The sequence below is a fragment of the Neopelma chrysocephalum genome, unplaced genomic scaffold (assembly GCF_003984885.1).
Source record: "Neopelma chrysocephalum unplaced genomic scaffold, ASM398488v2 Primary Assembly neopelma1_94, whole genome shotgun sequence".
Lineage (NCBI taxonomy): Eukaryota > Metazoa > Chordata > Aves > Passeriformes > Pipridae > Neopelma > Neopelma chrysocephalum.
In genome coordinates, this window is record NW_020897756.1 from 600,269 (window position 1) to 859,698 (window position 259,430).

Below are 259,430 nucleotides of genomic sequence, written 5' to 3' on the forward strand. Positions count from 1 at the left end.
AATGCAAAGACAAAGGATGTATAAAATAGGGCCTTATTGCCTTTATCTCACCAGAGACCTTCACCGTTAGTCTTGATAATCTGAAGATAACACAAACTGAGCTGCCAGAGATGTGCAGCTCTTTGGACCTTGCAGAGCAGGCACTGGAGAAGCACACTGAGTCATGAATGTGCTGCAGTAGAAAATGCAGCATTTACTCCGTGTCACATATGTCAGAGGTATGTAAAAATGTAACTGTGTTTCTTGGCAGGGGCTGGAAAACAAAAAAGTCAAATATAAGAGTGGACGCAGAAGCCCGAGCCAAGGAAGTGATAAAGGAGGACTATCAGAAACTGGGTCCAACAAAGTGAGTCGTAAAGTTGGGATGGAAATGAGAAAGAAATTGAATGGGTTTGGAAACATCCTGTCTTAAGAGTGGAGGTCTGCTGAGAATGGGGTTTCTTTAGAAGGAAATTGTACCTGTATTTCCACTCAGCCCATTTGTGACATGCTGGAGTTTGCTTTTTGCATGCTCCAGCCTCTTCCCCTTCGCTGATGCAAATAATTACAAACAGCAGCTTGCACTCAAATCTTCTCAAGAACGACCTTCTTATTATAGAGGGAATTCATGCTGGGTTGTTTAATTACTGCTTGCGATTTTTCTACTCCAGGAGCAAACCCAGTCCTGTGCATTAGGTGCTAACCAACACAGTCTGAATTTCCAAGGTTTGTGAATACCTGTCCTACAAAGCAGGAGGCATTTTCTCGAAAGGCTGGTGAATCCTATGATGGATATGAATCATATGGATTGTGGATATACTTTAAGAAATCTCAAAGTATACGGAAAGTAGTCAGATCCATGTCATGGAATACATTATTTTTTTCTGAATAATTCCTTCATCTGTGTTAGTTGGGTGAAAACAGAAAAAGCTGATGCAAATTGCAATGATGGGGATCATATTTTGAAGAACAGCACCAGCAGAAGGAAACATGAGTTTTAGACTTGGGAGAAATGTCAAAAAGAGGGGGAGGAGCAGGAAAAGTTGAATATCTCTAGAAATCAGCCCCTGGATATGTCCAACCAGCCACTGATATTCTGGTCAGCCAGGGCTAGTGAAGGTTGTTGAAACTGTAGGTTTTATCCTTAAATGATCTGTGTTTCCCCATCTGTAAAATAATATTTTCATACTCAGGGCAATACTGTGAAGATTCAGCAATGTTTGTGTCGTGCTATTGACATTGTAATTATTGCTGTTGTGTGGAACATGGAGTGGCTCTTCAAAGACGATTGTCTGTGCCTGTGCTGTAAATGAAAGAAATTGGTTTATTTGTTCCATTCAGTACATTATCAAGCAACCTGCAAAATGTCTCTGAAAGAATCAAAGTCCCACTTTGAGATCTAGGAGTGGGCAAGTCCATTAAGCTGAGCTCTACCAATTTGATTAGCAGCCCCATAACTAAAAATCAGCACAAGCCACCTCTTCCCAAAGGCTGATATGCCCCTCCTTGTGCTCAGAGAGATTTTAAACATCTATTCCAATGTTTCACTGTGGTTGTTTTTAGAAAACCAGCCTCCCTTCTCACCCAACCTGCTTCAGCTGGAGCTGGATACTTGTCCTAGCTTGGATCCACCCCTTTAGCACATCAGCATTTTAACCTCATTTCTTTTCATTTCAGGTTTGCAGAACAGGCAATTTTCTTCTTCTTCTGCATGTTTGCAATCATGCTGTTCTCCAGGGATCCCAAGTTCATTCCAGGTTGGGCAAGCTTGTTTGCACCAGGGTAAGACTTTATTTTCATTTCACTGTCCCATTTTTCAATAGCATTTCCAAGTCATTGAGATTCCTGGGTTTCTGATTGTACTGCTTAACACTATTACTCAGGATTCCTGGAATAAATTAAACTGAGAATCAAGTAGCAGAGCTGACTTTGCTTCTGTCTCCTAGAGGAGGTACATGAAGCCAGTGAGAAGTTGGGATGTGTCTATCTGAGGCCATCCCTAGGACTTAATGTTGAGAATGCTGTTTGTAGGTACTTTTACAATGAAATACTGAATTCTTTATGCAATACACCGATTTCACTGGAGGTCTGGAGACTGAAAAGAGATGGCAGGAGGTGACCCCTGGGTGCTGTCCTGTCTGTTTGGCAAGCTCCTGTCCCTGTGACATCCATACCATGGGAAGATGAATGGATACAGCAGCCGGGGAATGCTAAAGCTCAGAGAAGGTGTTGCTGTTTCTTAACAGAAGAGACCTTCATAGTTTTGTCGTTTTGCCAAATAAAGCCCTAGTTTAGTAAATGATTCCTTAATATAACAAAGTAGTTACAGACTTTTTCTTCATCAGTTAACAGCTCCATACAATCTAACACATGCTTAAGCTCTTTACTGGATGGAGTCTGAGAGCTTGAGCATTTTGCAAAGAGCTCATCTAAATAAGCTGGTTTGGGCTCTGCCTCTCTTCCTCCCTGCAGTGAACTGAGGAAACTCCACAATCAGAACAGCCAGAGCATCAGTGTGGTGGGAATTAGATCTTGGTTTTTACTTTTGTAGGGCAGCTTTTCTGGGGGTTTCACAGCCCACCATAGAAATGCAGCTCAACACGGAATTAAAAAAGAAAAGAACAGTGAACAAGGAGCATTGTTCAAACCAGATGGAAACTTGTAATCTTCTTTGGTAAATCCCTGTTCTCATAAACTTTGTAATTCTACAGGCTTGTGCTTCTTACATGTGTCTCTGCTGCTTTTGGACAGGTTTATCTCGGATGCAGTTACAGGAATCACCATTGTGATTATACTGTTCTTCTTCCCTTCACAAAAGCCTTCCTTCAGGTGGTGGTTTGACTTGAAAGGTGAGCAGGAGACCCCTCTGGGCAGGGACTCTGTGCTTGCCTGTGTCCTGGCAGGGCAGGCATGGAGCAAGAGCCAAGATAATCCCCCCTTGGACCTGCCCCAGTCTGCAGCAGCAGCACTGGCTGTCTGGAGCAGCGTGACTTGAAGGTGCCATTTGATCCTACAGAGGCTTTTTTTCTGCAGTACCAGGAGAGCTTCAGCAATCATTGCCCTGCTGCTGATAGCAGGAATGACTCAGTTGCTCATGTAGCTGTCAGGGGTGATGCCATGGTGGGGTAAAGCAAACTGAAATCAGTGTTGATTGACTGTAGCAGACCTGATTGTGGAACAGAGATTTGGTGGCTGACTCCCCAAAAGCTCCTGTCCTTTGAGGGGAGCCTGAACATCTGAGAGGGCAGAACTGGGCTGGTTGTCCATACTCAGAAATAGGTTCACCTCCTCAGTTCCTAGAATGATTTAGAATTTAAACTCCTAAAGCTCAAACTCTCCATCAGGTTTTGGTACCAGGAGCCTTTTGCTGTCTTGAGTCTGTTCTCTTGAGTTGCAATGAGATAAAAATTTTAATTCATTAGCCTCTTGGAATAAGAGATGGTCTTAATGTGGAGAAGCAGCTGATGAAGGCCCTTTGCAGATGATGGAGCATTGCCTGGGGTCTGTGGGAACAAAATACCGTCTGCTCTGAGTCATGCACATTTGTTGTGTTGTCCATACACAGGAAGATGTTTAATCAGGCCTCCTGTGGATAAAATATGTGCCCTTGTTCAACAGAAAATTACAGTCCCATTAGTGCATCCTTCCATATGACAGAGCTCACTTCATCACATATTAAGAGAGGGCCTTCAGGGGAGATGAACTCTCTGCTATAAAAACTCACTGGCTGTTGAACGACAAGTGGAAAATTAATAACATCTTTGTAATTCAAATGGCAGAAAATGTCCTCCTTCCACAGACTCCCATCTGCTGAAGACAATGTTTATGTTACAGAGAGAAAATTAACCTGATATTAAATGTTCCCTCAAGAAAGCCCCAAAGAAAACTTTAATGCTAGAATTTCTTTTCCCCTTTTTTTTTTTAAAGATATGATACAATGTTAAATGGTCTTTTAATTGTCTAATTTGAGAGGCTCCATATGTATATTTTATCAGCACCTCACAGTTAGTGAGCTTCAGTGCTGCTGTCAAGGCCATGATGTCATTCTGCTGGGTGATGACTGATGCTCCTCTTTGGGTGGGTGTGACATGGGGCTTTCCTCTTTGTCTAGCACCAAACACAGAGACACAGCCCTTGCTGACTTGGAGAAAGGCCCAAGAGACCGTGCCCTGGAACATCATCCTGCTGCTTGGAGGAGGCTTTGCCATGGCCAAGGGCTGTGAGGTGAGACCCACCACAGATGCCACATGGCAGTCATCCTGCCCAGCAGGGTTGGATTTTTATCATGGTGTCACTCGGGGTTCTCTTGGCTCTGGGAAACTTGTGCCAGTGGAGTCACCACACTCAAAGGACACGTTTCTCAACCCCAAGTGTCAAAAACACACAGCAGATAACTGAGGAGGTTACAACTCCTTGCAAACTGCTTGCTGTCAGACACCCCGAGGACACTGCGCGGAGGGGCTTGCGAGGGTCTCGTGTGTCCTTTGCTGTTCTAGGAGAGGACCACTTCCCCTGCAGGGCTGCAGGAGGACGACTCTCCTTTTTGCTGTCCCCTTCTGCAGGAGTCTGGTTTGTCTGTGTGGATTGGAGGCCGCCTGCACCCCTTGGAGGGGGTGCCCCCGCCCGTGGCCGTCATCCTCGTCACGGTTGTCATCGCCTTGTTCACGGAGTTTGCCAGCAACACTGCCACCATCATCATCTTCCTGCCTGTCTTGGCAGAGCTGGTAAGGTCGTCCCATGGCAAGCCCAGCTGCTCCTCTGGTGCCCCCCCTTGCCCTGCCCCTTGGGTGGGCAGGTTTGTGTGGGGTCTGTGCTGGGACAGGCACTGTGTAGTTCTCCTGCTCCTGGACTTCAGGCACTTCAAAATCCTTGGGAGCAACAAAGCAAGTGCCTGTAGCACAACATGGACACTGAAGGATAACAATCCTTCAGACATGATTATTTATGACAGAGTGTGGGACAGGGCTCCCTATGGTGCACTGGCTGTTTGCATTCGTTGATTCATCTGTCTGTGACTCCAAATCCCCAAGGTGCCATTTTTTTGTTCCTTTCTGTTTTTCCAGGCAATTCGTCTGAAAGTAAATCCTCTCTATTTAATGATACCAGGAACTATAGGATGCTCCTATGCATTCATGCTGCCAGTCTCAACACCTCCTAACTCAATTGCATTTTCTTCTGGACATTTGATGGTCAAGGATATGGTAAGTTCTTTTGGACACAGAAGATGCTGAAAACAATCAGCCTGAGTGTTTAAAAAGGGGATTTTCTGGATTGTTAAAAGTTCAATATGTAGTGAAGTCAGAAGACAGATGTCTGATATTGTTCTTATCAGTGAAGGCATAGAAATGTGGAAGGTGCTTGTATGAAGTTTGTCTTTGTGAAATTTGGAGCCACCATGGCTCCAAATGGTGACAAAAGTGGTCTTGAATGTGCTCAGCTTCTCCCAAACCCTGCTCCTGTTCATCTAGTCTCAGCAGCTCAACTTTCATAGGTTTCTGGATGCAGGAAAAGTTCCCCAGCTCAGTGAAATAAAGCTTATGAGTAAAATTAGGCTTAGTCCCGGTTCCTGCTCACATTCCTGAGGCTGAACAGATGTTAATGTTTTTGATGGATCAAAGCTTGGTAAGCATCTGCAGAATGGCCTTTGTGGCTTAAAGCCTGCTTAAGATGTTGCTAATATTAACGGCAATGAAGCCTCCCGTTTTTATAATGTTTACATTCAAATAGCTTCATGCTTCACATGCTGTAGATGTCCAGTCAAAACTCAACAGTTGTCTTTGTATTTCTTTTGTAGGCAAGAACTGGGTTGCTCATGAATCTTATGGGAGTTCTCCTTCTTAGCTTGGCTATGAACACATGGGCCAAGAGCATCTTCCAGCTGGGGACCTTCCCTGCTTGGGCCAACATCCATGCAGAAAATGCCACCTCACTTCTGACAGCTGTAGAAAATGTCACTTTAAGTGCACTAAATAAAATATGAACAAAGCCACCCCCGGGGAAGGACTCACTCACTTAGGACTGGGGCACTGGAATCGTCAGAGTATGCACAGGAGGAAAAGCCACGTGGCTGCTCACACTGTGTGGGACCTTCTGGTTCAAATTTATTTTTAGAAACACTGGTCAGTGTCACAACATCCATTTGTTATTTTCTCTGGAGATCTTTCCCCACCTTCTGCAGGTACAAATCTGACTCTCCCAGAGTCCTTCTGTCATAGGTGGTTGTTAAGCGGACCACCCGTAAGCATCGAGCATCTCTGGGTAGATGCCTGTCCCCCCATGAGAGCTGGAGAGCTTTGCTGCTCTGGCTTCTGATACCCTACCTCGTTTTGGAGAGCAGCCCTGGGAACAGGGTGGAGGCAACTGGATTATTTATGCACAACCCAATGTGAGTGAGTGTATCAGAGCCTGGCCGGGGGGAAGGCGGCGTGGCCGGGCGCTGCTGGCAGGATGTGAAGGATGGGGCCTCACTGCCATCTCACGAGTGATTCTCTCATGGAGGATGAAGACTATCTCTTCAGGTTTGTGTGTGAAGGGAGGATTCAGGAGATGTGCTGGTAGGACTCGGTGCATTGCTCCATGCTTTGGAAACAGGAAGGCAACAGTTTGTTTCCAAATGTGTTCAATGTTTTGAAAACCTGGGACAGCGATTGCTGCCCGGTTCCTTGCACTGAGTACACAGATGGGGGTTTGGGACCAAATTAATTTCTGACGTAACTTTGGACATTGGTGGTGTTTCACCATTGGTAAATGTGGCCAGTCTTAGGTTTGTGAGATTGACTCACTCACAAATGACCCGCTGAGTCACAGGTCAGTGGACAAGTTGCATTGGAATATTATTGACATTTCTGAAAAATAGGCTTTGATTCTTAACGTCTTTTTAAATCAGATTGCTTGGGTACTTTCAATGAAAGCATTGCAAATTGACTGTGATTTTAATCACCATTTTATCCAATTCTTTTTGTTTTATTTTCTGTAAGAATCTAAAATATTACATTTAAACTATCAGTCATTGAAACAGATGATTGAATGATAAACAGTCTGGTTCTTGGTTTAGGGTAGGTGAGTGACTGGATCCCTGTGCTGGGACAGGTTTCTCTGATGATGTAAACTGGTGGAGATGACAAGGTGAACTGGCCCAGAGTAGGGATCCAGTGCATCCCCCCTGCTCCTGTGCTGCTGATAACCCCCAGGGCCAGGTGGGAGAACTGGCAGGGTGATCTCACCAGCCACAGCTGCTGCTGCAGGGGGTTACCCTATGGGGGTTACCCTATGGGGGTTACCCTGGGGTCAAGTGGCAGGTGAGGACTTGAGGGGGTTGTACTAAAATGGCCAAAACCAATTCAATATGGAATTTTGATCAATAGAGTTAAAAGAAAAAAAAATCCTTAATGTTCAACAAAATCTTTAATGATTGTGGAAAACGTAAAATAAAGCACATTTGTTAGCACATCGCATCGTCCTGTTTGCTCTGTAGGCTGAGGGGAGAAAAGCAAAGCCTGAGTCTCCCCCTGCCTCAGCTTCACCCCTGATTTGGGCAGGAGGGAGGAGCAGGAGAACAGTGAGGTCTCCCTACTCGTCTGAGCAAGACAGAGCCCTGTTGAGCAGCTGAGGAATGGGAAAGCCCCTTGCCCAGCATCTCAGGGCTGCTCTGCCAAAGAGCCTTTGCTGGGCAGACCCCGAATCGCTGTCCCGCCTGGCTGGGCTGGGCGGGGGCACTGTCGTTCTGCATGGATGATCCTTGCCGCGCCTTAGTGAAGAAGGGCTGAATGGGGAAGGGAAAACTGCTCCCTGCACTTTGCTTTCTCAGCCAGCTGTCTGTGAGCAACACAGGATTGCTGTGCTGGGCCAGGGAACAGGCTGTGCCCTGCATGGCCAGTGCTGCAAGAAGGAGCCCCCCTGTCCTGCTGCCCTGCACCACTGGAGCTGCTGCTGCTGCTGCTGCAGGGGATCCACCTCAGTCACTGGGACAGAGCTGCCACTGTCCCTGCAGCCTGGGGGACAGACAGCAAGGGCCTTGGGATTGTCTAATTCTGAGGCTCGAAGGGTAACATCCAGTCCAGCTCCGTGGCAGACATGGGGGTCACAAGTTTACTTATGGTCTCAGCTCTGTTTTAGTGCATCCTCATCAAATCCAGGAGGATGGTTTTTTACTTGGGCTGGAAAGAAGAACTGAGACCACAGAGTTTGTGTAGAAGTCTCCAGAAATCACTCCCAGTGCCCTGGCATGTCTGTGGCACTGCCCAGGCAGAGGTCAGAAGGTATCTCACAAATGCAGCCAGGGCAGGTTTATGATCTCTGTGCCAACATGAGAAAGTGAGGCAGAGAGGGGACCAGTGACTAACCCGAGATCCACAACAGGGCCTTAGCAGACCTGGGAAAGACACAAAAAGCACCTGGATCCTAAACCTCTTTAGTCAAAGACCTGTCAGCTCTGTCAGCAGCCTCTGTTTCCCAGGGCTCCCCAGAGGATCTGGTTAAAAGCGTGTGAACAACAGTGTTACCTAATTCTGCTCTTTCATATCCAGGCATCTGTGAGAGCAGAACTAGCCTGGTATGCCTGAGTTTGAATTTTTTTTTTTTTTTTTAAACAGAGATTTTAATATTTAGTGTTTCTGGCGTTCAAAGGTGAACAGGGCTGCATGAATAATTTCTGATTCCATTTGCTGCTGCTAGTACTAAGATTTGCCAAAAGCAGCAGTCTTGAAGGGTCTGTGATACTAGTAGAGATATGAAAATTCCCAGGAAAGGGTATTTCAAGTGCTGTACTAACCTTCTATAACTTTGACTGTGTTATTTTAAAGGAACTCTGCCTGCCTATGCACCGTTTCTCTAGGAATGTAAAAATGCAACAACTATCACAAAAGCCATTCACATTAGCAGCCTCCTTGTGAATTTTAATTAACAGGAAATGCCACTCACACATTGAAATTCAACATCCAGAATATCTCTGCTTCACTCCTTTGATGTTCCCCGTCCAATCCTGGACCAACATCCTCATGTTCTCCTGAGACACTTGGAGGAAAATCATTTTGGTTTATTTACAGTAGGAAAGCATTTTGTAGTGTCTTTTATCCCAGAAGCATTCAAGTCACTTTACAAACCGTTCACACAGAAGAGCTGCTCTGTGTGTCCTTGCAGCAGGGAATGATTCTGGGGCTGTGTTCAGCTGATCTGCACCCAGCAGCGATGCTGGAAGTTCAGAAGAGAAAGGGAAAGATTCACAAAACAAATGAAAGCCCAACACGACAGGGGGAATTCAACTGTTGCAGGTTAGACAGCCTTAGTTCCCTTATCACAGTTATGCCTCCTGAGTCACTGAAAGGATATTGCTGGGATTTTTCTGTATTTCTACAGTAGAAACCTAAGAAGACGTGATGTGGCTCTGTATTACCAGAAGTTGTTAATTCGAATGTGATCTTAACAAGCAAAGAGCCATCACTAATTGGCTAATCTTTCCCACACCCTCAATTTCTTGAATGGGCAAAATAACGTGATCAACAGGTGCTGATGATATTGCCATGGAGAAACACCTTCAGCCTTAGTGATTCTGTTTTAGCCCTCCATTCATCTTCTTTACCCAGTAATTTTCTTAAGCTGTACAGTTCCTGCACCCCCCACACTACCTGGGATTCAGCTGCTCCTTTATGATACACCCTCTCCCATCACTGTCACCACCACAGGGTTACTTAGGTTGAACTTGCAGGTGTCTTGGCACAAACCCACCCTGAGCACTGCAATCTGCAAAGCAGGACTGGATTCAAAACCTCTGTCCTGGGAGGTACAAGCTCAGTCCCCATACCTAGTTCAGGTAAAACCAGGCTCTGCTTCGTGGCTACGATGCCAACGAAACCCTCTGTTGTCTCATAGTTCCAGCAAGCTGCCTGCAGGCATGTGGGGTTCTGTCTTCTCCTGTAGTGCTAAAAAGTCAAAATTGGTGATGTTAGAAAACTCAGAGCTTGAGCTCTACAGAGACTGGGACTTGTCAAGAAAGCCAAGTCCCTTCATACCATCTGGGAGTCACACAGGGCAAGAAAAGGCACCTCAGAGCATTTCTCCTAATCTTCCTCAGTTTTCCTCAAAACTCTCCCACCCACAGACAGACTTCTTTAGTTTCTGAGTCGGAACGAACCAGACCTCGAGGCCCTTGAGCAGCGTGTGACCACAAGATGTCACAGTTGCTTCGTTGCGAGGCTCAGTCCTGCCCTGCCCGTGTCCCGATCCCAGCCTTCACCCGCCGTTTCCCGGGTATCCCTATGAACACACGAGCTACTGCAGAGGATCAGTTCTGGGTATAAAATAGACGATATCCTACATCTAGCCTGTCCTGTAGTGCAGCCTGCAGGGATCAATTCTGAGTTGAGCCAGAGGAAAAAATCTGACTTTGCAAACAAACACTTGTTGATGCTGCCAGAGTTATGGCTCAGTTTCCCCACAGACTTCAGGTGCCTTTGCCAGATGATGTAGCAGACTCAGAAAAACACTCACCACAATGCTGTGGGCTTGAGGGTTTTTTGTTCTTTATAGCCTAATGCTACATTTATTTTTTTTTTTACTGCCCCAGAAAGCTGCCTGTGTAGCCTGGATGGGGTCCCAGGGGCTGATGTGAATATCAGTTTGCTCTGAAGCAGAGCGAGAAAGAAGTTTAGTCTTAGGAGAAGCTGATGAGCCTTGCAGGATCCAGCCATGGGCCTTTTGGGTTAGTCCCTTATAGTTGAATTCAAGACCTAATTCATGGCCTGTGCAAGCAATTGCTATGGATGCTCCAAACAAACAGCACTTTCTTTCCCGCCCGCCTGGCTGGTGCCTCTTCCCGGCTGGAGCCAGTCAGAGTTTCTCATCCGGCCCCTGTGCTCCAGGGCACCAGGAAGAAAGCTTTGCTCCACCAGCCACATGGGAAAAACAGAACTTTTAACTACAAAGCGGAGCTGTTGAGTGGAGCAGCGAGGGCAGAAGGGGCCTTGCCTGGTGCCTGCAGGAAGGGCAGAGGAGGTAGGCAGAGCTTTGCTCAGCCTGTTGTGTCGTTACTCCGTGTCCTCCAACTGCTGTGGGGTCTGGCCAAGTCCCCTGGGGAAGGTGCTGCTCTCCCAGCTCTCTCTGGAGGGCAGAGCCCCACGTGCTTTGTCTCCAGGGGTGGCCGGGACCGGGCTGACCTCCAGCCCTTTGCCCTTTCCCGCCCAGGGGAGCATGAGAACATCCCAGGGGCCCGGCGGTTCCCAGCCAGTGGGAGGGCTCAGCACAGGACAGCAGGTCCCTGTCAGGAATGGGCTCAGCTGGGTGAGTTGTGTCGCCTTTGCCCACAGGTGGTGGCTTAGCATGAGAGCGTCCGGCAAAGGGGCAGGTTTGGTGGCAGCCAGGGAAGGTTCCTGTAAATCCACAGGCTTGTAAATGAGGAGCAAACACCGTGGCTGGTTCCTGTCTCCTGGTGAGCAAGTTTGGCGGCTGGAGCTCTGTGCCCTGCACATCCTGGGGGCCGGGAAAGTCAATCCCGTGGGGATTACACCTCCTGGCCTGTACATCCAAGAGTTTCTCCGCAGTTTGGGAATCCTGACTGTGGCTCCAGGGGATTTGCTGGCTATAGGGAATTGGGAAAGGTTCAAGCTAGAAGCTTCGTTTTCCTCTGCCAGGACTGTGAGATGAGCCTTGAAGCAGCCTGTGAGCCCTGCACACAGTTTCAGCAGGGAGCAGCAGCCTGTCAGAACAGAGGAACACTTACCAGCACATGATTTGCTGGATCCTGCCATGCTCTTTGTGCCATGACTGATGTCTGGAAGGGGAAAAGCTCCCCTTCACTCTGAGAGAGATTCCAACCCTGCTGGTCACTGGTGGGCAGTGTGAGGAGTAATCATCTGATTTCCCAACAAGGGATGGTGACACCCCACGTTCCATGTGATGCTTGTTCCATCTTTGTCAGCCCATATGTTATTGACTCATTTTTTCAGCTATGTGTCATGTAAATAAGCCTTGTCTGCAATAACAGTAAGACCAGAAGAGGTGTAAAGCCCAAGCAGTGCTGTGGATCCTGGCTCTGTTCCACAGTGGTGTTATTCCCCGGGCTTCACACACCAGGTTTGCCCCACTCACTTCAGGAATTGCCAGTGCTGCTGATCTGAATTGCCTTAAAACATCTTATTTTTTGAGTCCTGGCTCTCTGGTGCTGCCTTGGTTTTTTTATCCCACCTCTCCTAACTGCCACACCCAGGATCCTCTCTCAGAGCAATAAGGCACTGGAGCATGGAGAGGTTTCGAGCAAGTCTGGGGTACCTCACTGCTGCTGGGTATGTAGTGTCTTCTCTAAATCTCTCTTTCTCTCTGTCTTGATAGCTGTTGTATGGTCTTTTTCCACTGAAAACCTCCTTTGCTAGTCAAAAATCTCCCTCAAAGGATAGCTGAGGCTGCTGTCAGGCAGTCAGAGATGGGAATTGCCTGGCTGGGGGCAGGCTCTTCTTCCCCACCAGGTTTTCTGGTCTCCAGAGAGTCACTCCAGATGTAAGGCCTGAGAAATTATATTCTTTCCCAAATGTTTGTTTCCACTGGACATTTAAATAGCTTAATGGGACCTTTCATCCTGTCTGTAGTGGCCAAATTCTTGTCCTTGGAGATTTCCTCTGGCCCTGCAGCTTCAGTGTGAAACTGTTTTCTCAGATCAGTTCTCTGTTCGTCACACTTAAACCTGCAGATTTGTGTTTGGCCTCCTCTTAAGGGGCGGAGAGAGCAGAAACCCCCCTCAACTGCCTGTCATCCACGTACCACCTTGTAAATACAACTTGACTTGTAAATACAGCAGCCAGGAGCCTCCTCTTTCTCGCTCCAACATCCTCTAACTAACCACTAAAGACACACTCAGCCACTGCCAATGATTTGACCCCTCTGAATGGCTCTATTATGGTTTTTATAGAATAACACAATGCTTTCCTGTGCTTACATTAAAGGAGGAGCAGTTGCATCGTACTTGGTGTTTGATCTTTCAAGAAATGCCTTGAACTTCCCTGTCCTGCTGCTTCCAGGGGAGATCTTGGTCCCAGCTACTCATCTTAGCAGGGAAGTAGAGAAGGGTGAGACCAGAAGCACTCAGAGAAGGACATTATAAAGACCCATGAGTGATTATCTTGAGAAAGCCCCCTAACTAGTGTGTTTATGTACACCCAGGTACTTGTTCTTTTTACAGGATGAGTGCCCGTGTCTACTGTGAAGACTTTCTCTTCCCGAAGGTGCACAGAACTGTGGCAGACCTATGGTGGGTTTACTCCAAACCTGTCCCAGCAGATGGCAGAGAGCTGTGGACCTTGTTTCTGCAGTGTTCCTGCATTACAGCACTGATAGGAGGCCTCTTTTACAACTGGATATTTGCTTCCCTGGAGTACTCCTGGCATCTCTCCACTGCAATGTCCATCTCCTTCAGCCTGCTCCTTCTCCTCACCCTTTTCCTGGTGCATCCTGCCCGCTGTGTCTTCAGCATGATCATGCCAACCCTGGGCACCAAGCAAGGCCGGAAGCTTCTCCTGTCAACCTGCGTCATGATCGCAGTGGTGAACGTAACACCCAACATCGTCAGCAACATCCAAACCATCCTGCAGGTCATCAAGTGCATCTGCAAGAATTCCTCTGACAGTCTCCTGAACTCCACTGCCCTGCTGCAGGCAGCCTCCCAGGAGTTTGGGGGTGCAATCCAAGAAGCTGTTCATCTGTTAACCTTTTATAAGCCCATGAGTGGACGTTTTAAGTTTTCATCGCTTCAGAACACCTCCTCCATATACCAAAAAATGGACCTTGCAGGTGAGAAAATCAGTAGGGACTTTTTGTCTGCTGAGGTGCTGGTCAAAGACTCTGTACGAGCAGGCAACAGGTTGGTTGCTGGTTTCTCCATGCTCTACCTCTGTTTTGAGTCCACCTGGTACTTGAAAAATTATCTCACCAACCTCCGCTTCGACAATTTTTACATCACCGAGGAGCTGGAGCGCTTGGCTGTGGAGAGAAAAGCAGCTCACCTGCTGGTGGGCTCATCCAAAAACCTCATCCGACCGACAGGCTGGAAGCTGTCCCGGGAAGAAGGGCTGCAGTGCCTCGTGCAGGCCGTGCTGCTCACCGTGGCCCTGCTGCTGATGCTGCTGCTGGTGGCCATGGAGCATTTTGCCTTCAGCGTGGCAGACACTGCAGTGAGAAAGGCAGCTCAGTTCTCCGTGGTGCCTGTCACCCTCCACATCAAATACAAGGTGAGTGCTGGGGTCCCCTGTGCTGCCCTGCATGGGGTGTGTCACATCCCCCCCCAAATGGTTAATGACCCCTCCAACCCGCCAACCCCCCCCAGCACCCAGGGTTCCCAGGGATTCTGGTGGGATTCTGCCCACCAAAAGGAAAGATATTCAAGGAGTTATTGCCCCTCTCTTTTGGGGTCAATGCCCCCCCTCTTTGGAGGTTAATTCCACCCCTCTTCAGGGGTTGTTTCCACCCCTCTTTGAGGGGTTGATTTTGCCCCGGTGAGGGTTAACACACCCCTTCTTTGTCAGTTAATTCTGCACCCCCTAGGGGTTAATACCCCCCCTCTTTGGGGGTTAACTCTGCCCCCCTTAAGAGTTAATGCCCTCCCTCTTTGGGGGTTAATGTCCCCCCCATTAGGGTTAACACTCACCTCCCGTATCACCCTAGATCTTAATGCCCCCCCTTGGGGGGTCAGTGTGCCCCTCATGGCAGTTAACCTTCTCCCCCCTGGTGGGATCACAATCTTTGAACCCTTATTTACCCACTCCTGACTTCCCTCCCCGGCAGCCAGACGGACAAGCAACAGGCTTGGGGGGGAGAAGGCAGAGGCACAACCTCAGCTGCTCCTTCCAGTGCATCAAATAGCAGCAGACACCTGCTCCAAAGTGCAGCCCCTCGGGAGTGAGGAAGGGAGCAAATAGTGCCTCACGCTGCAAAGGCACTGCTAGCAGCAGGCAGTCAGACCTCCCTGGGTCTCCAGGTCCCTTCCCTGGGCAAGGTGGAGGAATGTGAGTCCCTGTGGCACTGTCCTTCCACTGCAGAGCAGGTGCAAGCCCAAAAGGAAGGGAGAAGCTGATGAACACTGAGGATGTCTCCTCACCTTATTGCACTGGCTGTCTTTTAAGCAGAAAGCCCCGTTCCCTGGCTTCATTTTCACCCTGTGCAATCCTTTTCACAAACCTCTCCAGTTTGTATTTCAATATCCTTTATCTGGGCTAGTTCAGGTTTGGTGTTTTAGCTTCCCTCTTCTGTCACACAGCTGGCTTCCCTCCCCAGCCTCAGGATCCTTAGTGCAGACACCTGCTTACGATGGATTTACATGAAAATAATCAGGGCTTAGGAAAAGCCTCTAATATTCAGATATGCAGACACCAATACTGCTGTCTGGACGATGCCTTTCACCATAAATCTCACACAGTGAATACCTGTTATGATCTCTGTAGCAGCAGATAAAAATGATAGATAGGACTGGTTCTCACCGTGCCGAGTACTCAGCACCTGCACTGTTACTCTCACTCAGACTGAAGCGTACAGACACTTCAATGCCCTTCTCCTAGTGCTGTAAGGTGATTCCACATCCCCAGGCTGATGTGATTGATTTTGGTTTGTTCATACTCCATTTACCTTTTAACTCTCTTTATTTCAGGCTAAAATAGGTATCCTGCCCTCTTTTATCGAAGGTTTCGGGTTTCCTTCCGAGGAATTACCACTTCGGGATTTCGAGCAGAACTACCACCATTATCTGATCTCCAGCTCTGCCCACTGCAGGATCGGTCCCCCAGTGCCTCCCAACCCCTCTGTGCTGCTCGTTGTGGGGCTGCTCTTCTGCATCCTCTACTCCACCGTGTTCCTGGAAACCTTCACACACCGCCTGTGCCGAAAAATCGCCGCCTCCTTCTTCCCGAGCTGGGAGGAGAAGCGAGTGCTTTACCTCTACAGGAAGCTGTCCAGGAGGCAAAACAAGGAGCAAAACTGTGTGAAGAACTAAGGGTGCTTTTGGAAATCAATTTGAGAAAAATGGGCTTTTTCTTTTCTTTTCTTTTTTTTTTTTTTTTTTTTAAATATCTAGAAGTTCTGGAAGCAGTTGTTCCAGGAGGTGGGAGATGATGGCTCATATGACTTGGAGCATATCTGCAGCATTAGCCAAGGCTAACTGCTGCCTGGCAAATACATGGGAGCTGGGGTAGGGAAAGAGCTCATTCACCTCCTCCACCACACCCATGCTGGAAGAAGTACATGCTTCCTTTCTCACATTATACCTTCAGGCAGCAAGAAAGGAAACTCATTTGACTCGATTAATTTAATTTTCAAGGGGTTTTTCTCTCAAGTTTCATGCAAAGAAACCTGGGTAGACTGGATACATTTAGAAGAGAGTTTACTCACCTAAGAAAGTGTAATTTCAGCCTGCTAAAGTAAATTCAAGATCAATATCACCATGAGAGGCATATCCTGGGCATGGATGGTGGTGGAAATCAGCACATGAGGACAAAATCTCTTCAAAATGGCAGTCCAAAATAAAATATAAATAAAATAGCTGAAGGGACTCAGAAGAGGATGAGAGCAGCCAATAAAGGTCAATTTGGGTGTCGGTCTCTTTTCCCAAGTAACAAGTGATAGGATGAGAGGAAACAGCCTCAAGTTGTGCCTCAAGGAGAGATTTAGATTGGATATTAGGAAAAATTTCTCCAAGGTTTATCAAGCATGGGAACAGGCTGCCCAGGGCAGTGGTGGGGTCACCATCCCTGGAGAGATTTAAAAGACCTGTTCATGTGGCATCTGTGGACATGGTTTAGTGGTGGCCTTGGCAGTGCTGGGATAACAGTTGGACTCGATGATTTTAAATGTTGGGTTGTTTCAAACTCAGGAACTATGCCATTGTATCCAAAATGCATAAATCCATCACTGGGGCAGCATCTGAAGTGTGTTATTTTTGAAAGAGAGGCAGATGGGACACCTCTGTAAGGGCAGGAGCCAGAGGGGGAGAAGATCCATCTGTGCCAGGTTATAAACAAAGCAACTTCACAGCTTCATTTCTTCGAAGCATCTCTATTATTTTCCTCCCTTCTTCCATTAAAGTCTTCATTAAGGTAATTATTTGACATAATGCACCTCAATGAGATTAAATGACAGCAGTGAAGTGGCAGCTGCTGCCAGATGCACCGGATTTTCTCAGCTTCCGAGGTACTTGAAGCAAGTAGGTCTGGATTATATTTTTTTAAGCATCTACCTAAGAAAACCCTGGTGCATTCATCATCTCAGGTTTCTTAATTCCCTGCTGTTCTGATGATTAATCCAAGCACCATTTTGCCTCTACAGCAACAGGGGGCTTTGTCATGGTGTTTCTCTAGGAAATACTACTGAGTAGCCAAAATTATCCAGAGTCTGGGGTTAAAACAGAGCTGGGAGAAGAGAGGAGCACCTCCAGCCAGCTAACCATCCCAGTGGCATGTCCCCTTCCAACAAGAACATCTTTCTAAAAAGTTTGTCCTCGGGAAGACTTATCTTTTTGGCAGGAGATGAGCATTGATGATGAGCTTGTGCAGCACATCAGTCACGTCGCCCCTGGTGCCGACTTGGGCTGTCGTGCTTTCCCCGGGCAGGGGAGCTGGCAGGAGGTAGAGCTGCTGGAAATTGCTTTGCTCTCCTGAGAGGTGTTGTTCCTCAGATAAAGGTGTGACAAAACAGCAAACATTACCATTATAGAGCCATAGTGTGCCCTGGAGAGGTCCAGCTGCCTCGTCAGGGTTTGCTTAATGGTGCGACAGAGAAACGCTGAACAGATGAACCAGCAGGCAACGTTCATTTATTCACATATTTTTTTATTAAGTATGACTAATGTACAAGCCTCGTTATTTGCTAAGGGATTTTCATTCCTCAGAGCCCCTCCACACTCCCACTCTCACTCCTGCTCATTGTGGCTCTCGTTGCCTTCATTTTCCCTCAGAGCATCCCTCCTGTCCCACAGGCAAGAGGACACAGGGACCAAGGCTTTGCCCTGTGTCACTGTCACCCACCACCCACCCCATGCTGGGTCTGGAGCCCTTGAGGTGGGTCCTGAGTGTTCACCTCCTCCATGGGGAAAATCCCTGCTGGGCAGTGCTGCTCCTACTTATTTACTTATTTACTGTGTTCTGCAGGGAAGGGTTTCACCACATCTGCCTTCCAGGCTTGGTTATTCATGAAGTTTAAAGTTCAGAGTCAGATATTCACATGCAGTGAGGCAGAGGCAGGGCTGGGGTGCTGTGGCGGGGCTGGGGAGCTTCCTTGCACTTGTTGAGGTTTGAGGCTTCTTAATTACATAGAGAAAAGTGTTAATCACAAGAGAGAAAGGCCCCTGGGTTGCTCTCTTCTCCAGGAGTGCAATAAGCCCAAGGGGCAGAAAGTCACTTGCACATGGGACAGGTTCTACCCTGAAAGCCCTGATTGCCTTGGAGTTCTGTGGTGTGTTTTAGTGGATTTTTCACAGGCAAAATATATGCTAAGTTCCTGCTCATGGCTGGCTGGCAGGCAAGAATGAATGGCCTTAATATACTGAGGAGCAAGTGCACATTATTTCACTCAGACAGTCTCTAGGAAAGATCTCAAAAATAGCCACAAATCTGCATCTACCAGAGCAGACAGCCAAGCAGACAAAAACCTCTCTCCACAAATGTTTCCTGATTTTCAAGCAAACTCCATTTTTACTGCATTTATCCTATCTACAGTATTTGCACTGTTACTGCTATGGAGAAGCAACACTTCCATGCACCAAATTTTAGAGAAGGAAGCATTAATGACCACAAATAAAAGCAAATAAAAGCTATTTCATAGCGTTCTGCGTGCAATTCATAGCAAGGGTTTCCCTGGTCCTGGCTCTTTCTAATGCAGATTGTGTCAGGGTTTCATTCTGAACTCAATGCCTCACATTAGAAAATTTCCAAATTAGTTGTAACTAATTTCCAAATTAGTTGTAACAGTCCTTCATCCTGCGACAAAAATAGTTGAAATGAGGTAGAAGCAACATTGGTTATCCCAGAAGGCTGCTGAAAGCTGGGATGTGGATACAGAAGCCAATCCTCCAGGCACCTTTCTCAGCCCCCTGATTCCAGATTTCACTCTGAAATCACTGATTTCTCACTCTCCAGGCACTCAGAGAAGCCCTGAGATGAGTGACTTCAGCAGTGGTTCACAGGGTGACAGGGTGGCACGTTGAGGAGATGCTGAGGAAATGGAGTTAGTTCACTTCCACCCCTCTGTAGCCTTTGCCAAGGACTGGGGTAGAAGAAATTCTGTATTTCTTTGCTGATGAGCAATTGAGGAACTGAAATCACCAGAAAAGATATTTTAAACACACAGATACAACGTGAAAAAAGTACCACATTTCCACACATTTCTTACTTCTCTGGTGTTCCAGTTGAACCTTCTGTAATTCCTCATCCCGTCGGGAAATAGCTGGAGAGATTCTTTCGTATCTGGGAAGGGAAGAGAAGCCAATTCTGTGAACTTATTTCCCAACAGATGTAAAATAAGAAGCCCACCAGTATTACTAGTCAGGGGTGATCCATGGCTTAGGTGGCAGGTTTTCCTTTGAAGTAGGTTGGGAAAATGAAGTGGCCAATTTGAAAGGCTGAAAGCTTCCTCTTGCCTTAGTAGGAAATGTTCTGGGGCTGCTCAGAGGACGAAGTGGGAACTCTGCGAATTACAGGAAGGAGCAGGTCAAGCCAAGGGCTCGGCTGGGCTGGGCTGAATCATCTTCTCCTTTTACCAGAGGAGACAAGAAGTTGCTCCACGTGCCTGGTGCTTTGTGCTCTGCACTACCAGGGCATCAGCAACACCAGGTTCACAACCCCACTGAGGTGGGTGGGGGGGGCGGGGGGAACTTTGGTCCCATCTAGACCTTTCCTAAAAATAGGTGCCTAAAACCACGTGGATTTTGCTCTCTCAGGACCAACTGATGTTGCACGTGTGGTCCTGGGCTTTGTGGGAATCACAAAGAAAATAAAAGAAAAACAAATATAAAAATAAAAATAAAAGGGAGGTGAGTATGGTGCTCTTGACAGGGCTGATGGGAGGAAGGAGCTTACTCTGGCATTAGAACAAATTCATCTCAGAGCAGGGAGAGCTTTGTCCTCTGTCTGGACACTGCAGTGCACACAGGAAAGATCTGAAAAAACATTTGAAACCATTAACTGGGTGGAGGGGGCTGCTGAGCGGCAAGAGCTGCTGCCATTTCACCCACTGTTTTTTCAGACTAACCAGAGCAGCTCTGAGGAGTGAAGGCAGGTGGACCAGAGGCACATTTTTGGGGGAACATCCCTGGCAGCAGGACCAGAGAGGGGAGTCTTAGTCACTTCCATGACCTAGACAGCTGAGCAGAGCACAGTGATGGGGTTTGGTGGTTGAGTTCAGTGATGAAGAACTTCACAGACACCACTTCCAGTGGTTCCTGGGTATTTGGGTTGGTGCTGACCAAGGACTCAGAGCATTTTGTCCCCCCTGTGTTCATCAGGGGTGCAGCGTGGCGCTGTACCAAGTGCTTGTTGTTGCAGCATTATGGCACTGACATTTAGATGTCACAGAATATGAAATAACCCATAATTGCAGTCTAATTGTTCTGCCAGAATTTTATTCTTTCATTATATTGCTGGTCCCTCTGGGGCTGCTCACAGGAATCAGTAGAAAATCACCAGGTAGTTCATTTCTGTGTGCATGTGGCACTACCCAGTCGTTTTTGCATGTTTAATTCCTTCACAACTGCTTTTTTTGCTTGGGTTCTATCTCTAAGAGCATTAACCCATAAAGCCCCAAAGTGATTTGCTTCTTGGCTGTGACTCTGGAACACTGAAGGCGATTTTGCCAGAACTTCTCTCTCCTTTGTCTTTCTGATTGAGCAATAACTGTTGCTTCTGTGAGATTGACTCATAGCCCATCTCTGATAGCACTTGTCAGCCCTCAGGCTGCTTTGCAGAGCCATGAGCACCTTCCTTCCTGGTCCCTGTTGAGCTGCAGGGTGCAAAAGTGGGAATTACTTCCCCACCATCACTTGCAATTCCAAATTTGGCCATTGCCTAGGGGGCTAAACCCAGTAACAAGTCCCTGAAAACCACTTGTGGCTTCTGTCATTCGGTTTCTCCACTGGCACTGTGTGGATGCAGCCTCTCTGTCCCACCTCTAACAGCAGAAGTTTTATGGGTTTAATATTTGTAGATTATGAAGCCCTAGGGAATGGAGAGGTGTTTTATCACAGATTTGGGTAAGAGGATCACTTTCTCCCAGCTTTGTTTACCAAATACATGGAGCCATAGAGGTCTTTTCAGTCTCTCCACCCAGGTTTGCACAGACCAGGCTTAGAAATTTGCCTGTGAAACGCTAGATTTGAATCACCCACCATCAGATGATCCTTCATATTTTGAACATGCACCTCAGTGTCTGGGATTAGCAGGACACTTCTGACTGTAACTGAAATCTAATCTAATAAAAAAGCAAGCTCTCCCCTTGTCTTTTCCTCCATCCACAGGTCAGGGGACCTTTAGCATTTAGCCCTGCAAACACAATTGCTCTTTCAATATGAAAATGCATTTTCTGAGTGCAGAGACATCAGGAGCAAGCACGGAGCTGGCAGCAAATTCTGGCTCCTACTGTCCATCATGGAGACTCTGGATCTCCCAGCCTGACCATCAGGGAGATACCAGACACCCCAGCCTCATCGTTGGAAAGATACAGGATCTGCTAGTCCAGAACTGGGTAAGCCTTTTCCCAAAGAAGTAACAGTGACGTGCTTGTTTGGGACATGGATGGCTACAGGAAAGACAGCACAAGGAGGTCACTACCTCATGTCCAGGGAAGGCATCTCTCTGCCCCAGCCCAAGGGATACAGGAAAGGCCATGGATCTCAGTGGCATTGCTCCAGTCCCATCCTCCCGAGGAGAAGGAAGGAAGGACTCCTCATCCTCAGCTCTCCTTGCCCGGGTGGGGGGAACAGTGGAGCCCGAGGCTCGGCCGGGGACACAAGGCACCTACAGCCCGGAGCCCTGGAGCGGACACACTGCTGGGGGACTCTCAGCCCCTGTGTCTCTGCATTCTGGCTTCTCTAACCTGCAACCCCATCCCCTGCTTGGGCTCCTTCCTCCTCCTCCTCCTCCTCTTCGGCTCAGCGGTGCGCTAGGACCCGGCGGGAGAAGGCGGGGGATGCCGGCGGGAGGTGATGGGGGGTCCCGGGGGTGGAGGTATCCCTGGGGGGGCTGCGGGCGGTCCTGAGGGAGTCCTGGTGATTCCTGCGGGTCCCGGCGGCTGAGGGAACTTCTGGAGGCTCCCGGGAGGTGAGGATCCTGGGCAGTCCAGAGTGGTTCCCAGGGCTGGGGACTCCTGGAGGGTCTCGGGGACTGGGGGGATCCTGACCGCTCCCCGCCCCTCTCCATGGGGAGTTTGCAGGGGAGGGGGGTGCAAAGAGCCGGGCGGCTGCAAGACTAGGGGTGAATCGTTGGAAAGAAGGGAGGGAGGAGCCGGGGTGGGCGGGAAGGCGGGGAGGGGGCGAGGGGGCAGCCCCGGCTCTCGCCGCAGGGTGCGCGGGGCTCCGCCGCGAACGGCTGCGGGGACGATGGAGAACGGCTCGGGAGCCGCGCTGGGCGGCAGCGGCAACCAGAGCCTGGGCAGGATGCCCCGACAGCCCCTGGAGCTGCAGGTGGTCACCATCCTGCTGGTGCTGCTCATCTGCGGGGTGGGCATCGCGGGCAACGCGATGGTGGTGCTGGTGGTGCTGCGCACCAAGCACATGGTGACCCCCACCAACTGCTACCTGGTGAGCCTGGCCGTGGCCGACCTCATCGTGCTGCTGGCGGCCGGGCTGCCCAACATCTCTGAAGTGGTGGCTTCTTGGGTGTACGGCTACGCCGGCTGCCTCTGCATCACCTACTTGCAGTACCTGGGCATCAACACCTCCGCCTGGTCCATCGCCGCCTTCACGGTGGAGCGGTACATCGCCATCTGCCACGCCATCAAGGCGCAGCTCCTGTGCACCGTGTCCCGCGCCAAGCGCATCATCGCCTCGCTGTGGCTCTTCACCTCCCTGTACTGCCTCATGTGGTTCTTCCTGGTGGACACGACCCAGGTCACCTTCTCGGACGGGGCACAGGTCAGCTGTGGCTACCGGGTCTCCAGGAGCCTTTACATGCCCATTTACTTCTTGGATTTTGCTGTCTTCTATGTCATCCCACTGGGGCTGGCCACTGTCCTCTACGGCCTCATTGCCCGCATCCTCTTCATGAGCCCCCTGCCCGCCACCCCGCAGCATTCCCGCCTGGCCTCCGTGCACCAGGGCAGCTCCCTCCAGCTCTCCTGCCGGGCCAGCAAGGGGGCCCTGAGCTCCCGCAAGCAGGTAGGGGCTCCCCGCGGTGCTGGGACACGCTGGGCTGCAGGCAGCACTGCCAGGGGCTCGGGGCTTTGAGGGGCACTCTGGCACGGGACGGGGTGCCACAGTGTTTTGCTTCCCTTTGTGGGGGGAGTGGAGAGGGTTGGTTTGCTGCAAAGAAGCCTCCCCCAGGCCCGGCTGGGGTCTGGCAGCACAGATGGGCTCCCCCTGCTTCGGCTGGGCTTGGTGGAGCAGGACAGGGCTTCAGCACCGCTTGGGAGTGGCGGGAGTGCAGGCATGTTTGCTAGCTGATTAATTACTGATTGCTTCCCCTAGGAGGGGAGGGCTGGGTCACACTGTGCCAGCGAGACTCACCTCTCAGGAAGGGTCCTGGGCAGGTGACCTCGAATTTAAAGGAGCAAAGGGAAAGGAGAGCTTCTTTCTCTCTGAGCCCAGCCCAGGCTGCAGCGCCCTCAGTCCCTGCAGCTGGGGAAGGTCCTTCGATGTCACAGTGATGCGTTTGCCTCTCAGTGATTCCTCTGTCATTCAGCTGCCTGTTCACTGCCCATATCCTTCTCCTTCCACCTCCTTCTGTCCTCATTCCTCCTCTTTCCCTGTACACATGGACAATCACTGCCTCATGTTCCATCTCTTTGGACAGGTCAGTATCTAGACGTGGGACGTACCTGCCTGTTCACTCTCCTGCTGTTTGCAGGAGACCATCCCTTTCTGGATAGGCAGAAAAACTCTCTTTTAAAGGGAGGGGCTGAATTTGGGAGTTTGGTTTGAGTCCTTGAAATAATTTGTTCTGTTGTGATGTCCAGACAGCCCCAAACAGGCAAACAGGCCTGCCCTAAAGTCCTTGTGTTTCCCACTCTCTTGTTGCCTGCCTTGCACAGAAACCTCCATTCCCCACAAGAGACGAGTCAGAGTCTCGGAGGGGAAGCGAACAGCCCACAGAATGTGTATTTCTTCATGCTCTTCTAAGTCTTCCCAGTTCAGCTTTTCCTCCCTTTTTCTCCAGCACTGAAAGGTTTAAAGCGAGTGCCGACTTCTGCAGAAGTATTTGCCTGCTCTCCCAAGGCCACTGGCTGCTGTGGGAGCCTCAGGCAGGGAGTTCAGCAGCGAGGGCTCTTGATACAAGGCAGGTCAATGGGTCTCTCCTTCCAGAGCAGCTGCTGGAGGGGCTGGAGGGGCTGTGCCTCTCCCCCCCGTGGTGCTGTGCCGTGGAGTGGCTGGGCTGCACAAAGGATGCTCCAGCATCATTAGGACAAGTGGCTGTTGGGGCTGGATGAGGGGCACTCCAGTTCCTGGAAACATCTTGTGCTCTTTTTTCCTTTACACTGGGAGTTTACTTGAGATTGTCATTACCTCCTGAAGTATCTCAGCATGCAGGCTTCTCCTGGATGGCCTGCCATCACAGAGCTGGCATCGTTAGGAATAAAGATGGCACTGAGTTTTTAAAACTATAAAGCAGTTTTCCAGGGCTTCCTGTAGCTGAGTGTGTGTAGCTCAGGTGGTCCCTCTGACCAGAGTACAGCCTTCCTCCTCTGGCCTCTCTTTATAGAGGAACTGGTTCTTCCAGGTCCCGTACCCAGAGTCCCCTGGGAGAGATCCTACAGGGGCTACCTCAGAGGTGCCCATTTTTCTCCCTTGACTCTAAAGAGCCCAGATGGCTGGGGGTGTTTTGCTGTGGCTGTGCTCCTACACAGCCCCAGCACTGCGCTGCTTTCAGGGTGTGAAGACGCTGCTCTTCCCTCACTGGTGCCTCTAAAACACTTAAGTCCAGAGCAGGACAACACAAGGTGTAAGTTTTACTACGTTTATCACTGATGACAAACGCCAGCCACCTCCAAGCACTTATTTCACCTGCTAGGGAGGGACCACTAGAGGGAGTGGGATTCCTAAGAAAAGGATACACAGCTCAGGATGACGGTGCGGGAACCAGGAGGGGGGACATTGGCTGGGGAGATGAGCTGCCCCTCAGCTTTGGCATAGAGACCCAGGATGTAGTCAGGAGTCTGTACAGCAGATATCCTTGGCCATCCAGTAACACTGATTCACGTGCTTAAAAGTAGTTTTCAGCTTAATATCAGCTGGTCTGGTAAAACATCCCCTTCTGTCTGCAAACCCGTGTCTTGCTTCTATCCACGGCTCATTTACAGCTGTTCTGTGCACACACTGTGTGCAACAGAGTTGTGGCAAAACACGTGGAAAATTGTTGGCCCTGAGCTGGTGCCACCCTGAGAGAGATGCTTGAAGGCCACAGCAAAGCTCTGGCCTTTTTGAGTTCAGCTCTTTTGTTGGGAGTCATAATTCAGGACCGCTGTATAAAGTGATAAATGTCCCAAACTCTCCTCTGTGCTGATTAGGTTCATTTTTCACAAGAGAACCTGAAGTAAGTTCAGAGCACCTCTAGTTGCTCACCTCAGCAAGGTGGGATGAGGAGAGGCACCAAGACAGGTTTCAGCCAGTCATGCAAACATTGGAGGTTTTTTTTTCCCAGGATGGATTTACGAGAGTGAGTTTGGGATAGACCATTAGGTTTTATCCAGAGGAAACATCCTGTGTCCACAGAACTTTGCTGAAGTCATACCCAGGAGAACACGGTCCATCCAGCTTTAAAAGGCAAATTTCAGTGTTACAGCAAGCTCGGGGCAGGGCTGACTGTCCCAGCCCATGGTCTGGATGTGTCATTCTCAGGGAGCACTGAAGGGATTTAGTGAGACAGATCCTCATGGTGCTGTTCCCACTGGTTTCTCCTCCCAGGACAAAGGCAGTGCTTTCTTGCAGGGCTGTAGGACACAGCAGGAAGTGCTTGTGTGGTGACAGCACTTTGTGGTCCCCTGTGGGCTGGGAAGAGGTGTTGAGAGCTCGCTCAAGTGGGAGCTGGGGCAGTGCTCGCTGGCACCACAGGCCTTTCCATAGCAACCAGTCAAAAATGAGGGGCAATTATGCCTTAAAAGCAGATGAATCCCTGGTTCTTTTCCAGAATACATTTCTTTTGGTCTCAGAAAGGACTGGAATGAACTTACTGTTCAGCCTTATTAGGATACACTCCCCTGGTGTTGTCGCTTAGATGCAGAGTTCAGATCACTCTTCACAAACATCGTGAGTGGCTGAGCAGTAAAATGAGGCAGGGACTGACAACAGCCAAAAAGCCAAAGAAGTTTCAGCCTCAGGAGGTGGCACAAGAGCAGGATTAACGTGTCAGCTTTAAAGGAGACATTTTAGCCCTACAGAAACCTCCCTGCAGAAGGCACCTCCCAGAGAGCAGAACAAAGTATAAAAGCTCAGGGGTTTATTTTCTCCATTCCTGTGGGGAAAAACTTTGCATCTTGAGACAATCACTGGGTGAAAAGTACCTGTATCTCAGTAAGGCCCTGCAGAGATGGGCTGCTGCAGAGATGGGCTGCTTTCCCAGGACACATTTTCAGCAATCCTGCTGCCCAGGACTGCTGAAATTGGTGGAAAGACTCCCACCAACCCTACCCCTCAAGAAAGCCCTTTAACAGGGACCCTTCCAGAGAGGACAGGGATGAATTCAGTCTCTGCGTGGCATGGAAAAGCACAGAGCCTGCCCTCTTCTCCCAGGAGTAAATTGCTTAATAGAGGGGAATTAAATCCTGGCTGAAATGGTACTTAGGATCACTTGAGCCGAGGAGTGGTTTGCATTTTTCTGTAGGGTACAGCTATTAGCTGTTCAGGTGAACTTCATTCAGGTTATTGGGAAATAAACCCCAGATGCACCAAAGATATGGTAGGAGCAATTCCCTCTGCAAACCTGAGCAGTGGGTCTGTGGAAGGAGGCTGGCTGAACACTCCATCACTGCTGGGTCTGTTTGCTGTAAGGATGATTAAAACAGTAGAGAACACAAGTCCCATCCATATGCCCTGCCCCTGGGGCATGCAGGACGAAGCAAAATCTGCTCCTTCCTGGGTTTATCTGGTGTCAGGAGCTCTCTGCTCCCAGCTCTTGCAGGGCAGACCACAGCAATGTGGTTTCACCACTGCTGTCAGGATGCTCTTCCCTTGGCAAGGGGTGGGTGAGCCTGCACTGCCCTGCCAGCCTTGGCCGAGGTGGTGGCTACAACCGTGCTGGTTTGTAGAGATTTTGGTCATGGTCACTGTGTGCCAGGCAGCCCCTGTCCAGGAGTAATTCTATAAACCAGATTTTCACACTAGGTAGGGTGGCCTAAAACCAAAAACTCGTGAGATGTGTCTTGCTCTTCTGGATCCAGCGAGCCCTTGTAAAGGCATTGCAAAGCTCTGAAGCTTTTACTGACACCACTTGCACGTTCTCTCATATCTTTCCCAAAAGGCAGCAAACTGTGGCAGCAAACAAGCTGGAGTCTTAGCAACAGCCTCAGCACTCATTGTATCACTGTGAGATCTTATTCTGGGAAGTGTCCTCACATTTCCATTAAACCACACACAGCAAATCCCTTCTATTTTGGCCTCAGCTTGATAACAGTCCCTTTCTTGTAGGGAAAGTTTTGTTGCCACTACCAACCACCCCCCAGTTTCTACTCACAGCATTACAGGAAGGCATAGTTCCTTGTGAGGAAGTAAAAAAAGCACTCCAAGAAAAGTTGAGAGACTGTAAATGTGATCTATGATTATTTCCATACTGAGAACTGGAGTTATTGCACAACTCCCGTCCTGACGTTCGGAACACCACTGCCTTGATATGTATGTGGCATCAGTGTTTAGTCATATTTTCCTCCATGGGGACGTGTGTATTTTGTAAGTATTTGTTGGAGGAGGATTGTCACCTCCCAGAAATAGCTGTTGAAATTATTAGGATCACTGGGGTTTCAGTACAAACACCCATTTTCCTAAACAAGCTTATGTCGAGCTGAGGGCAATTACTGCTCACTTCTGAATTCTCAGTTTCTTCTTGTTCCCACTATGTTAATGTAGTACTTCCCAGTGTGCTGCAAATTAAAATAACCCATGCCAGTTAGCTAAGTAACTCCCATATCAGCACAAGGAGGGATTTCTTTAAGACTCCTTACAGTCTCCTCTGCCCCCATGTGTTGCTCTGTATCAGGAGCCTATTTCCTGGAACAGTATATCTGATGTAGGAAACCAGGAAACCCTAGGCAGGGAGATGAGATATATCCTATGACACTCCCAAAACTTAGGTCTCCATCTTTGGACAAGTATTTTCCCCGTTGGTTTATTGTTAGGTACAACTGTCAACTTTTTTTTTTTTTTCTGGTACAGAAATTTCTATGATTATCCCAGCCCACTTCCAGGATGGTGGATGGTTCTGAAGCATTTTAGAGGATCTTCCAAGGGTAGATGAAAACCTATAATTTAAGGGTTTATTTATGCAAGATTGTTTCCTGAGAAAAATAGTTTCAGAGACGAAGAGCTCCATGGTTTGGGTGCCTATTTTAAATGCTTAAAGAGAGATAGAATCATAGAATCATAGAATCATAGAATCATAGAATCAGCTGGGTTGGAAGGGACCTCTGAGATCATCAAGTCCAACCCTTGGTCCACTACCACTGTGGTTTCCAGCCCATGGCACTGATGCCACATCCAGTCTTATCTTAAAAACCTCCAGGGACAGAGAATCCACCACTTCCCTGGGCAGCCCATTCCAATGTCTGATTACCCTCTCTGTAAAGAAATTCTTCCTAATATCTAACCTAAACCTCCCCTGGCACAGCTTAAGACAGAAGCACTATGTAGACTAAATGAGGTGTCTGCAGCACTTCTCTAGGCAGGAAAGTTCTGCTGGAGGTTCAGCATCACCTGACTGTGTCTCTTTTTTCATATCCCCACTGGGAAGGTGACCAAAATGCTGGCTGTGGTGGTGGTGCTCTTCGCCCTGCTGTGGCTGCCTTACCGCACGCTGGTGGTGGTGAACTCCTTCATGGACCCTCCCTACCTGAACACCTGGTTCCTCCTCTTCTGCCGCATGTGCATCTACCTGAACAGCGCCGTCAACCCCATCATCTACAACCTCATGTCACAGAAGTTCAGGGCTGCCTTCAGGAAGGTGTACAAGTGCGAGGAGAAGCGCCCTGAGCCCCCCGCCCCGTGCGCCGCCCCGGCACCCTACAGCATCGGGAAGGACTGTTCCCACGACAGCTCTGAGCACATCACCCACCAAGAAGACCTGAACAGGCTCCCTGCAAAGAAGAACAAACAAATCCTGGGACCCTGAAACTCTGCAGGCAGTGGGGGCTGTGTGGCTGTGTTGGGAAAACGCCAAGGGGAATCGCTTTGGCGCTGCAGCAAGCTGCATTTAACACTTCTCCAGGGCATTTAACAAAGCACATTGTTAAAGGCAAATCAGTTTGCTTTTCCTTCACGCTAATTTATTCTTGTTTGGTGAAGTGTTAGGCACGGGTCAGTGTTTAGCATCTTTAAAGCATCTACTGTAAATACAGCAGTGCAATGCCATTCTCTGTTATGTGCCAAGTGCAGTTGCTTGTTGAGCTGGGCCAAAGCATTGAAAGGAAACCCGGGAAGAGAAGAATATTCAAGGAAATAAAAGCAACCTCTTTTTGCTGGACCCATTTTTCTTAGAGAGTGAGACTCTCCTACCTAAATTTACATGCCTCTGACACGGACACCCTATGGGAGCTGCTTCTCTAGAGACCTTATAGAGTTAATGGGGACAATTAGGCACTTCTAAGTAGTGTCTCCGCTCATCTCGGCACAGTCCTGTGAGGAATACACAGTCCTGCTGAGGAGATCAACGCCTCCCAAGATGTGACTACTTCCTATTGTAAAGGGATTCTCTCTAGTGGGGACAATAACCAAACTCAGGTGTCATTAACATGTCGTGTCTCTGGAAGCATCACAGTTCTCGCAGCACAGAAACCCAAGGTCCAGACCAGTTGAATTTGTCACAGAAAAGTGAACAAACTAATACTGAGTTTTCCCCAAGGTAACAGTAATACTTCCAGCATTGTGGTCTAAGTTTCTTTTGGATAATTTTACCTTTCCTGTCCAAATTCCTCTAGTCCTTTCAGTTGGAAACTGTACCCTTGTCCTGAAAGCCTCAGTGTGGTGCAGTTGTGTACTGGAGAGGAGAGCTTCCCATCCCAGCTACAGTTGCCTTTCAATGGCAGGCGAAGAAATTTTCTTATTTCCTGAGAATAAGTTGTGAAAGTCCATCAAGTGTTTCGTGGTAAGTGACACATTTATTGCTGCTGTCATCTTGTGAGCAAAGTGGATATTCATAACCTTCAGCATCCAAGAAACCAGCCCAAGAACACTTGACCCAGACTTGCAAGAGACTATCTGGACTAAGAGTAAAATGAAACAGATTACACACGAGCCAAACCCTGAGGATCTCGCCAAGTAAAACAAGTCTCAGCCACCAGTAACCCTCAAGTGACTGCAAAAAATTATTTGAACAGCCAGTGCAGCCTTACTAGTCAACATTGGTTTTCAGCAAACTGTAGTGTTAAAAGATCTTAGAATTTTGCATCCACTCAGGAAAAATATGTGTGTGTTTAAGAGCATAAGATGTGGGTAACCATTCTGCATCACTTCACTGGGTGAGTCAGGATAAGACCTCAAGTTCCCCTGGTGTGTCAGAACTGTCCAGGACCTATTTCGTTGTGTGTAGAGTGGTTTTGCTTGTATGATAATTATATTGTGAGTTATTAATTATCTACTTTGCCCCTAAAATTACTGTAGGATGAGGGAAGAGAACATTGTTTTTTGCAATTATTTGAAACACAATGTATTTGGAATTTAAGGGTTCATGCCACTTTTGCACTCTTTTGTGTATATTGCGTATATTGGGAATTTAGGCACAGAGTTCCTATTTATTGTTGTTACGGAAGTTCTGCAGAGGCATTTGGGATTTGCTTCTTGAAGAAGATGGAAGTGTTTTTGCTAACATGGGAGAATTTGCTTGTAACAATATTTTCTCTGGTACGGATTTTGTTTTTTTTCCCCTTAGAACAGATATTTCCTTAGCAGCTCAGAACAAGCCATTGATAAAAGCATCAAACCAGAGCAGCAAGGATCAGGGAGGAGGAAGAGGAGCCCTGGGCCATTGCTGGGGCCTCCCTGGGGCCTCAAGCACGGGCAGCATCTCCTCAGGGATGGGCTGTCCTGTGGCCCCCAGCCTGTCACCCTGAAGCTGTGGGTGCAGAGAGCAGCAGGGAGGCCAGCCTTGCCCCGAGGCCATGTGGGAAGAGGATTTACTGTCCGAGCTTGGAAACCCACTTGCATCCTGACCTAAGGCATTTTTCAAGCATGGGATGTGCCTTTGACAGCCTTGATCTCTGCCAACACAAGGAGCAGCTTAACTCCAAAGTATCTCCAACAGGATATTTTCCACCTCCTCATCACGTTTCCAGTCTTCACTGTTCCCGTGTATGTTTTTCCCCCCCTGGAGAGAGACGTTCTAAAAGCACTATTCTCTTAATTAAATTTCATCCTCAGGCTGACAGCTAATTGATAGTTCTGAAATTTCTGTTCAACGTACTTAGGATTCAATTAAAACCCAGTTCTGTTCTCCCCCCTTCTGCCCTTAGCTGCCAAGTACAGCATGACCCTGTGTTATTTTTTGAGAAGTAATTGGCAGATAAACTCCCCTGGCACCACGAGTTCTCCGGCAAACGCACCAGAGCGTTAAACTCTGCAGATGAGGAATGAGTTCCATGAGTTCCTGCTCTTCCCCCCTGCATGTATTCTGACACTTTAGGAGGAGCTGAGAGAGTTTTAAGTGGAAGTGGAGGCAGAAGGTCAGCACTCAGCTTGCTAAAGAGATGCTGGCTAAGAGGACAGGCAGCTACGTGCTGCTGGGAAATAAATCACTAGCAGAAAGGAATTAAAAGAATTAACTCACCACCGTAACTTCCTCTGGATATCCAGGGCTTGAATAAAAACCTCAGTTCCTTGTAAGAAATCAAAGAGCTCCCTTCAGGCTTCAGCCTTCAGCCTTGCATTGTACCTTGCAACATCCCACCCTACTCGTAAAGTCTGAAGCTGTATTTTACCCTCAGCATTTATTTGTCTCAGTGGCATGAGTGTAGGCTGTGAGTTTATAAATATGCCATCAAATAAAGAATCTGTTGCTCCCAAATAATCAACCACATTGAAGCTGCTCCTCAGGTTAATCTAACCTGCTACATTCCTAATTAAAGCTCATTATTTCTAACCCCTGCCCTTCCAGTGCCTGTTAACCTGCTTAAACACAATCTGGTTTCTTCAATTACAAACAAACAAGTCCCCTGGCAGGAGAGGAGGGACCTGGTACTGCTGCAGAGCCTTGGGGAGAGGGGAAGAATTTGTGAGCAGTGCAAAGAGGGGGATGGAGGAGGCAGAGCCTTGGGGAAGGGCTGCTGGGAGAGGGGTGAGTGAGGTTTCTGGGCCTGAAGAACCACAGGTTGGCTGAAGCTCCTCGCATTCATCAGGGACTTTCAGTCTAGGAGACACCACATCCGGCATGTTTACCTGAATCTGGCTGGTCCCAGGGACAGAGCCCACACAGTAAGTACATGGGACCTCAGCAGGGATTATGTACTCCTGGAAAACACACGAGGTTAAATAACTTATCAAAATCTTTAGTTTAAGCCCCAGTCAGATTGTCTTCTTACCTTGTCTTTTTGAGTGGTGGAATATTGGGAAAATTGGGCATCTCTGCCAGCCTGTGCCAGAGGAGAGCATGGCCATGCTGATGGCTCTCTGGGAGAGCCTCTCCCCTACAATACTGGCCAGCACTCCAGAAGCCAGCCTGGCCCAGGGCCACGTTAGGAAGTGACCCACAAAACACCAGCAGCTCCCTTAACAAGGGGCAAAAAGGCCATGAGGGTTCCCAGCACCTCCCTGCAACCAGAGCAGGCTTTCACTCCGTGGTACCAGCCTGGGGAGAGCACAGGACAAAGATCAAATAGTGGTACCTTTAAATCAATAATACTCAGGTCACTGAAGACAATGCTGAGCAATTCCTTAATTTTTTCAGAGCCACAAGAAAGCGTGGACCACACATTAGGGAAGGGATTAGATACAGCACCTCTTCAATCTGGTCTGGCCCCCGGCTGCTTCTTTGAGCTAATTAGTTCAAGCAGGCCACAATTAAAGAGATGCTGTTAAAGCCAGGGGATTGTCCTACAGCAGTATTAATGTAATCACTCAGCAGTTTTTTATTTTGCACTTCATGTGCACTTCAAGGCTTCTGGAGGGCTCTTTGGCCAGCGTTGCCCCCAAACCTGCCTGCTCTCTGCACTGGCTCAGGGGTTGCTCCTCAGGACTCCTCAAACCAAGGCATCTGTTCCAGAAACACGATGGGACACACAGCAGATCAAAGCTTGTCAGTCCTGCAGGACTGATTTTTACTAATATACCCTCAGTTCAGCACTTAGGTTAGCTAACTAGGCTAGTTATCCCTGCACATTTCTGCCCTGCCAGGGTCTAAATGCAGGCTCCAGTGGGAGGGCATTGCCTGTGCCCCAAATCCCGGGTGCTTTCCCAGCTATTGCCTGAGGGAGGGAACATGACTGTAACACCACAGGGTCCCTGTGACATGGGTATCATGTCACAGAAGTATTAAGGACAATCTGCTTTATAATTGCTGAATTTTCTTTAATAACCACCTTATGCATTGGGCTCTGAGTGTGCCGTTTCTATAGAGACAGGGGATGCTGACACTGCGCTGGTGGCCGCTCGCTGCTCCTCCAGTAGGGAATGAATGCCTGAAGCCACAAGCTGGGAAGCTTTTAAAAGCTTTTTCCTCTCAAGGAGGAGGTCCTGGGGTGGTCCTGGTGATAATGTGATTTTGAGATCCTCAGTGAGGGCCCACGGTGCTCCCAGGGTGGCTGATCCTCTCTGCCCTTGTGGGCACAGTGTGAGTGGCTGCTCAGAGGAAATAAAATAAAAGCAACTTTTTCCACTAGTGCAGTGCCAGCATTTCTGGCAAAAGAGAAGAGGAGAGGGTGGCCACTGTGGGGCCCCTTGATGCCAGCCCTGAGCTGGGCATGGCATGCCCTTGGCTTTCAGAGCAGGCTGGGGCCAGGCATGGGAAAACATTTCACTGGAGTTGCTGATGGTGTCTGTTACTGCTCCTGGGACTCACACTGGCTTCCTCCAGGAAGGGTCCCAAAGCAAAGGCAGTGGTGTGGAGCCAGCCCCATTCCTGGCTCCTAGGCCTGAAGGGAGCACAGGAACCCCTCTGCACGTTCTCCCTGCACCTACTCCCTGCCAGGGCCACCCTTACCCCAGCTCTGGCCCTTCCTCTCGTGCAAAGATGAAGGCCAAGAGAAAAGGTTGCTCCTGAGAGCCCCGATGCCCTGCAAGGACAGTGGAGCTGTCTCCAGGATGCCTGGGCAGGTCACTGTCAAAGGACACTGGGGCTCAGATTGCACCTTCCCTCCCGCCAGTGGAGGGTGAGGCTGCTGCCCTTCGACACAGGATCAGGCCAGTGCCTTTAGCCAGGTTCTCACATATCAGACACCTCCCTGCCCACCCCTGGGGACACTCAGATGGACAGAGTGGGGGGGACATTACCCCTGAAATCAGCAGCTATTGAGGCACAGACCCCAGCACTGTTCCCCCTACCCTGGGGAAGGTGCAGGCTTCTTGTTCTGCCTTTATTAGTACTTTTAAAGCAACATGTCATTGCTTTAGCAACCGACCCACCTCCCTGCTGCTTCTGCCACACATGGGCCAAAGACCTGCTCCATTCATCAGCCTGAGATTTATGAGGTGCACAGGGCTCCAGTTACCCTGCTGCCCCCAGCTGATGAATGAGATGCGGCTGGTTCCTCGCATACCAGAAGCAAAACAAGCCCAGAGGAGAGTAAAGCCATCGTTTCATCAAACTCAGCTCCTTAAGTCTCTACCAAAGCATGAAATCTTCTACCACAAGACTCCTTGCACTGAACTAAGCCAAGGGTGGCACTCCTGCCTGTGAAGACTGAGCCTGCATCCCGCCAGCCTCTCTCCACAGCCCAGCTTTGCTCATGTGAGGCACTCCAGAAATAGAAAAGGGATTGAAGGTTTCAGCTACTCTGGATTCCTCAGGCCCCGGGGCTCTGCTGCCCTAGGCTGGTGCTGGGCTCTGCTCTTCCATCCTCCCCCATAAATCACCCCTCTGCCATCTCCCTGCCCCTCGTGTCTGGCTTTCCTCTCACTTGGGTTGTTTCAAGAGGCTGAGTGAGAGGACAGGTCACAGACAAAGGAGAATCACTCCTGCCCAAACCCAGGAGGAATGTGGCACTGGAGGAGCAGCCAGTGACGCACGGCTTGGAGGAAACTTGGCAGCAGCCCTGGGGTCGGGAGGCAGCAAAGGGACCTGTCAGCAGCTGCCTGCGTTGCCTGGGCAGGCTTTGGGCCAGTGCCCCGCCTTTCCTCCTGGCCCAGGGCAACCTCTGCCAGAGGCCAGCAGGATGGTGGCACACAGAGTGTGCTCAGAGAGCAGGGGGCGTCCTCAGACGGCTGCCACCAAACTCCTAAAGAGCAGTAAGTGAAAACAGCTCTCCTTGCAAAGTACCCCCAGGCAACAAAAGAATGCAAGATTTTGAAAAGGATAACTGGGAAAAAGCTGAAAAACATCCAGGTGCCACCAGTGAAATTCTGCACCACTGTCTCCTTTAAGACCGGAGTGAATGTGCCAACATGGGAAGAAACCTGCGGATTCCCCTGCAAAGATCCACGTGGATAAAGTGAGCAGATAACTGTTTATTATTGCACGTAATCCAGCAGAACAACCGACAGAAAACTCCGGACAGTAGTACACAGATTGTAGTAAACAGCTTGCGAAATCTGTGATGAAGGTATTTTTGTGTGAAGAGTGAAAGGTATCTGCATCTTTGTAAGACCTGAAAAGTACAACACAACATCCTAGTCAGTTTTGAAAGCATGCAGTTTGAGGTAAATCTGGTATTTTGCATCTAAGAAAATGAAACCCCTAAGGGGCTCTCTCTCTATGTATATATATCCATATCTCAGTGCAATATGGATATAGTTATATGTCACATAAAAGCAAATCTACCACCTTTTCTCAGAAGGTTACTAGGAGGAAAGCACATTAATGAGTGCATATCACATGCATAAAAAATTGGGGGGAGGGGGAATTACCTTAGCACTCTTGAAAAAGATCCATTTTTGTGCTTAATGATAAGTAAAAGCCCCTCAGGTCTCTGGATGGAAATTCTCTTGGTGGTGAATAAAAGCAGCTGGCATATTGAAACTGCAGAGCTGGCAAGTGAATGCCAGCAAACTGAGATAAAATGTCAAAGGCAGCAGAGCCTGGGGTTTGCAATACATTTATACTTAAGAAAAGAAAAAAAAAGAAAAGAAAAAAAGTAAATTGCTACTAAACTACGCTCTGTGGAAGTGTAGATGATGCTGCACAGCTTTCTCAGGACTGGTACAGCCACATGGCTTTTAGGGATCACATTCACTTCTCCCACAGTTAACACCACGTATTTGCTACTGTGGCAAAGTTCCTGAGCTGAATAAGGTTAAAAAATAAAATTGGTTCACAAAGAAAAGTACTGAATTATTCTCACTCTCTTATGCCATAGCTAGAGTAGATAAATTAGGCAGGTTTTGCCGTGTCTCCAGTCAGTGTAAACCCCTGCGTGTCTGCCACCCCATCTCTGAAACCCTTCCAGATTGACCTTTGGAGCAGACTGGGCATCTGTTTTTTTTCCTTAACCATCATTTCCCCATTTCTTCCAGTCCAACAAGGTTTTCCCACCCAGTCCTGTGCTGTGGGACTTCAGGATACACAGAGGTGCACAACCAACTATAAATAACATCTCCTATTATCTTAAAAAGGGATAGAAAATACACATTGCTCTTAAAAGAAAGAAGAAACATGTCCAAGCACTCAGCCTCACACTAAACTGTAACTTCATCTGTGCCGACTTTCCAAGCTCGCACTGCTAAAGATCAGAGCAGATCATGGTGGAAAAATCTCCTTCCAAAGGTCACTCCCTGTTGCAGCTTTGGGAAAATCGGTGCAAACCGCCCAGGCTTCAGCCTCGCACACAACAGCTGGAACTGCCCCACTGTACTCTGCCCCTGCTGAAAACCTGGCTGCTGCATATTTCTGAGCCCAACACTCAAATACACTGGAGTCACTCATGTCTCTGCACCTTTTTTTCTTTCAGGAATAAGATAACCTCTCCCACGACAGCCACCCTGCATCCTCTGGCTGGAAAGTCTTTTCGCTCAGTGCAGTGAGAGCCCAGGAGCCCCCCTGCAGCCCAAGGGGAGGAACCTGCAGGCGTACAGAGGTATTTTCAGCAAGTACCTCCTTTTTACTGTAACTTGCAACATTTTCAGAGAAAAAAGGGGGTAAAGGGACAAATTCAGCACACCTGCTTCCTTTTCCCGTTACAGCAGGAAGCCACCCACTGCAAGACGCTTCTGTGCAGAGCGTTGTTGGTGGCAGGAGAACACTCAGACGGTGCCTGGTCTCAAAACAGGCACCATCTCCACCCACAGCACCCCCACATGCACCAACAGCCTTGGATCCACCAGTCCCTCGCACCCCACCCCGCAGCCCCGTCCGCAACGTGTCGGCCGGCGTGGGCAGGACTCGGGTTACACTTCAACAAGCCCAATTTCAACTTGCTCCCCCTCTCAGTCCTCCATACATGGAAAATGACTCCAGGTGACGGGGGGGGGGAAAGGAAAGACTTTTTGTTCATCCCTTTGGATGACTTCCAAGCACGGAGGGTGACATCATCCACCCCTGGCCATGGCGCGGCTCTCAGGAGTCATTCTGGTTGCTGTGTGTCGCTTCATCTCCACGCCATGGATGATAACCTTTGGAAAATCTCTGACACCAAGTCAACCAAGGGAGTTACAAAACACATCAGTGTGCACGCATGAGACCTTCTCACTCGTTTTCCTACAGCTACAGATAAATCCCTCATCCCCGGCGTGGCAGGACAGTTGATGGCTTTGGTGAGAATAATTTAAGGCAACTGCTATTTTATATAAAGAAGAAAAGGAGACCACAGTGCAGAAATCCTGGCTTTTCCTTGGTAGATTGCAGAGGCCAGCCCCAGCCTGGGAGCAGGAGACTGAACTGATCTTCAGGTGCTCTCGTTTAAGGTTGATGTCTGCAGTGCAACCTTGGGATCTCAAGTCCTCCTCTTTGGTGTTTCCGGGTGGCTGAGCTTTAATCCTCGCCAAGGTCTGAGGTCTCCATCAGCAGCAACGCCTGTCCCAGACACAGATGAACAGGAGAGTCAAGGGGGAGCAAGACACACGACCAACATATAACTGCAGTTGTCTGCAAGGCTTTCACCCGCATGGTCTGAATGGGGACTAATAACACGACACAAAGCAGTGCCCAGCAGGGCAGTTTCATCCCCCAGTAGGCCCCAGGAAGGCAGCCCAATATCCTCACGGGGGCTTGGGAGGTGCCTCTTTATGTTACATTTACATGAGGCTCAAGGGTCAGGTTCAGCCTTGATGGCAGATTTTTTTGAACTATTTGAGCCCAAGGTGAAAGAAATCTTGTTCAAGCCCAGGACATGTCCCTGTTTGTAGGAATCTCACAGGCAGGAGAAACCTCACAAAATTTTACTGCCACCAAATCCATATGCAAACCCTCATCCCAATTCAAGTGGAAGACCTGAGCGAGCTCCAGTTTAACCTTAGTCTGACAGACATCTTGGCTCATATTTACCTTTAGTAAAACAAACACAGAACTTGCACTGGTGCAATTTGAATTGCAAATTTCAGTTTCATATTTTCTATGAAAAATGAGAACCAACCACTGAAATTTCTCCACAAACCACTGTTGGAACAAACAAGGGATAACTGAGAATCTTAATGCTTAAGGCAAGGTAGTTGCTTTATTGAATAAGTGCCCCTGCATTTTCATCACATGGGCATCTATCAGTGAATGATTTGCATGGGCAGTAAAGCGAGTCAACCCTAAAACATCCAGTGAGGTCTACAATTGAGGGTAAAATCTCATTCCTCTTCTTACCTTGTCTGAGAGGCTCATCATGTCAAAAAATGTACAAATAGGATGGCCAGACCAATGTTCAGTAAGATGACCATGCAGATCACGATTGTGTTAGGTCCCTGAAGGAAAAACCCAAAACAGAGTATTACACACCACAGCGCCAGCAGAGACAGATGCATCTTGATTCTGCTGTTCAAAAATACCACAATCACCCCCTCCTGGCGCACAGAAATCTGGCACTTAACAACCAGCCTGAATTTCAAACTAAGGGAATGTTTATCAATCCCTATTCCTACTTCTTCCCTGCAAACTCCTTCAAAGGAGGCTGAATCAGGCTTTTTTTGAGGCTAAATCAGTTTAAAGGAGGCCCCAACCACAGGCACGTGAACTGCTGAGCCCATGTCAAGCTGCTCCTCCCAACTCCTTCCTGCACCCACATGGCCCATGTTTGTAAAGTTGCCATTTTTAAGATGAATTAAAGCACCCATATGAGATTATCGTAATGCTTTAATTTCAGATTGAAATATTTCCAAGCTGGGCTTTTCTAAAGTCACATCGGAACCATTCATGTCCAAAGGGCTGCAAGATGAGACTCAGTGGTCTAATAAAATGTCTGGGTTTCCAGCTGTATTTGCTAACAGCAAAATTGAATTTCAGTGAGTATATTTTAAACCTGGGAAATCAGCTGGTGATTTGACACCACCGTTCAGCTCACCAGGTGCCCCTACAGCAAAAAAGTAAATGTAACAGATAAAAGAGAAACACACTAGGGTTTTCTCCCTGCTTTTTTTCCCCCAACATTCAGATCAATGTTGGCTGGTAAAGGGGTGGGAAAGGGGGAGAAAAGTCTAAAACATGATTTGGAAGATGCCTGTTTTCTCCAGATTTTTGAAATAGGGATGTGTCTGAAAGCATATCTGCCCTGGTGCAGAGAGGAGGTCAAAACAGGAGGGTTATGAATGCCAGCCCCAGCATCTGGAGCAGGGCAGGCTGGGAAGGCGGCAGGAGAGGGAACACCAAGGCTCTGCTCCAGCGAGCCCTGGGATCCCAAAAGGAGCCTCTGGGCACCGCTCGAGGCCCGCTGCAGGCTCAGCCTGTGGGCTCTGCATCTCTGTGGGTCCTGTCGGACCTCCTGGCGAACAATAAATGAAAGCCCAAGGTAGTTCCCTGGGGGACTCCCAGGGCTGACCCACTTCACCTCTTCGCACTCCTCCACCTTCTGTGCTGCCACCACCGCTGCTGCCACTGGGGTCGGGCTCCGCTTGGCCCCCGCCTTGGGCTCCATCCGCCCCGGTGCCCTGGCCTCAGTCTTCCTGTCGGCTGCGGGCTCAGCCCGGCCCGTGGGCCTGCGCTCGGGGCTGGGGCGCTGCTGCGGCTCCTTGTGCCGGGGCGAATCTGGCTTGGCCTCCACCACAGCCGCCGGCTTCTCCTCCCGCTCCTGTGTCGGGGCAGGGGTGCCCCCCCGGCGCTGAGGGTCCCCCCGGGGCTCCGGGGAGGGCGGTTCGTGCTCGGGGAACTGCTCCTCCTCATAGTCCGTGGCGGGGGTGACCGGGGAGGTGCGGACGGCGTAGCTGTGGTAGCCCTTGAAGAGCTCGACGTCGGGCTCGAGCGCCATGCGCTGCAGCGGCCCAATCTCCATCTGCTCGGCGGGGCGGGCCCGGCCTCGCGAGGCCGGACGGGCCTCGCCCTCGGGGGGGCGCGGGGCTCCCACTCGCCCGGCTGCCCGCCTCGGCCCAGCTGCCCGGACGGAGGGCACCGTCCTGCCGGGGGGGCCGCCTTGGCGCGCTTGGCCTCGGGAGGGGTGGCGGCGGGGCTGGGGGCCGGGCTGGTGCGGCGCGGGGGCTCCTCGGGCTCGTGGAGCTGGGGGCTCTCAGGCGGCGTGGGGGGCGGCGGGGCACCCTCAGGCCGCGGCGCCTCCTCCTCCATGTTGACCGCGTGCTCGGCGTTCTCGATGATCTCCTGCAGCAGCTTCCGCTTCTGGTACTCGGGGCCTGCGGAGAGAGGGGTGGGTGTGAGGAGTATCCCCAGGGCTGGGGGACAGCACCATCGTGCCCCCAGCCCTGATGGATTTGGGGATCGCTGTGCGAGGGTCCAGGTTGGAGGGTGTGAGAAGGACACAGATAAGAGCCTGCTGCCAGGAGGGATTTCCCCCAGGAGCAGCCAGAGGCCCCAAGGCCCATCGTGCGCTGCCTGGTTGGGAAGAGCCAAGCAGGAAGGAGCAGGTGGGGAGCTGCAGATGAGGGTAAAGAAACAGTGAAAATCTGCAGCCCAGCTTCTTGTGGTCACACAGATGGGTCATGCTGGGGCTAAAGGGGATACCTGGCACCATCACACGAGGTGACTCAGGGTTTCGTTCTGGCCTCATCTCTCATGCTGACTTATGAGTTCCTAGTAATGTTGCCTCGTCATTCAATTGCCTAATCCCTTCAGTTATTCACTTATCATTAAATCTTTACTTCTTATTAACCCTAGGCCGTGTCTGCACAGCAAATTGCAGCCCAGCCTGGGTCTGGGGAAGTCAGCCAGAGCCTGACACTGATGATATCGATCATGGTGGATGTCTGGCTGACCTAAAAAACCAACACTAAGCAACTGGGAATATCTTGTGGAATAACAACCCTGCACAGTGCTCTGCATGCTGGGACATGTGCTGTGATAGGGGTCCTTGCACATTACCATGATGATCATAGCAAGTGAGAACAAGAAGAGCATCATGGCCTTTATGGGCAGTGCAAGGTCACAAAGCATCTGGTTTGAAAGCCAAGCGCCTCCTTTGGCCTTATTCTGCTGAACCCCAGTGATGCTGAGGGGTGCAGACCTACAGGGCTTGCTCTGTGCTCCTGAACAACACAGATCCCTGGCTGCCTCAAGGCCCCTCCCCTTGACTCCTCCACCCAAGAACTGATGCAGACTTAAGTCTGGTTGGGAAATTTGGCTTGGTGCTCCTTTCCCTCTAATAAATCAGTGGTATGATTTGCACACTGCTACCTTCCCCTCTGCTTGGAGGGGCAGTGGGGAGAAAGAGGGCACTGATTTTAGCTGCTCTGCCCTGCCTGCCCACTCCTGTCAATCAGCAGGTGACCCATTCAGGGCCATTTATTTCTGGCTGCCAGTAAGTTATTTGGAAGCCGTTTCAACAGTTGTTCAGACTCTTCAAAATAAGCTGCCTGCAGCTCCAGGCTCCTTGCTCCCTCCTGCTGCTTTTTTCTCTTCCTAAATAATTCACACAAAAAAACCCCAAAAAAAACAACTGCCTGGAGAGCACCACACTCACCTCCTCACTTTCATCTCCCAGCACAACATTTCAGGAAGGGCTTTGGCTTATATCCCTCTCCTCTAAGCTATTAGGGATGATACCCTAACTGAAATCCAGGGCTCAATACTTATCAGAGATATGAGGCTTGCTGAGCAGGATTGCCTGTGCCAGACACAGCAGGGTCTATCTGCCAGGATAGCAGGGAGAAACACAGCTACAAAACACTACTGGGCTCTCTTGGCTCTGTGACCAGCAGCTCCCAGTCCTAGTAAAATCCCAGGGTGGACTATTGTCTGTTTGTTCCTGCATGGTGCAGCCACGCAAGAAGAGACATCTGCCCTTGTTGTGCACTTTGGGACTTTACAGATGTAAAAGAAACATGGAAGAACAACATGCAACAACAACTCCTGGAGAGAGGGAGTCCAGGACCCAAGCGAGGCCCTACATAACAGCAACATCCAGCATCTGAGGAGCCAGAATTGGAGGTCAGGCTGCCTCAAGCATTTTACAGAGACTATTTCAATTGTCTCATTCAATCGACATGGGTGGAAAAAATAATCCAGCTGGATGTCCAAAACCTCCCATCGGGAATTCCAGTTTCCTTTGTCTCTGTGCTATAAATACCCCAGTGTGCAAAGGGTGAATGTGGAGCTGTGAGTGGCAGCTGGGGGGGGCTTATGTGAGGATCAAGCAATGGTTAGCCATTGTTAAATGAAGTGCCACACGCTGGCTCGTGCCCATGCCCGGGTGCTGTGGTGTTTCCCCACTCAAAGCAGCTCTGACAGGCCTTGCTGGGCAGTGGGGAGGAGCAGGCAGCCCTCCAGCACAGTGTCTCCCCAACTGGTAGGTGCAGGGCAAGGTGGGAGTACAGGGGATTTAGGCAAATCTGTCAGCATGACTCTCCCCAGCCAAGTGCTGGCTGTGAGCTGTTCCCCGTTCCCACTGTGTGCCCTGTGCTGGGGTGTAGTACAGGAGATGCAGAGACACCAAAATCAGAGCAGGAGCAGGTGTCAGGTTTTGCCGAGAAGGAGTCAACCTTTGGCTTCTCACCCCAGTTCTGCTGCTATGATAATCCCTTGTGATCCTGCCTCAGCAGCCATGGGGCACTCATTGCAGGCAACAAAGCCAGATAATAAAAAAGACGGGATGCAAATGTAGGCACTTGGAATCTTATTTTCTGCTCTGTTACTACCTTCCCTCTCTAGAAAGGAAAGTTTTCCAGGAAGAGCTAACTCAGTCTAGGGAAAGGTAATGGCATTCACAATGCTGCTTCTAGTATTACACTTCCTATCTACTAATCCTCAGTGCTTGGTCTCACAGGAGGAACCTCCCAAGTGCTTTCCCAGCCAAATAATCAGCAGTGATGCTAACGAATAAATAGTGAATCAGGGAAATAGTATTTTGCATTAGCTGCCTTCTTATAGGATATTACAGCCCCTAATTAGCAGAGTCTGATTGTGCCCTTATGCATTGTGGGGCCCCACAAGATATGGGCTTGGGAGGCAATGTGCAAAGCTGTTCCAAGAAAAAAACACAAGGGATATATCTACAGGAGTGCTGCAAATAGCCCCAAGCTTGCTGCCTGTCCTGCCCGGAGTTCTGAGGGCTTCAGTGTGTGGAAAAACATGGGGAGAGGTTGAGGGACTGTGGGATTTTCCTCCAGGCTATGGTAACACAGTGGGTAAAACAGTGGTGTAAGGAGAGCAGCAAAACAGCCAGGGCAGGGGCCTGGCTGAAACTGAGCAAAAGAGGATTTAGGACAGACAGGAGGGTAACTTGTAGAGTTATAAAGTGGGTAAAATATTTGAACAGATTCCCCAAGGAAATTGCAAAACCCCTCTTAGAAGATGCCTCTGATCCTACCTGGCTGGTAGAAGTCTGGGGAGAGCTCCCTGGCCATCATTCTGGCTATGCCCGACTCGTTGTTGGCTGCCTGAGCTGCCTGCTCAGACCCCTCAGCCTTGGCTTTGGCGTGAGCCGTCCTGCGGAGAGAAGGGGGGACAACAGTGAGCACCCTCTGAGCCAAAGTTGTCCCAGCTCGAGCAGCAAACGCTGTCCAGCACCAAAATCAAACCAGCCCCTCTGGTATAACAGCACTCAGCATTTGCCCAGGTGACCCAAAACCTGACACCCAAGGAGAAAAGACCAGATTTTCCAGAAGGAAGGGACCCAGCTGCTCAAGGAGAAGGTGGGAAGGTTGCACATAACTGCACAAGGGCACAGGGCAGGTGTGTTTGCAAATGTGAGCGTGTTCTTGTGTTGCAGTGAAGCAGCAGGTGCTGCTTGTTGCTGTGCTGCTCAGAGGAACGCCCAAAGCATCACACAGGCATCTTTGGAGCATAAAGGGACAATATGTGGTGGCTGAACTCTGCTGTGCTGTCACCAGCCCTGAGCTGCTCCACCTCCCCAGAGGCAGTGTGTCCCTGCCCCACACACCCCTGAGACAGGTTTTACCCCAAATGTCTCTCCTGTAGCTCTCCAGCAAACACCACACATTGTCCAGGGGTTCCTTTACTCACCACAGCCTATGGGGCTGCTCTCATCAGTATAGGAAAGACAGAGCTATTGTCTCTGTCTCATCTTAGCTCCCTGAGTCCTCTCCACCTCTTCCCAGCACATCTCCTCCTTGCTCCATAGGGCTACAGGGCTATGAGAGTTATTTTACTGGCCAGCTGTCATATTCCTCACATGCCTCACGCTCGGAGCCCTGTGATCTTTTTGCTAAAAGCAGGGTGGCTTTACAGCCCAGCTGCTCAGTCTGGGAAGGAGCTGACTTCAAACAGCAAAGTTGCATCTTAAAAATAAGGGTGGGTGAAGCACCATATATTCATCTGCTTTTTTCCACCTGGGGCTTACCAAGAGCTGCCTTCCCCTCACTGTCAGGTTTTCCAAGGCTGCCCATAGCTCCCATTTTACATACAAACCCACATATTTTTGTGTGGACAGTTAAGACAAGGAGTTAGCATTCCTCAAACACCAATTCACACCAAATCACAACCTTTAACGTGGACTTAGGGTGTCTGATGAGCCCTTTTCAGATTCAGGTTGGCATCTGGTCATGTTTTAGGACAAAAAAAAGGAGGAAAGATGCAGTTCTCATCCCAACAGTGAAAAAGCTCCAGAGGAATTTTTGGACGGTTAGTCATGAAATCAGGATTAATTCTTTCCCACTAAACTGAGATGCAGTAGGCAGACAAGACTAGCTGTAGTCTGAATACTCAACAGGTGCAATGAAAAAGTGATAGAAATGCTGTTCTGAGAGCCTTAGAAGGGAGAAGACACACACATATGCCATTCTGAGTAGCTGCAAGGAAAGAACTAAATGTGGGGCATCAATCCCAACTGACACAGGCAAGAGTGTGATTTGACAGGGAGCCAAAAACACTGTTCAGGGCTCTGCAATAGAGGAGACAGTGTGGAGCTGCTGTGGCTCAGCCTATCCCTCCCTGGGATGACATCCCACTCCACTGGAGCCATGATTCACCTCGCTGCCCACACTCATATGTTATCTCCCTGCTTCCTCTGCAGGCTGAGCTGCCTGGGATTGCAGTCATTCTTGGTCTTTTTATCCAAAATTATTACAGCTCCTGACAAACCCAGAGACAAGACATGATGAGGCAGAAAACAGCATTTTTAAGCTGCTGCTCACAAGCAGGGGGTCTGAGCCAGCTCCAGACAGAGAGAGCACCTCCTTTTTTGGTAGCATATAATCAGCGTGATTAATTCCACTATAATCTGGCAGGGGCCAAGGGGGATATCTCTGTGCTCTCCGTGCCTGGGGGATCAGAGTGGGCTGGGCACACTGTGCCTGGGGCACACAGCCTGCCTGGTGCTGGCCCCTGGGAACAGCCTTGCAGAGGGGGGATCCAGCTCTTCATCCCGGCAGGATGGGCTCCAGCCCCTGGCTTTGTCCTGCTGCTCTTGGAGGATAAGACTCCACCAAGAGATAAAATTCTCCCTTTCAGTTGCTTGCTGAGCTGGGTGGATGCTGCCCTGACCAATTTCCAGCCAGACAATCAGCCAGCTGGCCCCAGCTGGAGGAGCAGCAGGCAGCTCCTGGCAAGTGCTTTCCTCAAAGTGGCTCCCAAAAAAGTCTTCTGGAAGTGGACTAGACGTGGGGTCTGCTCTCACTAGTAAGGGCAGAGCTGGACTCCACGTGTCACCAAGAGGGTGCAGGTGGCTCCCATGCTCAGCTCTCTCCCAGCACCTTGGAACAACACAAGAGAACAGCCTGGGGGTGTTGGAGTTACAAGGTAGCTCCCAGTTATGCTTTTCTCCTGGTGGAGATTTCCTTTCCTCCAGAGGAGCTGCTGGATGCTACTTGGCTGCTGTGTGGGGCTTGAGTACTGCAATTCCTGCAGGTAAAGAGATGGCAAGGCCAGGGAGATGCCAGCCTGGGTTGCAGACACTGTGGGCAGTGGGGAGCTGAGCCACGGCTGCGAGCCACCACGGCCCCAAGGCTAGAAGGGCTCTGTCATGAGCCCTCCTGGGCATAGAGGGGTGTCCAGCTTGGGCATCTCCCAAGCTCCATACGTGGCAAGAAGCTAAGCAACACAACTTTGGGATCCTGCATTGCCTGGGGACTGCGAGCTGCATGGCAGCTTTGCCCAGCTCTCTCGCTCTGCAGGACACATTTGACCTCTGCTCCTGTCTCCTTGCTCACAAAGTCATCCAGAAGTGATTGATTTGGAGGGACTATGGTCAGCACAGCTGCAGCTTCAAATCTGGCACCTCCAGCAGCCCACATGTTGTCCCTGTTGGCATCCCAGGAGAGCACCGGTCTCCCAGACAGCGGGGATGCTAATGCCTCCCGCACTGGGTCCCTCCACTGCTGAGATAATTTATTATGGCAGCAGCCAGGTGATAAACATTTGGCTTTCAGAGACATGGCATGGTTTCTTAAGTACATCTCTCCTGGGTGTGCCACACATCCCTGGGGCACCAAGTGAAGGCAGAGCTGCTGCAACCCTCCAAAAACCCACGCTGAGGGTTTAGTAGCACTGTGACAAAGTCCAGCCTGGAGGAAAGGGCTCAGCCATAACAATAACATCTAACTGGCCTCGAGTATTCCTGAATTTATTATTTATCCTCATGGCTGGCAGTCCCTGAGAGCTCAACGCAGAGGAAAACCTGGCTCTGGCAGCAAAGAAGGAGACAAATACCAGCTGCCCTGGGAGAGCCCAGTGCATGCAGCCCATGGCACAACAGCCTGTCCCAGCCCAAGCCTGGGGTCTGCCAGGAGCAGCAGTTAAGAAAAGAAAAAGGCCAGGGAGGTCTGAGGGTGTCAGGAAGGTGATTTTTGAACCTCGGACATGAAACATGTAAAGGGAAAAATTTCTCCCGAGGTTAAAATCTTCTGATGAAGCTGAATCAGCTTTTGCAAAATGGAAATGCCAGCCTTTTATTATCTGATTGTAAATTTGATGTTTTTCAGGTAGCAATTTAATCAGGGCCAAACTTTTTTATTTACTGCTGGTTGTGCTGTCAGCTCCTGGCACCTCTGCAGAAAGCAGCCCCTGCAGAAACCAGCAGAGGAGAAAGTTTTGAGATGAAGGAGGTCAGGGGGAAACACAGTCCCATGGGTTTTAGAGGAGCCAGCAGCAGAATTCAAAACCCCTGTTCAAGGCAGTGCTGGAAAATGAGCCACAAACACTAAATACATCCAACTGGGGGAATAAACACAAAGAGGGGCCTCTACAAACCCACATCCCAACCGAAGCAGTGCTTCTGGGATGAACACTTCCCAGCTGCACCCTGAGCCACCTCCCTGGGCAGCGCTGTTAAAAATAGCTCCAGTGAATTCTTTGCAAGGAGGAGCAGCAGCCCCGTGCTGAGCTGAGGGGAGGCATGTGGGCAATGTCTGCACCCCTGTCCCAGCCCTGCTGCCGCTGCCTCCCGGCTGGCTCCCAGCAGGACGGGAGGGTTAAATGCCTCTGCTGTTTTATTTGCTCCTCTGGCACAGCTCTAGTGCTCTAATCATTTTTGTACTAGTGCAGGACAGAGAACCACTCCTGTCCTTTCTGGCCATCTCCCAGAAACACTGCCTGCATCGTTCCTCAGGCGGCTGCTGCTGAAATCCCTGTGGACACACGAGCTGCAGCCGAGCACCGTGAGAACAGGTGAGCCCAAGGCCCAGCCAGCACGCCCGGCTCTTTGGACAGTTTATGCTCTTTTGCACATCCACGTTGGATTAGACTGCAAATGAGATTGGAATTAGCAGAGAATACTGCAAATACCAGGCGGGGTTGGGGTGCCTGCAGGTGCAACAATGACCTTGCTGCTAGAAATAGGGCAAGAGCTCAGCTCTCTGCCCAAGCTATTCACATTTGCTTATTAAGGGAATGACAGATCTGTCCAGAACTGTCCTTCCTTCTCCAGGGTCTCCCTCCTCCCATTGATATAGCAAACCCTGAGCAAGGACCAACTGAACACCTCTCCAACTCAACCCATTCTATGATTCTTGCCATTCCTGGTATCATGAGCTGTCAAAAAGACAAGGAAACAAATGTAATTCATCAGTCAGCTCTGGGAAGGGAGACTTCTGCTGAACTCCCTTCTCCTGGAAACCGACTTTTCCACTCCCAGCCAAATCCCTGCTCCAGCATCCAGCAGGAATCATTTTGTCCTTCTGAAGAAACTTGAGATAACAGTTTGTCTTGGCAGGAATGTTTGCAGCACTCAGAAGGGATAGAGGGAAAGCTGCAGAAGTGTTTTTGCTGATGGCAACCTGGTCCTTTCTGTGTTCACAATCGTGAAGGGTGAGAGAGCACAGACCTGACCAGCACACACCTGTGCTGAGGCTGGGACTGGATGACCTTTAAAGCTCCCTTCCAACCCAGACAATTCTGTGATTCTACATCCTGACCAGGACAGAACTTTATGGGTTTTCCATTTTCCACACTGTCTTGGGACTTGTATCACCTCTAGGGCTGGAGCATCCCTTTCTTCCTGCTTAGTCCCAATCCATCTCCTTTTTGTCTTTCCCTCTGCATGCGTGCAGACACCTGCAAAATTCTGCTACCCTCATGTACCTGTAACCAGCCCATGGGACTGAATTTCCCTTTTCAGTCCACCCCTTGTGCCACTTTCCCTACCTTCAGTCAAACCCATCTGTGTGTCCCACCCCATGGGTGTCCTGCCTGACAGACAGCTGCACTGTTCATCCTCCTTTTGCTCTTTTTGCTCCATTCCTCACATGCAGCACCCACTCAGCTTGGACTCCGACATCCCTGGCATGCATGAGCCTTTGCTTCTTTGTAAGATGGACTCTTCAAGGTGCAATCTAAATTGTGAAACAAGCATAAATCAACACAATTTGCTTCTGTAAGAAAACACCTCCATACTACTGCAACAGCAATACAAAAAAAGCAGCCATCCTGACACTGCAGAGCAGCTCAGTGGTGCCCCAGGCTTTTCAGTCTTGGTACCAGCACTTACACAGAAGTGGTGGCACTTTGTAGATGCCCAGGCTACTTAGCTGGATAAATCAGACCTTTTTTCCTGCCTTCCACAGAAAGGGCACGGCCAGGCCATTCAGCCAGGAGAAAAGCATCCTTTTCTGTGCAGTGCTTCTGGAGCACAGGCCTGGCAGAGCTCCCTGCCACCTAACGAGCTCAGCACGCATTAGCCTTTATGATTACTTGGTGAATTTTTAAAATGCCGAAACGTTATCCTTAGCTCTAAATAGCTGCGGGCCACTTGCATCTTTCACCCAGGGATACTTCCCCTTGGAACAGTTAAAGAGATATTAATCTTAGGGCAGACAGATCTGCAGCTGTCTTCAATAATACGACAACCTACACACCCCAGCCCTGCGTGTGGGAGGTTTGCCCAGTTAATCTCTGCCACCCCGAGTGCCCCGTGAGCGAGCGGCACCGGGCAGCCAGCGGCCCTCGGGGCTGGGCTGTGCCAGCCTGCACGGGAGCCCACGGGCTGTGAGGAGCTGGGGGCGCTGGCACAGGGCACAGCTGCTCTCTGTTCACCCCACAGCCCCGGGATGCCAGGCAGCAGCTGCCTGGAGCCGGCTCTAAATGGAGCAGAGCAAGCCAGAGCCTGCCAGCTCCAGGGGACCAGGGACACTGCCCTGGCCTCAGACAAGCAGGACAGGCAGCTCCTCGCTCTGTTGGAGCCTGTCCTGCCAGCACAGCCAGGCTCAGAGCAGCTCGTAAGAGCATCCACAGAGATATCTTTGGGAAAAAGAGGGATTTGCAGCTGTCAGCTGGACCTCTTCCTCCTACCTCTGGATTTCAGGTCTGCTGTCCTCCCTGCTGCCCTGGGTGCAGATGGAATGGAGCTCCCAGAGCAGCGCAGCCTTGGGGCTGTGCCCAAATGCCACTGATTTATCCCAGCTTCCAACCACTCCATTATCAAAGGGGCTCAGCTCTGGGGACCCTGATTTAATTGGGCACCACTGCAAGATGAAAGCAGCTGGGTTATCCCGCTGACAGCACACCAAAACATCTTCACAGCACATGTGCGATCAGGGTCTTCCAGCCTTTCCATTCCCTGTGTGCTCCTGCCTCCCTGCCTGTACCTGCACTGCTCCCTGTCCTCCCCTCGGAATTCCCACTTGCAAGAAAACATCAGGGATGCAGCAGTCATTTGTTTCAAGGGAACCCAGCCTCACCCAGGAGCTCCTGCCGAGGCCCAGGCTCTGCCAAACAGATGGATCCATAAGCTGAGCATGTTTTACTTGACTGCCAGGTCCACCACAGCTAAAATGGGTCAGAAAGTCTGTGTTTTCACTCTAAGATTGTTGGTTTTCTTCAACAAAAAGTTTTAGCAACTTCTAATTCAAATCTTTTCCAGATTTCAGCAATCCAAACCAAAAGAGTGAGGAACTGCTGTATCTGTTTTGTGGTGTTTTTCCCCAGTCAAACAAAAAAAAAATTAAAAAAAAATTTAAATTTTTAAAAATTTCTTAAAATGTTGCATTTGGCCAAAACCTAAATTATTTATCAAAATTTTAAGGTAGAAGCCTTTTTCTTCCAGCCCTCTGGGTCTCTTGAGTAGACATTCACAAATCTGAGGTCTTGGATAAAGAAGAGGCAGCTGGGAGGTGTGAGGGCAGCCAGCCCATGGCCTGGGCTGCAGCACCCACAGCTCCCAGGCACCTGCACCCAAGGCTGCTGAGGGAACCCAGGTAGATGGGACACCAGGTCCCTCCTGGTGGCCACTGAAGGCTCACCGGGCTTTGCAGGAGCAAAATGAAAAAACTTGTGACTCAGAAAGCCAGAGGGTTCTGGCTCAGCACCAGGATAAGCTGAAAAAATTGCTCCTCCTCCAGGAGGAGGGAGGGTTTCTTTATCACTGGCTTTCTATTTTAATTGGACATTTTGCTGAAATATTGTTTCTTTTTCAAGATAAGCCTGTTTCACATTCCACTGAGATGATGATAACCTCTGAGCAGAGCCTGATTAAATCCGATGATTTTAAAGCCCAGCTCCCTGCAGGCTGATTCCAAGCATTTGGATGGGAGTCAGAGTCTTTCTGCTCCACGCAGCACCAGATCAATTGAACGAGAAGCCATCATCTTCCACAGTCATTTTTGCAGATTAAAGTCCCACTTCATTTTTCCCTTTCTGTGTGTGTGTGGAAGCTGTTGAGATAAGGATTTCCCACAAGGTCGAAATGAACAGCCCATTAATTCCACTTTCCCTGCCTGGCTTGGTATCAGAGTCATACCCATCCCTGGGGCTGGCATCCTGCCATCCCAGCTCTGCTCCTCTTGAGGGGATCCCTGCAAGCCACAGCCTCGCCTGCTCCAACCCCGATAACCCGGGAAGCCCTGGGGAAAGCGGTTTGCTGCCCAGCAGATGCTTTCTCCTTGGAGCTACTAAAAGTGCACGTTCCCTCTTACCCTAATAGGGCATGAAAGTGCCTGAGGAAATTCTTGTGAGGCGGGTGGAAAACAGATAAAGCTCCTCTGGAGTCAGAACGCATCTCGGCGTAAGGAGCACGGTGGGCCAAAAATGTGTCAGTGCTGGAACCGCAGCCAAGCCCGGGCTGGGGACGGGGCTGTTCCAGGAGAGGGCTCAAAGAAAGGGGTGAAGGCATCTCAACATCATTCACCCAATGGCACTGAACCCCTCCAGCCCACAGCCCCAGACGTGGGGGGACACACTGTGGGGGTCTCACAGCTGGGGTGGGTGTCTGATGTCTGATCCTGGCTCGACCCCAACGCTGGGGCTCGCTGTCCCCAAGGACCAGGGACGGAGAGGAGCTCACCCAAACCCAGAAGCCCTCTCCCTGCATGGCTCCCATGTCCAGGTGGGATGAGGGTCAGGCAGAGGTTTGGAAAGGGCAGTACTTGTGCAGAGCTGGAGGCTGCTGTGCCACACAGAAGGTGGGAGGGTCCCGGCCCTGGCTTCGGCTGGTGCGGAAATAGATGCCACCAACTGGGTTTCTGTTAGCCAAGAGTAATGAAACAAGATTATTCTCCTTATAAACACACCGAGCTCTGTGAGAAACGTCTTTGCTGGGACAGCAGCACCAAGGAAAGTCCCCTCACTGCTGTGTCCTGGCCCTCAGCTATAGCAGGAGCCACGTGGCTGCTCTTGTCTCTCCCTGCTCATGTGTGCACTGGCTCTCTCTGAGCCCTGCCTATGGAAGCACCGAGATGCAGATTCCCATTGTGGGGGCTGTGAGGCAGCCAGAATACCTGGGTCAGCCAGAATGCCCAGCCATCAAGGACCTGTCCTCAGCTCAGGCCACTCAACTGCCTCCAGGTGTGGTTGCACCTTACTGGGAGTGAGCTTCGCCCTGCGCCCCTTGGGGAGGTGAGGGGTAGTCTTGTCCCACCCCTTCACCTGATTAATTTGTCTTTTAAGCCCCCTGAGGGGCCAGGCTGTGATGTCTTTGGTGTCTGATCATACAGCTGCAGAAATGCTGCTCCCAGCTCCTGTATCTCTCCCTGGCAGCTCCCACTTGGAGGCAAATCACAGCCAACAACCCCCCCAGGGTCAGGACAGGCTCTGCCCATCTCCTGCCTGCTGCTGCCTCCTCATCTCATGTCCATCCATCACACAGAGCTGTGGGGTCCTGGAGCAAAAAGACTGTGAGAGCAGAGGAGCAGGGAGCTCTCCTGGCAGGGGCTGCCTCAAACCACTGCTGCTGCCTGCTCTTCCATGAGCATCCTGCCCTCTGGCCTCTGACCTAAGGGTCTGGGAATGTGCTGAACTCCTGAAGTGTCTGATGCCTGTGCCACTGGCTAAAAGCCTGAGGAAAGCAGAAATCAATGCATACTTAAAAAAAACCCCAAAACCTAAAACTTTCAGAGCAAACCCAAAGTGTGGTTCAACAGCCCTAAAATTCCAGATCCGAAATCTGGCCTCGGGGAAACTGAGCTGTGCTGTCAGCCCCAGGAGGCCGAGGCCACCGTGGCCACCAGTGGACACACACTGTGCCTCACCAAAAGGTGACATCCCTTTGGCTGCCCACCTTCCCCACCTGCAGCTTGAACCCCCAAGAGCAGCAGGGCCAAGCTCAGGAGCTCGCTGGGGCAGAGCTGTGCCAAATAAAGCAGCTTTTGGTGGGAGTGTGTGGCCGAACCCCGGCGGCGTGGGCTGCCACGGCCCCGGCTCTCAGCTGTCGCGCTCGGGCCGATAAAGCCCCGCTCTGCCTGCCCTTATTTAGTCAGGAGCCTCTGCTGACTGCAGCGATTTCAGGACGTCATTTGCACCACACACCCGCGTTCCCCAAGGAGACGCTGCTCGCTGCTGCCCGGCCACGCAGCCTGGAAATGCTGAGCACAGGGAGACGGCGGGAATGCGGCTGGGCAGGGGAGGGTTGGAAAGCGATACTGGAGCCGTCGAGCACTCTTGTAATTTGAAGGGAGAGCTAAGATGTGCCCCAAAGCCATGGGTACAGACAGAAAACCCATTTAGGCTTCAAAACCAGGCAGCAGCTCACAGTGTGAACGATGCCCATGTGTCGCTGCCGGGGAAGCCGATGTGATTCCTGACACCACACGACCCAGGCTCACCATGATGAGCAAACCCTACTTGATCAGGGCTTGATGCCCCACACTTCAGAATGCAGTCTAGAAATTCTTACAGATATCTACAGATATTACATTAAAACAAAAATAAATCCAAAATGTATTCATCTGTAGTTATACTCTCCAGGCATAAACCCCTCAGGGGCTTCAGAGCCAGCACCCGACGACAAACAGGTGAAGCACAGCAGCCATTATTGCCTCTACTATCTTGCTTTCCTATTGATCCTGTGACATCTGGCAGATGTATCTGAGGTGTTATTGCCAGGGTATGCATCCGTCAGAGGATCTCAGAGCTTGGCCAGGCCCGTGCCTTGCAGGACACATGGCCAAGTCCCTCCATTGACTTCAGTCCAAGTCACTGGGAAGCACAACCACGTGCAGAGGCAGACCACGTCAGATGCTGTTGCAGTGGGACAGAGGTGGGATTTGCAGCATTTACACTCATTTTGTCCCCCAAAAGCACCGGTGAGGAGGAAAACCCTTGTATGAGCTGCCCAAGATGACTTCCCCAAAGTGACAGCAGCCTGGATGAGGATTCCTACCTCATCCCAGCTTCCATCAGCTCCATCCCAGTACCTGATCCCCAGTGCTGCCAATAGACATGCCCAGGGTTTGTATCTGAGCAGCACCAAGAGGCCTTGCCCAGGGTGGAGCTGGCTGGCTTGGGGGTCTGCTCAGGACAGCAGGACACTGCACCAGATGATTTTCACATTTTGAAATAATGAAAAACAGAATGGAAAAAAAAAAAATCACCGTTCCCTCAGCTGACAGTGAGATGATGCCCCCAGCTTCTTGCACAATGGGGAAAGCAGCGGGATCGTCGACCCAGGAGGATTCAGGAGGGAGCTGAGGAGGCCAGGGCAGCACTGCTGGGGCAGGGCAGGCAGTAGCTGGCACCAGCTGGCAGGTGGGACAGGAGCTGTGAAGCAGCCTGGCACCTCAGACACCCTTGGAGGGGAAATGGGACAGGGAGGGTTTGGTGACCTCACTGACTGTCATCCCCAGCAGCCCCAGGCAGGGCAGCCCCAGGCAGGGCTCCCATCTCTGGTGCCCACAGAGCACCCCCAGAGCTCAGCACGTGCCTGACATTCCTGCGGTGGAACTGCCCCAGGCAGCTTCCAGCGCCTGAGCTTGTTTTCCTCAGGATTTCTATCCCTAAAGAGCCTTTTATGGTGCAAAAGGGAGAAATCTGGTTTTCTCCTGACATTTCACCCCCAGACAACAGAAGGTCGGATTTACAGCACTTTAGCTCTTTATTGCAAGGGGCTCCCTTGAGCGTCAGAAGCAAATGAAACTCAAACATTCATGTACAATGGCACAGGTATGCAGGGGTACCTGGAATCTGCACAGCCTGCTGCATCCTTCCAACTAATTCCTAGTTACAATCTTACATACAGATATGCCACATCTTCCCCCAGAAAGGGATTAGTGTAGCCTCAAAGGCATTTTTGTGGGTAAAGTACACACCGCAATTCGAGGAGAAACATAAACGCTCCATCTAGAAAACCCCATCTGGCAGTTACAAGCTTGGGTGATGCTAATGATAGTGCAGCCCTTCTATAAACTGTAATAATGCATTTTCACAATCTGTCTGCAATTACTCTGTCCTGGGTGTGGAAACTGAGGAAAGGTTCAAGGCCAAAGTGAAAGTCAGTGGCAGAGCTGGGGATAACCTAAGGACCCTCTTGGGACAAAATTATCTGTATTTACTCTCAACCCCAAAACTGAGCTGAAAGGAGGACGGAGGAGAGCACAAGTTGGATTTACAAAAGACATCAAGTAGAGAGAGTGGCTCTGCCCAGAGCAATGTACACCAGGAATAAACACTGATGGAAACACTGAGTTATAGCTTAGAGGATGGAAGAGCCTGAATTCTCTCTCAGTGGGTCCAGCTCAGCTGCAAGCAGTGCCACAGGAATGGGACTGGGGTTCCACAGTGCCAGGGAGCACAGCAACCCCTTCCCTGCCCCAGCAGCCACACCACTGCAGGGTCTGATAGCCCAGGACTCCCTGGAGGAAACCGGCTCTAACGTCTTATTTCCTCCAGCTCCAAGGTTTCCTTAATAGGAAATTATTCCCCGGCACTGGGGAGGGATGCAGTCCCCGCCAGGGCAGCGGGTGCATTCCAGCTCCTGATGGAAACACTGCAGAGACACTTTTGATCCAAAGTGTAAATAGTGTATAATAAAAAGAGGTTTGTGTAAACCAGCCAAGCTCTCGGGGAGCAGCGTTTGCAGCTCCAGCCTCCTTATTCACGCCGCAGCCACACGCTCTTCCCGGGCACGGTGAAGCTGGCTGGGCTGAGCCTGCCTTGCCAGGAGGATCCAGCGGGCCCCACGCTGCCCCAGCCTGTTATTTTTATCCCAGCTGGCCCTGCACGGAGCTTCACTTGCAATTCTGATGGGTTTTCTCCACCACTCTCTGAGGCAACTGTGTTTTGCTAAAAAATCTCAGTCACGCTCCCCACAAAACTTCAGAGCAGAAACGGCGGCTGGGAGAGTAGAGCTGGGGGTTTTTTGGGGGGGAGGGATGGGGTTTGGGAATAGATGTCCTCCTTGCTTATTTCCCCTCTCTGCTTGATAATGAAGTCACTGATAATTAAACAGGAATTTAAAGGAGTGAGACAGGACAGATGTGGAGTCACAGCCACCACCCAGCAGCTGAGCAAAGCCTGTGTGTGGGGAGGTTTTGATGGAGAGGCCAGGTGAAACCTCAAAATGTGTTACAACCATATTTCCCCAAGGAAAAGGAGAGGAACGAAGGCTCCAACCCTGCCTCCCAGATCTCTGGTCTGTGCCAGGTTGGCTCTGAGACTTGCAGAAATCCTGCTGGAGGAGCATGCTGCCAACACAGTTCGGACATAGGCAGAGATGCAAGCTGGAGAGGGATAACTTCCCCTGCCCTCCCCAGGCAGACCCTGGGGCCACTCTTATTTCCTCCCTCCTCTGTCCCAGGAAGGACACCACTGTGCTGGTAAAATTAGGTGACAACCCTAAAGCATCCCACAAGCTCCCCACAGAGCCACACCAGGGGCTGAGCCGTGCTCTGCTGCAGCCCTAGTTTGTCTGGGACACGTCTCGCTGCTCGTGAGCCTGTTGGGTTTACCACCATCAAACCCCACTATTTGTCCTGCTGCCCCATCAGTGCCCAGCCGCTCCAGCAGCCTGGCACAGCACCAGGGTGCTCCCCATCCCGCCAGCTCACACTGCCCATCCTGCTGAGCGTCAGGGCTGGTGCCAGTCCCTGCTGTCCAGCAGCTCCCCCGCAGACCAGAGCTGCAGGGGGACAAGAGAGGGGGCGAGAAAGAGGACAGTTCCTGAGCACGTGAGATGGGGACCACCACCACCACCACACGTTGGAGCTCCGAGCACCCACCTGGACGCCGCAATCTCCGACTTCTGCCGGGCGATGGCTGCGGCCCTCTGAGCCCCCTCCACGCTCCTGTCCACCTTCTGCCGGATCTTGGCGCTCTTGAGGGGTATCACACGCTTCTTCATGCCCTTGACGAGGACGTTGTGGCGGTACTTGCCCTCCTCCTTCTTGCCGTCGGGCAGCGTGGTGCAGCCGTAGCCGTGCCGCAGGTTGTCCAGCCACTCGCCCTCGTACTTGAGCCCGCTGGAGCGCTCGCTGACGCCGAAGCCGGCGCGCTTGTCGTTCTTCCACTCGCCCATGTAGGTCTCTGTGGTGGTGGCGTCGATGTCGGACTCGAAGGGGGTGTACTCCTCGCCCTCGGCGCCCTCGCCCAGGCTGACGGTGGAGGTGGCGTCGCTGGCGGCCGAGCTGATCCCGCTCTCGCTCTTGAGGAAGCTGACGCGGCTCTTCTGGCTGGCCAGGGACGACTTGGACTCGGACTTCTTCAGCTTGCCCAGCAGGGAGCCCCTGCGGAAGAGCCCCCCTTTCTTGGGCTTGCCGGCCTCGGCGTCCGCGTAGAGGCTGAGGGCGAAGCCGCCGCGGGTGATGGTGGGCGAGAGGGGCAGGCTCTCGGGGTGGGCGGCGGGGGAGTCCTGCTGGGGCAGGGTGCCGTTGCTGTGCTCGCTGCGCAGCGAGGACAGTGAGGTGCGCAGGGGGGAGCGCACCACCGAGGCCATGCCGTAGGGCACGCTCTGCCGCACGCCGTAGCCGTGCCGCATGCCGTTGGTGAACTGGCCCTGGTAGGTGCCTGCGGGAGAGAAGAGGGACGGGGTGAACGAGCGGCTGGGCCCCAGGAGAGCCAGCAAAGGAAGGAGGGTGGGCTGTGGGGTGGCACCGACCTAGAGGAGATGTACCTGCTGTCCCTCAACTCCACCGGTGCTCACCCACACGCAAAAGCATCAGTCCCCAGAGAGCAAAGAGCAGAGGACACTAACCCAAGAGACTCTGTTGGCAAGTGACAGGTCATTGGAAAGGGGCTGGGGCATCAGGCAACACTGGTGTAAACCCAAAGCCACTTCCTGTATGGGATTTGCACCCAGAGCAGGGAGCAGGAGGCAGCCTGCACATGGTTTTGGGAGAGCAGGCACTCCCAGGGTCCTGGGGAGGCTCAGGCAGGGCCAGGCTGAGATGAAAGGGTGTGACCCCTCTTCAAGGCATTCATCTGCCCCCTCAGACACCGTTACTGAGCCCAGGGATAACCCTGCTCCCCAAGGAGCAAATCCAGTTCCTTCTTTGGCGATTGTGGGAGTGCATATTTTACAGTCTCCCAGGCCACTTCTGCAGCATAATCTCTCCTCCCAAGCTTCAGGTTTCGTTGAAATCCTCTTTGGACCCGCCTGTGGAGTGTTAACTTACAGTGCTGAGGGCCAGGAAAGACAAGAAGTGCCCAAGCAGGCAGCAGCTGCTGCCCCGAGTGAGCCGCCCCCCACCAGCCCCTGCTGATCCCATGGCACACAGGATTTTTGGCTCCCTGCAAACAATTGGTCTCCCCTACAAAAAAAAGTAGGGGTTCAGGTAGTGAAGAGTGCAGCCAGCCATGGGGAGCCATCTGCCAGAGCAAGGGGCCATTGCCTGATTTCTTGGTAGAACCTGAAGCTCTGTTAGGGAAAAATAAGGTGGGAAGTGTGGGTTTGGGCATGATCCAGGAGCCAAGAGCCATCACTGGAGATGCCCAGGCACCTCAGCATGTTCCTCACCATGGTCCTAAATCCCTCTCCATAAAATGGTGATGAGTCTCCCTAGTGAAAAATGAAGTTATAGAGACTCCCACAGTGCCCCCACGTTGCTCCCCACTGAGAGCTCGTGAGGTCAGGGCTCCACCTTGCCTGCCCAGCCGGCCAGCAGGGCTGACACATGATCGGGGTGACATTGGAGACCTTCTCCTAGGATGGGAACAACTTCACACGTATCAGGCTGCAGCTGATAGTGCTGCCATGTTAATTCCCTGGAAAGGGAACTCTGGAAAAGTCTTGCAGGTTTAGGGGGGCTCAGCTGCTCCTTAGGAGCCACGTTGGAGCAGCCACTGCACTCCAGAAAGTCCCTGCCCCAGTCTGTTCCCCTGGAAGCATTGGAGCCACATGGATGGGAAAAGCCACATGGCACAGTGGGTCTCCATGGAGCAGAGATTGGGGTGCCACTTCTTAGGCCAACACAGGGTTCGACACCAGCTCTGCAGGCTGATCTCTGCTGCCTGATTTCAGCCCATTCAGCACAAGCAACCTTGTCCCTGTGACACGTGGTGTGACCAAACCTGCCAACCCCACCTGGCTGAACGGAGGGCACTGACACACCGCGAGCAGACTCTGCTATGCCCCTGGCATGGTACAATTCCCTGTCTGGCTGAGGCTTCGTGCCAGGGCAGGGCCATAAACCACTCCTGGAGTGAAGCCAGAGGCCGCTGGGAGCGGCTGGAGGCGCCGGCAGCCATGTGTCAGGGCACGCAGGGGCTGAGTGGAGCCAAGCCCTGTCTCACCAACATGTCCCAGTGCAGCCAGTTCAAGAGACAATGGGGCTGTGCAAAACCTCTCTGCAGCAGGGCTGCACGTCCCTGAGCTGCTGCCACCCCCCAGTACCAAAACAGCCTGGGCAAGGGGGGGACAGGCAGGACACAGAGCTGGCAGCCAGGCAGCCACGGGCTCACACGTGCCTGAGGTTCTGCAATAGATCACTAAAAAGCAGTGGATGTGAAAAAAATAAATCTCTTATTTAGGATGAAAATGGGACAGAGACCACTTCCCTGATTCCCCAGCCCTAAGCCTTTATTGCCTGCATTTTTACTTGTCATAATGACAAAAACCTCTGCGACCCCCAGGGATGCAGTTCATCACCTCTACCCATCCCTGACCAAAGCAGGGGGTGCTGCCCAGGTAACTTCATAGCATGGAGAGGATTCAATTGTGGGATTGATGGAAATGGCAACCCTGTAGCTTTCACCTCCAGACACACTGATGGGTTGGGAGAACCCCCTGCTTCACCCTGGCAGCAGGATGGGATGGTGCAGAGCTGCAAGTTTCAGCTCCTGATGCCAAATGCCAAATGGCAGAGAGAGCCCCCCATCAGCAGTGTCACACCTCCCTTTCCCAGCCTGCCTCAAGGCTCTCATATAATTAGTGATGAATTTAAATAACACAAACAACCAGGTAAATAATGCAAACAGCTCAAATTGAATCCCTGCCCTACAGTCCCCTGCTGTCACCTAGATATTGCAAGGACAGATGCATCAGAACTCAGTGTTAAAAGAATGTTAAAAGAATGCACAGTACCACGTGCAAGATGGGCCAGCAAAAACTGAGCACTGTTTTTTGGTGCCAACAATACTAACTGATGGGTTTTGCTGGAAAAGAAAGGCAGAAAAAAACCCTAGAGGGTAAAAAAATCACCATATTAATTCATGGGTACCATTCAGCCAGGAGGAGCTTCTCTACAGAGGCAGCAGACACAAGCCAGCACCATCTTGGGTCTCCAGAGCCCTTTCCTCCTTTCCTGGATGCAGTCCCATGGATGCTGCTCCTTCTGTCCCACCCCAGGCCACTTCCCACTGTATTTTCCCTGCCACAGGCACTCAGGGAGTTGTGCTGCTCCGTATCACCCATTTCATCTCCCCAGTGAAGCACACTTCTGCATTTCTCTTCCCCTTTTCTGTGGTCTTCTGATAACTGACTGGTCTAATTGTTTCCTCATGGTTAATTGACACCGCTGTTTTCCCTGGCGCCCTAGAGAAAAAATTGCAGCATCAAAAATAAGTTGGTTTTAGGCTGCTTTGATTGCAAGTGAGTTTTTTGACCCATACAGATATATATATAAGCAGTTACTTGTACAGCAAAGACAAGCTTTGGGCTGAATCCTGGGTGTGCAGCATGATTCAGCATTAGCAGCAAGATTGCTTTCTGCACTGACACTTCACTGGGTTTTGACTCAGAGTCAAACACAAAAAAGTATCCCAAAAATGAGGCCTTCCTTACAGCATGGACAAAACTCACCAGTGGTAACCAAATAACTAGGTGTTTACTCACAGCTTATGTTGCAAAATGATTAATTCCTTAATTCTGTGCCTTTCACAACCCCAGTCACCATCCACTTTAGCTCGAGCATCCTGCCCCTGTGAAGGGCTCTGACCTCTTCTCTGGTGACAGCAGCAGACACAAGTATATCCAGCTTAAATATCCAAAGATCACAGTGTCACTGCCTCTGCCCAGCCACACCAGGAGCTCTGAGCCTCTTGGTTGGTTTCAATCATTGTTACAGAAGACTCCTTTAAACCATCAGTCTCTCATAGCTTTCACAAAAATGGGCTTTTTGTAGCAGAGAGAAAGAGTGCATGACCCACACAGTGCCTGGGCTAAACCGTACCATGGCTCTGCTTCTTACTAGGCACCAAAAATCATATGGAATTTCAAAAAGCTTTACTCCAGATATGGGCTTTATTTAGCCACCAATCTTGGCCAGACACAAGACTCAAACACAGACAACCCTACAAGTATATTTTAAGTGTATTTTGAAGTATAAATTTTTTATACATGTCTATATATACATATATGTGTATACATAAAAAGTTAAAGTCTATTTTAAACCACTAGAATCAGCTACATTTCCCTGAAATCCGCAGGCAGCCCAACCATGACCTAAAGTTTCTGCTGGCCTGGCAAGAGCTGCATATTCCCAGAGCCTTCTTCCTTGTGTGGCTGGCTTCCAAGGGGCTTGGGAATGGTGTCCCCTAGTCGAGGGACAGCACATTTCCAGAGCCTTTCCAGATGTTTATCTTGGCAACCTCAAATTCAAATATTAACAGGTCCCATTAGCAGCCTGGCCACATCTGGATCTTGCAGGTGGTTACTGGTGTGCAGGTGAGGAGACAAAACAGGAAAAGGTCCTGCAGGTCAGTAAGACCATCACACCCCTGTCCTACAGAGGTGCTGCTGGAGGGTGATCCCCACCCTGGCTTTGGATGCAGCTTTCTACATGTCCCTGTGCCATCAGAGAAACTCATGTGTTGAATGAACAGCTCGGACCAGCCAGGATGGGATGGCCCAACACGAGGAGTGGTTGCTGAGCACCAGGGCACAGCCCTCGTGAGCCCCTGGGGAGAGCCCAGCTCAGCACTGCCCAGGGTGGCTTTGGCAGGGCACATCTTCACAGATCAGGACCTCACTGCCAACCTCGGGTGGCACCAGGGATCATGCAGCTGGCACGTTCTGGGTGTGGGACAACACCCCGGGGAGCTGTGCTGACAGAAGCAGTATATTATATATCCTTACAGGAGAAAACATTGACTCATCTTTCCTGCTCTTCTCTCCCGAGCTTCCAGTCCAAGATCTAATCAAATTCATATCCTTCATCAAGTTCTGCCTCTCAAAATTCTTCCCCATTAACTGGAACTCCAGTAGCCTTTCACCCTGAGAGGAACCTGCATTTTAGGAAGCAGTGAGGAAGAGGCTGTGCCAATTCACAGGAGACCTTGACATCTCCAGAATGAAAGTCCCAACGGCAGCCGTTGCTGACAGTGACCTGATCACTGCTCCTCATTCATCAGAGCACACCTCACATGTCACCTACCCTTTTTATGGCCTCGTGAGAAGGTTCTGTGCACTGAACCCTCACTATGGCCCTGCATCCTGCACTTGTTAAACCCTTCCATGGCCACGGGACAGAGAAGGGAGAAAATTTAAGGAGCTGGAGGGATTTGTCAGTTCATGTCTGTACCTACAGCCACCAAGGGTGCAAATAAAATGGGTCGACTTCAAGACTGTATTCCCAGTTTTAAAATTAGCCACAAACTCACGCAACTCATTGAAAAATATTTGTGTAAAAGCATAACCCTGACAGCCACTCTTGAATTAGTCCATTTTTCTAATGCCTATAAATGTGATGCTTTTCATTCTGAAGATTTATACTATTACAGCTATTTTTCTTTATAAACTAACTCCAACGCCTGTCGTAGATAAATATAGATGCAATTCTGATCCGTATTTTGAAGGGTATTTCTTTCAAATCACCCTCTCTATTTAGCCATCCTAAATGTGGCAGCCTGGAACATCACAGTGCTGAAGAGCTACAGAGTTACTTGCACAGAAATTCTTGCAATGTTTCTAACCCCCAAAATTGCCACTAATGTAAGAACACAATTAGACCGAGCATTTACAGCGCACAACAAATATCTGACTACGTGGTGTGTTTCTGTAGTAGCAGGGGTTGAAAGCTTCCAAGTAATCAAAGGGATTTATTTTAGGGAAAGGCTTGTGACCACATATTCTAAACATCTTAGATGGACTCAATCAAAACGGTTTGGCAAAGGAGATGTCCAGGCAGCCTGGCAGAGGCAGGCAGCGTTTAAGGCACAGGCAAAGAGCGCTGCGGTGCCGTGGGTGGCTCATATCTGACATGGGACCGTTCACAGCTCGCTGCCTGGGGAGTGAGTGCACAGCTCGCTGTGGTTGTGCACCACCCAGAAGCTTCTGGTTTGCTTCAGGAATACCCATTCCCTGGGGAACCAGGAGCCACAGACTACACAAGTCAAGTTGGTTGGTGTTAAATATCGATAGGGACACTGGAGAGCAGGTCCCACGGGAGGGATGGCAGGGACGGTGCTCCTGCTGCTCCTCCCTCGTGTCTGCGGACAGCGAGCCACACACGCTGTGCCCAGCTGGGAAAATCAGGGCACACACAGTTGTGCCCCAAGCTCTGCTCCTTCACTGAAGCACCCCAATGGCTCATGATAGACCACTGTGCCTGTCTCACTAGTGGGGACAGGACTAGGTCACCTCTTCAGCAGGGACAACACACAACCTCTTCTGGGCGTCCTGCTGTTCATCCCCCTCCCCAGCCCCTCTGGAGCCACCCTCACCTCCGTCAGCGTAGGTCTCCGTGCCGTAGCCATCCTGCAGGCCATTGTTCCAGGTGCCCTCATACTTGGCTCCGCTGCTCATGCTCTGCCTCGCGCCGTACCGTCCCTTAAAGCCATGGGTCCACTCTCCTCTGTAAACCCACCGTCCTTTGGTCTCGATTCCCAGGCCGTGCCTCTTGCCTTGGGACCAGTAGCCTTCGTAGGTGTTGCCGCTGGGCCACGTGTATATGCCCACCACTTCGAAGCCGTAGTTCCAGGAGCCCGAGTACTCGCCCTGGCCCTTGGGGCCGGTGCAGATGCCATGCCCGTGGGCTTTGCCCCCCTCCCAGCCCCCGCAGTAGGCACCTCCATCATCGAAATCGAACCTGCCGCCACTCATGGTGCCCTCCGGTGCCCCTCAGCCGGGCAGCGTTCCCAGGGGCAGCGCTCCGGGGCTGCCGCATCCCCGGGGGGAGCGGGCTGGGCACCGTGAGCGGCCGCTCCTGCCTCGCCTGGCCCGGCCGAGGGGCTGGGGCACGGGAGGAAGGAGAAATTGGGAGAGAGGGAGGGGAGAAGGGCGGGCCGAGCCCCAGCCCCCCCGTCGGGGCAGCCGCTCCGCGCCCGTACCTGCCCGGCGGGCACGGGCATGGGCCGCCCGGGGAGCCACCCCCGCGGCGGCGAAGGGAAGGGGGTCCCGAACCCCGCGAGGAAGGGAAGGGGGTCCCGAGCCCACGGCGGAGGAAGGGAAGGGGGTCCCGAGCCGGCCGCTCTCCCCGCCCGGCCGCTGCCGCCCGCCCCGTCCCGCTCCGCTCTCCTCCCCCGCCGGGAGAAAGGTCAGCGCTGCCCTAACAAGGCCATCGGATCCCAGGAGCTGCTCCCAAAAATAACCCCCCGGAGCCCGGCCCCCGCCTCGGGGCCCTTTTATGAAGGAGGGAGAGAGACACATCCCACCCCCCCCCGCCGTCCCCCGCCCCGGGCAGGGATCCAGGCGGAGAAGAGGCTGGGAAAGTAAATGTCTGCTTAAAATAGAGCCTGGGAAGGGGCCGCCTCGCTCCCCCCCAGGAGCACCGGGAGCCCCGCGGGATGCGGGGATGGAGCGCCGGGGGACAGGTCACTCACATGGCAGAGGTGGAAGGAGGAGTAAGAGCACAGCCGTCACCCAGAGTGCAGCATTCAGCTCACTCTGCCCCTCTGCTTCTTTCAGAGTGACTTTCCAAAGCTGCTTTAGGGTAATGAAAGGAATTCACAAGCAGTCATTCACCCTTCTCTCCCAAAAAACAACACACTTCCCAAAATCTTCTGTTTAACAGCTGGCAGTGTAATTTAGCCTCACTACGTGTGGAAAAGAAAGGTGAGACCGTGCCTTTGGGACAGTTGCAGAGAGACAGGGCAGTGACAGCCCACTTCCTAACAATTCAAGTCATCAAATGGTAGAGGACAAGGAATGACAGAAGAGGCTAATCCAAGCCTTCTTTCTTCCAGCACCCCTGTCCCATTTCCAAAGACACTCACAGCAAGGCCATGGGGAGATGACCTTCCCCTTGCTGACCACCACGCTGGAAAGCTGCAGGAGCTGTGGGGTGCTATCAACAGGCTGTGCCATTCCATGCCATGCCCTGCCCTTCCAGGGGAGCTCCCAAAACCCACAGGAAGCTCTGGGGCAAAGCTGCCACAGGCAGTGGTGAGTTCCAGACTCACACAACACTGTGTTACCACCTGGACAACTTCACTGGCATTTCTAGGGCGAAGATATATAGAGAAACCACACAATACACATAACTGCAAGAAAAGCTAAGTGTGTATAGACAGCACATAAACACAGAACACCTGCAGGCACAGGTCAGAAGGACCAAGTGCCCCCTACAAAGCTAATTACAAAAGGCTTCACTTCTTTTCAGCTACAGGCAGGAAGAGGCACTTTGGTAAGGGACTCCAGCGCTACTCAGAAGTGGTGCTTGGCAGAACCAGCCCTCAAAAGCTTTCTTAATAAAAAAAGAAAAACTCAGACTTTGAAATTGGCTCAAGTTTGATATTTTTTTTCCGTTAATCCAAGCTTTTAGACTACTCAGGCATGTTTTCAAAGTTCTTGCTGCATGATCAAGGGCTGGAAACTCCTCTTTTCTCAAAGCAAAACCAGAGGTTTTAGTTCTGTGGTTTCTGGGAAGACTAAAACATCTTGAAACACCTTGTAGTAACAGAAGGGAAAGTGTTAAGGCAGCAGTTGCAGCTACCCATGGTGTTCCAGCACTTATTAGCCCAGAGATGTCGTAACTGTCCTAAGAGGATGCCAAGTTCAGGACCACGTAATTATTTACTTAGCAACTTTTTCTAATTACATAGCACAGTTGTGAACGGACTGCACACTTCAGTGTTTAAACACTTCATTTAATGTTTGTTTAAACATCAATAGCTTATGCAGATGTTGGCATTTAAAGAGCTTTTTTTGACCACCAACAAATCCAAACCTCAGAAAGCACTAACAGTGTGTGTGTGCACAAGGGCACCACACAAAGCTGGTCTTATTTCTTCATTTTGGCAGAAAAAATTCACGTTCTCCCCTGAAGGTTGAGCCCGTGTCAGCAGCCAACCCACACGGCCAGGACTGACCTCTAGTGGCCCAGCACTGCTCCTCTCCCTCCACAGTCACCACCAGTTCACATCTTTCTACTCTGTATTTTTGCATTATCTCCTGGATTTCAAACCCCTTTAACGCAGTACTGGGCAGTGGACAGTGCAATCCTAAACCCTGCAGGTCTGTGACTAACGAAAGAAATGGTAAAAAGCAGCTCGGTCTTGAAAGGCATTCTCAGCCCCACAGTGGTGCTGTGGATGGAATTTGCATTTGGGAACAGTAAGGAGAATAATTGTTTGAGAAATAAGGTCACTTTGCACTTTGCAGACAATAGTTACCAAAACAGTTACCAAATAAGTGCCTTGAATCCAGAACACGGTGGCAGAAATGTAGCTACTGAAGAGCAGGGACACAGAAAGGAGATGTGGGACCCAGGTACATTCTGCAAGGGGTAGATGACACTTCAGAACTGGCAAAACAGGTAAATTTACAAGGCCACTTGTTCTAAGACACCAGGTACTGCCACAGAAACAACAAAAAAACACAAGAGCAACACCAAAGGATTTCACAGGGAAATGTTTGTGCCTGTTTCTTCTCCAGACCTCACAGGTCAGAAAAGTTCAGGTACTGCAAATAGTGAAGACAAACCAAACATAACTCTTCCCTCCCTCAAGAAATTATATTGTTTGATGGGATGCTCTTACAAAAGAGACACTGTGCTGATGCACACCAGGGGTAGCAAGCTGCTTGCTTCCAAAGTAGTAAATTCCAGGAAGAATGCAAAGCTGAACAAGGCAGCTAAAATGACAATGGTTTAGCAAAAAGACTGGAAGTGGAGGAGAAAGAAAACACAGTGTTCAAGACTTCCCTACAACTGGCAACTGTTCACTCAAGTCTATAGGTCTCAAAACTTGAAGGAAGGGTTATACTTGGTGTTAGAGTAGGATGAAAAAGAAGCTAAAAACCCTCAACCACCAGAGCGTGTCAATTAAGACCACTGAAGTGAGCAAATGCTGCTTTGGCCTTCATTAAAACTACACTGAACAGAGCCCACAGACTCGTTTTCCCTTTGGTTAACTGCAGCAGTAATTCCCCTAAAGGACACAGCAGTTTCTCCTGCTGCAGACAAGTCTCTAAAACCTGTTAGACATTTAATAAAAGGTTTGCTTTCCACTTTCCCAATATTTTCCACTGATCAATGCTACAGAGATCAGAAACCTTTTGAAACAATCTTGCTTTGATCACCCAAGTTTCTTTTCTCAACAGGTAGCCCGGCAAGGAAATGCTGTTAACTCAAGAGCATCTGACTACATTAACCTTATCCCAGACAGGGAAGGAGGATGCCTGATCAGCCCATCAGAAATAAAGCCTCTTCAGGCACAAAGAAATACCAATGCCTCTACTCAAGAAGAGGTGACTGCATCTCCTGAATTTGCCCAGAGTGGTAACAGTACCAAGGGGAGATGGTCACACTCCTTTATGAAAAAAACAAAATCAGAGGCAGAAACATCCAAAACCACAAGCCTAAGTGTTAAAACCTGAGGTCAAAGTGATTTCAAAGAAACTGAATTACTCCAGGTGTCTGACAATAAGGGCTCTAATCACCATGCAAAACAGGGACTCTTTTCCTCCAGCAAAACAAAAAGAGGATTTTGAAAACAAAAATAGAATTTCCCAAGTGTTGGGTCTTAAGTACAGGCAGGTACAATCTAGGTACGTTTTACCTCGTTATCTATTCCAAGCTTAAATTATAATGCTGAAACTAAACTGTTGGTCCAGCTTAAATAATGAACATCAGCTGAGATGCAAAGAAGTGTTTTTATTGCAAGTGAGCAGGGAGTGGGTTGGACCTTCACATGAGTGTGACAGCAGATTTAAACCAGCCACCCTTCTGGTGCTCGTTAATGCTCACTGCTGTCAGGTGTACATCATTTCGGCCATGTGAGACATTTTCTTTGGAATATACAAGTAATACTCCATGTATCCCGAAAGGTCTTCAATTGTCACATCATCCACAAAGGCCCTGGCTTGCTCAGAGCAAGAGCGTGGAGAACTTGAGGGAGTTCTTGATGGCAAAGGCTGCGAGTGATCCTCAGAAACTGTTCTATCAGGTGCCAGGGGGAGGGTGTTCTGCAAGCCAGAGAATTTGTACACTTCCATGTCATGCCACAGTTTGCACTGACAGGCTTTACCTGCACATGCACACGGCTTACTCGTGCTCAGCTTGCACATGGACTGGAAGTCAGAAAGCTCCGTAGTCTTTAGGCTGGCTTTGGACACCAGAGAAGCTGCAGCTGGAGAGTTCTCCTGCCTGTTCTCCGATGTCAACTGTGTAACAGAAACCCCCAAAGACTCAACCTCAGCTCCCTCCTGGCCAACGTCGGGAGCGGTGCTGCATCGTCCGTGTGCACCAGCTTCCCTGGGGACTGGCATCCCAAACCCACTGCTGTCATCCTGGGCATCCATCTGGCTCTTCTGCACCAGCTGGCTGCACGTGGAATGCGATTTTGTGCTGCAGTGGATGAACTTTGGAGGGTGAAGAATGGGAGACTTGGAACGCCTGCGACGCTGGGTTCTCACCACTCCTCTCGGAGGCTTCTTCATAGACCTGCCAGGGAAGGACACAAAAGGGAGTGAAGATTCACTACAAGACTTGTTGCTGGGTCACAAACAGCACTGGGCAAAATCCCTACTGCATTTATACTGCATGCAAGAGCCTTAAACTCAGTGTTCTGCTATCTTGGAATTTGACTTTGTACTAGTCAAGCAGCTTATAAAATACAAAAGGAACACTAGAGAAAGGAACCCAGAAGAGTGGGTTTTTAAAGTTAGAAAATTAGTAAAGCATGTGAGATATGACAAAATAACCCCTAAGAGAAGGACAAAGAACAAGAAGGCAGCACAAAAGTAATGAATCCAGGGCAAAGGAAGCTTTTGTTTCAGATGAACATGAAGTTCTGCACAGACACTCCAGAAATCAATTCTTTATTTTAATCTAGTTCCCAAGGCACAATGACAGCTTCTGCAACGTCAAAAGATGATTGAAAGAGGTGCATTCATCATTGTCTGATTCAAAACCAGCAACTCACATTTGTATTGAGAAACATCTGTAACGTTTAGCAACCTACAGCTGACCAGCATTTCACTTCACATAACTGTAAATAAGAATAGCAGTCATATATGAACAGGAAAAGGTGAGGTGCAGTATTTGAAACAGTTCTTTAATAAAGCACATTCAGGTTCCTTGTTTAGGGGGGTACTTATTAGAAACCTTGTCTATTTAAAATTCCCTTCCAATGCAGTATCATTTGAAGTAGTCTGATAATCCCAAGCTTCTCTTACCCATGCCAGGTTTCCTTAGAAGCACACACAGTCTTAGGTTTGGTTTCATCTGCCACTGTTCTAACTAGTGCTCTGGGACTTGTCCCTTCACCCACAGAGAGAGAAGTAGTAGATCTGTGAAAGACAGAATGAGCAGTTAACAGCTTAGACTGGTTAGCAATATGGTTATGAAAAAAAACCCCTTATTAATCTTCTTTCCCAGAAAACATTGCTCCAAATCATTTAGAATATGTCTTGAAATCCTGCCCATAAAGACCTAAATTAGAAGGATAAGTGTTTACATATTCCTATCTCAAAGGTTTGTATAACTCTTTCACCAAAGGATGCCATTCAGACCCAAACCCCACGTGTCAGTGACGAACACACACAATGACTAAATTTCAGCTTCCCGAGAGAGGGGAGGGGAAAAACACCATCACTGAAGAAACACGTCTCTTTTTCCAGAGACAAATAAGCCTTTCTTTCCTAAAAATAAATGTTCTTTGGACATAAATAGACTTTGTTTAGCTGAAGAACACTTGAGCCTCTGTCTAGGGCAACATAAGCTAAAACTCCTCATACTACTGAGCAACACAGACATGTCAGACCTTCAACTTCTACTCAAGCCAGGGACCTTAGAATATTTACTAAATTTTCTGGTGCTGTAAGTTCATCCCAGACTCCTATTTGGAACGAGCTGTAATAAGAACAATTTTTCTCAGTTGTGACTTCACACATTACACTGGAATTCACAAGAAAATTATTTTCCGAATCCTGTATTAAATTAGTTCGTAAGTAGGGTGGGTAACCTGAGAAATGAAAATGAGTCCCCACACACTAATCTAGGATGGGGTTAAGAGAATCCAAATACAAATCCTTAAATTTCCATTTAAAGGACAGTGAACACAGAGAAGAAAATTGAAGGCCACCAGTAAAAATTCCAAAGTAACTAAGTATGCCCAGCTAGGGGGTGGGACTAGAGATACTGAAAAAAGGAGAGGCAATTCACTACTAATGAGTTTAATTACTTAAAAGAAAGATAACTTTAGAAGCCCATCTACTCACAGTCTCAGCTCTGTGGTAATTCTATTGATCTTTATGTGCTGCCTTACCTACACCTTCATTTCAGGGACTGTATAATTGCATCACTGACTGCAGCTTCCTGATCATAAAAATGATCAGAAGATACACAGTGTTTGTGTTCTCTTACCTGGGTCAGTGAGGGTAAGTGCCACTTGTCAGATCTCCCATGAAACAAGACAATACAAAAAGCATTCTTTCCCATGTAATGATTTTGGTTATAAACAGAACATTTGTGACAGCAATGAAAATAGTTTGTGTGGGAATCATGCACTGAATCTAATGCACTCTTTCAGTGACATGGAAAGAAAGTTTCTCTCCCGGGAAAAGATGGGAGTTTATTCTCATGCCAGGCCTTCAGAGCCATGACAACAGGCTAACTTCAACAGCAGAGTTCTAGCACTATGGACTCCAGTACTGGTGAACTCCGGCAGGCAGATTAATGCCAAAATTCATTTCAAGCATGCTGTCAGCTGCTGATGGTTGTGAAGTTTGTTTGAAGCTGCAAGCTGACAGCAATCAAACAAATTACAATTCCTTGAGAAGTGCAGTCCACAGGTAGGGAATTCAGTTTGTTTAACTATAATGAAGGCTTTCCATGCCTAACCTTTTGCAGTTACCTAATTCCCTCAAATTTCACAGCAAGGGTGTTCCCCTCGAGTCCATTTGTAGTATGTTAACTCTGTGCCTCCCTGTGGTGTTACTTACCCAGCTGTGTCAACTCTCAGCTTTTTGAATGCTGTCTGCAGGCTTTCTTCTTCTCCATCCTTAGCTTCTGATTTCATCATTGGGATGGCCAGAAGGTGATGGAATTACCATGTACTGCTACAAGCAGAAAAAAGGCATAAGAAAAGAAAGGCCAAATCCTTGTTGAAAACATTAGTTGCCCAGCAGCACCGTAATACATGAAAATAAACTCAAAATAGCACACTGTGCACACTAAGCTGAGGTCATTCTACTAGAACATTTCTGAAAGCTGATTCAGAACCAGCTTTATGACACCCAAGAATGAAACAAACAGTCTCTTGTAGCTGAAGTAGCAATTCAAAGTAAAATGTGGTGTCAACAAGCATCTTGCACATCCATTACAGTCCAGTAAGTCTGCTACTTGTCTTACAGAGTTACCACAATAATTGCAGAAGAGGGGAAAGTGAGAAGGAGCACCACCACTAGAAACAGTCAATCTGTTACGACTGTTATTTCCACATCTGGGACTTGATGTTACGCATATATTTAAAAAAAACTCAAACCAACAGATTTTTCTTAGAACAAGATAAAGTTTTAAGCCAAATAACATTTTTTGAATTTATGTCTCGGCCCCAGTAAGAGCCATACAATCCTATCAGAACATGGTATTGCAAATAGCCATTAAAATGTTCCAATATCAGTTGGTGAACAAGTACAAATGCAAATGAATACAACCAGCAGGCAGCAAGCCTTGTTTTAAATAATAATAATAAAAAAAAGAATTGATAAAACTGGCTGATGGTTGTTTTTTTTTTCTAATCTACCCTGGCTGTCATTTAATCTACTACACAGGAATCTCTAAATATTTTTAAATTTGATGCTCTCCAGGCTCTCTGGAGGTCAGACACCAGTGGTGAACCCCAGGGTCAAGACTGATCAATCCTTTTCAACATCTTCATTAATGATCTGGCTGATGTGGCAAAGCACCTTCAGCAAGTCTGCTGTTGTCACCAAACTGGGATGAGGGGCTGATACACCAGTGGGACCTCGACAGGAACCTCATGAACTTCAACAAGGGGAAGGGCAAAGCCCTGCCCTGGGGAGGAACGAGCAGAAAAGGCCCTCGGGGTCCTGGTGGACACCAAGATGGACATGGGCCAGAAACAGGCCCTTGTGGTAAAGGGACTAAGGTATCCCAGGCTGCAAATCCAGGGAGCTGATCCTTCCCTCTGTTCAGCACTGGTGAGGCCACAGCTGGAGTGTCCAGCACTGGGTTCCACAGCACAGGAGACACACTGACCTGCTGGAGAGGAGCCAGCGAAGGGCCACTGAGATGAAGAAGGGACTGGTTATCTGAACATCTGCAGCTCAGTTACTTATGCAGACAGAGAGGGGCAATCTCTGCTCCCTCATCACCTCAATCCCCTTGGAGGTGGCAGCTCTCCCTGCTGTTGTTCTGGCTGCTCCCTGTGCTGTGATTTTACCTGGACACCCTGGATTGCAGACAGCTCTGATGACACACACAGAAGGATAATGTATCATAACAATTTCAAGGCACATGTTGTCCAGTGAGTCAGAGAGTGAGTAAACACGAGAGGAACTTACACAGACACTGACAACAGGAATCTGAGCAAGTTACTATTTCATATACTCTCTTAGCCAAATACTACTGCTTTGGTAAAACAGAGGGTCCCTACTTCAGTTTTTTCCTTGGCCCCCTTAATCATCTTCAGATGATTCTTTAAAATAAAATAAAATAAAAAAATCAGGCTACATATTTTTTCTTTTTTTCATACCAAACTCCTGTATTATATAACCTTAGTAGGGGGATGAGGGTTAAAATTTTAAAAATCATTGTACATGACTGAAAATATAGTACCAGTTTTAGATGAAATATTTTATTGTGCTGCCCTTCATCACCAACACAGGAAATGCTCAAAACAATGCAGAACTTATTTAGATAAAAGCCCCACTCACTAGGTGATAAAGCATAAGCTTAAGCATTTCAGACACACCAGCCAACTAGCACCGATTTAAAAAAAATCAATTACTGCGAAAAACAACCAAAGTTCAACATCGTGCCAAAAACCACACTGAAACTGATGTTTTCTGCCTTCTAGAAAGATACACATCCACCCTTTTCCATTTAATTTTCAGCTATTTCCCAGCAACACCGGACAATTAACCCAGCTGGGTGCACTGGCAAGGGAATCCACCACAGCTCACAGGGCAACATGGCACGAGCACATCCTTTGGATCATCATGAGCTCCGGCACCCGGAGCAGGGACACGGGCCCCCAGGACAAGTACTTTTAAACATTATATTTTAAAATTTTATCTTTCAAAATTTTACAGTTTTTAAATTTCGTATCTTCAAAATTTTACCTTTTAGAATTTTATAGTTTTTAAATTTCATATCTTCAAAATTTTATCTTTCAAAATTTTACAGTTTTTGAATTTCAGCTCTTCAAAGTTTGTTTTATCTTTTAAAATTTTAAAGCTTTAAAATGTTATACTTTTAAAATCTCATCTTTTAAAATTTTAAAGCTTTTAAGTTCTACACTTCTAAAATTTTACACTTCTAAAATTTCATCTTTTTAAAATTTTTCTTTTAAAATTCCCATTTAAAATATTTTTCGTATTTTTGAATTTCGCATTTCTACATCTTCCGTGTTTTGTTTTGTTTTAAATCTCCCGTTCTTAAATTTGACACTTTCGAATTTGGTGGTTTTTTTAAATCCCGTATTTTTAACACCACCCACCCCCCTCGGACTCTCCTCCCCAGCCCATCCCCGACCCCCGCGGCGGGGCCGGGCCGTGACTCAGCGCGGACCCCGCGGGGCTCCCCCGACCCAACGCGGGGGGAACCGCGCGGGAGAGGCTCGCCGGGGGGACACGACAGCGCTGACCGGCCCCGGGGGAGCGAGAGGGGTCAGGGACAGGGGATGAGGACGAGGACAGGGACGAGGATAAGGATGGGGATGAGGGAGCCCCGCACTCACCGCGCTCAGGGCCGGGCCCGGCGCCTCCCGCCGCCCCCTCAGGAACAGGCGGCGCTCGCGCACGCGCGCAGCGGGGGCGGGCGGGGCCCGGGCGCGCCCTCGCGGGGCCGTGACGTCACGTCCTGTTGTGCTGCGCGCCCCCGGGAAGGCGGCGGGTGAGTGACGGTACCGGGACCCCCGGGACACCCCCAGGATACCCCCAGGATACCCCCAGGATACCCCCAGGATACCGGGGCAGCCACCACACCGCCCCCGGGGATGGGGGCGCGGAGGGGCCGCCGCGGGTGTTCCCGCGCAGAGGCCCCGGGGCAGGGGGCGGCGGGGCCCGCGGGGCCCGGGCTCGGGCTGGGGCGCGGGGGGGTCACGGAGGCCAGTGCCGGCCGCCCCGGTGGGAAAAGGGTCCGGAGGAATCTCAGCGAGGTGTGTGATGGCCGCAGGGTGGGCGCGGAGGGGACAGGGTCGCGCCGCGCTCAGCGGTGCCCGGGTCGGGAGCAGAGGCCGTGAACACGCCCTGACACACGGGAGGTGCTGCCCGAGCGGGGGGAGCACTGAGGGGGACTGAGCCCTGGGCGGCTCTGCGGCCTTCCCTCCTTGGGGGTATTCTAGAGCTACCTGGGCAGCCAGCTCGGGGTGGCCCTGCTGGAGCAGTAAAGCAAGACCTGCGGGATCCCCTCCAGCCTCAGCCAGCCTGTGGTTCTGTATGTTCCTGAGGCTCTGCTGCCCGTGCCGTGCTCACAGCTCCAAGTTACATATGGATTGATAGGATCCATAACATTTGTTCACTCATGGGTAAAAAGACTCCCTGTTATTTTTGACACAGGCTGTGCCTGCTCTGAGAAACTCGGGGTTCACAGTGAGCAGCCCTGGGCAGGCCTGATCACAAAGGAGTGGTGTTGCCCACAGAAGAACGAGCACCCATGGCAGGGTCAGTCAGTTTTGTACAGACCACGTGTGTTCAGACCTCAGCATCAAATCCCAATCTCTATATTTCAGTTTATTCTATATGGCACGGTTGGTTACCCACTGAGAGCTCATCAATGGACTTGGAAGCTAAAGATGAAGAGGAAGAGAGTCTACAAACAGCATTCAAAAAGCTGAGAGTGGATGCAGCAGGGTAAGTGAGCAACCAAAAGGGCCATGTAATCTGTCAGATTTTTGTTACTTGTTTGTATTTGTTTGCTGTTATTTTGCGTTTCAAAAAGAAAAAGTAGTTTGGTGAAAGTTTCTTTGCTCTTCAGGAGAAGACAACTGCATCACTTCAGATGAAATATAGTAATTATAACTGTCTATTATGCAAAGGAGTACTTTATTACAGACTAATTCTGACACAATATCCAACTGAAATTACGCAGTGACTGTATGGAAATACAAATGACTTGCCCAAAGCAGTGAACCCACTCTTAACTGTCAGGGTAGCTGTAGTCACCTGCTGTGATACAGAGCTTGTTTCTGGTTTCAGGGGATTTTGTGGAGCAAAATGCAGCCATTCTGGTATTAAAAACTTGCTCCATAACACACTGGGTGTGCTGATTATATGCAGGATAAGATTTTCCTTAAAAGTAGGAGCTAATAAATGTCTAACGCTGTGAGGCAGTTCACTTGGAAGTCTTTTAGGAATTCACAGACACAAGAGAAAGCTTTGTATTGCCATTGTTACCCTGTGAATTCATCTCCACAGCCATCAGAAATGCAAACTCAGGACTTCCTCTGCATGTGGAAATACACTTTGCTACTCGTTTCCTCTGCTTCAGGAGGTCTTCTGAGAAGTGTGGAAAAAAATGGCTGTTCTCCAACATGAGCTGTGCTTATTAGACATCCCACTTCTGATGTAGTACCAGTGGTAGACTGTGTGGGGTTCTGGGTGATTACTGATGATACCTTCTTAGGCATAAAAAGATCTTGTTTTGCAGGCATGTGTTTTGAACTGCTCAAGTCTTGTGAATCATCCCTTCAGATCAGCTTTGGGCAGAGTGCTGGGGCTCTTTGCTAGAATTTCAGCCTTGTTTCCTACAATTTCCTATCCGGTGTTCCAAATCATACCTACAGCCATCATAAATACAGATTCGTGTGCTGAGGCATTTATGTTTGTCATCTGGACTTCCAGGGTCATTCCATGTTTATCTGGGAAATTTAATGATAAATGAACCAGTAATCTGTCCTTATCTGCTGTACCTCATCCCCTTCCCCACTGACTCCCCCTCACCCTACTGCTCCTGGTTCCTGACTTTGCATTTCAGATGAGTGAGAGTCTATTTTAACAACTATTGTCTGACCAGAATGCCTGGAACCTAAGTTTACATTCCTTTAATGTGTCATTTTGCTACAAATAGGGCATGACATCAGCCTCTGGGCATTTTGGCCACCTTTCATTTCATCTCACCTATCTTTAGCCACTCGACTGAGGCCAGTATAGTACAGAGGGCTCGGATAAATCCCTGTAATGCCCTGTTTCTACCCACTGACTACAGAGGAAGTCAAGGCTGGGAATTTGACTGTGATAGCTGAGCATCCAGAGGGAACAGGCTGAATCTGGACCTCTGGAGCTGTGTGTTCAGGCATTGCTGTGACGTGGCATTTCCCTTCCCCAGATGCATTGCAGCTCTGGCCGTGGGCGACGGGACGATCCTCAGAACAACAACAAGAGCAGCCGTGGATGGAGCCAAGCAACAGACTGTCTGTTCCAAGGAAGCGTGGCATGGGTAAAACATGAGACATTTAACAGTTGCAGGCTGCTTTCAGTGCCAGTTGTTGTTAATTAGTTGCTTCAGCATATCTCTTCTCTCCTTTCTATTACAAATTTTTTCCATAATCAATACGACGTTTTTAAGGGGATTTCATCAAAGCCTTCAAAAACAATATTGTCTCTTCTCTTAGAGAAGGTTCCTAAAACTTCCTTTTCCACTGATTTCCTCAGTAGTCCTTTGCAACCCCCTCTCACCTCATTCTTGGGTTATTTTATATCTGTATCGAAGTATCTGGATATTCAGGGTGATTCTGCCAGCAGCTCCAACTGGTACAGGTTCTCTACTACAGTTCAGCTTGGGATGACAAAGTATCATTTGCTTAACACAGGAGATTTGGGGGAGGCACCTTGAATAAGGGCTGTTTGTACATGTCTTTCCTTCGGGGGAGCCCAAACTTTTTCGGAGTCCTCCACTGCTCCTGTCAGGGATAGTAAGTGACCAGTCACCTGGTTTTTCTAAGCAGAAAAAAAAAAATCTTCTGAAGCATTTTTAGCCACATTTTAGAGCTTGCTGAGCTATGCTGTGGATTCTGCAGTTACCTACCTGCCCCCCATTGTAACCCTGCAGGTGTGTGAGAAAGCCTTCCCGAGGATCGGCAAGGGTCCCGCGCCGCCGGCGCTCCAAGTCTCCGGTCCTGCATCCTCCCAAATTTACATATTGCAACATGAAAGCCAACAGCCAGCTGAAACACAAATCCCAGGCAGACACATCGAAGGGCATCGTCAGCTCAGACGTTTTTGTCCCGGCAGAACACGGTACCAAGGACGGGCAGGATCCTCCCCTCGAGGCCAGCGAGGGCAGAACTGAACCGCGGGAAGCTTTCGCCGCCGAGGAGCCTTTGGAGAAGTCGAGAGAGCATTGCCCTGCTCCGCCCTCCTCCTTTGAAACCAGCTTGCATTCTAGCCAAACCTCAGATTTCCAGTCCTTATCCATGCTTAGCAACGGCAAGCAGTGCCCTTGTACGGACAAGAAGTGCCAGTGCAAGCAGTGGAGAACCATGGAGGTGTATTCCTTCTCCGGCCTCCGGAGCGTCCTGTCGGAGTGTGAGAAGGCGGTCCTGGGAGTCCACGCCCACTCTCTCCAAAGCAGGTCCCCTTGTGGGACAGCCTCGTCAAGCTCTCCCAGGTCTTGTTCCGAGCAAGCTCGAGCCTTTGTGGATGACGTGACTATTGAAGATCTTTCGGGATACATGGAATACTACTTATATATTCCCAAGAAAATGTCTCACATGGCGGAGATGATGTATACTTGACTGTAAGCAATAGAGAATCCTGAAGCAGAGTTTGTTACAATGGTTGGGTTAATTGCCTTGTCAGTGCCATGTTTTCACTGTTGTGTGTTTGATTAAATGTTTCTTTGCCTCACACAGTTTAGTTTTCTAATAAAATGAAAAATTAAATATAGTTTCCGAGCTTAGTTCTAAAAAGAATGCACTAAAGTCTCTGAATACCTTAAGAAAAGCACTCTAGATCAGAGGAGCTCTGTTTGATTTTTGGTTTTTGCTGTGGATATTGAAGCTCTGTATGCTTTTTCACTATGTTTTGGAAAAAGAAAACCAAACCAAAACAAAAAAACTTCAGTTTGTTTTTTTTTTTGAAATTTTGCAGTGTTTGGAAGGTTCATTCTTTATGTGTCCCAGTACTTAGAGAAAAGTTTCACAGCTGCAGCTCTATGCTCCTCATCCTGCTCTAGGGAGAATGAAAGGGCATTCAGCATTTTGGATAGGATGAATCTCCTTTCCTTGAACACTAGCTGGCTCCTTTTTAGTTGGATCAAATTGTGAATGCTGCTTCCTCACAAATTTTTTGGGAGGTCCAGAACGTGCGGGTGTGTGCTTGGACCCTTCCATAATCTAACTTGCTCACTCTTAAGCAGTTCTATTTTTCTGCAGATAAGTGAAGCTCTTAGAAGTAAAAATATATTTTGTTATTTGTGCTTTACAGATGGAATAATTTAGGGGGGAGTAAAGCAGGCTAACAGATTTTTGGGCTGTGCTGTCTCAGAAGTGGAGATGGTGGAGCCATCAGATTGTTTCTGAGCACGTCTGATACACAAAGCAGTGCGGAAATAGGGTGAACAAGAAGTGTGTATCATCCTGGCTTTGTGCTGTAGAGCTGTGACATTGCTGCTGGTTGAAAATACTGCAATAAAAAACTTTGTTGCCGAGACTTGCATTAATAAATGTTTGTCAAAACCCAGCAAACTAAAGACTGAATAATTTGACTTACACTCATCTCCCCTCGAGACCTTTTTTTTTCTAAAAGAACCCACAACAAAACTGCTTTCAGTGTCAGCTGTACATGCTCAACAACCATGTCTGAGTAAAGTACTGTGATGTTTACTTACATGCTTAAAAATGAGTGGTCAGCAAGCCAAGGAGTCACAAGCAGTTGTGTAAAAATAGATGATAGCAGATGTGGACAGTTGGCCTTGTATTCAGTGCTGGAGAAGGCTCAGACATTGTAGATGATAATCACTGTAGATTTTATTCTAACCATCCCTAAAATTTACACTACACATCCAGGAAGTTCGGATTTAAACTTCAAATAAATCAAAAAACAAGAATACAACTAAAACTGTTACTTTGCTCTTCAGTTTCATGCAGTTGTTTCGCTTCAATATTTGCTCTTACTCAAATTAAATTTAACTGATTTCTCCATTTTCTCAGGTTAGTACTCCACTGTCTCCTTCATTTCCCTCTCCCAGCACTATCCTGCAATACCCCCACACACACACTTTGGGTTTTCTCCTGTTTGCCTTCTTTCTCCCTACAGAAAATCTGGTATAATATGTACTTTGTTTTTAAACACAAATATTTATTAATAGTTACCTTTGCTGCTGCTGCTGTTTTTTGAGGGGTGTTTCTGCTTCAGGAGAGAGTGTCTGCTCCTGCTGTTATTTATGTTTTGGTTCTGTGCCCTCCTTAAAAAGCATTGTAAGGTATTGTTGCTACACACAGGGTTTGGACTCAAACAGTTTCCCTGCCTCTTGGTGAGCATATCCCAGAGTCTGTGTGTGTGAAGCTGGGGCACAGCTCTTCCACAAGCACAAAAATACAGCTATTTAAACCCAGAGTTGGTTGTCACCACTCTGCTCTGCATTTGGAGCCCTATGGAGAGACACAGTGAGGCTCTTCCCCAGAACTGTGGTGTGGCAGCCTGGCTCAAGGTCACCTCAGGCCATTCCTGTTGTTCTGCTCTTCAATAAAATGTGCCCAACCCCAGGAATGTCTGGACTGGTGTTACATAAAACCAGTACTGATCCACCCTGTTGGAAGGGCACATTTTCAGTTGTGGGGCAGGACAACACGCTGTGTCCAGGGAGAGTGGAGGAACTGGGGAAATCGTGGAGGTTAATCTAGTCCAAGACATGCCCTGAAACTGAGGGCTGAGAGGTGAATTCAGGTTGCCAGAAGGGTGGGTGAGAGGGAAGAGTCTGAGAGCAGGTTCTCAGGGAACACTTCCATAGTGTCCTGTGGAGGAGTGGAATAACTGGTAGCGAGAGGGGAAGGAAAAGGGGAAAAAAGAGACAATAAGTCAGTGGTTTTGTGCTCTGCCTGAACCCCCATTTGTGCTAGTGTTTAAGCACATCTAGTGCTGCCTGTGGCAGAGGAAGGGCAGATATTTTGGTTCTTGACTGCAACTATGAGGTTTCCAGCAAATGTACTGAAACATTGCTGCTGACACTGGCACGGCACAAGCCAGCCCCTGGGGGTGAGTGATGGGCCCTAAGAGAGGCCTCAAGCCCAAACTTACTATGTCCTTCAAAGCTGCCTCAGCTCAGCTCATCCACATCACTCTGACAACCCAATGACTCCTGCTTTCTGCCTGCCTGAAACCTCAAGGTTTATTGGAAAACTACCTCTCCTCTGGGAATGCCTGCGCAGCACCATCAGCTTGATTGATGAGCAGAGGTGTCCCAGCACAAACAGTGCTGAGCGCAGCCTTGCTGCTCCCAGCCCACTGCTGTCCCTGCCCCAACAAGCCTGGGGATTTTTTTCCATCCATGGATTCCCTAGGACCTGTCCCTAGACATTCTACAGAAGAATATGTCTAAAATGTTCTGAGAAAACACCAGTGGGCTTGCGGTGCTTCCAGGACTTCCCTCATATTGGATCCCACCTCTCTATTTCCTATCTCAGCAGATCTAGCCTGGGGCTTTTCCAGCAGCTTCCCCTACTCCAGGAACCTTACAAGTTCTTGCCTCTCTAGTATCAGGACTAGTTCAACCAAAGTGGGATGCAGAAGGGCACCCTGGATCAATGAGAGCCAAACCAAATCCAAGCTAAGCTTTGCATTGGCAGATGCTGAATCAGGCCACCAGGAAAAAATCAATGGAGTCATTTCTACAGCCTGATTTCCACCCTCTCCTTCTAAAACAGGGAAGGTTCTGCAAAGTGCCTTGACTGACTCCAGCCTCCTGTTCTCTCCTCTCCGTAACCTTTGCATCAGCTCTGAGACAAGACACCCTGGATTCTGTATTTCCAAACCACCAGCATCCACAATCCTGCTCCAATGGCACCTTCTGCCAGAGCTCTGCCAGTGCCACCGGGTCGGGCTGCACAGCATCCCTTGAGGCAGCCCCACACCGACCCCTTTGGCAGTCAGAGAGGCTGTGGACAAGAACTGAGGATGATCTCAAGGTCACACAAGGTCAGGACACCCCTAAAGGGGGCTGTCACCCCTCCTGTCCTTCAAGCCTTGCTCAGTTTAGCAAGCCAAAACTCACCTAAATAAATAAGCCCCTCCAGAGTTACCATGTACTCCCAATACCAAGACAGATGCAGTGACCTGTCATTTTTTATTCCCCATGGTGCAGCATTAATTCATCACAAAATATACCACTAGATGGGGCCTTCCAGACAGCAATTCAGGGAGAACCACTGCTCCCTGGTAAATCTGCTTTTTGCCTTTTCTAAACCCAAAGTGTCCCCTTCCAGTGAAAGGAGCCCCAAAAGATGCTTCTTGGGCAGAAAGGGGAGGGCAGGATGGTGCTGCATGGTGGGGCCAGATCTTCAAAGCTCAGTTTTCCATGAGTTTGCAGCCCAAAAGCAGAGGCCAAGCAAGAGCCTGGCCCTATGGGTGTCCCTGAGGCCAGTGCAGGGTCTCCGAGGATGGGGATGGAGAATGGTTTGAGGGGCTGCTGCCTAGGGGGGAGAAGGCAGAGAGGAACCAGGGCAGAGCACAGCACTTCCCAGTCTCACTCCTCCCATCACCCTCCTGCACTCCCTCAGGAGCAGGACATCACGGCTTCAAAGAATTCATTTTCACCTCCCAGTGCCCAGAAAACTTCTCCTTGCAGTATGTTCAACCGGGTGCCAGTTTGGCCCCACTCCCCCTCAGTGCTCCTGGGTAAAATGTGCCTCAGTTTCCCCACTCGAACCAGCTCTTCCAAACCCTCCCCTGTTTCCAACCTCACCAGCTCCAGTGGTTTGCACTGAGAGCCCTTGCCCAGCCCTCAGACACAGGCTGGCTCCCTGTGCCTGCAGAACCCTCTTCCCCATCCTCTCCAGAACCTGCTCCTGTAACCCCCATAACTGGGCTGGCTTCATCCCGCAGCACTGGCAACAGTTCCAAGTGTGGGAAATTATCTCCAGGCTTCCAGATTGCTGGAGATGGAGCATGACAAAGCCAAGTGTCATAAAGCACAGGTGCAGATGTCCAGGTCGCTGTGTCCAGAAAGGGGTCAGCTGCCTGCCTACCTTTACCTGCAAACCTCTGGGTGATGCTCACAGGACTTGGAGAACAGCAGTTCCAGAAGCCCCAGTGCTCTCCAAGTCTCCTGGCTGGTTTGGAATTGCGGCACACCTTGCTAATTCTGGAAGTGACCCCCAGCTGTGCCTACTTTGGCACAGGACAGCAGTCCAGTTTGGGCAGGCACCCCAGGGCTCCAGAACAGAGCAAGGACTCCTGGGCTCTACCCCAGCACAGGCTGCATAACACCCGTTCGGCAGGAATTAATCCGTGTTCTCCAAAAATCACTGAATAAATTTAAAGAGCCATTGCTGCTGCTTCTTCCCATGAAGGCTGCAAGGCAGGCAGGACACCTTCTAGGTGTTTTAAAGCCGGTATCCATCCCTGTGGCTATTTATTGCACATCCACCATATCTAAAGCGGTCAAAAAAAAAAATCATAATCTCTGCTGAAAAAAAAATGTTCTTAAGGAGCCGCAGGGGTTGGAGCTGCCCCGGATTGCCGAGCTGGCGAGCAGGCGGGCAGCAGGAGCCTCGGCTGCTGACTCCTCTGTTGAAGCGATGCCTGCACGTTTCCGTGGGAGCCCCGCCACGAGCGGGGACGGGCTGCGAGTCCACCCCCAGCCCCGCCGGCGCTGCCACCACCCTGCGCTGTGACCCCGGCGCCCACCGCCCCGCGCTGCCCACCCCGGCCGGGCAGCTGGAGCTGCCCCGGGAGTGATGCTGCTGGAGGAGCCCATGTGATGCTGGGCTGGCGCCGCTCGCTCCTCGTCCCTCTCCCGCTCGCTCGCAGGCTCTGTCATGGCGACTCCCAACAATGTTACTCCCACCAACTGCAGCTGGTGGCCCATCTCGGCGCTGGAGAACAACGCGGGGAAATCCACGGAGGGCGAGGAAAACCAGGACCCGACGGACCCCGCTCTCAAATCCCAGGACAGATTGGTTTTGTACCACTGGACCCAGTCCTTCAGCTCACAAAAGGTAATGAAAAACCATCGCTCGGCCGGGTTCCCCGGGCGAGAATCACCTCCAGTCTGCAGGACATCCCTTTGCCTCGGGAGGATGGATGCACTTGGGGAAGAGCGAGGGGCTCAGCCCCGGGGGCTGGCGAGGGCAGCAGCGTGTGGCCGGGCAGCTCTTTGTACCTTTTAACAGCATCTGCCCGGGGACAGGGATAGGGATGGGGATAGGGGAGCTCGGTCAAATCCTGCCTTTGTTTTGGGATCACGGCTTGCACCGGGAGCCGCCTCGGCTTTGTGCTCGCTCGCAGCCCCACACTGGCGTGGCCGGGAGCGCAGACAAAGGCTGAACCGGGCCCCGGGACCACCCTGATGCTGCTGGGAGAGGGGAGAGGCAGCCCCGAGACAGGCGCGCGTCAGGGAGCGGATCCCGGACCCCCGCACGCAGCGATGATTCACCCCTGACACTGCAGCAGTGCCCTGGAAATTCTATTCCCGGGGTGCCCCCGCCAGAAATCCCGTTTTCCAGACAATAGTAAATGCTCATTTTGCAGCACGGCAGCTGTGTAGCAAACCCAACCTTCTCCCCAGCCCCAACCCCCCAACCCCCATAATTCCCATGCCATTGATATACTATACGGAGAACGGGCTATTCGGAGGGGTGGGGGAACACCAAGTTCCCCGGTGCAAGGGCCTCCTCGAGCCCTTCAGCCCAGCGGGAAGGCGGGGGCAGAGGGGCCCGTTCCTGCGTGCGGGCACAAAGGAGGGAGGATGCCCAATGCAGCAGGGTGGGTGCACAGGGTCGGCTCCACCGCCGCCGGCAGCAGGGGACCGATGGGCTTCGGGTCCGCACTGGCGAGGGATGCTCGTGGTGCTCCCCACCCCACGCCGGGCTTGTTGTTATTTTTTGTCTTGTTCATTTGGCCGCCAGCGGCGGGGAGGCAGCGGCTGAGGCACTTCTCGTGCTGGGTTTCCTACAATCGGCCTCATTCTGTGGGGCAGGGGATAGGCCTGGGCAGGGCAAAGGGCAGGGCAGGGGACAGGGCAGGAGACAGGGCAGGGGACAGGGCAGGGGACACCTAAAGCCACCACACCTGCTGGCACCTGGTCTCCAGCACTGTGTCAGGCTTTGCTTTTGAGGTCACTTGCAAGGAAAAAGCACTTGCTGTAAGGAGGAGGGGCACAAGCTGGTCTGATGGACATCACAGGGTGGGGAGCAGCGGGGCCTCTACAGGACCCCCATGCACAGGGGGTTTGCTTGGAGTCACCTACAGGCAAAGCTTCCCCTGCTCTGCCCCGGGAGCCGCTCGGAACCACCCTCTGTGAGCACAGGGCTGTTTGTGGGAGCGACTCTGAGCCCCACCAGGACCTGGCCTTGTCTGCAAAGGGATTTTTGGAGTTTTACACAAGATGCCAGCCATATCCCAGTGCTGTGGGGACTAGGAATGTATCACCACCCCTGTCTTGCCCTCAGGCTCTGGGGTACCCTGGGAGCCTGCGCTGCCCTCATGCCCAGCAGCTGCCTACTACCAGGCCTTCAGCCTCAGCTCCTGATGGAAGAACAGGGAAACACAGGGAGCTTGGGGCTGGATACCCCAGGTGGTCCAGGCCAAGGTTTGTTTATCAGCTGGGAGGAAAAGGCCAAGTTGCAGCTGAGGGATTCAGGCTGTCTCTTGTTTGACTTTAAAAGAAAAAATTAACTTGCCAGCCCTGTGAATAATTAATGACTAATTCCCCAGGAACTCTGAAGTACTCATAGAAATGCTTATATATGTTAAGTTGTATTTTTAGCTGCTGCTAGTTGGATGAAAACAAGCGCTTTTCTCTCATTCAGTGTTTCTGTAAATCGTGGCTTTCTCACATCCCCCAAGGGCTTTTTTTTTTGTGTGTTTGACATACTTAGTTCATAATGGCCAGGTTTTATAACCCAGAAGCCTAAAATGCCATCCCTGAGTACATATTCAACACCATGTCACACACAGAGCAAAGCAGCCGGATCAGCCCTGAGGGCCAGCAATTGGGATGGGGATGGGGATGGTGTCCTACATCCAGCCCCACTCCTGCCTCATCCTACCCTTCCACAAGGCTGGACTCAGCTTTCCCACCCATGAGGCAGGTGGGTGCCTCCCCAGCAGTGCTGCTGGCTGGCCCTGGGCTGGAGGAGGACAGGGGAAGGGGGAGGCAGAGAGTTTGGTACAAGAGCTGACTGTGGGTGATGCCCTCGGGCTGGAAGCAGCATGGAGAAGGAGGGGGAGGAGGAGGCATGCTGTGTGGGGCAACAGGGGCTGCTTGAAATTCCCCACAAAACAGAGCCTTCTCCCTGCTCAAAATGTGCTGCCAAAGCCAGAGTCCACTCCTGAGAGTGGGACATACCTGAGTCAGCATCCAGGTCTCCTTCAGCCAGGCAGCAGGACCCACTGGGTGCAAGTGTGAGGCATAACACTGCTGCAGCCTCTGCTCCCTACTCTTCCTCCTCCTTTTCTTCCTCAGGTATGTGCTGGGATCCACAGCAGCATCACTCATCCTTCCCATCTGGGAGGGATTGGCTCTCAGTCCTCTATCCCTCCAGCCCCTCTGCCTGCCACGCAGTCCACCAGCCACAGAGGGAGAATGGTCCATGATCCTGAAAAGATAGGATAGGGTTGGGTATCCTCTCCTTGCTGGGAAAGCAAATCTTTTCTTGGCTGCCTGGATTTTGCAGCTGTCCCACGCCAACAGCTGCTTGGCTCCCTGCAGCAGGAGCACATGTCCTGGCACATGGTTGTGCTTAAGCTGCAGGGGAGGGTCTGGGGGTGCCATGGGGTGGTGGTGGGGCACTGAGGGCACTGGGGAGCAGCTCGTTGTGTGGGGCTGAGCCCTTTCTCCCCGGCCTCTCGCCCCAGGTGCGGCTGGTCATCGCAGAGAAGGGGCTGCCCTGCGAGGAGCGGGATGTCAGCATGCCCCTGATGGAGCACAAGGAGCCCTGGTTCATGCGGCTCAACCTGGGGGAGGAGGTGCCCGTCATCATCCACAGGGACAACATCATCAGCGACTACAACCAGATCATCGACTACATGGAGAAGAACTTCACGGGAGGTAAGGGAGGGGTGGGCTGTGTCTCAGAGGAAACTCAGGTCTAGCCCAGATGCTGTTTGCCAAACACACCCACTTTTTACTTCGAAGTTTCACCTTCACCCCAGAGGAGCAGCAAGACACCATCTCTCCGCAAGCTTCTGTGTTTTCCCATGAAATTGAAGATTTTCCAGCAGAAATCCCCAAATGTCCTGTGCAATGGTGCGAGAGGGTTCTGAGGGGTGCATAGCTGGGTCCCCCTTTTTCCGCCTTGGAAGCCACGCTCCCAAAACAGACCATTTCCATCAGTTCCCATGGTGTGTGGTGGCATCTCACCAGGGCCAGTGCTGGGGCACAGCCCACGGGAACATTTCTGGCTTTGGTCACCTTTGTACTTTGGGCTTTGGCAGTTGTATAAAAGTGGCCGTAAGAGGCTGGGGTTTAAACAGGGTGCTGCTGCCCCTCTCCCCTTCCTCAAAGATCCCTGGGCTCACTGGCCCTGGGCAGGGGACCCTGCTGTCCCTGGTGCTGCTGTGCCTCAGAGAAAACGGCCTCTTTAAGAACGCAGCCAGCGGTGCTGGGGACCATGGGAGGATGATGTGACACAAACCCAGAGGAAGGGACAGCCAGGAGAGGGAAGCTCTTATTCCCCCTGGAGCAGGGCTGCAGGCAGCGGCCGGCTGAGCCCAGCTCTCCCCGGGGTGCTGAGACAGCGCTCACAGTCGTTTGCTCAGCTGCTGTGGAGAGCAGCCCCTCCCTGGCATCTCGCACCCCTTTGCTCTCCTTTCCCCAAACCTGGGGGCTGGCGGGCTGGGACACCCACCAGGGAGGCTTCAAAGCTGAGCAGGGAGCTCAGGCTGTGCCATCACGACGTTCGCCCCAGCATCCATCCCCCTTGCAACAGAGACATCAAAAACATCTCAAAATAGCTCCCGAAGCAAGGGCGCCTTGCCAGCTCAGCTGCTGTCCTCTCCCGGCCCCGCCACCGTGCTGCTGCTCAGGGGAGGCACGGAGCTCCCTCAGCAGTGGGGCAGCAGGGGTGGGCTCTGTCAGGAGCATCCCACACCAGCAGCAGGTCCTAGGGAATGGCAGCTGCTTTCCCGCCCGGCAGCGGTCCCGGGACCAGGGAGTGTTGATCCACAGGGCTGCGGTCCCTGCACAGCTTCACCTGGTCTCTGCAAAGGGCAGGTGGTCTGACATATGTGACAACAGGCTGTCCCCAGCAGGAGGGGGACACAGAGCTGCCCGAGCACTGGGAAACTCCTGACGTTGAGATTTTGCAGCCAGGTGCAGTTTCTTACCTTTTTGCTGAGAAATGGAGAGGGAAATCTCCAGGGAAGAGGGCCCAGAGCATCGCTCCCTACTCCATGCTCTGCTCCAACCATTGCCCAGCAATGCAGCTGGCAAAAGCACTATCAGGATGCTGTGGCATTAGTCCAAGAGGGAATCACCCACCTCGCAGAAACGTGTAGAGCTTGAAAAGGCCTTTACAAGGTGTGTTTTCTGAGGTATATTTTCCCCTGGGCTGGGAGCATGATCTCTTCAGCTGCTCACACACACTGAGGGTCAGCTATCAGTAAAGGGCGGTGTGATGGGAAATTATTTCCTTTCCCCAAAATAGCAGTGAATAGTGCCAATAAGCCACCTTTGAGGGTGTTTCTCACTTGGGCACTGCCCAGTAGTGCCCAGAAACCACCAAAAAGCAAGGGTCTCCCTGGGCAAGGGTCTCCTCCAAGGGCTGCACCCACTTGCACGGCCCATCACTCACTGGCTGTATGCAACAGCAACCCATACATGCAGGCCTGCCATGGCATGCAAAGGCAAGTTGAGCACCATCCCACTGGAAAACCTCCCTGGGACACGCTGAAGGACGCAGGCCAGCAGCCAACACGCCACGATTTCATTGTGGTCACTCTGTCTTCCTGCCGGACGGGGCAGGCACCGTGGATGTGCTGCTTTCCAGCCTCTGCCCCGGCCCTTTGGTGCTGGCCAGGAGCCCTATGGAAGGAGCACGCAGGCTGTAGGTCAGTTATTATTATTTCATTCATCCAGTGGCTTTTTTTGGATGGAAAATCCCCGCTTGGAGAGCTGGAGCCCAGGCAGTGCAGGCACCAGGGAGGAGCTCCCGAAACCTGCCCTCGCTCAGGGGACAGGGACGCTGGTGCCCGACAGTGGGAACAACTCCATGGAGCCTTGCAGCTGAGACAGTCCGGATCAGAGCTATGAGGAGGTTTGCCATGCAGGAGCTGCCAAAATTTCCCTGGCTCCCATCCATCCGCGGACACCGGCGGGCACGAGGACAGCAAGGCGAGATGTGCATCCCTGCCAGGAGGGCATTGCTGTGCCCCCTGGCAGCAGGGCTGGGCAGAGCAGAGCTGTCATTTCAGGCCCTGAAAGAAGGGGCTGGATTGGTCACACCTGCCAAAGTCCTTCTGCCAACGTGCCCTGGCTCAGATGGAGGCACCAGCACACGGATGGCATGTGGGCAACAGATTCACTGAGTCCTGGTGGCAGACTCACTCACCACCTGTGAACTGCTCTCTGCAAACATCATAAATGTTTATAGTCCCATTAAAAAATGGACCTGGTGTTCGTGGGGGAGACAAGAGCAACACATCACTTGCTGTTGTGTCATCTGCCGTGTATTTTGAGCTGAAAATGTAATAAAAAGGGCACGATGCAAACTGCCATCCGTGAGAAGTGACTAAAACCCAACAAGGCAGGGAGAAGCAGAGCTGTGTGGGGTCAGGGATGCTCCTGCAGCTGAGACACTGGCTGAGCATAGAGGGAAAATCCACTGGACTCCTTTGGTCACCCTGATTGCCCATTTTGGGATTTACAAGGAAGCCCAAGAGAATGAGGTACCTCATTGCCACTGGTGTAAAGTGAGTGTAACTCAGGAGATCCCAAACTCAAACCCCAGTCTTTTAGCTCTTTTCTGCAGAACAGGAAGATTTTGCTCCTGTTCTAAGAGATGTGAAATCACAGCGTACAGATTCAGGGGCTGCAGAGACCCAGGGCTTCCTACACTGACCCTCGGGGACATGGGGGCTCTGGGGCTGGGCAGTGGCATCTGTACACTTCCCTGTAGTCCCGTGGGTTTGCCCATCTCTGGGCATGGGCTGGATGTGCTCCTGGACAGGAAGGGCAGTGGGGAGAGGGCAGAGTGCGGGTACGGATTTGAGTGGATGCACCGCCTCAGCCAGCCCTGCTGGGAGGTATCTCAGGCAGCACTTCTCAGCGGTGTCCAGCGCAGGCTAATGAGCCACTAACGAGAGCCTGAGCACCGCCGGGTGCCACTAACAGCTTTCCCTTTGTCCTGGCAGAGAACGTCACGCAGCTGATCCCGGAGCCGGGCAGCCTGCTGCACTCCCGCGTGCTGCAGTACCGGGAGCTGCTGGACTCGCTCCCCATGGATGCCTACACGCACGGCTGCATCCTGCACCCCGAGCTAACCACCGACTCCATGATCCCAAAGTACGCCACCACTGAGATCCGCAGTAAGTCGCCTTTCCAGCAGGGCTGCCCAAGGCTCCCAAGCTCCCTTGGGCTGGGATTGGTTCCACAGCCCAGCCAGACACCCCGCTCCTGCTCATCGCCCCTTTCCACCAATGCGGGCAGGGACAGAGCTGGGAAATGGCAAAGCATAGCTGATCTGAGAGCTGCAGGCATTCTGTAGAGGCTTCCTGACTTGGGGGGTGTGGGGGCTCCTGTGGGCATGCACGCTTCTTCCCCAGCTCTTTTTGGGGCACAGGAATTAGTCCCTCTCCTCCCAGAGCTCTGAGGGCAAAGGCAGGAGAGCACAGCCAGGCTGAGTTGCAGGCTGTGGATGAATCGGCATAAGTGTGTGTACCTGACCTTCAAGTGCTCATGAAACATTGACAATGCTTAATATAACTCCACGGCAAGGATTGCTCCTGGAGAGAGTTCCTGGCCAGAAAAGCGACCTTGTCGGGAGGGTATTGGCACGTCCCACGTCTCTCCCTTCCTTTAGGCTCCAGCTCCAAGTAGCACCCATAGAAAACACCGTTCCCATCCCCATCCCTTCAGCTGCCTGGGTCCCAGATAGTTCCCCAAGGTGGGATGTACTCGGGCACAAAGAGAAATAGGCAGTTCCTGAAGTGTAGCTCATGGTCTGCCCTGCCTCTGCTGGCACCTGTCACAGACAGATCTCCTCATGTCACCAAGTGTCACCTTCACCCCCAGACCTTGGGCAGATGCAGAGCAGAGCTTGTCCTCTCCCCAGAGGGCACTGCTGTGATGGCTTCAGCCCGTCTGCCTCACATCACCTCCCCAGCACTCTGCTGAGATCCCTAAACGTGTCTCCTTGTCCAAACCTCCCTCACTGGTGGCATTTTTCCCGAGCCAACAGAGGGGCTATGAGCAGGTCCGTGGGCCCAAGGTGCCCTTCCTCCCCAGCACATCTCCTGCACCCAGGTGATGACTCAGCTGCTCTGTTGCAGTGGGTGCTGAGGAAAGTCTATGTAGTTGTGTCCCAGGGAGAGGGTGAACTGAGGGCCAGGCACTCCCAAGGGGAACTGTGGAACAGTACCAGAATGATATCCAGGTTTCCATCTGAGTTGCAGCCCCAGGAGAGCTGGTTGGCAGCCTTAGCAAGCGCAGGCTTGAAGGCTTGTGGCATAAAACAGGGAGTTTCACCATTTTATGGCAGCACACAGCCTGCTGCTGGCTGCCTCCCCAGCCCACCCTGGCACCTCCTGCACCCTCACATGGGCAGAGCCAAGCCCTCATTGGAGGGAACAAGGAGGGAGAGACAGATGGTCCCTGGCAGGAAGACATTAGCCCAGCTTCGGGTAATTTATGTTGTCTCTAAGGTGTTACTCTGCCTCTCATATTCCTTTCTCCCTTTGCTCCTTTCCCTCCGTTAGCTCCCTCGCAAAAAGCCCTTCCCATCCTCCCCATAGCCAGGGAGGGAGGAGGGTGAGTGTCTCTCCCATGTTCCCCATGGGCTCCTCGCCATGGAATTGCATCCCTGGACACCGAGCCAGGGCGGGACAGCTTCACTCAGGAGGGAACATCCCCTCCTGTGCCACTGCCTGCTGCACTGCCCCACAGCCAGCAGGGAGTGGATGCCAGGGCTGACAGAGCCACACACCCTCAGACACTGGGCAGTGCCCCAGCCACCACCCTGTATGGCAGTATGGCAGAAGCAAGCCATGAATTTGTCCCAGTTCGGCTCTCTGGGGTGTTTTTCTTGGTGGTAAAACAATATTTTAATGTAGGACAAAGTGCTTGGCTATTGGATACAAGGTCACCCCAAACCCTGCCAAACACAGCCCCCAGCCCCTCTGTCTGTCTCCCCCCAGGACATTTAGCTAATGCCAGCACAGATCTGATGAAGCTGGATCACGAAGAGGAGCCACAGCTCTCTGAGCCCTACCTCTCCAAGCAGAAGAAGCTCATGGTGAGTGGATCAAAGCCACACTGCTGGTGGGGGGGACATGACCCACGGACCTGCCGTGGGTAACAGGTGCCTTTTGTCCCTGCATCCATCCCTTCCCCATCCTAACCCTGCTCTCCACCCAGGCAAAGATCCTGGAGCACGACAATGTGAACTACTTGAAGAAGATCCTGGGAGAACTGGGGATGGTGCTAGACCAGATTGAGGCCGAGCTGGAGAAGAGGAAACTGGAGTACCAAGGTAGGCACTGGGCTGTATTTATGGGGTGTTTTTCCACACGAGGTTGAGGTGCAACACCAGGAACAGCCAACAGCTTTGTGCCTGATGAACATCCCCCATGGGGAACCACTGGTGGGTCTGGGGCTGCCTCTGGTCTCTTCTGGTTTGGGGTGCACTGATGTCATTGCAGCCATTCAACTTAACATGCTTACTAAACTTACTAATCTCTGGCAAACCACCCCTGCACCCCTTGCCACATGGGATAGCAGGACCCCTGTTCTCACAGATGCTCTGTGGGAGCCCCGAAGTCATTCCAGGGTGGTTTCAGGCCCCCTCTGCCCCAGGGAGGTGCTGAGAGCGACTGATGCTCTGTCTGGTTTAGGAAGCAGCAGGCTGGCCCCAGGCACTTGCACCAGGAGGAGCACAGGCTGCTGAAAGTGCAGGGCTGGGGACATGAGCTGCAGCTAAGCCCCCCCTGGCCACAGGGCTGTTGCACATCCCACATGGAACACAAGCAGGGAAACCAAGGGAGCTGAGGGGTCCTGGAGCGGTGGGAGCCTTTATGGAACCTGCGTCACACAGCAGCGGGGGGGAGAGAGCGACACCAGCCATCCCTGACATCAAACACATGGTGCTGGTGCCTGCTGAGAGTCACCCCAGTGGCCTGGCAGTCAGGGGTGCCTGGGCACAGCTGGGCAGAGCTTGTCCTGCCATCACCCCGGGATGACGCCATCCTCCTCCCGTCCCCGCTGCTGGCAGGGCTCAAAACCCCCGCCCTGAGAGGGCTGGCAGCTGCCAGATCCAGAGCACAGCCCAGCCACAGTTAATCAGGGGACAGCCCCAGAGCTGCCCCTGCCCTCGGGGACAGCCTGGGCCGTGGGGAGCCGTGCGTCACGCTCGGGGCTGCACTGAAGGGCCCTTGGAGGTGCCAAGGCCGGGCACTACAGGGCACGGGGCTGAGGATCTGCCAAGAGCCCTGATGTGTTCACAGCAGCCCCCTGTGTTGCTCTAATTTCCTCCAACACCCTCATTAACTGATCCAAGGGCTGGGACAGCTCAGCAGAACTCAGCCTAGCGAGGTGTCCTCGGAGGACATCCCAGGTGCCCGGAGCAGAGGGTGGCTGCTGCTGGTGCTGCCAGTACCCGGGTGCTCCACTGCCTTCCATCCTTGCGTGCTGCTCCTGCCCTCTGCTCCGGGCCCCAGAGGCCCCCGCCGTGCCCAGGGCCAGGTCAGGATCTCAGCAGTGGGCACGAGCACCAGCCCTTTGGCATCGTCCCAGGATCTGCAGTGCAGCAGCTCTCCTCCCACGCAGCCCAGGCTGCCGGCGATGCAGGCAGGGCAGGGCAGGCGGGAGTGGGGTGGGAGATGCTGCAGGAGCACTGGGAGACCCCTGCCACGGGTACCCCATTCAGCTGGCACAGGCTGATTTAGGCTGGGGCTGCTGTGGATGCAAAGGGGATGAGTTGCTTTTGCCTGTGCTTCTGCCCCACCTTAGTGCTGGGAAGGGCTGCGAGGGGCTGGGGCATCTCACAGCCGGGTCCAGACCTCAGCAGCAGAGCCAGGAGGGACAGGGGTGGATCACCATCCTCACACCTGCTTTCTCAGTCCCCTACAGCAGTGTCTGGGAGTCAGGCAGCCACCTCAGCCCCACTCCCCTCACCTCTGAGCCGCAGCACCCGCAAGGTCCCTCCGCACCAGAGAGGCTCTGGCTACAGCACCCCCACAATTCATTAGTCACCAAAAACGTTTATTGACTAATTAGGCACAGGCAATCTGTCCACTCGGGCAGTGCCTCCAGCAGGATCAGGCAGGCTGCCAAGCAGCTACAAATGAGGGTTGCTAATTACCCGTAAGTGCCCTGGCCTGGTCCTGCAGGCAACCCTGAAGCACCAGTGCCTCCACTGGGGTGCAATACAGGGGCCTCTCTCCCCTTCTGTGATATAATAGCCACAGGACAGTGGAAGAGCCCCAGAATTAAGGATTTGGAGCAAAGCTGGGGGCTGAGGCTGGATGGGACCAGGTTTTGTCCCTCTTCTGCTGTTCTTCCTTACCTGCACCTCCCTCAGCTCCATCCTAGTCCTGCTCCTCAGTATTGAAAGGGCACTGAAGGAGTGCTTAACAATCCTGGCCTGAGACTGCTTTTTCCAGCCTAACAGCAGTTTGGTTTATTTCTAGATGTCTCTCTGGTGAGGTTATTTCCAGTGTCACCCATTATCAGCAGCCTTCAACCCCTTGGTGTCTTTCTTCATGCCCCGCACTCACATCCAGCTCTGCCTCCCCCAAAAGCCTGGCTTTTGGCACAGACATGCTGCCAGTTTTGGTGTCCTGGAGCAGGGTCCCTAGTGCAGGAGAGAGAACAAAGGCAGAACCCCCCCAACAGCACGCAGGGAGAGCAGCCAGGCCAGCCAGCAAATGGTTTTGATTCCTGAGGATTTCTTGCATCCCTAAAATAGGACAAGTTGACGTGACACTCCTGAAACAGCTCCTGGTGCAGCCAAGGGCAAACACTGCTGCTCTCCCCCAGCACCAGCACAGCAGAAGGGGTCACTGCATCTTCCAGGGCTCTTTTCCAGGGACCTTCTGGGTACAAGAGGATGTCATCTCCTGCTGCTCTTGACTTGGGGGAGAGGCAGCAGAGCCATTTTGCAGACAATGATTTGTATATTCACTTGAGCTATAAACTAGCATCTCATATTCCCAGCTTTACGATCCCACATACCCTCTATCCCATAGGTAGATGGGGTCTGATCTCTTGGTCCATCAAAGAGCTGGGAAAAAACATCCCAGAATGAAAACAAATGCTCCTGCCTCCAGGGACCTTTTGAGCAAGGCTTCAGGTGCCCACCCAAGGGATCCTCACCTTACCTGCTCTGTCTCTTCTCTCTCCAGGGCAGAAGTGTGAACTTTGGCTCTGCGGATGCGTCTTTACTTTGGCTGATGTCTTGTTAGGAGCCACCCTGCACCGCCTCAAGTTTCTGGGACTCTCTAAGAAATACTGGGAAGATGGCAGCAGACCTAACCTACAGTCCTTCTTTGACAGGATACAGAAACGCTTCGCCTTCAGGAAAGTTTTGGGAGACATACACACCACGCTCCTCTCTGCAGTGGTACCCAACGCCTTCAGGCTGGTCAAGCGGAAACCCCCCTCCTTCCTTGGAGCCTCCTTCCTCATGGGATCTCTGGGGGGAATGGGATATTTTGCTTATTGGTACTTAAAGAAAAAATACATCTAGTGCTGACTGCTTGGTGTTTAGTTTGGTGTCTCTGTGCTGTGTGAAATTATGATGAAGCCTCAGTAACTGTAATGAAATTTGAAGCAAGGTAATGAATAATTATATTGTTTAATGTAACATTCCATAGTCTAGAAGTAGAAACCTATATTCAAGGAAATAAGACAACAACAACAACAACAACAACAAAAAGTGTCAACTTGTAAATGCCTTTTTTAGGTTTAAGTGTTCAACTCCAGTGAGAGGCTCAGGGGTTCACATGCCCACTGGGAAGCGACGCCGCCTCCGGCACCAGCTGGCTCCAGTGGGAGAGACAGGAATCCCAGGAAGCTTCCCAACACCCAAGTTGACCAATGGGACTTGGATACTTGGTCCTCTACATTTGTGTTTCCAAATTGTTCACCGGCCACATTTCACACATGCAGGTAGTGGGGACTTTCTTCTTCTAGAAGGTGTCGTGTTGTCGTGCTCGGAGGCTTTCCTGGGAGCAGGGTGCAGTAGCTGGTCACAGTCAAGGTGGATTTCCGTTCTTCAAGTATCCATTTTTAAAATTATTTTCATTGAAAGGAATATTTTTTATTGAGCTGCTCTTAGAATGTATCCACTTTCTACGTCTGGTTTCGGTGGGATTTTTTTTTTAAAGGGATTTAATGTCTGTCTTTAACTGCCGCACTTTTTTCTCAAGATAAATCATTTTGACTTCCATCCTGAATTTTGGCACACGAAGGAGTTTATTGGTTTAAGCCTTTTGGCTCCGTCTCTTGAGTTTTCCTTCATGGATTTGCAAAGCATCTTTCACCGACTGAGCATCTGTGGACTCTGAAAAGTACAACCATTTTCAGAACTTTTCAGCACTTTCCTGAAGGCGCTTTGGCTTTCTTCCATCCGGGACTCCTTTCTGTCGTTCCCTCGCTGTGTGTTTTCTTAGGGACACTTTGCACAGAATCACATTGATGACTTTCTTGTGCCTTTTGCATGCTGGAAAGAATAACGGGCCTCACTGCTACTCGTGCTTTGGAAACTGAGATCCTCAATAAACCATATGGGAGGAGTAACGGCCTCGCATCTCTGAATGTGTTCCACATCCTCCTCGTCCCAGTGCAAGGCGTGCCCAAGGGCAGCAGGGTGTGCAGGTGGTTAGTGCTTTGGCTCATGTGCTGCACTGGTATAAAACTCACATGGAAACAGTATGTATTCTTCTTCCAAGGCACTCATTTTTGTAAGCACTCAGCCTGCTGGGATCTCCTCTGGCTGGCTTTCCGGGCACTCCAGTGATCCCTAGCGAGCCATGTTGCACCTCCAGGCTTGGGAAACATGTGCCAAGTGTGGCTGAAATAATATGAAGTCCATTTGCCTCCGACTCAAAAGTTATCTTTGTGTATTTGAAAGCAGCAAGCTTTCCCAGGAGATTTTAATACAACCCAGCAGCCACAGAACTGGGAATATTTGGCAGGAATTACAAGGAATGAGCATGTAGTGATTAGACAGTGCAAAACACATACATTTATACTGTGCTTGTCACAGTTGTGTGGGCTGGCCTGACATACTCCTGGAGTACAACACTCTGTGTAGCTGCAAAGGCTCTGTGTTACCCATGTTACCCTCCTGTGATCAGGGCTGCACCTAAAATTGGTGGGTGAGAACCCTAATCCCCCATCAGCTCATGCACCTGCAGCTGAGGCTGCTGAGTGAAACCTTGCAGGCACACATCCTCCAAAATACATTCAGTGTTTGCTCCATGGTACCAATGACTTCAGAAGAAAACAGTTATTTCCCTTCTTTTTGAAGAGGGAAGAAAGAGGGTGCCCTGAGGTCACTCCTTTTGCTGAATCTGAAAGAGGCAAGATGAACTATGTGTCATCATCTATTTGGTCCATTAACTGATCCTCACCTCCCCAAGGGTTTATAAAGATACACAGACATGAAACCCTTACCAGGACTTCATCCTTTTACCTTTGTCCGTTGTCCTACACACACATTCCCTGTTGATCTCCAAAAGCTGATAAAATGCACACACCAGGTGTAGAAAGGACTATTAACAGGGTACTAGGCCAGGAAACTCTGAGGGAAGGAGAGCAAATACTTGCTCCATTCCCAGGATTTTAGCCCAGGAATGAGGCAGAAGGAAGCTGCTTGGCAGGACTGCTGCTGGTCACTTTGCTCCTCGATTTTTTTATGTTTTTTTTTTTTTAACCTCAGAATAAATTTAAAATCATGGAGCAAATCAGAACTAAACACTGGAGAAAACAGGTGTTGGTTTTGCTTGGAGCACACTGTTAAAATATGACTGTTACAAGGAAACCAGACACATCCAGCAGCTGGAACCAGGCACGGGTTGATTTAGATCTGTGTGTGACAGCTCTCACCTGTGCTGCACTGTGTGCTGCTGGGAAGCCACAGATGCTGTGGTGAGGGTTTTTTTTACAAGTTCTCAGCTAGGAATAGTCACTAACAAGCCTTTGTTCTGTACCAAATTAAAAAGAAAGCAAAAATTGGTGCCACTCCCAGTCACTAAGCCTTATTTCCCTGCCCGGGTAATGAAAAGGTAGCAGGACTTTGCTCCAGGGAAAAGCAATCTGTGAGAGCAATAAAAGACAATTACTGTGGCAGGCAGAGGCTGGATTGATGTACAAGACCCTGCTGAAACGACCGGGAGAGGAATGTCAGTGCCTCGATCAATCCAGATTAGCCAGTTGCTATAAACAGCCCTGTGGTGATCACAGGCTGTCATCATAAAAAGCTGGTCTTGCTCTGGCTGATCTCAGCCTAATCAGACCTTTTCTGCTCTAGTTCCACTGCAAAGGGGAGCCCACCACCCTACCTGGCCATGAGCCAGGCACTGGCCTGACATTCACTGCCCAGGGCACACTCTGTACACAGAAATATGAAAATGATGGCAAAAATCTGTTTTCTCACTCCAGGACTTCACGCTTTGCTCTCAGTAAGGTGTGGGGTAACACCAGCCCTCGAGGGGTGAGGCTGGAAGGTGAGGCACCTCAGAGGTGCTGTTTTATATTTCAGACACCAGAGGGAAGGGCTCCTGCTGCATCCTGCACCAAACACTCCTGTGTGCCTGATCCCACCCCTGTCAGGGTCCTTCTTAGGCTTTACTCTAGAGGTACTTATTTACCCAAGCAAACTTTTATCCTTAAAAATCCCTGTGTTTTAGAGACAAATGTGCCTTTAGGTACCTCAGGGCTTTAAAATCTGTATCTGTGCTGAAATGCGAAACTTTTAGTTATCGGGGGGAAGAAAGTCAGGGGCTTCATGTCAAGTTTAAGTTTCATTACACGGAGTGGGATCACAGGGAGTGGGCTCTCCCTCCTGCCTCCCAAGCCCCCTGTTTAATGGGCTCCCAGTGGTCACATTTGCAGAGCTGCAGCTTCCGAAATCCTTTTACTCCTGCGGGATTTGCTCAAAAGGCTCAATTATGAAAATTAAAAACGTTGTTGTCGATCTCACAGCCGGCTGGCAGCTTTTCTCCTTTGCTTGGCAAGGGATGGGGAAGACCTCTCCATGTAGAATAAAGGATTTCTCCACCAAGCTTGCCAGAGGACAGAGAACACTGCACGGAGCCTGTCACAACCAGCCAAATAAATCGAGATCTGTGGCTGCCTAAGCATACCTAGTGACCATCTGGTGGCCCTCTCAGAAATTATTTGCTAAGTCTTCCTCTGTTTCTGAATGAAAAACACCATCCTTATCACCCAACTGTAATTTCAGAATCCAGGCTAATGAGGGAAGAGAGATGGTGTAAGGGCTGCCCCTTCCAGTGAGGGGAAACTTTCTTTCTGCTGTGAAAATAAATGAGGGATTTCCCCACATAAGGATGGCAGACAGAAAACATTAAAGCTTGTGAAAATATTTAACATCAGGTTGTGTTTGGTGGCATTCACTGCCACCATTAAGATCAAAGCCAAAACCACCCAGACTGGATCCACAATGCAGGCAATGACAGCAGCTGAATTTCTCAGGCTTCAGAAAGATATATGGGATTAAAATAATATAAGATAATATGAAAATAGTATTTTGAGAGGGATAGTATAAAATATAATATGAGATTAAAAACTAAATAACCAAAGAACTAGTAAATCATGGACAAACCTAAGAGCCAACTACAGTAAGCCCCTACCTGCACTTACTTGTGGCATAGCAGAGGATAAAAGGGCAATTTCACATCTGTTCACACCATCAGCAAAGTTGTTCTTGCTACACAAGTCTGCAGAAAAAAAAGCTCCTGCCATGGTGGGACAGAATAAAGTCCCCAGTCCTCCCCATCCCACCCCATCCCATCCAGTGCCCAGAGAAGAGTTCAAACCCACAGGTATGAATGAGAGTGAAAACATCTGTGTATGTGGTGAACAGGAACAGATTTGTATCCCTGAAGGATTTCCGAAAGCAGGACCTCAGTGGACAAATTGTAGAGGTTTCACACCAAGCCATTCTAATTCTGATTATAAAATTATAAACAGTAGCAAAAACACACAGGAACTTGTATCTCAGATGAAGCACATTCATGACAGACATATTTCCTGTTATTTCTCTCAGGCTGATCCCCAACTGTGCCCAAATGACATGTTCACTCTCATTGTCTTTCCTTCTCCTTTTAACACGCTTTCCTCTGAAGGATTAAACAGAGAGAAAGCAGCCTGCACTGAACAGCTCCCAGTGAAAGCAGGAATACCAGACATGCCATAAATAATGTGGATGCAGAACTGCTCTGTCAGAACACAGGTGTCCATCCCTGCAGCAGCTGTGGGGACTGTGCTGCTGGCCAGGCTCTACCTGCAGAGAGAGCAGATTATTTCTGCTTCCACGTCACTTTGGTGCTGAAGAGCATCAGTGAGCGAAGTGTCAACCTCCACCCACTCCTCGGGAGCTTGCAGTAGGTTTTCTTCTTCCTTTTTGTCCCGTCTGCACAGTGACCTACTTTCAGCCCCGTTTTTCTTTTCCCCTCTGTGCTGTGCAACCCCTTTTCTCTCTCCTGCACTCCCTGATGTCCCTCTCCTGTCACAGACAGCCGGCGATGAGTGACCACCTTCAGGGACGTTTCTGTTGTCAGTGGACACAGCACCTCCCATTTCCACCTTCTGAGGATGAATTGCTAATGAAACGAAGGAGATGGGATCTTGCTAAAACCCTCTTATCAAACAGCACAGATCAATGGCTTAGAAAACATTTCTTTAAAAATAACACCATCCACCCCCCTACTTTCATTGCCTCCTGCCTCAGCCCTTTCCTACCAGCACCTCATCTCTCCAGCGACCTAAATCCTTTTTAGCTCCAGGAGAGTTATCCAAATAAAGCTACTTTGCAATCAGAACAGAGTGTAACCAGGTTTGAGGGTGCTGTGTAATGCTGCAGGCAGTTCTTGACACAGAACCAAGTATCCTGCATAGTTAAGTGCTGTTTTGCACATGCTCTTTACATCACAAGGTCGTGTCACTCCACCACCCCCCTCCTGAACACTCTATTTTCGATTACCGAAAGCAATTTCTTTCCATTCCATGCCCTTGGAACCAACCACTACACAACAGCAAACAGAGAGGATGCTTGGCCACAGGAAAAAAAAACAAACAAAAAAGCCTGAAAACAAACAAACAGAAATCCCCAGGAAACAAAATAAACAACAACAAAAAACCCCACTGGCGTAATTTTTTCTCTTAACTTCCAAATCAGGACGATCAATAGAAAAAAACCCATATATACTTAAAAACCTTTTGCAGGGCTTTCTCCACCACTGAGCTGAATTCTCCTCAGTGGTGAGTCAGGACGTCACAGATACAGTCACACCACTTGTCACCTCCCGGCACAGTCCCCACGGGACGGGGAGGGCTCTGCAGGCAGCGCAGGACGGGGGAAGGCACTTTTGAAGAGCTGACATTTACCTTGAGGATGTGCCTCGTTATTGCTCTGGCACCGACCGTGCTTCCCACGGATTAAAGGCGTTAAATGACACGGCTGAGGGAACACACGAGCCAAAGCCGCAAAAAAACCGAACCCAGGCTGGACACGGGAAAAGACTTTGGAGATGTGTGAGAAAAACATAATCATCAGCTGTATTTATTCTTGTTCCACACTTTCCTGTCTTCAGCCTTCAACACTGGGGAGATCCTCAGTACAGCTGCAGATCTTCTGCTGTTGGACACCTTGTCTGGAAAAGGGTGATTTTCTGAGTGATGCTTTAACGTGATATCCAACCCTCCTGAAGGGCTGGTAAAGCTCTTCACCTACCTCTTAATTTCTGTGCCATGTTATAGTCCCAAAGCTTTATGGAGAAGTTGCTCAGCTTCTTCTGATGCACGTGGCATTGCCTGTGTTTTGTAATGGGCAGGAGGCAGTTTAAAAATAAATAATCTTTCAGACTAAATATTACAATTACATAATTGGCTGAAATTTCATGGCCTGCACTCAGCCCTGACAGTCACTTGCATTTCTGCTCTTCCAGCTTGTAACCTTTATGCTCTCATTCCACAACTCATTTAAGCACTAAGGTACTCTTCCCATATTCAAATTAATAACTTCCTGCTAAACACGAGGGTGAAATCACCCTTTACTGAGGAGCAGTGATTACTCCCCAATGACAACAGTAACTCTACTAATGTATGAGCTGTACTGCCACCTCTTTCCTTCCCCAAGCTCAAGCACATCAGGTGTAGTTCTGCTTCAATAAATGAAGCATGTGCTATTTTCCAGGTAAACACCATTAGAGTGACAGACCAGCTCTGTTTAACCACAGCTAAACACGAGTTCAGAGTCACAACAGCCTTTTTTCGCTTCTATTAATTGCTTTCATCTTGAGCTTTGTCAAAGTACTTAAAAGAAGGGAAGGCAAAATACAGAGAGAGAGCACACATCAAGCAGAGGTGAAGAGCATTTATTACTAATCTGTGCTCCAGGAGGAGAGATGAAGCTATGAAAAGAAATAATCCCAGGAAAAAGGTTTCTGAGCAAACGGAGATAAACACAGGCTGATCAAAGAGCTGGAAAAGGCCGATTGCAGAGAAGCTGCAGGGATTTACTTTAAGCTACAGCGGAAAAATCAGATACTGTTTCACTGAGAGAAGTGACCATGGACTTGTGCTCACAACTAAAGGCTGATTTTCCAAATATTTAATCTATCCCAGCAGCCGTTACAGTTCTTCCCATTAAAGTGCACCTCAGGGCATGACTGGGTGTTTCTCACTCTCAGGAGTTTCCACACACCAAAACAGAAAACAGGATTCTTTTTCCTTTTTGCAGCCACCCACAACCTAAGTCTCAGCACACACAAATAAATTGGCAAACGGGGAATATCATTTAGCACCAGCTGAAGGAGCGTTCAGGGACCAAGTTTGCTCTGAACAAAGACTTTGAGGAAGAATCAAACCCTGGGCTCAGGTGTGTTTAAAGCCTGAACTGCTCACGTGGCTCTTACGAAAGACCTCAACTTTCCTGTTTGCTGGTCTTGCCTCCAGTGATGCAAACACTTGAAAGAGTCCCAGGTAAGTGAAGAGTGAAATGAATCCTGAGCCAGTTACTCATCCCACTGTGTTCCAACCAAGGCTCCTCTCCTTGCTGTTCCCAGCAGAGGAAAAATTTTAAGGCATCAAGACTTGCCTTGGCCACATCAGCCAGGCCAAATGCTGCTTCTGTGAAAGAACTGTGAAACAGAGCCCAAAAATAGGCCAGACACAGGCAGTGAAAAATTAGCAGACAGATGTTGAAATAAATAATATGCTAGAAAGATCTTGGGAGACAAAAATTCCCTAAGGAATTCTACAGACACACAAATACAGCTCTGTGGGAATAAGAGGGATACTTTAATGCAGAAAAGCAAAAAAAATAAAACAACTTAGAACATAAAACAAGTCAGTAGTACCTGTTGACAGCTGATTTGTGTCCTTTGGCACAGGACACCAAATCCAGCTGCTCCCAGCACTGCTTCTCTGTGGCTACAAACCTGTTGTAGAGGCTGCATCTTTATTTTAATGATAAAAGTGCATTTGGGAGAGGAAAGGAAGTCGGACAAACGTGATGGGAAACATGTGAGCAAGAAATTTGCAACCTTTAGTTTCCAGCTGAAGTGCAAGGAAGCAGATTCCCACTCTGGAATAGAGTCAAAAGGCACAAAGAAAGGTCTGGAGCTCAAGGGAACCCTCTAAGACAAGAGCTGGCACACGGTCTCTGGGTACTGAGAGAGACACCAAGATTTCCAAACTCATCAGCATTCTCACAGCCCACGGGAATTTTCCCAGATATTTCACTGGGTTAGGCTTTCACTTTGCTACAATAAACCACTGAGCATGTCCACGAAATGAGCTGCCTGGTGTAACAGGCCCACATTGGGAAACCTGCTTTAGTCAGCCATGGTTTTGTTCTGTTTTGTTTCGTTTTATACCCTGCACTCCTGAGAGCCTGTGCTCTGTTAACCCATTCAAATACTGCAGAATTATCAATGTCAGTTGGATCAGTTTGTCTCAGCACTCACAAACACACAGGCAGGCTGGATCATCCAGGGAAATGAAGAGCAACTGCAGCATCTTTACAGATATCAGAAGTGGATTCTCAAAGACACAAACACTGATAAAGTTTTCAAATGTTTTTCTTTCATTGTTTAAATAAAAGTTTTGAGAATAACCGCATCCCACGTTATTTCCATTAAAAAAAATAACAAACAATCTGTATGACACTGGTTAAAGTGGACAGAAACATCCACAGTGATTGCACAAAACGTTTGTGAAAATGAACATCATTTCAGCAAGTCAGTTGGTTTAAGCAAACAGCATTTCCTGTTCCAAGGGCTTGTCTCTACAGCAAAGTTACATAAAGATAACCTAAAATAGAAACTTAATGAAATTAATCAGAAAACCTTCTGGGTATATAATCCTTTTTCATGGTGAGAGTGGCTTGAGGTCTATCTTAACTCTACTGGGAGCAGGCTTACATTACATCAAAAGAATGTCTGCAAATAAATTAGCATTGTTCAAACAAATTTAGTTAAACCCAATATGAGTTAATCAGTGCAATTTTCAAAGAGTCAGCTTAAAAGGCAATTTAATACAAAAACCAAGAGGAACTTGACAGAAAATACACAACCCCCTGGACAGCTTCTTTCCAAGAGGTGATTTGTTCTTCCTAAGGACACACAACAACTCCCACTTGCCACCGAACTCAGCGGGAATTCCAGTGAATTCAGCTCTGCTCCGAGGCAGAACCTAGCGTGGAACCAACACTGCTGCATTAACTGCAAATGCTTCCACTCTCTTGCTGGAAGAGACACATGGAGATGGCAAAATGTGCCAAGATTAACCAACAGTGCCTCACACCCTGTATTGAGCAAACAGTCACCCTGGAGCCACCCCAAGCCCGCTCTGGGGTCAGTGCAGGTGACAGACCTTGCCCACAGACCTTCCTGGCTGTCTTGCTCATCACTGTCAAACACATTTTGTGCAACTGCATCGTGAATAAGCCTTTGTCATATAATAAAAAAGCTTTTCAAGATAAAAACTATGCTAAACATCTAATTGATATGTTGAATCAACCCATCTCACCCCTATTCATTATCTAGTAATAGTGTTTTATTCAGTAGTGGGTTTCCAGCCACATCAAAAGTGGCCACAGCTTTATGTGCAACCAAAATTAAGTAGCTTATTGATATTGCTGGATAAGCAAGAACAAATATTGCTTCAAGCACACTCTGCTTTGCAGCTCCCAGGATAAACAATGCATTTCACTCATTACCAAGCAGGCTATTTGGGAAATAGCAGGCTAAGCTAGCTTGTTCAGAACACCAGAATTTCATTGTTCTTCTAGAAGAAAGAACAAAAAACCAAAGCAATTGCTGTAGCAAAGTGTGCAACTCTCTAGATTTTTAAAAAATTAAAACCCCAATCCTCATAACTAGACTTTTTAGCAAAACTTCAGGAAGGAGTTTGTTTTTTTTCCTCTCAAGAATAAAATCACAAAATATTGTCTCTACTTCACCTAAGGAGAAAGTTAAGGCTTGTTTTTTCAAGAATTTCCTTTTCAGAGGCAGGCATGAATTTAAATCACAGTCTGCTTAAGACATTACATCTCAGATTTACTCTCTGTTGCAGGAGGTGCAGACAGCTATGAGGCATTTGTGGCAAGTTAGTGTTTTTAACACTTGAAAACACAAGGTGTTCCAGTTTCACAACAGGACTGCTTTAACAATTGATATTTTTGCAATGTCATCATTAGAGCTTTCCCATAAGGCAATATAAAGAGGAACATTATTAAAAAAAAGTATGAGGTTTGGATCATCCACAATATTTTGACGTGAATCAAAAAGAAAGAGGGAGAATTAATTGTGATCAGTCAAGCTCTTAAAGAGCAAAGGTCTCTGTTGGCCTTGGGTCTGCTCCTTCATTTATTAGTAAGAGAAACAGATTCAACTTCTGATTTCTTTGCTGACAATGCCAGTCATCAGCTCCTAAACAAAAGCAGACATCTTCCAGTACCAGGTTTTTTTTCTCCCAAGGAAGAAGCTCATTACCACCTGCCAGCCACTGGCCAGTACAGATTTGGTTTCCTCCAACCCATCACCTTGCTCCTTACAGTGGAAATACAGTAACCATTCCTACATTCAACTACTCCAGTACTGAAAGCAAAATCCAAACTATTTTAAAAAAAAACACTTTATCTGCTATAGCTGTATTTCTTTGAACTCAAAGGTACATTTGGTAGAGGTAGTCCAGGAGAAAAGGGTTTCAAATACCAAAACCTGTACGTCCCATACCAGCCCGACAGACCTATTAGCACACCGAGAAGCTTCTGACTGAAGTCATGGAAATACAGGGCAGTGCAGAGGAACATGAACACCCAGATCACGGTGAGGAGACACAGGGAGACGAACAGCACATTGACCACCACGCGCAGCCTCGAGTTGTGGTCCATGGACAAGCCCTCCAGCACGGCCACCTCCTCCAGGATCATCAGGGCGCAGTAGGAGAGCAGGAAGCAGTGCCCCGAGATGTCGAAGCCGTTCCAGACCCCGCTGTCCTGGTGGCATTCCCGCTTGGTGGCGTAGAGCCGGGGGGTGTTCTCCCCGGGCTTGGCAGGGATGGAGCACTCCCCGGTGAGGTTCTCGATGTAGATGAAGAGCTGGGTGCAGCAGAACCACACGGCCGTGCCCACGGCCAGCGCGCTCAGCCGCCGCAGCACCAGCAGCGCGCTCTGCGGGCGCCCGTACAGCAGCTTGGTCCGGGCCAGCTGGTACGTGGTGAGCGCGATAAAGGGCAGCAGCAGCCACAGGGTCCAAGCCCAGGCCACCTTCACGAAGTACCTGCCAGAGACAAAAGGTGAAAGAGAAACGAGCACGTGTGAGACGAGCGCGAGCGAAGCTCCACAGCAGCTGCGGTGCTTCGAGTCTTCGAGATCAGCGTTAAGAACCATCTAAACGAGACACTTGTGCCATCCGCCCGAAGTACAGTGTGGCTAAAATCTCAACTCTCTCCCCAGTGCTTCCCCGAGGCCCAACACCTGAACACTTTCCCAGCCAGGTCCTCGTCCCCCAGGCAGCGTTCCCCTGGCCCCAGAGCCCTCGTTCGTTGCAGCAGACTTGCAGTTCAGTTTTGCAATCACTTCGACCCTACAAACCTGCTCAACTCTGCCCTACTCAAAATGCAGCTGCAAAGGATGTATTTTTAGCTTGCCACCCTGACCATAGTAACCCCTCCTCTGACCCTTCCTCCATCTCAATTATCTTTGCTTCCAAAGCCCTTCAGAACCTCAACCTCTTAACACTGAGACAGTCAGAAGGGCTGGCTCTTTCCCCTCCCTAATCAGCCCATGAAGCTTTTCCTCCCTCATGTCCTTATAAATAAATGAAGCAGCACAATGTTCCTCTGCCATCCTCTCAGCTGCTGAGAGCTTTCCTTTGGCTTACACAAATCCTTCCATCTCTTAAATTCACTCTCTGCCTTGAAAATTTTTCTGTGATGCCCATAAAATCTTGAAAAGCAACCAATGATGTGCTCCACTGTTTAGCTGGAGACAGCATTGTGTAACTGGTCCTCTTTTCAAATCTTAAAGTGGAGCATTTGCAAGTGAATTTACTAATGAGTTAAGGAGGCCACAGTCCAGGATTTTCTTTCTCCCATCAGCACCTTCCACTGGATTTTGCTTCCTATCGCCTGGTGGGAAACAGGAACTGTGCAGCCCCCTCATCACCCAGCACCTGGTTTGAAAACAGAGACAGCTCTGTGGCTGAGCTATGGCCAGACACACACAGTCATCATTTAATCCTCACCTCAGCATCAAAGACAAAACCAAGCAGGACTAGAGCTCTGTATCTTCCTTAAGACCCTAACAAAACTGCCAGGGCCTTGCCCAGGATTTTGAGGAGTTCCTCCTTCATTCTTTAATTTTACAGGAGAAGTGACATCTGTGCGGCAACTACAGCTGCTACCATGGAATAGTAATTGAAAATAAAACCCCCATTTTATTTAAAAGCAAAATAGGCTTTACTTTCAACTTTACTGCTGACAAACCGGCAGGTAAGTAATTTGTAGAGATAAAAACTTCCTTCAGGAACTGTCAGTGCAGATCACCTTCCTCTGTTTAAGAGGGAGAACTGAACTGTGGAATGCTTTTACTGTAAGATCAATTTTCTCTAACTCTTCCTGTCAATGCTCTTTCAATCACACTAAAAGCAGCTCCTCTCCTACATGTCACCAAACAACAAATCTGAATCAATAAAGTACAAAAATCCCCAAGTCACGGGGGAGAACAGCAATTTTAGCTTCACTTTCTGACCTGGTACAGCAGGTACAGCACACGTGCTCTGGCCCAGCTCATCACTTCCTCCTGCCCTTCCAAAACGTTCAAACGCAGTTTTGCAGAATGACTAAGCCAGTTAAGTCGTTGCCCAAGTGCTAAAAGAGGATGGCTGTCACTCTGCTTCTAGGAAAGATGTTAAAGGGGGTGGTGGGGCACTGAACAGGCTCCCCAGGGCAGTGGGCACGGCCCCAAGGCTGCCAGAGCTCCAGGAGTGCTTGGACAACGCTCTCAGGCACATGGTGGGATTGTTGGAGTGTCTGTGCAAGGCCAGGAGTTGGACTCGATGATCCTTGTGGGTGCCTTCCAACTCAGCACATTCTGTGATTCTATTATTCTAAAAGACTTACTTTCTGCAGCCCAGAAAATTATTTTACAGATCAGTTCACTCAAACACGAGGAATTACCTGGGAGTTACAGAAAGAAAAAGAAAAATCCTTCCTCCCCCCACCCTTTCCAATAAAAACCGAGCGAGAAACCCCCCCGACGTCTTCAAACCTCCCAGTCCTGCAGGTCTGGGGCGCTGAGATCTCACGGGAACATCCATTTGAACCACAGAAACGCCCATTTAAAGCCCAGAAACACACTTTTAAAGCCCAGAAACATCCATCTGAAGCACAGAAACACCCATTCGAAGCACAGAGACACGCATTTAAAGCACAGACGCATCCATCTGAAGCACAGAAACACCAGTCTGAAGCACGCAAACATCCATTTAAAGCCCAGAATCACCCATTTAAAGCCCAGAGACATCCATTCGAAGCATAGAGACATCCATTGGAAGCACAGAGACATCCATTAGAAGCACGGAGGCGCACATTTAAAGCACAGAAACACACATTCGAAGCACAGAAACACCCATTTGAAGCACAGAGACACACATTTAAAGCACAGAAACACCCATTTAAGGCACAGAAACACCCATTTAAAGCACAGAAACACCCATTTAAAGTACTAACCCCCCTCACAGCCCCGACCCACCGCGGGTCGCGCCGAGCCCCGTGTCCTTCCCGGACCCTCCCCAGGTCCCACCGCGGGCTCCCCCCGGGCCCCTCCTCACACGTTGAGCGGGTTGCGCTTGTTCCGCAGCGGCGTGTCGGGCACCAGGTCGCTGTCCTTGAGCGCGGAGCCCAGCAGGGCGATGGCGAGGAGCGCGGCGGGGAGGCGGCGGCGCACCCGGCCCCCGGCCAGCGCGGCCCGCAGCCACCGCCCGCAGCGCTCCAGCCGCTCCATGGCGGGTCCGCCCGGGCCACGGCTCCGCCGATACCGCCCCCGGTACCGCCCCGGTACCTCCCCCGGTACCTCCTCCGGTGCCGCCCCCGGTACCGCCCTTGGTGCCGCCCCCCGGTGCCGCCCCGCGGGCGCCCCCGCCCGGTACCCGCCGGCACTGCCCGGCCCGGACCGCCCCGCGCCCTCTGCAGGGACCCCGCGGGAGCGGATCCGCGGGGATGCCGCGGGAGAAGTGTCCCCGCTCCCGCGCCGCGGGAACGAAGCCGCGCTCAGGAACGCGTGTTTTCCTTCGCTCGCCTGTTAAAAGAGAGAACGCACACGCGCTTCTGCGTCCGCTTCCAGACGGCGCGGTGTTGCCGGAGCAGAGCATCAAGACGAGATGCTCCAAAGAATACATACATATATTTATATTTATATTTATATTTATATTTATATTTATATTTATATTTATATTTATATTTATATTTATATTTACAGTTATTTATATTTACAGTTATTTCTATGTTTATATTTATCTTTATATTATATTTATATTTTTAATATTTTTATATATTTATAAATTTATAGATATTTATATTTATACTTATATTTCTAGTTATTTTTAGTTTTATATTTATCTTTATATTTATAAATTTATATATTTTAATATTTTTATATATATTTATATATTTTTTTTATACATGTAGACTTATATATTCAGTTCAGAGTAACTGAACTCCCGTTCAGGTGCCAAAGTCTAAGCATCTATTTATTTACAAAATGGCAAAAGCTCGCCAAGGGCTCGTTTCTAACGGGATTGCAATATTTTAATAATGAATGTCTTAAAAACAACTAAAATACAAAGTTTAGCCACCGGCTTGAAAAGCAGATTCTGCTCCTGAGCGAAGTGGCATTAAACATCCAAGAAGTTTTGAACAGGATCCCGGAGTTACCATGGAGTGTTAGCAACTGAAAGAACTGCAGGCCATTCCCATGGCTCCTGTCGCTGGTTGTCCAAGGGAAGAGATTAGTGTGTGCCCCCCAACTTCCCCTCAGGAGGAAGTTGTGGACTGAGATAAGGAACTACAGAATCATTTAGGTTGGAAAAGAACTTTAAGATTGTCAGATCTAACTGTTAACCCAGCACTGCCAAGCCCTCCACTAAACCATGACCCCAAGCACCACATCCACATGGCTTTCAAACCCTTCCAGGAACTGTGATCCCACCACTGCCCTGGGCAGCCTATTGCAATGCTTTATAGCCCCTTCTGTGAAGAAAGTTTCCCTAATTTCCAGTCTAAACCTGTCCTGGTGCAATTTGAAGTTGTTTTCTCTTGCCCTATAAAAGAGCATCCATTACTTCTAAGCAGGGTACCAGCACCTCTGAAAGAGAGGGTCTAACCATGATACTTAAGAGGAAATCTGAGAATTTTCTTGCTCAGTAGAATTGTTTTAATTTCTCCTGGGACTTAAGAGAGAGGGAGAAAGTATTTCTGGAGCTGTTAAGGCTCCCACGCCTTTTCACTGTCCATGTTTGTGGCTGAAAGTGGTGTCCAAGCACTGGCCGTCACTGTGGTATTTGAGACCTATTTCATCTATTGAACAGCTGCCGCTGTCATTTCAGCTTAGTTTTTAAAATACAAAAAAAGCATCAGCAAGCAGAGAAATGGCTCAATGAACAAAGAGACTTTATTCATCCCAATGGCCTTAGTAAGAAAAATGTGAGAGCGGGGGGAAAAAAAGCAGGCCCTATCTGAGACGGGATGGGAAAGTATTTCTTGCCAGAGCACATTTCAAAGCTGTTTCGCCGTCACCGTCAGCGAATCCATGACAACATCTGGGCTGAGAGGGCAGAACCACACATCAAAGCAGCCCCAGCAGATACGGGGTGTTTCAACTAAGGAGGTTATCCAGGGTAAATGGCATTTGGCAATTTATTAGATGTTGTTTTTAATAAGGCTGCCACGGCCACGTCCAGCGCTCCCAGCCCCGGCATCGCACCCCGAATTAGAAACGACAGGCAGCTGCGTCCACTCAGACGAGCGAGGATGAGAGGGGCTGGGAGCAGGTTTCACAGAGTCCCTCATTGTCTGCCTAAATCCCCTCTGCCTTTGAAACCTTGCCTCTCCTGTGCTTCCCAGGTTTGGGCCCGTGATCCCCAGACTGTTTGCAGTGCCGGCGCTGGAGGTAAGAGCTGCTCGGCTGGCTGCTAATGAAGCGTGCTGTGGTGTCTGCCACACGCGGGGGGATTTCGTAAGCTTGGCACCTGCTCCAGATGAATGGGAGTTGATGGCACGGGCTGGAAATGCGTCTGTCCCCAGCCCAGCTTGAAATGTCTGAGGATTATCTATGTAAATCACTGATTCTCACGAGTGCAGCGAGCAAAGCCCAGCTGGGTCCAGGTGTTCTGCAGATTTAGAGTAAATCTCTACATTCAGGCTGTGTATTTGCTGCCATGAGCACCAGCCAAGGCCGACAGTCCTTCTGAGGAACCAACTGACATTCCTCTGTAAAGAACCAGAGAAGCAGAATTTAGGCCTTCTAAAACTGCAGAAAAAGGTTTTAATCATAAGCAGGGAATCAGGTTTGCTTTAAAGGGATTGCAGAAGGTTCCTAAAGACCTCTCACAGACACTTGGTCAAGCTGTGACAGATATAAACCATGCTAAACCAAATTATTTTGTCAGGTATGGCAGATGTGGCTGCCCTTCCCTTTCACTGTGTCTTTTTCTTTAACCTCACCAAACCACAGCCTGATTCAAGCTGAAATCTTTCAGATTAATTGATTTTAAAAATTGTTTTCAGGTTTGGGGTTTTTTTCCTTATTTATTTTGAACCAAGACCTCCAACAAATCACTTCTCTTTGAGAAATCCTCTAAAATCTGCAGGGATAGATTCATTGGAGGCTGAGATTTCTGGGTCCACTGCTCTGTGTTGCGACCAACAAAGGATGCATGGAGAGAAAAGCTGCACAAATTTTGTTACAAAACACACACAATGGTTCTTCTATCCCTGTACTGGCCATTCACTTAAGAGTTGGACTCGATGATCCTTGTGGGTCCTTTCCAACTCAGAATATTCTGTGATTCTCTAATTCCAGTTTGGGCTAAGGTGGGTTCTCACAGCCCAATCAACACCAGAGGGAAGGTGTGCTCCAGGGGCAGCAGAAGGAGATGGTGGGTGCCCATCCAGGCATCCAGCCCATCAGGACTGGCAGAGCCACCAGCCTGTGTCCACACACTCAGTGAGAATGACCTACCCCTCTACTAACAGCCCATTTGGATCTGGGAGACCTGCTTTTTTCCCAGCTTGTCCTCTTGCCTCACAGCAATTCCTGCAGCCCTCTGGCACCTGCTCACCCATCCCTGCCTGCCCAGGGGCCCTCACAGCCCCCAGCCCTTCCCCTGGGGAGCCAGGTGCTCATGGCAGCCGTGAGCTCATTCCTGCCGAGCCCCCCCTGCTCTCTGTTTTCCTTGGAGGATTCTGCTCACATCTCCATGATTGATCGTGTTTGAGTTTGATCCTGGAGCATCCTGGGATGTTTGCATGAGAGGTGCTACATAAGCATAATTTGGGCTGAATTTTCTTTGCCTAATGGGAGCTTAAGCCTGGAGTTGAAGATAGTTTTGGCCCTTTGCTGAGACGCTGTTCATCAAAGTCAGTGGTTTGAGCTCCGCAGCCTTCTCTATTCACTGTCGGCTTAGAAAAAAAGATCAAAAAAATAATATTGTGCTTTGTTCCCTTGTGTCAGTGATGCCTTTGAAATGCAGCCCAGGGTGGAGGCGCAGCAGCCTTTCCCTCACAGGGGCCTGGATCTTCTGATGGGAAGGGATTCTCTTCCTACGAGCCCCAGACTTGTCATCGGTCCAGGTAGAACCAAGGTTGACCTGGGAGTGGATAACGTGTTATTTACAGTGGAGATGCTGAGTCGAGAGACAGAAAAAAGACATTGGTAACTCACCACCTGTGTGGCTGCACAAATTAATGGGAAAGGTCTTTCCCTGTGCTGAAACCCCAAGAATTTTAGAAAAAGGTGTGAAAATTAACCCCAGACAATTTGTACAGACTGAACCATTGCTGGGCCCAGGCTGAAAACCTCTGCAGGTTACACATTTCCCCTCTGACTCTCCTAAAGTGAATAGGAAGGGTATGATCTGAGCTGCAGGGAATTTGCAGCTTGTTTGGTGGTTACATCCAAAGATCAAAATATTTTGGCATATGGGGCAAAATGTAAGAAAGAGCCAATTCAGTTTTCAGTGGCTCATACTTTATTAATGCTACAAATTAATACCTACTGCTACAAAATATTTACATTTCTTGCTTGGCACAGCCAGATCACAGCAGAGCAGACTAATGATGGGGTTTGATTCACAGGAGAGAATGGTCTTGTGATGAGCATGGACTCCAGGGAGCTGGGTTTCATTTGTGACTGACAAACTCCTTCTCCAGCCATAGGCAAGTCCCTTAATCTCTGTGTCCCCAAACCCTGAAAAGAATACAGGACAGGTTCTGTTCTTCTCCTTCCTAAAGTTCTTTCAGAGAAAATGGCTGCAATAAGGGTCTGAAGAGCTTCAAAATAAGCAGAGTTCACAAAGATGTAAAATAGCTACTCTGCCTACAATACAGATTAAGGAGCCCATTAGCAGATGAAGTGGGGATGAGATAACACATGAAAAAAATATATAATTCATGTGATTAAGTGTACATGTGCTTGGGCATAAAATGGCCTTAATTAGTCATGTTTATCTCGAAGTGCCTGACTTCCTTGAGCAGCTGTGGTGGCTGGACTTGCAGCTCCTTGCTGAAATATTCCCTTTTTTTTGCACAGTGTATAATTCACACCTTCCACGTTTTCCAAAGAAACTCCTCACCCCCCCACCTGCACATTTGAATTAATTTGATTCTCGATGTCTTTCAGGAGTAGCTGCTGAGCAGGTTTTTCCCTGCAGGCTGAGCAGGCAGTGCTCTCCCAGCAGCAGTTACTGGGAGTTAACTCCTGCCCAGACCAATTAACCTTTCTATTGGACACCCATAAAAAGCATTATTTGTTGTTTATTCCCTTTCTATAAGGATTATCAATCCTACATAAATGAACACCTAAAACTCGACAGCAATTTCCACAAAATCCTTTGCTGGGTGGCCCTTGAGCTACTGTACCAAAACATTGCCCTTTTTATTAGATGAAGAAACTGCCACTTATTGCAACTGATCAAATATGGGACAGAAATGGTCTGGGCTTATTAATTCAAATTCAGAAATATGAACTTTGCAGACCTTAGTGGTGCATTTTTAGCTCATATATTTGCGGGAAAGAATCAGTCATATACTCAGGTGTAAAATTTGGAAGGGACTTTGTGTTGATTAACTGCAGGACCACAGTTCACAGTCCTGGTTTCTTGACTGGATACCTGGTACAGCCAGCCACAAAACATGAGCTGTGGCTATTTCAATCCAATATATAATTACAAATATTTAAGTGTAAAAGTAAAATATATACACACATAATATTTAATCTGTGCTTTACTGGCTTGGATAACGATAAAAGTGTTGGCTGGAAGTGTGATTTGGATCTGTCCTGACCATAATGACCACTGAAACGCTCTGCAGATAAAAAATAATAACTACAAAAAAGTTCAAATGGTGTGCTGAAGAGCCAGTGCACTTAAGATTGTCATAGGCTTGATTTAGATATGCAATATAATTTTGTTTTTAACTATTTGTTCAGTTTTTTACCCGTGTATTCCCTGTGTTCAGTAAGCTCAACACCTCTGCTCACCTTGCCCTGCTCTTTCACCACATCTCAACCTTCAGCAGAAGAAAAAAGATGCCCCAGGCCATGGAGTTTACTGTTGTGGTCATCAACCATGGGTGTCATCTGAAAGCCAACACAGGCAGACAGACAGAGTGAGGTGAGAGGATGTGTCAGTGTGAAGGGTGCTGAGCAATGCCCAGCTCAGCCACCCCCAGGCTGGGGTGGGAAGGAATGAATTTGCCTCAAGAAGAAGCCCAGATCTGCTGTGGAAGCACATCCCAGTCTGAGCATCTCCCAAAATACATCTTACCAAATGCAAGGGAGGTATGAAGGTGGTCAACAGTGCACAGAGATCATCCCCTGCCACCAACAGCCCAAGGAGGAGGAGGAGGAGGTAGGTGATGAAGGTTGTGCTCCTGCTGCCTAGACTCCATCTGTTCTGAGAATACACAACATTTTTTTTCCTCCCCTAGCTTTAAATCTGGTGAAAAATAAAATTAAAGCCAAGTCCTAGTGCTTTAACTAAATCAGAGCATTTACCAACTTCACGTAAAGAAACAGGATTCTTTTCACAAGTGTTTATTTGCACAGTTCAAACAAGCTATTTTTTAAAAATATGACCCCACCACAGATGTGCAACTCAGCCCAATCTCTGTTGACATCATTCAGAGGTTAGGAAAAAAAATACATGAGAAGCATGCTCTGCCTCTTTGCTGGAAGAAGACTTTTCTTTGGGCTGATTATTTAACGTAGGCCCCAAACAATTGGCAAAGCAGATCTTACCCTGGTGTGGGGAGATGAGCAGGGCCCTGTGAGATGATGGAAAATACCAGCACTGCACCAGGTGCCCAAGGAGGGGGATGGGGGATGCAGTTCCCCTCCTTGTAGAGCAGAGTTTTGCACGCTGGAGAGAGCTCGCTCCTCCCAAGACGTCAGAGCTGCTGGGGCTTTGAACTCCACTTCAAAGCTGGGGCTGGAGGGAGGTTTCTGTAAACCCAGAGGAACAGGTAAATATTTGTCAGAGTCAATTAACCCTCCTCATCACCTCAACGGTCATCTGTGCGAGACAGCTGGAGGGGTTTCAGCAGGCACAGAGGGGAGCCTTGTTGATTTACTGAACCACTTCGGGAGGTGGGCAGACACAGCACATTGCGGCCAGGAGACCTGGAGGTTTTCCCCTTAGCACGGTCCATGAACTCCTGGAGACACCTCACCCTTTCCACCACTGGAGGTCTTTTTCTTGTCTGGGAAGAAGACCAGTCCCGCTCCCAGCACTGCTGCTGTAGCTTTAGAACCACTTCACTCATCCCAGTTACTCCAGATGGGCACCAGCTGCTCACAGAGCCCCAGAGCACACTGGATCTCCCTCCTGCTGTTGCAGGTTTAATGGTGAACACTGTGAGTCAACTATTCCATGAATTCATCAAATTCTAGTTTCTGACATCCCCCCCAAACCACTTACAGGGGTTTGGGGTGTTGGTTTGGAAAGAGGGCTTTGCTGGACCACTCCATGTGTCATGTCTGTACTGCAGAAGCCAGTGGAGGGGGAAATGTGGACACCCATCAGCCAGCCCCAGACTCCAAACCACCCACCAGCGCTCCCAGGCTTCCCCCTGCTTATCAGCACAGCATGAAAATGCAGCTTAAATAAGAAAAGGGAAGGGAAAAAGTAGAAACATCTGAGCACCAGATGACAAGGATGAGCCTCGGCTCATTCCTCACCCCCCTGCCCAAACCTGACCCAGAACCCTTCCTGCTTGGACATGGGCCCTGGGGCAATGCCACCCTCCCTTCCTCTCAGCCAGGAACCTGCATCTGGATGCTGAAAACACAAAAGATAAGTGCAGGGGCTGTAACGGGGTCCAGCTGGGAACGTGCACAGCCCTTGAGGGTGTCTTTGAAGGACATGAGCTGGGTGTGCCCCTCTTCCAGTGCCTGGGGCATGGTGCTCTATTGATGGAGGGGCATAAACATAAGGCATACAGGCCAATGTGGTCAGCCATATGTTCAATTTATTATTTAATTAAGTCAACTTTTATACAGTTTAGTTTGTTTTGGGCACATGCTTACAAGGTGATTGGATAGCTCAGTCTGTACATGCGTCTCATGTCTCCAGTTCATTGGACCTGATGTTCTGTCCACGCGATCTGAAGTCATACTTGGAATGTAGAGGCCTTCATAATTAGGGACTTCCTGAAATCTGCAAGTGCACTCCTATCTATACTTTCTCAAGGCTTTCTTGCTGTAAACATACTATGTTCTCAAACCTTATAATTAGACACACAGCTAACAAGTATAAACATTGCATATTTTCACACAGTCTATAAGCATAAACACTACAGCTTACAGCTTCTAGTCATGTCAAGCAAGGCCTACAGAAATGCAATGGAAATTGTTCACAATTTGAATCCTGCAACAGTGCTCCCACATGGCTCTCACCTCCCCTGATTTCAGGGCAGGGAAAGCCGGGCACAGGGGCCCGACCCGGGCACAGAGCCCCGGCAGGCTCAGCTCCGCAGCAGCACTCGGGCAGCAGACGGGATGGAGGAGCAGCAGCACACGGGCAGCAGGCGGGACGCCGCGGTGACACCGCGCTCCGCGGCTGCCGGGGAAGCGGAGCGGGGCGAGGGCCGTGCCAAAGGCAACAGCTGTCTCGGTGAGCTCAGTGTTTGCTGTCCGAGATGCTGGCCGCGGGGCAGATGGGCTCTGTCCTTTCCTTCACCGAGCACCTCCGCCAGCCTGCCAGGTGCCTCTGCGGGGGCTGGCACCAGCACATCGGCTGGGATTGTGCCACGCAGGACAGCTCAATGTCAGGAGCAGCAGTAGGGAGGATGAGGCAGCAGGAACCTTATCAGCCCTGGTCCTCATCGGCCACTGCAAGGACAGGTCCCTGCTGAACATGCCCCAGGCAGATCCTGAAGAGAGGAAACACCTTAAGGAGACCTTATCCCAACATCCCAAGGCATGATAAACCACTGCAAACATCCCCCTCTTCCTTCAGAGCCAGGGAGGAAAAGCAGCAACTCTTTTAGCCCCACCCTTATTTAATCTGAGCCAAACAAAAAAAACAAACACCGGCAGTGTTTTTCTGCAGCAGAAACGTTTTGCAGCTGGAGAGAGTGAACTGTGCACTGGTGGGATGGTCAGAGGGTGTTTGCTGGTGCCCCAGTGGAGGCTGGGCACGTGAGCAGTGGGGCCACCCTGAGAAGAGCAGCAACGGGAACAAGACCTCCCTGTGCAGCCACGAGAAACCTGCACGTGAACTGGTGCCAGGTGCTCAGTTTCTATCTTAATTTTGGTCTTGGAAAAAAAGGGAATGGAGTGAATACACAGGGGCTGCAGTCAAGCTGGGGCACACCCCCGGCCAAGCAAGCAAATTACACGGTGAGGCTGCCAGGGTGTCCTGACTTCACTTCCCTGGGTCTGGGCTTTCGGGGCTGTGATCCACTAGCCCCCATCCAGCAGCTGATCCAGCCCTTTGCTGGAGCCACAGCATTCCCAACCACTCCACAGGTGCCCGATGATGAGGGAAGAAATGATCTCACCTCACACCAGATGATGCCCTTTTGTGCAGACCAGTGGGATGAGGAGCTCCAACCAGAACCTCTGGGTGGGACCGATGGGTTTCCCAGCACTGAGCCTGGGGAGCCGGCAGCAAGCACAGCAACCCCCCCCCCATATTTCCAGGGCTGCTGTTTGTGTCCCCATGTGCAGGCACAGCTGGATGTGGGCTGCACTCGAATGGGCAGGCTGTGGGTCTGCAGTGGGGAAATGAGGGGAGTGGTGAGGGGCCGACACCCAGCTATTGACCAAGGAGTTCATGTAGGACCATGTTAACCTTGATGGACACCTCAGTTAATACCCCAAAACTAGTGTTCTTTACTTCATGACACTAAAGCATTAGTCTTCCAGTGTTTTCAGCCGGGGTTGCTGCTGGTACTAAAGGCTCCCAGCATCAGGCTCCTGTCAGGACCTGGGCAGTTGCACCAGCAAAAGGAGCAAATCACAGCTCTCAGGGCTGGGTCAGTGCCCAGGTGGCCTTTGGAGAGGGGTCAGTAGCCAGGCTGAGGGCAGGGCTGCTCTGTGCTGCCCTGCTGAGCCAGCCTGGGTGGTCACACCCACATGTGCAGGATCCTGCCCACGCTCTCGACTGCTGGCTCCCCGCAGCATGGCTATATATAAAATGGGAAAGGGTTTTTTTTCCACCTCTATTTTTAGTTTTTCTCATGTCCTAGCAAATACACAAGCAGAAAGAGTGGGTTATGAGAGGACATCAGCTCTGAAGCAGAGCCAGGTGCTGGGCACTATATGAAAGGCTCCAGGAGAACCCAACCGCCTGTCCCTGTTGATGGTCACATCTTCAGTGTGAGATTGGACTTTTCCAGTACCTCTCCCTCAAGGCTCATCTTGGTTCCACAAAGGCATTCAGCATTTACAAGGATCTGGTCCTAATTAGCAAGAAGGATGACTCTGAACTCCTCAGGCTTCAGGACTGATCTCACCTGTGTTACAGCTCAACAATGTGTTTCATTCCCAGGAGATCCCAAATTAATGTACAGGAGCTCAGCCTGGGTTTTCTCACATCAGAAGAAAGAGAGATCAAATTTTATGACCTCTAAGTCAGAAGGAAGCTCTCCTTTCATGATGCATTAGGAGAAATCAAGCTCTAGATGTGTCAGACTTCTACAGTGCTCCAGAAATGCAAAAAACCATCAAAAGCCTCACTCTCCTTCCCTACCAGGATGGGCAGCAGGGTAGCTGGAGCTCTTGGTGGTGTTTTGAGGTGGGACTGGGGGGAATTAACAACTTTTAGTGAAAATGGAAAATGAGCCTTTCTGTCTGTTCACAGGAGGGAAATATTTTACTGCAGCAACAGAGTTTGTGCGTTACCTGAGAAAAGTTTTGTTCAGACAGAATTTTGGTTTTGTTTCACTTTACCTCAAGTAAAGAGAAAAGTAAAGATTCCCTGCTATGGAAATCCACGTCAACCTCCTTGAGGCATCAGGATGCTCAGAGACCAGAGAGGATTCTGACCCTCAGCAAAGGGCAAAGCCCTGCTCAGTCCTGTGTGGGCTCATGTCATTGTCTGCCACCTTGATACGTGATGGGGGATGCCCAAAGCCAACAGATGGGAGAAACAAACATGACAGAGAAATCCTTCCAGTCCCATTATGGCTTATTCTGGAGCGAGCTGCTGTGTCTGTTGGTCATAAAAGCATCGGTGGGCGTCTCTGCCAGGAGAGTGCTTGAACCCAGTGATTTATCTCTTTTGTTCCCCCCTTCCAATGCTCATTAAAATAGGAATTTGCCGGTGCTGCTGCTGCATCCAGCTGAATGCCTGTGCTTCTTGGCTCCCAGCGAGGTCCTCGCTGTAGATACCGTGTGCTTTGGCAGCTGGGCCAGTCTGGGCTGCAGGATATTACGCCTGGCGGGGACACAAACCCCTTCCAGTTCCTGGAATTTGGATTGTCTCGCAGAGTGCTGATTAAGCAGTGCTTTCAATCTGCACCCAAGACAAAACCCTCGCCTTGCCTCTGCACAGAGGCTCAGCTGCTGCGTGGCACTGGGACCTGCAGAGGGTTCGTTCTCTCCGAGCTCCAGGGACACAAAAAACTCCCCCAAAAATCCCAGATGAAAAGCTTTGCAGTTCCCAGGGCTGGATGAGTATTTGCTGCTCAGGGCTCTGTCTTTTGTGAAATAATAAATCACCAAAAAACCACTCCCTCCACAACACAGCCCCAGTGCCCTCCCCACCTTGGCATGCACTTGGTGGCAGCTGCACCTCCCAGTTAAGACATTCACTGCTGCATGTCCCCATCTGCCTTTTTAATCTGCTGGGAATGAAACTGCCTTTACCAGCCTCACTAATGAGAGATTTGATAGCTGGGGCTGAGCAGAGGGAGGCAGCCTCAATGTGGGCCACCCTGTGCAGCACGAAGGGCTGTCCTGGCCCCTGGAGCTGGCACTCCTGCCTGCAGTCAGGAACATGAAATAGGGGTGTCAGCAGGACTGGCAAACTGGACATGGCACTCTGCCCAGCACCTGCAGAGGTGTCTGGCCTGGTGCTGGAAGGTGAAGCTGAGCTGATTAGACCCCTATAACAGGCAGCCTGGATAGTCAGAGGGCTCTGAGAGCCACCTTGACACCCTGACATGCCCAATGCCAGCATCCACAGCACAGCACAGCCCCCCACAGCATGTCCAGCCCAGCTGGGTCACGGGGTGCTGCTGCTCTCTGCGCTGAGGGATCTCCTCCTGCAGTGCTGCAGTGGGGCCAGAGATGCCTCAGCAGGGCTTTGTCCCCTTGCTGGCACAACTATCATCTCACCAGCTGGGTGGGGAGTGGATGGAAATATCCCCCCAGCACATGTCTCAGTGTGGGCCCCAGGGCCTGCAGCATTTTGAGTTGCTTTATGTGAGAGAGGATGCCAGGAAAAATATACAGAGGGGGCTCTTTCAGCAGAGGCTCCCAGCAGGGTGAGGCTGTATTGATACAGCACATCAGCTCAGCACCTGGGCTTTATTCCTGCTCCATGCTCAGGTCTGCTCCTCCCTGACCTCCTAATCAGCTTCTGTTGCACAGCAGGTCTCTGGGGTGGCTGGGTGCAGCTGGATGGACTCTGGGATGGGTTGTCAGTCACTGCATAGGCAGGAGTTGTGCGTCTGGGATCCTCAATTCTTGTTCGAGTCAAACCTGTGAGGATGACAAGCAGTGATGGGCTGCTGCTGTGGGACTGCTCTCCCCTCCCTGCACTGTCCCAGCAGTGTCACCCTCCTTGTCACCCTGCTTGAGCACCAGCTTTTCTCTGGGCATGCTCTGGTCTCAGCTCCATGCCTCCATCTCCATGCCTCCCGCCAGCTCAGGAGAGGGACTTCAGCCTTGGTGCTCCCCTTCATTCAACTGAAGAGCCAAATCCTGGCTCTAAACTGGCCTGTGCCCTGGTGAAACCAGGCCTAGTGAAGTGCAGGGTGAGCACCTTGCTGACCTGAGGCACTGTGGCCCAGGGGGATGATGGCAGCAAGCCCTGCTGCAGCTCACACATGGCCGCCCGTGCTGGCTCTGAGCACAGTGGGAGGAAGATGTGATGGGCATTGCAAGCAGCCCCTGCAGCCAAACAGGCATCTCTGTGACCTGCATTAACTCAGTTGGCCCCTGGCATTGTGACTGTGTGGGATGTTGTAGGGAAACACACTTGATGCCGGAGCACAGTCCATGGCTTTCAGACTGCTGTCCCCCCCTCCCTGGGGACAGACACCCGGACACAGTGCAGGGAGCACAGCCCACTGAGGCTCTTTTCCCCTGAGAGGCCCCTGGCTGGGCACTGCCAGCCCAGGTCAGTGGTGGGGCCATGGGGAGATCCCCCGTGGGCTATGACATGCCCTAGTCCTTGGGGAAGAAGCAGGTGGCAGCTCCCAAGCCAGCAAGTGGCTTCATCTCTTAACAGAGATCTGCTGGCCCAGGGACACATATGGTCACCAAGTCCTCTCCCAGCCATCCCCAGAAAGAGACATCTCTGCCATCTGCTCAGCCAGTACCAAACTGGGGTGACCCCGGGGCTCCCGGTGAATGCCAGCCCCGCCACTGCCCTGCCGGGGCAAAACCCCGCCCGCATCCCTCGCCGACCTGGAGCCGCTTCCCTACCCACGGCTGCCAGCAAGACCCCAGCCTGGGGGGATGAACAGGGCAGACATGACCCTGGAAATCTCTCCCTTGTAAGCGGATTGAACAAAACCCCAGCCAAGAGCGAGGAGCAGCCCCCGTGCCCGCTGGAGCGGCGAGCCGGGCTCTGCCCGCTCCCCCCGGCCCCGTGCGGGGCTCCGTGTGCGCCGAGCCATCCACCAGCCTATAAATCTCCTGGCACGGCTCTTTCCAAACTTCAGGACGTTCCCCGGGGGAAGAGTTAAGATGCAGCCTGTGCGTCAGCGGCCGCAGCGGGCTGCCCGCCGGGGCTGAGCCGAACCTCCCGCATCTGCCCCGGCAGGTTGTTCGTGCGGGTCAATCCCAGCGCTCCGCTGCTCCTGGCTCAGTCCTCACGGTACGTAGTCGGGGGAACATCCTCCCCGCTGCTCCAGGAAAGGCTGGCAGGGATGCTCGGAGGTGCATCGGCTGACGGATGAGGGCATATTCCAGCGTTTTCCTCTTTTTTTTTTTTTCCTAATTTTTCTGCTTTTGCCGTGGTTATTTTTCTTTTCCCGAGATAAAAGAGTCGTTAGGATTTCTCGACGACGGTTTTAAATCTTGCCGTGCGTTTCTTTTATCTGTGTGAGATTTCTGTTTGTGCCGGGGATTTATTCAACACACCAAATTCCTGGGAAGTTACAGGGCAGGCGGTTGCAGCGAATCTCTCAGCATGCTCCTAATTAGCCCCTGCCCCGCAGGTACGTGCCATAAGTGAAAAAACGGGGGAGATTTTTTACTGATTTTACTTTTTTTTTTTTTTAAAGAAACAACAAGAAAACCAATCCCCCAGACATATCCCTGACAGTCACGGGGAAACTGCTGTGATAAATAAGGTTATTAAAGAGATTAATTTAAAACACTTATTTTGAAAAGTCCAAAAAAAAAAAAGGAAAAGAAGCAAATTAATTTCCGTCTTATTTTGGGAAGTGGTGTTTGCAATCCTGAGCGGTGCCTGTGTCGTTTTCTCTCCTAGATCCACCCGCCTGCAGCAGGGACCAGCGATCCCCCTCGTCCTTGCTGAACTCCGTGCGGGAGCAGAAAGGCGCTGACGGGTCCCGGCGGGCGGGCTGGCATGGCCGTGCTGCACTGGCACCTGTACCTCAGCGCCCTGGGCTGCTGGGTGACACAGCTCTCCAGCTCCTTCCTGCTGCCCAATGCCACTGAGCTGCTGTCCCCGCCCGGGGGCACGGCCGCGGGGCTGCTGTGGGGCGCGGGGGTCCCCCGGAGCCGTCGGAAGCGATACCTCTCCCCCCACGACATGAGCGTGATTTTGGATTACCACAACCAAGTGCGGGCTCAGGTGTCCCCCCCTGCTGCCAACATGGAGTTCATGGTGAGTCAGGCTCCAGACGGGCAGTTTGGGGTCGAGGGGCTCGCTTTTGGGAGCCCAAACTAGTAGGGATGGGGCATCCACCCCACGGGGATGTTGGGATGCTGAACACCTGTCCCGGGGGATGTTTCATGTCCCCATGCAGCCTCTGTGCAGGAGGAGTGGAGTTCCAGCAGGGAGATGTTTCCACATGAGGGCAGATTTAGGAGCTGTGGTCCTGTGTCTGGGACACCTGGGAGCTTGCTGGCTGTGGGATGGCAGGATCCCTCCAACTGAGCTGCAGAGGTAGCACGAGGGGAAGGGAGGAGGGTACAAGCATGAGAAGCTCTGGGTCCAACCCAAAGACCAGGTGGGAGCCTCTCCCCTAACTGCAGCTGGGAGGGATGACCACATTCCAAGCTCCAGGATCCTTTGGGAGTGTGCCCAGTGATGCCAGCCCCTGGGAGAAGAAATGTGCAGCAGTGGGTCAGAGAGGGGCTGTGCACCCTCACAGGGTCAGGCCCCTCCAGACAAGGGTCACCCTGGGCAGAGCTTTTCCCAAGTTGTCTCCACCCTGGTTGAAGCTCCTAACCCAGCCCTCAAGGGAGGAGAAATGGGGAGCCACCACGAGGAGGGATTTCCAGCCTGCACAAGGTGGGACTCTCAAGGCAAGAGGTGCCATGTGCAGCTCTGCTCCCAGGGAAGGGACTGGAGCTCCGATGGAGCACCTGGGTGGTCCCTGGATGCTGGTTTGGGAGAAGCATGCAGCAGCCTGGTTTGCTGGGTACCAGGTCAGACATGCCCAGGAGCATCCTGTGCTGCTTCTTGTTTGGCCTCAATTCCTGCCTTGCAAAATAACTCACACAGGCATCTCCCTAAAGCAGTTCAGGACGGGTGAGGAAGCTTTAAATAATGCATGAAGGAAGCAGCTGTGCTCACCGGTCACTCTGTGGCCAGGGCTGCACTGAGGGCTGTGAGGACTCCAGGGTTTCACCCCTGGGTGCAGCTCCACCTTCTGCAGGAGCCCATTCCTGGAGGGAATCACTCACACAGGGCTTGCATTGCTTCAGGGCACCCCTGCTCTGCCTGGGCAGTGGGCACACAACATGCCCAGGAGCCCTGGTGGCAGCAGGGGAGGTCCATCACCGGACACGCTGCTGTGCTTCCCCTGGGCATTTCCCAGCCTGGATGCATATGTCATATTTTTGGACACTCATGGGTGCTCAGAAAGCCCCCTGAGCACAAGGGAGCAGGTTTCTCCTCTTCCCTCCTCTGGGAAGCCAAGATTCCTGGCTGCCCTTTTCCTTTCCCCTGGCCAGGTGTGGGATGAGCGGCTGGCCAGGGCAGCAGAGGCGTGGGCTGCGCGTTGCCTGTGGGACCACGGGCCCCCTGAGCTGATGAAATATGTGGGGCAGAACCTCTCCATCCAGTCAGGCAGGTGAGTGCCCTGGGGGCAGAGTGAGCTCCTGGGAACACCCCACACCCCACAGCACCGGAAGAGGAGTAGCAGCAGCCCCATGGTCAAGAAGCAGAGAGGCTCTGAGCTGGGCTTGCACAGGACTGGGATGCAGCTGAGAGGCACACCAAGTCCCTCTGGGGTGGAGAAGGGTCCAGCTCTTGCAGAATGGTAAATACAGGAAAGCAGAGATGCCCCCTGTTCATTTGAGAAGTGGGACATTACTCCTGTCTCTGCCGGGCACAGGGACCAGGGGGATGTGGGTCCTAAATCTCCACCACGTGGCTGAGAGCTCAGGTGGCTCCATGAAGGCCCAGGTCTTCTGGCCTTGGGCACAAGTGGGCTTGGCACAAGGCTGTCATTGCCCCCTTCTCCCCCAGGAATGCTTGGTCCTGACAGGCCCTGCCTCCAAACTGTTTCTCTCTCCTCAATGTGGAGCCTTCCCTTCCTCTCCTTCACCCGCGGCCTCTGATGTGGAGGAAGGACCTCACGTGGAGCATCTTTCGCAGGTACCGCTCGGTCACGGACATGGTGAAATCCTGGCACCAGGAGAAGCAGCACTACTCCTTCCCCCACCCGCGGGAGTGCAGCCCCCGCTGCCCCAGCAAGTGCAGCGGCTCCGTCTGCAGCCACTACACGCAGGTGAGCCCTGCAGCCCCCACAGCCCCTGGGACCCCAGAGGTGGGCCCTGTGCAGCTCACAGCCCCTCTCCCAGCAGTAGCTGGGATCCAGGATCAAATCCTGGCAGCTGCCAGCTTCAGATCCTGGCAGCGTGTCTGCTGGTGGCAATGCCTTCCTGTCCCAGACCCTTGCAGGATTCAGGCCGTTGCAGGGAGGTCCCAGGGGCTCACAACCCACTGAAGAGCAGTTGGGACCTTCTGGCCTGTTGACAAGGAGGCTTCCATTACTTTTTTTAAGGCTTTTTTTTCCCTGCTTTGGCCTTTTTTTCCTTACAACACCACTGGCAACTCAAAGGTGGTGAGTGAAGAGGGAAAAAAAGCCCCTTTGTACTTTTGCCAAGTGTGAACCCTCTCCTCTGTGATGGAGCAGAATTATAGCACCCAGCTGTGTTCACCTCTTCGGGAATGCACTTCCTTCATCCCCTGGCACATCCCCCAACAGCCTGGCCAGCACAAGATGAAAAACTCTCCTGCTCCTGTGCCTGATAGCAAAGCTGTACCAACCCCTAATTACCTCCTCTGCACAGCTCCAGCCTTTACCTGAGCATGTGCATCCCCGTGTGGCTCCTCCATGAGGGTGCTCAGGGATTCTCTGTGTTGCAAAAGGGCAATATACACTTTTTAAAGAAGAAATTCAGCCTGGGGAGGCTTTAGGAGGAGCTTCTGTCTCTGCTCGACCTCCCTGTGTGCAGGGTAAGCTGCTGACCATGATTCAGGGTGAGGTCTGGGAGCTAATTTGGGTAAATTGGAGTGTGAGCTGCTGCTCACTCGTGAGCTTGGCAAGGCAGCCCCTTGCAGGGCAGCGCAGGCTGCAGGCAGGAGAGGGAGAGCAAAAAGTCACCCTCTGGTGACAAAGCACTGCCCGTGATGGGACAGCACCCAGCCAAGGAGATTCAGGCAGGTGGGCTGCGATGCCCTGGTGGGACAGAGCCCTGTGCTGGGGTCTCGGGGTGATGGTCTGCGGGGATGCCTGGGTGGATGGACACCGACAGTGCCTGTTCTCTGTCCTGGAACAGATGGTGTGGGCAACCTCCAGCCGCCTGGGCTGTGCCCTGGGCACCTGTGCCAACGTGCAGGTGTGGGGCAGCACGTGGCGGCACGCCATCCTCCTCGTCTGCAACTACGCCATCAAGTAAGTGCCTGGAGGGAACCCCCTCCCCGTGCCACCCTCCCTCCTCTCACCGGTGACAAGGCGAGGTGCTGGTGCTCAGAGGTGATGCCCTCCTCTCTTTTTAGGGGCAACTGGCTGGGAGAAGCACCGTACAAGGTGGGGCGGCCGTGCTCAGCCTGCCCCCCCAGCTACGGCCGGGGCTGCTCCAACAACATGTGCTTCTCCGGAGTCAAATCCAACCAAGTCAGCTGGTTCTAGGGCTGCAGCCCCAGGAGGAACCCCGGGAATGGGGTCGACCAGAATTATTTATAACACTGACCCCCAGCAGCCCGGCTGTCCAACCTGCTTCATCCCCAGTGCCACGTAGGAAACTGCTTTTCTAACCCTCCTCTCCAGCAGTGCTCACATCACCTGGCTGCTTCCCACTTTGGGGGAACTAGGGACAGTTCAGGTTCCTATTTTCTGAAATAGGGAAGGTTTGGAGGTGCATGGAGAGAGTGGGGCTGGCTGGCGTGGTCCCTGCTCTGCAGACTCGGGGGGCTTTTCCCACTGCCCCCCTCGGTGCTAAGGCAGAGGCTGGTGTAAGCAAATACCAAGATGTTCCCTCATGGTGAGCAGCTGGAGAATTGGGGAACCCCAAGCGTGCCCCTGCTCCACAGCAGCCCTTCCAGCCATGGGTACCCAGCTCTGAGCCCCCAATAAAGCAGCCTGGAGACCCCCATGCTCGTGTCAGTCCTCCCTCACTCACAGGCAGAGCCTCAGGGTAACACTGAGCCAGTGTCTTTGCTCTGGTTTTGGGGGTAAACTGCAAAGTGGTGCAGAAGCCTTGGGTGGGGCCACAGGCTGTGGGCACAGGAGATGCCTGGGTGCTTTGCTCCATCGTGTGGGAGAAGCCAGCACTGCTGGGACACCAGGTGATGGTGATGCTGAAGGGCCACCAACTCCCTGTCCCACCCAGGCCATCCCACGTGATCCTGCTGCCCTACCTCGCCCCATTATCCACATTTCCTCCCTCTCTGGGTCCTCTCAGCAGTCAGAAAACTCAGAGGCCCCCAGATTTCCAGACCTTGGCTCTGAGCATCCAGCTGTGGATTCCTATGCCACAGCCCTCTGTGTCCTGGCAGCACTCTTCCCACTGCAACCTCCCTTGGGATGTGCTTTTCCATCCAGAGGAGCAGATGTCCCTAAGTTTGTCCCCTCAGGGCTGCAGGATTTCAATAATTGAGGTGCTGGGGGGTCCTGGGATTGGCGGGGATCCCTTTGTATCTCCTTCAGCCTGGCCCTGTCCTGAGATGTGCAGGGGATGTGGAAGGCTCCGCACTGCTGGATGATCGCTTTTTCTGCTCCAGCTCTGAATTCCCCATATATTTGGTGTCCTCTCAACCTTCTTGCATGTGGCCCTGCTTGCCTCAGGGCAGCCCCCAGGAGCCTGGACTGCTCCTGTCACGGAGCCACCGGTGGCACAGGGGCTGCCACAGCCTCACGGGGAGTTTGGGAACCCCACCATGAGGTCCGGGGTGCTGCGGTCCCCAAGGGAGCACAGACGTCTACGAGTGGCTGGGGCACCCTGAGAGTCCCCCCAGTACGGGGAGCAGAGGGAGACAGGGAGGAGCTGCACACTCCCTGTGCCTGGCCCAGCGCTCAGGGCACCACCCTGCATCCCACCACAGCATCCCTGCAGCTCCCCATCCCCAAACAACCCCCCCGGTTCAGCACCAGGCAGACAAGTCCCAATTCACGGCCGGGGCATTTTGCCCCTTGTGCCTCAGCCAGGCTCCACTCTGCCCGTGCCAGCCCCCACACTTGTCCCACAGCCCCTGGCCCCCCGTGCCATGTTTGCCCTTTGCCGCAGGTGGGCTCAGACATGGTTTTCCCACCGTGGGTGGGTGATGGCACAGAACTTGGCAGCGCCTGGGACGCTGCGGAGTTGGATCCAGCCGCCCCATCTCCGTGGCCAGGGGTGAACCCCAGCCCAGTGGCTGCCCCGGCCTTGACACTCTCTGGAAACGGGAGCCCCAAAAGAGTCCAGTAAAAGCCATGTTTGAGTTTCTAGCTTGGCAGCAGTTACTATAGCTACAGCAACGGCACCTTGCAGATTGGTTTCCATAAGAGCTTGGTTACTATTTAACATCTCCACCCACATTAGCCCTGATTAAGCGAATCAATAAGATAACAGGAGAGGCAGGTTTCCTCGCCCTGCCTCTCCGCTGCTCCCTCCTGCCTTCACCCAGTTCCTTAGTGAGAGACATTTTTATTTATTTATTTAGATTTCTTTTTTTTTGTTCCTCTACTTCCTCTGGTTTTTCCACCCCAAGTCCCCATAGCAGTAGCCGGCGAGACATGGTCAATGTAAGCACCCAGCTAAGCGCTAAGATGGAGGCTCCATATGGTGAGTACGGCGTTCCCATCGCCCGCGCTGCCGGCCCGGCGTCGCTCGCGGGGAGCGGGGCTGCCAGCGGGCACCAGCCCCCAGCCCCACGTCCCAGCCCCGCCACGCTGCCTGGCCCCCACCGGCTCAGGCGCCTGCAAAGGCTGGAGATGGAGGCAGGAAAAGGGTTCTGATTGATTTTTTTTTATGCAATATAAATACATCTATATACGCGGTTTCTCTCTCCCGCTCTACTTGGCCCAAGGAAGAAGGCACGTGCCCAGGCCGGCAGAGCTGTGGCACAAGTGGCAGCAGCTTAGAGGAGGTGATGTGCTGCCTCAGGACGTGCAGCCAGCCGCGCTGCTCGGGCTGCGGGTGGCCCGTGGCACAGCCGGGCTGTGTGAGCGGGCACAGCGGGCACCGCCAAGGGCAGGGGCTGGGCCGGCGTTACAGCTGGGCAGGTTTCCCAGCAGGGAGTGCAGTACCTGGATGAACAGCAGCCTCCAGCCTCTGCGGCGCAGAGCATCAGGTGGCACGCCGCTGCCCAGGCTCCTGGCCGCAGGGAATGCTCTCCAGGCCTGTGCCTGTGCTCCCTGCATGGCTCAGCGGGCACCAGCCTGGAGCAGCCCCGTGCCGCTTTGCTCCTCGGCTGTGCTGGGTGCCAACTGCCAACAAATGCACGTGGGCACCAGGGGACAGGTGCCCCTGCCTGGGCTGACATCAGCCCGCTGTTATCCTAAGGACAGGTCAACTGTGCCTGTGCTGCTGCACAGCAAAGGGCTGGGGCTGGTTTGGTCCCATGTGATCTGGGAACACCAGTTCCCTGGATGTGGCCAGGGTGTGGAGCGAGGACGCAGCGGTTGAGGTCTCACAGTTATGAGGCTCTCCATCACTCTCCATGGCTCTCCATAGCTCTCCATCACTCTCCATGGCTCTCCATGGCTCTCTATCACTCTCCATGGCTCTCCATCACTCTCCATGGCTCTCCATAGCTCTCCATCACTCTCCATGGCTCTCCATGGCTCTCTATCACTCTCCATGGCTCTCCATCACTCTCCATCACTCTCCATGGCTCTCCATCACTCTCCATGGCTCTCCATCACTTCCTGTGGCTCTCCATCACTCTCAATGGCTCTCTATCACTCCCTTATGGCCCTCCATGACTTCTCCTGGCTTTCCACCACCTTCCATGGGGCTCTCCATCATACCACCTTGCCTTTCCTCACTCTATTTTTCACGTCCTGCTTCTCTTTTCCTTTACGAACATGTGCAGCCTCCCCAGCCCACCTTCCAACCAGGTGCCAGGAGGGCTTGTGGGACTCCCAGGCCACCTCCTCACACTTTGCTCATGGCCTCGCTTTGGGTGGTGGTTTCTCTTGCTCCAGACCTGCAGCCTCCCATGGGTGCCACCTCCAGACCTAACCCACCCCAGTGGTGCCATCCACGCTGCCCTGTGCACCCTTGCCCCAGTCCCCCGCACTTCAGTACTCTGCAGATCACTTTATTTCAGATCACATCACCCCATGGTGAGCCATGGGCTCATCAGCATTTTGGTGGATCCATGGCCTGTGGCAATAGAACCATGTAGGAACTGCACAGGGTCTGTAGTAGTGTCACTGTGCTGGGCTGGACCAGGCAGCTGTGGTCAAGCAGTTATGAAATGCTGAGTTTTAGCCTGTTTTTATCAGGTTGCTCATTTGTACATCCCAGGCCCACAGGAGCCAGGTCTCTGGAGGACCTCCGTTAACCCCGGCCTCTGAGCTGCAGGATACAGAAGTGGGGACTGGGCCTCACACAAAGCTGGACTCAGAAAAATGCCCAGTTTTTGGTCTCTTCAGTGCAGGTTGTGGCTTTGTGTCCAACTGGTGCTTCTTGGACAACGTGCAAGGAGCCATGTAATGCAGGATGCTTGTGAACTGGTGGAACAAGGGCTTGATGCCTCTGAGATGTGCTGAGTGTTGGATCCTGGAGAGAGGGCTGGCCCAGGAGCAGTGAGTGCTGAGCATCCTTCGTGCTGAAGCCCCTGCTGCTGGTGGGAGATGGCTCCAGGCCCACCCAGCTCGCTGGGACTGACTTGAGCCTCCTTCGCAAGAGAAGGGGAGGCTCAAGGGATGTTCCCATCAGCCTGGGAGACACGGTAGTGCAGGATGGCTGGATCTGGCTGCCCCCACATCCAGGGTGCCTGTGTCCAGCTTTGCCCCAGGGTGCAAAGCCAGCCTCATTTCTGTAGCGAGCAGCCAGCTTTGCCTGACAGAAGCAATGCAAGGGGTTGGACAAGCTCTTTAATCACTTGAAGTTACTCTGCCCACTTGCATCTGACTCTAATGGGAGCAGCCTCTTGCCAGCCCTGGAACATCAGGGACCTAAAACACAGGCAAGCAAACATTTCTGATATTAATTTCCTCCTGATTTTTTTTTTATTTTTTTTTTTTAATTCTGGTTTTCTCCTCATTTTTCAGTCTGAGAAATCAGAGTGAGAGTCAGTGACTGAGCCACATGCTGAGTTTGGGCAAGTGCAGGCAGAGCCGGGCGCCGTTGGGTGGTTGGGGAGGAATCGCTGCCCATCCCACCCGCGGCCGCTCTCCCATCTGCTCCCGGGGCTGAACAAAGGCTCCGACCGGCACCCGCTGCCTGCGAGCCTGGGGCCGTGCGAGGGGGAGAGGAATAAAAAGTGTAACAAAGCGAGATGGGCCTCCCAGAGCAGAGCGAGAGGAAACTCAGAGTGTTGGCAGAAGGAGGGGAGCCCTCATAAATAAAACGGGTGAAAAAGTTATCCAAACAGAGGCGAGGAAGGGCTGGAGGGACGGGGGACCGAGCAGTGCTCCCCTGGCAGCCTGCAGCACTGCAGGGCTGGGATGGGGATGGGCAGCAGGGTGGGCACAGAAGCCAGGATGCCTCATCATGAAGATGGCAAAGTGGTGGCCAAACCCTTCCCAGGGTCAGTTTTATTCCCATGCAGAGTAATGAGGGGGCTCACGCAGTGGTGGTGGTGCTGAGTCCCAGCCCATCAGTGCTGCTCTCCCAGCCCTGGAAGGACAGTCCATTCCAGCTGGCATGGCTGGTAGATGCACACCAGGGTGCACCTTCAGCACTGGATGAGCCTTCAGCCTTAGGGGGGTTGCACAGTTATTTTCAGTTTCCTCTGATAGATGGAAACATCTGATTTTTCCTTCTCCCTCTCCATCTCAGGGGCTCTGGGATTTCAGCCTCCATCTGAAGCCAGGGATATATTCAAAGGGGGAACCTGGGCACTGGCATTCAGCCTCAGGTCTAGCCCTCTCTTGGCACTGGTAGCATCAGTAAGAGCAGGGAGTGGGGCATCCTCCCACTGCAGTTACTGCAACCCTCCCATCCATCCCCCAGACTGCCATCAGCATTCCCCCCAAACCATACCTCGGGGGCACTCTTTTCCCTCCCATCAGACCTGTGCCTTGTGGAAGGGATTTGGGGGGTGCCCTGCCAGGTGGTGACAAAGGTGGCCTGTCCCCAGCACCCTGCACTGGTCCCTGGCCAAGGGGAGAGTGTTGCCTCAGCTCACGGGGAGCCAGGGAGCTGGAGCACATTCAGCATCCTCACCAGCACGTGCTGAGGACAGGCTGGGAGCTGGAAAGGGCTCCACTGGGCAAACTGGTGCTAAATCCCTACGGGAAGCTGCAAATGGTTGTGCAGGAAGGCAGGGGATGGAGAGAGGGCAAGGGCACCATCCTCTCCTGGGCAGCGAGGAGGGGATGAGCCCCCGGCTCCACCTTCATCCTCCTGATGACACTTGGACACAATGTGGGCAATTGGTCTCAATCCCAGTGCAGGCAGCACTGGGAGCAGCTCTGGGGTCCCCAGGGCTGGTGGTTACAGCAGGGCCCAGCGCATGATCAGGGCTGGCCCTGATCAGTAAAGCAGCTTTGGAAAATAGCTGAAAAATGTGAGACGTCATTGCTGCTCAGGCGTTCTGGTCAGATGTGGGCAATAGTTTCAACTGAGTAACATAAAAGGAGGCAGAATTTCCAAATATTTTTACTTTTCATTGTGAAGCGATTATTTTTTCACTGCCACATGCATCTAGTTTTTTACAGCTTTCCACTAGATATGACCTGAACTGAGCTTTTCCTCCTTGATTGCTCGTGTCAGCTGCTATTTAATTCCTCTGTTTACACCTCGTGCTCCATGTCCATGGCCCAGAGGCCATCAGGGACCAGTGGGTGTTAGGACACCTGAGACAGCCCCCTTCCTTGTCCCCATTCCTGCTGTCCTTGCTGGCTGTTGGGGGAGGCTGTAACACTGGTGTGGCAAGGTCAGCACTTCCCGGTGCCTGAGCAGGGTCCTGATGCAGGCAGGAAGAAGCACAGGTATTTACTGGGATGCAAAAGGGACAATCACTGCTTTAGTGCCTTGGCCTGATCCCGAGAGTTATTTGCTGGTGCTTGGTGAAGGTTTCCCTGGGGAGGAGCTGGGGATGGTCCCCCCATTTCAGGGGCTGCAGAGATGCTGCTCAGTGTCACGGGGCAGCTGTACTTGCCCACAGGGCTGTGACTTCTCCTGCCTCACCCCAGCTGTTCACTGGGCCAGCAGCACCCCCTTGGCTTTGCTTGAAACACAATTTTTATAGAGGGGAGTGAGCCCAGAGGGCTGCTCTCAGTGGGAAATGAGCTCTGGCTCTGTGAAGTGAGCAGCAAGAGGTTCTGGAAGGCTTGAGGAGTGTCTGAGATATGTTCTGAGCTTGGCAGGGCAGGTGTAGGTCTGCGAGTCAGACATATTCTGTGAGTCATCTGCTGACATCTCTTGAACGGCATTAAAAATGTTTACTTAGCATGAGTGATGGTGAGCGATGGTGGTCCCACAGACAGCAAGGGCTGGGTGAGTTTTGTTTTACACACAGCAGTATTTACAGCAGGGCCAGCAAAGGGGCTGAAGGCAGCACACAGGGCAGAGCCAAGGGGTGTGTCGGGCAGGGGGATGCCTGCAAGTATCTCTGCCAGCAGGCTTGGGGTCAGAACAGGGCAAAGACTGCAAAAAAAACATCCACGACTGTTTGTGTTCAGGCTCCTTCTCTGTTTGCTTTCCTCAAATATTCAAGCAAACAAGGCTCCTGGCAGAAATGTATGTGGAAATGGCAAGTGTTGCAGAATTTTCATGGAAGGCAGGTTTCGAGGTAGCGGTTGTGTTGTGAACCTGGGGCTGATAGCTCTGCTCGCCTGTGCTGGGCACAGGCACCACATTCCCAGCTTCAGCCTGAGCGTGGACTGAAATTACCCAGCAAATCCCATCAGGAAGTACATGCTTCAAAAAATAAAGGTAGGCTCAGGATGCTCCACTGAAGGTATGAGAGGAGCAGCTCATGCAGAGCAAGTGGCTGTGGAAAGGCACCAGCAGTCAAGGTTCCTGGCTCCAAAAAGCTGAAGGGTCTGCGAGGCCAGACCAGTCTTTCTATCCCAAAATGCTGCAGCCACCAGAGGGACTCCAGCTGCATCCACACAGTAACAGGAGTTCTGGTGCTGAGGGGCAGACAGGGACCCTGATTCCCCAGCACCAAGGTGGGGAATCACTGAGGGCACAGCCAGTGCTGGCACCTCCTGATGGGAAGCGGACTGACAGTAGGGAATGGGTGACACTATTTGCCTCCTACTGTAGGTCACCAAGCATGGCCCATCTCCTCTGTGATGGTGCTCTGGAAGCCCTGACACCTCCTCCTTCTCTGGACATCCAAATGGGTTTTGACATCCCAATTTCATCGCAGCCCTACAGACCTCTGACTTTGCCCCAGACTTCCCAGGGCAACACCTTCCCTGCAGCTTTGCCCATCCATCTGTCAGGGTGAGTGGCTCAGCTCCTGCCACTGAGCACAGGGCACCCAAACCCACCAACCAGTGGTGGGGACCAGCGGGCACCTTTCACCCGCCTCTGCACCAGAAACCTGTCCCAGCCATGGGTGTGTGTGAGATTTTATAGGCGATAACACCTGGGAAAGTGGGAAGCGCAAGGAGAGCCGTACACTCAACTTCCTGGCATGGCCCAACGCTCTGGTTAGGAGAGCCAATGTCAACAGATAGACCTGAAGGAAGGAGCAAAACCAAATACCCGGGCACTTCTCAGAACAAGAGCTGTAAAACCTGCACAAACCTGAACAAGTGCCACAACACTGGTTTATGTGGTCAGAATCAATAGTCGAGCCCACTCAGTGTGTTTGCTGACACATAAACGACAGCCACCGTGCCATGTTTATGGCCCAGTGCCCTTCATAGAGGCTCCAGAGCCCGGCTCCTCTGCCCTGCTTGGCCACTCCTCTCCCCCTCTGCTCCCAGGGGATGCTCATCATTTTGCTGCACGGCCCCCAGGATAAGAGGCTGACACCCCATGGCTGACACCCCATGGTAAGAGACTGCTGCAGCTCCTCTCCACTGTGCCAAGCTGCCCTGGCTTCCAGCTGGCTGGACAAGTCCTGCATCCCACCCCATCACCAGGATGGCACTGTCCACCCCACCACTCCGGTGAGAAGCAGTGACTCAGCATGGGAAGAGGATTCTCTGGTGCTACTGTCACCCAAGGAAATCTGGCAGTGGGCTGTGAGGCTGGGCAAGGTGTCAGGTTAATGGACAGGGCAGCACTGAGGAGCTCAGCAGAAGGCATAAAACAACACACACCCACATACACCCCGTGGAAAAGGGCCCTGCCTGTGCTGCAGTTTCCCATCCAGCTGTGTGGCCTCTCCCCTGCAGCCACCACAGCTCGTGAGCAGGAGCAGGTCCTGCCCCAGGGATGGGCAGGCTCAGCCAGGTGGAGGTGCCCAGGCAGGGAAGAGTGTGCTTCCCTGAGGGATTCCCAAGGGAACCAGCCTGGCGTCGGCAGGGCAAAGGCGGCATCAACAAATGAAGGGTGGAATAAGGAAGCAGGAGGGGCAACAGGACAAACACCCAGGCTTCAGATCCACAGCCCTGGCTGCTCTCCTGCCTAAAGTCTGTTGCCGTTGAGGACTAAATGGTGGTGGGATGGAGGGGGTGGAAGCAGAGCCGGGTAGTGCCTGTGGCTCATCCATGGGTGTGTGCCTGGGGACTGCCATCGGCTGGGAGAAGTCTCTGTTGACTTGGGTGTGTTTCCCTGTTACAGGCATTAAAAGCTGTGTGGAAACAGAGGGGTGAAGGGAGGTGTCATGGGGTTACGCACAGTTCAGTCCCAGCCCTGCCCTTGATGCTGCTCCCTGCTCCACGTGGGAATGTTGGGCATCAGCCACCACTGCAGCAGCTTCACCTCCAGAAAAAAGCCCAGAGAATGCAGTGCTGAGGTGGCAGAGAGAGGTTTCTTGTAGTCTGGCAGTTGGAAAATCCCTTTTCTTCCTGTGGGCTTGCCTTGGATGGGCTGTGGGACAAGGCAACTCCCGCCTGCCACCCTGCTTCATCCCCATGTCTCCTATCCCACACATTATGATGGTGGCTAGAAGGGGAGACCAAGGTTGTTGCTCAAGGATGTGGTGTTCTGGGTATTTATATAAAAACATTTTAAAGAGAAAACAGTCAGCCCCTCCCTGGAGAAGGAGTCAGACCCACTCCCGCTGTCAGACACACCCAGGCACATTTTCTGGATCAACCTCCAGAGCTGCATGTGTGGCCAGGCACCCCCTGCCCAGCAGAAACCCAGTGGCAGGCCAGAGAGCAGGGTGAGGGCACCTCTGAAAGGTGGCCCAGAGAGCAGCAGGTGTTCTTGCGGGTGCGGCCGCAGGGCTCAGACCCAGAACCACCTTATAATTTTCCTCCGGGTAGCGGCCAGAACCCTTTAAAACCTGCAGCTCTGCAGCACAAACTCCTTCTCCCCATCAAATCTCATTGTGACCAGCATTAAGGGATTAGCCAGTCCCTGCTGCTGCGCTGCAGCCAGCTCCTGGGCATGGCTCGTGCCCCGCTGCCCACGGGGGGCTCACCCACGGCTGGACAGCCCCATCCAGGGGCAAGACTCCCTTAGCTCTGCCCACGGAGCTGAGCACCTCTGGAAGATGAATGGCAGCAGATACGACCTGCTCCAGGAAACTCCAGGTACCCCCCGCGCTCCCCTCGGCGCTTGCAGCACAGAGAGAAGGGGCTGCGTATCCAGGCTGTGTGAGTGAGGGGCACCAGCAACCCCCAGGGTCTCCCGTGGGGATTCAAGCTGCTAAAATGTGCTTATTCCCACTGGTATTGCTGGTCCCCACCCGATGGGACCTCGCACGTTTTACCTCGTGCGGGGTGAACATGCCGGGTTTGTGGGTGCTGAGGGCTGATGTCCCCAGGCTGGTTCTGGGGCTCAAGAGAGAGGCACCCCAATGTGGGTGGCACATTGGTGGGTGCTGTGACTCCTGGGGGAAGAGGTGGTGAAGTTAGGCTGGCATCCCATGGACACTCCAGTGACTGCCTGTGCCGTTTGCAAAATGATTTAGTCATTCTCAGCCCAGCTCCCAGTGTCTGGCATTACTGCCCCGTGCTGCAGCCTCAGCAGGCCTGGGGACGGATCCTGCCACTTGCAGCACAGCCTCTGCTCCCGAGCCACATCTGCAGCAGGACTTACCCAGTCCTCATAATGAAAGCTTAAAAGCAATTAAGAGAAAAACACTTCCAACTCAAACCTTACCAGTTGCACGGAGTTCTTACCAGAGTAGTTTTTTGGTTCCCCCTCCGTGGCCCCCTCCAGAACTTGTCCCCCTCCAGCCATCTCTGTGCTCAGCCCCAGCACTCACAGGGACCTTGGTGAGGAGGTGAGGAAACGAGGAGGCTGAGTGGACTCAGGGTGCTGCCAGAGGGGCTGCAGGCACTTGGACATGTTTAACCCATCCTGAGCCCCTGGACCCCTGTGCCTCACAGAGCCTCATCCCCAAAACACCTCGACATCCCCCCTCCACCCTGGGGCACAGCAAAAACCCTGGGGCTCCTCTGGCCTGAGCAATTCCCCCCCAAGCAGGGCTTGTGCTGGCAGTGGGGTTGGTGCCTCCTGTCCAGCCTGCACCCCAGTCACCACCCCATGGGATGAACTCCCCATGCCAGGGCTGAGTGGGGAGTCACGTGCTGGGGGCTGCTCCCAGCAATACCTGAGCCCTTTATCAGCTGGCAATTCATTCAGGAAAGTTCATGGCTTCGGTGTCCCGTGATACGTTCGGTAGAAATGGTTCATTTCCTCAAATGATGTAGTTTATGGTCATAATATAGTTTAATATTTTTATGATACAAAAGGCCAATGGCACTGGGTCTTACAGGAAGGCAAAAGGACAAATAATAGTGTTATCCAGTCTTGGAGACACAGGTCAAATACTCAAAGGCTAATTAGCAGTTTCCCATGTTTGGTTGCAGTTGGCACTGCAGTGTCCTGGCCATGTGTTCCTGAGACTGTGGAGACCTATGATCCCCTTCCCTTGCTGTTCCCCATGTAGGAGACTCCCATGTTCCCATACCTTGGTTTCTGCTGTGTTTTTGTGTCCCTGGCAGTGGACAGGATGGTTGTCTTGTACAGGAGGGTGTGTGGTGGCCACGGGCTGCAGGGCTGCACAGCTGCTGTGGACACGGAGCCCCTGGGTCCTGTTTGGCTCCTTGCTGTGCTCTGGCAACTGGGACACTGGGGACAACAGTGTCCTCTGTCAGAGGACACTGGGGACAACACAGGCTGTTCAGGCACTCTGCACACTCCTGAAGAGAAAAAGCATTTTGCACTAATTTGTTTCCTTCTGTCTCCAGAAACTGGAATCTCTCAAATTTTAACTTACGACCCCTTTGTGTTTTCTTTTTTCCCATGCCCAGCCTACCTCTCCCTATTCAGCCCTGCCAGTGCTCCCACCCACAGCAGCTTTTGGCCTTCCTCATGCTGCCTCCCATCAGGGGCCCACTTGGCCCTGTCCTGAGATATTCCCCCAAAGTTGAGCTCCCCCAGCCCGGGGCAGGAGGAGGGCAGCTGGAGCAGCCCACAGCTGTGGGGTTCAGGAAGACACTTTCTCCCCTTGAGGTGCCCTTGCTTGGTCCTCCCCTGGGGCCGTGGGCTCAGACTGTCCCCCTGCTACCCCTGCCCTGCTGCAGCTCTGCCTCCACCTCCTCCAGCCCCCCCAGCAGCTTTGCAGATTTTTGCCTTGATTTTGAGTGAGGGCTGATCCCGAGAGCCCCAGCAGCCCCTGGAGGTCACTTCCAGGCATGGCTTGCTGATGCATCCACCTTTGCAAAAAGAAATTTTAAAAAAAAAAGAAAAAAAAAAAAAAGAAGTAAAACTTGATGTGTAACCACTGTTGATTTTGGCTGTTCTCCTCCCCCTGTTGCTCCACAGCTGGAACGATTCAGGGGCTGCTTCACGTGTGTACAGTGAACATACAATGTCAACGAAACGCAAGAGCCCTGCAAACAGCTGGCAGGGCTGAAGGCAGGGACTTGCTTGCCTGTCAGACTGTGAGCTCAGTAAGAATCCTCGTCCTGGGAAGCTGCAAGATTACTTCAGGTCCAAAGGGATGGCATCCACCTGCTAAACAAGTTCTCTCCAGGTCCAGAGTGGGCTGCTGAGTTCCCTGCCACACTAAACGTGTGAGCTGGCGAGGCACGGAGGGCAATGGGTGCTTGTTGCTGGCAGCAAACCCTCCTCCAGAGCTGCTGCTTCCCTGTGGCTTCTGCTCCCCCGTTTAAATGGGGCTTAAACCACAGGCAAGCAACTGCCAGTGCAGACAGTGAATCCAAAACAGCACATGGCAAAGTCAGAGATTTTCTGGATTTCCTCCCAGATAGGAAGGAGAGAGTTTTGCAGGAAAGTGGCCGGGTCTTCATTGGGTTGGGATTTGGATGGACTGCAATGCTCACGGTGTAGGGGCTTAGGGGGGCAGGTGGGATCAGTGGTGGGAGCTGTAACTCGAGATGAATTGCAGCCTGTGATGTAAAGGAAGAAGATGAATCTAGCAGTTCCTCTTCCTCACTTGGTCTTGGGCTCATTGGGCAATTTTACATGAAAACAGCAGCCAGATTTCCAGAGCCTCAGTTCCCAGAGGCCAGATGCTGTTTTCAGGGGCTGCAGTACAGGCAGGCTGATGTTGATACACACCAGTAAATGCCCTGGCATTTTTGAGCACAGCTGCCCTTCTGGGAACAGCTCAGACTTACTGTCCTTGCATAATAACAGCTCCCAAGGGAAATAATAATTACTTCCTCAAGAGTTCAGAGCCTTTGTTAGGCAAGATAATAAACCCCTTTCTGGTCCTGGGATGAAAGGCACACACAGTGTTATTGACAGAGCAGTATATCCTGAAATGGTCTGACTGTCCCCAGGTTTGCAGTTCTTTCCCTACCACATTTGCAGAGCAGCTATTTATTTAATTCCAATAATTGTCTCCAGCCTCAACATCCATCCCAGCTTCGGCTGAGATGCACATGTTGCTTTTGGAGAGGAGTTCAGGCAGAGTCTTCCACCTCCTTTGAAGTGTCTCTTCCCATGTACAAAAACTGCCTCGAATCTCCACACGGGGCTTTTGGTTGGTTTGGCCCCATTTTGATAACTTTGGCATTGGTGAGAAACAGCCTGAGGTTGCAGGCTGCCTCTGTCCCTCTGAGCTGTGCTGGGGAGCCTGGGCTGCCACCACATGTCACAAGCTCATCAGTGACAGTGTGTCTGGGGTCTGCTCAGGGACTGCCTGTCCTGGGCATCCCCCCAGCCCCAAACCACATCTGTCCCAACCTCAGTGGCAGGTTCTTCAGCCCTGGGGAAAGTAAATCACCAAGAGTGACTTGCTGTTTGACAGGACAATAAAATTGCCCCTTCCCCCAGGCATGTGGCTCTGGTCTCCTCCTGCCTGTTGGTGCTGGAGCTTTTTGATCCTCCTCCCTGTCTGGAGCTGGTGGATCATTTTGGTTCACCTCCACAGAGTGTTTTGCCAGGACATGGATGTGCTGTGTGCAGCTGGCAAGGGGCAAACAGACCCTAAGCAACTTCTGCTGAATCACCAGTTTTCCTGGAAGCTTCTCACTGCTCCTGGGGGGATGGACAGGGGAGCAGACCCCCATCTGTGTGTCTGTCATATGATTGCCCAGAACAGAGGCAAAGATCTGCTCCTTGGACTGGGGGCTTGTGCAGCTGCACTGACCTGTAGCCCCCCAGCCCCTAACAAATTCCTTGGAGCTGCTCATTAACACACTGACAGCTCTGCTCCAGAGTCACGCTGAGGTAGAAGGGTTTGACAGTGTGGCCTAAATATCCCTGTTTACGAAAGTCTGACAAAACACAAGCCCTTGGCTTTATCTTTCCCATTTGGAAATAGTCACAGAGCAAATATACTCATGGCATGGAGGGAGGGGGATTTATATTGACTTTAGAAAATGCTGTTCTTTAAAAACAGGAAAAAAAGCTCATCCTCAAGCTGTGCAGACTGGCTGTGAGACCCAAAAGTCCTGTGTAGAGGCTTAAAGCCTGCCTGCTAATCTGTAGCAGTTCTGTGTGAGCAACTCAAGCAGTAAACTGCTCTCTGTTAATTTTTTAATGCAGAACAAACAGGTCAGGAAATGATTAGCATGAGAATAAGTTGAGCTTAATTGGGAGAATCAGAAAAGATGAGAGGGAAGAGGCAAATTGGAGTTATCAGTTAACCATACAGAGTGGCTCTGCCTCCACAAGCTCATGTTCCCTCTTGCTTTTCACCCCCTCTGAAGCTGCTTTTTTCTCCCCCTTCCCTTATTTAAATCATGAGATAAAATTGCTGGTATAAGCACAATGGAAGTCCTTGTTTCTCTTTCTCATTTTCTATCTGCAGTGACTGGTCAAATGAATTGCAGGTGATAAGACTCCTACCTGGTTATTCCTGATGGTCCTTCCCAGAAAGGGAGCTGCTGACATTAAGTGCAAAATCCTCTCTGTGCAAGTACCAGTGCTGTGCTCCAGTGCAAAATTTCGGCACGATCCTGGCAGATCCAAGGACTGAGCAGAGGCATCTGTGGGCAAGGGGAAGAGCAGTCCTCGGGACTGCTTGGACTGGAGTTTGGTCAGTGGTCGGAGATCTATATTCTCAGATAGGCAGGACTTTGTCCACAAACTGGAATTTGAAATTTCAAAGGGGAAAAAAAAAAAGGCAGAAGGGACCTTTGCATGTGTGGAGATGACTCTGCTGGTGACGTTCCCCCAGGACTTTTGTTCTTTGTCTTGTAACTGGGCTTCCTGCTTCCCGACGGCTCACTCGGTGACACAGTGATGGGCTGGGCAGTGGCCCTGACCTTGAGCAGGGTTTTCCTGCTCTAGAGAGGTTTCAGACCTGAGCCCATCTCTGCTTCGCTTGCATGCCAAGAAAAAGCCATTCCAGCTCCACAGTGGCCTTGGAGCTGCGAGTGACACGAGAGATGGGATCTGCAGCAGGGACTGCAGTGGTGGCATCACCAGTAAAAGATGAGGTTGGTCCTGCTGGCTCTGGGCACTGGCATTTCTGCCAGGCATTTCTTAAGAGTGGGGAGCTGGCAGGAGGAGATCAACAGGCATAAAAACAGGAGACAGGTTCAGCCAGTGGCCAAGGAGAAGCTTCCCATTAGGACAGTCAAGCACGAGCTGCCTAGAGAGGCTGTGTGCTCTCCATCCTTGGAAGTGTTCAAGACCCCGCTAGATAAAGCCCCAAGCAACCCATGCTGCTCTCAGAGCTGCCCCTGCTTCCAGCAGGAGGCTGGAATAGAGACTTTGAGGTCCCTTCCAACCTCAATTATCCTCTCATCCTACAAGACCCTGTCCAAGAAGCACCCGAGGAGCCCTGAGAGAGGTGCCTGCTCACCCACTTGACATGAAGAGCTCAGATGTAGCTCATGGCATCCTTACCAAAAATGCCCTATTAAATACTCTATTCCTGATTCTCATTTACTGAGAAGCAGAGATCTTATTTTCAGGGAATCCCCTTTAGCGTTGCATGAATTTGCCAGTCAGGGATATATAGATAAGGCAGAATTAGTGTCATGATGTGCCAGTGTGGGAAAGGATTTACTGCTCAACAGATAAAAATTAAATACTCACTTGGCATAGAACACTTCATGCCCCAGAGCTGTCATGGTCTCCTTTGCAGCCATCTCCTGACACAGAAACAGTGGGTGGAGGGACAGGAGGGAGGAAGCTGCTGACTTGAACATCTCCAACCTAAAATGTCTGCGGGGCCGTGGGGTCCTGTTGGTGAGTCCAAGCCATGACTACATTGGCAAGCTGCCCCAAAACCCACCACACAAGGATGTCAGGGGGAGACAAGGACTCCCCAGGCAGAAGATCCCAGGGGAGACATCATCTCCCCCAAGAGCCTGTGCCCAGGGAGCAGCCGACACGTCTCCATCAGAGCCCATCTCTAGGGCAAGGTGTCCTTGGCTGATCTGGCTCCAAGAAGAGGGATTTGGGAGGAGGCACTGGTGACCCACAGAGGATGGTGGCAGTGAGAAAACAACAGTGAACACAATTCCAGGTGGAAAACACCACATCCCATTGACAGTCCCGGCCTTGTGAGCCACCTAATGCTCTCCAAACTTCCCTGCTCCTTATCTGCCGCTCTCCCGCACACGCTGCCTCTCCGATTTCTATTCCTGGCCCTTTTAATCCTTCCTGCCTGGGGAGCAAACAGCCTTTGCAGCCTCCTTGCTCAGCAGGCTATTGAAGCAAAAGGTTTGTTTTGCTGAGCAGAGCAGAACGGGCCGTGTTTTTACAATATTTTACCAGACGCTGTGGCAAATCCTGCACATATTTGACCTGGTGTCTGTAGCATTTATCTAATCAAAGGGATCACTGTGGCCTGGCCAGGATTGGGATGGAGGTCCCTGGGATGAGGCTATGGAGGGGGCTATGCTCCACCTTAGCATCCCCATCCCAGTTTGCACATCGTAAAAACAATTTTTGGTCAGGACTGTGTCTGCTTAAGAGAAGAGCCACGTGAGTGCAGAGAGCTCTGGTCTGTCCCTCAGGAGAACTGGCCAGATGACTGTTTTACCTGCAGCAAAGGGTCATTTATCACCAGCCCCAAGTGAGAAGGCAGGGCCTCTCCCCTGAGCTCAGATTCACTCCTGCATACCAGAAGCCTCAGGGTAGAAGAGCTGTTTAGAAGTGTTATGTAGGTCATTGTTTTTGGGGGGGGGCAAGGGCTGCTTGAACAATTCCTCGTCCTCCTAAAATGTGATCAGCAAATCATCACTAGCATCACTGCCCAAAGGCATGAGCTGTTGTGGAGCCAGAGACCTCGGTGTCACACGGTAGCCCAGGTGGCTCGTGGTGCCAGCAGGGCTGGCGCTGCACGGGGGTGCCTGGGAAGGACAAACACAAGCCAGTTGGGAGCTCAAACCAACAGTGCTGGTTGCGAAATCCCAGGGGTGTTTTCAGCGCAGAGCGAACTGATACCGGATCATTAATTGCTGGTTCTCTTGCACCCGTGGTGCCATTCAGCAGTCGATTAAATCCCCACTCAGTGATCTCACAATTGCACTGAAATGTCTCAGTTCTGGCTGAAGTGGAGGAGTGATGTGCTCAGGGGCAGCTGGGGAGGAGAGCACCCAGGGTTAGCAAGGAGGAGAGCACAGGCAGCTCTGCTGCTTGCTGGGGTCCAGCACCAGCAGGGTCAGACCCAAGGTCAGGGTGAGGCAGCAGAACCACTGTTGGTGCACCCACAGAAGGAAAAATCCCACTGCAGAGTAGAGCTCTGCTGAGTTTTAGCACGTCTAATTAATTATTGATTATTTATTATTTAACACGTCTAATTAAAATTTTAAGACACATCAGTCAAATCCCGAGGCTGGGGGTGTCCAGCATGGAGTGATTTCAGCCGTGGGACAGGAGCTGCCCCGGTGACTCCCAGGGTGCCTGTGCCACCCTCCAGCCCCGCTCACTACTTGGGCACAGAGAGTGGGATCTGTTTATGGGGCATCCAGACCCTGTAAAACCTGGTTTATAGGGAAGTAAAAGGAGTCATACACTTTGCTTTACATAGCAACGTGTAAATTGCCAGGCAGGACCTGACCTTCTCTGACCGTGAGGGAGAGAGAAGGAGTGGGAGGGATGGAGGGAGCAAGAGAAGGGAAGAGCAGGGGTGAAGGCAACCAGTGGTGGGGAGGGGAAGGCAGTGACAGAAGTGAAGAGCAACCTTGTTCTGCCGGTAGGGTTTTCTACAAGTTTTCCAACCCAGGTACCATTAAGACCAAAATTCAGCATCAAGGTCAACAGCCTGGGAAGGTGTTCCCTTGTCGGTGAGTGCCTGCTCCCATGGTCCTGCCTGTGCCCAGGAGGAGCCAGGATCAGCAAAGTGCCTTGAGATTCAATAATAAACAGTCAACAACAATCACTGCAGCTCCACCAAAAAAAAAAAAAAGCTTAGCAGCATTCGGCAGTGGGTGAGATGATTAAAGATTAACCCCTGCCTCCTGCCTCCACCCCTCTGGGGAGTATAGGCCTTGAGGCTCAGCAAATCCTTTCAGAGAAATATCTGAAATAAAAGACAACAGATAGGGGACGCAGCCGAGGCAGAGGGAGGCAAGAGGGCCAATAGCCTCGGACAGGGGAATCGGTACAATCTGGCCCGTGTTTGCTGATGATAATGCGCCTTTCCAAAGCCCTCATAGACATGGAGATGGCAGATTATAGCGCAGCGCTGGACCCGGCGTACACCACCCTGGAGTTTGAGAACATGCAGGTCCTGGCCATGGGCAACGGTGAGTCCCCTCCGCCTTCTCCCCTCTGCTGTGGTGGGATGAGCCGGGGGCTGCCGGAGGAGAAGTCCCTGGGGTGGCCACCAAAATGCTCCCAGCGGGGCTGGGGCACGGCAGGGGTGTCAGACGGGGGGCTCCCGGCAGCTCATGGGGGGCTTCTGCTTCCCCCAGGGACAAACAGAGGTGTCGGAGCAAAGCTGTGTTTGAGGTGGGTGGGATGGTGCCCTGCAGCCCAGACACCTCGGGAACAGGCACACAGCAGGAGCTGGGTGGAATGAGAGGTCCCCACCAGACATTCAGCCCAGGGATTGGGCCTGGGGCTGGACACGGTGGGGTCTCACCTCCCCCAGACCCCAGCCAAGAGAAAAGCCTGGCCATATGATTTTGAGTGAAACGCTGCTGATGGTTCACCAGACAGATGACTCAGCCTGTGGCTCCAGAGCAGAGAGCCAGCCCCAGTCCAGCAGCAGCTGGAGATAGGTTTTCCTGGAGCAGAAAGGCATTTAGCACCTGGCAAGGGTGAAAATCACTATGAGAAGTGATTTAGGTGCTGCCCCCACAGCTGCTCCGAGGCCATGGCCCTTCCCTTGTGCAGTGCTGGGGTGTGGAGTGGCATCCCCTTCCCTGGGAGCACTGTGGGGTCAGGAGGCTCAGCTCCCAGTAAGAGGGACAAGGGGACATCGAGAGGATAGACAAATGTTCCCATCCCTTCAGGAGGTAGGATCACACTTAACCCTCCAGGATTCACACTGGCCCACCCATTTGGGGACCCAAGAGTCCTGGTGAGTAAATGCTCAAAGATAACAGAAGATTCCCCTCCAAGTCCCCCCTAAAGTGTCTCTAAACGTGAGGTTAATGGCTAAACACAGCACACCACAGAGAGCAACCCTCCAACCCCTTTCCTCCTGTGTGTTGTGTCACCCAGGCTGCTGGGCACCTCTGTCCCAGAAGGGCTGTGCTGGTGGCATGGACTCTCCCATCACAGCCTCTGTGGGTCTCCCCCAGGTTATGGCTCTGCTCCACCATGGATGTAACACCGTGGTGCCAAAGCAGCTCTGCTGTGCCATAACCCACCACTGCTCTGGGTCTCAGCCCCTTCTCCACTCCCACGGTCTGGTCCTACCCACCCAGGTGCCTCAGGGCCAAAAGCTGCCCCCTTTGGCTCTGCTGATGTCCATGGACACTCAGGGACAAGCCCAGGTCTTGCTCCCTCTCTGTGTCTCTCTCTCAACCACCAAGCATTTGCACAGGGGGCTGCGATTCGGCTCCCCTGGACCGAGGGTTCTATGGGGCAGAGAAAAACAATAATTTTATATGACAAGATCAGGTGTGATGTGACACACACACTCCAGGGGTGGATGAGTCAGCTGGGGCAGGCAGCACCAACTCCTCTCTTCCTCTGCCCAGCTCCAGACAGGGACAGGTCTCACTTCCAGGGCTGCTTTGCTGTGCCCACGCCTCTGCCTGCAGAACCTCCAACTGCAGAACCTCTGCCTCCTTTTCTGGCACACCAGAGCTTGGTCCCTGCCCTGCACAGTTCTGCAGCTCCAGCCCTGAGGCAGCTGCTCAGCAGGGAGTTTGTCACCATCACAGGCCAAAATGAGTCCTGTGTTCAGACAGGCCCAGGGACCTCTCGAGGAGCTCCTGTCCTAACACAAGTCTCAGCTGTGAGGTCTCAAACTTAAAGCCCGTTCTTTTCCTTTGCCCCATTTACCTCAACTCCAAATCAATCCCATGAAAAAATGCTTGACTGCAGCAGTCAGAGCCCACGTTTCTGGCACTATAAAATAAACTTAATTGGAAAATTATCTATTAGGCAATAATTTCATTCTTGTTGGCTGTTAGACCAAGATGTTGCAATTTTTCTGATAACGGTGCCAGTTTTTCCTGCTCTATGTTCATCTGATTACAGTGTGATAGACTGCTAAAAAGGGATTTATCTGGGCTGTCACAGATACACAAGTAATGTGATTACAGGCAGATCACCCCTTCCTCTCTCATCTAAGTCCTACGTTTAGCTGAAAGTGGAAATTTAACTTTACTTCTGGAATGACCTGCATGCAGCTGAGCCCTCAAGAGGAAGGATGTTTTTAGAGGCAAGCTGCTCATAGGGACAGGAGACAGCCAGAATGGCCTTGGGAGGAGCTCAGGGCTTTGGGAGTGGGGAGAGGAGCTTTGCCCCAGTGTTGCTGCACTCAGGGAAATGCAGCTGTGTGACAGGGTGTGCCAGGCAAGGACACAGAAAGAAACACAGGAGAGACACAAGGAATTACAAAGACAGAAAGCAGGCAGGGAAATGAAAGATACTGCCAGAGCCAGGGCTGGCTCCAGAACCCCCCATGCTAGCTCACTGCTGGGTCCACGCCAGTCACTCCTGCTGAGGGATGGCATGAGCAGGATGTGCAGCACCTGCTGCAACACCTCTTCTTCTGCAAAACAGAAGTTAAAATTGCAGCCTTTCCTTGGCTTCACCTCCCCCAGAACCCACACTCCAGCTACCACTTGGGACCAGCTTTTTTATAGCACCCAGCCCCTTTCTGCTGGGTGCCAAGAGGGAGCAGCTGTGACCCTCCCAGGGTGAGCGTTAACTGTCTCTGCCAAACCCAGAGACCAGGGACCAATAGCAGTTTCTATGGCTTTGTAGATCCTGGGTATTATTTGCAACTGGCATTTCCACTGAGGCAGGGGAATGTGCCTATGCTGATACAGAAAACATACATGGGAGGGGACAATTAGATCAACTGAATTAAGGGCTGATCCCTTCAGCCTTGAGGTTTGTTTGGCTTGCTGGAGGGGTTTAGTGTAGATTTTTAGCCTTTCAGATGTCCTTTCCTCCAGAGGCTGCTGCAATTCCCCATCCTCCCAAAAAAACCCTGCAAATGCCAGTCCCCCTTGGTCTGTAAGGACTGCAAGACAAATCAACCTCCACTGTGGTCCTACCAGACTCCAGGGAGTGTTTGCCCACATGAGTTTTCCAGCTGAAGTCATTTGAATTTATGTACCTAAAGTCTTGTTCTCCCAAAGAAGTGCTGGGCAGGCTGGAGCTCCAGGCCTGGCACTGAGGGAAAGGGAGCTGCTCACCTTGTTTCTGTAACTGCATCTGCTCAGGGCTGGCTTGGGCTCTTTCAGTGCTATAACACAAGCACCTCCCTAATACATCAGCTGCTCGCCCTGAGCTGTAATACCTCAACTTTAACTCTGCATCAGCTTTTTCTCTGGCCACGCTGCTGCAGCCCAAGGCGTCTGCAAATCCCCGAGGAATTTTGGCTCTGCTCTGTGACTCCTGCAAATGGGCCTCCACTTTATCTGAAGGCCTTTGGGAAGAGCTGTCTCACCCTAACACACAGGAAGCTTTTGCACACTCAAAATACAACGACTCCAGCACTCAGAGCACCCACTACTCCTTACACACCTCTCTGACCAGCCCTTGTCACACAGCCTGGCTGCAGCGGCCTCGTTCCTCCAAAAATCAAGTTTCTCTCTGGAAACTGAGTTGGGAAATGTCAGCTGTCTGTCTCACTGCGTTCTTCTTCCTGTGTCCTTCCCCAAGCAGACACGTCTCCATCAGAAGCAGCCAACCTCAACACTTCCAGCAGCATCGGGGTGAGTGCGCTGTGTGCCATCTGCGGGGACCGCGCCACGGGGAAGCACTACGGGGCCTCCAGCTGCGATGGCTGCAAAGGCTTCTTCAGGAGGAGCGTCCGGAAGAACCACATGTACTCCTGCAGGTAAGGGCAGAGGGGGCAGAGCCACGTGGCTGAGACAAAACAGTCCCCCCAGGGAGCTGAGTGGCAAAGCCCTCAAAGCGCAGCAGCACCGTCCTTCGTCCTCATCATCCTACCTGCGTCATCCTCCGCTTTCCCTCACCTCGCCCCCCAGCTGGGAGGGGTCAGGGACTGCTCTAACTTTGGGTTTGCCCCCCACTGATCACTGGGTAAGATCCTGGGAGGTCTTGCCCATACTTCAGGGGCCAAGCACATCTTGCAAATGGATATGTCCAACCCTGGATGTGGCAGAGAGATGCTGGGGGAGAAGACACGTTGCAGGGGCTGAGCACCTCACTGCTCAGTGCTCTGAGAGCAGCACAAACCTTGCTCGCTCCTTGGGGGCTCTCCTTCTCCATCATGAGATGGAAAGGTGTCTGCCATCCCCCTAAAATGCTGTCAGGGCCTGTTACATGATACAAGAACACCTAAGGAGCACCAAGCTGGGCAGCACAGTGGGCACATCTCTGAGGATGAGGCACTGATATTGCTCCTGCAACTCATGCACTGCACATTGTGCCACTGGTAGTGGCCCTTGGCTCTCATGTGCCATCAGCAGCTGTGACCCACTCATTCCCTGCTCTGAGTAACCCATACACAGAGAGTCACAGAGGAAACTGAGGAATCCTCAGCTCAGAGTGTCTAAATTCTTCTGGCTTTTGGAGTGAGTTACTCCTGAAGGCCTGACAGCCACTTGGAGAGCGTGAAGAGCAACATGACTCTAAAATCTGAGTGACAGAAGGAAGCTCTAGGTTTAAGAGTGCATGTGAAACACATCATCACTTGCAGCCTAGGATTATTTAAGCTGCCTGCCAAGGGAGCCTTCTCCCCACAGCTCCACCAGAAAAGCCAAGGTGCCCAATTCTTTGAAGGCTGAGGCTTTTATACGTGCTACAGAAATGCTTAAAAAGCTGCTTTCAGGCATCCATTTGGGCAAATCTTAGCTTGGGGCTTTAAAAAGCACTGTAGAAACATACCTTTTCAAAAGCTACAGAACTCAGCATGGCTGGGAGCCCTTTCCCAGCTTTGTACCCCTTTGTCTTTACTCTGCAAATTTGAGCAAATTTGCAAGTGAAATTCATGCTTCAAATGGCCACCAGGCCTGTGCTGCCTGCAGGAGCCACACACATGGGAGATCAGTGTTTGCCCTACCAGGTGCAATGGAGGTGGTGACAGTTTAGCTGGTTGACTCCCAAGTCCTCTCTCAAGTGCAAGTGGCAGCAGAGCTGTTTGCACACCAGTGATGCTGTCCAGAGGTCAGAACCAACCTGTGAGCATCCCAGACACAGCCCTGGAGAGAGGCAGGGATTTAAACTGACTCCTTAACCTTATTAGCTCAAGAACAACCCTCTACCCATTTTTTTATTCAGAATAAATTCATTCTTCCTTCATTCTAACTGGGATCTAACTTACAACAGAGGCTACCAAGTTGGTTCTGACCCTCCTAGATCACACTTTTAACTTCCCTGGGACTTGCTAGTCCATTATGGGCATCCTATGCCTAAATAGTGAGTAAGACCAGCAGCCTGAGCTCCTGCATGCAACTCTCAGCTCTAGTCTGTCCTTACTGAAAATCCTGAGGGAGAGTACAGAGCTGAGATGTTCAGTGCAAAGAAGAAACTGCAAGCATGGAAAAGGCACAGACCAGAGCTCCTTTCTCAGGGTGAGCCTCTGGAAACCTGCTCTGAGCATGTCTTGGAGCTTAGGGCTCTGTCTTGTCCTGCCTTTAGGCTCAGTCCTGCTGCTCCTCACACCTTTCTTTCTTCCCAGGTTTAACAGGCAGTGTGTGGTAGACAAAGACAAAAGAAACCAGTGCCGGTACTGCAGGCTTAAGAAGTGCTTCCGAGCGGGAATGAAGAAGGAAGGTGGGTGATGGTGTGGCTTCCTGCACCCCCCCAGCAGCAGCCACGCTGGCTCCGTGTGTTTGAGGAAGCCCTCACAGCCCATGGCCAGGCCCTGCCATGCACACACTTGCTCAGCCATCTCAGCCCTGTCTTCCCTCCACAGTGCTCACCTGGGCACAGATACAGACCCCCATCACAGGGGGATTTAGGGAGGGTTTTGACCTCCAGTCATGAGCCCGGCATGTGCCCTTACAGGGCTGCATGACAGGAGTCACCCCTCCTTTAGCCCTGCTTCTCAGGACTGGCAGGAAAACTTGGTGGCCCTAATGATGGTCCTGTTGGACCCTGCTGGTGACCCTGCTGGTGGCCCTGTGGGTGGAGGGACACACTGCCAGGAGCAGCCCAGAGGAGCTGCCAGGCACCCCACAGAGCTCAACCCACTGATGCCTGCAAAGGGACAACCGGGGGGCACTTGGCCCTGTTGTTCCATACAGAGAATTTAAACCCTGTGCTCCTCCCAGTTCACACCTGCTCAAGGAGAAACTTTGGAGTAAAAGGGTCCTTGAAGACAACAGGGAAGTACCAGTGGTACCTGGGTGGCCTGCAGGAACACCTCTGGACAGGAACATTTCTTCCCCGTTAAAGGGGATGAGGTATTGCAAGGAACTTGTCTTGGCTTTTCCTGAAGAACATAGGAATCCTCTTCTCCCTGCAGCGTCCGCTCATCCCGTGCCCAGAGCTGTGCTGTTGTCTGTTAATATTCAATAGAAGTTACATTAGGTGCATGACCAGCTAATACTGAGCAAACATTTGGAAAACATCATGGCGTGACTGAACTCGGGGGCCTGCTACTGATAACAAGCAGCATAACCTTGAGAGCTCCCATTTACAGCCGCTGACTGCAGGGCTTTTCTCCTGGCCCAGCCTCATTATTGCTTTTTATCAGGTGGATTTATACATTGAGAACGTATCAATCCAGGGAGCCACCAGCCCAAGGCAGGCACTGTTCTGGTTCCCGTGCCACCGATCAATAGTTTATTTGAGCAGACGCCATTGAGTGGCATGGCCAGGGTGAGTTACATCCAGCCCGTGGCCTCGTGACAGACAGACAGGCAAATCCTCCCCTTTGGCACTTCTGCTGCTGCTCTGGCTGCTGCCACCTTGGACTCAAAGCCCAGGTCCTCAAGACTAGACCAAGCAGGGAGGCAAACTGGAGTCAAACCTGTCCTCATAGCTCATCATAGAGGATGAGCTATGCTTTTACAGCAAGGTGTGAGAGAGCCCTGTTGCTCTGGATGGATGAGTAGGACTAGTTCTGCACTTCTTTCCTTATTGTAGCTTAGATGGAAGTTTTCCAGCTGCACCCATCTGGTGCAAGAGCTTCCTGAATGGACTCATAGGAGTCCCGTGGACAAAGGAGCCTTGCAGGTACTCGCCCCCTTCATTGCACACATCAGCTTTGGGCTGCACACGTGAGCAGGGCCACCATTTCAGACCCTGTATCTTGAAATAAGAAAAGCTCAGATCCTTTGAGAGGAAATTTTCCCATTGAACTCTACAGATGTTTGGGTTCTGAACTGACCCCGTCCCAGGGAAGTCTAATAGAGCAAATAGGAAATCAGAGCCACCAGATGTAGTGAGCTCTCACAGGCATCCCGTCACAAACCAGACACAGCTGCTCCTCCACCCTGCCTGGCAGGGAAGCTGGGAAACTGCAGCTAAGGAAGGGGGATGCCAAGAGTCTGTGCTAGTTTTTGGTGTGCATTGCCATGAACGACCTGCAGCTCAGCCAAAATACTCTCTTGCAGCTGTACAAAACGAACGGGACCGAATCAGCACCCGCAGATCAAGTTACGAGGACAGCAGCTTGCCCTCCATCAATGCCCTACTGCAGGCAGAAGTCCTGGCACAGCAGGTACCTCTTCTTTCTTCTTTAGCAAATGCAAAAGCATCAGGCACTACCTGGCTCATAGAGCCAGCTGATTATTTAAGAGCTGAGTCTTCAAATCACCACCTCTGTTCTAAGTGATTTATCTGCCAGCTCAAAACTGGCTTTTCAAAAAACATTTGTTACCTGAAACCACCCCTTTATTTCTCCTTGGTCCAGAACTCAGTTGTAACAATATGCAATGATTTGTTCTGCTTTGATGAGACACATGAAGGCTGGAGAGCCTGCTGGAAGAAAACAGGGTAGAATCACTGAAATCCAAAGAGCTGTGGCTGCCTAAGTCTACGAGGGGCTGGCCTTGCATGAGCAGCCTCCTTTCCCCCTTGGCCATTAGGATCTTCAGATTCTGGCTTCCTGCACAGTTTCACAAGGAATTGGTTTCATTCTTGCTTTATGTAGATATCTTTTTCAGTTCTCGCTGAAATTGCCCTTTTCCACTAACATACTGCCAAGATTTCCTAGAGTTTCAGAGCTCACCTGAAAAGATGGCTCTGGTTTTAAGAGTCTGGATATTACAAGTGGTGAACACCAGCTCAGCACTCTGTGGGAGGACACAGGACAGGATGGATCACACTGTGGGGAGGGTTTGTCTGTGAGCACAAGTGATGAGGATGGGGCTGTGCCAGTGGCAAGAGCTGCCGCTGTTCATGGGAGCTGGGGAGAGCAGCAGTTCGTGTCCTGAGAAAAATGAAGAGGTGTTTATGTTGGCAGTCCACGTTCTTAATTGCTTCAAGGGTCATGTTACCCTGAAGGCTACCCCAGGAGATGCTCCAGGACAGGATCTGCTGTGTCTGGGCTCCACACGAGGCTCAGGCTGTAAGATCCACTTCCCTGAGTAAGGGATATGCCAGAAGGGCCAAGGACCAATCCTGTACACAGGAAACATATCCAACCTCATCCCCCATCTCACCTTTTCCTACACAGGACCTAATATATTTACATACCCCATAAAATTAATATTGGTGTTGCTCCCAGAGGTGTGAGACAATGGGGTCTCAAGTCACCAGGATTACAAGGGAAGGACATTTCCGGGACTCAAGAGTCCTGCAGTGGCATCACATGTAAGCCTGTAGCAGGGTCTGCTGATAAAAACTACAACCATCCACAAACCCAGAGGAGCTCCTGCTCTCCCACAGAGCACAGAGAGACTCATTAAACAAGGCAGGCTCCAGCACGGTAATTGGTAACTTTTATGTGCCTGGCTAATTAGAACAAGATACTGCTGAGGAGCTGCTTTCTCCAAGATCTAGGGTCACTCACTCAGAGGTCTTTATTTATTTGCTAAGCCTTCCGGGCCCACTGATTAGGGTAATACATGGTGAGATTTTTACAATCTTATTTATTCAATAATAGCTGGTGATCTGGAAAGCCTCCAGGTAATGCAACCTGGACAAAAAAAAAAGCAGGTGGCATTTGAATTCCATTTCCTTGGAGAGGCTGGCAGGGTCCAAGCTGAAAACACTGGCAGGAACAGGACAGGAAGAGCTGATGTTGTACAAGAGCACAGAGGGCAGGCTGAGGGCAGCCATGGGGTTGAGTTAATTGCTTACGGAGGCATAAGGATAAAGTAGTGACTAAGGGCAAATTTTTAGATGGCCTGGGTGAGCAACTATGCATGAGAAGCAGGCAGGAGGTTGCGTGCCTGGTTTTCTTAGCTTCAAGGGGAAAACCTGGTTCAAACCACTACAGGGAAGATGTCCTGTCCAGCTGTGTGACACTGCTTGCAGAGCTTTCAGGCTTGTCCTTTGCAAATGAAATGGCCCCATTTGCCTCTCAGTCACAAATAATTGGCCATGCAATAACGTGGCCTTTGTTGTGGGCATGCTTGCACTTGTCCAGTTTTGCCAAAAGGACCTAAAAGCTGGTGGGAGGTAGGAGATGGTTGTCTTTGAAGTCTTGTCTTTAGCAATTCAAAGTGGGTAAGGTCAGATGTTTATGATCTGGTGCTCACAGACAGCAGTGTCAGACCTGGAAAGCTGCCTTGAGCAGAGACTTGGTGTGCTCGTGGTGACTCAGGAGAGAAGCAGAGCCTGCACATCTCCAGCTCCGGCCAAGCTCTGGCTCTGGAGCAAGGTGGAAGGAGGAGCAGTTCTCTGCCCTTTGGTGGAAACAAGTATCTTGTGCAGCAACACTGGGTGGACATTTCCCTGCTACTGGTGAGACCGACTGCTACACGATCCCTCTGTTCCCTCCTGAGTCTTGACTGAGCACATTTGTTCAGTGGGAGGTAGATCCTGGCTTTAGAAACATTTCTTCTGTGGTTTCCAGTCTATTCAAGGCATTACAGTTTACCAGGATGATCCCCAGCCTCAGCTCTGAAGCATTCCATGTTCACAGATCCCCAGGATGATCTCAATTTAAATGAGTTATGTTGGGTCACCTATTCTGGGGGCTGGTTGTGCAACAGAAAAAAAGTAATCACTGATGCTGGAGTCTGCATCAGCACAACCCAGGGGCTGGGGATTTTCCTGTGTTTCCTCTGTGGCACTGAAAGCTGAAGGATCTCTTCCCTCCTTCCAGATATCGTCTCCAGTGTCTGTGATCAACGGGGACATCCGAGGGAAGAAGATTGCCAGTATCTCTGACGTGTGTGAGTCTATGAAGCAGCAGCTGCTGGTGCTGGTGGAGTGGGCCAAGTACATCCCTGCCTTCTGTGAGCTGCCCCTGGATGACCAGGCAAGTCCCCCTGTCCTTCCCTGGGGGAGCCAAGGACAGCTGAGACCTTCAAAGAAAATGTGCATTGTCCACTCTGTTATCCTGACTGCTGCAGCTGATTGGGAATGGTATCCATACAATGCCAGCACAGGCCAGGCATCCATACAATGCCATGTGCTGCTAATCAGCCGATGAGCACAGCCATGATAACACTGAGCTCAAATTAGGAACACTATCAGATGCACATTTTGCAGGGGTCAGCCAGCCAATTGTTTATCAATTACAGTTTGAGCAGCACTTTGAAAACCTGAAGTGCTCTACAGATGCTTGGGGCAGTCAGAATTATCAGGACAGATTTCTGGCCTAAGGTGTGCTCAAGACTTAAAAATTAATGTGCCTGTCTGTCTGTCTTTCTGCTTTTCACCTGGGGATATGTTTGTACCCGTAGTGTGGAATTGTTTAAGCTAAACGCTAATTTGCTCCTAAAGCAATAGAATTTTTTTTTCCCCAGAGTTAAAAAGCAGGGATATGTTTGCATTTAACACAAATTGCTAAAATGACATTTGTGGGTTCCTTAACCCAGATAAGTACAGAGGGTTTGATGTCCTCTGTAAAACTGCACTGCAAGATCTCAGGTGGCCTCAAAGAGATGTAAGGACAGTTCTCCCTCTTTTCTATTCTGTGCAAGCGCTAAATTGTTTAAAATGGTAAGATCTGTTAAATTCCTGAGGCAAATACATCTCAAAAGCTATGAAAACCAAAAGGACCTCCACTGGCAAATGCCATTTACACAGCAAACAGGCTGCAGCCCCCCAGGGGTCCGGGGCAGCTCTGTACAACACATTAAATCCTTGTACCATTTGAAACAGAGGCCCTAAACCTAGATAACAACTCTGCAAACTACAGCAATTTCCACATGAGCTCGTTTTACAAGTGTGGGGCTGCAAAACTTCTCCAAGAAGGAAACAAAACCTAAAAATGACCCAGTCAGAACCCTGCCTTCCCCACGGGGAGAGGCTGCTCTCAGCATCTTCCACAGGCTTGTCTCGACTGAAATAGTTCTGTTATGCCCAGCTATCCCCCATCATGAGCAGTTCCCAACCTGTCCCAAAGGACTCGAGAGGACACGCTGCACTGCATTAAAACTAATCAATGAATGCCATCCGTGCTTTTGAAGGACAGTATGAAAACTGTGCCAGCAGATGCTCAGGGGAGTGTGGGAGGAAGGACAGAAATGCCAGGGAGTAGGAATGAACAAAACTGTGAAAGGGGCAGCTGCCCAAGGGGCAGGACAGCCAGTCAAGACGTGTCCACTGGGTACATACAACGTTGGGGAACGCTGTTACATTGCCATTAAAGTGTTGCCTGAGAATGAATCATCACTGCCAACATTTTTATAAGAAAGGTCAAACCCAACCCATTATTCTTCTTCTTCAACAAAATGTCAGAGTAGTAGGTTTGATGGGACAAAGCCATTTCATCTCAAAGTTAAAGTTCTACTTTGTTGTGTTACAATTCTTGTATTAATCCTAGTTCACAATGGAATGATGTCTCTCAGGTTCATCACTGCAAGAACAAATATCAAATGAGATGGCTTTGCCTTGTTGAAGTAACTGACTTTAACCCTGCTCAAACAAGCAAATTTTAGGGAAACACAAAGGATGGTTACAAACTGAACTTTCCTGAATTTTCATTAGGCAGGAAACTTCTGTGTGAGAGCTTTGCTCCTCCCTGGGACCTGCAGTTTTTTCCGTCCTTCTCCAAGTTTCTTCAGATAGGAAAGCCCAGTTTTGTGCAGCTCTGGTAATTACAAGCAGCTCAGCCAACATATCCACCCATGTTTGGATAGCGATAGAGGGAGGCTAGATTTTGGCATCTAGATAAAGACTCCCCAGTATCATGTGTGCGTAGTCTTTTTGCAAGGATCTCCACTCTGTTTATTTTGCATAACGTTTTTCACTGTCTGCAAAAAACAAAAAATCCCTCTCTCAGCCATCAGCACCTTTCCTAACCAGAGCTGTCTTCTATGGGTGACACATTCTCCTGGCATTTCTGGTAGGGTAAGACTCCTCTTGGCTTTGTCCAATGCTGAGGGATAACACACTGGAAAAAGGGACCATTCCCACCAGGACATACTTTTGAGGATCTATTAATGTTTAATGATTGTTTTCTCCAGCAGAAGCTCCTGGCAGGACATTAAGAAGCCTCTCTGTCAGAGTGTCCAATTGTTAACTTCCCTTTCTGCCTAAATCTCTGAAATTTTTAACTGAAGGAGGGCAAAAGATTCAGAACATTCTCAGGAGCCGCTGAAGGGTGTAAAATTAAACACTTCAATCATTAACGTCAGGAGAGAAAAACATGCCTTTGGCTTCCCTGGCTCCAATTCCCATGGCTGGGGAGGGAATAAGTGGCCAGAGGGTGACCAGACGTGGGTCCCCATGACCATGATTTCAGTGGGAGGTGGGCACAGCCCAGAGGGAGAACAACTGTCCACAGCAGTGGATTGTGCTTCTCCCCAGTGCTCAGGATGGAGCTTGGTCCCTGGTTCTGCACTTGGCAGGAGTTGCCTTGTCTGCAAACAGCCCCCTGTAAACATGTCCCACGCTGGTGTGAGGTCCTGGGACAGTCTGGCATGGTCTTGCTCATGACATGTGTCCTGAATATGGGGTGCTTCAGGTGTTGTCAATTGTCTACTGGTTCTGCTGCACCTATAACTGGTTTTGCACAGAAGTAACCCATTTTTGATCTTTCTCTCACTGTGACTGCAGAGGGGCTCTCACTCCCTATCCTTGAGTGCAGTACAGGAGCGCTGGGCTTTCTCTCTTGCTTGTCTCTGCCTCTGCATCACCCAAATAACTTCTCTCTGCCCTTGCAGGTAGCATTGCTGCGCGCACACGCGGGGGAACATCTGTTACTGGGAGCTGCCAAGAGGTCCATGGTGCTCAAGGACGTCTTGCTGCTAGGTAAGGAGTGCACTTCTGCTCCCAGCCCATCTGCTTCTGTGATGCTTCCCCGCTGGGGTGAAGGAGAGGGTGGTTCAGTGTTTGTGGACATCCTTTTTGCAGGGTAATGGCTCGAGCCCTTCTGTATTTTAGCGAGCCTAGCACAACCTTTGGGTGCAGGGAGGCCTGGCAGACATTCACATCAAGGCCATGACATGTGACAAAGTTGGGGAACTGTGAACATTCCCAATGCACCTCCAGGTTTGTGTAAGCAGGCTGTGGTGTGATTGAGAAAAAAGCTCTCACTCCTCAGTCAGCTTCTCCTCACTGGAGTGGCTCCCGTGTCACAAGGGGCTGCTCTGGCAACACAGACCAGCATTTCTGGTGGGCTGGGACAGGGAAGGGGCAGAAGGGGGAACTTCTTAATTCCTCCACCCTCAAAATTATCTCAGCATTGGTTGCCTGGGTTTTGAACTCCTTGTCACCCCTGATAAGTCTTGAGCAACGGCAAGGTGATGGTCTCTGTGCTGCTTGTCCAAAGGAAATGACCACATCATCCCACGGAACTGCCCCGAACTGGTGGAGGTGAACCGTGTGGCCAACCGTGTCCTGGACGAGCTGGTCCTCCCCTTCCAGGAGCTGCAGATAGACGACAATGAATATGCCTGCTTGAAAGCCATCATCTTCTTTGACCCAGGTACGCTCCAGCTTGGGGAGGGTTACCATCAGAGAGGACAGGTCTGGGTTGTGCTGACCAATACTGGCCCTGAGTTGCGGGAATGCTGCCTGGTCTCCTCTCTGGGCCGAACTGTTCTTAGAGGGAGGGGAGAATTCAGCCTAAGAAGAGAAAAAATGCCCATTACAGCAAAGAACACGGAATCGGAGACAGCCTGCCTCAGCTCCTGGGGAACAGCCTGGATAGCTTGGGGGGGGTGTGTTGTTCCAGATGCCAAAGGACTGAGCGACCCCTCCAAGATCAAGCGGATGCGGTACCAGGTGCAGGTGAGCCTGGAGGATTACATCAACGACCGGCAGTACGACTCGCGGGGCCGCTTCGGGGAGCTGCTGCTGCTGCTGCCAGTGCTGCAGAGCATCACCTGGCAGATGATAGAGCAGATCCAGTTTGTCAAGCTCTTCGGCATGGCCAAGATTGACAACCTGCTGCAGGAGATGCTGCTGGGAGGTGAGTGCTTGAGGGTGCCACGTGAGGCCTCTCAGTGCTCCCTGATCACCCTCCCCTTGAGAACCTCCACAGTGGAGAACATCCACTGCTCCCTACCTGAAAAATTTAGGAGGTAGCCTGTGTGCAGGTCAGCCCTTGACTCACGCAAAATCATCTCCCCTGTCATTGGCAGTGGTAACTAAGGGTCCTCTACTTCTCCTCACCTAAAGAAATGCATGAGCTGTGCATCTATTTACAGAGAGGTGTCCCAGTCCTCTGCACATGGACAAGCTTTGCTGTGCAACCCCCATCTCCCATTTCACTAATCCTCCTCTGCCAGAAGGGAGCCATCAAAACAGAAAAGTCTGAAAGCTCAGGTTGAAAGAGCATCACAGATTTTCTAGTGGGAGCATCCGATGGGACAAAACAAAATGAAAAGTTGCCACTGTGCTATTCTTTATGTAGAGGTGACTCAGGTGACTCAGGTATATGATCCTGTATAAAAGGAAATGCAGGCAGCATGCAAGGGTTAGGTAGCTCAAGGCATTCATGGAGGAAAAAGGGAAGGGTGTGCTCCAACCACCTACACACAAGCTGGTCATGCACTAAGCCTTGGACCCTTTGGTGCAGTGGGTCTGCCCATCTGAACTGTCTCCCTCTGCCATTGTGGAAACTAATGTCATATGCTGCATTTTAGGCTCATCGAGTGAAGCACCACACGCCCACCACCCCCTGCACCCTCATCTGATCCAGGAGAACCTGGGAACAAACGTCATTGTGGCCAACACAATGCCTCCTCAGATGCACAACGGGCAGATGTGTGAGTATTGCCAGAGAGACACAGAGCTTTCCAGCTTGCCTGTGGAGGTGGTTTCTACTTTGCAAGGAAATTTCCAAGCAAGACAGAGTCTCTGGTAATGAGTTTGTGAGAAATTCCTATGCAGAAAAGAGGGAAAGACAAACAGAGACATGGATTAGGTTAGATTAGATTAGGCTGGGCTAACTGATTCAACAAGATATTCCTTGTCAGACTAACCTTTACATAGCCCTTAAGGGATGAATGATCCTATCCAGTGCCTAGTGAAATCAGAGGAAAGGCTCCCCTTCCCTTGAATGGTTCAAACACATCTCAAATTTTCCCTCTGCAAAATCACAGGAGAATCTGGTCCACCATATGGGGCCAACCCTTGGGAACTTGGGCTGAGGTGACTTTGGCTGAACAAAAAAGTGGCCAGTATGGGTCAAAATGCCAGCAGGTCCCCTCATTGTTATTGTGGTTCTTCTGGGGCATCAAACTATGCCTGTGTGTCTGAACTGCCTTATAGCAAACACACAGGCCCTTAGGAACTTCTGCTGTGCTGACACCTGAACCCCACAAGGCTGAGGACAGATCCCAGTGCTGCCAGGTCCATGAGGCCCTCTTCTAATGTTGTTTCTCTCTCTGTAGCTACTCCAGAAACTCCACAGCCATCTCCACCTGCGGGCTCAGGACCAGAGCAATACAAGCTGCTGCCTGGAGCCATTGCAACCGTGGCAAAACAGCCCACGTCCATCCCACAGCCTGCCATCACGAAACAGGAGGTCATCTAGCAACCTGCAGAGCAGCTGGCCTCCTCTGGAAGGCCACGTGGGAGAAAAGCCCAAACTGACTCTGTCACTGTGAAAAGAGAAGCCATCCAGAGGTCCCTGGGCACAAACACACGGACTTGCTGATCGGACTAGTCCTCCACCACCAAAAGCTGTCTTCCTGCAGCTAAGGACAGTATGTGCCACGGGCAGCCCTGAGTCCCAGAACTAAGGCTGAAGCCTTACTGAAACCCTCAGTCCTTGTCAGAAGGGCCAGATTCCTGCCTGCCCCTGTGGGGAGATGGCAGTGACTGGCTGGGGACAGTGCAGCTGGCTGTTCCCCCACTGCCACCTCGGCCTTGGTTCAGCACACACCAGAGCCTGCCAACAAGGAATTCTCTGAGCTGTGTGAGTGGAGAGCTCCCCTCCCACAGCTCCCCAGGCAGTCCCTAGTCCAGCCAAACCTGATGGAGATGGAAGCTCCCCCAGGAGCATCACAGCAGGTGAAGCACATGGGATTTGCCCAGAACTGCTCCTTGGCCTTGGCTAGTCCCAGGTCTCTGCATGGTGTCACCTTCCAGCACACTAACCCCCCCCAGCCAGGTCTAACAAACCTTTTCAGCTGATACTGGAGCAAAGTCTGGCCCACCAAGATTGTCCTCTACTTGGATCCTTCTGCCTTTTGAGGGGTTTTGTAATTTCTGTGCCATGCATGCCCTCTCACCACAAGGTTCAGAGAGGCAACCACTGCCAAATCCTTCCCTTACACCACTTACTGCCTCCTGGGCTGGGAATTTGGGGGACCATGGGATTCTTGAGATTTCAGCTAATGGGATGGGGTCATCCTCATACAGGCTGGTGGCACTGGCCAAAATATCACTGGCCCCACTACTGTTCCTCAGCAGTCAGAAGAACACCACAGGATGCCTTTTTGGAAGGAAGTGGGGGGAAGGACATAAGAAGGGGAGAGACCTGTGAGGGTGAGAAGAGCTTGAGCCTCACAGATTGGACCCAGGTCTTGGGCTGCCCAAGTGCTGGGAGCATTGTGACTCAGGATCTCAGTTCAGACCCAGCTTTAATGCTAAGATGTGCCATACAATCCACTTCTCCAGTCCAGTGCCACTCCTTCAGCTCAGAATGAGTGGCTGATAACAGATTTATAGGTCTTCATAACACGATAAGAATTTCATTGCGACTCCTTCAGACCTCAGAAGGTTTGAGGGCAGCAACCTCAAAAATACAATGCTCTGAGTCCTGCAGGGACGAACGACAGAGGCCGAGGAACAGCCCTGTCTCACCCAAGCCCCTTGGGTCTGCCCCAGCCTTGGGTCTGCCCCCACCTGCTCTGCTCCCTCCTGCCCCCAGCCCTGTTTCTCTGTGCCTGCCTGTGCCAAAGCCCCGTGGATGTGACCTTTGGTTTACAGCTGGAACCAGGAAAGGAGCCCTCCTGCCCAGCTCCCACCTCGCTGGGGGCCAGCGGGGCTGGAGCTCTCAGAGCCCTGCACGACCCGAGGCCTGAGTCACTTCTGGCCTCTCGGGAGGATGGGGATGGTGGAACCACAGCTGGTTGGGACGAACCCGAGCCAGCTCAGCCAGAGGAGCTGCAGGTCTGTCCCTTGATTTCCAGGGCAGGAATGAGCCACCTCTCCTCGTGCTGACGGTGTCGGACGGATCGCGTCACCTCAACGCCGCTGGCATCGCACCCAGTAATTTATTGCAATGATGAATCCAATCATTTTCTGTAAATTATTTTGTAAATCACATTGATTATTTATAATTGGGAGATTAAATGCAAAAAAAACCCCAAACCCATAATAACCCGGCTGTCTTTTCCAACCGCAGCAACCTTTTACTCTGTACGTAGACATATTCAGTGGGGAATCCTTTTTGGTCCATTTGCACCAAGTATTCCTCGATATTGTACATTAATTTTTGCTGGTTTCTGCCTTCCAATGGAAACAGGAATATTTCTTCACTAGAGTTTGTATTCATTAAAAAAAAAAAAAAAAGAAAAATAAATGCAAAAATATTTTCTAACTTTTTACAGACAGATGGATTTCTTTCTCCTGGGAGGATTTATTGTAAATCAAGGGGCTCACCTCCCTGTTGCTCTGAGCACAAAGCATATGTGTATTGAGGAAAAAGCCCAAACAAATGTTTGATGGTGTTGCCAGCTGTCACTATTTCCTGGCAAGCCTAATGCTAGCTGGTGTCTGTCCTGAAGCCACGTGTGCTGGAACCATGAGATTGAATAACAATCCCAATTTTCATTAAAAGAAAAACAAATGCAAAGAATAAATATTTGCTTTCGTGATTCCAGGGAGCTTAAAGACTTGAAGTAACCACATTCTGAAAGCCAAGAAAAGGGAGATAAAATATGGTATTCGCACTTCAAACATGTTCATTTTTATGCCTTTCTTGTATTTCAAAGGTAATTTCTGAGCACTTTGGGGTGGTGATTGTGCTTTGGTTCCTACACAGCCATCCTGCTGCTGGCAGCAGGTGAGAGCCTGATTGAGCCTACAGGTCACAATAAGATGATCAAGTGAAAGTCAATTTGTCAACTGGTTGTAAAGGTGAAGAAATACACGACAATTAGAGAAGGCTCTTAATGACCTGCTCTTCTGATCACAGGGCACCTGTGCTCAGCTGTAGCATGCCCAGGAAGATAACAGGGAGATGGGAGAGAAGTCTAGATGGCTGTAAAGATTAGGGCTCTAAGAACAACATCCAGCATCTCCTGAAGCTCAGGTCTGCAGGAGATGGCCCTCGTGTTCCTCCATCTCCTGCCCCTGATGTGAAGTGAGGTGGGCAGTCTCATCCCAGGTACAAGGGATGAGAAACAGCCTGATTTTCCACCCCATTTGCACAAATCCAGTGGCTTCCCAGTGACAGTCACACTGGTGAAAAATGTCAGCAGGGATGAGATGCAGGGATGAGATCCAGACTATGTTTGAGGACCATGTGGAGACAGCATCTAGAGCCTGTCTCTAGTCTGGAGCCGAGGGAGAATAGGACAGACCTCAAACCACGTGCCCTCACTATCTGTGCACCTGTGATGATCCAGAGCCCCCTTTGCTGAATGCCTGAACAAGGGCAGCAAAGGCAGTCACAGGACATGTGTTAACCCAGAACACACAGGACTGGTTAGTCCAGTCAAGACAAAGAAAAGGAGATAGTTCATTCTCTTTAATGTGGAATGAAAAGCCCCAGGACTCCTCTGCTGTGACCCATGGTTGGTTTTACCTGGGTATATGCCCTAAAACTCCACATATGTTATATCAAATCTTTAAAGCAATAAATTCTCCTGGATTCCTTCCCATGAACTACTCTATCAAGGTTGCACTTTACCTGGTTAATCTTAAATCAGTGCAGTTCCTACGGGAGATTTCTTATTGCTGGATTCAGCTCACTTGGGAAAAAACCCCATGAACTGTCCCAGAGACAACCTTGTCCTTAAGTGGTGTCCTCGATCCCAACCCTCACCTCTTTTGTTACTCCAGCCTGGAATCATCCTGAGACACTGCTCTTGCCACTCGTGGGCTGTGTTTTATCCTGCTGGGTTCCCTGGAACCCGCAGGCAATGTCCCATGTCACAGGAGATGGCTGTTGTAAGTACTGGCCTTTGAGACACAACTTCCTTACATTGTTTTTGAACACAAGAGCTTTCTGTGCTTCCAGCCTAGCCTAAGGATGATTTCCTGGAGAGCACTATCTCCAGCTGCGGAATCTTTTCATGATGTCCAAGCAAAGATCTGTGAAAGTGGTATTTTTAGGTCCTCTGGCCACTATGAAATGCATTCTTTTCATATTCCTTATATAACCTCCATCTGAAAGAGCCAACAGGCTTTGCAGCCTTTCCCACTGCTTTCATATCTCAGTGGGAGCAGGAAAAAAAAAAGGCAAACTAGTTTTATGGCCTGCATATCATCTCTGACAAAAGCAACTATTGCTGCTATTAAACTTGCAAGTGCACACACAGGCACAGATAGTCATGAGCACCAAGAGGCAGCAGGGACAGCTCAGCAACGTGGCACTGCTGAGCCAGGCAGTTCTGTGTGCCAGGCTGGCCAGTTCCCTCCAGGCTGGATGCAAACATCACCAACCAGCTGGGGAACTGAGGCCACACACTGCACAACCCCTTTCCACAGAGAAAGGCTGGAGGAGGCATGGTAAGGTGTGTTTAAAATCCTTCTCCCCATTCCTAACGGAGGTGTGACCCTGCTGATCATAAACACACCCAGCACCAGGCCAATAAAGCTGGCAATGTACTGCCAGCTTCGTTAGGTGGGAGCAAGCAGGACAGCTTGGCACAAACAAGACTGCAGTCATGACCTGCAGTTCAGTGTCCTGTGTGCAAGAGAAGAGGCTGCTGGGATCAACAGAGTGCTCCCAGCTCAAGTCCAGGGGTAGAAGAGCTCTGAGTCTAACCTGGGTCTGGGAAGGAAAGTAGTTTGGGAACTGTATTTCCAAGGCTTACTCCGGCTTTGGACCTGGAAGGATGCCAGGCTTGCCTGATCATGACTGCCTCACCAGCTTTCAGAGGCCTGAGGCCACCCCTACCTTGGGAGACCAGTTGTGGATGGAGACATGAGTTACACAAACCCCCAGGCTCTGCAGGCTGTGCTCCACTCCAGTGTCCCATCTGTCAGGAAGGACACTGAGGTGCTGGAGCAGGTCCAGAGAAGAGCAACAAGGCTGGTGAAGGGACTGGAGCACAAGTGCAGTGAGGAGAGGCTGAGGGAGCTGGGGTTGTTCAGCCTGGAGAAGAGGAGGCTTAGGGGAGACCTCCTCACTCTCTACAACTCCCTGACAGGAGGGGGGAGCCAGGTGGGGGTTGATCTCTTCTCCCAGGCAGCGACCAGTAAGACAAGAGGGTTAGGTCTTAAGCTCTGCCAGGGAAGGTTTAGGTTGGATATTAGGAAGAAATTCTTTACAGAGAGAGTGATCAGGCATTGGAATGGGCTGCCCAGGGAAGTGGTGGATTCTCCATCCCTGGAGGTGTTTAAGATGAGACTGGATGTGGCACCATGGTCTGGGAACCACAGTGGTAGTGGATCAAGGGTTGGACTTGATCATCTCGGAGGTCCCTTCCAACCCAGCTGATTCTATGATTCTATGACTCTATGACTAGTGGCTCTGTGCTGATGCTGAGCTGCCCAAAAGGTTTCTTTAATTTGTGGTGTCCAGAGATTCCACCTGCACCCCAAGGACCAGAGCCCCTCCTGGCCTGAACTGCACATAGATTATCTTTATTACAGGACTGTTATGTTTGCACAGTTTAGTGATTTAATATCAGTTAAAGCCTTCTCTGTGAGCAATGCTGTTTGAAGTCATGCTCTCTCTTTTCAGCTCAGCTTGCCAAGACTGTAAAACCTTTATTGCTAATGGTGGAAAAGCTTAAAGAAGCCAAGATAACTTTCCCAGGCTGGGTATTAAGACTGGGTTCGGATGAGTAAATAAGTGAAGAGTATTACATGGACTTCATTAAATATCAACCAACACCAACAGCCACTCATTTATAACACAACGGCAGGGCGAGGGAGCACCCAGGAGCAGAGCTGGGAAAGGTATGAATCACCTGGGATAGGAGAGACGAACATGAGAAGGGCTGGAATTGCCATGGAGCTTCAGGTGTGGCTCCCAAGGTCACAACACAACTCCTGACTGAAGCTCCTGCAAAGACTATAGATTTGGAGCTGATGAAGTGGCAGAGTTGGTGTGGTTCATCTCCTCTCAGCTGGGGAGGGCCCTGGGCATGTGGTGTGCGTGTCCTTCTCCCTTCTGCCACAGCGGGTAAGGACAAAATTCTCCCTCCTAGGAGGGAGAATTTAAATTCAGGCTGCAGCCAGAAATCTCCCAGGACTGTCAGTTCTTGGATGTTTGTTTTTTAGCTTTTACTTCCTTATAGACAGCTCCTGCCTTTACTGGTTTCTAGTCACAGGGTGCCAACACCAGGAAGAGTAAATTACAGAAAGTCTTGCTACAGTTCCTGTGATTTCCTGTGTCAGTACTTTAAAACTCCCCCTACAACTTGGCTTGGTGTTTGAAACCCCTCTCTTCCATTCACCATCCACTGCTCTTCATGAGTTCAACACTCCCTACATAAGAAAAACTGAGGTAAGGACCATCCCCAAATTATATTTCACTTCCAGCCCTTCCCCATTATGAAGTATTCTAACTTCTCCTTTCCTTCCTCATTTTCTCTCACCTGCCTAAGGCTCTTGCTCTCATTTTAATATCCTTTTTCATATCTCTCAGTGTGATTGCTACTGATTCTCCCTTGTTTCCTGCCCTTCTTGTTCCCCAAAGCAGAGCTTCCTTCACACGTCACTCCTTTCAAACACCCCTGCTTACTCCTAACACCCTGTTGCAGCAGCCATTAACCAGTCAGGACTGGAACTGTCACCTCCCTGCTAAATTTTCCTCCCTTGTTTGAGAGGTGCAAATTCCAAGCTGATTTTGCAACCTGTAGCATAAATTCCCATTTGCAGCTCTAGTATCTCCCAGCTGTTTGGTGTTTTGAAGCCTTTTCTCAAACCAGCAATGAGCCAGATCAGGTGATCCAGGAAACTCTGTCATGTCTTCAGCTCTGAGGCCGCATATTCATCTCCCCAACACACATCTTCTCCCTCTCTCCAGCTGTTTGTAGCTGCCACTTTCAGTCTCTTATCTCTCCTCTGGGACTCCAGGGGCTGCCTCTGTCACACTTGTGCTGCAGGAGCTGTTTGAATGGAAACGGGATCAATGCAAGTTCTCTTGTCCTCCTGAGGTCCCTTCCAACATCATTTCCCCCACAATCTGCTGGAAAGGGCATGGAGCAACATCACAAACAGGTCTAATTCACACAGATCCAAACTGGTCCCAGCTTCAGGCACCAGCTTGCCAAGTTGCACCCAGATCTGGGCTGGACTATCACCACAAGGTGGAAACAATGTACTCCCCTTCTCTGGAACATCTCTGTGACACACTCGGTTTCCATGCTGGTGTATCTCTTGCCAGGTGCAGTGCCACTGGAACATTTTCCACTTTGGAAGGGTGAGTCCTTGGGAGAGAAATAAATCAGAGCTGAACCTCTGATGCTACAGAAGGGCCTTGGTTCCTACTGCGGGTTCTTGGGATTCCCGCTCTTTGTCCAACTATCTTTGGCTCCCTCTCCCGGCTGAAAACACGGGTTACAGCCAAGAGAAAAGAGCAGAAACCACCACGCTCCAGGGACCCCCCAACCTGCGGACAGTCCGGATGCTGACTAGGGGATGCTGAAGCGTTTGCAGTCTAACTTTGCATCCCTTGATCAGTGGGGTTAAACACGTTATTTCCCCTTCCCCAGCACTCCCTGTTGAACCCTTTTTAATGCAGCAAGCCTGGGAGCGACCATCTGTTTTATTTTTATTGCAAATTCCATGCAGGGATGTCAGGCATCACCACCTGAACTCCTGTGGGATACGGCTCTCTGCCCTCTAAGAAAGAAAACCAAAGCCAAACACCCCCAAAAATCTCCCTTTATTAAAATTTAGTCCCTCTGTTGGCGTTTAAATTCAGAATACAGCCAGCACATCTCTTGGGCCCCACTTCCATCCAGCTGTGCTCGCCTGGCCCCTGCTTTGAGGCTGCCCTAACGCTGGCCAGGTAATTCCACAGTTGCTCTGGCTGACAGGGAGCAGCTCCAGTGCCCGCAGATGGTGCTGTGACCTTATTCCCGGCTGCCTTTCTCCTCTGCTCCCGGTCTGGGAGGTCGCTGCTGTCTCACAGACACCGGCTCAGCCACAGATAGGGACAGTGGTCTGGGAGAGACCCTGGGGACATGTCAGGTCATCACCTGAGCACTCCTGCTCTCGAGGGTCAGCTCCGGGGGGTCCTTTTATATACATATATATATATACACACATACACACACATATATATATGTGTATGTATGTATACATATATGTGTAATGTATATAGTATTTATGTATAATACATAATAACATAGGATTATATATAATATTTAAATAGTATACACTGTATGTATATATATTATATATAAATAGTACATACTGTGATATATATGTATGGTATATGTGTTATATAATATTATGTAAAATATATATTATTATTATATATAAATATATATTATATTAAAATGTATAATATATAAAAATATATGTTATATATTATATATGTAAAATATATATTTTTATATATAATGTATGAATATATATTATATATTGTGTATATATATAATATATATTTTATATATATTATATATTATGTATATACACGTGTATATGTCATGTATATACACGTAATATGCACATATATGTATACATATGTACAGACACGTGTATATAATGCACGCATCATATTAAAATACAATATTTTATATTTTTACACATTATTTATTTGTTTATATTTATTCCTAAATACACACACAACTGTGCCTTTGTGGCTCGCGGCCGCAGGCGCTGACACGCCGTTCTGCCAGAGGATAAGGTGGGACTAAAGGGCAGAGGTGGCCGCGGGGTTCCCTCACGCTGCGACGGGCAGATGCCACCGATGGCGGAAAACGCGCATTTTCGGTCCAAGGCCGAACACGCGGGGACCCGACAGGAGCTGCTGCTCCCTGAGGGAACCAGGACCGCGACCGGGACCCGGACCAAGCCGAGGACCGGGACCAGCACCGGAAGCGGCTCCGCCCCGGGCCCATCGCGCAGGCGCGGCCGTGGCGTCATTTCCGGCGGCCGGAGCCGTTCCGGGGCGGCGGGGCCGGGATACGGCGCTGCTGCTGCGGGAGCTCCGGTACGGGGGGACGGGGGGACGGGGGAGCCGGGACTGTGTCCGGGTAATGCTGGGCAATCTTCGCTCCGCCCGCTGGCACAGGGACCGAGGGGTTGCGTCCTGCCCATCCCGGGCTGTAACGGGGTGAGACGCGTCCCTGGGAGCGGTCCCGGTGCGCCGGGAGCTCCCCGAGGAGCCCGGGGAAGGCGAGGCGGGAGTGTGTCTCCGCAGGAGGAAGGCGGTGGTGTGGGACAGGGGTTCCCGTGTGACAGCCAGGAGCGCTGTCATGTGCTGTGAGGGGCTGAATGCGAATAGCTCACCAAAATAAAGGCATACTTTGTCCCCTTCCAGCCCCAGGTCCAGCTTCAGGAATTATGCCAGGCTTGCAGCATTCTAATTTTACATTCTCTATCCACCTGTGACTGGATTTGGAAATGCAGCCCCCAGTTCAAGAGCACTGGCATCGTGCTGAAAACTGGATTAAGCCAACCTTAGTACCCATGCAGTGCTGGCATAAAAGTCTGCAGTTTTCTTAACCTGCTCATCCAGTCTGTGCACCGCAGCCATTTCTTACGTTCCTGAATGCAGCTCCTCCTGAATTGCTCCAAACGTTCACGTGGGCAGAGATGCTGATCAGTGTCTGTGTTTGCCAGAGACTCAGGACTGTTTGGGCTGAGCTGGGAGAGCTGCTCAGAAGAGGGTGTAATTTGACCAAATGTGAGAATCCTGCCTAACTCTGATGTGTTTGATTTGCTTTACTTTCCAATTGGACACAGGAAATAACCATTAAGGTGAATTAAATTCTGTATTTCTGCAATGAAGCTGTGTAATTTTATATTTTAAGTTTTGGTTGGTTGGTTGGTTAGGTTTCATCCGAGGTAGTTTTATACCTGCTAGGCAGGATAAAGAGATTAGAGAAACCTGTACTTTCTAATCCTGGTAAGATAATTAAAATGTCTGGACTGTGCATCTGGTTGTAGTGCCGGTTCTTTGAAAGGCAGAGTCCTTAGCGGGGAAGCAGAGGGATACAGAACATAATAAATGTGTAAATCATCGATGTGGTTGTTGGTCCATGGGATTGTTTGTCATGTGCACTTGGTTTTTGACAGATTCCTGCTGCATTATGTCAGGAGACAGCGACTGCACCAGGACAAGTCCATCAGCAGGGTCTCCATCAGACAACGAGCTCCTGCCGGATCGGCCAAAGTATGTTTGTTCACTGTCTCCTGATCTCGTTACCAAAGCCCGGGAAGAGCTCCAAGAGAAGCCTGAATGGAGGCTCCGTGACGTGCAGGCGCTCCGGGATATGGTGTGCAAAGACTATCCCTCCCTGGGGACGTGCCTGGACGATGCTTTTTTGCTGAGATTCCTCAGAGCCAGGAAATTCGATTACGATCGAGCGCTTCAGCTCCTGGTGAACTACCACACCTGCAGGAGGACCTGGCCCGAGGTGTTCAGTAACTTGAAGCCATCTGCAATAAAGCCTGTCCTGGAGTCAGGCTTTGTCACTGTGCTGCCTCATCGGGACCCGGAGGGACGTCACGTCGTCTGCATCCGCCCAGGTACTGAGTCAATGCCTGAATGTCTTTGTTCTCTGTCCTCGAGGTGTGTCTGGGCCAAATACTTGTTCCCTGCTCCCCTGAACAGTGGGGACTTGTACATTGGATGTGGGTTCTCTCTGAAATTTGAAAAGCTGGCTTGTGAAGGGACACGCTGGTCATTAGCCAGCATTATTCTAGTTCCTTTTCCTGTGTCAGCAGTAACTGCAGTCATGTCAAAATGAAATTGCAGTGAGGTGGGTCGATGAAATATTAGACAATTCAAGGGAAACTAATGTGTAGTAACTCAAATTGAAGCAGGGCTGCTGGCCTACACTTAGAAGCTTATGATTTGCTTTGACAATAAGCAGAGAGAGGAGCCTGTGGCTCTGGCTCCCATGTAAATAATCAGCCTTCCATGTGCTTTTGGTGCTGCCAGGCTTGCTGTAAATTTGTCTTCATTCATTCTCCTCTTTTCCATTTACCTGCTTTCTTTCTGAGCTGAAACTGCTAATGAGCTGTGCTGTGTGGAGAACGGGGTTCTGAAAACCATTGCCTTTGCTCCCTGAAGTAAACATGAGTTGCCATTTCCCTCTTGCTTAAGAAAGGTATATTTCTTAATATACAGTTCTGCTCTAGAAACTAGAACTGTGGCTATTAGAGACTAGCTTTTAAGAGTCCAGGAGAACAGAAATTCAGTTTTTTGGAATGTGTTTTGTTAGCTTATATTTCCTCTCCGACTTACCATCCATGTCTTGTAACCTCAGACAGATGGACACCCAGTAATTATCCGATTACTGAGAACATTCGTGCCATATACTTAACCTTAGAAAAACTCATTCAGTCCGAAGAGACCCAGGTGAATGGAATTGTAATCCTGGCAGACTACAAAGGAGTCAGCTTATCTAAGGCGTCTCATTTTGGTCCTTTTGTAGCCAAAAAAGTGATTGGAATTCTTCAGGTAAGACCTGAACTGGTGGGAAAATAAGCTTGTGCATTGTAAATGACTGCTTCTGTGTCTAGAGTTCTTGACTGTGTCACCACAAAGTTCATCATCTTGGCTTTTGCCAGCAGAGTTAAACATGTCTCTGCCCAACCAGTTTCTCACACCCTTACTGCCAATTTACCTCACTTGCCCTTTTTTTTCTTTTTTGATTTTTGCATCCATAAAATTAAATTTGCATTAGAAATGCAAACTTCTGAGCTGGAACAGCAAAAAGCAGTTCTGCTAGGTGGTGGTAAGGGAAAGAGCAGAGAATTACACTTAGAGAGGAGACAGTGAGGAAATGGCTTGTTGTTTAAAGGGTTGCTGTTGGCTGAGATGGGGCCAACCACTGGGCAAGTGAAGGTTCCAGTTCAAGTACTGCTGAAAAACTTTGGCAGAGAGGACTTTTGTATGGGTGTCATTTGAGGAAGGTTTCTATCCATGCCCTGAAGGCAGAGAGGCTTCTCAGCATAGGGATGGCAAAAGAGACAGTGATGAAAAGCATCTCCTCCTTGATGTCTGGGAGGAAAGTGGTGGAGAGCAAGTGTAAACACAGTGAAGTTGGACAAAACAAGGTGAAAGGAGTGAGGGGTAACCTGGCCAAAGTGACAGGAAGGTCTGATGATTTCCCTTGATGTTGATACAATCTGGAGGGGTGAGATGAGAAAACTTCTCTTGAAGGGATTCATGCCCTCATTACTTTTGTTCTGGCTTGACTGGTTATGTTCTTTGTTGCATTCATGGGGGGATAAGGAAGGATAGAGTGAATCAGGGGAATTTGCAGAGATGAGACCAGTGAGTTTAGGAATGCCTTTATAAGAACTCACTCCTTTAAAGTATGATCTAAATGTGTCATTTAACTATGAGCCCATGTTTAATTTGTACAAATAAAATGATGGATGTTACTAGTGGAAGCTGCTCACAGAACAACAGCTGAACTTGGGGAAGGACATAAAGGTATGGGTGGTATTTAAATGTGTTGCACCAGTCTTGCTGAGCTGCAGCTCTTGTAAAGAGGAGCTAATTCACTGACCTTCCCAAGGAGAAAAATCCTCCAGCAGTGCATGTTATGTGCTTTTCACTCCAAGCATTGACTGCTTGCTTTGTGTATATAGAACTGGTTATAAGGGAAAGGAGCTTCACTGTGGCACATGAGACCTTAATTGCTGATCATGAGCTCTTCCCTTTGAAAAATATTTCTGCAAATAAATTTCTCCAGCAGAAATCCCATGATTAACTGTTGTTTTAAACTGTCTTGTGTAGGAGATCCTGTGTGTGTCCTGCTGGCAGCAGAACCTGTTTGTCTTTTGCAGGTAGTGTGATAGAATAGCTGGAATGGCAGAAAGATTGCAATATTAGATTCCTTCTTTACGTAGAAACACATTTAGGCTGTCTTGGGCACCAAATCTTGTAGTTGGACACAGTGTTGGAAGCATCCTGCTCTGGTGCTGAGTGTGGTGCCCTCCTCAGGAGCTGGAGACCACTTTGTGACTAAATCCTTATCAGGGCTGGGAATACCCAAAGGATAGGGATTTTCTAAGTGTTTTTGTCCAGGGAGATGGAGATCAACATAAGAAATTAAGATTTACTGACAACAATGTATTTATTGATGCAGGGTTTTCTTGCCTCTTGACTTTGTTTTTATGCTCATAGATCTCATCCTAAGACTGTTCCCTGTAACAAGTTGCATTTCTGTTTTATGTACTGGTTTATGTTGGTACCTCAGATTAAAGTTTGGGAGCCAAACTTTAATGGGATGTGCTGGCAGTCAATCTCAGGAGATTTTGAAAAGAGGAAGGTGGCAAATGTTTTTTAAACTGCATTACAAAAATCTTCTTTGCCCTTCAGGATGGATTCCCCATTCGAATAAAGGCTGTTAACATAATAAATGAGCCTCGTATATTCAAAGGCATTTTTGCAATCATCAAGCCTTTTCTGAAGGAAAAGATAGCAAACCGGGTAAGGATTTGTGTGATTTTAACGTTAATATTAATGTTTGTGAGTTCCTTGCTTGGCCATTCTAAAAAAAGAAAAAAAGTTGTAAAACTTGACAGCTAGAAAAACATTGGTGCCATTTTACTTGATTTAACGGGTCCTTTCTGCTTTATTTTTTAAAAATATGCTGTTGGGAAAATTCTCTGTGAGAGAGAAACTTTGAGGAACTTAACATTGGCATAATATTAATATGGAACTTTAGTACATATGCTCTTTATTCAGGACATGAATTCAATCCCTGCAGTTGGATTATTTGGGCCAGTAGCGCTTCCTTTATGAGGTGGTGTCACAGCAAACCTGTGTTGCACCTTCCTTGCCCTTTTCCCTTACTCAAGTGTCCTGTATGGCACAAATATCCTCTCCACAGGACTGGGTGTGGTTGCCAATGAAGGGTTTTTTCCATAAGGATAAGTACTTTCAATCCCATGAACAAACTTGGTGATGAGTTGAATTTGGAACCTGAGCACAGACAAATGTCAAGTCTCTGTTGCTGGGAGTTGATCTGCACTAGATGTGAGTTGTCTCAAGACTTCTCTCCCTGGTGTGTCTGACTGCCCCTGCCCACCCTTGTGTGTCGAATAAGGACTGTTGTGTGCCCATAAGGACATCACCCCTAAAATTTGCTCTTTAACTCAAAATAAGCTGGTTAGCTGACTGCTTCAGCAATTTGCTGCAGAGTGTTCCATGTGCACTTTTAAAGCTCTTTTGCTTTCTTCCTCAGTTTTTCCTTCATGGCTGTGATCTGAATTCCCTCCATCAAAACATTCCTCCGGTGATCCTTCCCGAAGAGTACGGTGGCACCGCAGGCAAGCTGGACATCTCTGCATGGAATGAGCTGCTGCTGGCCTCTGAGGAGGACTTCCTGCACGACTTCTCCCAGCTGGTTGTGCCCTGTGACAGCTCCCCCCACGACATGCTCGTGAGTGGGGATGCCGATGACAAGCAGTGTGATGATTCTCTGCGGGGCATGAAACCCCAGCTCTATTACTGCTACTGAGGAACCAGGGCAGGGGGGTCTGCCAGCAGTTCAGGTCTGCTCTCATAGGTGATGTTGTGAACTCTGCCTTACTCCTAAACCTGCAGTTTAGGGACAGACTGCTGAGGCACTTTACACTGTAGAACCAAAGGAAGCTGGAGAGGGCACAATGGGGGCAGGGCAGAGTTCGGGGAGAATAAAAGCAAAGAGCACAAGTTGTGTAGAAGACTTGAGGCTCATCAACCTCCATGTGAATGATGCAAGTGGCCTGTTCTTTCTAATGATAAAGGGAAAAAAATATTGCAGGATCATAAGCTTGATATTTTCTTGTCCCCTCCCCACACAGGCGAAAAGTGACAAGATGATTTACTAACTTTGTGATCATCTGTTCCCTTCCCCTTCTGCAAACACCAGTAATCCAAGGAAAGAAAATGGCTTGTGAACCCTGCAAAATACAGTTCTGTAGTGAAGATTGCATAAACCCGTAAAAGTCTTAACTTGGCCTGTCCTCTGTCACATGGTTCAGATTGTGAGTTGGCATTTCTGAAATATCTCAGTGAATATTTGGCTCAAATTAATACAGAACAAAACTTATTCACAAATACCCATATGGAGAACATCTCCAAAACTTCCTCACTGTAGGAAGAACTGTGACTGATGGATTAACTACTACAACATCTATACCATGTTTGCACAACAGGTGCAATCTTCACTTTCAGAAGACAGGAAGTTTTTCAGATAAGTCCTTTTGACTAGACAACAGCTTCAAATAATGAGGCTCAGGACCAAATGAAAAAAAAGCTGTGTCAGGCACCTTCCCACATTGTCAATTCTTTTCTGGTTGTGATGAGGAATTGGGTAAGTACCTCATACCCAGAATTCATGAGGAGGCTTTGTAGCAGTTGGCATGTGATGTATAGGAGGCAATACTTCACTGTAGGACAGCAAGGTGCTGCTTTAGCTTGTTACTTTGGGCTGAATTTGAGTTTAAGTCTGTGAAACCAAATGCAGACGGGCTTTTTAAAAGCACATTCCTAAATTTCCTGATATTGTAGCATTTTGTTCACTGTGCTTGTTGGCTCTTTTGTGAAATGTTACAAGTTTGGTTTTTTTTTTAAACTGTGTTAACCTCTTTTGTCTTTGGTTGTCATGTTCCTGTATGAAGTTAGACTTGAGTCATCTCTGTGATATTTACTCATTGCTTGTATGCCTGTGCTTCTAGGTCTTTGTCTAGAGACAGAACTAAGACTCCAGTGTCAAACCAGGGTAAGATACTGATGTCTAAATAAGCTGTTCCCACTCCCCAAGTTCTTTTTGTTTAATGGTCTTGACTTAGAACTTAACTCTCAGCACACTCTTTGCACACATTTTTCTGCACTATAATGGTGTGGAGATGGGAACCTCACTAGGACCAGGAGAGTACACCCTGTCACTTCAAGGTGAGATATTTCACTATTTGGTGGAAAAGAATATCCCTTCTAATTGGGGACTTACTTCTAGAGCACTTTCTCTGGATGAAATCTTGATTTAGTGCCAAATGGGATTGTAGGCACCAGTTATGTTTGTGTAAATATAAACCTAAAGCATCTTGAGGATCTCAGACATTCATTTTTCAAAGTGCCAAACTCTGTTTTGGATGTCTTTCTTCCTCTCAGTCCCCTTACAGCATAACTGCATTGCCAAAAAGAGACAACTCTACCACTGTAAGGACTTCCTGACCTGGCAGCAGATCTCATCCTGGAACGAGGGGGTAGCAAATGCCATTCCTGTCATCCAGGCTTTATAAAAACAGACTGGGTCTTGAAAAGGGGTAAAACTGTGAAGTTTTTTTTTCCCTGGGTGGCAGTTCAGAATTTGTGGAAGCAGAGGACTCATCACATGAACAGTTTTAGATTAAAGGTGGGAAGAAATTAATTTTCCTTGGTGAAAGCATCTGATTTTTCTTACCTTTGTAAGTCAATTGTAACTCCTCTTTGATAGCTGTTACCTTTAGTGTGGAGATAAAAAAAAACAAACTACCTTTTTCATCTACTTGAAATAAGGTGAAAGAGCACTGCTAGCCACCTCCTCCTTTGTGACCAGAATGTGCTGTGTGTTTTGCAGAGATTAAATCAGATTTTTGCCACACAGCAAGGCAGTAACACACAGGACTTAGGGCAGGTCAGTGGCTGCCCACGCTGCTGAACTGCCAGAACAGAGAGGATGGTGGTTTTTTGTTGTTCTGCTGCCTCTTAATTCCAGTCACAATGTACAACTAAAAAAAAATAAATAGGATGGACCATTTTTCCTGGAGATGAAGGCCTGACTGACAGTCGTGCTGTGGGGTTGGAAGTGGTGATATTTCAGCAGTTAACTGTAGGAACAGCTGCTTTGATCCCCTCATGGAACTACTAGAGAGGGAGTTGGAATACTCAAAATTCAGTGTCCTTCAAAAAGAAAGGAATCTAGTGGTGTTCAGCAGAAGACTGAGGAACCTCTACAAAACCCACCCCCTTTTCCAGGCTTTTGTATTCTCCTGCATGCCTTAAACAGCAGGCAGCCTAGATCCACCTCACCCTCTTCTTTCCTCTGCTCACAAAGAAACTAAGAATAAATAACATGATTTAAACATAATAGATGAGGCCATGTGGTTGTGCTGCCTTTGGGTGGGGTAGAGTTATTTTCTTCACAGGAGCCAGTGTGGTGCTGTGAGAGCCAGCAGCCCTGTGGTCCTTGGTTGATGGCTGGAGTTAAACCCCCACAATTATCAATGCTGAAAACTGCCAGTCTTGTGCCTCCAGAAATTATTTCTCTTCAAGCTGCCTGCTGGGCAGTTATGTCAGGATGCTTGAGCTAAGCCAGGCTTACCTTTATCAGGCATCTGTTATTTCGAATTTGCTCTTTCTTGGCTTTAGAACTCGGGACAAAAGTTGCAGCTTCACCGAGCTGTGTTTCTAACCCTGAACTGTCTCAAAAACCAGACTTTACAGAAAGCACAGCTCTGTGTTAATGTGCACCTGGCTACGGAGCTGAGAATGTTCTTTGAGCTTTAGCACTTGCTAGCAAAGAAATCAGTTTGTTCCCAGAATTTCTCGTGTCAGCATTTGGAAAAATAAACACTTGTGTTTTTAAGTATAAACCTAACTCTCCTTATATTTAAGAGAATAGCTAGGAAAAGCTTATAGGCTGGGGGTGTTTTTTGCTTGGGGTTTGTTGGGTTTTTTTTCTTACAGCACTACAACCAATCTTTTTCCCACTTGAAATAACTTTGTTTCCAGAGGTTATATGCCTTGCCCAGTACATAAGCCATCCCTGACAAATCCAAGACATAATAAGGGAATATACTTGAACTTCATTGGCATTAGGTGGGACAAAAGGTAGCTGCAAACTGTACATTAAAGTACTTGAATTTATACTCTTGCAAACGGGTGTTAAGAGCCCTGAGGTATTTTCAGGAACTGGCTTAAGTATTGTTTTTGTTAAATCTCATTTTGGCATGAGTTAAAGCATAGTGTTACTCAAACTAGTAATTTTGCCTTCTGTTGTACGTGGGCCTAGAGGTGTTGGGTGGTTAAGTGTACATCTTATTTTGACAAAATTTATTTTTATATTGCATTTTATAAAATGAAGTCGTCAAAAATGTGTAATTTTATGATGCATGACTGGGTAATTAAACACATTGTAACAGCTGCTAATTTGATATTTTCAATATGTTTGCCTCGTGTCATGTTGGGATATTTTACTGTAAAAAGTCAACAGCAACACACAAGTTTCACACTAAACACACAGTTGCAACTGAGTATAATCAGCACAGCACTGAGTTAGCAAAAGGTGTTGCTTTCTACTGCAGAACTGAAGTTTACTTGAACAACTCTACCTGAGCCATTTAAGGGATGGGATTTGACATTCAGAGAATCACATGGAAGGTGCTGTTTGTTCCAAAAGAAATATTTTATGACTTACTTATTTGCTGCATGGAGAAAACACCCAGTCCCATCCCACTGGGCACTGCAGCAGCTGATCACTGTGGGTGGTATTTTCCACTGGAGAATTAACTGCTGCTTAACAATTAACAACTGGGCCACTTTCAGTAGTTAGTCTGCTTTATTCAAATGAGTTTACAGTGCAAATGCCTTAGTGCCAATAACAATAATAACAACATGTACAATATTTTTATAAGCCTATCAGACAAGTCAAATTAACCAATCAATAAGCTCTATTTTTCCAACATAATCATAAAGTTGATTTAAGCTACTGATACACTTACCAATCTAATTGACAAACATACTAAAAAAGAAGTTGCCTCTTAGAAAGGGCAAGTCTGTTCTTAAAAAGAATTAATCAGTTTTTCAACCTCTGAGTTCTGTTCTTTCAGTGAGGAACAAAGGGCTTTTTTTTTTGCCACAACAAAAAAGTTAAGTAATTTAAATAAAGTTTTCCTTTAAATAAATTTTTGCAGTGGAATGTAGAAATCAAGCAGCATGGCTTACACTTCCAGATATGAAGCATTAGCATACTAGTGCATTATGCTGAATATAAGTGTTCTTTAAAATATATTACTTCATATTTAGCTAAATGTTACTTCTATTCAACAGAAGGTTGTGGATACTGGACAGAACAGATAATTTCTTTTGTGCTTTAACAGCACAGCTGTAGTGAATTTTAAAAATGCAGTAATAAGATAACACTGATGAAAGTTAAAATAAAAAGATAACATGATAATTTTGATGCTGCATCAAGCTTTATGCAATATATAACTTTCTATCCAACTGCATGTTAATATCAACATAAGAAACAGTAACTAAAGCAATAAATGAACATTTTGGCTTTCAGCAAGAGTTCCTCACTTTTGTAAGCTCAGACAGGTTCAGCAAGTTAACTGAAGTCTCTGTTAGTAAGGACAAGAGGAGCCACCAAGGTCCAGAGATAGAGAAGCAGACAAACCCAGCTGGAGGTGATCTTCACCCACACTGCTGGCCACTTGCTTGTCATTGTCTTGAAATCTGCATCAGGGCTAAAAAAGTAGAGAAGTCAATTAGCAGATAGAGAAAGCACCTTCCACTGCTCCTTGCCAGCTCTCTATGAATCTGAAATTAGGACAATCATTTGGGACACTCCAATGCAAAAGCCTTTGTGAGAACACAGTGAGACAACTAAACCAGCAATTTCCTGTGGCTCCTTCACAGGCCTGTTGTTCTTGGGACCCAGCTGTCAAACCTGCTTGCCTGTGCTGATGTGCTGCTCTTCAAGGAAATACCTGTGTGAGCTGAGCAATAGACCCCTGATAGCTGCTGCTCTCTAAGTGTATTTGCTGATTTGTACCATGTGCCAGTCCTGGGGAAAGTGGTTATGAGCTGCAGCAGCAGAGGGTATGTCCAAGTGTTTCCAACAGATGTAGGAAAGGACATCTCTGATGCACAGCACATATGGCTGTCCCTGCACATCCTTCCCAGGGTGAAGAGCCAGCAACATCAGGCTGACCTCTGACAAACTTCCCAGGAGGCCTCTTGGAGCCAGTTTCATATCTATCCTTCCTGCTACTTGCTCATCTGAAGGATGGCAGCCCCACTGTGCCCTTGCAGTCCCCCAGGCCCGCAGCTGCTGGTTGTGCCTTTTTACATCTTCATTCAGTTACACAAAACTGAGAAGGCACAACTCCAATGAGCTGGCACAGGGACAGCACTTAAAGGAGCTTGGCAGGATCAGCCTACAGGGCAGGAGTCTCCTACCCACCTGGGAACACTGGCTGGCACATGCAATCACTTTCCATCTTGCTCCTACCTGTACCAGTTGGTGAGTGTCATCATGATGTAAAGAGAGGCAAGGAAGAGCATGAAGTGGAAGAAGGTGTAGCTGTACTGAACCCCCTCCTTCTCGTTATCCGTGACCCGGCGCACGTCTCCCTCCTCCGCGGCCCCGCTCCCCGTTCCCAGGGTCTCCTCCAGGATGGCAGTGTCACTCCCAGACAGCGTCAGCTTGTTCACCTGGCTGTTACTGGAGGAGCGGATGCTGCAGTGGAACAAGAGAGCCGTGGTGAGAAACCCCTTTGGCTGTTTGCTAACACAGCAACAGAGCACACGGAATGTCTGCGAGCAGCAAACGGGATTTTTTTAAATCCATCCGGAAAAACAAGGGAACTCCTCAAAGAAAACTCTTCTCATCCAAGCTTTTGTTAACCTAGGTAAACATCAATCCTAGTCCAGATCATAGAACTGCCTGGGCTGGAAGGGACCTTAAAGATCTAGTTCCAACCCCCCCCCTGCTGTGGGCAGGGATACCTTTCACTAGACCAGATTGCTCAGAGCTCCATCCACCCTGGCCTTGAACGCTTCCAGGGATGGGGCATCCATAACTTCTCTGGACAACCTGTTCCAGGGCCTCACCACCATCACAGTGAAAAATTTCTTCCTAATATAGAATCTAAACCTACTCTCAGTTTATGCCATTCCCCCTTGTCCTGTCACTACATGTCCTTGCAAATAGTCTCTCTCCATCTTTCTTGTAGCTCCCCTGAGGTACTGGAAGGCTGCAATTAGGCCGCCCCTAAGCTGCCTCTTTTCCTGGCTAAACAGTCCCCATTCTCCCAGCCTTTCCATGTAGGAATGGTGCTCCATCCCTCTAATCATCTTGTAACACGTTCTATTGTCTGGATTGGGGCTGATAAAGTCCATCCTCATCCACAAAGCTGAACACAGCTTTATGGGCCTGAGACAGCAGCTGGATGTGAATAAATGCAGGTACATTTTGCACTAGACCCAGGCTCTAACAAAAGAGGCAGACAAATCCCAACTGTTTATCATTGGATAAGCAGTGCAGATCCTACCTGGAATACAAGAGGCAAAGGACAAAGATAACCAGTCCAACAACACTCTGGGCATCCCACCACTGCAGAGACTTGGGCGGAGCAGGAGTGGCAGGTGGGACAGTGGCATTGGCTGGAGCAGCTGTGGGTGCAGCTATCTGGGTGATGATGTTCAGCAAACTTGGGTTACAGTTTCTTTCTGAAAGGGATTTCAAGGCAGATTAGAGAAATGAGCTTTGCCAGCACTTAACTAAGAAAAGATCTCCTCGATTTTCCAGAGGCAGAAATGGCCTGGAACATTTTTCCTTCCTAGGAGCTGGACAAGGGTGTAATAAATAAATAAATATATAAAATCAGAATGCCCTAACACTGGTTATTTTCCTCACAAATACCCCAGTTCAGTTCTGCAAAAAGGCAGTCTGATGGTTTCAGTAAGGTCAGCTTTCCAGCCTTGGTGAATTTTATCTAGACAGGTCAGCAATCCCCACACTGTGATCTGTAACAACCATCAGCAGCTTCTGCTTTCACACCAACACATGACCTGAGACAGTGTGTTGCTTACCAGGCTCATTGGACATGGCTGCCCAGGTGAGGTACATGGTGTAGAGTGTGATGACAGAGGACTGGAGGAGCCCAGAGCGAGGCTGATGTTCCTGTTCCAAAACAGAAGAGCAAGCCAAGGTCAGAAGGGCAGGTTTTACCTGGGGTTGGATAGTTTTACCCTGCTGCCACAGAATTAGCAGTTACTACCATGAAAAAACTTTGTTTTAGAAATGCATTGGGCTTTGCTCTATGTTCAAAAGACTGGGAGGAACTCCTTAGTCATGTAAGTTATGCAGGAAGCAACTCAAGCATGGAAGGAATGAGCAAACCAAATCGTTTTTCTGTGGCCAAGACTCTGTTATGGATTCTTACTGAGCTAATCCCAGCTTTTTAACCAATTTTGTAGATGTCAATCTAGCATGTGACTTGAGCAATACTAGTTCAGAATCAAGTAACGTGCAAGTGTCCTCTTGCATTAAACCAGCTTGCCCATAATTTCAAAGCCACAGTACTAAGCCAATAAATCTCCAGCTTCTTTTGCTGCTCCCTAACAGGTTTCTCTGTTCTGCCAGAACATTCACCACTACAGGCATGTCAGCAGCCCTCCACATGGAAACAAAGTCCAAAACTATGTTAGCTAAAAAAAGCCTCTCTTCAGAAAACATGTCACTACACAGTGCATTGGTTTCAGAGCAAGGTATTTTTTTTTAAAGTTCCTAGCTAGCACAGCTATGATAGCCACATTTTAAAGTTCTTATGTCTGACTGAATTGGTACTACATCATTTCCACTTGTGCTTTGTATGCTAGAAGAAAATACCAGAGAAAAATAATACCTGAACTTTTGGAAGGATAGAAACAATGGAGACAGCAATGCACAGGATCATGTTAAAGCTTATGAAGAACTTGTTCTCAGTGCAGTCATCAGGCTTCGTGTAGAAAACGTAGAAGAGAACAACAAACACCAGGGACAAGGCGTAGAACAAGCTTGTGCAGGACAGCAGAGCTGCAATTGTTACAACACAGTTGTAAGTGCAGTTTTAACAGTACATCTGAAGTGATTCAATGTCCAGCTACCACTGCAATCACACAGTCCTCACCTGGCAGGCTGGGCCAGAAAACTAAAGTAGCACAATGCATTTTTATTAGGTATGGCTGAATTTCTGCTTGGGCTCACTAAGTAGTGTAGCTCAGAGGAAAGCCAGTGCTGCCATCAGGGGAGTAAGGCTTGCCTTTCAGCATCAGTTTTTATCAGTTTAACTGATGTCAAGCCACAGTGACAAAATGAGAGTACGTTTTGCACACTTCTCATGGGCATTTATCAGCCCTGAATTCCTCCTCCTCTATGCTAGAGGCCACCCATTTTCATTTCCCCTCTGTTATGTTCTTTGTAAGAAGCTACAAAATGCTGTTGCAGCATTCTTAGCTGTGTGGAAAGAACAATTAGCACTTTGTAATTAGTGGCCAGCTGGGGAGCACGTGCCAAGGCACACTTGGTGTGGCTCTGCAGCCACTGCCAGACACAACTGAGCTCCTGGGGACCACAGCAGGGGGGGTGGCAAAGTTTAGATTTGAAGAGAACCAGGCTCTGAGCTCTGCACTCGCACTGCAAACCAGGCAAGGGTGTTTATTAGCACTGTCAGACCTGCTGAACACAAGGCTAAAATATTCTGCATTTTACTGAACGAGAAAAAGGCAACTCTGCAGCTATTAATTCCAGGTGTTCACAGCAGTGACTCGAGGACACTGTGGAGTGTAAGTGTAGGGACATCTACAAACTAGTAAGTGATGTTCTCAGAGCGCTGGCCAGCAGAAACAAATCCTCCACAGGTTCAGATTCCTACCTGCATACCAACATTTAGCATTTCCCTCATCCATTCTATCAACCCAGCTCTCATTCCAGGAGTGAGCAAAGTCCACAAGAAGCACCAACTGGATAAGAATGAAGAAGAAGGCTCCAGAAACACCAATCCAAAACCAAGCTACAAAAGGGAGCAAGGAAAACAGGGTTAGCTTCCATCATTTGCATGTTACCTCAGTTTAAAAAATCAAAAGCCCCTCATTATACTGCAGACAAATAATGAAAAACTCTGAAACTGTATTTGGAAATGCAGATGCTGTTAATCACTCTGGCCCCCATCCTGCAGAAGTGTGCAAGGAGCCCCAGCTATTCAAGGCTGCAGCTGATCCTGGTCAAGCTGAGCATGAGAATGCTTAGCCCAGCATGTTTTTAAGAATGAATGCAACATCTAACACACCATAAATTTGTGTACATAAGTGCCATCAGGCCACATTTCTTTAAGGGTGAACAACCCATTAAAGTTGCTGTGATGTGAACAGACAGTAAAAGTTTCTCACACAGATTTTTCAGACTCTAGGGAAGCATTTAGCACTTGTCAGTGTTCTGAGCTGCCTCCAGTCTAAGTAGTGTCAGAAGACTCAGCCCAGTAACAACTATCTCATGGAGTACAAAATTATTAATACCCAAAACCTATGCAGGTGAAAAGATTGCTGATTGCCATAACTTCAGCTGGTCACCAAAATACTGGATGAACCAAGGTACTCTAAAGAAGTTGGGCAGAAACTGCATTTTCTGCAAGAGAATTTTCACTATTACAACTATAGCCTGGTAAGTTTGTGAAAGGGTTTGAGTTTACTCATCAGAACCCACAGTGAGTATTAACTGTACCTCTTGTGAAAGGCCCTTCGGGGATGTAAAACGCTCCAACCATGATGGCCACAATGGCAGCTATTTTGAAGAACCAGAACCTTTAAAAGAAGACAGAAGTTGTAAATACTGGTCTTAATCCGTACACAGTAGTCATGTGCTACATGATCTGCAAGCAGCTTGGTCCTGCTCCAGCCAGGGATTTGGAGCACATGATCCTGTTGACCAGAGAGGTTGAGGTTGTGGAATCCCCACTCCTAGAGGTGTTCAAGGCCAGGCTGGACGGGGCTCTGAGAAACTCTGTCTAGTGGAAATTGTCCCTGGTCATGGCAGGGGGTTGGAATGAGATGAGATTTAAGGTCCCTTCCAACCCGATGCATTCGATGGTCTCCAAACATCCATTTCCAATTACATGACTCTATGATGATTAAGTCACCTAGCCCAGAACTAACCCACTTAAATCAGGAAATCAGGGATTGGAAATCAGGAAGAAGTTTCTGCTGGCTGAGTCAGACAGTGAGTGACCCAGTGAGTGTCAGAGGCAACCTCACACCTCCGTGGAAACACAGAGGGGTGCCCAGAGCACTGCCCTTTTGGTTACCCCACCTCAGAGCAGGACACTCAGTCAGTACACTGAACATCTGACATGAACAGGAAGCTTTTTGGGAGACCAGAGCACTACTCTGTGTTCAGCCCAAAAGAAACTTGAGGCTGTCAAAACCCAATCTGCCACCGTGTCAGGAAAGGAAACAGGAGCGGGGAACAAGCTGGAAGCCCAGGCAGCTCACACACATACCCGTTGTGTATCGAGGCTCTGGGGTCATTACTTGTTTTCACCTCTATCATGAGCAGGGAGAGGAGGAAGAAGAACACAGCCATGGCAAAGCTGACACGATAGACAGCTCTGTACCCCACAAACACATCGCAGCTGACAAACCCCTCCAAGTGAGGAATCCGGGTGTGAAGCCCCTCATCACAAAATCCAGGGATCTGGGGGAAGACACGTTTAGTTGTGAGTTTAGAGCTGCATTTGCAATTACCTTCTTTAAGCCCTGTAACAGGCAAGGCTTTCAGTCAACTGCCTGCTGGGAGATCTGAGAACAAAAGGCCTTGTGCTCAGACCTCATTATCATCTGGCCTTCCTCATGTCAGCACTTTTCATCCAGGAAGATTAAGATACCACAGCAGCAGGCCCCTTATAACAACTGACCACCTCCAGGCTAGTCAGGTTTCAGAGACCAGGCATGTCCTAAAAAAAGCACATTCACTGAATTTGCTGTTTCAGCTAGAAGCCTCTTAACTCGGGGAACAAGGGCACTTGGGTATTTGTGCCTGTCACATAACCCACTCCAAGTAAAGAAAATCAATAGCCACTGGCACAATAAAGGCTTTTCAAACAGTCAGAACGAGGTTTTCCCCTCCCTACCTTTTTCAGCTGCTCTTCCATGCCTGGTGCCAGCATGATGCAGGCAAGCACAGTGCTGAGGAGGAGGAGGAAGGCATAGATAAGACGTGTCACTGTCGAATTCTTGCTGTTGGGACAACATCGGCACAGCAAACACGAGGCACCGCTGCACAGACAGGGAATCTGAAGGGCAGAGACAGGAATAGTAAGGGCATTTCCCTCGCAGCTGACACCGGGGCGTCCCGTGACGCCCAGAGGAAAGCCCGAGCTCCATTTGGAGACACTCCACTCCCGGACCGCACCATAAACCGCTAATGGGCGCTTCTGACGGACAGCCTGTTTGCGAACACCCGCAGATAACCCTGTTTATCGCCCTGGGCTGCCCTTGGGCGGGCCCCGTCCACCACCGACCCGACCCGGCCCGGCCCGGCCAGGGGAAGGAGCGGGATCGCTCCAGCCGGGCCCCGCTCTGCCCCGAGGGGCCGCGCCGGCTGCGGCGGGGCCGCGATGGTGGCTCAGGCCGCGCCAGGGCACACAGGGCGGTCACCGGCCCCGCGGCCCCGCCGGAGGCACCGCTCCGGGCCGGGCGCGCTCGCCGGGGTGTCAGGGGAGGCTCGGGGTGGGAAGGGGAGGTTTCGGGGGCAGGGGAGCCCCGCACTCACCCAGCTGGCGAGGGAACAGACCCCCAGCACGGCCCCCATGGCGCCGCCGCCGCAGCTTCCTGCTTCCGCCCACACCCCGCGGCCTCAGGGGGCGGGGCCGGCCGTGAGACACCGCCACCGCTCATTGGCTGCCGCCTCGCTCGGAGGCGCCTCCCCGCCAATGAGACGGCGGGACAGTGGGGAAGGGCGGGGAGGGCACATGTTGTTTATCAACACTGCTTCCGCCTTCGCCGAGGGGAGACGGGGCTCTGATTGGTCCAGAGGCCGGGAGCGGGCGGTTCCTCCTTCAAGGCAGCCAATGAGTGGGGCTGATTGGCAGCCCCGACAGCCAATCCAGATCTCCCTCTCCCCGCGGCCGCTGGGGGCGCTCGGCAGCGCCTCGGCGCGCGCGGGCGTTGCCATGGCAACAGCGCCGGTCACCGGGGTGTCACCGGGTAGGGGCGGGGGACGGACACTGCTGTCACCTCCCTGCCCAGGGTCACTGCTGTCACCTCCGGGCCCAGGGCCCAGGGTCACTGCTGTAACATTCCTGCCCAGGGACACTGCTGTCACCTCCCTGCCCAGGGTCACTGCTGTCACCTCCCTGCCCGGGGACACTGCTGTCACCTCCCTGCCCGGGGACACTGCTGTCACCTCCCTGCCCAGGGCATGAGAACACTGCTGTCACCTCCCTGCCCAGGGCCCGGGGACACTGCTGTCACCTCCCTGCCCAGGGCCACTGCTGTCACCTCCCTGCCCAGGGCCCGGGGACGCTGCTGTCACCTTCCTGCCCAGGGGATGGGGACACTCCCCGAGGTAGAGGCTTCCTGCTGAAGCCTGGGAGCAAATGAAATGGATGAGAGGTGGCTGGGATGATATAACAACATGATAAATTGACAGAAGTTTACACAGAAGTTTAAGGAAAGCAATTTGCATTAGTTTTAATTGGCATTAGGGCTGCAAAATATCGCAGGGCAGGGTCAGAACTGACCAGCTGGAGCTAGAGGATATTTTCTGGCTGTAGCAATTCCAGCTATTGCACATCGCTTCCCGCTGTCCCAAACCCTTCTTTCCTTCACACAGTCCCTGTTCAAAAAACCTGCTTTCACCACAGAAAGGGATGAATAATCAGAGTGATAGCTTTATTGCCATCTAAAATTGCCAAGAAATGACAAAGAGCATCCAGTAAACCAGCCACTTATTTTCCAGAGCAGCTTTAACACTCAGAATTTATGAACATTATGTTAACAGTATCATCTCTCTTGTAATCAGCCTTATTCATGCAGACATACGGGCTTCTTTCAGAAAAAGGTCACTCCATAAATCATTGAAACTGTGCTTCCTTCAGAAAACATACGAGCTTTTACTTTATTGTTAACGTATTTTTATTACCCTTTTGGTTGCAGTAGCTGGATCTCTAAGAAGGCTTTTGCCACATCCCTGCTCCTTCACTGTTTGCTCCAATGAATGTATGCAGGACAAAGGCTCAATCCCAAATTCTGTGTTCCCTTCCCGGTGGTCAGGGTAAATAATTCCATAGGTATTTTGCTAATATAGTGATGACATTCATCTAAATCCTGAGTCCGTGAATGTTTTCTTCACAGCACATTTATGAGCCAAATAGTTTTGTTAAGTGCTGTGGGATCCTCCACTGGACAAAGGATACAGATAAAGAGCCACTGTCCACGTAACAGGAGATTTCCAAACGCTTGTTTTACTTTCCAACATAACCCCCTTCTGATCCTGCATCACATCACCTCAAACCCTACGTGTTTAACAGGAGATAAGGATGAAGTCAGCCTAGGGACTGTCAGCTCTGGGAACGAGACAGGATATGGCAGGAGGTTATCCTGGATTGGACAAAAATACCCTGCTCTGGCATGTTAATCAGCTCTGACAGCAGAATGACACGGTGCATCCCTTCTGAATCCATACATTACATCCCATACATACGTGAGTTGAAATGCCTAGAATAAACCCCTCGAAATGAGGTAACATTTAAAGGAAATGTGTCAGATTTAGTCATTTGAAAGCAGCTCTCTGCAGTTCTTTGTGTGACTGAGCTCATAAAAAAAATGCCACTCAAGCTTGTGCGTTAGTGCTATTCTTGTTACTCTCAAGGGTCTCCTTTCTGTGATAACAAAAACGGAGAACTTTTCCTCATGTTCCCCAGAGTATTTGAAGGTTCCTGCTCTGCACGGGCTGTGTTTTTGCAGATAACAGATCCCACAGACAGGTTATAATCCTTTGACCGTCCAGAATCTTTCAGTCTGGTGAAGGAAACTGCAAATTGGAACGGGTGTGTCAAACTATGTATAAAAATTAACAAATTATACGTAGTTTGTGTTTCTACACAGACTCATATACAGGTCTGAACATCTTACTGTGCTCTGGCCTGCATAAAGTTCCAAATCTTAAGGTATCGGCATCAGCTTTCTAATATAACCCCACTAATTATTGGATTTATGTAAAGTGTTTAGGTTTAAACTATATTTATAACTGTGCTTTGACTGGATCTCCAGAGCATGAAAAACTGCAAAGTTTTTTAGGACAAATGGTTTTCCAGCTGTTTGGCCCAGGCCGTGGGTTGAGCTCTGCTCCAACCATCCAGATTTTAAACAGTGCTCTGAGAAGAGCTGTCAAAGCCCTCCATCCATGAGGAGGTTACTCACTAGACAATGGGCAAAATACTGCTACAGCTGGAATCACCAGAGGGTTTAATTAGCCCTTAAACGATCAGAATTAAAAGCTTCTACAAAATCATGATGTTCCAACAGGGTAAAAAGTCCTGCCAAGCATAAATATTGTTAAGTTTCTGGATGACTTTCGCTGGGGTCTGATGTAACCATGTGCTGTGGATACAGGGAGGGATTCGCTCACCACTGCCATGCAGAAGCCAAGGTGAGCTGTCTGCTGCCATTCCCTGGGGACACGCAGGGGAGCAGAGCCAGCAGTGTGGCTCTCCTCTGCTGGCTTCACACTCACAGCCCCCTGCAATTTGAGACCAAGAAAAACCAACCCAGTCCATGCTCTGGAGTCTTCAAATACCCAACCAGCTTTTCTCCGCAGTCCTTCGCTCACGATTTTATAATTCTCTTCTTCCCTTGACTGCGTGCTCTGTGACTGCATTAGCACCTGCCTCTGCACTTCTTAGGCTCTCTATTTTCCTATCATGTCATGGATACGTGAGTCATCTTATTTGTGATCTGCTGAGCTGAGTGAGAGTCATAGTAGAGTTGTGTGCTTCAAGGCCATTAGTAACGCGGCTAAAACTTGCATAATATATTCTTCTGTGTCTAAATCCCTGAGAGACTGAGTAACTGTTTTCTTTTTCACCCCAAGTGACTATGCACTGGATGAGTCATTGCTGTTATGATAGAGGAATTGTAATCTTGTGTCTTTCCAGTTTTGTTTGGCCAGAAATTTATTTTATAGGACACCTTACTTCAATCTCCTCTAAGTCTTTATATGTCACCAGAGACCTTTTCACTGACTTCAGTTCACTTAAGATCATGTGCTCTGGTCTGGAAACTGCATTAGTTTAGGTTATTGGTGAAACAGATGGAGAGAAATGTTCACCTTTATCCAACACCCTGGAATGATATCACTGAGCTCTTTCATCTCATTGTTTATGGAAGCACTAGCGAAACTTAAACATACTGAAAAGTGTTCAAATAACAGTAAATAAAAGCTTATTAAAAAACCAACAACAAAACAAACAGAGATAAATTGGAGGGAATATTTTGTACAAAAGATCTGCAGTGACATCTGTGAATGAACCATGGAAAGAACTAGCAACAGATGGCTGGTGAAAAGGAGGAGGGAGTGAACCTTTCGTGACAGGTGAACGTGGGAGCCTCCAGGGCATCAAGGACCCTGCTTTTAAGTAGCCACTTCAAGAGAGGGCAGCCCCAAAGCAAGCCAGTCTTCCACTCGAGCATTGTCCAAGCACACTTAAAATGTTGCTGAGTTTATTGTTTCAAATGTGTCGTGCCTTTTCCTTGCCTGATATATTATTTTTTTATCAAGTCAGGATTTATTTCCCCTGTCTCTGTGACCCCATCTCTCCCCTGAGAGCCTGCACTGAAATCCAGCTGGCCAGCCTTCGTGTATCAGCGATGGCTGCAGCACAACAGCTCTGAGTGAAAGAACAGTGGGAGGAAAAGTCAGGAATTTGTGGATTTAATCCTGCCTTGAGCAGTGACGAGTTGTGTGGCTTTAGGTGAGCCACAGGACTCTGTGAGTCAATATGTAATGTGAGAAAATGAGCATATCCCAGGGTCATGGCAGACTCTGTTCATTCATCTTTCAATGCAGCTTAAAATCTGATGAGTGCCTGATCCATTTTTTTTCTTGCACTATAAAGAGCAATACAGAGTCATACTGAACATGATAATTTCTTTTAGCAGGAGATTTTTTCCCCCTCCTTTTCCATTGTCCCCCACACTGGTGCTGCTGCTTTCCAAGATGCTCTGAAGCTAGTGAAACAGTTCTTTCTCATAAATCTTTTAAATCATGTAAATCCTCCCAGCGTTCCAGCTGACATTTCAGATGTTGCATTTTTGCATTTGTGCCAGGAAGATCTTAGCATGTTGCAGTTGCTTATGTTGTTGAATTTTTTTAAAGAAGGCAAAACAGTTCCTTCCTCTTGTGTCTCCAGCAGAGACTGTTCCTCCTTGAGAAAGGAGTTCACATGATCATATGGATGCGTCAGATAAATCCCTTCCCACGTTTGATATTTGCTAAGTTGAATGATTGTTATTCCAAAGCCAATAGCTGGGATGGTTTTGTGATTTAACATCTCCGGAGCAATTTTTCCTTCTGTTCACAAGCTTTAAAGAAATAAAGTCTAAAAATGAAATCCTTCAGCTCAGACTCAGTAACCAAACACTCTCAGCCACGTTATCTTTACAAATATTTCTCCCTGTTTGTTTGTTTAAAGCCGGCCAAGAGTTCCAGAAATACTTTTAAGATAACAAAAATGGGCATCCAGCTCCCAAAAGGAACTCTGTATTTAGAAACTCTGAAATACTACTGGGGGGTGACTGTGCTGTTAACTCTTTTCTGATTGCTCCGAACCTCCATGGCATTGGAGAATGAGTCATGACATTCTTCTTTATCTAAATGTTTTTCCCATCCTAGATGATTGAGAAGAAAAAGTACCCTGGGGAAGTCTAATAATACAATACCATCCTAGTCACATCTCTGGGTTGAACAGGGCTGTTGCCTGAGGGAGTGCAAATCAAGCAGTTTGCAGAAGGCAGAGCAGGGCAGGAGCTGACAAGGCTCAGTATTCACAGTGTCCACGTGCACTGGGGGCAGAAACAGCCACGAGCTTAATCCTGGAAGGGAAGAACTGAGGGCTGAGAGTTGGTTTATCAGGGGGATCTCACAACCAGCTTCCTGCCGTGGAACACACTTGAGAACAGTCGAACCTCTACCAGAAATGCACACAGTCATTTTAAAATGCACGTTAAGTGTGTTGTGTTATTGCAGAACTGAGTGTGTCCAGAGGAAACAGAAGCAGGTCACTGGGCTAAGCCTGACGCACTCAGGTGTTTCAGTGGCAGAAGCAGAGTCATTTCCCCCGAGTATAAATAACAGTTCAGTCCTGAATTTGCTGGCTTTTTGAGGTAATGGCAGAAGTTTCTTCAGACTGTCTACAGGATAGCTTACAATTTTTAGTTGAAAGGCATGTTAGTATAACTGTGTGTAGTATAACTGTATACAGTGTAAAGTATATTTGTATACACATATGCATAATGTATACACACACAGTATTTGTTTTGAGGAGCTTGTGCAGAACCCGATATCTTGACAGGCCCACAGTGCAGTTCTTGTAGATATTTTCTTTTCAAAGCTGTTTGTTCCAAACACGTATTTAGTATCGTTACAGTCCTCAGATAATTTCATGCAAGATCCATCGAAGCAAAGCCTCTGTGCGTGTCAGAAAATTCCACCACACTAACAGTGGTTTCTGGGCTGAGACACAGTCCCTGCAGGAACCCGCTCTCCCTCTAGGCACCGAAGGTGGACACATGGGGTGAATTACTCTCTGATACCTGATCTACCACCATTCCCTTAGTCCTGGCCTCTACTTACTGCCACGGGAGCTTTGATGTCTTATTTTTAGATGAGCTTTTTGTGGTTTTAAATTTAAAGTCCGATTGTAGACAGGTATTCATTTCAGTGAAAAAAAATAATGTGTGCAAAACCTGACACATGCTGGTCAGCGAGGAATGTGCTGGGTAGGGGTAATCTCGCCTCAATTACCTGCCCATAGGGGTTGAAATGTAATTATTGTTTTATGGTTGGGCACCAGCTGATGGTAAGATGTTGCTTAACTGAAGAGCCATTATTTACTGCTAATAAAACTGATACCATGACACATTCCTTATGGTGTAGATGTGCTATCATATCTTGGCAACGGTAGCAGAAGAAATTATTCTGCCTGGCTTGCAGCCTTTTCTTTATTGTAAAAGGAAAAATAATGAGGCTGTAATTACCCAGTTTGGAACTAAATGAACCCAACTGAAAGTGCTGAATGATTCGAGATGACTCCTAACTGCTTCCCTAACGTGGCTTGTTTGGATACCAGCACTGACAGTGTCAGCTCCTGGCTCTTGCTGGGCTGGACCCACAGCCAGCAGGCACAGCTCAGTTGTTTGGACTGTGGTGGTGTCCCAGTTTGAAATGCCATCGAACAAATAGTGGTAAAAATGCCATAAGCCTTGCCAAAATGACCTGTTTACACGAGGAACTCTGCATGCAGCAAATTAGGATGAAATTCATAGCTCATAAAGCCCTTCATATTGATTCTCGGTGTAAGGAACCCTATAACAAAGTAGTTTACTCCAAAATACTAATTACTGTGCGGGTGGGATCACACACTTCTTCCTCCAACATCCAACATTTCCGCATGAAATCTATGAGGTTTCTCTAATTTTGCATCTTAACTTTATCTAATAAACAAGTAGGTTCAATGAGTCTTCTTTTTTTTTTCTTTGTGCAAACAAAGATGGGAAAAGCAGGTCTGGTATGCCATTAATTCTAGTTCTGAGATTCACACAATCTCTTGTTAGCCAGTAACACAACAGCTAGCAGACTAACTTCCCAAATTGGTTTAGATACTGAAAAGCTGGCGACCTTCTGCCTTCAGAACAGAAGTGGTGTGTTTGGTGGACCTCTTGGAGAGATGAGGATGAACTTCCCCTGCAATGAACAGGCATAAAGGAATCCTTCCAGGTGCCCAGCTGGCTACATTCTTGTTCAACTCATCCTTGAAGACTGCTGAGATTTAATTGTATTATTAATGATATGTTACAGTGCCTGGATAAATAATAACTGAAGGGGCCTCTTAGTCACAATAAAGAGGATTTTCCCTCCTGGTTGCTCAGTTTGAGCCCTGGTTTGTGCAGGAAAGCAGGCAGTGCTGCTGTGGAGCACACACCTCCTGTCCGACCCTCGAGATCTCCTGCCGGTTGCCATAGCGATGGAGAGCTGAGGTGGTTTTGGGGAGCAATTCTGCACTGCAAATGCCTGTTTGGTACCAGATCCCTTTGCTCAGCAGCCCAGCCCCTCAGCCAGGTCCCAGCAACTACACCAGCATGAGGAGGGCAGCTGGCAGTGCCTGACTGTGGAGTGGGACATGTGCAGGGACCCAGCATGCTGTGGGTGTGTTGAACACGCCTGTGCAGGATGGGCAGCACACTGAATGAGCTTCAAATAGAAAAATACATCTGTCCATATAAAAATAAAGGCACAACTGTCCCACCAGTGGCTGGCTGCACATCCAGCAGGTCACATCACTGCAGTCATCCCTGTGTGCAGGGAGGAGCTGTTGGGCAGCACAGCAATTTGGGCAAAGGGTATTTTGGGTGGTGACTGGCATTTACTGCTCACTCAGCATTAGAGGGCAAGGAACCCAGACCCAAATGCAGACTTTTAGATAAAACAGGACTGAAACTTTCTGGCCCAGGACAGGCTGGATAGTGGCTTTTATTAAAGAGTTTTCTGCAAGACCTGCTTGTGAGACATCTAACTCGGGATTGCACGGAGCTAAGGTTTTAATGGACGGCTCAAGGAAGCTGATGTCTATTTAAATGCCATTGCTAGGTTATTCTAGTGATGGATAATCTGGATAAAGATACTTGATGCTTTATCAGGCAGTTTTACAAAGCTGAAAACAGTTGCTTGAGATATAAAAGGAAATTATTTAATCCACAAAAGTAAGTGGCAACTGAGATCTGTATGAAAACTTTAAATGCTGTGTCTAAAAAGCTGTGATCCTGCATAAAGATGAAAATTTTACTCCTGTCCAAGAAACCTCAGCCCAGCTTTGGGAGAAGCAAGAATCTGAAACAGAAACAGTGAACTAAGGGAGTTAAGTAGAATCCTTTCAAAACTGGAAATGCTAGAATAACCATGAGAGAGTACTCACGACACAAAAAGCAGTGAATAAAATACTTATCCAGAGCAGCAGGGAGTGAGATTGACCATTATTAGGTGAGGAAGATCTACTGGCACAGCCCTACAAGAGCATCAGGCCGTCCATCTGCAGTAACAGTGCAGACAAGGTTAATGTTCTGGGCTGGGTGAAAATCTGTCTCTGTAGCAGCCGTTTAGCCTTCTGTTCTTCCACCAGCCACCTGCCAAGAGGAGCTGATAGTACCTCTTCTCCTTTAATTTTGTCTGTCTTGGCTATTTAAAGGACTAAGCTTTCTGAAGCTGGCATTACACCTTAGTGCCTACTGCCACAGTGGGGCTGGAGCATGGGGTGTCAGTCTGAGACACTGGTGTGACACCACCACTTGAGTACTGATGGCTCTGCCTCCTGGCAGATCCCACGCCCCACAGCATCCCACATTCCTCCCAGGAGCCAGCACCCTACTCTGCCCACAGTTGGTAAGGAACAACAGGGCTCTGTGTCCACCCTGAGGTGGCAGAGCCCTCCTCTGGGCCACCCAATATGCAGGGCAACCCTATCACCTTTGCTTACACCTTCCTGTGTCAGCCACTGCACACCTGGGCAATACCTCAGACCCAGGGCGTATTCCCAGTATGGTGCTGGGAGCAGAGGGCTGTGTGCAGCACCCAGGGAAATGCTCCCAGGCCACCAGGCAAACCCTGTTTTTATTTCATGTACACTGTCAGCACAAACAGAATATTTTTGTTCCCTGACCAGAACACAGAGCTCTTCCCATGGAGCACCCTGAACTCTGCTGCTCTCAGACCAAATCACAGGGATGATGCACCACCCCCAGTCTCAGTCTCCATGGCCTCGGGAAGAGCTAGAATAGATAAATGGCACCACGTCTAAGAGCAACATAGAAACAGCCTTGTTGGGCTCCTCCTCAATATTGCAGTGGTCAGCTGCTTCAGGAGAAGGCATCTAATTACATGTACTCCCTTCATGAACCAACATAGAAAGCGAGGAAACATGCCAGGAGGTTAGGCTGAATTTTTTCCTGACCATAGGTAGAGAGTGAACATATATGGTGAAGCCTGAAGACTGCAGTCCTTTGGTTCACAACAGAGGATTAATAACCTGAGTTTGATCCCTCAGCATTCCAGAGCAGGAGTCCCACGTTCAGACTCCATGGAACAAAACCACGTGAAAGCCCATTTAGCTGAGAGCACAAGTTGGAATCAAAATATTTACATGGCTGCTGCACATTGGCAACAGGAATCCTTGTCTGGTTGCCAAACATTGGTGAACAATCAGAACTGGCACTGACAGGGATGACTGTTTTCTTCTCAGTTGTCAGCATACCCCTTTGCTCTCCAAAAGGCAGAAGCACAACTGCCAACCCAGCCTGCTACTTGTTTTCTTCCAGCTATACTCTCCAGCAGAATCAGAGGGACAAAGGGAAGAAGTACCTGTTTGTGGACCTCAGGGCATCTCCTTCTTCCCTGCCAGCAGCACCTGAGCAGTCAGTCATGATCAGCTTAAGCCATATCTCTCCTGCTGCACCTTCTCATCCTGACAATCATTTGTATATCTGTATATCTGACCCTTCCTAGCAAGCAGAATGAACCTATTTAATTAATACTTGCATATTCTTCTCCCCCCTGAACACACCTATAAGCCAACAGAGATGTAATTCACGCTGTGTCCCAGACAAGAAAGCTGTTACCAGGGGGATGATTTTCTGGTGAAGCATGTGCTGGATGCATGACCATTGTGAGCTTACACTGGAGAAGCTTCTGGAGTCCTTTAGACAAACCAATCCCTGACCAAGCAGGATTTACGGGTGTTTTGTCGTCTTTGTGCCGCGAGCAGCTGCCGCGCCTGCTCCTGTCAGCAGCAGGTAAAGTCCTTCTTATACAGAGTGTGTGAGGGAGCTTGGAATGGGCTGTGGGACCCCTGGGGTAAATCGTGGTGTAGGGCAGTGCTGTCACTGCCTGGCGACTCTGGCTTGCCATCAGAGCCGAGTTTGAGACCTGCTTGTATTCGTGGCAGCTGCAAAGAGATAACTGTCAAGTGATTTGTTTTGCAAGAGCCTTTGGACAGAAGGAATTTAGCAGAAATGAAGGATTAGAGGGTAGGGTGCATGTCCATGATGGGCTTCCAGCAAAGGCTTTGAAGTGGGCTTTGGGGACTATTAAAGAAAAAGTTAATTCATTTCCCAAACTGAATGCGTTCCCTAGGGAAAAACCAAAAAAAGAGTTTGGGCTGAGACTCCAACCTATCTAGTTGGGACAAACCTTTTGGAGGTGTTTGGCCCCGAGAGAGAGGAGATAAGGTCCATGGGGAGAAGCGGCCGGGAAGGGGGAAGGGATGAGTGAAATTGCCCAGAAGCAAAGCAGAGCCACTCTCTTTGCAATGAAAAGCTTTATCATCTCTGCACAGATTAGTGGAGCTAAAAATAGCTGCAGCTCAAAGTAAACAGTTTTTTGAGTGTGCTCTGCCCTGCTGGAACGCCAGCCCCACACTGAGACACCAAGCCACGACCATGTCCCTGCTGCCCCAGTGCCCAGAGGGGCTCCCCACAGCCAGGCTCGACTCCTCGCCCCTTCCTGCTAATAGGGGTGACCCTGGAGGGTCACTAACAAGTTTAGCCTCATTACAAGCTTTTTTTTTGCATTTCACTTGTTGAACCTTTCTGGATGAGCAACTTCCATAAAAACAAAATGGGTCTGAAGGCTGGGTAATTCATTCACACATCCCGACACCCACTCTTTAAATCAACAGCAAACTCTGTCCTTCCCTTGACAGCAAAAAGAGTGGTTTGTCACTAAAGCTGCTTTTACCTGTTTCTTTTCTCATGAATCTCCAAGTGAAGCTGTTATTTGATGGCTGAAAACATCCACATTTGCCTTAGGGAGCCCAGCACATCACTGAAATATGTCCTATGGGTTTTTTTAATCAAAAGTTGTTTATTTAAAGTATTTCTTTTATGGGAGGAAGCCTGGGGGAAAAAAACCAAAAAACAGGCCATCAGATTTTTTTTCCAATGCGCATCTTGTGCCATTCCACGTTTCCTTGCAATCTTGATGACATCAAGTGACACAGAGACCTCAATGCCTGGGAAATGCAGCGGGAAGCTGCTCTTACGTGAGGAGGCTGCACACTGCATCAGTGCTGCTCTAACCCTGGCAGCACAGGCTGCTGAGGGAAGCGACGCTCAGGCTGCAAAAACACTCGGGTCAGAGGCAGGTCAGATCCTTCTGAAGTGACAGCTTGGGCTCCAGAGCTTCCCGGAGGGTCCTTTGTGCTGGTGGTTTTCTTGCCAGAGCAGGCAGTGTGCAGTCCAGCACGGCAGCGCTGCTCCAGGGCTGGGTTTCTTTACATTAGCACCCTCGGGGATACTCTCACCTCATTTTGACACTTGCCCTATGAGGTTGCTCTGGCTTTATCCCTCCTCCAGCTAAAGGTTGACAGTCACCCCGCAGGACAGCTCCTTGCTCTTCCCTGAGCTGTGCTCTCCCACCCCATGCGAAGGTGGCACCCACAGCATGGGCTGCCGGGCACTGTAGGACCATCCCTTCCCTGGGGCATTGTTCTCTGCATCCCACTTGGTGATGCAGAACTAAAAAATTCACGATTTACTACAGGCCAACTGCATGGTCACCAGCAGCAGAGCCAACCTCGGGTTGTCCAGAGCGGCAATGGCATCACCACCGGTACTAAACTACACAGGGTAGCACAGTATGAGGCAGATGGATGCAACAGGCAGCAAAAACCTCATCAAAGAGGTAAAGTAGAAGCCACTAATGGCTGATTGTGGCTGCAGCTGAGTCAGTCAGCTCAAGGCTGTGACACCATCCGTCACACGGAGCGTGCCATGCCTGGCAGCTCTAACGTCTGCTCCTTACAGTGAGATAGGAAGCACATTTATCCACAGCCCACACCTCCGGGTGAATGTCTTATGGTGGACAAAGCAATAGGACAAGAGATGGTGAACATGAGAACCAGTTAGAAATTTTGGGTATATTTCCGGAGTAAAATGTCGACTTTCGCGTAAGAACGGGGAGAGTGAACACATGGAAAGCCATGCAGTTTTATCCCAATGCCTTAAGATTTCAGGTAAACTCAGGATTCCCCCCACTCACACCCCCTTTGGAGAAAAAAATAAAAAATACAACCTGTAGAAAATCCTAACCTGCATTTTTCTACTTAAAAAGAGTTTTGATGGGAAGTGTTTGACCAGCTCTTGTAGGGGATGGTATTCAATGAGACAGTCACTGTAAGGACACGTGAGTACGTGCAGAAAAGGATGGACTCTTTGGTGGATGCTTTGAGGGGCTTGTTTTCAGGACCACACACAGGATTGGGAGGTTTGAGCAAGACAAGACTATTACTTTAGGAGTACATATTCTGAGCTCTTGGCTTTCCAAAGGGCTTGGTTGTTGCCATTGTTCTATGCTGCCTGTGCTGTAAGGGTGCTGGCCACAGGCTGCCAAGGAAAAGCCTGGGTAGCCGGTGTAGAGCTTGTATCCTTCCCAGACTTGGCCTCCAAACCCCGCAGTCCAAGCTGTAAAACCTTCTGGATTGCTTTCAAATGTAAGCTGGAGTAAAGGGAAAACTGCAGCCTTGGCCAGGCCAGCACAGCAGTCTCCTGAGGCTGTGCTGTCCCTTGGCACAGAGCAGCAGAGCCCTCCTCCCTCCCTGGCATCTCATGAAGATGGGTGGGGCATTGTGGTGAATCCCTTACTGCTATTTTCGAGTGAGTAGCACAACATGTGACTCAAAACCACTGGAGAGAGATGAGTTCTGCCAGGTGATACATCTCAGGAAATCAAATGGGCTTCCTGGGACTGGTTTTGAACTAAAACTGATTTGAACCAGGAGGTTACACGAGGTCAGTTTGGGGATGCTCTGAGCACGGGTATGTTTTGCTCTGTTGAGCTCCATTCCCCTTCCTCCGTGCATCAGTATTGTCATCAGGGTGTTTCCTGCACTGCTTGCTGCTGCTGTTGGTGTTTTTATCTCTTCCTGTGAGCAATGGAAGGGCTGTGGGTATCTTCCAGTGTGGTTTTGGGCACACACAAACAGACTCTGGCTGGAGGTGGTGATGGCAGCAGAGGTGGAGAAGGTCCGGCTGCACAGCTGGTGTTGGGGCGAGAGGAAAGGCTGGTGCTCCTCACCTGGCATTGAGTGGCTGTGGGGCTCACCTGTCATGGCAGAGCTGCAGGATGGCAGAGCTGCCTCTTCTGCGCCTGGCTGGTGCTCAGAGAGACGGCAGGTTGGGAAAGCCAAGTGCTCCTGGCTCACACTGCTCACTTTGCATGCAACTGGAAACAAAGGCTCACCCAGCTCGAGTCGGGACGAGAACGATTCCTTGGCAAACACCCTTTGTGATCCCCAGTTGAGTTGTGCCACTTCTCTCCCTCACAAGGACACTGAGTGTCCTTACAGCAGGGATGGAGCACATCTTTCACTCTCTCAGCAAAGCAATTAGCACTAATGAGCTGTTCTAGTCTGGCAGGGCTGGGCAGGAGCGCTGGCCCAGGGAACGGCTGCAACCACTTTGATTGCTTGGTTTCTGTCACTCCATGGGGGCTCCAAGGTTGATGTGACACAGGGAGGTGATGCCAACCAGAGGGATGTTCCTGGACCCCCGTGGTGCCAAGAACAGCCAAAATTTCCTCTTCTTCTGAAGTGGCCCCAAGCTCTTTGAGAGCTCACAGGCTGTGCTTCACACAGCAGGGTGGATACAAAGGTACGTGCTTGATACGTGGTGCTACCTTGCTCATAACACCTTCCCCTCTTAAATCCAGGTGCTGTCAGCAGCTCTGGACTTCACACCCAAATAAGGCTGGCACCCAGGGGCACACAAGCTGAATTAGTCTTGGATTTTACCCCGTGGGAGCCAGTGGAGCAAAAAGCCTTCCAAAACCACACAAAGCTGTATTTTTCACGGGAGGCATTTTCCCGGTGCTACACTTGGTATGATAGCTCAGGCTGCACAGGGTGCGATGGCATCTTTGGCCAGGCCCTGCTGGAGAGGATAAACGGCGGGATCCATCTGGGACATGCATCCAAACAATGTGCCGGAGAGACCTGGGGGCAACAGCAGGCAAGCATGAGGGAGCGCCCGGCAGCAAAAGCCACAGCGCTGAGCACTGAAGGGAGGATGCTCGGGCACACGCAGCTGCCGGGGGATGGGGTTACAAGCCGAAGCTAAACAAAGATCCCTGTGAAAAGGAAACGGATCCCTCCTGCCGACTGTAAGGTAGGAGCCGAGCGGGAGCTGCTTGACATCATCGGGCAGAGCATTGGATTACAGCGGGCAGGGACTGACTCGAGGAGAGGAGAACACGCCCCTTGGCCCCACAAGTGCAACTTCATTTAGCAGCTCCCAGCAGAAGGAAACTGCGAGTCTGAAACCGGTTCGCGGCTCCCCCGGGCCGGCTTTGGCTGCTCGCCAGCGCGGGCAGGAGGGTGTTATCCAGCCGGGAGCCCTTCCCGGGCGGCGGGAGCGCGGGGCTCGGGATCCGAGGAGCAGCGGGAGCCGCTGTAAGTGGGGCTGTGCGAGGGGCTGGCGAGGTGGGTGGCCGGGACACCTGCCCGGGGTGCGGCGAGGGGGCTGCGCTCCTGCCACGGCCGCGCCGCGGAGCGGGGGTTTGCGGAAAGAGAGAACGCTTAACTTTTTACCCAGCCGGCTGCGAACACCGAGGGTTTTGCTGCCGGCAAACCGTGGGCTAAAAAAAACAGCTGCATCCCGGTGTTTTTTCCCTCCGCTGTTGGGAGAAGCCGCGTGCAGGCTGATGGCAGGGAGGCGGCTGCTCTTTCGCCTGGAGAATAACGCGGATCGGCGCGGAGCGGTAGCGGGGAGAGCAGGCTCGGTGGTTAGAAATCACAAAGGACCAGTGGATCAGTGACGCCCGTGGGGATTTCTGGCCTCATTTCTAGCATGCGTCCGTTCATTCTGAGCGATTCGCCGGAGGGAATCCCTTAGAGCGTCGGGGTGGCTCTGCGCTCGCACGGGAATGGATGCCGGGCGGTGGGACAGGCACCCGGCGTGCCGTCTGCGGTGGGAATCCATCCTTCGGGCTGTCAGGAGCCGTAGGAGCTGCCCGGGGCTCCCCTCCGAGCTGCGGGCACGGGCGACAAGCTTTGCAGAAGCGTGGCAGCAGAAGCGGGCTCGGAGACTCGCTGGCATCCAGCTTTCCAAGCAAATGTTTTAAAAGGCGAAGACTGGGGATAAAAAAAGAAGTGCTGTGTGGTGGTATTCTCAGGAGGCTTTGCAAATTCCTCCACCTCGGAGCTGTGTGCATTTCTCTCCTCTCTGGATTCCCCCAAGCAGCTGGTAGCGAGCCGCGGTGGGGGGGCTTTCACATGCATGTAATGCCTTGGCCCCAAAAGCGTCTTTGGGAAATTTCCCTTTGCTTGGAAGGGGTAAATGGTTCTGCAGAACAAGAGCCAAGTATAGCTGTGAACCCAGAGGCAATGCCCTGGGTGGATGGGCTGGTGACTCAAAGCAGGACATGCTGGGGTCAGTGAGCAAGAGGCAGCTGCAGCAGCGAGAGGGTGAGGGGAGACTTGGGAAGCGGGGATGGCTTGGCCAAGTGGCAGAGCCCCTCAGATGGTGGCAGCCCCTCAAGCTCAGGGCTGCTTTCTCGGCGTGCCTGGCTTGGTTGCTGGGGGGCAGTGCTTGGCTTTGGAGACTCGTGGCTGGAAAGAGCCACCGTGCTAATGTGTGGGCACCCAGCTGAGAAATTGTCACCTCCCAGCTCTCCTGAGGGATGGTGTGGGGGAAAGAAGGATGCATGAAGAGATCCTCTGTGGCTGGGTTCATTTATAGTGCAGATATAGGTCAAATGGCCATTTACAACATGGATATAAGGTAGTGCTTAACATACCTTGGGCACAGAACAGAGCATTGAGTCCTTCAGGCAATTCTACATGGATGTGCGAGTCCCCCATGCCATCAGTTTTGGGGACACTTTCCAGATAGTGCAAACTCATATGCCTCAGAGAACTGGAGACCATTAACTACAGTGCTTGGGCTTCCAGCTTGGTCATGAAGAGATGAAACCCAGGAATGTTCATAGCTGTGCATCTTCTGTACCCAGGTGGACAATTCTGAGGACGTGTACAGGCACAGGGTGAGCTAGAAGATGGAGTTTTGTTTTTTCCCTTTATCCTCTTGTTCCAAAGTAAATCTGCTTTTGAGCCCACTCAGAGGAATACTCACAGGCATACAACACTGCCACCCAAAATAACTATGGAAAACATTTTCTAAGTTGCTGACATTTCCTGATCTCCCACATTTCAGAGCCAGTTCCTGCAGCATACTGCTGTGCATTAATGCCTCCAGCCTGTCTGGGCACCCAAACACCAGCATCATTACTATTCTACAGATCACAGATGATTTTCCTGGGCTCACACAGGTCTAGGGCAGAATCGGGGATGAATCTACAAGTCCATAAGGAACAGCAGAAGCCTCAGCCCAGCTTTTTGTTTGCCTCTCTGTGTCAACCTGTTCTGGTCTCTCCCATCTTCACATTCCATTTGTTTCTCCACACTCCTAGGGGTTTCCTTAGTGTCACCAAAGCTGTTTACATGGGCTGATCCCGAAAACAAGTTTTCCATCACAGCACCTGTTTTGGAGAGGGGAAAAAAGCCCAGTGTTTCTAGTTGTCTTTAGCTCATGACTAGAAAAAGCCAAGTCATAAGGGATGCTGCTCCCCAGGCTTGCCAGCACCAGCCCGCGAGAAGGGAGGGTTCAGGTGTTCCACGGGCTTTGTCCCAAGTTCCTCTTGATGGCAGTTGAGGAGGTGGAGACACTGCTCCAGGTCTTGGCTGGTACCTGTAGCACGAGCAGGAAGAGCAGCAGTTGGACTATGAACTGCCTGTGCCCCACTTCAGAACTCTCACTGCCCTCGAGCCTGGAGGAATATGTACTTTACTCCACTCATTTCTGCTTTCCACAGTGAGTTCCCAAGCACTCCCCAGTGCAGCCAGGGTGCTCTTTGCACAGCTCCTCCACAGCAGCTCTCGTGCAGGCACGTTGCTGGTCACAAGCTGCTGCCTCGGGAAGTCCCCGGCGGGCGCCGAAATGCCATTTCTGTTGATACTTGCAGTGATGTAATAATCCAAACATATCCCCACCAGAGCGTCATCAACTTTACTGGAATTACTGTTTCCACCAAGTGTAATTAATCTGTGGTGCTCATTGCCATGAGATATCAGTGGAGCAAAGAGCTCTGAAGGCATTTTAATGGGTACCAGGTAGTTATCTGGGTAAGAAAACAATCCTGGGTATGATTAAGAGGATATTGCATTTTAAGGATTATAACACCTCCTGGTTCAGAGTCATTAGTGACTTATGAAAAACATTCCATTACAATTAGAGGTTTTCTTGTACCTCTGAAGCCAAGGATGCCAGCTGCTGCTGCAGACAGGGCACTAAATGAGGCAGTCTGGCTGCTCTGGGAGGACCAGGCTCCTGTTCTGATCAGCCATGTATGCAGCCTGTTGTTTACCCAGCAGCCAGGAGACACGAGAATAACCTTCTCTCCGCTGCCATCACCTTGCCTGAAACCAGAAAGGATTTCCTCTCTGGATCAAAGCAGCACCATAACAGCTGTTGTGTGGAATAATGCTGAATTCAGCCAAAAAAAAACATTCTGGGGCATGGTTTGGGTTTTGTTTTTTTTTTTGGAACACACATTCATTTTGAAGCAGTGCTGAGAGGACCAAGGTTGTTTCATGTGTTTGTTCCTTTTGGATAACAGCTGGTCAACACGGAGAAAATCTAAACCTCAAACATGTGCATCATCTACATTGGATAGGACAAGAGGAAATGGCCTCAAGTTGCACTAGGGGAGGTTTAGGTCAGATATTAGGAAAAATTTCTTAACTGGCAGGGTTGTCAAACACTTTACCAGTCTGCCCAGGGAAGGGGTGGAGTCAGTATCCCTGGAGATGCTAAAGAGACGTGGATGTGGCACTTGCAGACATGGCAGGGTTAGATTAGTGGTTGGACTTCATGACCTTAAAGATCTTTTCCAACCTAAATTATTCTATAATTCTGTGCTGGTGCCCTTGTAATTAATTCCTGATGCATATGGATGTAACTATCCAATGAATATTTCCCCTGGGGTCCCAAAATAACCCTTGTACCTTGATGGGCTATAGGACTAGATTAGGAAATGTGGTGCTCCTTAGCAAGTCACTTCAGCCCATCCTTAGTTACACTGCATAGGCTGACCCACCTCACCACCATTAAATCTCCAAACTCCCTGTATGGGATGTTGTTTGGCCTTTCCAGCTCTGCCCATTGCCCAGGGAGCAGCAGGAGCAGGTGAACCAGAAGAGGACAAGCCTTTGTGGATGGAGCAAAGGGGCTCAAAAAACTTGCAGACTCCAGATGCCCAAGTAGGGGCTGTGGGGAGAAAGCGCCAGGACTGCAGGATTGGAAAGCCAATACCCAGTTGCTAAAGAGTTTTTGTCTCCAAAATCAGCTTTTTTTGAGAGAAAATGGGGGGGTTCCCACCCTGTCCCATCAGGAACAAAGCTGCTCAGGGGTAACTTGTACTTTAGAGCATCGTTGCTCCAGTTTGCTTTAAGCCTCCCTTGGCAGAGGGCCACGTATATTGAGATATTTTGCAACACTCCTGAAGTGCTGGAGGTTTAACTGTTTGGGCTGTGTAACACGCGAGCCAGAGCAAGGCAGGAAGGCAAAGGAGGAAAATAAAGACTTGTGGGTTTCCAAAGCTGGCTTTCTTCCTTTTCCTGCTTTTGTTTGCCTGCTTGGTGCCCCAGAAGGGCGATGCATATTCCCAGAGTTGTGGGAATGCTGTTTCTTTTCCGGTCCAGTGTTTCCAGTAAGCACTTTGCTATAAATGAGGTAAACACCAACAAAAGCGTATTGTTAAATCCCTGTGTCTTTGTTTAGCTGCTGTCATGATCATAATTAGCATTTTCCACTCCTGTAAGCCTGTCATCTGCAGATCTGAAAGTGCTTTAAGATATTTGAAGCATCTAACAGGGGGAGGGAGTATTAATAACTCCATTTAACAGATGGGCAAACTGACACACAGAAGCAGCAAGTGCCCTGTCCTTGAAGCAGGACCAGAGCCAGCAAGTAGTCGGCTCCAACTACAAAGTTTTGAAAGTGGGTCAAAAAAACAAAGAGAAAGGCTGTGGATCTGTCCCAGTTTGGAAAAGGATGAGAAATAGTTCCAGTCACAGTGGTACTCAACCCAGATGGCCCAGACAGATGAATTGCTAGATGAGCTACTGCTTATATGGTTAAATGGTTCATCTCTTGATTCCTGTTCTGCTAATATCTGTCCCTGGGACAAAGGGAAAAAAAAAGTCCATAATGTTCCAAAAAACTCAGAAAGCTGAAACAGCTGCTAAAATAAGCAAGTGTCTTGTTGGCTGGGCTCTGCAGGTCAAGGGATTGCAAGGCACCCACAGATGTTGAGGCCAGAGAGGAAATGTCTTTGAGCAGTGCTTGGGGACAACAGGAGGAGGCTCAGCTGTGCACAAACAGCAGAGACACAAGGAGCTGGACACAGACCCAGTGAGGCGACCAGAACTATCAGATCAAACTTCCCCTTTCACCTTGGAGAAGCCAGTATGGAAGTTTCACTTCTTTAAAGGGCAGCAGAGCTGCAAACCAATATCCATTTATACCCTGGAGGCAGCTGCTGGGTCACCACAGTGCAGGTCAGGAGACAGGAGTTGCCTCAGTTCTCCCCAGCAGCCGTGGGAGGGCAGTGGAAGGGGAAGCAAAACCAAAGAGCCCTTCTCTGTGCAGCCCCAGCTGGGCTTTCCTTATACTTCATCCCACAGCCCTTTGGTTGGCATCTCCCTGCTTGCCAAGCCAGGCTCCACCTGAGCCTGCCAACCCCCAGCACCCCTCTGCCATCCTGGTCAGAGACAGTGGAAAGAGCAGCTAAGCTTTTTGCTTCCCAGAATAAGAACAGATAATGTTTTCTTAATCTTTTTTTTCTTTTCCTCCCCAGAAGCTGTTGCCCTGCTGCGCATGAAGCTTGTTTGAAGTCATGTCCAGAAGGAAAGTCAACTGAATCAGGTAGGCATTCACACTATGGACTGATAAAGTTTCTATTCACAGGGAGATATTACAAACAAAAATGGGTTTTTTCCTTCCTGTATCATAGAGTCACTTGACCTCCCTCTATATTCTGAATTACTAGATGCTAGAAGGCTGCTAAGAGGAAAGAAACATCAACAATTCTGCTGTAATGACTTCCCTGCTGTATTATTTACGCTTCACAGCCGTGTCCTTGTACCAAGCCATGTTCCAGCACTGACTCCAAGGCAGGCCCCGGTGCCAGCCGTGCTGCACAGCCTCTCCCTGCCAGCAGTGGGGACGTGGTGAGCAAATGCTGCTCCCAGGCTGCCCCCGCATGCCGTGCACGGGAATGCTGTTTTCCTGTCCGTAACCATGTAAGGGAGTTCTGCCTTGCATTGTAGAGTCAGTCCAGCAAGATCCAGGGAATCCCCAAAGCTTAACCTTTTGTGGCTCCTGCATCAGTAGCAGATCCTTTCTGTGGTTTCACTCCTGTGTCTCCTCTGTGCTCAGATCATGTCACTGCTTTCTTTGCTCCTGCACGGAGCTGCCAGGGCTGTATTGTTTGAGATCTGCACTACAGGATCTCAGGACTCTTTGGTGCAGAGACACACCCCGTGTCCTGCACAGAGGCTGCATTTCGGTGGACCATAAAACAGTTGACAATTCATTTCATTAGGAGATTTCCCTTTCCTGAGACTCTAAATGGCAATGATCACTGAGCATCCCCAGTGTAATGTTGCAGGCACATTTCGAGCACCACTTCAGCTCATATCCCTAGGGACTTACACAGAGAGATTTACCCTGCCTGCAGGAAGGATCAGAAGCTGCTGTCACCTGACACAGCTCTACAGAAATTCTCCATCCATCACAGAAATCTTCTGTGAAGATTTCTGCAGAGCTTTCCCTGCCCTGGTAGGAGTCCCAGCAAGGTAGAACAGCCAAAGGGGCTCCTGATTCCAGCGGTTTGCAGGAGCCATGGAGCCACCTGAAAGGGCTTTGCTCAGCCACCCCAGACTGCCAGCCTGTTCTGAACTCTGACACTTCCCTTTCCTGCTGCATGTCAAGTACCAACAGCACCATCCCAGCCACCCAACCCTTCTCACAGCCCCCAAAGACAGATCTGCCCCACTGCCACCTTCCCAGGCAAGCACTGCCCCTTCCCTGGCATGGGGATCCACTGGTGGCTTTGTTCCCTGCAGGGGAGCAGACAGACAGGCAGCCAGCTCCAGGGAGCAGAGCTAAGCCTGGTTTTGCTAATCAGCCTCATTCTGCACTGACACTCTTAAGAGGTGCCCCAGTTATTTTTAGGCACCACTGGGAGCTGCCAGGGCTCTCTCACCTCAGGAGGCTTCACAGGTTTTCACTCAGCCTTTTACACTGCACTGAGTCAGGAGGACTCTTTGGGTGCTGGATGCCAATTCCTGTGGGACTGTGCAAGTCTCAGCCAAGGCAGGTGGCTCTCAGCTTCACACTCCCTGTGCTAAGCAGAGCCCCCTCAACCAAAAACTGCACAGTTACAGCCCTCACAACACCTCTGCCAAGCTGTGCTTCTCTTCCCAGCCACACAAGCACTGCTTTCTCACAGCAGCAGAGCTCAACTCCTCAGATCACAAAGAAGAACTGGACTAAATAGCTCTTTTTCCTGCTAGGCATAAAAATAAGGACTCGTCCTTGCTTACCTCTGTCCTGTAGAGAGGCCTTCTTCAACCCAGAAACAGAGCTACAGCATCAAGACCTGCTGTGGCTTCACCTTCTTCTTATATGTGCTGGAAAATAGCCCCAGCTGCATGTCCTATGTGCTTATTTGACTTCTCCTTGCCCAGGGAAGCCTGCAAAGTGTTGGAGGGGTGTGTGCTGGGGTTGAGCATCCCTGGACCAGGAATTCAAGTGGAGTTTTAGAAGGTGATGTTGACTCAGAGGTCAGTGCCCTGGGGGCTTTTCTTCCTGAACAATCTGGAGGAAGGCAGGAAAGCGGAGTCTGAAGGGGATCCCCATTGCAAAGGAATTCACCCCATGGCCCAGGTGTGATAAGGTGTCTGAACATCACAAGCAAGGAGAATACACGGAACACAGCCTGCCACAGCAGCTGTGGGGCTTCTGCAGCTGGAGGGTTTAAAGTCCCTGGTCTGTGGGTTGTCTGCTTTGCAGGTTCAGGCATTAGCAGATCTTCCACTCAGTTGCTGTTTTTGTTCGTGTAAAAATACGTTGACATCTAAAGGCAGCGAAGAAGTTCTGAGAAAATAAAAGTAATGGAGAAGGGACTCGTAGCCTCAGACTCCTTACAGCTTGGAAAGGGCCCCTGCAGGGAACAGAGGGACCTGTCAGTGCTCAGGGCCGTTCTGGGTAAACACGAGGGATCTGATTCTCTGCTTGTTGCTCTGCAGAAGTCAGAGCATTGTGTGAGCCTGGCTTGAGGGGGTGAAAAACAGGCAGCAAGAAAGTTGCCAGCCTGCCACCTTCTAAGGCCTGCCAGGGCTGAATGTGCCTCATCCCCTCTGCCACCCATCCCTCAGAGGGACACGTGTCTTTTGGAGGTGGGGGAGAAACAGAGTGGCCCCTGATTTGTGAGCATCTTGAAGCTGGGGGATGTGAAAAACAAGCTCGACCTGGTAACAAAACAAAAATACAACTGCTGTCACGGCAACTGTGTCCAGATGCACAGAGAGACCAATTATTTTCATTAATCAACTTATTGAGAAGCTGCAGAAGAGGCTTAAGCTGCATCAAGGCTTGGTGCTTAGGGGAAGGGAGGAGCAGAGGGCTCCATCAGATCCCGGTTGCCAAGGCAAACCGCGATTCTTCCCGTGGTGGAGGATTTTTGGAGCAGATGCTCGGCACCCATGTCCCGTGGGGACTGGCAGAGGGGTGCTGCCTGCTCCAGGCTGGCAGCAGTGTGTGGCCAGAGCTGGGCACTGGGCTGTCCCCCGGCAGAGGGACAAGCGGATGGAGGACGGGCGGCTCTGTCCTGCCATCTCCCACACATCCATCCTGGCAGCTGAGCAACGCCCTCCCACCTCCCCCAGCCTTCCCCTCTCCCCTGGGGACCATGGCAGCGCACACAAGGACTCACCCTACCCCTATGCCAAGGGTCAGCTGTGATTTTGAAATCTGTCTGGAGCGTTTCTTACATCAGCAGGAAGCTGGGCAGTGGCTGTGAGGGTGTGGGGCAGCAGGAGGTGCCTTGGGACAGCAGGGACACTGCACTGGGGGGCCCTGGGGACGTGTCTTTTGGAGGTGGGGCAGGAGAGGAAGGAGTTTGGAGAGCTTGGTAGAGCTAAATGCAAGGTTTGTGAAGTCAAAGAGGAGTCAGTCTAAGCCTAATCTTAAACCTGGGGCTAAGCCACTCGTTAGCAGTTCTACAGGCATGAAGTGATCTTTACACTGTAAAACCAAAAGCAAAAGAAGGGATCTATTTGTGGACACTGAGCCTCAGCTGTATCTACTCTCCTCCTATAGGAATTACAGTTTTCCACCAAGTCCTGGGGAATGCTAGAAGCTCTGTTCCTGCAAAACCGTTGCAGTGGCTGGAGCAGCTGGGATGTCTGCCCTGGCTGAATTTATTGTACTTAGCGTAAGAGCCAGAGGGTACAGAGTTATTACAAGAAACACCACAGCAAAAGCCTTCCAAAAATACCAATGTGCCATGCCCAGTTTGACATCTCTTCATCACTGAAGTGTGGTGAGGCTTTTCCACGCTATTCTTTCCTGGAAAGAAGCCGCTCAGCACGTGAGATGGACACACACTTCCATCCTTGCTCCTGCCTGTTTCTCACCCAGCCAGGAAACTCGGGGCTCAGCAGTTTGGAGCACATCAATTGTGGCCAGTAAGACCCACCCCCACCACATTTTGGAGAACACAGGCCCAGCAGATGTGTCTGGCACACACCCTGTCACCAGCCTTACCAACACTTGGTGCTTGTGCAGCCACTGCCATACTGGGCTCCCAAAAGCAGCATCTTCATCCTAAGCTGCATCTTCAGTTCAGCTTCTGGCTGTGGATCTAAGTTCTAGTGAGGGGTCAGGAGACATAATGAGGCCTTTAGGCACGATCACAGGTCTAAAAATACCCCAATAACACCATTACAGAGCCCTTCTTCTTTGATGTACAGCCCCTCACGCATGTTCCCAGACAAGATCCCAGTGGAAAATCTGCTGAAATTCCAACTGGAGGTTGTCAGACAAATGGTGGAAACCCCCTGACCTCAAGTGCTGGCTTCAGCCCTGCGGGATATTTTTTTCTCCTCACTGGATCCGACTCTCCCAGCAGGAAACCTCACAGCAAACCCACAGGGAGCACAGAAATCCCGGTGCTCCCGTCTCTGTGCTCTACCAGGCCCCCCTCTTCAGTAAACCATCTCACTCTGTAAATATTTTAAAAGCCCAGCAGGGCTGTTGAGTATGTTTTGCTGTTGTTATGGATCTGGCCCCAGCAGGAGAGGTCTAATAATAGTCCCTGTACCCTGGAATGGAAGGGTAAGGGGCACTGCACAATGCCCAGAGCTCTGAGGCCACCGCACCACTCCATGCCTTGGTCCCTGCAGGGTGGCAAGAAAGGGCAGAGAAGTGGGGTGGGATGTGATGCATGAGCAGATGGGGTCACATCCCCGTTCCTCAGCAGAAATTTGGAATTTCACCCTGGAAACATAGGTTTCATTTGGCTTCATGGCCAGGAGAGTGTTATGTCCACTGGTGTGACACCATGCGGGTGGGAGAGCGTGTCCTGGGCTGGGCTGTGGGATGAGGGAGCCAACTCCAACCAAAAACTACAGCTCTGTGTCCCAACTGCAGTGGGCAGCGAGGGGCCACAGCTGGGCTGCAGCACCCGGAGCTGGGGCTGTGCTGGGCTCCTGCCAGCAGAGAGGAGGCACAAAGCAGCCGTGGGGGGCAGCGGCTGAGATCAGCCCAGCCTGCAGATAGCCACCGTCCAGAAACAGCCCTTTCCAGCCATAAAAAGTTTAACCCAGACAAGGGAGAGATGCCATATTGTGTGAAGGGTCTCCTTGAAAGTGGAGTCAGCGCTGAGTGTGACTGCAGCATCCATCCAATCCCGGGGATCAGCCCTGGCCACTGGCTCGGGTCGCAGGGTTTGTGTTGGCCCTGCAGACACAGGGCCCTGTGCTCAGGGTAACCTGCCAGGAGTTTCCAGGTCATTTCTCTGCCACTCTTACATTATTTGCAGTAACTGTTTGCCGTAGTCCTGGGATCTGTGCTGCGAAGCAGGCAAGAGGGATTTAAATGCAGGCTTGTCAGTGGGACTGAATAGGACATAGAGCTGACCCAAAAGAAATGTCCCAGTTTATTCTACCAAAAGGCAGAAGAAACATTTAACCCTTCAATTTCTTAGCATCCACATTTTACATGGATACAACTCAGTCCCGGAATGAGTAGAGCTGGTTTAGTTGCAGCCCCCAGAGCAGAGCCAGCTGCTCTGTCAGCTGCTGAGTGACTTCCCTGGAAAATGCTGGTGAGCCCAGTTGCAGTCCGACAGCAAAACTGCCCTGGAAGTTGAGTCCATGCCAACAAAGCCAAGACTGTTAGAGCTCCACGTTTTTTAGTCCTCACAAGACACTACAAAAAAATAAGTCCAGGCCAAACTGCAGGTTTGGCAGAACCAGGTTGCTTTGGGTGGATGGGAGCAGAGGTGGCTCTTGGGGCACGCCTGGTGTCAGGGGCAGCTTGTGAGGGGCTTCCTCACTTGTGGCCAGCTGCTCTGGGACAGGCAGCACCACGTCTCAGTGGCAGAGGGGACACAGCCTCCCTCCAAGCAGCACAGGAAAGCTTTTGAGGAATATGCAGTGGGCAGCAGGTCCCAGCTTCCCTGCCCCATCCCTGTGGGCTGGCACGCTGTGCTGAGGGCACAGGGACTGTTTCTGTTACCATCAGCAGCAGGGAGGAAAAGGGAGGGCAGGAAAGTGCCCTTGGGGACAAGCTGAATCACCTCTTTGAAGCACCCTGGAAACCTTTGTGCATTGTATGTGTGTGCCGTGGGATTATTCCTGGCAAGAGCAGGCCCATCATCCCGTCAGCCCACAGGAGTATGAAAAACCAAAGGTAGGTGATGCACCCCCCTTTTCACACCCCTTTGCACCCCCTGCCACCCTTAAGTGACTGTCCATGGTAACGCAGTTTCAGGTTGAATTACCTGGGCAAGAGGGAAGGTGGTTCCTTTGTTGTCCCTGGCAGATGCTACAAGCTCTTACTGAGTAAAAACCCCGTGGAACTGTTTTGCCCATGCCTGGAAATGTGGAAGTGCTCGTTGAAAAATCAGGTTTTTCTATCAAAAATTGAGGCAACTGCTCCCATCACCCTCTCAGTCCAACAGCTTCCCGGAGAAAGAGGCTGAAGTATCTCTGCTAGTGTGGAGGGCTCTGCCTGCAAGGCTTTCAAGAGTCGCCCACCTTGAAAATCCCAAAGGAATTGCACAATTTGGAAAGCTTTGTTCATAAATCCGCCCGTCTCCAGCTCCTTGCATGGAGAGCCGAAGGCAGGAACCCTCCCAGCCATGGAAATAAATAAATCACACGCGCCATCTCCCGGCCGCCCGGACCTGCGCTCTTGGTGCCTTCTGTTTTTAGTCAGGATCCCATCCTTTTCCGTGTGATGTGGCACTTAGTGGCTTGGCACAGCACTGCCACTACTGTTGGCAGCTACATCAAGGAACACTGGGAAAATGCTGCATCCCAGGGGCTGTCTCCTCTCCCCACTTTGGGCACTCCATCCTAGAAACCAGGTGGTCCAGCCCTCAGTACAAGGGCAGGAGGACTCTGGAGCATCTCAGCTCTGGACTGGCCTCACAGATTGGAGATGAACTGAGCCTTGTGTGGATTGCTCCTGGAGAAGCCTCCCAAGTCCGTATGACATCTCCGGCAGCTGCAGAAGGTCAGCAGCCTCTTGAGCTCTGATGAGCTGTAAGGACTTGTCTGGGAATGATGGATGCTCAGCCTGTCCTGGGGAAAAGGCTCGTTGAGCTCATCCAGCCTGTTGCATCCAGAGCATGTGCCTTATCCCAGGAACAGCACGCCAGAGACAGAAGGAGGGGAGATGAGGAAAAACAGCTGGGATCTCTTGCTGGGACAAAGGATGCAGCTTTTCCCAGTGCTCATTTAATAGGGGCTAGATGGATGCCAAGCCCTTGGAGGAGATGGATGTTTGCAAGAATTTGCCAGATTTGGGGAAGCAGGATCTCCTGGGAGGTCTGGGTAGGCTGAGCCCCACATCCCACCAGTGAGCCGGTGCCAGCACTCCCTGATCTGGCATCAGCACCAAGAGAGGAGTCCCTGGGGCTACCAAGATGTACTGGTTTTCTGCAGGTTTGCGGTTACTGCACCCTGCTCAGCTCAGGAATGGGGGGAATTTAACCACTTTCATCCCATCTGCTGCATCTCCTTCCTAGTGCTGTAACATTGGGGATTAGGCAGAGGAGCGCGATTCCTGTCCAGTCTGGTGGTCTGCAGCAGAATTCCCCGGTAGGAAAATCAATATTAAGCAGGATTTGTACAGGAAGCTGAGCAAACTTCTCTGGGTCATTAACCCCAAGGCACAAAAGCAAGTGAATGTGCATTAAATGTGCATGACTTTGTTTTCACTGCACATGAGCGTTTCTAATCGGGACCTGCTCCGAGCACTGACAGCATCAGCAGAGCTAGAGGCGTGTTTTACAGTGAGCAGAATCACAGATAAGCAACAATTAATCTCTAACTTCCACACAGAAAACCAAACTAAGTGCCAAACAGAGTCTACAGGAGCAGGAACTGAGAGCTGCGGGTTTCCCGTGCCGAGGCGGTGTGTGCTCGCCAGCTCTGTGCCCAGGAGACAGGACACCCCGAGGTGCTCCGGCCCCTGCACTCTGTGTGCTGTGCAAACGCTGGCAAGGGAAACCCTGGGCTGAAGGGAAAAACCAGCAACTTAAGGATTCATCAGTCTGAGCTTGGAGCTGGCTCGCAGCGGAGCTCGCGTGTGACAAGTGGCCGCTCCGAGCCTTTCTTTGTGCTGTGCCCTTGGCACAGGCACAAGTCTGGAGTAAAGGGATCCAAGTGTCTCACAGAAAGGCTGTTTTTCACATGTTAAAGTGCTTATCTCTCAGCAGTCCAGCCCAACACTTCTTCAGTGACATCCGACAACCAGAGGAGGCCAGTACTGCTCCAAAGCCCCGTACCTGTAAAATACTCCTCTGTTTCTCCAGCTATTCCCAGGGGTTCCATCGTTTCCCATTACAAATTCAGGTTGGATCAGCACCCCTTCCCCCCTGCAGTGAGCCAAACTTGGCTTCTGTTCAAAGCTCCCTGTAGCATTTTGAGGAGGAAGGAGGTCTTTCTCTGTAGTGCTTTTTTTGAAGGGAAAAGCTGCTGCAAGCGACCTTGTGCGCCTAAAGGAGAAGGGTGGAAACTGCAAAGGAGAGACAAACGCCTCGTCTGCCTCGATTTGCAGTGGGAAGGTAGAACAAGGGCCAGTAAGGCAGCTGGGATGGATCCTTGGCACACTGGGCCACCCAGCACGTTGGGTCTCCCCACACGAGGGGGTTGATATCTGAGATCTCAGTGGCTGCTGATAGAGGAACCAGAGCAGAGTTGCAGGGACTGTTTTTCGTGCTGTAATTTAACCCCACGGAGTGGCCTCACCTGGAGGGAGCCGTGACTCGAGCCTTGCCGAGCATCCTCGTCCTCACAGCTGTGTTTTCTCCACAGCGTTTTGCAGGCGAATAGAGATGCAATGGAGGTAGAGTCCAGCACCTACACCGACTTCATCTCCTGCGACCGGGCGGGCCGGAGGAACGCTGTCCACGACATCCAGCGAGATGCCACCACCATCAGCATGCGCAAGCTGACCGAGGAGCTTGGCGACCTCGCCGTGCAGGGAGCAGGTGAGCTGCCACAGACACTGGCGAGCCCAGCTCCTGGCACAGGCTGGGAAGTGCCTGGCCACAGCAGGGGAGCAGTAGGTCTTCAGGTGGCAGTGAGAATGAAATCAGCTGTAGCAGTTACTGGTGGCTTGTGTCCTCGGCAGGGTTTGTAACTTTGCTTTCTTCCCAATCCTCCCTTTCGCAGAAAGCCAAAGAGATGCCTCCTCTTCTGACAATGACCCTGGAGCAAGACCAAAGGGGCAAGAAAGCAGCCCCTCCCCATGAGAGCGAACAGGGGGTGGGATGGGCAGGAGGAAGGCCTTGCTGTGAACATCAGACAAGAATTTGCTATTGAATCTGTGGACAAAAGCCAACCTGGAACAGCAAGTTGTCCGTCAGATGCCTCTGCTGCAACCGCGTTTCTGTAGAGAGCCACAAGATGCTGTGCAAGGACTGGCACCTCCAAAAGACTTCTGCCCCCATCCCTAATGATTTAGAGCAACACTGCCGTGGTTGTAGTGACATGAGCCATTCTCAAGATGCCTTAGCTGCGATTTTCCCTTAGGGGGAAAACAGTTTCAGTAATAATAGACACATCAGACTCTCCTGTCCAAGGTACCTTCCTCCTTTGCAAATTTAGACTATTATTTATTCTGTTTCCATAGATTAGAAGTTCAGTTAATTGGTTTTTCTAAGCCTCACCTTCATCTGCATCTTAGATCTGACCTGGCCTCTGGACTGCCCACATGGCCCCTCGTCAGGGTGGGCAGTGGGGAAGGGACCTGACCAGTCCCACTGCCCTCATGTCAACACCACTCACCTGTGCTGCTGCTGCTTAGCATCAGGAAAGGACCAAAGCACAGCTCTGTGGGGATGAGCCCCACCTGGAGACCCAGCAGCACCAGCCACAGGCACCTTTTCATTTGGGTGTCAGCATTTTAAGATGTTGTTAAGGGGAGGGGAGAAACAATTTGCTGGTTTGACTGTTGAAATTCAGGCTTAACTTTGCAAGCTGTTAGCTGAGATGATCTCTGGTAGGATCTCACACCATTCTCTCTTTTAGGAGACATGTTTTGTGTTAAAGATGGTTTGATAAAACTATATAAGCTGTTGGAATAAATAACACAACCTTCAAGTACTGAAGGTGTTTTTTTCTGCCTCGGTGTTTCTTCTTCCTCTGTTTTGCCTTGATCTGTGAGATGGATTCACCAGCTTCCCCTAACAGTGAGACACAGAGCTGTGCTACAAGACAGTCCCCTCAGTTTGGGTCTATGAAGCCCCCAGGGTTTGCAGCACCCAGGGGGAGGCAGATACAGTTGGGCACAGAACATTCTAGAAACAGGTTTCCCAGGCAGTGCTTTTCCCATGGGCATTTCATCCACCTGTGGAGCACTGCTCCCCTCCACGTTACTGCCCCAGAGGTCAAGCTCAAGGCTGGCTTGGGACTTGGCACACTGGCCCAGACACCAGCAGAACTGGTGCCAGTAGGAAGAGGCATCTTCCCTCTGCAGCACAGAACTAAGGGGACATTGCTGGCATTTCACCCAGCCCAGGCTGATCCCGATGGAGCAGCCTGGCTGGGACCAACAGCCCAACAGGGACAAGGCAGAGCTGCCCTGGGAAACACTGAGCTGGTGACACAAGGACAAGCATCGCCCTGACAGCCCAGGGAAGAACTGAATGTTACGAGTTTGAGGTTTATCAGGGAAAACAAGGCCATAAATAAGCAGAGAAGCAGATGCCAGACAGAGGGAGAATTGTCTGTGGGCCTCTGAGAAGCGGTGGCTGTGGGGCCAGCACAAGAGATGTCCGTGGCTCCAGCCCCCACAGGAAACAAGGATTTGGCAGCCAGGTGGTGGCTGCAGCCGCTGCTTTGGCACAGGGCTCCCAGCCAGGACAGCAGCCAAGAGCCTGCTCCCATTTCCCATGCCCAGGGGCAAACCAGCAGGTAGCTCCTGGGCTCAGCTGACTGCATAGTTGTGTCTTTAAGCCCCATTTCCAGCTCTCCTCACCAAGGAGCAGAGCAGTATTTTTGGCTCACACTGGCACACACACCCACAGAGCTGAAAGGCGGCGTGGAGGGACCGCGCACCACCCAAGACCTCCAGCAGTCAAATGTGAGCTAATGTTAGCTCTCCTCAGTCAGAAAATATCTGTTCCAGAATTATATTTAGGCAGAGGAGTAGGGACCTGTGGGCCAGCTACTCTCAGGGGACAGCAGACAGGCATCGGGTTCCCCTTGCAAGTGGCAGCCAGGTCAGCTGCTGTCGCCGACTGTGCTGGAAGACCAAGGGCACTGCCCTTAATCCAGCCACATCCCCACCTGCAAAGCTGCTGAGCACGTGGATGCACCAAGCCCTCCATTTCAGTTGAACACGTGGCATGCCAGACCTCCCAAAGCTCTATCCAAGCACTGAATGATCCAAAGTCTTTTGGCAAACGCTCCTCTTTGTCCCCCTATGTTGCAGCCCAGGCTGTCCCTCTTCTGGCTCTGAGCATCAACCAATGGTGCAAAGCCCAAGAGACAGGGGAAAAAACCTGTGAACTACTTTTGATGCACATCAGAAAAAGTGAGAGCACACAGTGATGGCGCTGCTGCTTCTGGCAGGGGTTACACATCCCTTTGATTACCGAAGGGAAAAGGACATGGGAGGCTGGAGCAACCTGCATCCATAAATCCAGCTTGGCTGCCTGGCAAGGAAGCAGGCTTCCTTCTGGCTGTCAAAGTGCTCCAACCTGGCAACAGGTTGGCTGCCAAAGCCCCCCTCACACCTACCAGTGGTGGACCCTTGTGGTCTAGCAGGGGTACCAAGGCACGTGTTGAAGAGCAGGGGTCACAGCTCCTAAAAGTCACCCTTGAACAGAAATGCAAAAGGATTTACCTTTAATATAAATCTGTTATTTTATTAAAGAGGATTAACAATCAACTGTCCAGAATCCAAACAAGAAACTCTTCTTCAGAAAGAATTTTTGGAGAGGAATTACCCAAAAAAGGCCTGTTTCTTATCACAATCATGTTCCTAAAAGGGATGCTTTATTTTTTTGCTTTATAAAAGTAAGAAAATCACTCTCTCTTATTCATCTATCTATGTGTATATATGCACCACGTACTTCAGAGATGAGTATTTTACTCAGAAGACCAATATGGAAGCCCAGAAAGAATGGAAATACTCCCAGCACACTGTTCCTGCTGGATGAGGCTGGACCAGTCCGTGGTCTGTCTGTGGTAATGGTGACCACGGCCCCTTGTCAAAGGCAACTTTTTGGTACAGTATCTTTGGAGTAAGCATCTTGGCAGACACCTGGGATGCTAAAGCACACCACACACTCAAGTCAGAAAACTATGGTCTCTTCTCTGGATGCACAGCTGTATTGCTTATGGAGTAAAAACACTATTATGCACCAAAATCACTTAGGAATATTCAGTGAATTTTTCTGTATAAATTCTCCACCAAACCAAAGATCTGATTTGGAGCCAGTGTTGTAGTTGAGTGAGAGAAGCAATCAGGTGGGACCTGAGTCAACACTGGGCCCTAGTTAATTTACTTTTTCAGCCTTAGCAGTGCCTAACAATTATGTCAAATTAGGAAGAGGGCAGAACTGTTAAACCAGCCAATCGACCATGGCTTCTCCAAGCCCTAAACAAAGATAGAGGAAGATCAAACTGCAGTTCACAGGAATTCTCCAGGATGAGTACAAAACTGGGAAAAGTCCCAGAGGGCAGATTTTCGCCCAAAGTGGTAAAATTATGTTCCAACTTCCTATGCATGTGCGAGCATGGTCGTGGCCAGCTGTGAGCACTGCTGTCACCTGCAGTGACATTGGGAGGCCTAATACAGCTCTTGTCCAAGAAAGGATGCCAAAAAAAAAATGTATTTTGTTTTAAATGCCCTTCAGACCGGTGTATAGGTAGGGGCACCAGCTTCCAGCTTGTTCTTGTTCCAGTCTTGTTAGTACAAGACTAACCCTGTGTAAATAGAGCTGTGACCAAACCCTCCTACCCACAGGGACAGGAATAAAGCCTCTGTGTCTGAAACACCTGCTCACTCCCTGCCAGCACTAACACACCTCTTCCCTGCAAGGGTGAAGATTAACCCAGGCCACAGCCAGAGTTAAAGGTGGTTATTTCGGCACTGCAGACAAGGGCCAGGCAGGTCAGTGGGACAGGACAGGAAAAACAGGGAAAGAGTAGGGAGAAAAAAAGCAGGGGAGGTTTTTCTGTTTGCATTTGCAGTACAGAAACACTGACAGATGGAGAAGGGAGTCAGGCCAGCAGGCAGATCCAGTCTGCTTGCACAGCAGCAGGATAGGAAGCTGGATATCCATTTGGGAGAGAGTTTGTGGGGTTGAGGTGGGTGAATGTGATAGTCTGATTCTGATGAGCAATGTAAGGGTTAACACAGGGCTGCCAGGAATAGAGACCGACCCTGGGCACCTCCTCCCCGAGCTCCCACGGGCACAGAGGAGTCAGCAGAGGAAGAAGGGCCCTGCTCCACGCTGGCTCACAGGGACGGGTCACGATGTGTTGGGGCCATCCCATAGGCTTCATACAGCTTGTTGAGCAGCTCTTGCTTTTCCTTCTCAGGTAAGAAGCTGGACTGGGCTGCGTTGATGTTCTGGGGAAGGAGAGGGGGAACACAAGGGAGACATTAAAACACATCAGACATGAAGAGCACCCTCTCAGCTTCCTGCTTACAAGGCCAGGGCAGCACTTTCTGATTTCCATTTAAAATTCTTCAGCTCATAAAGAAAAACCAGCAGGTTGTTCTGGGCTGCACCAGGACAGCATCAGAGCACCCAGCCAGGGCTGACTTACAACTCTCTTGAACTCCTCTTCAGTGAAGCCCATGTATTCCTTGACTATGCCATAATCCTTGTCAATGGTGGAGTTTAAGATGAGGGGGTCATCTGTGTTTAGAGAATAGTTGGCACGATCCTTCTTAAATCTGTAAGGAAATGGGGTTGAAGTGGTGGGTAAAGCACTGGATGTGACGCTGTGCAGTTCTCAGGGTGAAATGCAGTAAAAGCAAAGACCTCGGGGCTGTCCCTGCAGCTGGAACTGCTGGAGACAGACATGGAGAGTGGCCTCTGTCCCCACAGCTCTGCACTGACCTGCCAGTAGTGGCTGGGGTGCAGCACCTCATGCCCCACAGCTCAGAGCAGGAGGGACAGGACAGCCAACCCAAGGGACCCCTGCACCCCTCCAGCTGCACCAGCTCCCCCCGTGCCAAAGGACAAGGATGTGCCACATTGTCCTACATAATTAGATGGGCCTTAGCTTTGTAAAGCAGTAAAGCAACCCAAATCCTGGTTATTTAAGATTGCATATAATTGAGAAGTCTTACTGTATTACGGGGTGTTTGGTGAAGTCCGGAGAACACGCACCAATGAGATAACTGGACCAAGGGCAGACCTGTTTGGGGGAGTTAAGCATGAAAAGCAGAATCAAGCACGCAGATCTGAACCCCAGCTGTGGACACAGATAGCTCAGCACACTGGTAAAGCCAGATACAGACTTGGAGCTTTGTTCACAGCTGCCCCTCAGTGCTACTCTGATGGACCAGTGCAGGTCCCAGGACACAGATGCAAAGAGCCCACAACCCACATGACAGCAGCAGGAGCCAGTGGGATGTTTCCCATGGTCAGTCAGTCATGAGTGATGTGCCAACCACAGTTAGGAAACCACTGCCATTAAGTATATACACAAATATTCCAACTATTAGCTGGATATGACCATTCTGGGGAAAAGCCAAGGAAATCTGCACATGCACAGTAACTCTCAGGCATTTCCACCCTCTAACCAGACTTGCTCTGGTACAGCAGCCTGATTTGTGGAAGGAGGAGCCTGTAGACCTGAGGTATATAAATTACTGAATAATCCCTCCAGAATTTATCCTCGGCCACACCAGAATCCATTCTTTCTGCTACGAGCCTCCCACAAGCTGCTGTGTGCACTGCTGCTCCTTGCAACAGGTTCCAGCAAACAGACAGGTGTCCCCACTGTTTCTGCTGTGGAGCTTTGGGCATCTGAGTTCAGTGCAATGTTACCACACGTGTGGTCAGCACTCGGGTGTCAGGTTGTGCCCCTGGCTGTAGCACAGCCCAAACAAGGGCTGGTTTTCCGCTCAGACAGCAGCTGTCACGCTCCCACCACACATCCTTACCTCAAAATGCATCTTTATTCTCAGCAGCTCCTTGTAGAGCTCAGGGTCCTCCAGGACATGGTATCCATGGCCAACACGCTCGGCCTTCAGGACATAAACTGCCTAAAAGGAGCACAGGAGAACCACTCACAGCCTCCGAGCACCAGCTCGGCTCCTGCCTGCCCTGAGACCCCTGTCCCACCACAGGGACAGCCCCCACCACTGACCCTGCTCTGGGATGGCCCTTTCCAGCCCCTGCCACGTCCCCAGTGTTTGCTGTGCTGTGGCTACAGAGAGGGCTGGCACACCTCTCTCCCTGGGGCAGGGGATGCAGGGCCCTTCCCAGCCCTGCCCCTCTCCCTGCCCTGACTTGGGAACTCCTCGTACCTCCTTGACCATGGCAGCAGGGCCGGCCTCCCCAGCGTGGACAGTGCGGTGAATCCCACATCTCTCAGCTTCCTGCAAAACAAGGGAGAACATGTTCCTGTCCCAGCAAACCCCTGGGGTGGCACAGCAAGCAACAGGGCTCTGTGCCAAGAGCCCACAGGCTCTGCACTCCAAGGGCTGCAAGAGAAGAGCCACAAACAGAGACACTGAGAAACCCTGGTACCTTCTGCTGGAGCCCAGCCAGGCTCCTCAAGGGCTTTTTTGGGTGAGCTCATCACTGCCTCTTCTCCAGACAGCAGCAAGCTCCAAGCTCTCCTTCCTCCACCCACCTGTCCCTCTGCACGAACCTTGCAGCAGTTCCAGCCTGTGGAACTTCTACCTTTTTGGCCAGCTGCAGCCAGGTGGGGGAATTTAGAAGCCCCCCTCAGGGCAGAGATGAAGAAAAGCTCTGACACTGAGCACCTCCCTCCTGTAAGGGGCTGGGCTGGAGGCAGCCCAGCCGAGAGGACCCTGCGGGCGCAGCTTTCGGTGCAGCTCCATGACCAACCCGAAAAATCCTTTGCCAGGGTGGCCCAGAGGCCAGCTGGGCTTTGGGAAGCCATGCAGCCTCGAGGGAAGCCTGGCTCCTGGCTTGCTGGAGAAGGGCCACCCATCTGGCAGCAGCAGGCAGGCTGCAAGCCCCATCCCGCAGCAGCCGCTCCTCACAGACAGTCCTTCAGGGCTCTGCACTCAGGAGGGTTTTTTCAGTTACTTAACACAGATGGGAGTGGGGTTTGCTTCAGCATCTCAGAGCCTGAGCGAGCCCCTGGCACAGAGACAAGATGCACCCTTCGGATGGAGAAGGCTGGACCTGGGCACTGCTGGCACAGCAGGGAGGATAAGACACACCTGCCCATCTGTTCATAGAATCATAGAATCAGATGGATTGGAAGGGACCTCTGAGATCATCAAGTCCAACCCTTGATCCACTACCACTGTGGTTCCCAGACCATGGCACTGATGCCACATCCAGTCTCTTCTTAAAAACCTCCAGGGACGGAGAATCCACCACTTCCCTGGGCAGCCCATTCCAATGTCTGATTATCCTCTCTGTAAAGAAATTCTTTCTAATATCTAACCTAAACCTCCCCTGGCACAGCTTAAGACAATGCCCTCTTGTCTTGCTGAGAGCTGCCTGGGAAAAGAGACCAAACCCTGTGCCTGCATCTTGGTTTATAATCACTCTGTTCACCCAGCACAGCAGTGCAGGCAGGCTTTGTATCAGCTCCCACTGATGGGGTGAAGACCCCAGGAACCCCCACGTGCTTTCAGACCTGAGCACTGCTTACAAACCACTGTCTTTTTTGCCAGTGGTGGTGCACAACCTCCTCCCCCACTGATGGAGGGGACTAACAACCCCAAATTCCCACCAGCAAAGAGGAACAAGACTTTCCCTTAGAACCTTTGCAAAGGCTGAGGTCTAGTAAGAGTCTGGGATCAGGCTCCTGAAGCTATTACAGTGTTTGCATTTGAGATGATCAGATAAAAGCCCTTCAAATGTGCAGCTTCCTCTCAGCTCCCCGGGTGATTTCTGGCAGACTGGAAAGGCCAGTCTCTTCCACCCTTGGCCATGGTTCCACTGAGCCCCAGGGGCTGACAGCAGCGGGGTGGGGGATGATCTGGGCTCCACGTCACTTGTGTCACACTCAGTGCTACAGGGTAGCGTTCCAAGCCCAGCTCCAAGGCCATGTTTAAGCAGTGATGCCTGCCATTAATCATTTAGGAAATATAAACAAACACTTTTGCTATTTATCTGAATGTTTTTAATAGCTGCAACGCATTTCTAAGTTATCCCAGCCGTCTGCAGTTGGGAAAACGTGCTGCTTGTCCCTTCACACAATATGTATTTTTCTTGTGATTTCTTTTAAGAAGCTTAATTCCACAAACCTCATAAGCCTTCTTATGCTCAGAGTTATTCTCCACCTTCAGGGTCTCATCCCCAGCCAGGTCAATGGCCACCACAGAGTCGTTTCGATACTTCTTGCACAGCTCCACCACCTCTGGAGACCAGCCTGGAAGAGACAGCACCAGCATTTAGGAGGAATCATTTTAATGAACAAATCCTGGTCCTATGACTAGAAGGCTAGAGCTGTTTTCTTTGGTCTTTCCTAACATTTTTGATGCTCCAAAAAGAAACTCCTAGAAAAGCCTGTCGTCTTCAGGCAAATAAAAGCTGTCAACTGATCAGTCTGTCATCAAGGAAAGGGAAACCAAATGCACTCACCAGCTATAAAACTGCTCTTATCGTGTTCTTCTGTTCACTTTGAGCAAGGGGAAAAAAAATAATAAAAAAATCCCCTCCAAACAGTGGTTGACTGCTGCAGTTGGCCCGAGGTAAGATGAACTGCACTGCCCTGAGGCTATAACAGGGTGCTTTGGAGAACTCCCTCAACTCACTCCTGAGCTTTCACCCCATCCCAGGCTGGGCATCTGTTGGATGTGTCGTGTTAAGGAGGAGTTTGGGCTGAGAGAGATCTCTGGGGGGCCCTGTATAATAGATGCCCTGTTATAGGGCATCCTCAACTTCCCCGGGGCAAGACGATGGATTCTACTCCTGGTGGGAAGGAGCTGAACTTTTATCTATTTGACATCAGTGAGAAAGAGAGTAACAAGTGGCTGACAATTACTTCAGAGCTCTCTCTGATCAGGATAGATAACCTCTGCTAAAGGACATGCATCTACCAGCTCACATAGCACTTAACCTTAGCAGAAGGGCCAAGAAACAGAGATAAACAGTAGTGTTAATAATTAACAGGCACCTGCTGTGTACATACAGTCCCCAAACCATACGAGCACATAAGATGATGTGTGCAATCTCATCTTCTTTTTGTTTTCATCAGCTCCCAACTCACTGGGTTAGAGCCACTATTTTATTAACAAGTTTAATACAAGCTAGTTCTGGCTGGCATCTCTGCCTTTCTCTCAACAGTTCATTGTGATTAATATCACAGGTGATATGCAGCATATCCTGAACGTAGCACTAAAGACTCTTTACGAAGCACATTCCTGGCTCTGGGTAACAGAGCTGGTGCCCTGGGATACAGGTATGAGAATGCCAGCTCTGTTGCCTGCACAAGCAATCCCTCCTGCAGTGCAGCTGCATGTGCAGTCGGATGCTCCTGCCACCTCCTGCAGTGCTGGCACACTGCAGATCAGTGTGACTGTGCCTTACAGCTTTCCAGTTTCTACAAAGAAAAATGTTTTCTCCCTAGAAACCAGAAACGACAGGGTCAAGTTTTCAAAGTATTGTTTGTGGTTGGCTGTGCAGGCAGGAAAAAAAACCCGCTCTCCAATCTCCCGTTCCCAAGAATGTAATTTTTCACATTTCTAGACACAAATTAACCACATGCTCATTAGGAAATATCTTTCCACCATCTACCCTATTAAGCCTATATGAAACTGCTGTGAGATATGAAGATACTCAGAGAAAAGTCTTCACATAAAACAGCTGCTGTCACACAGCCTCTCTCTGACTGCATTCTTCCCTGGAGGAAGGTCCTCACAGAACTCAGCAGCCCATTCAAATGCTGGAAACCGGGTTTCCTTCCTATTCTGGGTCACAGCACCTGTTACTGACCAAGTTCAGAGCTGCTGATTTTTAAAAAAAAAAAATTTATGTATTTGTCTTAAGTATATTTGACTTGTGTTTTCATCTTAAGCCAGCAGAGACTGACTGCAGCCAGTGGATTCTCTGGCTGCCCCGTGATCCAGGCTAAGGAAGGAGCACATGCTGCTGTAGCAGCAGGACCATGAGCAGGGAAGTGTGAGATCTCAGTCCTCCTTCCACGACCATTTGCTCTCAGACCCACCAGACAGCACAGTAGATGAAAGTGCTCCCTGTGCCAATGGCTTTGACTGGCCCAAGGGGTGCTCTGGCCTTTGGGCAGGGAGAGAGATCACAGCTCCCCAGGGCAGGGAGCAGAGGACAGATGAGCAAGACATTTCACATACTGGTTACACCCACAGACCCCCACTTTCCCATCCAGCAGACCTTTTCCCCCCAGTGAAGGGAGCAGAGGACCCCCACCAAGGAAGAACTCCCCCTCAGCACTGTCTGGTCCTGCATCAGACCCAGGGACCAGGGGCTTTCCCCACATTTGTGCAGGGACCCAAACCCAGGGGACATCACCCCCCGCCACGCGCCAGGGAAGGGGAGCAGGGCAGCAGGGGAGCTGCAATACATTACTTGGCATATGGCGCATGCAGCATAGAATAGACCTGGCTTTGATGTGGAAATCCCTTTCTCCATCCTGTAGTCCCTGATTTACGAGCTGAACGACTTCATCTGGAGTGAGGTCTCCCCTGCAGGGAAGAAAAGCCATCAGCAAGAGGGCAGACGCCAGCCAGGGAGGCAGGCAGGAGACAGTCTGCCCGGGGCTCCACTCGCCTCAACATCCAGAAGCACCCGATGAGACCACCCAGAACTTATGAGCACCTTTTACACCCATGCCATGCCCACATTTACCACAAAAGCACGCGAAGATGACAGTAAGATCTAGAAATGCCTCAGGGAACCAGGGGCAAACCCTACCCAGAGGAACCCCCTCTTTGCCACAGCATCTCATTAGGGCACACAACTGCCTGCAGCCAGGCAGGGCAAGCATGGGGCTCAATGCCCACCACAGCACACTTTGGAGGGGCCACAGAGCCCAGCACTGATTTAATAAGAGGCACACATCACAGAGGGGATGACATGCAAGGAAGGGATCGGATCACCAGCCCCCTCCAATGCCACCCACCATCTCTGCCAGCTCAAATTCCCATTTTGCAGGCAGTACACACGTGAAGGCTGCTTTGCCTCGCACAGAGAACAGCTCCAGCCAGAAGGCTGAGCACAGCTGCCCTGCACATGCAGAATCCAGTGCCCAGAGCAAGGGACGTTAAAACACAGCAGCACACAGAGGTATTTAAGATGAAAAACCCTACAGGTGGGAAGGAGAGGTGGAAGCATGCTGGTGCTCACTGCATGGGGGGAGAAAGGAGCTTTGGTTACAGCAGGCTTTGGACACACAGCCGCTGTCTGGAGTGGGCCATGCCTTCTCCATGCCCAACTGGCCACCCAGCAGCTCCCTGGCACAGCAGGATCACTCACTCAGCTTGTCCCCAGGGGATGGGATCCACGCCAGAGTTGGCCAGGAGGTGAGGGCTGTACCGGACCTCCACGTAGGCGATTCCTTCCTTTGCCTTTGTCTCCACGAACTCGTAGGCGATTCTCCTCACTGCCTCACGGTCACCCCTGCAGGGACAGCACTGCCACCCATCACTGGGACTGCTCACCCTCAGGGCACACAGGGAACCTCCAAGGCTGAGCCAAGGGATGCTGCCACGGGTTGAGGGGGGAGAAGCAAAAAGCAGGGTACTTACGCAATAGCGGGCATGTAGTAATTAAATTTCTCCAGAAATTGGGGAAGTGTCAGCGGTGTGTCATAGCTGATGTACTTCAGGAGCTCCTCAACAGTGTTGCCAGGGAGAGGGATCCCTCTTTTTCTGGAAATGAAGGCACGTGTTACTGACAGGGAAGGCAACACATTCTTGATCAATCCATCTCACACAGCGATCACATCCCGAGCTGGCAGCATCGACCACTGCTCCTTCACAGAGAGACACAGCACATGCTGTCCTTCCAAAATCTCCTCGTGGATGCTGCCCTGAATCTCAGTGGGGAGGAAGGCAATCCAAAACACAGGCAAAGCACAAACAAACCGAAATACAAGCCCAGACTGACCCTGCAGGAACACAGCCAGGGCACATTTTAAGCTTAAGAAGGAGTTCATCTAAAGGGGCTCTGGATTATTTCTTGGCACCTCCTAGTCTTAGGAATTGCCAAAATTCTTTAGAAAAGTCAATATCCACTTATGCAGGCTCAAAGGTCTGAGAAATCAGGGGGATGCTCCAAGGCCTGGGATCCTGCAGGCACAAGTGTCGTGGCTCAGGGTTTCAGTTCCTGTGAGTGAGCTCGTTCCTGAGCTCAGCATTGTGGTGGCATCTTCTCTGACAGGGACACCTTCCATGCAGGAGCAAATGGCAACAACTGCTCTCACCAAAGGGATAGTGATGCTAAAGCCCATTTAAGTACTTCCAAGAGGGGAGAGGCCATTTTTCCCTGGAGCAGCTGGAGTACTGTGTGGGGGAAGGTGTCCCCAGTGCAGTGGGGCGACAGCCAGGGTGCCAGCCAAGGGTGCTGAAGGCTTCCTGGGCAGGCTTTGCCACCCCCAACACTCTGGTACCCTGCACGAGCCAACATAATTTTGGAATAATAACTAGACATTTGTTTTTAATCCTCTTTTCTGCCACAATGAATTACAGCTAATTGGTGGATCTCTGCTAATAGAGACAAAACACCACAGACAGCTTTATTGTCCCCGTGCCAGCAACCATTCCAGGGAGCCATGCAGGGACACAGTCCAAAGGACCCTGCTCCTGGGCTCAGTAAACACTGCTCCTTCCCCCCTCGGCCAGGAAGGAAACCAGCCCCACGCTCAGCCCTCACATGCAATCTGCACAGATTAAGTTGCTGGCACTCAGCAGGGAACATTTATCGTTGCCAGGGCATTGGTTTTCCTCCCTGCCTTGCCCTTTCCATGGCACTGACACATCAGTGTCTGCCCTAGGAACCGGCACGCACCTCCCTCCACCTGCCCAGGGAAAGTTTCCTACAGCAAAGCCGCTTCCCTGACATTTTCCTGTGCTTCCCGAAGGATTGCCTCTGCACAGGCAGCAGCAGCAGTGCTTTGGGATGATCTGCCCTGGAGTCAGGCCTCTGGATGAGGAGGTCTGGTGAATCATGCCAGTGTGGCTCTGGGAGCTGCTGCCGCCCCATCCAACCCTGCTGGTAGGTGGGATCCTTCCTGAGGCAAAGCTGCTCCAGGGAATGTGTTCGTGCCCACCAGCACCTCAGTGTCCTGCCCAGAGCCACCTCCAGCCACGGGCAGCACCACACACACCGTCCCACCTCGGACAGGGCAGCTTTCCTGGGGACACCCAGTCCCAGGAGGGATCTGCCATGGCTCTAAACCCTCTGGCTGGGCAGGGGGGATGCAAACCCTGGCCCAGACGTGACAGAATTGGAGACAAAGTTTCTAAAAATGGCCCAGTTCAGCAGTGCACTGCCCAAGGGACCTTGTGCATCCCAGCAGCTCGGGGTTATATTATGCCGCCACCTGGCAAATTTATTTCCAGCTATTTACCTTTAAAAATAGACCACAAGCAGCCTTCTGTGCCCAGGGTGAGGTTATTAAGGCAGTCAGTCCCCTACAGCCTCCTGCACTGCCCCAAAGCTTTTTTTGTGTGTGAGTGCAAGTTTCAGAGCTCACGAATAGCACAGCCTTGCTCCACCCGAGGGCTGGCAGCTCTGGGGGATGCCAGGGCTGTTTAAAAATAAGAGGGAACTCGGCACACACTCAGGCAATGAAGGTTTCTGCCCTAAGCAAGGATCCTGGCACAGGATCCCCAGACAGCCAGGGCCTCCTGGGCTTCAGGGCTCCCGCAGCCCTCCTCAGGGACTACACTGGCATTTTCTCTTTGCTGGCAGAGGGACCCAGCAGAGCCTCAGGGAGTCACCACCGACTCATCTGTCCATTTGGACCTGTATTCCAGCCCTGCAGCCCACCAGCAGGAACCCTGACTCAGCTCAGGGCCAACATCCTGCAGTGAATGGGATGGGCAGCTCTGATCCACATTCCTTGCTCAGACTACATTGCAAAAGGTATGGCCATGCCCTGCAGAAAAAGCTACTGTAGAAAGAATATTCCCCCTAGGACTGCACTGCCTTGGACCCTGCTGGGCTCACAGGATGCCAGAACCACTTCTCTTGCTCCTCAGAACTGATTTCCTCCCAAAAGTACCAGAGTGGTGCCTGAGAGCCATTCCCTGAAATCCTTAAACTCACAACCTTCTTGATCTGAGGGTATCAGTGACAGCTGGAAGAAATCTTGTTTATTTTTCCTGCAAGCGTGGAGCCAGGTCCTCGCACCAGTTAATCATTCACCCAGTGCTTCCCACACCGTCCACGCTGAAGGGAGAAGATGCATGTGGGCTCTGTCAAGGAAACAACCTCTCTCTAAGTCACTGCCAAGTGCTTCCCGGGGTCACCCACATGCCAGCGTGACTCCCTGACTGCTGACACCAGGCGCACAGCCCGGGGTTCAAAGGCAGCAGGGCAAGGTGGGTTTTTCCTCCCAAACCGTGGAACAGCACCACCACCACCAAGACAATGCTCCCACCTGCTGTCATTTGACTTGCTTTTGCAATTAGGAATATGGAAAAAGGAATCAGAATACAGCTGCTCTGCCGTGTTCCAGCCACACTTCAAAGGCAGGCAGCTGTTTATGAGACACCTTCGGGGCTTTCCTTGTGGTGGCTCCTCTTGGCTTGCCCGGCTCACAAACCCGTGACCACCTTGCTCATGCTCCTGCTACCTGTGCAGCCCCACTGCCCTTTGGGATGTGCTCAGTGTCACCACACTGTGCAGCCAGAGGACCCATCTGGGCAGAGACAGCACCAGCACAAGCCAGGTTTGCTGCCTGCAGGAGCTCTTCTGTCGCAGACCTGGACAAGCAAAAGGGCTGATGCTTTGGAACTGCAGCTCCCAGAGCTTTCCTCACCCCACAGCTCACCTGCCAAAGTACAAGATTGTCTCTGGTCTAATGGCTCCATCCAGGTGGACGTGAAGCTCAACCTGCAATAAGAAAAATGGGTCAGGTATTCTTAGAGCTACAGCAAAAGTTCAGAGATAAGTAGCTGGCACTCACATGGGTATAAATGCAGCCAATACAGGGACAAAATCATTACAAGGAAGCACAGAAACATTTTTAAAATATAATCATTATAAAGTTTATTTTTCAACATCTAAGTACTAAGTATTTTCTTATAGCTGCTGCAGCTCACACGTTTAATGAGTCTTTAGAAAATTATTCTGTTTCCAGTAATTTTCAGGAACTGCCCTATCCTTATTTAGCTTGCATGGTTCAGAGTTTGGAAAGAGTGAAAAAAGCAAACCCCAAACACCTTTGCTTTCCAGCTTACTCCTCCTTGAAGTCACAGTCAGCCAAACACCAATTAATTTGCTAAGAGTCATTACAAAAACTTTGATTTCACTTCCAAGAATCAGCTCCTGATGGGTTGTTAATTACTTGGTATTATCAGAGCTTACAGGATCTCTAATCCTACACAAGGGGTCAGTCCCATGGTACAAGGTGCTGTAAAAATAATAACAAGTTGTCCCACAGAGCTACCAAGCTGGTCTCAAAATAAAACACTTAAATTTTTACTCATTAAAAATGGGACAGTAACTCAAGTCTTTTCACTCTGAAACCCTGTTTCCCGATTACTGCTGAAACACTGGATTTTGGAGAAAGAGCCCCAAAAAAACAAAAGTAAGTTTTTTCCATTAGCCAGCTGGGGCTTTTGGAGGAACATGACAGATGTAATTTGGAAGTCAAACTGGGAAGGAAAATATTAGCTGTAAAATGTTTCAGCTAGATATTCATCTTTCCAGAATTGTTTTCTTTTAAGTAACGGCATAGCCTACAAAATGCATCTTTAATTTTATTTTTTAATCAAACTGTAGAGCAGCAACTTGATACCCAAAGTTGTTAGTTGTAACATCGTGCACATTCTACTGTGTACATGTTTGCTGCAGGGTAAGAATTTAGTAGGATTCAGAAGAGGACTGGATATTTGCATGGATAATTAAACCACCCAGGGTTACTAATTAAAACCCACAAACCCTCTGGCACCAGGGTATGTATCAAACAATAACTACGAGGAGCTGGGAGGAAAAACGAGTAAGCCAGCAGGGCAAGGCAGGACTGTCCACCTCCCCTGGATCCTTTTGGATCCTTGGGAGTGCCCAAGAGCAGGTGACGTGAGCTCCTGGCACAGGGCTGGCACTGGTGCAATCAGCTGGCCCAGGGGGTCATGAACATGCCCACAGACACCACTGTTAGCAGGCTGTTAAAAGATATCCCTGTCACTTCTCCTACGCTTAAGATGTGATCTGAATCTAGAGGGAGGAAGCCTGAAAAAGGGAAAAACCTGCTTTTTCCCCCCATCTCGAGTTACACAATCCTGCTTATGAGGACTAAATGTCCTGCAAAGCAGCAGATAAAATAACACACCACGGACGTGATCTGCATGGCCAGATGTGGACGCCTGGCATGCTTTCCACTCTTGAGCTCCAACTCCTATTGCAAAACCAGGCAAGCTCCACTCCTTGAGATATCCAGCAGCCCTTGTGACAGCCCTTTCTGATGGATAAAACTTACAGGCTTGAAACTTGCTCACACTGGATTTAAAAACCAAGCAACCTGAACTTATTGAAGTCTTCTCGCTCCAAACACTTCTCAAGTGTTTCCTGCAGGAACATCCCAATGTGACATTCCTGTCAACAAGAATCCAGATTCTGTGGTGTCCTTTGTCCATGCAAGTCACCTCCTCCTGCCACTTCTGCAGGTGAGACACTTGTAAAGCAGCAAGGTTCCTCTCCAACACCAGCAACAGGCTCTTCCTCCCCTGCCAGCACTTCTTTGGGTCTGGAGGGACCTAAACTAAGGCAGCTTGATGCTGTTCAACCCGAAAAGTTTTGGGATTCCCCAAGATCAGTGCTTCAGGGCGTAGTTTTCTGCAGCTGAGAAGCAATCTATGCTATTTAGATGGCCAAAGGACACTCAAGAGAAGATGGAAAGGTGGGCCTAAAAGGCTCTAGATAAGGATGCAATCAGCAGAGGCACAACCCAGCTGCTCATCTCCCCTGGGCGCCTTGCTGGCAAACCCCCAGGCTTCCAGGTCCGTGGGAGGCTGCTCGCTGCAGATTACATTTCAGCTCTCTTCCTGAGTGTTTGTTTTGGGTAAACAAAGCACAAGACTTTTCCAGACACAAGTGGGTGACATGACCTTGCCTGAAGCCAAGGAAAGCACCCAGAGAGAGATGAAAGGGTTTTCTCTGAACTGTGGCTCCAGGAGATGATGCCTGAGCAAGCAGAAATAATGATGGATGCAGGAGCCCAGTGCCTTTTCCAGGGCTCTGCTCCTTGGCACACAGAGCTCCACGGGCACGTGGTCTCTCACCCCAAACCCTCCGGTTTATTTGGAGCAGAAGCTTGTGCACACAAATTAAATGGGGACCTCAACACTGGTCCAGGACCAGCGCTGCACCAGCACTGCAGAGGAGCCTCCGACCATTCCAGGAGCGCTGATCATAAAATCAGAGAAAGGTTTGGGTTGGAAAGGAACTTAAAAATCATACAACTCCAACTCCCCTGCCGTGGGCAGGGTTGTCACCCACTCGACCAAGTCGATGCCTTCCCTTCTCACAGGATGTGGCAACACTTGTTCTGAAGAAGAACAAGAAAGCAGCAGAGCTCTCCAACGCTTTCCTGGGGCAGGAGCTTTGCTCTTCCCCCAGTTGCAGTGAGGACCCTCAGGACCAACTCTGTGCAGCCACACTCGTGTCCTCCTGCACCTGCACTGATCTCCTGCCAGCGCACGGAAAACCCAGAGGGCAATTCAATAAAACCTTTAGTTTCACTAAAGAGTTGTTGAAAGCCAGAGGGGCGAGTTCAAAAGATGTAACTGGCTGTAAATTGTGCGTCCTCAGCACAGACAGCCCCCAGCAAGGCCATCAGAGCAAACCCAGCGCTTTCCATTTTTATGCAAAAAAAGTTTCAGCTCAACCAGGGCACGTGACTCGCTGGTGCAGATATCAGCAAGTTGGTTCAGATTTTAAAAAGGAGAAGTTTTAAGGGCTCTGGCGTGACTTCTCTGGCAATATTGTAATGTTTTCTTTGAGACTTAATAAGCTTCAAATATAAATTCAAACACAAAATTAGGTACTCAAACAAGTATGTTCCATTCCAAGATCAAGTCTGATTATTTTCAATTTAGTGAAATTAGGAGGAAAAAGTTAACCAAACATTCAAAGTATTTTCAGCCACAGTAAACCCAATACAATTTCTCTATTAGAGTTTGCTCAGCAGACCATGGCAGAGCAGTTAACTGCTCAGTTTGCCCATTATATGGCATAAAAAGAGCCATCCAAGCTAAGGCACTTGAAGGATTTTCTGTACGAGGTAGTTCTAGAGTCTTTCTTAAAATACATACAATGACCAAAGTCAGTCCTAACACCACAGTAAAAGTAACACCAACTGCAGCTGGTAAAGTGGCATCATTTTAAAACCCTTAACTGTGATTTTGCCCAGGATTACTTATCAGGGCATTAAAAGCTGATAATTTAAATTCATTCTATTAATCTCAATAGCTGAAAAACAGGGCAATTATAGCTGTAATTTGTCAATTATTAGATAAGCGTGGCAGGCAAATGTTAATGAAGAGCAAAATTGAACAAGAGATAAGACAAATGCCAATCACTGCAAAAAAGAATGAACTGTGTTTCCCAAACACTGGTTTTATGGAAGTGTGCTGTCAGGAGCAAAGTTATCCTCATCCTAAACTCACCACAAACACTCATTTAGGAGAAAGAGGTGCAAGTGGCTCAAGATGGATGTGAAGTTGAAGGGGCACAGTTTTGCCCTCAAACCTGGCAACACCCACAAATGCACCTGGGAGATGAATCTGCCACATGCTTTAAGGCTTGAGTCTTTGAAAGAGAAACATGGGAGACTTGCAAGACCCACAGGACACTGCTCTGCTGCAAAGCACATCCAAGCTTTCCAGACAAGCACTGACATGATACACAGGTTTGGTGGCTGAGGAAGGAGGTTGCTCCTGTGCTGGGAAGCCTTTGGTACCATCCTCCCAGCACCAACCACTCAACCTTCACTGACCTCGGTACAAGAATCGTGTGACATTAACAGGTGATGGTGGCTGTGTGTCATCACAGGTGACATCCCATGGGGTGACAGGGCCACGTCCTCGCCAACCCACCATGGATCTCACACCCACCCCTGGCTGGAGCAATAAACAGAGCCCTTGCACTCTGTGCAGCACCAAGCCAACCCCTCACTGCCATCACATCTGACAAGTGGATGCAGGAAGTTTATCCAAGAGCGTCCCTGTATCCCATTACTGAAGGATGTGTAAGGTATGGCTGAGCTCAATGCAGCCTCAGCAGCACCAGGCTCTGACCCGTGCCAAGAGTCAGGGCTCAGGCTGTACTCAAGAAGTGGTTTGGCCAAAGTAAACATCACCCTGAATACACGACTGTGCATTTGCAGTCCCCACAATAAGGATCACTTTTGTAAATTTAATTTTTTTTTTTTTAATTTTTAGCTTTGAAGTTTTGCTCCCAAGGCAAATCCCTGTACTATCAGCTCAGCAGAGGCTGCAGTGTTACAAGGAGCAGGGCAAGGCGCCCACCCAAACTCCCTGGGCACAGCCAGTGTGAGCACCTTTAGTGCCATCTCCTCAGTGCTGACGGGACACACAGAGTTCCAGCCAGCTCTGCCCACCTCTCCCAGCTCCTAGGTACGAAGGTTGTGTTGGAGACAACTGCCTCCCTTCGGATAGGGACAGGCCCCAAAACACCATGACACGCACAGTGTGTCTCACAGGAACACCTGCCCAGTGTGACCCGAGGCTCATGTTCCAAACCAGCATCCAGCAGCAGAGCTACACCAGCCACTGGGAGGGAGTGGGCCTGACCCCAGGAACTCCTGTTCCCATCCTTCTCCCCACAACACAGCTCAAAGCACACGGGAGCTGCAGGAGAAGAGAGCCATGGGTCCTGAAGCACTCGAGCTGGGGCTGGCCTGCAGGGAGAGGAGCCAGCAGTGAGCAAGGACAGGGTCTCTGCTCTGGTTGTGCAGCAGAACGGGGGGAGCCTGATGGTTGGTGTCAAAGGAACGTCAGTCTTTTCTGCTCTTTTATGGCCTGTGATAAGCAGGGTTCAAAGTTGCCCCCCAGCAGCCCCGGAAGCTCCCTGTTCATCCACCTCAGCCACTGGGAGTCAGAGAGCTCCTGAAAAACACAGAGGCAGCCCTGACCCCAGGTTCAGCCGGGGCTCGAAGCCGCTCCAGTCACCAGAAACATCTCTAAAACACAAAACTGATCGTTCCCAATGGCAGAGGGTCCAGGGGAATGAATAGGGCTCATTAACTGACTTCAGGCCCATTTTTTTTCCCCAAGCCTGACTTAGCAGGTTCACAGGACTGAAAGGGACTGCCTGACTCAGGAAAACCAGTCTCATAATTGCCAGCAGCCGGGCAACAGAAGCCTGATCTTAGCAGTCAAACCCTGCAGATTTTCCTAGGTCTTTCTCTTTGGCATTCCACTCTCCCACGCACTGGAAAAGCAGGAAGAATCACAAGTGAAAGAAGAACTGAAGTTGCTTCTCTCGTCTGAAAGTTTAAAACAGCCTGTGAACCAACAGCCTTTGTTCTCAGTGGACCTGACGAAAGGTCACCATCTCCCAAAACTGAAGCAGCCTTAAAAAGGCTTTAACCATTAGCAGCTGTCAGCACTCCCTGGATTTTGGTATCAAGGTTTGCCTGCTACTGCATGAATCAACTTCAATGAGAGGGAAGCACTGTGATGGAACAAAACATGAATCAGACCTGTGCACACAGACCTTTCCAACTATGCAAGACTTTCCTGGTATGAACTCAAACTCAAACGGAGAGATAAATGGTTTGGGAGTGGTAGGGGATGCAAACAGCAGCAGAAAAACCCAACCCTTTGGGGTTCTCAGAGACAATCTTCTTTGGGGAAGCCACACACAGTTGCCACTGCTCAGGTTCTCCCAGAGCAGGACCACCACAAGCCTCACATCACTTTTCTTGGTCTCCTCTGTCCTGACCCCTCACTTCCCACCAAGAGCCCAACATGGCAGCCAAGCAGAGGAGACCTGCTCCCTGTACAGCAGCTCACTGGGACCACAGCCTGAAAGCAGAACCACCCTGCAGCACTTGCAGTGATCTACCATCAGATACAGGACTACTGCTAACCACAGCTGTTTCATCTTCTTCCTCCTCAACTGTTTTCTAATCTGAATAGCAAACATTACCACATGATCCTACTTGAGATGCACCTATACAAGGCATGGCAAGAGTGAAAGACTGGAGCACCCTCTGACAGCAGCCACCAAGGTCGTGTCACGGGCACCTGAGGAAAAACTGAACTAAATGTTTAAGAGACAAAAAAAAAAACAAAAATCAAAAAAAAAAAACCAAAACAAAACACAAACACAAAACTCCCAAAACAAAACTACCCACAAAACAAACCCCGGAACAAAATAAAAAAGCCAAGAGAAAACATTTAGTTTAGTAGAGCACGGCAGGGGTTGGGGGGGCACTTGGTGTGTTCAGCTGGAGAAGAAGAGACTGAGGGGAGACCTCACTGCAGTTACAACTTCCTCGGGAGGGGCAGAGGAGGGGCAGTCCCTGAGCTCTGCTCTGGGGGGACCAGGGACAGGACCCCAGGGAATGGCCTGGAGCTGTGTCAGGGCAGGGTCAGGTTGGATCTCAGGAAAAGGTTCTTCCCCCAGAGGCTGGTTGGGCACTGACCAGGCTCCCCCAGGGCAGTGGGCACAGCCCCAAAGCTGCCAGAGCTCAGGGAGCGTTCTGATGACCCTCTGGGGCACAGGGTGTGACTCTCCGGGGGATGGTCCTGCGCAGGGCCAGCAGTTGGGCTCAACAACCCTTTTTTTGGGTCCCTTCCACCTCGGCACGTCCCGCGATTCTTCAGGGCTTATCCCAGCCCACCCGCACATCCCGGGATGGAGCCCTGGACACCCGCGCACCGCTCCAGGGATGTTGCCGGGGGGGGACCCGCGGACCGCCGGGTGACACCGCCGGGCAAATCCCCGCCCATCAGCCGCCGCGTCCCGGCCGTGCCCCAATTCCCACGCGGCTGCAGCACCCCAGGAGCACGGCATCTCAGCCCCCCCCCGGGACACAGCACCTCTGCCCACGGGGCACGTCCGTGCCCCGTGGGCAGAGGTGCTGTGCCCCGGGGGGGGCTGAGCCGCCGCGCCCTGGAGCGTTCACCCCGCTCCCAACCCCGCTGCTCCCGGTCCATGCCCGTTCCCAGCCCTGCCTACAGCTCACCTTGGGTCCTCCGAAGACTCCCGGTGCCCGCTCCATGCTCCTGCCTCTCCCGCTGCCGCCGCCGTTCTGCGCCCGCCGCCGCTCCCGCCCCGCCGGCAGCGCTCGCCCGGCCCCCGCCGGCCCCGCCCCGCAGAGCACGGAGCGATGGCATCGGACCCTTAAAGATCATCCCCTTCCACACACCCCCCTGCCCTGGTTTAGGGACCCGGGTTGCTCCAAGCCCCGTCCAGCCTGGGCACGGACGCTTCCCAGGGGTGGTGGGGGGCACGGCCGCATCTTTTGGGCAGCCCCGGTGCCTCGCCGCGCTCGCAGGGCAGAATTCATAGAATCGTAGAATCACAGCATCAGCCAGCTTGGAAAAGGTCTCCGGGGTCATTGAGTCCAACTCTTCCGTGCCACATCCAGTCTCATCTTAAAAAACCTCCAGGGAGGGTGAATCCGCCACCTCCCTGGGCAGCCCATTCCGATGTCTGATTGCTCTCTCTGTAAAAAAATTTTCTTCCTCCCCTGGCGGAGCTTAAGACCGTAATTTCTCTCCAATGTTTAATCAAAACCCACCCTTCCTGAAGTCCCACTCATGTTTCCTTCAGGAGCTGAGAGCCCGAGCGGAGCTGCTCCTCCAACAATAACACTGACAGAAATTAGAACAGGAGAGAACGACAGCTCAGTGTGTAGGACCGGAATGCAACCTCCAGCTTTGATTGCAGCCTTAACCCAATTCAACAATATTTGTTTTAACCTTTCCTGCTCTCAGACCTGCTGCTCTGTGACTCAGTTGTTTTGTCCCACGGCTCTCAGTCCATCCTACACCTGCTTTCAGTTCCTGCAAACTCACACTCAGCTTTTCATTTCTTATTTTTAGTGACCTGGCCATGTCTTACACTGCTCCTCTGCCTCCTGCCCTGCTCTCCCATAGGTGATGCATCTGGCAGCCCAGTCACTGAGGACAGTGAGCCAGAAAGCCACAGAATTACAGAATGGTTGGGAAGGAACCTCTGGAGATCATTTAGTCCAGCCCCCCTGCTAAAGCAGGTTCACCTGGAGCAGGTTACATAGGGTTGTGTCCAGGTTGGTTTTGAATATCTCCAGAAAAGGGGAGTTCCAGAGAAGTCCTGCCTGCTCCTCACTGCTGAGCAGGGCTTCTCTGATACTGGAGAGAGCAGAGCTTTCAGTCACTCCACTCCTGAAGTCCCCATCTAGCTAAAGGCGAGTCCATCAGGTGGAACCACTTCCTAGACTGACCCTTAAGGAACATCCCTTGGACCCTTCTGCAGCCCTGGGTGAGATGAGACCGAAGATTCCTGGAAGGTGCTGAGCAGACAGGTGATATTTCCAAAATCTCTGCAGAGACAAGGAGCACAGTTTTGTTCTGTATGACTGGAGTTCACCTGCCCAGGTGAGGCCATCCCCAGACCACAGAGAGTCCTAGAGATGAAAATCACTGTATCAATGAAAAATACTATTATTACTTGCTCTGGTGCATAAGCAGAGAAAGCACTTGGGGTTGTAGGCGTGAACACTACCACAAATGGCTGCAAAACAAAGTTCCCTCTTCTCCTTCCCAGCTGTGTTTGCTCCAGAGGGACATTGTTTGTGGAAGCTGGGAGCAGGGGATTAGCTACACCAGAGCCCTGCTTTTGGGGATGGGGAAGGCTGGGGGCTCCTCCAGCCCTGTGCTGTCACACTGCCACCCCAGCCAGGTGACATCAAACAGCCCAGGGGAGCAAACAGCCCTGAAAGCAGGGGCTGCAACCTGGTGCTGGCACTGCTTAGTGAATGTAGGACACGCTACAGGCTCACTGCTCCACGGGGGAATGTCACCAGCCTCCCTTGTCACCAGCCTTTGCCATGAGAGCAGTGATGGAATTTCTGCCCCAAAGCCAAGTAGGCATTGAGAAAACAGTAGTTTTTCAGCTGAAATCCCAAGGTCATTTGGGTATGTGCACTGCAGCAGAGCCCGTGGGAAAAGCCCAGGGCTTGGCTGGGGAGGAAGGTTCATCAACATGTTCTCTTTTATTAAGTAGCACCTTTCAGGGATGCCCTGACTGCATCCATACGGGACAGACAAAGCCCATTAACCACAGCTAAGTGGCAAAAATATTCTTTAGAAAATAGTGACTGGCAGGGGAAAGTAAGCGTTAGCTGCCAAGCACCGCTCAGGGCTTCCGGGAGCCTGTGGGATGGAGCAGCAGGAATAAGCAGCAGGTATTCTCTGCACTAAAACTTGTGATTTCCAAAAGGGGAAAACATTCCAAGCTACTTTGAAAGCGCTGGATTTGGTTAAAAGCCTCCTGGGTGTGCACAGAGGGTCTGGGCAGAAACAAAATGGTCCAGTGTGCAAATTAGTAACTGTTTGTGAAACTGCTTCTGGGCAAGGTGAGCTCTGCCTCACATGGACCATTTCACTTCCACATCATAGGTGGCTTTCTTTAGCAGCCACCTGAAAAATATCTATTTTGCCTGGATAATGATTCACAGCATCACATATTTGAGGCCTGACTTCTGGTTCAAAGCATCCACAACAGGAATGGCCCCAGTGTGAACAGACAGTGCTTTCTAATAGTCTTTTGTGGGCACAGCCCTGCTCAATGTGTCATGTACACTGGGAGGACAGAGGTCAATTAGAGCATTTATTTGAGATTAGAGGAAATTACAGGGTAAAAAAAAAAATAGCATGTGGGTAATTATCTGCTGGGAGGAGCGTTGATAGCAAAGGTCAGAAAGAGCCAAATGGGGCTGAACTGGCCCCATCGACTGGGAATGGTTCTGTAAGGGGTTTTTTGATGTTGTTTTTTTTTCCTGCTTAGCAAATACATGTGTGCTGCAGACTCAGCTCTTTCCAGGAGTGTCAGCACAGTGCATTCATTGCACACAAGTGTGTTGCCGAGCCTTAGAAATACGGATTGGGCTGATTTTAATTGACCTGACCCTGATCCACTTTATCCATCTTTACCACTGGCTTAATCGGGTGGTTGCGATAGCTGCTGTGCTCTTGGTGTTAAATCAATGTTTCCCTTTGAGAACACCACATCTCCCTGCAGCCAGGAGGCTCAAGAAGAACAAATCTGTTATTTAATGGTGAATTCCCACCTGGGAAACCAGAGGGGCACAAACAGGGACCTGTCTGGCCAAGCACATTGGTTTGCTCTGGGACCATCCTGGGGGAAAGCAACTGCTCATCTGCACAGCCTGCCATGGCTCTGGTCTCTGATTGTTTATCTTTTGTATTTCTGGGAAAATTCCAGGCAGTAAAGTAGGGGTAAAACTGATCTTGGAAGCTATTCCAATGCTTATTTCCCAGGAGCTATATTTAAACCTGTTCCCTTTCTCTTGCCCCCACAAGTTAATACCAGCTGTGTGTCAGGGTTGCTGACACTTGCAAACAGCTTTCCAAAAATACTAAAAAGTGTGCTTATGTTGGGCTTAGATCTTAAAAAACGCCCTTTTCTATTTTGGTTGGGGTGGGGGTTTTCTGTTGTTTTGTTTTGTTTTACCAGATACCAAAGAGTGTCACATGACAGCCCATTCTAAGTGGCTAAAGGAGGAAAAAGTGTTTAGATTAATTAATTCTACCAGTAAGATAGTATAAATGCCAGTGACATGTATAAATGTGACATACTGCTAAAATGGTGGTTTTTGCAGGAGGAGACATTCTCAGCCCGAACATCCATTGCTTCTGCAAAAGTTTTGTTTTTGAGACAAAGCCCTAACTTAACTCAGCAATTCTCTTTTAATTTCTGCAGCTTCTCTGCAGGGCAGGGAAAACCTCTGCCCCGGGGCAAGCCACCACTGGAGTCACTGGTGGGAACTCAGCTGTGACCCATTTGGTTCCTGCTGGGGATCACGGGATCCTGTGGCCAACGGGAAGGGCAAAAACCCTGCTGAGGATCCACCCCGCTCCCCAGAGGGACTTCATTTCCCCTCTGCTCTCAAAGAAGCTGGAAACAGACCCAACACTGGCCTCCAAAAGCTGAAGCAGGTCCTGCATCACATCCCGGTCCCAGATAGACTTTCTCCCAGCTCTCCACCAGCAGGGAGCAGGTGACAGGCTTTTCCTAAGGATATTTGTGTGACTGCAGGCCCAAGAGCATCAGGACAAACACAGAGGGCCCACTGAGAAGCTCCTTGGAGGGCCGATGATTACCTGGGTACACCCAAGGGATGTCACTGGGCAGACCCCTCTGGGGGGCTCCTGCCTGGCACTGCTTGTGAGGAAACCACAACCTTCACACCACTAAAACAACACCAGCCTGAAAACAGAAAGAACCTCCACAGCAGAACCCCCCTGAGACATACCCCAGGGCACAGATGAGGCTACCCTGTAAACAGGTTGCATTTTCCCATTTTGGGGCATTTTTGAGCGGCACAGAAATGCACCCCCAGCTGATGACATGCCCAGCATGGGCACATCCCAGGATGCAGCCACTGGGAAAGCCACGTGGGCTGCTGCAAGCCTGCCGTGCTGATCCCCTAACCCGATTAGGGCTGTAACATGGAGGGCCAATTTTCACCCTGCATCAGGCCACACTTGTGTATTTCAGCCTATTCTGAACATCTCCTGGACCAGGAAGGCTGTCTGATATGAGCTGTAGGGAAATTGGGCTGCTCCAGAGCCCACAGAACATCAGTACAGCACATCTTTGAAAGTGATAAAGTAGAGAAACACAGTGTCACTGCTTTGGGCTGTGGGAAAGAGCAGAGGTCTGGATCTGGCAGCATTTCAGACTAGGAAATGCCTCCAAGACCCACTCTGGAAGCTGTGGGATATCTAAAGATAAAGGCAGCCCCACTCTCACCCAGCTCTTTGGGTCACAGGGTGCAAGTGCCCAAGGTGACAGGAGCACACAGTCCCTGCAGCACAGGGCAGCTGGAGCACCACCCTGCCCTCCACCCCCCCTGCCTTGTCAGCTTGTTTCACTGTTAAAATCCAGTGTTGAAGTTCAAGACCACAAACGGAAGCAGGGTTCACCTTGCCTTGCTCAGCTCCTCCTGAGCCCTTGGACTCTGGCTGCCCTTTGATTTCTCTCGTGGGTAAAGAGAAGGAGCCAATTCCATCCTGTGGAAAGATGTGGCCCTGTCAAGAGGAGCTGAGAGAAATCTGAATCAGCCACGGCAGCTAAGACAGAAACCTCACCAGGATGTGACTTCTGCCTGGGACAGGCCAACATCATTATGTGCCAAGATCAACCTGAGGAGACCAGGAGATAAGGGTGGGTGGATGGGTTCAAGGCTGTGTCCCTGGCCAAGTGCACCCACCACCTTCACCACAACTGATGATGCCTCAGGCACTGGGGAAAGGTTTTGTTGCTAGGGAATTACTGAGCCTGCTGCTACTTGCAAGGTTGGAGCCACCTTCCCAACAGCAGTTGATTGGGATGATAAGAGGTCCCCCCTCCTGCCTGGGTCAGTGCCCAGACCTCCATCATGCATGACAGGGGACCCTCCTGCTCCCTGCACACTGGGGGACTCCAGCCCAAGTACATGCCAGTCCCTCCCTGCCCTGAGCCCGATTTTCACAAAGGGAAACTCAGAGATGAGAGCAGCAGGTGAGCCAGGCATGCTCCAGCATGTCCCAGTGGATCCCCGTGCCGTGCTGGGGCAGGTCCCAGGCAGGTCCCTTATTGATTTCCATTAATAAGGAGGTGGGAACACATTCCTCTTATGTCGTTCCTTAAATAAACACATCCCTGTCCCAGGCTGGGTGTAACAGGGCAGTTGACTCAGTAGTGCAGCTCTGCCACCCTGTTTGTCCAGGTTGCTGCCCTCCTTGTAAAAACACCACACACCAACAGAGACAAGAGTTGTACCCAGTAAACACCACACACCAACAGAGACAAGAGTTGCACCCAGGTTCACCCCAGCCTGGCACAACATGCCCCTCCTAGAGTTTTTAAGCACCATCTCAAAAGGCACAGCTCGGCTGCAGATCAAAACCTCCGCAGGAACAGCACTGCTGTGTCCACACTGTGGCTGGAACATGACCCCAGTGCCCCACTCTGACCTTCCTGCCCTCTCCCACACAGGTGGAATAGCCCTTCTGAGTCTGGCCCTGAGCACCCTGAGTCCACAGCACAGCCCATTGCACTGGGACCTGCTGGGGAGGAGTGGAGGGAAGCATGCCAGGCCCCATCCAGAACACATTCCCCATCCAGAACATGTCCCCCCCACACCCCTTCCTGCAGCACTTCTCTCGAGGGAATTCCAAGTGGAGCAGGATGCCCTCCCTGCAACACAGATGCAGCTCCCAGGCTGAGCACAAGCCCAGCTGGGCCAGTTAACACCTCTCTATTCAAGTCCACTTTTTGAATGAGGACCAAGAGACACACGGGCTGACACCTCTGATTGTATCTGGGCAAGGCAGGGCCCGGGGAGCCAGGGCTTGTGCAGTTTTACACGTATGCAAAGCTTCTCAGCCCCAAACCCACGGTGCCTCCCCAGCCCTTCCCCCCGTTATCCAGAGCTGTGTTGGGAGCAGGTCTTCATCCTCACAGACAACTCACAGCCACATCCAGTGAAGGAGCTGGGTCAGGTGTCACCCCATATTCCATGGCCAAGTACTGCCTCAAAGTTGCAGCCACTGAGCAGAGTAACAAGGACCCCAAAGGAAACCTCTGACCAGGGTGCTGTCTGCAATGTGGCAGCTGTGACCAGCAGGAACAAGCTTCTCCAACCCAAGGAGACTCTGCATGCCCAGGCTTCAGCAGCACGTGTTGCACTGTGGGGAGCTGAGCTGTTCTCCAGCCCCCAGCATAAGCAGGTAATTAGATTATCAGCACACGACCAGACACTGCGACCCGGGCCACTAAAGGACAGAGAGGAGCTGAGGACAGCCTTTCTCAGAAGGGCTGTGGTGCCACAGCTCAGCACCTTGCATCCCATCTTCACTGCAATGGCAAAAAGGAAAAAGGCTTTTGCCAAATCTGACCTTCTCGGAGATAATTCAGATGGGGCTGAGCAGCAGGAAACAGAAATAATCAGCATAACATTGCCCCCCTCAGACTCTTTTTAATATTACAGCCTCAGCCTATGCTGCTGTCTCTGCAGGAAAATCCAAATCTCCACAGCCCACAGCACAGCTCCCCTGCCCAGGGGAATTTGGGAGCTTCCCAATGTGACTTCTCACCTCCCCACAGGGTGCCCAGGCAACACCTTCTGTAACCTGGTTTGTTGGATTGTGGGTTTCCCCCCAGCCCAGGGATCCACAGGATCAGCTTTACACTTCTTCAGGAGTTTTAGCTGAACTCTCAACCCTTCATCACACAGTCATTTTGGGTGGGACTGGGGGAAGAGGAGTGGGAGCAGGGCTGGTCAGCCCCCCTGTGGGGCCCCTCAGCACTGGGGGAAGGAGGGCATTCCATCCTCCAAAACCCCACCACACTAGGGATTGAACTCTGGGTTGTTCCACTGGTACAGGCTCTGAGCAAACCATCCTGCTCAGGTTGAGGCACAGCAGTGCCAGAGCTGAAGGGGGTCCCTGGTCCCCTCAGCAGGAGTAGGGCAAAGACTAAACACTGTTGTCCCATACCTTCATCTGCACCCCAGTCCAGATCAGACCTTTGTATCTGTGCTCAAACACAGGTGTTGGGCCAGATAAGGCCACAGCTGGGGCCAACCATGAGTGCAGATCATAAGGCAAGTCCAGGTCAAGCCAGGAAGTCAGTCTGACCACCAGGGCTGGGACCAGGGCCAGGAGCACCAGCAGGTCCATAGCAATGGGGCAGGGCTGACACCAAGCCAGGAAGACAACCAGCAGGTGAAGGTCAGAACCAAAGGACCCACAGCCAGGTACCACCGTGCCTGTACTGGAGCAGGCACTCCCCCAGCATAGCAAGAGCCCAGGGCCTGGGGCTGAGCTTAAATACACCTTCTGGGCCCATGGGTGTGGGGCAGGCGAGGCTGGTCAGGGCTATTAAGGTGTTCTCAGGGCTCTGACACTTGCAGTGTCACATCCTGCAAAGCAAAGCTGGGGGATTGTCCCCACCCTTCTCCCACCCTGGTCATGTGGAGCCCTTAACTCTGGCAGACAGCAGGGTTTGGTCCTGGCGTTGGTCCATCCTTGATACTGCTCCACCCTTCCTGTAGGTGGCTTTGATAGAGGACTTATTTTCATGCCCTGATTTAGGATCTGGAGACCAGAGCAGTGACTGGTCCCAGCTCAAGGTTGCTCTCTCGGGATGTCCAGATCACACCCCTTGAGATGCCAGTGAGGGTCTGGCTGCTCCCAAACTGAGGGTCACAATACTCACACGTGTTGTTCTGGTCCCAGGACATGTTCACTCCTCAAACAGGGCTCACAGAGCACCAGCAGAAGTATCAACACTTGGGGATATTGCAGGTAGACAGAGAAAGGCAGGTGAAGGGGAGAAGAAGAAGAGGGAGAAGGGAATTGCCAGGTGCTCCCACCCATCTCTCCAGTGCTGGTTCCTGGCAGAGCTGGTGCTATTGGGGCATTCCCGGGGGGCTGCCTGGCTGCTGTCCCAGTAAAGGTGGCCATAAGCCCCAGGGCAAACTGGTCATGGCCACTGCTCCAGCAAAAAATGTTTGAAGAGAAACTGATCTTCACTGTGTCAAGCTGGAAACTTCTGGAGCATCTGGAGATGCTTTAATTTATCTAATCCAGGGCCCTGACCCAATTAATATTCTATAGGATCTCCTGGAGCTCTTGTTTTGTTCAGTTCTTGGCTTCAAGGGCTGCAGAAGAAATTGAAAACAGATTATTGGGAATAAAACAGTTTCAGTTTTTAGGCAGCTGTGTCTAGTGAGGTTGGCTTCGTTTCCAGCCATTCCCCAGGCGTAATGCAAGGCTGGCTCTGAAGAGTTTTGCCCCAGTGGCAGCAGAAAGGCTTTGCTTAAAAGCAAAAGGTGACTGTCCAGGAGCAGCCTGGAGCAGAGATAGAACCGGTGGGTCCCGCTCACAACCGCAGCTCCGTGTCGGGATAAACCCGGGGAGGTTTATCCCCCGTGTCCAGGGAAGGGGCACAGGGAGGCATGACGGGGTGCAGGGCGGGGGTGCAGGCAGGGCAGCCGGGGAGCCCGGGGCGAGGCGTGAAGCCCCTCAACGCCCGGCGAACCCGAGCACAGCGGCCACGAGAGGGAGGCAGAGCCCGTGCGCTGCCGGGAATGCGGGATCGGGGCCGGGAATGCGGGATCGGGAATGCGGGATCGGACCTGCGGGGCCGCGGCATCGCCACCGCCAGCCCCGCCCGCGGCTCCAGCCCCTCGGTCCCCCGGCGATGCTGGACGAAGGGTCCCGGTTCAGCAGGGCAGCACAAGCCCCGCGGGAAAATCAACTACTGCCAGTGATCCCCTAAGGAGATTCACTGCCCTCCACCCTGAAGATCTTCAGTGCATCTGCTCGGCATGGCCAGGTGAAGAGGGTGAGCACCTAAACACACAAGTTATGGCTAAACTCCTTTCCGAGGGCTGTTTTCTCCTCCTTGGACATCAGTGCTTTGTCCCGTTCCCTGTTCACACCAAAGACATGGGTTGTGGGTGGGACACCTTGCAGGCCAGCATCAGGACCTGTGAAGTCCCTGCAGTTCAGCTTTCATCTGTAAATCCAGGGCAATTACCCCACTGTGCATTACAGAGAGATTGTCAGACACAAGGCATTAAGCAGAGCAGGAGCTCACGGGGATGGTCTGTCAGTCCCCATGGCTGTGTGTCCACCCTCTGTCAATGGTTCTGGCTCAGCCCCAGTTAACACCATGACAGGTTGCACCAGGTGGGGTCAAGATCCAATTCCCACCTCAGGTTTGGTGCCCAAATGATCCCCAAAAGCACAGTCAGGAAGCCCCCAGTGAAGGCCATCATTGTCACACTCTGTGAACCAATGGTCCCCTTGGATACTGCTGAAAGACCTAAACACTCTCTGACAGCAGAGACTGGGAGGGCCAGACACACCTGGCTGGGAATGAGCAGCTGAAGAGCTGCAGAAGTATTGTGGGCTACCGGGGGCCAGGGCTATGCCAGGGCCAGAAAAGCAGCTAGAAAAGGAGAAGGAAACATGTGGAGGCATTTTTAAAATCACATCGTGCCAGGTTCAAGTGTGGACTTTTCAGTGACACATAGGAGAATTGTCTCTGTGATACCAAAGTGGCCCAGACAGTGACTCATGATAGTCCAGTGACATTTAAACACCTGATTTCCAGCTAACTCAGAACAACCTGAGGTCAACCCGGTGGATTGTCACCCTCTGAAAAAACACTCCTTGCAAAAATCAGCCTTTTGAGGGATGCTGCACAGAGGGTGGCACCTGGGACATAGTGGAGCCGGTCCCCTGGCACTGCCAGCACGCTCCATGTGGCCAGGACAGTGCCAGCAGCACTCCCAGCCAGCTCTTGGCTGCCTTGTGGCTTTCCAAGACAGACCAAGAGCCCAGGGCTGCCCGCCCACCCCCTTCACCAGCTCAAGAAAGGAACCGGGGAGGGCAGAGGAATGCAAACCAGGCCAGAGGACTCATTCATCCTCCAGCTCCCGGCTTCGGTGCATTCCAGGCAGTCTTACTACAAGGCAGCGTTCTGTGCGCTGCAATCCACCCGTGCACACGCCTGCCTCTCATCCTCTGCCAGGGCTCGCTCTCCCAAGCACCTCGAGCTGGGTCTGTAATAAATCAGGCAGCAGCCTCCATCCAAGACACGCACACCCTGGGTTGCTCTGCTGAAAAATGAGCACTGAGCTCTTCATGTGAACACCTGCAGCAGGCTGGGCTGTGCTGACCCGGGGTACGGCACCGCTGCCCCGACAGTCTCTCCCTGGCCACTTGGCTGTTCTCCAGCATTTTTCTTTTCCCCATGTAGGGCTGGGATCTGGCTCCCACACCTCATCCCTCAGGCTCTGGGAGCCCTGCTCTGGCTCCTTGCTGCCAAAGTGAGTTTGAATCCATCAGCCTCGGAATTCAGTGATGGCCACTGCCCTGTAATGAGCTGGTGGGAGATTGGCGGCAAAATCCTCCCAGTGCATCGAAGGAGGCTGGGAGGGAGATCTGGGAATGGGCACATGCAGTGTGAGCTGGAGGGATGTGCCACAGGCATCTGGAGAAGCATCTCCAGCAGGATAGGTGGGAACAGGGGGATTTTTCCCAGGGCTTCTGCTGGCAGATCCAACAGAGCACAGCACTGTCAGCCATGGGAGGAAGAGCAGCAGCGCTGCTCGGAGCACACTCATTGCACTGATCCACTTGGGAAAGGCAGGAGACTGACCTGAGCCAGGACAGGGGGTGCAGGAGGGTGGCCACCCTCCCAGCCAGAGTGGTCAGTTCCGCAGCAGGGGGGTCAATGTGTGGTCCCACTGCAGCCATAGGAAGCCCTTGGGGACAGTGGCTGGGGGTGGCGAGTGCACAACCTCGAGCTCCCCACACTACACAGAAGAGCGTGGTCCCGCCTGGGGAAACTGGAGCCGAGGCCAAACCCATCTGGCTTTGCTTTGCACACTGCTGAGATCTTTCTTGGGTTTATTTTCACGCAGATCCCCAGAATGCAGAGACAGGCAGGAAAGTGAGAGCTGAAAGCAAACAGGAAAAAGGCAGGTTCTCTTGACTTCTATTTTTAACACTGCAAGCAACATTAGTGTCATTATATTTAGAAAAAAAATATTCAGAGCGTTTCCTGCCTCCCCTTTCAATACCTTCAGCTATTTCCTTTCAGATGTTTCCAGGGGCCAGGGCTTGGAGGCAGGAGGAGCAGGGCTGGGCTCTCACCCTGCAGACAAGTCCTGGGAGAGGAAAGTTGGCTCGAAGCAGGTGCCCGTGGTCCTGTGTGGTGACAGGGAGGACAACCAGGCTGTGGAGGATGTGGCCAGGTCTGAGCAGAAGCTTCATGACACCGCAGGACCTTCAAGCTGCCTCTCCATGACTTGTAGCACCTTTGGTGCCATCAAAGGAGGCACAAGGTGAGTGTAATGCAGGGGAAGGCACAGCAGCACCGTCAGGTCAGGTTTAGGGAGAGAGGCTGCAGCAGCCAAGGCTGGAGGTGCAGCTCTGCCCTGCTGCAGGGACCCTGGGCTGAGCAGAGCCAGCCTGCTGGACCAGGCACTGCTCTGCAGCAGAAGTTGCTCCAGGGCTTTCATGCCCAGCACCACCTATGCCAGGGATCACACATGGGACTGGTGAACTGTGGTACATAGAGGGTGGCTGGTGTCCCCTGGACTCAGAGCACTTGTCCCTTCTCCACTGGCACGTGCCAGCCTGGCTGGGCAGATCTTCCCTTTGTCTCTGACAGCCCTCGGCTCGTTGCCTCGTGCTCAAGGACTGCGGTTTGCGAAGTGTTTGTGTTTAATCCCCACACAGATGATCCAGAGCATGATTTCTGGGTGGCAGGCCAGCGGAGTGGCCTTGCCTGCACAGGCAGCAGACCACAGCTCAGCAGGACCACGGGATGCAGAGGAAAGCAGGGTTTGAGTGCGGTCAGCTTCTGGCAGTGGAGAGTGCAGCCAAATGCCAGGGAAAGGGCTCTCCTAACCCCAACCACGCTGTGCTAGATGTGGTTTCCAGAAAAATCGCAGCCCAGGACTTCTCCATGTGGCCTGGGGAGCTCCCTGCCCCAGGAAGGAGATGGAGTTAATGTTGGGAAAACAGCATGGACAGCATGCACAGCAGCCAAATCATCACAGCACCTCTAAACATCTCCCACAGCCTAGGCCAGCAGGGCAGGCAGAGGAGCAGCCTGGCTGCCATAATGGGCTCCTTGATGGAGCCATTCCTGCTGGTGTGGTGAGAGCCAAGGAGGTGCCAATCTCTGTGCCAGAAACAGAACTGGACTGGTTATGCAAGTGGCAAAGGCAAACCACAGTGACAGGGACCAGCTCACAATGAGCAGATGCTGATCCAGAGCCTGACACATCCCAGTGAGTCACGAGTCACAGACAGGCTCTTCTTGCTTTTTTTTTTCCTCTTTTCAAGAAAATCAGGAATAATATAGTCAGAAAAGGAAAAACTTCCAGAACAGTCTCCCTTTCCATGGCTGGGAGGGCTGTAGGTGCAGGGACCTCACGCAGGCAGGGCTTGCGTGGCTGAAAGCCAACAGAGTCCCATTCAATAAGAATCAGTGAGTTTTCCTGCAATTGTTAATCAAGTGTGTTGTGGGAGTGATGTAGCAATAGCAGCATCAGGCTGTAACTTGCAGCCTCCCTGCCAGGTAAAGCTGGAACTGTCACCACTGAAGCTGGAACTGTCACCACTGAAGCTGGAGACATCGGTTTGTTTGATGGGCAGCGGCAGCTCGGAGCCTGCAGAGCAGCTCAAGTGTGAAGGTGAAGCCCTCAGCACCCCATCTCCTCCTGCCAGGGCACAGGTAGCTCCCAGCCCAGGGGCTCCCTTCACCTTCTTTTCCTATTTCTACCTCTCTGCCATTACGGTTTCTGGGGATGTGTCCTGAGAAAAAGCCTGGGTGGTGGGAGGCATTCACAGTGGGATTCTCCAGTCTCCCCAGGGAAGAGCAGGACAAAAATGAGACTAACAGTCCTTCTCCTTCCCTTTCTTCACCATGTCAGGGAAACTACCCATTCATGGGAGACCCCCATGCCCCAGGACACCTTCCCCCATGCCTATACTTGCTTTTTCAGGAGGAAAATTCCTACCATCTCCAACCTGGCCTTGATCTCCAGGGATCACTCAGGCTTCCTCCTCCTGATCTGCTTCTGTTGGTGCAGTTTCCCAAGACACAGCCATGCCCTTGGAAAAGGAGCGTTTTTCCTGTGCAAATTGACACCACACTTGACACAGCTCAGGCTCAGACAGTATGAGGTCTGAGGACACTGTTCCCTCCAACTCTGTCCCTGTGCTCCTGCGGTTCTCCACTGCCCCCTCCACGCAGAGCCCCTGCCTGGGCTGTGCTGGGTGCCAGCCCTCTGAAACCTCCCCACCCTTGTGGGGGCCAGCATAAGCCTGTAAAGGGCCAGTCTGGTCTCTTGCTTTGTGGCCAGAGCACAGAAGCCCAGCCAAGCAGGCTGGTTGCTTTTAATTAGACTCAGGACCTGCATGAGGCAGCCCCCTCCCTGTTCCTTCAGGGGGGATTCTCATTTTGGGGCTCACCAGCTTGCAGCTAGCAAGTCACTGCTCTCCCACCTCCCATGGCACCAGGTCACCCTGTCCCTGGGCAGCCCGACAGCTGGGGGAGAGCATGCCCAGCCAAACACCTTTTACAAATCATTCTGCATAGTTCACATTCTCGGCCGGTTTATGAGCATTTTAGCTCCTCATATTGATCAGGGCTGGAGCCGAAGTAATTACGTTCATCAGAAATAATTTCCCCCTGATTTTGAGTCATATTTGAGCTGGTGCCCATCTCCTCCACTCACCCCTGGACACAGGCAGCTCTCTGCTCCCTGGTACATACTTTCCAGGCGACATCGTTGCTTTCATAACCATGGTGAGACTGAGAGGCTTGTTTTTCTCAACTGGATCCCACACACACACACACACTCTAAAGGTTTCAGTCGTGTCTTTATTGACTTGACTGGGGCTGTGGACAAGAGGAGGTGAAGTTCATGCTTGGGAAATGTCTCCAGATGCCTCTGGCTTCAGGAGGGGGCATGGGGAAGGGCTGGGGGCCTGGCACCCCTCTGCACACAGAGGCATCACTGGTCTCAGCCTTTCCAGTCTTGCTCAGGAGATGGAGAGCAAGCCCAACCCTTGCTTTATTCCCTGGGGTGGACGTAGGAAGCAAGACTCACCTGCAAAGCCTTTGGCATGAGCCCTGGGGAGAAACAGCAGGTCCCCTTGCCAGCTGGTTTTGGGTGGTGACCAGACATTTGGGTTTTTGAAGTGCTGGGTGTGAACTGGCAGCCATTCAGTTCTCCCCAGCCCAGCCTCCCAATGTGCCCAGTGTCTACACTGGAAGCCCCTTCCCTGCACAAGCCAGGCTCCTTCCAGCCCAGGATGCCAAGCAGTGCCCAGTGAGCTGCCTTTGGGAAGGTCCCAGCCACACCCAGGGCTTTGCAGAGCATGCCTTGTTGATGTGCCAGCAAGGAGGGCTGTCTTTGCCCCAGGTCACTGTCCCCTCCCCAGCACTGTCCTGTCCCAACACTGGTCATTACCCTCCCTTCCTTCCACACAGTCCCAGCATCCTGGATCCACCAGCACCCCGAGCTGCTCCTGCTGACGGTGAGCCAAGAGCAGCCCTGGGGATGTGAAGGGCTGTGATGTTTGGGAACAGACACAACCTGTGTCACCCAAACCTCTTTCAGCACCACACACTTCCCAGGCACAACAGCAGCTGTCTCATGGGTGCAGCACTTGCGTCCTCCAAAGTCTTACCAGAGTCACAGAGAACGGGGCTGGAAGGAAACACAGACATCACTGAACATCCTCCCTTCTAAAGCAGAGCTGGCACAGTGACAAGGTGAGTTTGGAGAGACCTAAAACCATCACTGGCTGTACCTCAGTGTGTGCCTCAATTTGCAGCTTCTTCGGGGCTGCAAAGGACATGGCAGCTTCTTGAGAACACACAGCACCCTTGAGCAAGACAAGAAGGGAAAACATCGTCTATTTTAGCCTGAAACCACAAGAAAAACAGAGATAGTCAAAAAGAATGAGCCATTTCATCAGGAAACATGAGTTAGCTGTGCAGGTCCATGAAAAATACCAAGGGTCTTTCACTAACCACACAAGGTCAGGATGTGGGGATTATATCTTGTCTGAACAATAAAACTTCTAGTGAGATTTTTTAAAAGGAGTTTATGTTTGATGATGTTTGATACCAAAAATAAACTCCCAGAGGATCCTAATGTTTGATACGTGATGATTTCTGACACTGTTTTCCAAATAATAATGGAAAACCTCATCTGGCTGAAGTTTCCATGCTTTGTTTTACAAAAGTCTTATTCCTTGAGTTATCTGAATGTTTAACTTAGGGGGACAGTTATGAATTGCTCTTGTCTGGACTGCAGAGAAAAAAAAAATCCCACAGAAGTACTGCCCAGGGTTTGATGGGTTTAATATGCCTCTTAAGTAAAAGTGCTGTCCTTTCACAACAGCTGGTGCAAGGCTGGGCTGTGCTAATGAGAAGCCCCTCAGTCTGAAGGATGAGCTCTCTCTGTAGTTTTGGCCAAGTCGAGCCTTTCCTTTGCTGGGATGCTCCATTTGCTCCTCATGTAACCGCTCAGCTCCTGCCTCTTGGCAACGTCGGACTTTGAGACCAAAACCAGCCCTAAGTCCCATTTGTCAGTGTTTCTTTCTAATGAAACCCACTTAAAAGTGCCTGGGGAGTGGTGCAGAATGCCCAGAACCAGGCACCATTCCCCTTTCTCCTTTGGCCAGGGCAATGCCCAGCTCCTGCCTCGCTGGCCTGGCCACCGTGGCTGGGACCTCGGAGGGGTCAGCTGGTCCCAGATGAAGCTGAGGTTTCTGGTGCAGTTGCCTGGCCATCAGAAACTGGACAGCAGCCCTGAATTCTTTTCCTGCAAGTCACTTGGACAGGCACCAGATGGTAAATACTTTCAGTCTCTCCATCCCGGCTCTGGGGTGGGAGCAGTGACCTCAAGGTAAAAGACTGCCTGGCCTGTCCCTTGTCCCTCAGGGTGGCTGGTCCTTCCAGCCTGGCTCTGCTGTCCAGTTAAGGTGTGAGAACCAGAGGGAATAAAAATGCCCAGACAGAGCTGGAAATAGCCATCACCACCTCTCTCGGCTCTTGCTGTTTGAAACTGGAGCCAGATTCATTCTGGGTAGGAAACAACCTTCCCATCCTGCCAAAAGCAGAGATATTTCAAAATTCCCCAAAGCCATGGTGTTTCCAGAAGTCTCATGAAAAACATCCAGCAGCCACCCTAAAGTGTCCAACAGCCGAGGGAGACCTGAGGCACCTCCCTTTCAGCTCAGGGCTCTTGGCTTTGCCAAGCTGGATGTCTGTCCAGCTTTGCCACCGGTGATGTCCATGCTCCACGGACAGCCCTGCTCCTCTGCAGCGGGGAGTTGAGGCAGGAGTGCCCAGAAGCAAAGGAAATGTCCTCCCCACCAAGGTGTGGAGCTGGGCTCACCCCAGACCCATGATTTCACTGCTGATGTGAGGGTAAACAGACCCAGCCAGGACCCAGGACAGCCCCAGTGGGAGATGGACATGCAGACAGCAGTCTGAGTTCAGACAGCTCTAGGGAGGGGGTTCCACACACAAAATAGAGTAAAGAAGAGGAGCCTTGAGCAAAGGAAAGGGATGGAACAAGAATATGGTTTGGGATACTCATCCCAGATGGATGCAGTTTCAGCTGAGCAAGGTGTGCAAAAATGAGAGCTTTGCCCTGTTATTCATGATGGCACGTTGAATGGCAAACATATGAAAAAACTCAGCTCTCTAAAATGTAAATTCACTGGGGCAGTTCCTTCATTTCTATAGAAACAGCAGAGCTTGCCAGCGGCTAACTCAAAGGAGATGTATTCAGATCCCTGTATCAACTATTTTCTTGCACAACTGACCACAAAAAAAAAAAAATTACAATCCCCCAAAAAAACCTGACAATAATACCATGGAAACTGTGGAGCAAAACATATGGACTTAATTACCAGCTCTGAAATCACACGTATGGTACAGAACACATATGGAGTATGTGCTCCAGAGGGTATTTATAACATGGACTGCTAATGTGCTGTTCTGGTGCAGCTTTGCAAATCAAAATCTGAGCAGGGGCTGTATTCCTGTGCCAGGCTCTGCCTGCAGCCCCTGCAGCACCAGCACAGTGACCTGGGCAGGCATGTGGGACACAGAGAGACCGGAGCAGGGATGCTCAAGCCCATGTCACCCATGGAAAAGC

The 259,430-nt window shown here is 50.5% G+C and overlaps 14 protein-coding genes across 20 annotated transcripts in view; 9 read left to right on the plus strand and 5 right to left on the minus strand.

The window, feature by feature from the left end:
- SLC13A3 (solute carrier family 13 member 3) overlaps window positions 1-6,994 on the plus strand; it is a 24,842-nt gene extending 17,848 nt beyond the window's left edge. For both annotated transcript variants that reach the window (XM_027693833.1, XM_027693834.1), the window contains exons 7-13: window positions 251-346; window positions 1,657-1,761; window positions 2,731-2,828; window positions 4,091-4,203; window positions 4,542-4,703; window positions 5,043-5,180; window positions 5,774-6,994. In XM_027693833.1, the coding sequence (XP_027549634.1) occupies window positions 251-346; window positions 1,657-1,761; window positions 2,731-2,828; window positions 4,091-4,203; window positions 4,542-4,703; window positions 5,043-5,180; window positions 5,774-5,959 (898 nt within the window). In that variant the 3' untranslated portion in view covers window positions 5,960-6,994. The remainder of the gene's footprint in view (window positions 1-250; window positions 347-1,656; window positions 1,762-2,730; window positions 2,829-4,090; window positions 4,204-4,541; window positions 4,704-5,042; window positions 5,181-5,773) is intronic.
- A 5,216-nt stretch (window positions 6,995-12,210) lies between these two features.
- On the plus strand, window positions 12,211-15,943 carry OCSTAMP (osteoclast stimulatory transmembrane protein). Its single transcript, XM_027693949.1, has 3 exons — window positions 12,211-12,254; window positions 13,145-14,189; window positions 15,602-15,943. The coding sequence occupies exons 1-3, from the start codon at window positions 12,211-12,213 to the stop codon at window positions 15,941-15,943; spliced, it is 1,431 nt and encodes a 476-aa protein (XP_027549750.1).
- Window positions 15,944-22,531: 6,588 nt separating this feature from the next.
- Window positions 22,532-30,050, plus strand: LOC113972651 (thyrotropin-releasing hormone receptor-like). Its single transcript, XM_027693950.1, has 2 exons — window positions 22,532-23,308; window positions 29,085-30,050. The coding sequence occupies exons 1-2, from the start codon at window positions 22,532-22,534 to the stop codon at window positions 29,460-29,462; spliced, it is 1,155 nt and encodes a 384-aa protein (XP_027549751.1). The 3' UTR covers window positions 29,463-30,050.
- A 5,871-nt stretch (window positions 30,051-35,921) lies between these two features.
- On the minus strand, window positions 35,922-65,112 carry JPH2 (junctophilin 2). Its single transcript, XM_027693910.1, is given in 8 exon segments — window positions 35,922-38,441; window positions 39,219-39,316; window positions 40,396-40,893; window positions 40,895-40,966; window positions 40,968-41,188; window positions 44,317-44,435; window positions 57,827-58,610; window positions 64,704-65,112. Coding segments are annotated over 7 exon segments (2,154 nt in total). The 5' UTR covers window positions 65,083-65,112; the 3' UTR covers window positions 35,922-38,441; window positions 39,219-39,235.
- A 3,941-nt stretch (window positions 65,113-69,053) lies between these two features.
- On the minus strand, window positions 69,054-75,429 carry OSER1 (oxidative stress responsive serine rich 1). 3 transcript variants are annotated; one of them, XM_027693876.1, is made up of 5 exons: window positions 75,345-75,380; window positions 73,643-73,852; window positions 72,364-72,477; window positions 70,597-70,710; window positions 69,054-69,862 (listed from the first exon to the last, which is right to left on the minus strand). In XM_027693876.1, exons 3-5 carry the CDS (start codon window positions 72,441-72,443, stop codon window positions 69,172-69,174), a joined length of 885 nt encoding a protein of 294 aa, XP_027549677.1. In that variant the 5' UTR covers window positions 72,444-72,477; window positions 73,643-73,852; window positions 75,345-75,380; the 3' UTR covers window positions 69,054-69,171. The 3 variants fall into 3 exon arrangements, with proteins under 3 accessions (XP_027549677.1, XP_027549675.1, XP_027549676.1); XM_027693874.1 differs by lacking the exon at window positions 73,643-73,852 and having other exon boundaries at window positions 75,345-75,429; XM_027693875.1 differs by lacking the exon at window positions 75,345-75,380 and having other exon boundaries at window positions 73,643-74,178.
- On the plus strand, window positions 75,427-80,747 carry LOC113972598 (oxidative stress-responsive serine-rich protein 1-like). The gene is made up of 4 exons (XM_027693877.1): window positions 75,427-75,499; window positions 76,338-76,458; window positions 77,933-78,043; window positions 78,656-80,747. The coding sequence occupies exons 2-4, from the start codon at window positions 76,382-76,384 to the stop codon at window positions 79,338-79,340; spliced, it is 873 nt and encodes a 290-aa protein (XP_027549678.1). The 5' UTR covers window positions 75,427-75,499; window positions 76,338-76,381; the 3' UTR covers window positions 79,341-80,747.
- Window positions 80,748-84,330: 3,583 nt separating this feature from the next.
- GDAP1L1 (ganglioside induced differentiation associated protein 1 like 1) lies at window positions 84,331-97,717 on the plus strand. The gene is made up of 6 exons (XM_027693936.1): window positions 84,331-84,761; window positions 87,622-87,814; window positions 91,117-91,290; window positions 93,118-93,215; window positions 93,338-93,452; window positions 96,322-97,717. Exons 1-6 carry the CDS (start codon window positions 84,582-84,584, stop codon window positions 96,663-96,665), a joined length of 1,104 nt encoding a protein of 367 aa, XP_027549737.1. The 5' UTR covers window positions 84,331-84,581; the 3' UTR covers window positions 96,666-97,717.
- Window positions 97,718-103,523: 5,806 nt separating this feature from the next.
- FITM2 (fat storage inducing transmembrane protein 2) lies at window positions 103,524-110,677 on the minus strand. The gene is made up of 2 exons (XM_027693912.1): window positions 110,503-110,677; window positions 103,524-107,949 (listed from the first exon to the last, which is right to left on the minus strand). The coding sequence occupies exons 1-2, from the start codon at window positions 110,673-110,675 to the stop codon at window positions 107,304-107,306; spliced, it is 819 nt and encodes a 272-aa protein (XP_027549713.1). The 5' UTR covers window positions 110,676-110,677; the 3' UTR covers window positions 103,524-107,303.
- Window positions 110,678-125,154: 14,477 nt separating this feature from the next.
- On the plus strand, window positions 125,155-128,896 carry R3HDML (R3H domain containing like). The gene is made up of 5 exons (XM_027693966.1): window positions 125,155-125,415; window positions 126,711-126,829; window positions 127,357-127,489; window positions 128,544-128,659; window positions 128,764-128,896. Exons 1-5 carry the CDS (start codon window positions 125,155-125,157, stop codon window positions 128,894-128,896), a joined length of 762 nt encoding a protein of 253 aa, XP_027549767.1.
- Window positions 128,897-130,832: 1,936 nt separating this feature from the next.
- HNF4A (hepatocyte nuclear factor 4 alpha) lies at window positions 130,833-165,489 on the plus strand. Of its 3 annotated transcripts, none has more exons than XM_027693893.1 (10): window positions 130,833-131,027; window positions 151,170-151,344; window positions 153,151-153,245; window positions 155,033-155,139; window positions 157,693-157,848; window positions 160,703-160,790; window positions 161,311-161,466; window positions 161,716-161,952; window positions 162,629-162,751; window positions 163,379-165,489. In XM_027693893.1, the coding sequence occupies exons 1-10, from the start codon at window positions 130,979-130,981 to the stop codon at window positions 163,519-163,521; spliced, it is 1,329 nt and encodes a 442-aa protein (XP_027549694.1). In that variant the 5' UTR covers window positions 130,833-130,978; the 3' UTR covers window positions 163,522-165,489. The 3 variants fall into 3 exon arrangements, with proteins under 3 accessions (XP_027549694.1, XP_027549692.1, XP_027549693.1); XM_027693891.1 differs by lacking the exon at window positions 130,833-131,027 and adding an exon at window positions 147,339-147,619 and having other exon boundaries at window positions 151,167-151,344; XM_027693892.1 differs by lacking the exon at window positions 130,833-131,027 and adding an exon at window positions 147,339-147,619.
- Window positions 165,490-172,201: 6,712 nt separating this feature from the next.
- Window positions 172,202-181,436, plus strand: TTPAL (alpha tocopherol transfer protein like). The gene is made up of 5 exons (XM_027693837.1): window positions 172,202-172,275; window positions 173,364-173,816; window positions 174,560-174,753; window positions 176,626-176,736; window positions 177,494-181,436. Exons 2-5 carry the CDS (start codon window positions 173,378-173,380, stop codon window positions 177,767-177,769), a joined length of 1,020 nt encoding a protein of 339 aa, XP_027549638.1. The 5' UTR covers window positions 172,202-172,275; window positions 173,364-173,377; the 3' UTR covers window positions 177,770-181,436.
- A 376-nt stretch (window positions 181,437-181,812) lies between these two features.
- On the minus strand, window positions 181,813-189,900 carry SERINC3 (serine incorporator 3). Its single transcript, XM_027693836.1, has 10 exons — window positions 189,806-189,900; window positions 189,165-189,326; window positions 188,535-188,728; window positions 187,760-187,839; window positions 186,915-187,052; window positions 185,907-186,076; window positions 185,092-185,182; window positions 184,551-184,728; window positions 183,509-183,736; window positions 181,813-182,741 (listed from the first exon to the last, which is right to left on the minus strand). The coding sequence occupies exons 1-10, from the start codon at window positions 189,842-189,844 to the stop codon at window positions 182,603-182,605; spliced, it is 1,419 nt and encodes a 472-aa protein (XP_027549637.1). The 5' UTR covers window positions 189,845-189,900; the 3' UTR covers window positions 181,813-182,602.
- A 14,625-nt stretch (window positions 189,901-204,525) lies between these two features.
- Window positions 204,526-220,282, plus strand: PKIG (cAMP-dependent protein kinase inhibitor gamma). 2 transcript variants are annotated; one of them, XM_027693920.1, is made up of 4 exons: window positions 204,526-204,746; window positions 210,212-210,279; window positions 218,967-219,142; window positions 219,327-220,282. In XM_027693920.1, exons 3-4 carry the CDS (start codon window positions 218,992-218,994, stop codon window positions 219,404-219,406), a joined length of 231 nt encoding a protein of 76 aa, XP_027549721.1. In that variant the 5' UTR covers window positions 204,526-204,746; window positions 210,212-210,279; window positions 218,967-218,991; the 3' UTR covers window positions 219,407-220,282. The 2 variants fall into 2 exon arrangements, with proteins under 2 accessions (XP_027549721.1, XP_027549722.1); XM_027693921.1 differs by having other exon boundaries at window positions 204,526-204,743.
- Window positions 220,283-221,998: 1,716 nt separating this feature from the next.
- ADA (adenosine deaminase) lies at window positions 221,999-241,777 on the minus strand. Its single transcript, XM_027693954.1, has 11 exons — window positions 241,692-241,777; window positions 234,306-234,367; window positions 231,055-231,177; window positions 230,783-230,926; window positions 229,877-229,992; window positions 227,578-227,702; window positions 225,652-225,723; window positions 225,286-225,387; window positions 224,467-224,534; window positions 223,938-224,067; window positions 221,999-223,737 (listed from the first exon to the last, which is right to left on the minus strand). Exons 1-11 carry the CDS (start codon window positions 241,725-241,727, stop codon window positions 223,624-223,626), a joined length of 1,092 nt encoding a protein of 363 aa, XP_027549755.1. The 5' UTR covers window positions 241,728-241,777; the 3' UTR covers window positions 221,999-223,623.
- Between the last annotated feature and the right edge of the window lie 17,653 nt (window positions 241,778-259,430).

Coding starts and splice junctions, on each gene's coding strand:
- OCSTAMP (XM_027693949.1), top strand. CDS start 12,211: ATGGAGAGGTTTCGAGCAAGTCTGGGGTACCTCACTGCTGCTGG. Junction 12,255..13,144: donor GGGTACCTCACTGCTGCTGG/GTATGTAGTGTC, acceptor TTCTTTTTACAG/GATGAGTGCCCGTGTCTACT. Junction 14,190..15,601: donor CCCTCCACATCAAATACAAG/GTGAGTGCTGGG, acceptor TCTTTATTTCAG/GCTAAAATAGGTATCCTGCC.
- LOC113972651 (XM_027693950.1), top strand. CDS start 22,532: ATGGAGAACGGCTCGGGAGCCGCGCTGGGCGGCAGCGGCAACCAGAGC. Junction 23,309..29,084: donor CCCTGAGCTCCCGCAAGCAG/GTAGGGGCTCCC, acceptor CCCACTGGGAAG/GTGACCAAAATGCTGGCTGT.
- OSER1 (XM_027693874.1), bottom strand. CDS start 72,443: ATGATGAAATCAGAAGCTAAGGATGGAGAAGAAGAAAGCCTGCAGACA. Junction 70,711..72,363: donor CTGAGAGTTGACACAGCTGG/GTAAGTAACACC, acceptor TGTCTTTCACAG/ATCTACTACTTCTCTCTCTG. Junction 69,863..70,596: donor TCTAAGGAAACCTGGCATGG/GTAAGAGAAGCT, acceptor CTTCCCTGGCAG/GTCTATGAAGAAGCCTCCGA.
- LOC113972598 (XM_027693877.1), top strand. CDS start 76,382: ATGGACTTGGAAGCTAAAGATGAAGAGGAAGAGAGTCTACAAACAGCA. Junction 76,459..77,932: donor CTGAGAGTGGATGCAGCAGG/GTAAGTGAGCAA, acceptor TCCCTTCCCCAG/ATGCATTGCAGCTCTGGCCG. Junction 78,044..78,655: donor TCCAAGGAAGCGTGGCATGG/GTAAAACATGAG, acceptor GTAACCCTGCAG/GTGTGTGAGAAAGCCTTCCC.
- GDAP1L1 (XM_027693936.1), top strand. CDS start 84,582: ATGGCGACTCCCAACAATGTTACTCCCACCAACTGCAGCTGGTGGCCC. Junction 91,291..93,117: donor CGCCACCACTGAGATCCGCA/GTAAGTCGCCTT, acceptor GTCTCCCCCCAG/GACATTTAGCTAATGCCAGC. Junction 93,453..96,321: donor GAGGAAACTGGAGTACCAAG/GTAGGCACTGGG, acceptor TTCTCTCTCCAG/GGCAGAAGTGTGAACTTTGG.
- FITM2 (XM_027693912.1), bottom strand. CDS start 110,675: ATGGAGCGGCTGGAGCGCTGCGGGCGGTGGCTGCGGGCCGCGCTGGCC. Junction 107,950..110,502: donor AAGCGCAACCCGCTCAACGT/GTGAGGAGGGGC, acceptor TGTCTCTGGCAG/GTACTTCGTGAAGGTGGCCT.
- R3HDML (XM_027693966.1), top strand. CDS start 125,155: ATGGCCGTGCTGCACTGGCACCTGTACCTCAGCGCCCTGGGCTGCTGG. Junction 126,830..127,356: donor CTCTCCATCCAGTCAGGCAG/GTGAGTGCCCTG, acceptor CATCTTTCGCAG/GTACCGCTCGGTCACGGACA. Junction 127,490..128,543: donor TCTGCAGCCACTACACGCAG/GTGAGCCCTGCA, acceptor GTCCTGGAACAG/ATGGTGTGGGCAACCTCCAG.
- HNF4A (XM_027693891.1), top strand. CDS start 147,499: ATGATAATGCGCCTTTCCAAAGCCCTCATAGACATGGAGATGGCAGAT. Junction 155,140..157,692: donor CAGAAGTCCTGGCACAGCAG/GTACCTCTTCTT, acceptor CCCTCCTTCCAG/ATATCGTCTCCAGTGTCTGT. Junction 162,752..163,378: donor GATGCACAACGGGCAGATGT/GTGAGTATTGCC, acceptor CTCTCTCTGTAG/CTACTCCAGAAACTCCACAG.
- TTPAL (XM_027693837.1), top strand. CDS start 173,378: ATGTCAGGAGACAGCGACTGCACCAGGACAAGTCCATCAGCAGGGTCT. Junction 173,817..174,559: donor CGTCGTCTGCATCCGCCCAG/GTACTGAGTCAA, acceptor TTGTAACCTCAG/ACAGATGGACACCCAGTAAT. Junction 174,754..176,625: donor AAGTGATTGGAATTCTTCAG/GTAAGACCTGAA, acceptor TTTGCCCTTCAG/GATGGATTCCCCATTCGAAT.
- SERINC3 (XM_027693836.1), bottom strand. CDS start 189,844: ATGGGGGCCGTGCTGGGGGTCTGTTCCCTCGCCAGCTGG. Junction 186,077..186,914: donor TGCTAAATGTTGGTATGCAG/GTAGGAATCTGA, acceptor TAACAATTGCAG/CTCTGCTGTCCTGCACAAGC. Junction 182,742..183,508: donor ACACTCACCAACTGGTACAG/GTAGGAGCAAGA, acceptor CTACTTTTTTAG/CCCTGATGCAGATTTCAAGA.
- PKIG (XM_027693920.1), top strand. CDS start 218,992: ATGGAGGTAGAGTCCAGCACCTACACCGACTTCATCTCCTGCGACCGG. Junction 219,143..219,326: donor CCTCGCCGTGCAGGGAGCAG/GTGAGCTGCCAC, acceptor TCCCTTTCGCAG/AAAGCCAAAGAGATGCCTCC.
- ADA (XM_027693954.1), bottom strand. CDS start 241,727: ATGGAGCGGGCACCGGGAGTCTTCGGAGGACCCAAG. Junction 229,993..230,782: donor ATCCCCTGGGGACAAGCTGA/GTGAGTGATCCT, acceptor TCTTCCCTGCAG/GGGAGACCTCACTCCAGATG. Junction 224,535..225,285: donor GAATAAAGATGCATTTTGAG/GTAAGGATGTGT, acceptor TCCCCCAAACAG/GTCTGCCCTTGGTCCAGTTA.